The sequence below is a fragment of the Daphnia carinata genome, chromosome 8 (genome assembly GCF_022539665.2).
Source record: "Daphnia carinata strain CSIRO-1 chromosome 8, CSIRO_AGI_Dcar_HiC_V3, whole genome shotgun sequence".
In the NCBI taxonomy this organism is placed as follows: Eukaryota; Metazoa; Arthropoda; class Branchiopoda; order Diplostraca; family Daphniidae; genus Daphnia; species Daphnia carinata.
Window position 1 is genome coordinate 3968490 of NC_081338.1, and position 243793 is coordinate 4212282.

The following is a 243793-nucleotide window of genomic DNA, read 5'->3' on the forward strand; positions in this document are numbered from 1 at the left end:
CAGCAACGAAACCTATTTTTACGATATTTCTGTTAATAGATGGCGCTGGCGACAGTAAACAAACAAAAATCTTATTAATTGCATTTTATTCAGAAACTTCACCACTAACGGAAAAACTAATGCTATATTTTGAGTCGGTGTTCAACGCTGATTATTCCTAGTGGGGTTACTGGTGGTGTCGTTGAAAATCAGAATTAAAAATAAGCCCGACAAAATAATAAGCCTCCTTTCTCGGTCGGGCTAAATAAGCCCGACTTTTTTCGGTCGGGCTTAAAATTTTTTTCGGTAAAAACTAAAACTCATTGGAATTGGTTGAATATCGCAAGATATACTCAAAATTGAATGCTGATTCTGGAAAAATTACTACTTTTTTTATTAAGTTAATCGTTTTTGAAATATACCGAATATTTAACGCAAAGCTAGCGCTTCATTACGCTAGGGCGCTAGTGCGACGCAGCAGAAATATTCGGTGAGCAGAATTCACTATAAATCCGACCGCTAGTAGTAAAACAAAAAAAAAAGGCCGATATTTTTTTTCCTTTTTTGGGTTAAAACGGATTGTCATAGGAGAAAGCCAAAGAAAAAGGTACAACAATTTAAAAAGAATTTCCCGCGAAATCGCAATACCTCTTTTCGGGAAATGCTAGGACTAGCACGGGAAAGACCCCAACCATCCAATTAAGAAAGAGAAAGACAGTTCACGAAGTTCACCAGCTCCTCCCACAAACGGAAAAACGTTTCTATGGGAGCTTCCTCCCCTCTCAAAAGTAATGTAATCAAAAGTAAAAAGTATGTTGTACAATAATAAAATCAAAGTTGAAATGTTTTCAAATTCTCTTCATGTCTCGATCCAAAAACTATCGTCCGGCGTGAAACGGGAGAAAAGGGCGAAACAAAACAAAGAGGAGAAAAGGAATAGATCACATTTCGACATCATCGATGTTTCTTTTCCTTTTTCATTTCTGTTACTTTTTGGCTGCCATTCTCACTGCGCATTTCCGACCTTTTAGGTCGTTGATAGGTCGAACACTTGGCAAACTTTCTAAATCATTCTTTCAGTGCGCTTCGGTGTTATAGTCACGTTGAAAAGAAATTAGAATATTCAGTGGCATTTAGCAACGATCAACTGACATCACCCTTTTCCTGGAAACGTTGACAATTAAAATTGGGCGTGATGATTAGCAACTCGTTAACATAAAATAAAACCTGGTGTTGTGTTGAAAATCGTATGTTAATAAAAGCAGGAAGGATCGAGGCATGCCAAGTCCTTGAAATTGTATTTCAAAATCGTATAATAATCAAGAGCAACAAAAAAACAACTGAGGAGGTAACGTGGCAGGGGAGTGTTTGTAGAATCCGATATATCAAAAACACGTTCATCCGTATCAGACAGACTAAACAATCAACCTTGAAAGTGAAACCATTAAAACAAAGAAAGAAAAAAGAAAATGAATTAGCTAGCCACAAAATAAAAAAAAAAGCAGACGGACAGGGCCGTCTTCCGAGACGGGATAGACTCATTTTGAAGCGTTTATGGAGAACACAATTTTCACATCTATTAAAAATAGTTGACAGACTAGCAGAACGAACCAGCCCCCCATCATCAAGGGCAAAAGCTGCATACCTTTTCTTCTTACCTGGAACATTATTCACTTTTGTTTTCACGGTTTTTTTTTTCTTCAACGAAGAAAGAGGTGAAGGTCGACGTCGTTCGAAACATCGTCGATGGCTGTTATATAAAATCGAGTGTGGAGGGGGGGGGGAACGTGGTAATTCTGCCGGCAGCAGACAATGCCCTCCGCGTCTCACGAATTTCCTCATCGTTCCTCAATACTAAAAAAATATAGAATATCATTTTTTATTTCTACCAATTTCAATCCCATCAAGTGCTATGACGTACGTAGTTCTACGTGGAATATTATTTACGTAACACTTTTGTTTTATTTATTATTTTTTTTCTCAATGAAATTTTGCAATGTTGATTAAACCCCTTCATCTTTCGACATCTGGATCTCTTTACGTGTGGCCCTCAACAGCTCACTGGCGTGTTTCAATCTACGTCTGAGGGCGCATTAGGCTCAAGGTTGTGTACTCAACGCTAATTTCAAAGTATCACTCGCGAATAGGCTGGAACAGTTGGGACACACGTAACAGACATTGGCACATATACGAACATCGCAATTGCTTGTCCCTTTCTTTTCTGTTATGCATCATTGGCGTTGATGAACAGCAGATAGTTGGGCAGGAGAGGGACAACTGGAAAACTTTATGCGGTTGGTGTGGACGAACTACATGGGAAAACGCAGCGTACTGGAAATACCTAAATAAGCTTCTTTTCTTGTGTGTGTGTGTGGTTTGTAATCAAAAGGAAATCGTCTTGTTTGTTTTCCTGCCTCCCTTATGTAAATGCGTTTGAATAGACCATCGCCATCAACTCGTAAAAAATGAAAATATCAAGAGTGAAAGCGAGCGTGGAACGGGTGGAAGGTCGCCAACGTGTATACACTCAACAGTTTGGAATTTCAAGTTTCCTCTTCCCGTATACCCGAAACGTTCAATAAAACCATTAGGCCTACATGGCATCCCAAAGAAGAATAAAATAAAATAATAACTGCTAAGGGGATAAGAGAGTAGCTATCTTTCTTCTTTTTTTTCTTTTGGGGAGAGTGGAAAGGAAAAAAAGAGAACCAAAGGCGCCTGGATGGCGCCCCAACCGATCGTTTTCGTGAGTGCACGGCGCACGGGATAAAATCATTTATTGTATATATGGCCCATACACACTCTCACCGTCATTATCGGGCGCCGCCAAGCCGTCGTCAACCTCTCCGCGCCAGGATTCTTCTTCTTCTTCTTTTTTTTTGTGTTAAAAACAATAACAAAACCTCAGGAAAAAAAAAAAAATTTCTTTCTAGTTGTTGATGCTTTGGTCCATGATGGATCGATGCGAAACTGCTAATCAACGCCCTTTGCAACGTGTGTGAAGCCACACTTTCACGTCGGTCGTCTAAACCAATCTCTCAAATAAAAAAGGGAGAACTTTGGCCAGCAAAAATTGCGACAGGTTTATGATGAATGCCACCAATAGCCTCACTACTACGCATTTCAAATACCTCCTCAATAATACGACCATTATTTTTTGTTTTTCTGACTGAAAATAACAGAATAATTTGATCTTCCGAAATTTGCCTACCACCGATCAAAATAAATGCAACATCTTCTGATACTTTCGAATGATCACGTGTTAAGTTTACCTGGGAAGAAGAAAAAGGCCTTTGTTGTGAATTGGCCAAAAGAAAAAAAAAAGTTTCATCATTGCGTTATCGATGCCAAGGCAATTTCTTCTCTGGAAAAAGTCAAAGCAAAACGTTCGGAATTTTGTTTAGAAACCGAATCGGACGAAGCCGACCAGAAAACGAGCGAGTAAACTCAACGAACCGAACGGATGCATCTCTACGAGCATCATAAATAAAGAAATGGATCACACGTTGAGTCCGTTTTTACGATTTGTTTAGCAAAGCAGAAATTACACGTTTTGAACTGGGGTTTCAAACAAAAGCGAAAGTAACACACACACAACGAAATCAGTTTTCATTTCGCTCGCCAAACTTTCGCCTGTAATGTCAAATGGGAACAAATGTTCCCACGGCACGTGACAAATGCTGTTGGAAGATTGACGTTCGAAGGCTATCACATCATTTCCTAGCTGGAAAAAGTTTGGAAGAGACATAAAGCAAAAAAAAGAACAATGTCTAAATCGCAACCACCACCTGACATAATTTGACAAGAAGCAACAGAGTGAAAGAGACACGCGTCAGCTTTCACATACCAGTCATCAACAACGATCGAGTCGTGAATTAAACGAAGAAAAGAAAAAAAATTCTTTGTCTTCGATGTAGGCCTGTCTTTGGAATGTCCGAGGAGACGTGTGTAGAAGAACTGTTTTATAGAATAGACCTCGTTGAACTTTAATTCAACACTTTTCGGGGAAAAAAAAAACCATACGAAGAATGATGATGAAATTCAAGGTCGGAAAAATAAAAGTCACCATCCATCAGGACTTCAGAATTTGAAAAGAGAAAGAAAAAAAAAGAGCCAATTTGATCTTTTTACACGAGATCCGGGTTCTTGCATATAATTTATACGGAAGCTGAGCTATCGCAGTCGGGAATCCCGATACTATCTACACTTGTACACAACTATACACTAGCCTGATAAACGTACCGCTGGCAAAAGACAGGAATGTTGTTAAAAGGTAAAAATCTTAAAAAAAATAAATAAATAAATAAAACGTGTATGCTCTTGGCACAAAAATGTCTCATCTCCATCAGTTTGGGGATTCAAGAAAAAGTGAAAGTTTCTGTGAAGAACAACGGGAAAGAAAGAAGTACTACGTTTCAAGCCAACCGAAGTAGGAGAGAGAAGAAACGAACATGCACGAGTTGTTGCGTAGAGATTCCTTCCAACGTATTTGTATTTTCCTTTTTTTTTTTCCTTTAAAAGATAAGTACGCAGAAGAGGGTGGTTGAAACGGATAAACTTCTCATCAAAACGTGGAGAAAGAAGGATAGCATAGGCTAGCTGCCAATCGTCTCTTTGTTCCTCGTGACTTTCCCTTCGTGATGATGATGATCCTCACGAGTTGCGGCGTGATACCATCAGAGAAAACGACACACAAAAATGTGTGTTTTTCCTACTGTATTTTTTTGTGCTTTGTTATGTTTTTGTTTCTGTTCTCTCCAAACAATTAGCCATCAAGTATAACATGAATAAAGCACCGAAAAAAAAAAACAACCTTCTTCTTTCGTGTCGAGTTTCAGGAAAGGACGTCACGGTCAAGCGCCGTCATGAAAGAAAAAACAAAGGTCGTGAAAGACAAACAAAAAATGGTGACGACCTTTGCCGCGATGCGGTCAGCTTCATCTTCTGGACACTTGAAACAGGTAGAATCGTGTGCCAACGATATACCAACTACACGCTGAGGCAGCCGACCTTGTACTAAAGCCGATAGGAAGGACGCGAAAGCTGAAAAAGAACAAACCGACTAGCATAACTAAGTTCCGGCTCACTCTTCTTCTTTTTTTTTCGATCTTCTCTCTCTCTTTCTCTCCCCTTTACTCACGCAACGTTCTAGAGAGAGGGGGGGAGAGAGAGAGAAGGAGAGGCCTCGGAAAGGCTTCAACGGGCCCGGGACCGGGTTATATAAGAGGCAGACGGCAGGTAGTGGCAACAGTTGGGTACAGCCAACAGTGGAAACAACAACCACACATCTCGTGCAATACCAAAATATCATTCAAACAAGTAAGTTCTCCGTTTTCGAATGGTTCCCTTTTTTATTCTTTTCACAATTCATTTCTTTTAAAATCAAATTTCAATCATCTATTTATTTTTCGATAAAACAGTTTATCAACCATGTTCCGACCGATGTTATTCTTCACTCTAATGCTGGCCGTCACTCTGGTCAATTGTCGACCTGACAAGCTGGATGCTGATCTCAAAGCAGCCATGGAAGCTAAAGCGGCCATGGAAGCCAAAGCGGCGATGGATGCCAAAGCGGCCATGGGTAAAAGCGTCGAAGTGTCCGGCAAAGGAGGCAGCGATATCAATGACGGTGGCCGATTATTGTCACTACCGGAAGCTGACGCTTGCGCACAAAGTAACACTTCATTTGTTTGTTTTGTTTTTTTCTACGTAATTACATTTATTTAAAAATTCCTTTAACAAAAGGACCGAAACAATGGGAGCGCAATGGACACTGGTACTTTTTGAGCACCAACGTCACCACCTACGCGGATATCAAGAGCGATTGGCTGGACGCCCGTAATCTGTGCCGTAAACACTGCATGGACGCCATCAGCATCGAAACTGTCGAGGAAAACGACATGGTGCTCGACATACTGGAGAAACGTAATACGTCCATTTTTTTTCTCTCTCTTAGCCAAATAATCAAATGACTGACCAAGCGTAAAACCCCAACAGAGAAACTTCCCTACATCTGGTCGAGCGGTCGCTTGTGCAACTTCAAGGGTTGCGATCGCGAAGACTTGCAGCCCGTCTTGATCAACGGTTGGTTCTGGTCCGGCTCTGGCGTCAAGCTGGCCAAGACGAACGAGATCCCAACCGGTTGGGGTTACCAACCATGGAGCGCCACTGGACACTTCAAACGGCCCCAGCCGGACAACGCTGAATTCGAGATCAACGAGACGAAAGAATCTTGCCTGGGCGTCCTCAACAACGTCTACAAGGACGGCATCAAGTGGCACGACATCGGCTGCTACCACACCAAGGCCGTCATCTGCGAGGATTCGCCACCTCTTCTGCAGTACATCGCCGCCACCAACCCCAACATCAAATTGTAAAAGACTCTTGAACAAACCAATGCAATTTTTTTTAAATAAAAAAAAAGAAAAGAACAAAAAATACGAGAGGATTCGCAGTTTGTTTCCAATTCGACTAAATCCAACATTTCCTGGAACAAACTAGAAAAAAAAATCTTTCTAAATGTCGTCACAACGCAAAAAAAACAAAATCATGTTGTTATTCCATGCTCTCCATCAAGCGTACTATTATTTAACCTACTAAAACTACCTTGCGTATTCGTACAATCAAAACACATCCACGCACAATATTTTCGTATTTTTCAATACATTCGTTCATTCAAGTTCAGTTTCTCGCCTGTCTTCAAGACATTTCTGTACAAGTCCTCAGTCAAAATGAAAAATTCGAACACATTGAACGGCCATGACTGTATTTGGAGCAACAGAGTCGAGGTACTGATGTTGTGAAACAACGCTGGAGCTGGTAATGTGTCACGTGATCTCTTTTTTTCTCATCTTTTTCTTTCTCGGACAATCCAAATGCGCACAAAAACAACAAAAAATTTTGACCTTAATGTAAAAAAAAAATCACTCCTGTAGCCGACGACGACGATGCAGTCAGCCTTCACACATCAGCACGCTCCACTTCAAACTGCAAACTCACGATGGGTCATCACGGTCCTTAACGGGAGGCCAAATCGTACCGCGATAGAAGAAAAAAAAAATAAGAAAAAAATTGAATGAGATTCAAAGAGGACAATTTGGACAAAGTTTGTATTAATAAGAAAGCCAATAAAAAAAATTGGAGTGAAATAAAAGGACGACACGAAAAGGAAGGGAGACACTTCCATTGAATTTCAATTTTTACTTCGACACTTAAAAAAAAAAAAAGAAAAATTTTTTTTAATCTTTAATAGAAATGAAGAGTTAATGAATTATAGCAATAGTGATACATATAAAGACGAAGGGAGTCTTATGTTCTTTTTCCGCCGACGCCTTTTACGGATCTGGAACCCTCGTCCCAGCACGCCGATCAATGTGGGTGAGAGAGGGATCCACATCCGGCCGGGCGGACGCTTGAGCGTCGGTCGGATGCAAACCTCCGAACGCATGGTACAAGAGGGCAAGCAGCAAAAATAGAGTAGCGACAGTATACTCTTACAGAATTAGAAATTAAGTTTTGTGTGTAACACGTATCAAGATTGACAACGGAAAGTTGGTGGGAGGCGCAGCCAGTCCAGAGGGGGGGATGCCAATGACGACCCCCCCTCGCTGAAGGCTTCCCAACTTCCTATCAACTCTTGAATTTGCTCGATGTTTTAGCATAAACTTATAGAAATTCCTCAAAAACAAAAAAGAGGGGCAATTTACGATAATAAAATGGAAAGGATCAAGAATTGCTACTAGTGGAAAATTAAATGTAATGAATCTAAGGATGGTAGTATGAGGAACAAAAAAAAGTATAATTTTGAATGTCGCTACCACGACTTTCTTGATTATATAAGGAAAAAAAAGGTATTAGCTTCGTCTGCTTCGAAATGGCTAACGGGACCAACTATGGCCTTGTAAGCCAAAACCTTCAAAAACTTCTCAAATAGCTCGTTTTGTTTGGGGGTGGGAGGAAAGTGGAGAGAAATAGAGAGTGCGCTAACAGCAGCCGCACAAACTTACAATTATCGTCTAGTCGTTTTGCAAAAGAGCGTTTTCCGAGATTTAGCCAGTGCGTTTTCCGAAATACTCACAGGCCAAGATGCACAAGGGCAACAAATCGTCTCAATTCTGTTTGTTTAGATGAGGTCGGCCACGTTCATGGGCATAGCCTCAATCGTAGTATTGTAGTACTGTTCAATGTCACGTAGCACGCGCCAATCTTCCTCCGTCACGAAATTGATGGCCACACCTTTGCGACCGAATCGTCCACCACGACCAATTCTGTTGATTAAAAATTGCACATGTCAAAACAGATCCTTTGTAAATCGAATTTCTGTCAGTTTACCTGTGGATATAGTTTTCACGATGGTTGGGCAAATCGTAGTTGATCACGAGGGAAACCTGCTGCACGTCAATACCGCGAGCAAGGAGATCGGTGGTGATCAAAACACGAGAAGATCCAGATCGAAATTCGCGCATAATAACGTCGCGCTCCTTCTGTTCCATTTCACCGTGCATGGCGGACACGGTGAAATCCCTTTCGTGCATTTTCTCTGTAAGCCAGTCGACTTTCCTGCGTGTGTTGCAGAAGATGACGGCCTGAGTAATGCTCAACGTATCGTACAAATCGCACAACGTATCCAACTTCCATTCCTCACGCTCAACCTAATTAACAAAACGTGTCATTTCGAGCTCGAGGCAAGTATAATATTAATCGCATTACCTGAACGTAGAACTGCTTGATACCTTCAAGCGTCAGTTCCTCCTTCTTTACAAGAATTCGGATTGGGTTGCGCATGAAGTGATTCGTCACTTCCATGACATCGGCCGGCATCGTGGCGGAAAGCAGGATTACCTAACATAAAAATAAATTAATCAAAAGTTTATTTTTAAAATGGGGTTTAAATGAGCACTTACCTGCACTTCAGCGGGCAAGTTCTTGAAGACATCGTAAATCTGATCCTTGAAACCACGAGACAACATTTCGTCGGCTTCATCTAACACGAATACTTTGATGCTGTTCGTCTCTGGAGGTTTTAAAAACGCAAAATGAATATAACGTATCTAACAATTGAATGCTATAATTACTCAGTGCTCGTCGATTGATCATGTCGAAGACACGACCAGGTGTTCCAACGACAACGTGGACTCCTTGTGACAGTTTGCGAAGATCCTCACGAACGTTGGTTCCACCAATGCAAGCGTGGCATTGTGCATCCATGTAGTCACCAAGAGCCAAAACAACCTAAGCAAAGAGCATGGTTTGTAGAAAACTTGTGGTATTCTTCTATTTACTTCACACCTTTTGGATTTGCTGTGCCAACTCACGAGTAGGAGCCAGCACGAGGGCCTGACAGTCGTTGGCATCGATGTCAATCTGCTGCAACAGCGAGATGGCGAAAGTCGCCGTCTTACCAGTACCAGACTGGGCTTGAGCAATCACATCATGTCCCATGATACAGGGCAAGATGGCACGCTGCTGAATGGCTGAGGGACGCTCAAAACCATAAGCATAGATACCACGCAACAACTTCTCCTTCAACTTCATCTCATCGAAGTTATCGACAATCTAAAATAAGTGTGATTAGTCATGTTCCCATGATGCAAGTGTCAGCGAACTCACCTTGTCCCAGTTGGACTCGATGACACCATCAGGGTCCATGCCTGGTGGTCCATCGTAGTTACCACGGTCCTCAGCTTCTCCTTCAGGACGTTCATCAGTCCCATTCTTAGGAGCCTTCCCACTCCAATTTTCTTCCCTTTTAACAAACCATTCAACAATTAGTCAACTTGGAAAATTTCTGCATTCACAAATCACACTCAAGCTACACACCTAACATACATAAGGCAAACATTACTAACAGAAAGCATTGATCAACTTAATAGTAGTGCACTTAAGCATTCTGGAAGGAAAAAAATTAATCAACCCACGCCGCCATGATGTACCAACTGAGGCTACTCTCATGACGAAATCCCCAAAAATTTAACGTCTAACTGCAGGAGAACGGCTAAAAAAACAAATCCCAGAACTGCAGCACTAAATAAAGCGAATCGTGGTGCATTTCTGGAAACTAAAACCGACACAAAAATGACAAATAAACCGCGAAATCGCCAGCCGTACCTGTTATCGTTCGAGTATGACATGTTTCACTATACACCGCCAAAAGTAAAGGACCTGGCACAGAATCGACTAAAAAACGGATGCAAAAGGGAATAGAACTTGCAGCGAAGGCAATTTTCGTGTCGCACTATATGTACCCTAAACACACTTGACTGATTTCGAATTTTGATTCTTTATGAATCCCTTTTATGTATTTTTTAATATAATGAATTTAAGTGAGCTGATTGAGATTAAAATATCTAATATTTTATCTTTATTAAATATAAACTTATTGTATTTTCAACAAACAATTCAAATTAATAATTTAATGTAGGCACCAAGCAGCGAAGACGAAAATTTTAGCGCTGGAACTACGTTCATCCCTTTCTAGTGGATTGGAAAATAAATTTTGCTTTGAAATGCGTACAGCTTTTATGTAGAAGGTTCATCTGTGCAGTGTTCGACATATCGCCAGCGACAATCATTGAATCTTTCGTGAATATGGTTGTCTCACTATTTCCAAGGTTGCTACAACCGGTTCATTAGTTATACTCGAATGCATGTGTACGTACTTTGGGCATCTAGCGGGTCACGTAACCTATCACGTCAAACATAGAGGCAAAATAGATAACAAGATTCCACTCGATTTTCGCCGAACATTCCTACACCAAAGTTTTGATATATGATATACATTTATCAGTATCAATGTGTAAAGTAATATGATTAAGTCACATTACAGAACACCAAGAATAACTTTGAGCATTATAAAAGAATCTTCAAGAAATCTTTTTATTAATCTGGAAAAACATACACCTTGCGGGATAGTTTAATGGAAAAATGACAGGAGTACAACACAAATCACAGTCCAAAACTTTAAATGGGTTTTATCTTAAAGTGGAGACCAATAAGTGAGAATACTAAGCATTTCAAATCCTGGACTAAATAATAAAATGCACGTAATCCATCAGCATCCCTGGAAGTAAACAAAGTGAATAAAAAAAGGAGATATTACACAATATAGGCCGAAAACAGAAATGTTCCTCATACTTGGATTGATTGACATCTACAAGGGAACCAATCTTGGATGTAGAAAATGAAATATGTTCATCTCCCATTACAATTTCAAGTTCTTGCCTTCCAACACGATCTGGTGTTGGCCACAAAGAATCATCTTCTTGAAGGATTTCAGAATCTTCAATGATTCGTTTCAGTTCATTCAAAACACTTTGATGAACATAAGCCTATGCAAATGTTAGACATGGTAGAGTGAATATAATTATATACATTTTCATTTTACCTCTTTTCTAATCATTGTGTCATTTTTGTAATTGGAATTATTGGCGTATCTCAGTTTGCCTGAAAAGAAACGCAGTGATCCGGCATTGAGTGAAAGGTTCATCCATTGAGTGTAGTTTTATTATAATGACAAAATTACCGTCAGGTCTGAATTCAAACTCGAGAAATTCATGGCCAAATTTTCCTTTATGTCCAACGTAATATCTTAAATAAAATTCACTTTTCGGCATTATGTTTAATAATTTAGGATAAAGTTTTCGGTGAAAGTTAACCCACGCTACTTGCTTGTACTGCTAGCTTTCCCCTCCTCCAGTGCCCAAACAAGTTTTGTGCTCAGTCCCTAAACACATTCCCGAATCATTCTTCCTGAATTTTTTTCAAAAACCACTGAAATTCAAATAGTAAAAACAAATGTGTAGCATTTGTATTCGACACTTATTATACACATACGAAGTACACATAAAATATATCTGGATACAAAAGTTGTTCGATGTCTAATGTCCGTCATACTCCAGTTCACTGCGTTTCCAGTTAAAGCGACGCTCATATTATCATCCTGATAGTTGACTATGAAACAATAAAAAAAAAGAAGGGACATTACTCAAGAAACTGAAGTAAATGTTGACTGACCGAGTTCTATTCTTTAGCGGTTGGTTAAGCATGTTTACCTAACAGCGTATACACACTCATAAGATCACCTGGTCTTAGCTGTCTGCTTTATTGGAGTTTGATTATTAATAATTGTACCGACAGTTAAAATTACGAAAACAATCTTGGTTTTATGAGAAATCTAAAAATTACCTTTATATGGCTGAAAAACCAAAAACAATGCCTAATTGAAGGGATATTTGGCTTTTCGTTGGACTTTCCATCCCTTTGCTAGTTTACAAACATGTTTTTTAAAAAATACTAAATTCCTCGTAACATCAAGAATATTTTGGTGTAATTTTATACTCCCAGTACAACTGTTTAGAATTGAAGTGAAAGCACTTGTTAAACACCGGAAGGTACTGGCGCGCCAGCAAAATGGAAATCTTGTGAAAACAAAACGTTCGGATTGTGGAACGAAGTCCGCAATAATACCGCTAGACGTGCCTCGTACTTTAAATATTTTAATCACGGCTTCGGTTGTTGAACGTCGGTAAATAAAATCCCAGCACTTTGTTTTTGACCTTGCAGTGCTATAGGCGATTAAGATGTTTTTAACGAAGGAATCAGAATTTCAACGTGACTTGGCAGATTTATAGAATGGATTTGATGACTTGATAAAGTAAATCCCGTTATTATACTGTGTAATGCTCGCCTACATCCGATGTCATATACCATTAGAAACTTATCTGGCAAGTGTCAATCAAGCGCGAAATCAATTTCTCTGAGCCCTTTATAAGCTCAACTGCATACGCCCAGACTTTTATTTCTTTGGATGACTCCTAATATTGATCTAAGAGATTTTTGAAAACGTAAACAAGTCCCCTTTTTTTAGGCCATGTTGGCATTGACATCGAACAAAGTTTATGGCAAATAAATCATCTAGCCTTTATCACGACGTGAAAGAATGATCTCAAAATGTGAACTTTGTGGTGCGCCCAATATTCTGATGACTCAGATATTTATTGGAGAAGGAAAAAAAATAACAAAGCGCACGAAAATAATTAATATGTAGTGCGATAACATCTCTTTTTGCTGCTGCTTTGTGATTTCGGCGTATTGAATATAATGAACCACTCCTTAACGCAAAAGGCCTATATAACAATTCCATGTTTAATCACAACCCTTACAGAAATTTCACAGAACTCATTGTTTGAACACGGATATGCGAGCAAATGTGTTTAGGCAAACAACAGTAATATACTAATATAATGACTGAAGAAAGCCGCCTATGGCAGCGCCAAGATGTCGCGTATGTAAGCCGTTCTTTCTTCATTTGAGGTTCTTATCGCTTGCCGGGCGGCTCTCTTTTTTCCTTCTCTGTTTTCCTTAAAAATAAAAAGGGAAGAAAATTTTTTGTTTTTTATACATTTTTACAAGTAAAAAGAAACCGCCGCTCGCGCCGCTTGTGTAATCTGATTTTCCCGTGTGTGTGTGTGTGTATGTGTACGAGAAGAGAGAGAGAGAGATAATTCCAAATGATGCTGCAGTTAGACAGGACTGCCCAGTCCGCTGAGTGATCATCATCGTGCGAGACAAATGAGTGCTGAGGCCAATAGACCCGCGCCGCCGCGTGGAATATATAGCTTTTATATACCATTCGGGACTGTGGCCGTAGATAAAAACAAAATGCGGCAACCGCTATGTGGCGACTTTTAACATAAATATCATATCCATCTTTTGAATGACACAGATATGCCTCTGTAGAGTAGTAAGAAGAAAGAACTCGGTCGGCGAGGTGTTTAGACGTGTTCACGGTAAAGTGGTCGGACGATTCCGATTGTTGTTGTTTTGTCATCCATCATCAGTTCTGTTCGAAAGCCGGACATTCTGGAACTAATTTGCCGACTTCACTGCGCAGTTTTTTTTATTTCATTTTCTCTCCACAATCAGGTAAGAAAGAAGGCTATCTCGATTCGATTTTAGATATTATTTAGTTGAATTAGCATGTAAATTGATCCTCGGAACATCCATCACGTTGTCGGCGGAAGTCGCTTTCTCTGCTTTTGATCGTTCGACGACGACATTCGGCGGTGAGCTTACAACAATCCATAAGACAAGACGAAAAAAAAAAGGCTGATCTATATTTACGAGTAGGAGCTTGGCATTTTGGCTCGAATCCATCTGGTCGTCGCGTAATCGACCAAGAGTCACTTTACCTTGACACGTCTCTCCTCCCATGGAATGTTACTGAGCAGCACACACACATTCTCGCCTGCATTGAGAAAGAGATAGATGACATCAACAGCCCCGCAGCACTGTAAAAGATAGTCAGTTTTTTTTAAGAGAAGAGAGCCGCGGGTCAGAGGCAATAGAGAAGAAAAGCCGCCGCCGCCGCCGCCTTCCACTTTTTTTTTCTTTTTTAACACATAGTCTTGATTATCGCGCAGTGAGGCCTTTTTTTTTATTTCTTCGCTGGTCGACGTGAAGACCTTGAGTGGCTACCGCCGCCGACGAAGAAAAACCCCTCTGTGAGGCAGCAGCAATGACGACGACCCACAATGTGTGTACCACTATTATGGGTAATCATCAGAGTAGGAACATGACCGACATGATGTCTTGATGGCCCCCACACACCAAAATCAGGTGAGGGCAAAACGCCAGCAGCGTCAGAAAGTGGATCGACCTTTAGATCAACCTTTAGATTGATTTCTTTTAACTGACGTGATGGATTTTCTTGCGCCGTTGGAGCCGGAAATGCGCAAAAGTCAATTTTTTTTTTCTACGGTGTCGTAGAGTATACAATCGAACAAATAAGATTACGGCCCAATCGCATCAAATGTATTGCTCCTCTTTTTTCTTGAAACAACAAACCAGCTTTTCTGTTGGACTAGTCTTGTATAAGTAACTAAGCAAATTATAGACAATTCTTTGAAAAAAAAAGGAAATAGGTGGCCAATGCATTTTGTTCTTCACGCGACCTGCGACATCAAATGTCTTTGATCTAAATCAGATTAAAGCCGTATGATGTTACTTCAACTTGTTTTTCCTTACTTCAAAAACTGCCGATTGCCTTCCATACCAAGGAATTTTCTTTTTTTTTTGTATGAAATTACCAAATATGTAATGCCAACAACAACTGATACGTTTCAAACAGTTTCAAAACCCGCTTGAAGGCTTTTTTTTTCTTCTTCTTTTTGTTCGGTACACTTTGATGCCCTTTCATGGATGCATTATGCACGCAACACTCGAGATGTATGTATAAGATTATTGCCAATGTAAAAAAGTAAAGATCATTAGGCGATTTTCCGAAAAATGTCGGCACCTGCCATGGCTTCTTGTATGAAAGGAAAAAACAAGGCAGAAAAAAGAAAAGAATATGGAATCTTGAGGATTCTTTTGCTTCAGAAGAATTTTTTTTCGTTTTGAATCGATAGTTAAGGATTCGTTGTCGATAGACTCCATGCGTATAATCGATAGTCGAGAGGAAAAATTGGGGAATGGAATGAAGAGTTGTTTGGAGTCTGAAGCAAAAACCGTCCTTTTTTCCAGTTTCCTTTATTTAATTTTTGTGTTTTCTGTTTCCTCCTTGAGTTTTGGCCGTTGTTGACTCGTGTCTTCGACGGTCGAAACTCGAAAACACCCTACAAAACTGACGTGAGAGCTCGATGGAAAAGGTAAAAAAGTGGAAAACACATTCTGACAGAGTGATGCCCCTAGGTTATGCCCCATCTAAAAAAGTGACAATGGGGAAGCGATAGGTTTACATGTACGTCTACTGTGCCTTAGTGATTATTTTCAATCTAGGCAAGTCCATTTTACCACTCTACTTATTGAATATGAGAGAACTAAAATGGAAGTCTTGACTACGGGATGCATCACTCTTTTGTCAGGATTGTGAGCACAGTCTTTATTGATCGACCTGGTGAGAGCTATCCTAGATTGAGGAGGGAGAACTCAGAGAGCAATATTTCTGTCTTCCCCTTCTCATTTTAAATCTAAAAGCTCTCATGGAGTTTTTTGCAGCTGTCAAATATTGTGAACATATGAGGAGTGGAGAACACAATAGCTTCTGCTTATGGGTAACAAACCGTTCGATAACTCTTGCAGGATTTCCTTCCAGAACCCCCAGGACAACAATTGGACCACTCATGTGAAGATATCGGGCCTCATTAAGGACTGAAGAGATCGACCCAATAGTTGCAACCCCCCAGACCGTCCAATTACGTTGATGCAGTAGTGATTCGTCGCAGTGTGCCTTATTCATAGTGTGCCTCATAGAGAACCAACTCCTCCTCCGCTTCACCCCTCTTCCTTCACCAGTCTGGAACTAGATGCTGCCTGGTAAGCAACCTCTGTTTTTTCCTACTCTATTGTAGTACCTTTTCTATTGTTATTATCAATGCATTCACCAAAAAATGAGAAATCTACGTTTGTATTGTTACGTTGTCGGATTATATTTCGCGCTCCAACGATTCCAATCAATGCTCACCCACCAAGACATTCAGTTGCTTTTTTTAATGGTACGCCAGAGGGGTGGGGGTCTCCTCCGAAGCCGGATATGAGTTCCGAGATAGATTCTCCACAGTTATGCCTTTTCGATAAGCTTTAGTTTCTTTTCTGAAGTTGCCAACCTCGGTTCAGTAATTCTACAACTTTAAACCTGTGTCTACTAGTTTAAAAAACGATGACAAAGTTCATACGTGCTTCATGTGTGAAAATGTACGTCTGTTCTAATGATACTATTCGGCATTATTTCTCCTGTGTTGGACAGGTGATGCTGCTCCTGTTTTATTCCTCCTCCGTTGATTACAACGAACTTGTACAGTGTTAAGTGATGAATGGAGGTGGAGCTGTGACCCGTTTTTCGGAATCTGCCCCTCGTCCCCCTGTCTTCCCAGGTAACTTCGTTAGTCCTAATTTGCTCACAAAATTTCATTTGAAAATATTTTTTGTTTCACGCTGTGTTCTAGGTGAAGAAAATGTGCCGCAAAGTCAGGTGAAGATGGATTCATGGGCTTCGCGGTTCGGAAGGCGGGGCCCGTCGCATCCCTCGACGCTTTCGCCCTCCAAAGGTTCATCACCCATCCTGACGCCGCGCATGCATGGCCAGTCGATGGATGGGAACGATTCGGCTCGCCGCTACGAACCGGCTGAAGGATCGGCCTCAACTTCTCCACCCTTGGTCGAAACACCGCCCTATTTAAGATGGGCCGAAAATCTTCATTTTCTCCTCACCGATCCCGACGGCGTCGAACTCTTCGAGAAATTTCTCGAGCAAGAAAATTGCCCCCATTTACTCAAAGTATTCCTGATTGCTGTTAAATTTTGGTCAGTCTTTTTATGCTAAATCATTTACGTTTTTGTATAGTTTTGGTTTGCCTGTGAAGGCTTAAAACGACAGTGGACGGAAAATCCTGACAAAGCCGTCCAAATTATCCAAGTCATTCACAAAAAATACATTAGGACAAGAAAGGTCAATGTATCGGAACTGGTTCGCCGTGAAATTAACGACCGAGTGGCCAATAGAGCTACGTTAGATGCTCACATCTTTGACGAAGCGCAAAAAGATGTCGAAGATATTATTCGTAGCTCAGTTTACGTCAATTTCCTAAATTCAGACGTCTATTTATCGTACATTCAAGTAAGACGTTTTCATCTTTGAATGTCTCCTTTCCTCAACATTCTAATCTGTGCGTATGTTTAACAGTCTATGCAAAATGGCCTACCGGACTCACCACGAAGTGGCCGGAGTCAAGGAGGAGGTTCAGAAAGCATCGCCAAGTCGTCCGTCGCTCCTGATCTCCTCGCAACGGGCGCTTCAGACGATCGAGGACCTCATGTCGGCCCATTACCTACTCTGCACGAAGATTCGGAATTCTCTTACCCCCCAGCCGAGCTCAACAAACCAATCCCGCTGACGCTCAAGGCTTTAATGGCCACCAAGCAGGACAGGATGAATGTCGAAATACGACCAGTAGGCGGGCCCTACACAGGGTGAGTCAAGAGACAAGAGCTTGAATGAAAATTGCATTGCATGATCAATTTATAATTTTCATTTTATGTTGGCTCGTTTTCTTTTGTTTTATTATCGGAATGCCATTTTCCTAATTTTTCTTTCACATTTTATTTATGATTTTGTTTCGGTTTCGCTTTTTTCTTTTACACTCATTTTTGGTGTAGTAGTCGGGTGGTGCACAACCCATATCATCCGCCCAACTATTACGCGCCCTTCCATACCGTCTCGCGCCAGGATTCGGAAATCTCCTCTGAAGCTCACACTGATGACACTCGCTCGCTGACTGATAGTTCTGTGTAAGATTTTTATTTCCAAAGTTTTTGCATGAATGCCTTATGTTTCTTTTGTGTTTTCAACACTTTTAATCCGAATTTCTAATGGATTGTTCTATCCTGATCATTAACTTCAAAAAAAAAAATGTTTGGCTTGTCTAGCGATGGCTCTATGCTGTTTTACCCAGCCAAGCCTAGCCGGCATCAGTTGCGCAAAGCTGCCCAAAAGATGAAAAACGATTGCATGCGAAATCGTGATCCATCAATAAATCAGCCGTTCATCCCACGAACCCACCGTCCGCCACCCAAAGATCAGGTTATTCGCATTCGCTCTTTTTTTTAATGTTCGGCCAGCTTTACTTAAAAAAGTGTGTTTTCATTTTGTACACAGCAGATGACACCGCAACAGCCCCATGAATTTGCTGCTCTTCTCATTCAAAAGTTGGAGGCTGTAAAGAGGGAACGAGAATCCGAAGAGAAATTACTTCGGATTGTCGCTGAGGTAAGTTTTCATAATTTCTATATCCCATTTCCGTTTAACTCAAACATCTTTTTGTTGTACACAGAGGGATAGTGAGGCAAGTGGCTTGGATGAACCTTGCCCTCAAGGCGCTCGCCTAAGACCCGGATCTGAGTGCTCAGCCCGAGTTCTGGCTGAAGCATTGTCTAAGATCGCTCCGTCAAACGAAGCGGATACGCAATCGATTCTTGGTACTGCATACATCATAATATCTGTTGACCATTCCGTTTTGTAATCAATCATTTTTGCTTCGTCATAGATAACCACGTACAGAGAATCTGGGCAGATCAAACGCCTTTGCGATCGCCCGGTGCACCCTCGCCACGGCCATGGTCCCCAGAAAACCGTCGTCGATTACCACCGAATTCTGTGGCTCTTCCCACCAAAGCCAGCGGGCCACCGATTATGAGCTCATCCGCGTATGGAGCCGGCTATTTTCAACGTTCATCAGCCCATCACCGCCGGAAAGATAAGGTTTGTCAGCAGGGAATCGTTGTGAGTTTATTCAACTTGGGTGTTAAGATGATGGATCTCTTAGGACATTGAAAAAGGATCGACGTATTCAGCCGATTCGGGTGCAATTCTCGATCAAGGTGATAGTGGAAGAGAAAATCGAGGCCACTTTTCCAAGTCGCAATCGATTCCGGATGCGCGCCGAATTGGGATGAGCATCCCGGGTGGGGCTAGTAGTGCAGTTGGAAGCAAAAAGTCGGAATATGATCGTGTCCACGATAGCGGTCTTTGTCTACACACAGACCCAAATCCAGGAACGCTAATGGCCCCACCTTCACAACCTCCCAAGGAAAAAGTGCTTCATTGGATCACCACCAACGATAAGTGGCAAGAAGCAGATAGAGATCCGTCATCCAAACACAGGTAACTGATAAAATGTCTTGATGATAATCATCGCCTCAAGAGAGTAATCAATATATTTTGTTTTGGATAACAAAGGTCGCGTCCACCGAGTTCAACGTCACCCATTTCCTCTAGGAGGAGTCGGAAACAGGTGTCTGCATATGGCACTTCTCGGTCGGAGTCGTTAGAAAGAGCTGGAAAGTTGGCCGGTCCATTATTGCAAGCAGAAGACGATATGGCTAGAAATCGTCCTCCAACGAAGCCAAAGTATGTTTATAGCCTTACTTTGAAGAATTGAAATTGTTTTTGCTAACTAAATCGCTTTCTACAAATTGTAGGCCTAGCGTATCGCAGCCAACTGCCACTCACTCAACCACAATGAAGAAACCCGCAAGTAGTGGAGCTCTGTCAGGTAACACAAAACAATGCATTGTTGTCTTTGTGGAGAAATATATTATTCCATTTTTCTTTATATTGAAATTTATTTAGGTGAAAGCGGAAGCACAGTTCCGCCAGAATGTACTGTTGTGACTTTCACCTTTGGAGATGAGCCCGTTCCCTACCGTAGCCGAATACCTGGACGAACTGTCACGCTCAAGCAATTCAAAGAAACATGTTTACCCAAGAAAGGAAACTACAAGTATGGCACAACGCATTGGCATTCTTTGTTATTCAAATTTATTATCGTTTCAAATTAAAATCTAGGTACTACTTTAAAACGAACTGCGAAGACGACGTAGCGATGGCGGTCAATCAGGAAGTGATTGACGACTCAGAGATTTTACCGCTCTGGGAAGACAAAGTGCTGGGTATCGTCAAGTTGGTCGACTGAAATCGATGATGTTATAAAAAAAAAACGATATTGTCCTGGGAATTACGCAAACAAAAAATCTTTAATTGAACCTGAATATTATGTTGCAGCTTAAAAATACCCGTCTTCAAATTTCAACCCTGTCTTTTATTTTGTATTATGTCAGTTCTATTATTGTAATTGTCGTTTTCATCGATTCACGCGTTGTTTTTTTCCTTAACTCCTGTCTTTGATTGAAATCGAGTTTCTTTTATTCTTTTCTTTTTTTAATTTTGAAAGGCGTGCAACGATTGTGTCGTAGAATACCTTTCTTCCAGCATAAATGGATATTCGTTTAATTGTCGCGCTGAGACCTCTCTACCCTTCTGCATTTTCTTTTTTATACATTGTCTGGGCCAAAAAAATTAATTTAAGAAAAAAAATGTTGGAAGATTTGCCTTAGCCAGAATTTTTTTTTTTTACTTCGCCACCATCTTTTTGTACACATCCGTCGAGTATTCTCTAAAGATAAGGAATGACATGTGTTCAACTCCGTTTCCTCATCTCTCCCAGCATCCCCCTAAACCAATAAAACCGCCACTTCATCTGATGCATTACTAACGCGAACGTTTCATTACAATTTTATGAAATTGTTTTGTATAACAGTGTAACATTCATTTCATTTTTTCAGCTTGAAGTTATTAAGTAGGATAAAAACAACTGGGGATCAATTGTAAAGACTAATCAAAACAATTCAGGAGGAATTCGGTGATGAACGCTGGCCTTCTGCTCAACTGGCGAATCTACTCTATCTAAAGTTATTAGTGCGTTTCTAAACCCCCCCAAAAAATATTAAATAATATAAGAACAAATATTTGAACCCGTGAAATCAGAATGGCAGCCACGAACTATGCCAGAGCGCCAAATTTCTTTTGTTTATTTTGTATTTAGCCTGCCTATTTAAATGGGTGAAAAATCGCTGTGTAAAAATATATAATATAATATATTAATATAATAATATATTATTATATATTATTACATAATATATATTATTATACATAATAATATTTTAGTATATAACAGTATAAGAAAATAAATATAGAATATAAAATCATAGATTCGAACCCGTGAAATTAGCATCGCACCCGTGAACTATGCCACAACGCCATACTTCATTTACTTGCTAAACACATAAGCTGCCTATTTGAATGGGTGACATCCAAACCAAAATTTGTTTGGGATGTGCGGTCCTGGCACAGTGGTTATCACCCACGCTTTGTATTCTGTCGGTCCCGGGTTCGATTCCCTCCATCTCCAATTTCCAAGCTCTCCATTCTCCTCCCACTCCGCCCACCCACCTTCTCCACTCAAGATTCATTTCATCGGATTACGCAACATTCAGCATCTTCATCACAACGGATTCGCAAGATTCTTCATCTCATCGCTTCGGACGTCATATCAAGAAAGAAGAAAGAAAAAGAAGAGCCATGCCTACTACAAAGGGGCTAAAATGGCACACTAAAAAAAAACACACACTCAAAACACGTACAGACGTTTTATATCGATCTGTAGTACCGTTCATTACATATTGAAGATCGACCCAAAAACTGAGGTAGAGAAGAGGTAATCGGAACTCGTAGGTTGTTCGTAAGTTCTCCCCATGGCCTGAAAGACGGTTGCCGATGCAGGCAGCTAATCATCGGCGATGTGACCCTCCTCGATACGGAGGGTTAGTTATTGTTTTCCTTGTTGCGTGCAGTAGTGCGGCTAGGTTAGTAGGTAGGCTAGTTGTGTTTTAACGATTTTGGCGTTGTACATTTAACGATTTTGGCAAAAGAATATCGTAGCGGGACGATCCGCCCTGAAAAGCAAAGTGACCCGCCCGATCGGCAAAAAATCTACCCGATCTACCCGTGTGGGCTGAACCCTATTGACAATCTGGCACCGCTGCGTTGCAGACTCATGTCGTGCTTTCAAAGATTTAAGAATTAAGAGTGGCAAATTATTACTATAAGACAGAGTTTGAACGAAGATTGAATTAGAAAACAAATGGGTTCTCTTTCCAGACCGTTTCATTCAGTAGGGTTGGGCGATGAAGAAATTTTCTGCCTTTCTTTTTCTCCGTATGAGTGGTCCAAGAATTTCCTAGCTATTGGCACTGGAAATAAAGTGGTTATTGCCAATGTTCAGTATGAAAACGTAAGTGTTATGGATAAGTGCCCCCTCATCAATATGTATTTATAATTGTACACCGATTGACGTGCTTATAGGATGAGATTCAGTTCAATGTTATCCGTGAATTCCACCATCTCTGTCCGGTTGTTACCTTAAGTTGGAGCTCACTTTCGTCAAGTGATACAGTACCGAAAGTCTGCAAGTTTGCTACAGCTGGTATTGATGGAAAAATCCGGATATACAGCAGCGATCTTGCTCAGTCTGAAAACATTTTAGTATACTTGTTCACATTTAGTTTATATAGGCTCTTTGTGGTAATTTTTTTCTTTCAAAGGAGCTAACTGGGCATACTGATAATGTCAACTCAATAGCTTTTCAACCAGATATAGATGACAAGTTCTTAATTTCTACTTCTGATGATTTCACCTGTAAGATTTGGTCTGTCGAGAATGGAGACCTTTTGAAAACTATCCCACTTCAGTCATCAGGTGATTGTGTACTGTAACTGAAAAATTTGAAGTAGTCCCAAGTATTACTTTAGAAAATTGCTTTGTAGGAATGGCTGTGAGGTTCAATCCTTCAGAACCTAGCAAGTTTTTCGTAATTGAAAAATCAGGAATGACTACACTCTTTAGTACAGTGAATTTTTCACCAGTCACCTCTTTAAGCAACAATTTCACTTGCCACGATCCAGCTCTAGATGCTGATTGGTCCCCCTGCAATCCAACTTATATAGCAACTGCATTAGGAGGTCGAATTCAGCATTGGAATTTGAACTCCTTGAGGTATTTCATTCCTTATGGAACCTATATATTGGCCTGTAGTTTTGGCAATTAAGCGATTCTGTTTCATTATTGCCTTTCCTTCTTTAAGTATTCCAGAGAACACCACTACAGTGTCCTGTGAAATGATTCGTAAAGTACGATTTCATCCAACGTTTGAAAATTTAATGGCGGTTCTGAGTTCGCCAGGCCCTATTATTACTGTACTCCGTTCCATGGGGCCAGTAATGGTAACAGATTCCTTGATGGTAATGGAAATAAATCAATGTTACCTGCTTAATTTTAAAATATTAACCTTTGACATTTTAGGCTGCCAATGATCTTAGTTGGCATTTTTCTCTACCCTTGCTTGCTGTGGCAAATGATAGATCTGTGCGGTTTTGGAAATTGCTACTGAAGTGATGTTTTGTAAATAAATTCTACTGATGAAATAAAATTGAATGGTGTATCAAACAAATATATTTCTGATTAAAATTTTGTAATGCAAATATGATAAGCACTATTTACGGGGAATGGTCATTGCATCAAGTAAACATTGCTAATTCGCCGTCTGACTAACGCACTTCTGTTCCGCGCCAGCCTCTTCATTGTCAGTATATCCCGTCTTTTTTTGCTGTGTGAACGAGTTACTTCTATCGCTTAAACTTGTTCGTCAATTTAAGTATTGCGCATTAACGCAAAACTGCAAAAGCATTGGTTTGTGTTCGATTTCCAATCGACTCACTCAACTGGTAACATGATTCTTCTACGATGTGATTGGCTGTCATACTATCGGCTGCTGGTTTTCTTTATTTTCAATTTCAACTCGATTTAACATTTAACCTGACTTTCCGTTTTTCTTTTTACTAAAGTCGTTCGAGCTATTTATAATTTTTTATTCTAAGATGACCGGACTTAACGAAACAAATCGTGTTCGCTTATGGTAAAAGGAAAAACATGAAAACAAAAGAAGAAAAATGTATTTATTTGCGAAGTCCGCAGTTACCCGCTGTTTAGCACCAACCAATAACGTTATGCCGAATGGCTAACTGTTTGGTGAATGTTTGGGGACGTGTTTTGGATTTTTTATGTTGTCATTTAACATGTATCTTTAAGGTAACTATTTTCCCTATAATTTGTGAAAATATGTATTTTTTAGTTCATTACAGATATTTTGGTAGCAAAAACTTTATTATTTGTTTTTCAAAAATTATTCTTGGATTTTTGCGCTGTCAGATACAGTTCGTCTGAAAGCCGTTTTGGTTTGATTTCAAACAATCAACACCAACCATGAATCCGGCAAAGCAAAAGAACTGGAAGCTCCTCATTGATCCACTTATCATCAAAGGGGCAGTGAAGCTCTTCCGTTATGAAGGGCAAGTTCCAGGAGATCCCACCTATCCAGTTGTTCATGTTCGGGATCCACGTTCACAGATTCCAAAGCTTTGGTCTAGGCTTGAAGTTCTGGATCTACCAGTACCAAGATTCAGGGTAAGTACTTTCTTTAACTTTTAATCCATCATGTATAACACATTTGCTGATTTTACATGTCATTCCCAATAGATAGATGCAGAATATATAGGGGACCCTCCCTCAGTTGAAGTCACTATATGTAATGTCAATGATAACATTGATAAAGTTTTTCTTGGAGATCTGGTATCTAATTGTTTAAACCAATATCAGTAATGTGGCATAATTTTATAATTTCTTTTGTCTGTAGGTGAAAAAACATGGCCCGTTTGAGGAACTTCAGATCTTTTATCACCCAAAAACCAATAAACATTTGGGATTGGCTAGAGTCATATTTGAGAATGTAAAAAATGCTAAAGCTTGTGTAGAAAAGCTCAATCAGACCTCAGTTATGGGAAAACCTTTACAAGTATTTCTTGACCCATTTGGTAACACACTGGCAACATTGTATGTTTATTTTATTGCTAGAAATTCTTTCTGTTTTGAAATTTCAGGGGCGGAATGCAAAAAACTCTTCGAATCGCTAACGACCGAGAAAAAGCCTGAAGTTAAACCCGAAATTAAAAAAGTTGAAAACAAACCGAGTGAAGAGCCAGAAACGGTTGTTCCAGTTCCTCCTCTACCAGTCGTACAAAGGGAGAAAAGCAGCAGTCAGCTGCAAACCACCAACAGTCTTGAATCAGAGGAGCACTATTTTAATTCCAACGGCCATGCCGGTGTTGAGGGATCCTACAATTTTCCGCCACCGGCATTCTCTGTTCCGCCACCTACTGCCGACTTCTATGGAGGTTGGCACCAGCAGTTTTGGAATACATCAGCTCCTTCTTGGGTCACACAACCACCTCCAGAAGCAGCTCCCGCGAACAGCAATCAAGAAGAAGAGAAGAAAGAAGAGGAGCCTCTCGTTTTAGATTTAGATTCACGGATAGAGCTCCTCTTGAAGGGGAAGATCTCGGCAGCACTCAATACACCTGCTTTCCTGCAGCTTCAGCTAGATGGTAGCAGCAATTCTGGTTCCTCGAGAAGCAGCAGTCGAGCTGCCGATCACGAAAACAAGAATGTAGATCCTTGTTCCAGCCCACCTCTTTCACCTCCTCCATCTCCTTTCTTGTCTCAAGAAATCTATTTAGAATATCATAGAGCTGCTCATCCAGAACCCCCACAAGGTTAGTCTTCAAAGTTTAAATGTTGTCGTTCCTTTGATTTTTTTTTTACAACCTGGTGTTCTTCTAGCCCCACGTTTAAGTGGAGAGATACTTAACGACGAAATGAGCCTGTCCAGCTTAAGCTCGGGAGATGAAAAAATTTTCAACTCTGATGGAACGAAAATTGAAGTAGATGACCAAAATGCAGGAGGACCCTCATTTTCACACTTTTTCCCTCCGCCTCCCAACTACAATTCTAGTGACCCCTATTTTGCTTGGCGGGGTATGTATGGAAATGCATACAATCAGCCCGCTGCATTCGCCTCGGGAACAAATAATGCTGCATATCCGAATTTCAATTATCCTCCGCCAAATGGATATCCCCCTTTCGCCGATGTGGCCCAGTCTACTGCTTCTACTGTGCAGACCAATGCCCAACCCGAACAAGCCACAGAAGATCCTCATGCCGCAACCATTGAGTACGTTACATTTTACGATTTGATAGAAGAAATGTTTCTGATACATATTTCTTTTTCCTTTCTTTTTTGGCTTTTACAGGGGGGTTGTAGATCGCATAGTTGCTGAACTGAAACAAATTTTGAAGAAAGATTTCAATCGACGAATGGTTGAGGGAACGGCGTATAAAGGTAAATGTTACATAAGGGTCGGTGTCTACATTTTCTTATTTTTCAGAGAACTAATTTGCGTGCCTTTATTTGATAGCATTCGAAAATTGGTGGGATGAGCAAAGTAAGCAGGAAACTAAAGGTCCGTTGACCAAGCCGAACTCTCTGAATTCGATAACGTCAGCGGTCCAGCAGCCAAGTCAGCCACCTCAGTCAGTGGCGCAAACAACTGAACAACAGCCACAAGCCACTACGAAAAAAGTGAGCCTAGGGTTTGAAGGCCTCAATTTCGGTTTTGGATTGGGTTTAGGACTAAGGGCATCGATGCCGAAACTACCTTCATTCAGAGTACGTGAATAGCAAAGTTTATTCATCGTCAATTAAGTTCTGTAATTTACCATTTCTGTACGTAGCGAAAAATAAGGCCTCCCTCCCCTCCGCCAATGGATGGCGATTCCAGAAGGAGATTGCAGGATTCTGATGATGAATCTCGAGATGTAAATTGCTTTATTTTTTTGTTTTTGAATGATATTATCAATGTTTAAATATTGTAGACACGTAACGACAGGCGATACAATCAAAGAGGCCGTGGTTCTTTGCGCTCCTTGTATAGCAGCGGTAGCAGCAGCAGTAGTAGCAGCAGCGAAGATGAAGTAAGTTCTATTAGATTGATATATTTCTTCCCGATATCACCATCGCTTATGAATTTGCAGGATCTTGGTGATGGACGACGGAAGAGAAATCGTCGACAACGGGGAAGTGTCTCATTTTCCTCATCAGCCTCTAGCTCTGATGATCAGTCTCATTCGGATTCGGATTCCATCTCCGGTGCAGAGAGTATTAGTGAAGGTAGTCTACCCGATTCTCCTCGTCCAATAGTTAGCAAAACTAACAGAACAGAAACTGGCCTGGAGGTGGGTTTCATTTTTTCTTGTTGCTTCTCTGTTGCTAACGGAAGGTTTTCTGTGCAATAGTTGGAGGAAGTATCTCCAGACAGACCTCCAACTCCTGGTACACCTGATATTCGAGAGGAACCAGAAGACCGTTTATCCCACCTTATCGATCAGGCCAAAGAGAAAGAAGATAGCGACAGTTCAACATCTTCATCTGCTTCCTTTGTCTATAAAGATCATTGCTATTCATTACCTCCAAAAGAAGAACCTCCAGACGCAAAAGGCTCTTCCGCCTCCCCATCACCTAAACGTGAAGATCATTTGTATGATAGGGTGAAAACGGAGAAGGTTACCAAAGTGCCTAGCAAGCTCAAAAATGCTGAAGCACTCAAGAAGAAGCAATCAAAGGTATTAAAAGGAACTGTTGTCTTTTGGTGGTTCAAATTTAAATTCATTTCAATTTAAAACAGAGAGAGGCTAAGCGTATTCGTGATTCAACGACACCCGATCCGGTCTTACCTATCAAAAAGACCTTCCCACCCCGCGATATGATGGAAGAAATGTCGTACTTCTACGAATTTTTAGCCAAAGGGATTGATGCAGAAGACATATCCTATTTCCATAAAAGCTACGAAAATCTTCTGTCTCAGGATGCTTTACAGGTGTTGTTAATTACATATGTTTTGCTGGTTAAAAAACCCGTGCATAAATTTTTTTTCCTCAAGACTCAGGGCTACTGGCTTAATGACACGCATTGGGTGGACTATGATCCAACAGAGATGGATCCTTCACCGTCTAAACGAAAGCGAAAAGAAGAACCACGTCCTCACAAGTCTGGATCAGCACGAACCGAGGGCTATTATAAACTTGACAGCAAAGAGAAAGCCAAGCACAAGTCTCATTTCGCTCGATGCGTCACTGAAGACTCACGTTTGCAGGAAGCTAACGTCGTAATGCCATATTTGAATGTCTTTCCATTATATTTTCCATCTTCAATTTTCTTTTATCATTTTTAGTCCTCCGTACGGTCAGCTGGTCTGGGTCCTACAGATACGGGTAACAAAGGACAAGCTCTTTCGCGGGAAGCTCGTTCCAATCAGCGAAGGTTACTCACAGCCTTTGGCTTAGAGAATGATTCTGATCTCCTGAAATTCAACCAACTTAAGGTATTACAAGCTCATGCTAGTTTTTCAGATACATGTGTTTTTTTTTGTTTTTTTTTAAATAAATATTGTAATATTTTGCTTGCTTATTTAGTTCCGTGGAGCTAAACTTAAGTTTGGAAAGTCTTCAATCCACGACTGGGGACTTTTTGCACTAGAACCGATTGCTGCGGATGAAATGGTTATTGAATACGTCGGGCAGGTAAATTCATCAATTATAGTTTTTTTTAAATGTACCACTTCATTGCGAGTCCTAATGAATCGATGGGTCTTAAAGGTTGTGCGCCCCGTGTTGGCCGACTTGCGAGAGACTCAATACGAAGCAGTCGGTATAGGTTCTTCATACTTATTTCGTGTGGATTTGGAGTACATCATAGACGCCACAAAATGCGGTAATCTGGCCCGCTTCATCAACCACTCATGCAATGTAAGTTTTTCTTTCTTTTTATAGTTCTTTTCAGTGCAAGTTAACTGAGAAAATTGTATTGTCGACAGCCTAACTGCTATGCCCGAGTCATCACCATCGAAAGCCAGAAAAAAATTGTGATTTACTCAAAGCAACCAATCGCTGTTGGGGAAGAAATAACCTACGATTACAAGTTTCCCATCGAAGAGGACAAAATCGTTTGTCTGTGTGGTTCGAGCCAGTGCCGTGGAACTTTGAATTGAGCCAAGAAAACCTCTAAACGGTTTCTGCCAACGGACGTGTTCCACTAAACGGACTTTGTACAAAATTCGTTATTTCGATTTACGATTCCTGCTTTCTACTTCTGTTTATCTTATTTGTCCATTATTTCAATGAGTTGAGTTATTTCGCCTTAGCTACGAATTGGAATATGTAAAAAAAAAAAAATTGAAAATGAAAGGAAAATGAATTGGTTTCGTTTTACTCAAACTGTTTCACATGAAAAAAGTTTGAGAAAGTAGGCTGGAAGTAGATATTAGTATTGCAAATCCATGTGAAATTTCAAGAGTTTCGTCTAGGTAAGAAGAGGACATTGGCATATAAACAAAAAGATAATTCAGAAGTGGGATATGGAACTCATAGTCAGCAACAGGTACGTATAATTTCGAACGAAATCAGTTAAGAGGAATGTAGAAAAAATGTTTTTATTTGCGTCGCTGGTCATTCATATAGAATATGCCATTTCGTGATATTTAACAACAGGCGTGCACCGGCAAGTAGATGGCAGACGATTCCCAAGTGTCATAACAGTTGCAACGTTGAAATTTGGCTCGTAACTGCTGCTTATAACGATGGGGTCGGAAATGTATTACACGAGAAATGTTTATTTAAGATGTATGGCAGCTATATATCTTTCTGCGTTCAGCTCATTCTATGTGCAAATACGAGGTTGTTCAAATGTAATCAACTTTTTCGTGAATTTCGTATCGATATAACAAAATCCACTCTCATTCATTTTCAGGGTTATACGGGCCCAATGGTATCCTTCCATCACATGCCAATTTAGGTATTCAGGACGAAAGGCATGTCTTTGATAAATTTTGGGAGAATCCAACACTGCTACATCTAGCTCCAATGTTTGGTTTAACTGTTTCCTATTGCATGGAACTGTTTGCTCTGACTGGAATCCTATTATCATTTCTTGGGTAAAATTTTTATCCGTTTCTGGGTTAGAAGTTCTGATCTGCAAAATAACATGTAATCTTTACCTTTACATGTAGGCTAGTTTATCAAAAGATCTGCAATCTGTTCGTATTTTTTACACTATGGCTCTTATACCTCTCACTGTACAAAGTGGGCCAAACATTTCTCCATTTCCAGTGGGATATCATGTTACTAGAAAGTGGATTCATAACTATTGTTGTGGCTCCAATCATTTACTCAAAGAAAAGAAGAACCACACCAAGAGACCGGTTGTGCTTTTGGCTTGTGAAATGGTTACTTTTTCGTCTCATGTTTGCGTCTGGAGTTGTAAAACTTACCAGTAAATGTCCAACATGGTGGAACTTGTCAGGTATTAGATAGTTTTTATTTATTTTTTCTTTGTTTTCACACAAGGGCTATTGTTAAAGCTATCTTTTTCATTTCTTTAATAGCCTTGACAGTTCATTATGAATCTCAATGCATTCCAAATCCATTATCATGGTATTTTCACCAGTCTCCAGTTTGGTTCCATAAACTCTCAGTGGTGGCAACGTACGTGATTGAAATTGCGCTGCCTTTTTTGTTTTTTGCACCGTTTCGGAAATTGCGACTTTTTTCGTGCTATGGACAGGTTGAATAAGAGTATTGCGACAGAATTCAAATATATTCTAATTTCATTAAATTATTTCTTTCAGATACTGCTTCAGGTCATGATAATCGCCAGTGGAAATTATAATTTCTTCAATCTTGTTACCATAACGTTATGTTTTTCGCTGATGGACGATCGTCATCTTTTTGGAGTACAAAACAACAAGAAGGCGCAAGCAATGGAAAATATAGTCACCGGAATTACTCTTGGATTACTGATTTATTTTACGGTTCTTTGGTTTGGGATTGACTTAGGAAAGGAAGTCCCAATCCATTCTGAGATACGTACGATGTCAATATGTTTGGTTCACTTCAAGTTATGTTACACAATTTTTCCCTTTGCTATTAACAGGATTTTCTGCAAAAGAGTTTGAAGCGGCCCTTAAATTAGCAGTACCAGCATCAATTGCCATTGGTGCTACATCTTTCTTCTTTGTTGCTTGCACGTCGCTATATGATCTGGTTTTCAGATCACGATCATCCTTGTTTGAATATATTCTGAATGTTATTCAGTATGTCGCGTGTTTCACCGTGGCAGTTTTCCTGTTTGGGATCAGCTTGGTATAGTATCTTTTGGATAATATGCCTACTGTCGAAGAAACACCTTCTCAATCTTGTTCCCTGTGGTTCTTAAGGTTCCGTATTCGACGCTTAATCCTGCGACGCGTACATCACTGCCCGCTTTCCTTAATCGTTGGCATGGACAGTTTGATCAGTTTCATTTAACTAGTAAGAAGTTATGACATAATTATTAAAATTATATTGTTCTCACATGCGCTTTGTGGTCTAGGTTCCTACGGTCTCTTTCGATCCATGACTGGTGTAGGTGGTCGACCAGAGGTAATATTAGAAGGAGCAACTGAACTGCAGGGGCCATATAACGAAATTTCATTTAAATATAAACCTGGGCAAATTGAAAGACCATGCTCGTTCATCGGTAAGCCCAGTGATTGCTTAAGTATCGTCTTCTGAAATCTAAATTCCACCTATCTTTCTTTTTCTCAGTACCTCATCAACCTCGACTAGATTGGCAAATGTATTTTCATTCTCCTGTTTGTTTCTTTTTCATTCGTACGGTAAGTAAAATCAAGTGTATTTAATATAGGTGGTTTGCTGCATTGGGAACCTACCATCACAATCCCTGGTTGGTATCATTGGCATACCGAATTTTGACCAACGAATCGGATGTCATTAATCTACTCGATTCCAATATATACAACGAGTTTGAAGAGGATTGGCCTCCAAAGTATATCAAAGGGAGCTTATACACCTATAGATACACCTCTTCCTCAGACCACAGGTACGCCTGTTAAACATTTTTAACAGGAAAACTTATTTTTTTTAATTTTACGGCAGTGACACAGGCAATTGGTGGAAACGAACCAGGGTTTCTGACTATCTTCCTATTTTCTCATCTGATCATGAACCATTGATTAAATACCTGGAAAACCAAAGAATACTTGGCCAACCTGATATTACATTGACAAATACTTTATTGGCATCATTCCTCGACAAAGTTTGGGTTATTTGTAATGCTACAGAACCTCATATCTTCATTTGGGCATTGTTGGTTTCATCTTTTGTCGTTACTCGCTTATCATAAAAACAGATAGTCCGCTATTATCTCCTCAAAATGTATGTGCAATACACGTTGCTTAAACAGAGCGCCAAAGCACTTGCGTCATTTCGGCATTGAAAAGCGCGGTAAAGTCAAGCGTACCACTAAGCAGATGTGTGTTTCGGTATACCCGCACAACGTGTGTGTTTAGGTATGGATCACGATCGGCTGGCATAAAAAGAAAAGAAAAAAAAATTGTTCATCACGGCACGCACAACACATAGACATAGAAACACAGTCGGCCATGACTGTATGACAGGTGTAATAAGCTCTTGAGTGAACTTTATTTGCAGTGTTTATTCTTAAACTCTCGCCAGCGTTACCCATTCGAACTACTGAAGTGCCGTTTGACATTCAAGCTACATTGTATTGTCGAAAAAGAGCAGTCCCAAACAAACCGGTAGTTGGATGAAACTTGGCCGATATTCCTTCAAGAAGATATTAGAGGTTTTGTTTAAGAGTGACTTAGTTTACAGGAGGATCAAAAGTCTTTTCATTTGAATTGTACTTCGAAATTTCTACCATTGTCTCACTTCTTTTGGTAAGTATTGATTTTCTTGACATTTGCCTTCCAGTGGGTTTCTTGAACCATTCCTTACCACTTCCCTCCATGATGTGTGATGTTAGGGACATGGTGTAGAAATATTAAGCTGGGCATCTTACATCTTTGATACATCTTTTTGCTTTATTTCCACCTTGTTCTGCACATTAAAGAGAAATAGGTGTAAGGTAAAACTTCTCGATGAAGACTTAGGAGTAAAACCATTCATTTGTAGCCATGTTGTATGTGTTACATACTTAATATAGTCCTGCATCAATTCAAAGATCTTAGTGAAAGGTTCGTTCCCACAGCTTTTAACTTTCAGATAATTCTGCCAGTGACCTGTGTGCATACTAAATTTTGACATTCAATGCTAGAACAAGAAGGATTGCAATTGATAAAAAAAAAAACATTTTAAAGATTAAGTTTTTACAATGGGGCTTGCTAAAACTTTTTAATGATTTTATTTTTGCTTATTTCCTCTATCTTGCCTTATTGCTGTGACGTTAGGCCACACGTCATAGATATGATGGGCAAGTGTGCAAAGGGAGCTGGGAGGGTTAAAGAGAGAGGGGTGTACGTATGTCGATGCGTCGCTGCTTTTCCTTTCTGGCCCCTTTGGCCGGTTGAATCGATTTGTTGTGGACTTACAATAAATGAATTCAATCGCCCAACATCGCTTACGTTTTAACCCATCATCGTGTTGAGTTACATGTTAATCCTTGTGTATGGATTGGTTGTTCCCATTTATCTACTGTCTACCTGAATGGTTTCTTTAACCCCTGCAGTTTTTTTTTTCAACGTCATACCCTATGCTTTTTCGTTCTGTATGTTTTCATTTCGCTCTTCAGGTTTCGTGACCCTGTAATGGTTACGTACAGTAGGGTATTAGGCAATAATAGGACTATTTAAAGGATGGACGTGACTTTTCACAGCAAATTCGGATAGTACAACACAAAACGATCGATGCCCATTTTTCTCTCCGACAGTATACTTCGATTCAAGCGCATATCAAAGCACGCTCGTCTTGCACAATGAACGTATAATCCTTGTATTTACGACCGGTCACATCAGAGTCTGGCCCTTGACTATTCGTGGGGGTAGCGGCGGCGCTGGGGATGCGAATGCAATGGTGCTGTTTTGTCGTGCATCAACCGGCGCGTCCTCCATCTCTTTAGCCGGTGAAAGAGATACACCCACGCGACAGCAGGGAATCCGTCAAGCGGAGCCGCGAGCGGGGATTTCTTTACTGCTAACTCGTGTTGTTTTTGTTCGCTAGCAAATGTCGTGAGTCAAGTCACGCGGCATCAAAATAATCCGCCCTCTGCACCTATTGTAGCGCAGTGTTGTCGTCTCTTTCTTGAGTTCTTGTTTCTAGTGAAGGAATGGCAAGGAAGGTTCAAGTTTCACCATCTGTGTTGTCAATTTTCACGATCGGCGTTATTAAATTCCCTTGTTAGCCACAGGTCGATAAAATAGAGGCGGCATCGTCACATCTCGTACTCAAGCACCCCGGTGGGAAATCACCAGGAATCGTGGGCTCAAATGGCGTCCCGATTATCCAATCAGTTCTACACCGTCGAGGTGGGCGATACCAAGTTTACAATCCTACGGAGGTATCAAAATCTAAAACCTATCGGATCTGGAGCACAGGGGATCGTTTGGTATTACTTTTCAACTTTCCTCTCATTGGTCACATCATCGGAATTTCTAACTGAATTAAAAAAATTACGTTGACAGTGCCGCTTGGGATACAGTTACAGGACAGAACATTGCCATCAAGAAATTGAGTAGGCCATTTCAGAATGTGACTCATGCTAAGAGAGCCTATCGTGAATTCAAACTGATGAAATTGGTCAATCACAAAAATGTATGTTGTATTTTATTCTCCTAGTGGTCGATTATTTTTTATCGTTTATTTGGTGTCATTTTTTTCTGCATCCATAGATCATAGGTTTGCTCAATGCCTTCACGCCGCAAAAGTCGATCAGTGAGTTTTCAGACGTTTATCTGGTTATGGAATTGATGGATGCCAATCTTTGTCAGGTTATTTTTGTTTTTGCTTTGAAAGTTATAATTCGATGAACTCACTGATCAATCCGGTTTAACAGGTTATACAAATGGATTTGGATCATGAGCGAATGTCATACCTTCTTTATCAGATGCTCTGTGGTATCAAACATCTCCATCTTGCTGGAATAATACATAGAGTAAGAAGTTGATTATTTACTATAAATTACTCCAACATTGACAACTCAACCATATTCATCTTTCTAGGATCTAAAACCTAGTAACATTGTGGTCAAGTCAGATTGCACACTAAAAATTCTTGATTTTGGACTGGCGAGAACAGCAGGAACTAATTTTATGATGACTCCTTACGTCGTCACACGATATTATCGCGCACCAGAAGTATGTGTCCATTGATTTTGGCCCGGTTTCAACCCACAGCTCATGTTTTTTTTTTTTTATTTACTTACTTATTTTAGGTGATTCTCGGTATGGGTTACAAAGAAAATGTCGATTTGTGGTCTGTTGGCTGCATCATGGGTGAAATGATCCGTGGCTATGTTCTTTTTCCTGGCACTGATCATATCGACCAATGGAACAAAATCATCGGTACTTTTTTTCTTATTACCTTACCATTTGAAAATTGATCAACTTAAACCTGAATTCGCTTATTTCACAGAACAACTAGGAACTCCTAGTGTTGAATTCATGAAACGCTTGCAACCGACTGTCCGCAGCTATGTCGAAAACAGGCCGAAATATCCAGGCTACGCCTTCGAGAAGCTTTTCCCAGACGGACTTTTCCCTGCAGAATCATCGGAACATAGTAGATTAAAAGGTATTTCAACGATTCCTTTTTGCATAAATAATGCACGGTTAGTTTTGATCTCATTCTGTTTTCTGGACATTTTCAGCTAGCCAAGCTCGTGATCTCCTATGTAAGATGCTGGTGGTCGATCCCGAGAAGCGCATCTCGGTCGACGAGGCCTTATTGCATCCATACATCAGCGTCTGGTACGAGGATGGCGAAGTCAACGCAGTAAGTTTAATTATATATTACTGTCGTCTTTAGACATTTTAGACGTTAGATGGCTAAAGGTTGACTGAAAATGTTACTAGCCTGCTCCCGGTCCCTACGATCACTCGGTGGATGATCGTGAGCACACTGTTGATCAGTGGAAAGAGCTGATCTACAAGGAAGTCATGGAGTACGAAGCCGCCCATTCCACCCCAACTTATGCACCTAATATTCGTCAGGTATAATTGCAGATGAATTTGTATCTTAATCTGGATGTCCTAAAGATAGTTCATTATCTAAATAACTTAAATAGGTTACTCATACGGACGAATCTGATGGAAGTTCAGAGCGGGATCGCAATTCTGGAACAGCAGCCAAACGGTAGAAGCAACAATGTTGCATTCATTATCCTATTTCTCCATTTCTATTCAACTTCTACACACATAATCCTCCTCTGCCACTCGCGTACTCCATGATTTCATCCCAGTTGCCCTGCCCTCCTTCAAAAAAAAAAAAAAAAAACACTTTCACTACAAAGAGTGATGGTATGTTTACAGAATTAAAACAGTAATGTGGGTCGTATTTTCTTAATGGGGCGTTAGAGAGTGGCATAACAAGCCAATGGAAAAGCCAGTAATCCACATGACACACGAAATAGTTGAAGCAGGGAAAAACGGATTGAATTTTTAACAGCAAAAAGAGGAATCCAATTTGTAACACTTAGGGTCGGGGTTGGATTTACATTCTTCGTGTCATTGGAGATCCTGTAGCTGCGCATATTCTATGCAAGAAGATCATGTTGTCAGATCGAAGGCTTCCGGCGTGGGGTTCTCTGTCCTTTCTGGCGGTGTGCAATAAAAGTCAAGATGTGAGTAGCAAGAACGCTGCACCAGGCCCATAGTCAAGTACATTTGTAAAACTCGTTCACCCAAAACGTGAGTGAGCTTCTCTTATTCCCATTTCTTCTTTTTTTCTGTCCTATTTTCTTTAAACTGCGTTATTTTTCTCAACACTGCTCTTCGTCTTCTTTTTATCTTTCTATATCACGTGCAATAGTGTTGTTTGATGATCCACTCTTGCTTTCCTCTTAATTCAATCGTGAATCGTGTCGTAGTCAGCGAGTGGGGATCATGGCGACCACCTCCTGCACTTTTGTTCCATTCCCCCACTCATCGTCCCTTCTCCTGCTCCCTAATCTCCATATAAATTTTAAATTAAAAGGAAACTCGCGTTTTCCGCTCGATTGTTTCGGTTTGGCCGTCTTTAAATTTACTCCGCGTTTCATAAAACGCTCGATGAAAACAAAACGGTGAACATTCCACATCCCGATGGTCATCATCTCTATGAAGAGTGAATAAATAAGTAAAACCACAACCTCAACCTTAAAAAAAAAAAAAAAAAAAAAAAAAAAATCAAATATTGAAGAAGACATAGCGTGAGCAGCCGTATTATGTATTAATTTATTTTTTATTATTATTTACCTTTTTTCTTCGTGGTATGTCGTCGAGGTCTCAAAAGACGCCCAGCTATCCGTCGGTTACATTTGTTTAGGTATTGTTTATTTTGCTTGTGTTCGAGTAAAGATGTGTGAAACGCTTCCCCATATATTTAAAAGATTTTGATGGAGATACCAGTCTAATAAATGATGCGATGAAAAGCGTGTTTTTTTCTCCATTCAACCACAGCGTATCGGCCAATATTATCATTTTATTCAGCGTTAGCAAATATGCGTATCAAGTCATTTGGGGTCGCAGGTAGTTTGGATATTGGACACTTGCTGTTCTCCTTTAGATATGGTAAAATACACCGGTAACAAAATACATATCTGTGATTGGAAAAAAGAATCAGTTTTGAGTATAAAGTAGTAATATACAAACGAATGAATAATACCCTGACACCCGTAGGACGCACTCGTTCTTCCATTGCTGTTGACACAGCGGACAAGCACCCGTCTTAGGTTTGGAGTTTTGGTTCTGTACAACGGAATGTGGTGGAGGTGGAATGGGTAAAGAAAGCATGCTCTTGGCTTGTGATGACTGATTAGTAAACCACCATTCAAGAAATTGAATAAAGAAGGCACTCATTTCAATGATTTTTGTGAGAGAAATTCCTGGGCTGCTGTTTTCACCACCATGTTTAAGTTTTACTCCTAACAGATGCAAAACAGGAGAATGGGTAACAGATTTTCCCCAAGTATAGAGCATCCAGTTTATCAACACTATTAAATCATAAATGAACCGAATGCTGGAAAAGCTCATCACAGGATGTAGCTGAGTAGATGGCTGACTTTTAGAGAAATATGCATCTAATTTCGACAAAGCATATGGAAGAACCGAAAGACTGATGAGTGAACAAATTTTGGTCCTCCCATTCAATCGGCAATCATTTTTTGTGACTCTTTCCAGTCCATAAAAATTTTCAGCAAATGAAGCACCTAGCAAGAAAAGGTTAAATAATAATTTCATGATTGTGCTAAGGCAGAACATTGCAAACCATGGTTTCGTAGATAATAGCTCTGAAGTAAGCAGTCAAATACTAACTGGATTTCGTTTGCCCAACGAAATGTTACACCAAAGGTTTCTGGATAATGATTTGCACAAACCTATAATTAAAATATTTCTTTTTCGTTTTAATAATTGTCTAAATTTGGGTATTGTTATGACAAGAAAAAAACTACCCTAAAGAAGAATTTTATCGTCCCTCGGAGGGCTTGGTTAAGCCCTTCCTGAGCAACTAATTCAAATATTGATGGTCTACTTGAATCAAGAAGAAGCTGACTTAAATGGGCTCCTCTTTCAGCCATAACGAACAAACAAGCGAATCCGAATAATTAAAAATAGAGTGCCATTAGCTCATCGGATTGTTAGCCAATATAACGAAACTCTAGCAGACTATAATGGCAATCCGTTTTACCCAAAAAAAAAAAAAAAAAAATATCGGCCTTTTTTTTCTATTTCACTGCTATCGCCATCTATCGATTGGTAGGAGTAAAACAGAAAGTAAGGCCGATATATTTATTTTATTTTATTTTTTTTTTTTTTTTGGGGGGGGGGGGGGGGGGGGGGGGAGAGGAAAACGGGTTGCCATACATTGCATCAGACTTACCCATTCGCCAACCCAAGTGTGCATATGTCTTTCTTGGACAATTATTTTATTTTGCTACTATGTTTGATAAACTGCAATTATGCCCAATATTTTTGTCTTTGCATTTTAGGTTTCCTCTTAGATGATCTATACCTGATCATGTGTTCTAAAGTGATCTGCTTTCACAGCAGCTACATTTCTGTGTTCTTTTCCGTTGGTCTATGGTTCTGAATTGAGGCAGGTATATCTATTATGCTATGTCACTAAGTACTATAGGGAAAAGAATAACTGAAGTTGATTGAGATCTATTCTGATTCTCCTGGTATCCATCTCAACAGGTTTTTATTTGCTTTTCAACACCCATTTCATAGTGGTACATGTGGCTTTGATTAATATTACCATAAAGACTGCTGAAAATGGGTGTGGTACAGAAACTCAGAAATGGCATGAGTTCAACATCAAACATGGATTAGGCACTTATCGATTTTTTGTCTATCGAAAAAGTATTTTTAATGCTGTTATTTTGCATTCACAGAATTTTAGCAGGGGATCAAGTCAAATCTGGAAGTGTTACAGGATGGAAGAGTTGCCCTGTAGTTGAAAACACTGAGAGTGCATTACTGTTAAGGTATGAGGTAAAGTAATAGAGTAATGCAAATTGTCTAATGAGAAGTATCATCTAGTGTTAATAAATCCGGTACAATCCTCATAGAATCCTTCATAGTGTCACAGCTAGAAACCTCTAATAATTCTGCTTCTCTGACTAAAGAACAACTTGTCCTTTACATTCAGAGTGTTGGTGAAGCTGGATACTTAAATGGCCCTAAAGATGTTTCACTTTGCTGGCATTGCAGCGATGAACATCATACATGGACTCTTTAGGTATGAAAGGAATTTTCTTGAAAAAATTTTGAATTTATGACGAAGCATTTCTCCTCCTTTTTGCCAACCATGTCTAATCTACAAAAAAAAAATTTATCCAATAGGAAAGGATTTTCATATACTGGGAACATAACTATCAAAAATGCAACATTCTACGGTCGCTATTTTATCATTCAAGAGCCTTATACAATGATGTTCATCTGCAATTTGTATGGCCTTTCCCAAGCTTCTGCCAGAAGTTGAATCTATGAGTCATGTAAGTCACATGAGCAACAATTGAGATGCTTAATGGTGTTGTTTTTCTTTTCTCAGTATAGGTTAATAGTAACATTGGATCTGAAAAGATTCTTGGTTGGGGCAAGACACTGAATAAATTGTAATGACTGGATGGATGACATGACATATCTATACTTCATTTGGATTCTCGAGACGGTATTTCATATTTAAAAAATTGAAGTGCATATCTGGGCTCCCTTCCTTTCCGTAGCCCCGTTTCCCCTTGACTCGTAATAAGCCCGTAGGGGGTCATGCCCCTACTGTACGGTATATATAAAAATAACATATACCGAGGTTTGGAGGGCTCTGGCCGGAAAGGGGACGTGGGGGTCCGCTTAGTCCGATGATGTGTTCACGGAGGGCGACGTGGCTATCCACAAATCCGAACTAAAGGTTAATCGCTCCAGTAAAAATGTTCCATATCTTCGGCTCTTCTTCCGGCTTCTCTTAGCCAATCACCGGGTAATCTCCCCGGTGGGTCAACAAGGCAGTGTCTCCCCCTGCCTGGGTTGACGGCAACTTTTGAAGGGGCTGTTGTGCCTTTTTAAAGTTGCAAAAATAATTCGAATGTGCAGAGAATTGTCAATAAAATTTTTTTTATAAAATATTTTTTCCAAAATTTATTTCTCTCATTGTCTGTTTTCGCTGTGCTTACACATTACATTTATCAACTTTTTTTTTTATTTAGCTTGCTCAATTCAACTTAATTGTTTTTGATGGTAAGCGTTGTTACCATTGGTTTATCGTTTATCTGTAAGTATTCAATTATTATTTATTACACTCATTGAATTCTTCAACGATTCCCAAGATTCAAGGAATAACGTGCAATACCTGGATATTTTCTGAAGTAATTTTGAATTTGTATTTTATTTTACTCGTATGGGAACCGATCCCCAGACATTCAGCGTGCAACGCCGATGCTCTAACATTGAGCCACGAGATATATATAATTTGTTTATTATCGCATATCATATGTTATCGTCTAGGATGTTTATGCAGTCCTTCACAACTATATGTTTATCTGTCTATTGCTGTCATAAGGACCATAGCTCTGTGGTATAGTGTTTAGCTGCGATATCTGTTACCCTGGGTTCAAACCTCAGTAGATGTTTAAAAATGAAGGAGAATAAATGTAGAAAGACTTTTACAGTATTGCATTTCAGTTTTATTCTAAGTGTTAATGCAAGTCCGCAAGTGACTAGAAAAAAGCTAACTTGTCATCATATGATTCATGGCTCATTGGTAGAGCATCGGCGAGGTATGCCGAACATCCAGGGTTCGATCCCTGGATAATAATTGAATGTTTACAGATAAAAGATAAACCAATGGAAACAATGCTTACCATTAAACGTGTCCCAATGCTTACCATTAAAGGTAGCCAAAACAATAAAGGTGAATTGAGTAAGCTAAGTAAAAAAAAAGGTGATAAATATAATGTGTAAACACAGCGAAAACAGACAATGAGAGAAATAAATTTTGGAAAAAATATTTAATAAAAAAAATTTTATTGACAATTCTCTGCACATTCGAATTATTTTTGCAACTTTAAAAAGGCACAATAGCCCTTTCAAAAGTTGCCGTCAACCCAGGCAGGGGGAGACACTGCCTTGTTGACCCACCGGGGAGATTACCCGGTGATTGGCTAAGAGAAGCCGGAAGAAGAGCCGAAGATATGGAACATTTTTACTGGAGCGATTAACCTTTAGTTCGGATTTGTGGATAGCCACGTCGCCCTCCGTGAACACATCATCGGACTAAGCGGACCCCCACGTCCCCTTTCCGGCCAGAGCCCTCCAAACCTCGGTATATGTTATTTTTATATATACCGTACAGTAGGGGCATGACCCCCTACGGGCTTATTAAAAATCTAAGGGAAACGGGGCCACAGAAAAGAAGGGAGCCCAGATATGCACTTCAATTTATATAACTGTTAATACTTTGTTTTCGGGGTGCAGCAACGACTGAAGGTAATGGGCAGGAAGCATTTTTCAAAAATTCCTTCGGGCTTCCAACCGTTATCATTATGAAATTTGGTTCGACTAGATACCTCTTTTGATTCAGTATGATTCTTAACCTATTTAAAGAAAACGAAACATGAATCAATTTTTAAACGTTTGCCTATCAATATATATTCAATAAGGATCGGTGCAATCCTTCTTTACCTGTTGTTTTGGTGAACTACTGGTATTAACTGTATTCAGCTAATGGTTTCACAGACATAGTGCTTGCTTGGATGGTAAGTTGACGGGCAGCGAAGAAACTAATCATTAAGCGACTACCTATTTTCTAATACCTATGCAAATAACACAATAAATGGCATTTTAATTAGTTATAATCATGGGTTTCCAGGCACAAAAAAAGAGACAGACTTATTGGCTGAGACGGTTCAAAACGTTCCAACTTCTTTCAGGACCCCTGCATCAGAATGACAGACTGAGGATGAGTTCGGAAGTCGCGAATTGAGATAGCCAATTTCGGTAACATACTTGATCTCTTTCATACTAGGCATGCAATCTAAATTAGCTGTACAATGTACAACAAAAAACAAAGCAGTAAAATAATTCTGTATAAAAAAATTTACAAAATTGCATTTTGTTACACCTATTTGGCTTTGTAAAGTGATACTAACTTACAACATAGTCCTGTGAAGTTGGTCACAGGGTATGACAAGCAATACATCTTCGATATAAACTGAAGCAGTCTGATTTTAAAATGCTTAGGTTGTCCAAACACACTGCATAGTGACTGATGGAACAGCAGAAAATCAGGATGTAGATTAACTGATTTTCCAGAAATAAGTACTTTTGACATTTGAAATTCTGACCAACTGTTTTTGCTGTTCACATTTTTCAAAATGTTGAGCACATACTTAATGCCACCATAGCACAGAATTTTTTCCAGTTTTGCAAACATACCATCATAGCATCTATGAGGAACAGGAGAGGTTAAAAGTTTTCTTTCTTTAAAAATCTATTTATTTCATAACATACCGTGATAAGCTCTTCTTTTGTAATGGGCAGCCCTCTCTAAGTACTTGCATAAGTAATGCTTCAATACTTGGAACAGCTGAAACAAGCGGTTGTGATAAAAAAAGTATCAGCACCACTGGCAAGATGAAACATGAAGACTTGTTATGGACAATATCTACAATTGGTACAAATGACACATGGGGTGAAACTACAATATGAGGAACTAAACTGAACCTTCCTCACTGATGTGTCAATCTATAAAAGGATTTAAATCTTTATTAATGAGATATGCAGGATACTGTATAAAATTATAGTAAAGATGGTACCAAATGCTGAGTTACTAGAAATTTTGCATGGGAAATCTCCAACTGACCATGTGAAACATAAGTCAGCTGTTCTGCATTTGCAAATCCAGTGTTCAAGTAACCATATTATCCAATCCATGTCTGCCATGTCTTGGTGTCACCATAGAAAATCTTAAAATTGTTTTAAAAAAACATTATATTTTTTCGATAGTGAGTTTTATTAATATCTAAATAACGAAAGTCATATTTATACTCACAGATCTATCATTTTTCAAGCCAAAGAAGTCTTATTTTTTTTCTTAAGCCAAACTTTTTTGTGAAGAAATGAAGAGTTTCTACTGGCATCACTCATTTTCACTGAAGAATATCCTTGCAAACACACCATATTAGGAGCATCCTGGTGACCTGGAAATATATATGCCACATTTATATAGTTAATGCAAAATAATTGTGACGCACAACTATATCTTACCTTCTTTTGGACAAAATCCCCAATTGCCTTGGGCTTTCTACCTATCACTTATACAGAGACCTCTTCTTTCTTTCCCACAATTATTGTTTTTGTCGGAGCAAGCATATGGCAATCAGTTTAACCCTCCACCCTACCCCCCAAAAATATCGGACTGCTATCGCCATCTACGGGTCAGATTCCTAGCTCATTCTCTACATTCACTCACCGAATATTTCTGCTGCATCGCACTAGCGCTGTAGCGTACTGGCGCGCTAGCATTGCATGAAATATTCGGTGTATTTAAAAAATGATTAACTTAATGAAAAAAATAGCAATTTTTCCGGAATCAGCATTCAATTTTGGGTGTATCCTATGATATTCAACCAATTCCGGTAATTGTAGGTTTTTTCCGAAATTTTTTTTAAGCCCGACTGACAAATAAGCCCGACTGATAAATAAGCCCGACTTTCTGCTGCATCGCGCTAGCGTTGTAGCGTACTGGCGCGCTCATTTTTTGTTTTTTACGTTTAGTTGAAAAACTATAAGGTTAATTGAAAAACAAATTTGATTTCCGTGATTAGTATTCAATTCTAAGTTGAAATCATGTTTTTAAGCGAAATTTAAAATTTAGCGAAAAATGAAAAAGTGCAAAGGCTTATAGCCTTACCACTTTTGTGAAAATTGGTCAAAAATTACATCTCTTGGGATTCGACGAAAATCACTCAGTATAACCCAAATTTAACGCTGATTCAGGAAAAGCCCTTCATTTTCTTATCAAGTTAGCCGTTTTTTAAATACATCGAATATTTGTGCTGCATCGCGCTAGTACTATAGCGTACTCTCTATAGCAAGCAGCACAAATATTCGGTGCATTTCAAAAAGCGCCGAAGCGCTTTTTTCTTAAGATTTAATGCTGTAGCGCACAAATCTTTTCCCGTCTGAAATCCACATGGGACTTTAATGGAGCCAATACTTCTGCAATCTTTATTTAGACTCATAAATTGTGCAGTTTGACAAAACAAGCGACAATAATGTTTAAAAAATATATGCCGTGGGTGTTACAGTGGTAAATTTGAAAAAAAAAAAACATGGCACAATATAAACTAGAAAGCTGTTGGTTGGGCACCTTAACTATTTTTTTTTTTTAGCAATTATAACCCAATCATGAATTTAAAATTTCTATGAAAAATCAGGTGAGGGTGGGAATCACTCATTTACCTCGGGTTCTTCTTCAAGATAACGTTGTCAGAACTAGACTCTTAGATCGAACTCGGTCAACCATACAAAAATATTACAAAAGTACCGGTAAAACAATCGTGACCCTGCTTTCAGATAAAAGTAAACACTAAGCATTCATATTTGGAATTCTACGACAAGAGAGAAAGTGATCCGGATTATCGACCCAACCCAGAAAATGTTAGTGGAAATAGTCAGGCGATATCAGCTAGATACATTTACCAACAAACATGAAAATAAACCGTCAACTAGCGATCCTTCGGGAAGACGGCCAGGAAGCAACTGGTTCAAATTCCACTTGCTAGCTTAATGTGAAACGTGGCAGCAACTTTGTTCGTAATATGAACGAGAGCCCGCCAGAATTCTGAACTGGTGGCCATATACATAACCGGATTATAGACGCTATGGAGCAGGAAGAGGTTCCACAAGTAAGGCCATGGCAGCAAAATGCTACCGCACTCGCCCTCGAGCCGGATACACCAGTACAGGACTACAATACTACATGAAACCGGAAATGTACACAACCAAAACGGCAGAATGTTAACGGACATGTTGAGGGCAGCGCGGATTTCAAGTCGATTAAATTTCGATCCTCCTTGATTTTTGACCTTGATCCAAGGGAAACATTCATTGTCAAAGTTTTCAATGGAAGACGGCTGATGAGCAGGAAGATGTTGGTGGGAATTTCGTTCGTTTTCTACCAAAGTTGAATGTTTCGGAAAACTGAAGAAAATCCTATCATTCGATGGCGGCTGTTCTACTCCTCTTCCTATGACATAATTCACTTAAAGTTAGTCTAGCTATATTTGTTTGAGACGATGAGAGCAATAAGTTTTCTTGCGTAAGTTATGCTCTTAAAGACTACTCAATAGACAGAGATTGATAAGGCCCAAGCCGTGCAAGAGAGTAGTAACCTGATAAACGAATAAAGCTTCTTTCTTTGGCGAAGAATACGTGCAGTGCAACGTCAACAAGAGGATGCATTAACGTTTAAATGTCTCAGCAAAAACAGCTGTGCATGTAATCCTGCCAAACAAACAGGTCTGTTGCCTCTCTTCAGTATCTTTGCGGACGTTTTTTTAAAGTGATACTAAAGCCCCGCAGTTACGGTCTCCAAGGAAATAAAGCTGTGCAGATCCTTAGCAATAGCTCTAACAAGAACAAAGAAAAGTTAATTCAAAACTCACCAGAAAGAGAATTGTGTTGACGGGCAGACGAGTGGACGAATCTGACGGTAATCGGTTTCTGATGGCGATTGGGCACATATTGCTGAATAAGAGCCTTGGATTCCACGAAGATCATGAGATGCAGGATAACGCCAGCAGTGCCCAAGAACAAGTCCCAAACGAGGATCCAATGCATGTGGGTCAAATTGTTCGTGCAGGTGTAAATGGAAAAATAGCCAGTCCAGAACGGAGTCGTAATCACGACAAAAGTCAACGTTGACAATAGAGAAATCAAAGCGATGACACCTCGATTGCTCACGCTGGACTTGTACCATTCGTAGCGGACGATGGCCAAATAGCGATCGAGTGCGGCCAATGAAAGGCAAAGCAACAGGATGGAGTAGTCGACAGGTGCCAGAAGAACTAGAATTTGACACGCCAAATGATCGTGATGCACAATGACGGCCAGTTCGAGTACACATTTGACCAAAAAGACACATTCGAAAAAGGCAATGACAGCCCAAAATGTGTGTCGCGGATAGCGCATCTGTCGCGAAAACATCACCACAAAGAAAACGAGGCAATTCAAAAACACGCCGACAATGACGACCGATTTCCGGAACACTTCTTGGCCGTAAGTAATGTTCTGTCCCATTATAGGGAAATCAAACGAAATGCTCTGCTGTAAAGATGTAAGGTTCTCTTCGGGTGCCTCCATTCTTGCAATGCACGAACTAGGCCAAGGTGTATCCGTACCGTGGATATAGCTATATTCACGTCATTCAGACAGAACAGTATCCCTTTCATCTTTATTCGCATGCGCGGCACGATCGTCCTTTAGCATGCTATGAATTGATTGATTATTACAGTTCGTCTAGCTTGTCCGTGAGTTACAACACAAGCCAAAAGTGGACAGTGAATGAATGGCCTCATCACCAACTCAGAAATTACGTTGTGTTCCAGTACAACTTTTTTTTCTTTTCATAATCGCTGCGTTTGAACATTTCGTGTAGTTACATCAGTAAATTGTTGTGCCAGTCTATTTCTCTCTAGTTATTACGTTTTCCCTCTTCAAAGCAATTACTACGAGTTTCGATTCTCTACTCCAATAGCGAACCATTGAAGCAGGTAAAATGGGCACCGTCGTTATACAGAGCCACTCCTGTTGACAGAGAGAAGATTTCAAGCCACACTCGATCTCCCGATTCAAGTTTTAATGTTGCTTGGAGGGTCAAAGAGATAAGCTTATCACTGACGACGACATAGTCTACCACTTCGACTCGTCCTGCTGTCATTTCCGAGCCATTCAACTGAAGATTCAGCCCCAAACGAAGTGGAGAAGAGGATGTTGAAACCTTGGCCAATCCACTGAAGATGAAAGAATACGTTCCCGTTTGCGGTGTCGTGAATTTTCCAGACCATTCGTCCATCGCTTTTCCGACATTGATTCTTTCAATAACAAATGGAATAGGAGTGGACTCCTTGCTGAAGAGGTTGTTTTTTTGTACGTAAAAATAGACGGGCCATGACGTCAGATTACCATATTCACTGGCCTGCCGGAATCCTTATTGGAAAAAATGTTATACAATTGATACCGGCATCACTCGTTGTAACTGTAGTGCATCGAATGTCTACCTGAACTGTCAGGAACTCTTGTAAGGCTGCAGTAGACGTTTCCCACTGTTGCATTTCTTAGCAACAAATAGAATTCGCTCGAAATATTTCCAGGCTGACGTGGATCCTCGTATGACGTTGCCATTTCATTTAGGACACCCACCGGCTGCGTATCGGAATTTGAAACAGTTGTCAACATCGATGGGTTTAGGGTAGCTAAACGTAGCTCCTGTTGCTGTAATTTGAATTCCACATAGCTCATTTGTGATTCCAATTTTTTTTTTATTTCCTTCTGGAAAAAAGTAAAATAAAATTGGATAAAGATAAATTGGAATTTCACGAAAAGGGGGTAGGATAAACTATGCCAACGTTTTGTTGCAGCTGGTCCTCTAGTTTTCTGACTGTTTCCTCTAACTGAACATTTTTTGCCAGTAGAGTTTCCCTGAATTGAAACTGAAACACGCAATGAAATAAATCTTAGAAAGACTTAAGCAAGAGACATGAAAATATTTAATAATTGCCTTACGTAATTCTCAGTTAATTCTTGTAATTCCTCCTCCAGAGTGAGACCGTCTCCACAAATCGGATATGCCAACGTCAGAAGTTCGAGGTAAACAATGAACGCAGCAACGATGCAGCGAACTAGTTCCATGATTTAACAGGTTGTTACGGTAACCAATTATGTCAGGCGCACTGTAACGTTCAGAAATCTAATCAAGACTTTATACTATTCTGCAAGTCACATCTCATCATGTTCGTTAAGGATGCGGAAGTGTCAATCAATGGATACAAGTCAGTAGTCACGGTTTGTGGTTGTTTTGCTCTTGCGTTTTACTAAGCGTGATTACAGGTCCTTTGTCGATGAGATAACACTCGATGTTATGATGAAAGTCGGCTGTCTTGGCGCCAGCGAAGAACATGTTTTCCATTTAGAAGAATTTGGACCCAGACTTCTGCGTTGTTTGTTTTGGCTTGTCTCGTGGGTCTTATCGACGTTGATTCGAGCCAACAAGGAGTACCAAAGGTGAAAACATTCAAGCATGCCAGGTTTCGGCAGACATGTAAAGGATTATCTTTGGTGGCGGTGGACCTTTGTTCTTCATACGGTGCGAAGAAGAGGTGACTTATTATCAATTTTTAAGGACAGGAATGGGAGTGATGATAGATTGACTTACACGGAGATACGAAGCAAGGACCAACCCTCAGTTACGCCCTGCAAACCTGGGAGTACCTTGGACTTTTATTGAAGATTAGTTTTAATTTTTAGGTACATCAAAAGATTTGAGTAATATTATCTTAATAAAATTGTTATCTACAATTATTTCCTTTGATTTTTCGTAGAGGCTCTAGCAGTTGCAATACCAGTGAAAGCCGAGCTGAGATTCTTGGAAGCTCCATAGTTGAAAGATTAAATATATCTATCGTCTTCGTCTGTTACGCGAACTGACGGAAAAAAAAACACTGGCTCTACGGATGTAACGGTGTAGTTATCCAAAGACGAAGCGTGTCTAGAGTGTGTACATATTTCATTTGAGTCACATAATTAAACCATAGTTCTGGGTTGACGCACTCTAAATAATAGCATGCTGTCCTTGTTAATGTTTACTTTGAAACGAACAGGAGAACAAAGTTTTTTCGCCGAACAAAGAAACGAATACTTTCACTTCTTCTTCGTTCGATTCAAAATGCAATCAATAAAATAGCTTTACACCAGAAAAGAAAAAAAGCTACATATCTACTATCAGAAAAAGAGAGAAACGCAGAATCCTGCAAAGAGTGCAAATGCCGAGCAACGGCTTTTGATGTCCACAAGTCCAATACAGGATTGCCTGGTGCGTATGATTTTATTGGAAGCCGCAAGAGTGATTTCTTGCGCACCAATGATGGTATCATTCACAGTAACTAAAAAATTATTTGGCCGTTATAATTGCGTACTACTGAAAGAACCTCAAAGGAAAAATCAACTAGCGCAACTTTTGTGCTTTCAATTTCCAATCATACTTTCTGCATAATAAACTCCCTTTCCAAAGGAAGCTTATTAAACTCTCATATTTAAGCAAAACAAAATTCTAACTCGTGATCCAATGAAAGTTTGCACACAAAAAATTGTATATTACCTGTTTTCGTGCAGTTCCGATACGCTGAGAAACAGCAAAATGTTTAAAGGTTGCCAAACTTTTCATTCGCGGTATTTCCCCGAGGTAAAATGGATTGCCAGTTTGGCATTCGTTGTCCAAATTTCACCACAGGGAATGCAGAGGGTGTAGCTGTGGTGGAAGAAAGTGTTGCTAATACGAAGCTCATGCCAGCACCCGTCGATAATCGTGATTGCATTCTAATGTGGACCAAAAGCTCGGAAATAATATTTTATATTGCTCTGAATAACGTAAATGTACACATATGATGGCATCTAATCCTCTTTGGGGTACAAGACAATGCAAGCTACACGCTTACAATCGTGAGGTTTAGGTTTGATAAGGATTGTGGCACAATAGGAATGAATATTCGCGACATTTTATGTTAGATTGCAGAATATGTCGCTTGTTTTGCAGGTGTCCTGTAAAGTAAAGGTAGTGGTGCAGGGGAACTGTAAATAGCCGAGGAAGGTGTAGAGGGTGGCGTGTAAACAGGTGCAACAGTTGTTACAGGCCTGTAGGAAGGAACGATGTATTCAGGAATCTTATAGGATGGAGAAGACTGAGCATCGTATGGTTTAGAAATGGCAGGCTTATAGGCAGGAACAATTGGAGCCTTGTAGACCGGAGTAGGAGCTTTGTAGACCGGAGTAGGAGTTTTGTAGACCGGAGTAGGAGCTTTGTAGACCGGAGTAGGAGCTTTGTAGACCGGAGTAGGAGCTTTGTAGACCGGAGTAGGAGCTTTGTAGGATGGAGTAGTAGCTTCATAGACTGGCGTTTTGTAGGTTGGGGCTGGAGCTCTGTATATTGGAGCCGGAGCTTCGTAGGCGGGTGTAGTGGGAGCTTCGTAGGCGGGTTTAATGGGGACTTGGTAGGTCGGTGCAATTGGAGTTTGATAGGCCGGTGCAGGTGTTTGGTAAGCCTGAGCTTTGTAGGCAGGCGCAGAGTAAGGCTGTCTATACTCGGGATACTTAGCTTCACCTTCGTATTTGACATCCGCAACGTATCCGTAGCTGTCATCTTTGTACGTGACGATCTGCATGCGGCCATCGGGAAGAGCGACACGGTAAGAGCCGGAAACTACCTTACCGTCACTAACCTCAGTGTGAGCGTAATTGTTGTCGGAAGCAGCATCGTTGACTTCCCATGAGAAACTGTACGGCTGTGCACGCTAAATAGTAAGTGAAAGCAAATCAACCCAAATGAGTCGAGTACGATTAAAAAGTAAGGATTGAAACACTCACGTATTCTGTTTCGTATGTTGCCTCTGGGTAGTAAACAGATTGAGCGGAAGCGACACAGAAGAACACGGCAATTACAATAACCTGTGTAAAAATTTAAAGATTACATTATGAGTACATAACCGCAGAAATAACAAGTCTAGTTTGCCTTCATGTTGGATAACTAGCGATGACTGGAGGGAAACAACTGATGTTGATTTTTGCAACCCGCGTTTCCTTTATATACTGCAAGTGTTTCGGAAGTTTAACGTGACAGAGACATCGCCCTCATAGCCCGTAGCATTGCCAGATGTAGAACGAAAAAAAAAAGAGGGAAAGTGTTTTGAACCCAATGTTTTTTGTATTTCAAACAAGTCAAAGCCAACCATCAAACGCTTTCTACCGTGAACAATTTACATTTTTTCACCTAACGGCATTGTTGCCCGTGCGTATTGCGTTAACCAAAGTCATCGTGACCACGCGTCCGCGTATTGTTTCATTTTTTACTTCGTTTTTCCAATCGCGGAACAGGTTTTTGCAAATAGGTCGCGGAGGTGGCGATAATTCGAAACAGATTTAGATTAAACGTCAATCAAAGTAAATCAAACATACACTCAAGAGCTTCATCTACCATGTTTTCTTCTGTTATATCATCACAAAAAAAAAAACATTTTCATTGTCAAAAATAGGATTAGCTGAAGCTTCAGTAGCAGTATTTGTTTTGTTCTCTTCGCCTCAAGACATGATTGTAGTTTAAACTTTTCCTTCACATTTAGGAACGCCGGTGAAAGAAAAAAAAAAATAAATAAGATTGAACAAAAATTGAAAACGTTTGACAGGTCCCACTGGCACGTTTTTGCCGTCAAAGATAGGCAAGAATGTTGAGAATGTCGGGACTTGTGAGAATAAGGAAAGTAAGGTTGCAGACGAAATGCATCGATCCCATTAGAAAAAAAAATGCACCAGCTTTCTACGTCATCAAAGCGATAGCTCCCAATTTTAGCTCTTAAATTCTGATTGCTTAGCGTGAACAAATTCGATGTGAAATCGTTTACATATCGGATCATGAATGAAACAGCATTTTTGCATGTGAGGCTTACCTCTAATAAAATGTAGTGGCTAAATGTTTCTTAAGAGCAGGGTAGACAGCTTACGTAATACATTCAAGTGTTACATGTGAGACACGACTGAAACCTCAACGAAATCCTCTCACCGTATACGATCATTTTCCACAGCATTTAAACAACTTAAAAAAACAAACACACGTTAGGGTTACGAATGGCTTGTCTAGGTAACGACCGACTGAAACATGAAACTAGCCGAGTAGTGTACTGAATTCATTATGGGGGTGGATTTCCAAAGGGTTGCCAATTTTACTTAAAAAGAAATACGTGGGAATGGTTACGAACGCGGGGGGATAAGGACGGGAGCGAAATACGTAACCCATCCTATTCCCCTTTTTAAAATTTGAGGTTACGAAATCCTTTATAGGATATGTAGTAAATAAATATTCATCCGTGTTTTCTAGGATATGATGCTGGTCAACTAATTTCGTGCTACGTTGAGATATAAAAAAAAACATCAGCACGTAGGAGGCAACGTAATGGAAGGATATGGATTTTTTTTTTTGCTCCAGGAGACAATTTAACACTGTAATATTTATGATACGCAAAAGCCTCGTGACAAAAATCCGCGTGCAGCTTACTCGCTGAAATTGTTACCTCGGCGACAGAAAGCCTTGAGCAATGCATTATCGGTTGTGCTGGTAACAATCCATAATTAATAATTTTTTTTTTTTTTTTTTTAAATTTTTAAATCCCAGGGCTACACGTTCCATCTTAGTTGAGTTGACGTGCGCTAGCGCTCTGTGCTGTGGGTTTATCCTATTCAGCGTAGTTTGTTATACACACCAACTTGACATATTGATCGTGTACTTAACGATTTCAGTAAAGCCATCATCGTATCTAGTTGGCATTTAAAGTCTTCTCCAAGCGATCCCAACATTAAAATAATACAAATCATTGAGTGAAATGTAAGAACATCCTGTATTACAAAACATTTTCATGTGGTATAGAAGTGACAATCAAAAGTACCAAAGTTAATCCTCTGCTAGAATTTAAAAAAAAAAAATGAAATGAAACGCGAGATGACTAAACAATTAGCCTCTGTAGGCTAGAGGAACTGGTTGAGTTCGATAGTTTGAAGAAGGAGCAGGAGCCCCGTAGACGGGCGTGGCTGGTGCCCTGTAAGCCGGAGTGGATGGAGCTACTGATGGTCTGTAAGCAGGAGCAGCGGGTGTAGGTGGTGCTGGATAAGTAGAAGTAGCTGGTGCCCTATAAGCTGGAGCTGAAGGAGCAGGAGGAGGTGATGGAGCCCTGTATGCTGGAGTCGAAGGGGTAGCTGGTGCCCTGTAAGCCGGAGCAGCAGGAGTGGCTGATGCCCTGTAAGCTGGCGCTGAAGGAGTAGTTGGTGGTCTGTATGCTGGAGCGGGAGTAGATGATGGTGCTCTGTAAGCGGGAGTTGAAGGTGGCTGATAAGCTGGTGGGGCAGGAGCTGAGGGAGCCTGATAGGCTGAGGGAGCCTGATAGGCTGAGGGAGCCTGGTAGGCTGAGGGAGCCTGATAGGCTGGTGGAGCAGGAGCTGAAGGAGCCTGATAAGCTGGTGGAGCAGGAGCTGAAGATGGCTGATAGGCTGGTGGAGCGGGAGCTGAAGATGGCTGATAGGCTGGTGGTGCGGGAGCTGAAGGAGCCTGGTAGGCCGGCTGAGCGGGAGATTTGTAAGCCGGTGCTTTATAGTCGGAATACTTGGCCTCGCCTTCGTATTTGACATCAGCCACGTATCCATTGCTGTCAGCCCTATAGTTCACAATTTGCGTGCGGCCATCGGGTAAGAGGACTCGGTAAGATCCGGTGACTGCATTGCCATCGCTGTTTTCAGAGTGGGCATAGTTATTGTAGGAAGTGTCATCCTTGACGTCCCAAGCGAAGCTGTAGGGCATTAGAGGCTAAAGCAAGTTCGTTTAGTCTTTTGAAAACAATGAAAACAAATAGGAAGCATGGAACTGATGTTTTACTTGAGATTCAGCAGCTTTGTACGCCGGCTCTGAATAAGATTGGGCTGCAGCAACTGCGAACACAACGGCAAGGATGGCGATCTAACAATTAATCCGAAGCAAAAATGTCTTCAGTGTGTTCTTCTTCGTCGTAATGTAATTTTCTTTCTTAGACTTTACCTTCATGTTTAGAGCTGTTTAGATGTTGGATAAGATGGAACAACTGATGTTTTTCAGCTATCTAACAACGCCCTTTATATAGTGCACCCCCTGAGCTGGAAACACTAGTGTGATGGCCCAGGGAAAAGGGCGTTCTGAAGCGTGAGAGGGAAAGTGAATTCAGGCTCCGTTTATTTTGCGTCTTTTCGTTACGGAGAAACGTTAAGACTCACGCTTCTGCTTCACTACGCGATCTCTTTTTGCTTTCTATCGCATTCAGATGTCGGTATCGAACTCCCCCACACGTTTGACTTGTACAATAATCGATGGCTTTTTTTTTGTAGTTTATGCGATATACCGCTAGTTAGACAGATATGCAAATTCATAAATTACGCCAGTTCGCTGCACATAGCGGCCTTTGCTAACCTCAATATCATTGTTGTATTGATTACGACGACTATCTTTGCAATACGCGTTTTTATGTTTCGGAATAGTTTCTCTCTCCGATAGTGCCAAATGCGCATTTCTATCATTGGAAATGATCTTGTCATACTGGTTAAATATGGAATCATACTTGAATAAATGCCAGCCAATGAAATTTCCCTCTTAGCTGAAATCGCGCGTAATTTGAATCGGAAAGTATAACGACGCGCTGCATCTTGAAGATCATACGGTATATTATTTTGGAAAGTTACCCGGAACACGCCCGCAAGATTTGTTTTTTTTCCTCGATTCGAACTACCCCTCGAACCCTCGTGAAACCCCGTGATTATTTGTGTCGAATGATCTGCTGCGCGTTATGGGGCAGTTGCGCGGAAACAGCTGTTTCACTTCGTACTTTCTCTTCAGAGCTACTGGCCAACAATTTATTTACTTCTTGCTAATCGATGTGTGAATTTTTTTATTTTTTCTATTGAGTACTAAGAGATTGGCTCCCTTTTTTCCTCCTTTTCTCCGGCTAAGGATCATCAGCACAACGTCCATCCCTTTTTTTTTGCGTGCATCGTTGCGTTTTTTTTCGTTTCTCTCGTTTAGCGGGACTTGTACGGCACCATGAAATTATACTACCGTCGTCGAAACTACAACATCAACACCGGTAAGAAAAAATAAAAAAAACAATTATATAATAAAGTCCTAACTTATTGGCACTTGATATTTTGTTCGTGTTTCCCTTCCGGGAGAAACGTGTCGTGATGAATTCACGATCCAATTTCACGAACGACTAACATTGTTAACTTGCCAGCAGAAGCAAAAACATAATGGACACACTACTCTACGATCTCATTTCTAATGTTTTTGATGCCCATTAGTTTCAACCACCAAGGTCGATGCTTCAACTCACTTTGAAATGCCATAAGAAATGATGAGACGATTCATTATTACAACAAGATGACACGTGCAATATGAACGTGACGCTTTCAACCTGTCAGGTATCATAGCAACATGTGGCCATGAAAAATTACCAACAAAAGAAAAGTCTCAATAATATTCTAATTGAAAATAGAATTACAAAAGAGGACGACAGAACACGCGGAACAAGAGGAAGAGTAGTGAAAGTTCCAGGTTTTTCCTCCCTCATTTAAAAAAAAAAAAAACAAGTACCCCGGAAAAAAAAGTGAAGGGAATCGTTTCCTTCTGTTTTTTTTTCTGAAACTGGAATGGTCGATTAGGTTAACCGGTCTGATCCAGAGTCGCACCAGTGTACTCAAGCTATCATTACACAATGCTCAATCACAATGCTGGTTTTTAATGACCTTAATGCTTAAATAAGAGGATTGAAATGTTTCTTTCCTTTTCGAGTCCGGCACCCAGTCGCCAACTTTGAAGTCACGATGACCTCAAGCGTTTGCACTAATTTCTTTGGTTGATCAAACGTTCCATAATGTTGAGCGATACTAAACAGTGCACCTGTTGAAAATGGAGAGAAGATCTAGTGGGCGTTGCACAAGGAGATTCTCTAATTGAGGTTTGGAGAACAGTAGCAGACATCCACTGCTGACATAGTTGCCGCTTTGCGATGCTTGAGTGGATGAGAATTTTGCGTACTCATCCTTACCTTGCCTTCTGGCACACAAGGGGGAAAGGGATGCTAGTCAAGAAAGCAGCGCGTGCAGGTAAAAAATGGAGGAATGGTAAGCAAAATTTTGATGTGCAATTCAGCTTTTGTTTTTCCCCGATTTCTTAGACTCGAAAACCTTTGGAATCTCATCGTTAAATTTCTACCACATCAACTTTGAATTACAAGCCTTCGTTCTCCTTGCACTGGTTTTAAACGTATACACCCCGTTACCATAACGGAGTATATCAGCGTAGCGCCAATTAAGCTTGTGATAACAAGCCCCCCTAAGATATTTAAAAAAGAAACATTGTTCCATTATATTTTTGTTTAATTAGTCAATGGACATACAGGTTTTCATTGTTTTTTACTATTTGGGCACGTATGGTACAAATCATCTAACGCAATCAGCGTTTTCTTTTAAAACATAAGATTTCGTTTCTCCCTTTAAATGTACATAAACAATTGAGCAACTAACTTATTTTGATTAGCTGTTCAGTTACGACTGTAGACTGGTGTAGGGGTTTTGTAAAAAAGAGCAGCAGGGATTTTGTAAGCCGGTGGAGCAGGAGCTTCATAGGTCGGAGCAGCTGGAACCTTGTAAACAGGAGCTTCCGGAGTCTTGTAAGCCACCGTTGGAGGAGCTTTGTATGCCGGAGCGGCTGGAGCTTTGTATGCTGGAGCAGCCGGAGCTTTGTATGCTGGAGCAGCCGGAGCTTCGTACGTCGGAGGTTTGTACGCTGGTAGGGCAGGAGCTTTGTATGCTGGTGGGGCCGGAGCTTTGTATTCTGGAACGGCCGGAGCTTTGTATTCTGGAGCAGCTGGAGCTTCATAGGCTGGAGCAGCTGGGGCTTCATAGGCGGGTGCAGCCGGGGCCTTGTACGCCGGTGGGGCTGGAGCCTTGTATGCTGGTGGGGCCGGAGCTTTGTATTCTGGAGCGGGTGGAGCTCCATAGACTGGGGTTGCTGGAGCTTCATAGGCTGGGGCTTCATAGGCTGGAGCAGCCGGAGCCTTGTAGGCCGGTGGGCTTGGGGCCTTGTATGCTGGGGCGGCCGGAGCTTCATAGACTGGGGCAGCTGGAGCTTCATAGGCTGGAGCAGCCGGAGCCTTGTACGCCGGTGGGGCTGGAGCCTTGTATGCTGGAGCAGCCGGAGCCTTGTACGCTGGGGCAGCCGGAGCCTCGTACGCTGGAGCAGCCGGAGCCTTGTATGCTGGAGCAGCCGGAGCCTTGTATGTCGGTGGAGCTGGAGCTTTGTATGTTGGAGGAGCTGGAGCTTTGTATGCTGGAGGAGCTGGAGCTTTGTATGCTGGAGGAGCTGGAGCTTTGTATTCCGGAGCAGCCGGAGCTTTGTATTCCGGAGCAGCCGGAGCTTTGTAGGCCGGAGGAGCTGGAGCTTGGTAGGCGGGAGCTTGATAGGCTGGGGCAGGAGCCTTATAGGCCGGAGACGTATAAGACACTGCCGGTTTGTATTCAGGATATTTGGCTTCGCCTTCGTACTTCACGTCGGCTACATAACCATTCTTGTCAGCTCTGTAATTGACAATCTGAGTGCGACCATCAGGCAGAGCGACACGATAAGATCCTGTGACCACATTGCCATCACTGTTTTCAGAGTGACCATAATTGTTGTAGGAAGGAGCATCGTTCACTTCCCACGCAAAGCTGTATGGCTGTGACGGCTATAAAAAAAAAACAGCATTGTTTTCAAATAGAAACAAAAAAAAAGTTAGACAACTAGTTCAATTAAGCAAATTAATTAGAACTAACGTATTCGTATGCCTTGTAGGCCGGCTCTGGATCATACGCAATTTGAGCAACTGCAACGGCCAAGAAAGCGGACAGCAAAACGATCTGGTACACAAGCAAAAACAAATAGTTTAATGGATTATCTTTTAGGAAATTACTTTTTGAAGTTTTACCTTCATGGTGAGGAGTGTTAGTGGAATGGAGACAAGTCAACGACTGTTGTGACTATCGTTTGACATCAGAGCCTTTATATACTAGCTGGACAAGTACTATACTAGTGTGAAACGTTTAGTAGAAAGGAAGGGCTTTACCTATCACATGATGTAACGTTCCCTTTGCTTTCCGTATTTCGAAGAGCAAGAAAAAGTGTAACGATACACACGAGAGCGAAAGTGAAACGGCTTTGCTTCTTTTATTATTGGACAAGTTCAGATACTCTCTGCAGCATTCACTCGATGCTTTCTATAGCACGTAAGCACTTCAAGTTTGGCTTCAGGGTTGAGCAATATTTAACATTCAGGTTCTCCAATTGAAATAAGCTCTCAGTTTATGCCAACAAATCCTACCCACCTGTCCATTGTTTAAACCTAATTTTCAATCCCGCTTCATCTAAGGTGTTTCTAAATTGGTCTGAAAGTACGCTATGGTAAGCCACTGCTGAAATACAGTTTCCTGGGTGTTTATAGTTAAAATGAAAGATTGCAGCGAATATGTAAACATCACGTCGGAAACCGTAGGTATCGTAGAAGCCCTTTACGTGTTATTATTAACAGCTAAAGCGGTCGCCTTTGGCAGCACTTTCTCTTGTAGCCAATTCAATTTGTTTTAGGAAACAAGTTGATATATCTGGGTCACGTTCATTTTTTTGTTGTTCAACAAATTTTAGAGCCATTGCAGCACACCTTCCGTATAAGTAAAGGCCATTGCGTCCTCTTGCCTATAAGCTTTACCTTTTACAGAAGGGCACTGCTATCGCGCTTAACTAATTACAATAGCTCTATGACAATTTGATATGTCCAATTTGATGCAACTCATTGTCGGACCTGTCCCGTTTGTTGACTTATGGCAATCAAGAATTGTACCACAGAAACACGTAAGCTTTCTTTTTTGAAGATTCTTAGGAATTTGTATTCGAAGGCGTTACATTTTCGATAATAACTAGATCATTTTCATATACCTGGTAAATATACCTGCATATTACTTATTACGTCTTCCTGAAATTTTATGGCCAGTGATTTCTCTTTTTGCGCAGCCGACAACGAACGAGAATTAGTTCTCCACTCGTTTCGCATCCGACGAACACATCTAGATGCTCTTATTTCATGAGTATTTCGCTTTCCTTGCCGCATGAAATATTGAATTGAACGCAAAGTATTCCCCCCTTTTGAAGCTCTTTGATTCAGCATTAATTATAAGCCATGCACTTGAGCGCGCAATAATGAAATCTGTTGGTAATTTGTGTTCAAGCTTCTGTTTTGTTCAAGGATCAACTACATGAAATTGTACAGCTGGGGGGCTCAAATTTTTTGTGTAAACAATAGTCAAATCCTTTGATCGTAATAAACGATGCACGTCCGCGTTCGTTCAGAAAATAAAAAATGAAGGTGACAAGTGCAACGGGGATAACGTTCTAAACCGAAATGAGGGGTTTTCTTCTTAATGCAAACGACGTAAATGTACCCGAAGTACTCGAGACACAAAAACCCCAAACCCGCCCTTGTGGTTAAAATAAAAACTGAACTAATAAAAAATAAACATGTACCGGAAAAAAATTGTACAATTGGTTGGAAGGATAACTTGGACTGGAGAGGCTTGCGTGAACTTACAAAAAGTGAAAGGGGGGAGGTTTTCTTCTGGTGAAATTTCACATAGCTTTTCTATATCATGGCTATACATAGCATGCAAATCCGTAACTAGTTCAATACTCAGTTTCAAATGAAACGAAAAGAAACCAGCAATCTGTGTTTGTAACGTGATTTGTCACATACAGAACTATCAAACATACATCTCCCTCATACAAATGTGCTTTTACTTCTCCTTATAAGAGTCGTAGCAAGAAAAAAAAATGCAACGAAACTCAACTTTTAGCTGATCGTATCGTCTTTGGACAGTATCAGACATCAAGTTATAAAAATGCGGTTATCTTAACACCGCAAGTACGGTGACACTTTTGAATGGATGTCTTAGGAAACAGCCCAAGTAGGAAGTCCTAAAATATCCATGATTTAAAACAGATGAAAGTTTGAAAGTCCAAAATGAAAGGAATGGTAGCTTTTATGGCGCTCTTTTCCTGATTTACAGTATATTCATAGTGGGTCTCTAACATAACGATGCAGATAAGCAATAACAAACGGATGAATCCTTATGTAATCGGGCGCATCTTAATGTACAAAAACATGCGATCTAACATGAAGCCAGTATTATTTTTTTTTGTCGATATAAAAACAATAGAACGTCAGTCTAGAAATCTAATGACACATTGTAACGAACGATTCACGTGCGGCTGGCAACGCGGAATCCTATCGCACTAGGAATCCACGCACCAGTTTTGGAGAAAGTCTCGTACTTGACATCAGCTCTGTAACCATTTTCGTCAGCTGTGTAGGTGACGGTCTGAACGCGGCCATCGGGAAGGTAAACACGATAATTGCCGGTGGTTACTTTACCATCACTGCTCTGCGTGTGCGAATATTCTTGGAACGACGGTTTGTCCAGAACTGACCACGAGAAACTGTAAGGCTGAGGTGGCTGGAACAACCGTGAATCAAAATAGACGAGCGTTTTAAACTACCGTTACAATCAACACCTGAAATAGGAAAAGACTCACATATTCGTTGGCTTTGTAAGGCGTGGTCGCATAGTTGGACTGAGGTACAGGGAGAGCAGCAGCGATTGCCATCAAAACAGTTAGAATGATAAGCTAAAAACAAAAATTCAAAGGACGATCATTGAACCTACAATTCTAGTTGTTTCCTGGATGTTGTTTCTTTTTTTACCTTATTCATACTGGAGGTTTCAAGGGGGGAACTGCTGTGATTGAAGGTCTCGAGTAAACTGATACTTTTCAACTGTTGTCTTTATGGTTTTTATAGAGAGCTTGGCTTTTGGCAAAATAAGGCGAGTGATACAAATGGCTCAGGTTACGAGAAAAGCCGCTGACTTGACCGATATTGAAACAAGAAAAATAAAGAGAAAGGAATGCATTATTGCAGTGAAATTTCTCCGTTGCCCATGTGAAGGATGTGGTTGATTGCGCCGCACTTCCCTGTCACTACCATATCGGGCTTTCATCACATGACTTTTCAATCTTCATTGCGAGCATACGAGTGTTTTACTTCCTTAATGCATTCTAGTAGATCATGTTTCTAATAATTTTCTAAAAAAAAAAAAAATCAATCGCTTTGTACGGTAAGTCCTGAAAAATAGCGTTTCACTCCATTTATGGAACGAATCGAACAAGCCACACTGGATACACCCCTGTTTGACAAGTCATAGCTACGCAAACTATCGTGACAATGAGCTATTCATTATTCGAGGATCATTGAAATCTTTACTACCTTATGAATTATACTTAAATCAATGATTTCTACAATAACCTTGCTTACGTCGTCCTCCTGGACTGTTCCAGCTTGAGCCGTGAATGTGGCCAGCAGATGGGAAACTGGGGAGTTGTCTTCATTTGAATTTCGTTTTGTCTTAATGTTCCAGCAAGGGTAGATTATCCTTTTGGGTTGACTCCAATCAAACCCGATGATCCGCTTAAAAGCAAACGTAATAGACCTATGTGAAACAATAGCCTTTACGTGTAAACTACAGGCCAATTGGCGCCCTATTCCAGCACAACACTTGCGTTTTCATTGCCCGGCACATATTCACTGGAGAGACAAGTTCAACTGTTCAGACGCGGCAAGTGTGTCATTTAGCTCACCTTCAACAGCAAAAAGTTTAGAGGAAGAGTTCGTGAAACGAAAAAAAAGGGGGGCGTCATTAATGGGATGTTTGATCCCCCTTTCCCTCAATTTTGATGAGCTAGTGGAATTTTCTACTTAGAAAATTTGTAGATTTGCAAATGCACGAAAAGAAAAGATGCAAATAGCTAACAAAAAAAAAAAAAGTCGGCCGACACAATCAAAGGAAAGGTAATCACTTGAGGCAATGAAATAGGTAGGACTACGCAACGTAACCGCTCGGAATGTGGAGAAAACTTTGTGCTTCTCCGGCCGCAAAATGATGTTTACCTCAAACGAAAAGATTTGAAAGCGCTGTTTAAGATTGCAAGAAAAATCCGATAACAATTGCCATCCAGAGCGTAAGACCACTTCCCGAAATTGGTGTACAGTACATCCCTTCCCTCCCAGTATCCATAAATTACATCTTCAACATCGTTACGTCGGATTCTAAAGATACTGTCACGTCAGAACAAAATGGGACGTCATACAATTTGCAGAGAAAGTGCTTATGGTGACATTATACGTACTGTCATAATGCACGGCAGTTTCTGTGAAGAATTAACACAAAAGAAAAACGTGCCGCAATCTATATTCAGCTGGCACATAAAAGTCACAGTGTCGTACATAATGAACGAGCTGAACGGCGCTTTGCGATTAAAACTAAATTATAATCTAAGGCCGATATATTCGCCAGGTATCAACTTCCATTCCGGTTTGCAACGCTGCAAACCAGAATGGAAGCAAAACCGCTCTATGAACTTGAATGTGCGGCCATCGCCTATTAAACACCAAATGTACGATAATGTTCGACCATAGGCAACATGTAGTACCTCTAAATTCAACGTCACCTTTGGATTGTCCAAACTGGATTCGAAATACCACGATTGCCGAAGGGTAGTCGAACAAATTTGTTCTGGGGCTAAGTCAGAAATAGATGAATGGAAAAAAAAAGTCATTTAAAAATAAAAGGTGAGATCATTCGGCTATTTAACTCACCGAAAAAGCTTCTTTGTAACGACGTCTTGACCTGTGTGCGTAGCACTGAAAGTGGTCTGACAAGATGGGCGTGAGCCTAAAAAAGGAAATGAAAGCCAAAAATAAAACCAGTTTTCTCTTACGTTTGTTTTTGTGCATAATTTCGGGACATTTCCGCAGTCAGAGGTGTGCAACAACAGAGAACTGCGTGATAGATATGTGCCTCCAGCCGCCAACATTTGAGGGGAATTTTGTTGTTGTTTTTGTTTAAATTAGAAAGTCGTAGGTGAAATGCGGTTGTTATTTCTATCCAATAACAGCGAGGTGTATACGTATTATACTCGCCAAACGTGCGCAAAAGGAATAGATTAAAAACAAATACATATATTTTGCACTCCATGGAAGAGACTTTCTTAAGTTACTTCCATAACATTGCAAACGGTTTAGAAAATGCTATCGTTCCTAGATATCTGGTCTGGTCCCTGCTGAGTGCATTTTCTATTTCACACGGCCATGAGCACATACCTTAGACGAAGGCAATCAATTTACGCACGGCGAAAGTTATTGGAAAAAAAAAGATACCTGAAGCTAACCAACTGCGTAATGCAATGTAATTGGTATGTGATCCCAGTTTGATTATGGCTTGCTATCATAGCCTTAACGGTTCCGATAAGCATCTAAAGTGAATGAACAAACAGGCCCGTTCGTTTCCCAATAACAAACGAGAGAACTCCCATTTGCCTTCAAGGAGATATGACCGCCTTTAACGCAATTATTTATGCGCTAATCATAATACAGAAAAACAAAATCAGAAGGCCTAAACTTAAAATGCCAAGTTTTGACAACGTTTGCTGATTAAGGAATATTTCTTAACGTCAGTGAATGTCGGCCTGTGAACTCCGGACTAATTCGTTTGGAACTGACAACCAGTTATTATTGGTGTAAACGGCAGTGGTTGGTAGATAATTGAACGTTAGGAAACCAGCACGTAATATTCGTGTCACCTCATAGAGTAATAATAATTACTAGATTATTTTCTAGAGCCATGCATATAATGATATTAAATTAGCTCACCTGTCCAGCTTTATTATTTTTTTAAAACTCAGTTTGATGGATGAGTCTACAAAGATGGATTAGGTAATTTGGTGCGCCTATAGAGGGAGGACGGACATCTATGATCACGTGCATTAAGATGAGGCCGACATTTGCTCTGTTATATTCATTTGTAAAAAATTAAAGCTCAAAACTATGAATGTAAAACAAACCAAAAAATGCAGATAGTGATTACCCAGATTTCCAGTTCAATCTAAATTATGAGAATGACGTCAAATGCATAAGACCTATATGTTTTTTTTATTAAGGTGACAGTGCACAAGGCCGACAAGATCTTTTATGTCGAGTGCAGAATTATTATTAGGAGGCCCCTTTCAAGTATATAGAGACACTTCGGTGTTTAAACGTATGACGTGGAACTAGATCGATCACGTTTGCCACTCTCCGACACTGGTGTTTTCCCCCTCGTTGCGGTTACACGTGTTGCATAACCACTAATTGAATATTAAATCAATAAAAATAAACGTAGTATAACGTCACCTGAAACGTGAATCCATTATATATAGCGATCCGGATTTGTCCCGAGTAACAACCTCCTAGTTTCAGCAACCGATCAGAACGTGTTCCAGTCGGATTCTCCCCTTTGTCTTTAATGCACTCACATAAGAAAACAAACCACAAAACAAAATGTAAAAACACACAGAGACATAAGAAATCGGTAGAAAATTAGGGAGACCCCCCTCTCCTTCAGTGCACGTACACACACTGAGCCCCAATTAATTTTTTAAGGGAACCTTGTAATCTGACCCTGCTGGAAGGCATTCTACAAGGAGGGAGGGTTATGTTTTTGTTTGAAGTTTTTAAATGTATTTTTTTTTTCAAGGGTGAAAAAGTGAAACGTGTAGAACAAAAAAAAAAGGCGGCGGTATTTCAGTGAGGAACCATTGCGTGGTGTGCGTTCCTCACGGATCGTTTTACACGTGTACATTCAACGCAAAGTGAATATCATCCTCCCCCCTTTTTGTTTTTCCATGTTACAACATCCAGTGCGTCAGAATCTTCGTCATTCCAGCGCTAGTTGTTGGCGGATCGTGTGCAGTCAAAACCTAACAGCTTCATTTTTTCGTATCGAGAAAAGTCTCACGAATCACCAGCAATTATCTGTTGACTGTTTCAGAGCTGCCGGTTCGAAGTGGACGTTTATCACCTTCGTCATCCCGCACACGGAAATGTCATCATCCACTGGTAGTCTATTTTTTTTTTAAATCCCAAAAGTCAACAGCTATTCACCCCCCGTTTTTTAATTGTTGGTTTCTCGGAAGTGAACGCGTGTTGGGCTCAGTTGGTCGATGACGAAATTAATTGAATTATTGAATTCCTATTTATTTTTTTGAATTCGAATGGCTGATCGGTTCATCAGGCAGTCGGCGGCCGAACGCGGCTCGTGAGCGAAGCCGCGTTCAGAATTTACGTGACGGTATATATTGATTTTGTTGTGATCGCTTTACGCCTACCGGCCCAATAAAGTCATTTTTCTTTTTTGTTTTGATTCAATGTGTGTGATGTGTTTATATTGTCAGCTTTCCAATCTTTGCAGTCGGCGCTGCCGGCCGTTCCGCCCAGTACCAAGCTCTCCAAGTTGGACGTCTTGCTGATGGCCAGCGCGTACATCGCCCATCTCGGCCGATTGGTGCAAGAGGACAACGACGAACAGCAGGCCAGTAATTCCACGAATCAGAATAACGTCACTTTTCATCCGGTCAAGGTGAAATCTTGTTCATCAATGTAGTTGGCGTTTGCATTAGATAAAAATTTGTCCAAACGCTAGTGGTAACAGCAACGCTTTTATGTACATTGCATACAGAAGTGGCCTATGAGGGCCCGATTGTACGCCGGACTGAATTATTCCGGTTCTCATTGACCGCTCGACCCGAAGGTCTACCCGTCATCATCATTCAGGAGATAACTGAATGGGTTGCCAACCACATTAACAGGAGTGCTGGGCGAACTCTGCCGCAAAGCTTTTATAATTCGTTTTCCGTGAATTAAATCGCAGATATCTTTTACGTGGTCTGATAATATCCGTTGACGTGTCGTTTGTCCTCTCTCTCTCTATCTGTGTACCCCACCCCCTTTCTCTCTTTTTAAGTAAAAAAATAAATAAATACATAAATAAAAACCGGGCAAAAACACAACTAAATTTTCATCGCGCGTCGGTTAATCGAAGACCATAAATCACCCACGTGTTATGGTGAAGTAGACGTGACGAACGCAGCGGTAGCCGAAGTGCGAAGAAACTCAAAAAAGCGATGAAAACTCGTTTGAACGAGCGTCAACGAGATTAGCAGGTCGTCGATACCATCGCAAAGATACCCATCTACGTATCTACGTTTGTCTGGATCTCTCTGAAGAGCAATGAATTCCGCACAATTGCGAAGGTGGGTAAGATGCGACCAGTGCGCCATCCGGTCTGATAATTTAACTTTGATGCACTTTCTAAGTGCATCAACGGGAGACGGTTCGAAGAAGAAAATGAGGTGAAAGAAAAAAAAAATTTCTAACGGAGTCTGAAATTTTTTCAAAGATAAAACGATTTCTGATTGTAACCAGTTGAAACGAGCGATGTTGCTGGATGTCACGTAACACCATAGACGAAAATGACGTCACGAATCCATGTCGAATGGCAGCTAGCACGGCATCTTAAGCTAGATCGAACCAACGTGAAAAATCCCGACACAATAAATAGCTGCGTAGTAAAGACCAGAGTGCCATCAGTCAGTCATGGTCCATAGTTAGGTGTAGTTTAAAAAACCAATCTGTAGTGCTCAAAAAGAAAACGTTCTTCTCCGCAGGCAGGACACATTTCAGCTCCTTTAGTCATAAAAAAAGGCCAAGATGAGATGTTGATTTAAACACGACCGCGAGTCGCCCCAAAGAAATGAAACAAACCGTTCGAGGTTGTTTAACTGTTGTTATACTCTGTTCGACTGTGTTGGCCGTCGCGGCCGGCATGTCTTCATCGTTACCTGTAGCTTCCGTGCGTCCTTTTGGCGATCCAGTTGACCTGGACAGGCAAACGTACGCACAAGAAAACACGGGTAATCAATCCAGCAGAAATGACAGCCAACTGCTCCTTAGAATCCGGCGTGAGATTCATCACCAGCGGCATCAGTGTCCGATCCAACCGGATCCTCGTTCGCCCCATTTGCAACGGCGTTCTCTGTGCCCGTTCGAGATCCAACGGGACACCAATCCTCAACGCATTCCGGACGTGATCCTGCGTTCGCACTGCCTCTGCGAATCTTCGCCCTGTTCTTCGGGCCAGCAGCCGGCCCGTTGCGTGTCGCTCGTCTCGCCAATGAAAGTGGCTTATCTCGACCAGCAGCTCAAGTCCGTCGTTTCGACCGAAGTTATTCACGTTCCCGTTGCGTGCATCTGCGCTGCTCAGCCGGTCGGCCGTTCCATGCCACTCCATCGCAACATAGTCGTCTGAACCAACCTAAACGAAAAAACAACCAAAACAAACGAGATTAAAGTCAAGAGAATATCTGTTGATCAGAGCAATTTTTGAAGGAAATCTAATGCGTTTTAGTACCAAAAAACAAATGATACCACGAATGAATTAACCCAGCTGGAATGTGGTTAGCATATAGAGATTGCATAACAATTGTGATTGTCCATTGCACACGTCTTTTCACGGAGAGTGTCGGCTGGTCCGCCACAATGTATATGTCGATGTTGATTATCGATGCATACAAAATCTGTGAAAAGGCTAAAAAAAAATAAAAAGTACGTCTCATAAATGGATTGTTATTATGGCTCTTTTAATTGGCGGAAGGACTGACAGGAGGGCAGGAAAGGGGTTAGTGACTTAAATGATTCAGTAATAGAAGCAGTACAGAAATTAACGGGGGAGGGGGACATGATGTCCGGGGATCAAAACAACTTTGGTTCAGTCGACTGACCAAGGCACATTTCATTTCCCTCTGTTTGCAAAAAATCACAGAAGGAAAAGAAAAAGGGGGGGGGGGGGGAGGGAGGAAATCTATTACGGAAATTGACTGTAATCACGATTGTTATAACAACACGAGGGACGAGTGCGTTCGACAGCTTCGGAAAGCCAAACATTCAGTCACTGTCAAACGTATCGAAAATCCCTTTCGCTGTGTGTGAGATGGGTCCTGATGTAAATCACTACGGATTCACCTGGCCGGATGTTGAGCTTCCCCTACACCCCCCTTACCCCTAAATGAACCAATTGCCCCGACTGGAGAACGAGGGGGAGGCAGATGAGCAGCTTATGTCTTTTGACTATTATACATTTTTAGCCTAGTATTTTAGCTCTGACCAATTGAGATGGAGCTAGACCAGTTATGGGACCTACCCAATTGGCTGGCCTGATGTAGGGAAAGGTGGGCGAAGGGGGAGACAGGGACGTCGGGAGGTGGGTGTCAAACAACTGGGATCCCCCCCTGAAAAACACAGAGACAGTATTACACAACACACGTGGATCCTAAAATATAAGGTTAGTATTGCTCAGTTGTTTTGTTTGATATGTATTACATATACCTGGCCGGACTAATTGTTATCGCCAGTAGATTCCAGGCGTCCGTTCAAAGTGAGTGTCGATCCTGAACAAATGGCGACGGCCACTTCCAGTCAATCGAACAGTGACGGCAATGCAAAGAAAGTGCCCATGTCTCCTTCTGAATTTTTCGCCAAAATTTACGGCACCGATCGCAAGTCTGCCGATGATTCTTGCAGTTCGGCGGAAGAGGCCAAATCTACAGCATCCGGTATGCAGATCGTGACACATCGGTCATCACTTGCCGAGACGGCACATCCTTCCTCTCCTGCTGCCGCAGCTCTTCAGCAACAAAGATCAGTTTCAGCAACGAGCCCTTGGCACCTATATCCGTCGTGGAATCCGGAACACTTATTCTGGGCATCCAGGAATCAAGGATCGTTTTTCGATCCGCTTTCTCTACCACCCGCACTCACGGCCCTAAGTAATCAAATGATGCATTATTTCAATTTTTGTTTTTCGTTTTTTGGGAGGGGGCCATTATTCTAATGATTTTAAATACGCGCAGTGCCAGACATTTTGTTTTTCATAAAAGAGAGGAGGAAAAAAATTAACGAATGGCTTTTGTCTGCGTTGAATATTCGAGTGTACAATGATCAGTCCGTGATGCAACATCTGTCTAGCCTCGAAACTGAAATTAGACTGCAAAATTGCGCTTATTTTTTTTTTACAGACAGACAGACACATACACACACAAAAAAAGGGGGGGAGAGAAAGAAAATAGATAACTGACAAACACATACAGGAAAATAGTTGATATAAATAACACAAAAAGAAAACGGAACGTCTGGCATTGCGTGTTTAAATTTTACGAACGTTTTAATTCACGCAGTCCAATTTTCATTTTTCGTTCAGGAGATAGACGTATTTGTCCCAAGTGCTAACTGATGTGTCATTAACCCCTCCCCCCCTCCAAATTTGACATATTATTCAATGAGTAGCATAGCCATTTTTTTCCTCCATTCAAAGATTTTTATGTGGTATTGGATTGCGCATTGTGCGGACGGCAATGTTCAATGACCAATTCAATTGCGATTTGCTCAACCATCGAGAAGAAAACGAAAGTGGAATATTGTACCTATTGCTTATAAAAGGTAGAGGGAGGGGAGGAATGCACAATTACAGCACTGATCGAGCGCAGGTATAATATAATCTGTGTTTTCCGTGATGAACACGCGTTCCCCCCTCTCGTTTTACTCGTCTCGCAAAACCACTCCTCTATTGTACCTTAACCCCCATTACGGATATTGACAAGGTAAAAGAGAAAGAGAGAGAGAGAGAAAAAAAAAAGACATAGAGGACTTGAAATGAAATGGAGGGAGGGGGTAGGAAGAAGCTCCCACTTCAAACCGGATACGAGGGTGAGAATAATCGCTTCTCTTAAACATCTGTTGTCTCTTGCTCGTGATATTTAGAATAAAAGGATCGGCAGGGAGGAGGGTTGAGTCTATGGAACCATCACACGGAAGGTGAGGGGTGGGTCTATTAAATGCCAGCTCAAAACTATTAACCTATTAACGTGCCATATCGGTGGCGCTTTTTGTACGTTACCCTTCAAAACGACTGACGTTTTTCCCACATATTGGAATGGGCTAGATGCCATCCGTGTCCAAAATGTTAAATCGCACTGTAAATATCTGTCAGTAGACTGTACGCTTTAATTATGCGAGTCAAGTCTAGTCTTCCGACGTCTATTGTATTTTTTCTTTATTTGATTTTGAAACATTTCGATTCTAATATTCCCCCCCCCCCCCTCGTTAATTAGTGGCCAGGAGGAAACGCAAAGGTCTGAGTCAGCGCAGGCAGAGGACAACGTTCACCCAAGAGCAGACGCTCCGTTTGGAAGTCGAGTTCCAGTCAGCCGAGTACGTTTCGCGGACCAGACGGTCCGAATTGGCCGCAGCCCTTCGTTTGAGCGAAACCCAAATCAAAATCTGGTTCCAGAATCGCCGAGCAAAAGACAAACGCATCGAGAAGGCCCACATCGATCATCAGTACAGGTACGCATCTGAGGTACACACGTGAGCAAAAGCCTACGCACAAATGATAGTCGTACATGTAACTCGATAACGACATGGAGTATAAGAAGGGCTTCTCTTTTTTTTTACTTCATGAATGACGTTTCCTCTATTCCCCCGCGATCATCGAAAAAAAAGCGGAAGTGTTAGGGTAATTTAGAAAGTAACGATAAGGTTGCACGTCGGTTTACGTTTTTTTGTGTCTGTGTTGGGTCTGGGAAGCGTAATAAACAATGTAGAAATAACATACCGCACAAGAAGGGGGTGATTAATTTCCGGATCCGCCTCCTTTGGACTCGGCAAAACCATTAAGCGCTAAAACGGCTGGAATTGTCACTGATACGCTCGTTTAGTATGACATAAACCGTTTCGGCCTTCTGGATATTTTTCATGTACCGTTAATTCGGTTGGTTGCGTAACGTTCCCACAATCTCATTCCACAACGCTAGATGGCAAGCGTTTCTAAAAGAGAAAATTGGTCCGTGTTCAAAATGAATAAGAATTCATTTGTACCTGGAAAGAAAACATTGTGTTACATTAAATGAATTACCTTATCACACGCGAGTCAATGTAAATTTATAATTTAGGAAAATACGTTTACTGTTATGCGTGGTTGAGAAAAAAAAAATGCAGTTGGATCACGGACCGATAAGGAAGAAAGTGAAACGGCCTCTGGTTTGCCTGATGAGTAAGCAAAACTCCACGCGATTTCAATCGTTTTGCTTCTCTCTTTCAATAAGCTCTAGAGTATGTTCCAGGTGGCTTCCATCCCTCCCCCCCGCAATGGATATCGAAGCGTAGATGAAGGGGGAAAACTCTCTAGATGATTTTGTTCTTTTGCCTCTCTAAAATGTGGGCTGCCCTGAAATGAATCGCTTGATTCTAATTACGCAATACGGGAATTTAAAAAAAAAAGAGAGAGAGAAAGAGAGAAAAATTTTTTAAAATGCAGATGGGAAAGAAAACGACCAACGCCCTATTCGAATTGCGTCCAGCTAGGCAGGTGATGAACGATACAAAAACAAAAACATTAAAAGATTTAAAAATTATAAATGGTGTATACATTATTCATAGCTACCCTTTCACTCTCTTCTGACGTTTGAGTGCACGACCCCCAAGAGAAGGCCATTCTGGCTGGATGATTTCAGTTTTAATTTATGTAACAATTATGCAAGTCGGTTAACGGGGAAGGCCACGCCCTTCAGCAAGAGACGGCGGGCCGGCAGCTGGTCAATAACATCTAACATTCTGGTGTCGTCGTAGATAGGGTTTTAATCAATTCTGATTTCTTTTTTTTTTTTATCTTTTTCTTTTTCTTTTAACGATCGGGCAGGTGCAATGAGTTGGCGACTCAGCAGGGCGTGTCGCCAACGTCTCAGCAGCCGGACCGTGTGTGTGGGCTTTTGTCTTGCAATTTATCTTCGTTCCAACCGCAAAACAAACGGGATGCAGAGCTTTCGTTGCCGCCTAACGAAAGTGAAATGGACGACGACAATGACACTCCAATTTCCATTTGATCTATAAATGTCAATCATTTCAATTTCGTTTTTTAAAACAAATGTATCAATTCCAATCTTTGCGTTGTTATTCTATTCCTGCCAAAAAATTGCCATTCCCCCCCCCCCCTATTTGAAACATAAACCCAATCAACGCTCTCTTTTCTGTAAATAATCAAATGTCTGATGGGTTATAACAAAAAGCAAATTGCAGTTGCTTTAGGAAAAGAAAACAAAATAAATACATGATCATAGACAAAGCCAATCATACACCCCTGGAACAGTCCATCAAATTATTTAAAAAAAACTCAACCAGATCTCTCTGCGAATCAAACAAAACTTGATGACTGATGGAAATGAAATTTTGCTGCACCTGCGTTTTGGGCAGAGTTTTTTTTCTTTTTTGTTTGTTCAAAAAAAAACGCAGTCGTCATTCGCAGGCGTTGAACGCAGTAAAAATCGGGTGCGGTGCGGATCGAACTGCCTTTGATCTTTCCAGCCACATAAAACAATTGTCTTTTCTCCCTTTAAAGAAAAAACAAAAACATGTGCGAACCAAGTAAGGTGTTGTATGTACGGTACTTGATAAAAACAATAACATTTTCAATTTAACGTCAGTCATTGGGTGGCTGGTTTTGTTTGTAGACTGGCGTCATGAAGTCGTTCAACTTTTACGATTTTTTTTTTTGGTCTTGAGCCAAGTGAAACTTTCACTATCTTCCTGCAGCGCATCTCATTTCCATAATATGAAAATAAATTTTTTTTTTGTGTTTTTACGACAAAAAAAAGAATTCAGCCCGTTATGCAGCTGTATGTTGTACATTAGCATTCACCTTGCTCCAGATATTTTTGAATTGCCACCTCCGGTCACAAGTCGCATTTTATTTGTTTTGTTCTCACCATAAAAGATTTCCCGTTAGGAGGGGCCTCCTCTCTTCTTTATTCATAATGATATTGCAACAATTCAACGATTCAAATTTTTGTTTTTAAAACTGAGCAATAAAAGACCGCCAGGCTTTTAATATTCCAATGCATTCAATTCTTCTTCGGTTATAGCGAAAAAAAGAGAAATCATGTAACTTTTTATTATTTCTCTTTGTCTTGGTCGTTTTCTTTTGATCTCACAGAGTCAAAACGGTATGAATTCAAGGCCCAAGATCTTACTTCTTTTGTTAGGACGAAAGCTTTCGTAAGATAAACACAAAATCGCCTAACGTTCGTTTTAATGTGTTGTCAAGCAAAAACAATACGAGGTTACCGCATACGTTTAGATTCAAGCACTCGAGATTGTAAATGAAAAGTGGCCCGGCATTACCTCATTGCCAATGCATCCCATTGTTTCTCATGAATGATTCAGCATAATGTTGGTATTAATGCAGTCTACGCGGTAGATTTTGAATAAAATTTGAATTCAGCTGGCGGTACCGCAAACAGACGGGCAATTTCCTCCAGTAGACGGAATTGAACGCAATAGGGAAACATAAAAAAAAGGCATACGATTTCCGCTATGATGAAACGCAAAAGTACGTTGATGATGCGGCTTAGTAATTAATGTACCGTGCGGAGAAATCGAGAGTTTTCCCTTGTAATCTCCCCCCCTCACCATCTTCCGATGGATGCTGGTTGTGGCATCGATCAGTGAAAGCCCAATCTATTCAGCGTCTTGTAGAAACTTGTCTCGTATCACATAGTGCACTCACCACGATCGAATGATGAAACATTGAATCTGACCAAAGACGAACAGGTGGCGAGAACCCTGGGCAGGATCAATGCGGAAGGTAAAATATTGTGACGATGTGCGAAATTACATTGGAGGGGAGAAAGCGTTAACCAGTCGGTGGTGTTCAGTGAAAATTGGCTACACACTTGATAGCTTTGTTTTCCTCGGTTAAGGTTTCTGCTATTGTTGATTATCATCCCCACACTGTAGAGTGAGGCTGGCACATGATGGACTAAGCCCACAGCATATATATACCATAACAATCAACATCCAATGGAGTGTCAGTTGTCGTTCAAGTGCCTTAACATTAACTTGCCATCCAGTATGATGAAGGTATGTGCACACAAACTACAAACAAATACAATTAAATAATAAATCTAACCTTCTTGATGCTGGTTCAGTTCCTTATTCTCATAGTGTTGGTGTCCATTGTAGTTTCTGAAGCTCGTTATGACAAGCAAACATCACCTCCCAGGGAGCCATACAATCCTCTTCCAGCACACGAATCCAGCGTAAGATTGACCATTTAACTGTTTTTAAGAAGACTCGTTAGTCGAAAACGTTAACGTTCTTTTACTACAATACAGAGCCCAATGCCTTACAAGTTTGGTTACGAAGTCAAGGGCGATGGTTACACTAGTTTTGGTGATACGAGAGTTGGAGATAGACAAGGTAAAGTGTCAGGATCGTACCACGTTCAGCTTCCTGATGGACGTCACCAGCACGTCACTTACAAAGATGAAGGAAAAGGATTTATGGCTGATGTCAAGTACGACGGAGAGGCCAAATACACTGAGTCTAAGTCAGTCGAGTACAAGGAACTAGCAGACGCTTACGGGACATCCTACAAGTCAGCTGATTATGGGCTGTCCTACGTGAAGCCGTCCTACAAGGAGCTATCCTATGAAAAGTCATTCAAAGAGAATCAATTAAACGAATGGGAGAATGAAAAATCGCGAAAATCATACGATGAGAAGTCAAAAGAACGAGTTGACGCAGGACCAGTTTATAATTTTCCGACGGCCTTGTTTTATCAGGAGATATCGAGCACTACGTCATCATACGAGGAACACGAATACACCCCAACCAGCGACAAGCCTGTCTACACTACCCAAATTTCACACACAACGAAGAAGTACAGTGCTCCTACTCCGTCTAGCACGTCGTTTTGGAAACCCATTTCTGTTACATCGACTTACAAGCCTGTTTACACAACAGCAAACTACAAAACATCGATTTTCACAACCCCAGCACCTATAACTCCTACCACCTCAAACTATCGTAAACCCATTTACTCCACCGAAGCCTATAAGAAAACGATCACCACCAAGGCTTATAAAAAGCCTGTCACTACCCCAGTGTACAAGGCGCCTGTTCCCACTACCCCTGCGTACAAAACTCCGTCTACCAGCAAAACGCACAAGCCTTCTTATCCTGTCACTACCCAAGCTTACAAGAAGCCCATCTATTTCGATCCGGTTTATAAGACTCCTGTTGTTACTACCCCAGGTCCAAAACATTACAAGAATCATCCTTACACTCCCAAAGCTTACAAGGCAGCATCTTACCAGATCTTACCTCAAAAAGCGTTCGCTGTTTACAAACCACATTCGAATAAGGTTCCCGACATAACACGAGTTGCTCCGTACACTGCTCCGGTGTACAAGACTCCTATTTACATAGCTCCAGGGTACAATAACGTTTCTCCTAACAAAGTGGCAACTTACAAACCCGCAAAGTAAGTACACGTGAAACATATACAAGGGACAAGCAGCGCGAGACCCCAAAACCATTAGTTGATTTCTAAGTTCAATGTTTTCCACAATTATCACTGTTGTATGCTCCCTTTTCATGTGTGTAATGTGTGCACTCAGACATATTGCTGATCGTTCTAAAAATATAAGAGCCTTGTTTGAAATTTTAATTCCAAAATCACTTTGGTTTTTAGCTATCAATGTTGCAAGGTTGTTTTGCCAGTCACACGATTTTCGCCAATAAAACTATAATGGCAACTATTCATTTATTAAATGTTGATATCGATCTAGATTTTTTTTTTCAGTTCAACGCGTAAAAGCCACGACCAAACTCGGAACCACTTAATCATGCGTGAAAAGTTAGAGAGAAATCTCCGATTGCTCACGAAACAAGCGGTTGATTCAATATCAAGGACATTTCGGGTGGGGTACATACTGTCAGCACACATACACACACGCAAGAAAAATTGAATAAAAATAATAGAACCGGAACGCATATCCATTACGCTATGGCTACTACGTCCATTTTGTATACGTTAACGTTAACGTTTCCACGCCAAAGGAGTTGCCTTCACTGTAAAAAAAAAAAAAAAAAATATAGTGCGGGGATCTTGACCCGGTTTTGACATCCATGCCCAATCTGCAAATGGACGTGAGGGATTTCGTGACTGCACACGAACAATGTGCTATATAAATGCCGAAATGGCTGGACTTTGGGTATCAGTTATCCAGCTGCTGTAAACACCACCACAAGTCCCCAACATGAAGGTAAACACGGTCCCACACACAAAAAATCAATAGGATTTTATAAATTAAAGTTAACCTGATGGTTCTTAGGTTCTCATCCTCGCCGCACTCGTAACGATCGCTGCAGCCAGATCGAGTTATCCGGCCAAAACATACAAGACTTACGAAGCTCCGTCTTATTCGGCCCCCGCTTACGAGAAACCTGAGACCTACGTAGTGAATCCATATTTTTCATATCATAGTTGATGATTTATCATATTTCATTTTGCAGAAAGCCGAACCCTACAGTTTCTCTTGGGATGTTAAAGATGAATACTACAATGATTATTCTCATTCGGAGACCAGCGATGGTAAAGTCGTGACCGGATCTTACCGAATTGAATTGCCCGATGGCCGTGGTCAAACAGTGACGTACAGGGCCGACAGCAATGGATACGTCGCTGATGTCAAGTACGATGGTGAAGCTAAATACCCGCCTCCCGATTACAAACCTGCGGCTTATTCGGCTCCTGATTACAAACCTGCGGCTTATTCGGCTCCCGATTACAAGTCCTCCACCTACAGGGTCCCTGCATACAAGCCCCCTGTTTACAAGACTCGCGCTAGATATTGAAAATAGTATAACTATTTATTTGCATGCAAATGCATCACATTTTGTGTTTCATAGCTTATGACTTGTATGGGCCCATAGCCTTAAAAAAGTAATAATAAAAAATGTATCTATGTTTTTGAAAAAAATTTCTATTTTAATTGGCAAGAACTTGTTGTTATCTTGTTGTTTAATCAACCGGCAAGGAAAAGGTTGTAGAAAAAAGAAAGTATACAACAAAAAAAAAAATCTGAAATCACTAGCATATCATTTACGTGTGTGTGTGTTTAACAGAGAGGGAAAATACGCATCGAGAAGCACGATATGTTGCTTAATTTTTATTGCTATCTGATTTTTTAAAAACGGATTTTGTCATCCTCGAAAAAGAAATGTTGACTGAACGGCTTTTTGGTATGGGAGGTTTCTCTCTCTGAAGTTATTCATGCGATATTGCACTTGTGAAACTACCTTCACCTAAAAATACAAAAAATAGTCTGAAGGATGTATCGTTAAAACAGTTTGATGTTCTCTAATCAAATTTCAATTGGCGAGAGTAGCTGGGCGTTAAATTCAATTGTAAGGATGAGGGCAATTGAAACTAAAGCAAAGAAACATATCCACAGTTATTCAAATTATATAGACAAAACAAGGTTGCGCGTACAGCTACGCGTTGAATGGAATAATTATGACACAAAGCTTCTTAACTACATAAAACTTGCAGAGCTCAACAAGCCAAACTTGGGCAAATTGTAATGCTGATTGCGACATGGTGTAAATTTTCAGTTTATAGACGAGCGAGTGAAAGGGAAAGAAATCTAGGCTAAAAATTTATGGCATGAGTCGTAGGTTCTTTTATCCGCCATCCGTAGAAGGTGGGCAGCGGAGAGGGGGGGGGGCGTTTCGGGTGGAACAGAAGTAGACTATAACACGTCCAATTTCGAACATTCCCCGCACGTTTTTTTTCGCTAACACGAGCTCCATTCACTTATGGGCATACCATCCTCCGCCCCTTGTTGCGGCATCGTCGGAAATGTGCGGATATATAAGGGTGTAAAAGGTCCGATTGAGGTATCAGTTATTCAGCTGTTTTCATCCTAACAACAACCCTCAACATGAAGGTAAACTAAATTCAAAAAAACCTGTGAGCGAAATGAATTTTAAATAATGAAAATTTGGAATCATAATTAGTTCCTTATCCTGGCCGTTTGCGTTGCTGTTGCCTCAGCCAACACTGCTTACCCGTCTCCGGCTTATCCAGCTCCAGCCTACCCGTCTCCGGCTTATCCAGCTCCAGCCTACCCGTCTCCAGCTTACAAACCGGAATCTTACGTATGCTCTTACAACTCCTTATGAGTTCAATTTGTTTTTAACTGATCTGATTTTGTTCGATTGCAGCCTCCCCAGCCGTACAGCTTCGCCTGGGAAGTCAATGATGCTCCATCTTACAACAACTACGCCCACTCTGAGAGCAGCGACGGCAAAGTAACCACTGGATCTTACCGTGTTGCCCTCCCCGATGGTCGCACCCAGATCGTTACCTACAAGGCTGACGCTTACGGATACACCGCTGATGTAAAATACGAGGGAGAGGCCAAGTACCCGGAATACAAACCAGCTGCCTCTTATCCTGCCCCAGCATACAAAGCTCCATCTTACCCTGCTCCGGCTTACCCTGCTCCTGCCTACAAGGCCCCAGCTAAATACTGAAAAGCTAAATGAATCGCAATTCGATTTTCGAAAAGATATATTATTTTTTATTCCCGTGTATTTGTAAATGATGTATGCGTTGTTTGTGTGAACGAAATAAACTTGTGTAAGATATACATTTGATGTTTCGTTTCAAGCCGAAGAAAAGGTTGATTTTCAAAACCGTTAGTTGTAGCTTTTAAGTGAAAGGCAAATGAAAGTGTAACTAGTTACTTATGCACTAAGGAGTACTTGGAATACGTATTAAACCAGGAGAACGTTGTTCCAATAATTGGTCGTTAGCGGAAGTCACACACATAAACCTATCAATGATCAAAAGTTTTAGGTACTGTACATTTATCGTAACATATATTGAAATCATTGCGCAATGAATTTCCATTATTCAGTACTAAATTTCCCCACACGTTATGGAAAATGAAGAGTGCTGATGTGTTCCAGAGAGAAAGGAAAGCAGAAAGCTATTTCAGGAGGGGGTAAATCGTAATACCTGTTCTGTGAGATGGCGAAGCCGTCACGACAGTGTTTTCCTACATTAATACATCAGGACGTACTCATTAACAACCTGACTAAGCATCGTGTATCATTCAACTGTGTTTTTAAGTTGATACGATACATTTGCATCGGTGCTAATGATTGTCGTCTCGTAATAGAAACAGGTCCCTGCTTGACAAATTAAAAATGTATTCAGACAAATCAAAGAGGCGGTCGTGCTACCTTGTCATTGCCCGTGAACGTTCAACCCTTCACTTGTCGAATTTCGCGGTTGCAACATCTTACGCGTAACTACCCACACCCTAGAAAGTGTGTGACTCTCTTTTTCAGACTCACGGTATATAAATGCAGAAATCGATCTGTTTAAGGCATCAGTTATCTACCTGCTTCCAACCTCACAACAACTCACAACATGCAGGTAACCATTGATACAAGAACCATGTGATCTTTTGGCAAAATGGAAAGTAACTAACACCAAACTAATGAAATAATGCTTTGAATGACTTGCATTGTAGCTCCTTATCCTCGCCGCCGTCGTTGCCATCGCCTCCGCCAACACAGGGTACCCGGCTCCATCTTATCCAGCTCCAGGTTACCCTGCTCCAGCATACAAACCCGAATCTTACGTAAGTGTTTATTGCAACCGTCTATCATCCTTACAATCCTGTGATGTTGCTTCAACGTCTTGTAATTAATCCGGATATTTATCCCATTTCGATTACAGGCTCCCCAACCGTACAGCTTCGCCTGGGAAGTCAATGATGCCCCATCTTACAACAACTACGCCCACTCTGAGAGCAGCGACGGTAAGGTGACGACCGGCTCTTACCGCGTCCTTCTCCCCGACGGCCGCACCCAGGTCGTCACCTACAAGGCTGACAGCTACGGATACACCGCTGATGTTAAATACGAGGGAGAAGCCAAGTACCCCGAATACAAACCAGCTGCCTCTTATCCTGCCCCAGCATACAAAGCTCCAGCCTACCCTGCTCCAGCTTACCCTGCTCCAGCTTACCCTGCTCCTGTCTACAAGGCTCCAGCTAAATACTAAAAGGCTTAAATAGTTTTATTATCGAAATGATATATTAAATTTCCTATTCGCATGCAATTGTAAATGATGAATGTATTGTTCGTACGAAACAAATAAAATCCGTATCAGACTTACATCTTTTGTTCTGTGTCTCTTCTTCTCCATTTCACTTTGGAACAAACTTTGAATACTGCGCTTGGAAGCAGGAAACGTTTGACTTCCGTGTTAATGATACATTCAACTAGTGAGACTAGTTGATTTTGAATGTTTATCCAACGTTCCGCGTGAAACGGTGAGTGTGCATAGTGTGAGATTCACCTTTAGCAGAAGTACATTAGACATGAGGATTTCCAGCAAAACAGAGGGGACAATTCAGCGTAATATTAAGTGCAAGAGTGAAAACGAATGTAGATCAGTTGTTTTTACCGCACGCGTGATACGTAATCAAACGCAGTAAAACAGCGTCAATTCAAAATAGCCTAAAGTGTGTTTGTCTATATAAATAGGAAAGAGAAAAGAATTGCTGCCTTGCCTGCGGGACTAATCATTCGTCCCGTCTATCGAAATCAAAAGAGAGAAAGGAATCACACTCTTTGCAATGATAAATCATTAGAATTAAAAAATCCAGAATAGAACAGGCAAAAAAATTTACGTTCTCTTATCACATGATTAGCCCGCTATCTCGAGCAAAGATTGAGACATAAGGTTAACGACTTGCTTGTCTGCAAGGTTTCCCTTTGAGCCTTACCAAACTACCTTCACCTCTAAAACAGGAATAAATTAAAGCCAATGTGCGCAAAACATCGCGATGTAGTATACTCATTTGTACAATCACAGCGTCCGGAACAGTCAGGTGAAACCTGTTTTATCAGAACGTGTTCTCAATTACAAAATCCCTAAACAAGTTCCCCCATTTGTTTAACAAACATTTAATTATTCATCGAAATTCTACACGTCATCGTCCTTTATTAACGTTTGTTCCATCCTTCTTTCAGGAAAACATTGGCAGTGTAACGGCCACTGTAAATAGATGTGAGGTGAACTCGTGATCATAACGTAAGTGGATACTTCCAATGGGCGTGAAAGGGAAAGAAATCTAGGCTAAAACATGAATAGTTGGGTTCCCTATGGGCAGCAAAGACGGACATTTCTGGTTGGATACGCGGAAAATGTGTACACCAAGATTATGCTCAATTTCGACTCCTGTGAGTGGAAATTGTTCGCTAGAGGAAATCGTTTTCACCCGTACAGTTTCACTTTTACTAGAGCCTTCGTCAGCCTACATCTTCGTGACACGCAACCCTCGGGACTTCACGGTGTAGTGGCTACATAAAAGGCCGTCAAAGATTTATTACAGGTATCAGTTACTCAGCTGCTTCCTACTTCACAAGGACACATCATGAAGGTAAAACTAAAGATTCAAAAGAAATACGAATTGCCATCCTTAATAACAATCTATTGTTGAATAAATTAAGTTCCTCATCATCGCAACATTATTTGCTGCTACTTCAGCCAATTCCTACGACCCAACTTCAACACCAGCATACCAAACTCCATCTACACCAACGTACGAAGCCCCTTCAACTTACCAACCCGAAAGCTACGTAAGTACATTTAACTTCTCATCGGACTTTACGTTTATCCTTTTTATCTCTTCTTTTCTTTTAGATACCTAAGCCGTACAGCTTCTCGTGGCAGTTGAACGACCCTGCATCCTACAACAATTTCGACCACTCGGAGAGCAGTGATGGTAAGGTCATCTCCGGATCTTATCGCGTCGCCCTTCCGGACGGCCGCACTCAAATAGTTACGTACAAAGACGACAGCAATGGATACGTGGCGATTGTTAAGTACGAGGGTGAAGCTAAATATCCTGAATACAAACCCTCAGCTTCTTATCCTGTCCCATCCTATAAATCTCCTGCTCCCGTCTCTCAAGTACTTGCTGGATCATCCTATCAAGGTCCTACTACCCCAGCATCTAGTACCCAGTATAATACCCTAGCCACTGTGGCCACTTCACCTTACACAACGCCATCCACACCGGAGTACAAGATCCCAGTTACTCGTGCCTACCGTGCTCCGGTTGATGTTGCGCCCAAAGTTCCAGCTGCTCCGGAAGTTCCAGCATACAAACCGACTCCTACTAACAAAGCTTCTTCTCAGTAGTTAGTCTAATAATATGTTTTTTGTAAAGTTCTTTGCTTGTAAGAATCTTGTCAATGAGCTACGATCAATTCGTTGTGTTAAGTGAAACAGAGAAATATATATGAAATGATTCTATAACGTTGAATTTGAATTGTTTTTGCATTAAGAAGAGAAAGGGAAATCGAATTGCATATTCATGCGATGACTAGCTGTAGAAATGCATGCAAAATATCGCAACTATCATGACACTGGTTTTCCTATTTTCACGTTTCTTCTAAATCATCACGTGCCGTAATTAACATTTGGCATACCATGCATTGGATGGGTCACATTGTTTACGTTTTCTAAAGGAAGGACAGATACGATTTCCCCAGTAAGAATGCAAATCACAGTGTTTTCCATACATAACCCAGTCTAAATCCGACGATAACAGCAACAGGTTATGCCCTCTAATTATAGTCGTACACGCATAACTGGACATGAAGTTCGTTACCATTTTAAATATCGAGATAACCGTATCTAATGGCTGAAATGTAAAATGAACGACTTCAATTGCTTGCAGAATGCTTCCCTCAAAAGACTTTCTCAACTGCCTTAACCTCGACTAAAAGAAACCAACACCCATATTAAACAACGAATACTTTGGGCAGTACAAAATAAGATGCAAGCAACAGAATGGTATCTTTCTTGACCACATCGTGAAAGGGAAATTTATTTAGACTACAATTTTTGAAGGGAAATTGGCGATCAATATCTAGAAGACTGTGGGGAAGAGGCATTGAGGTGTAGACGTTGGAAAAAGTAGGCTGGTACACCCAAATGCTTTTAATGTCCTGTTCACGAACGTTTTCCGAGAGAGAGGAGGTCCCTTCACTTGTACAGTTTTTGCTATTGCAACATCTGGCGTATCCACCCACCTCCAGACTCTGTGTGTATAACTCTCTTTTCGAGCTCCTTTTTTCTTTCTTGGTATATAAATGCTGAAGTTGGCCGATTTAAAGTATCAGTTATTTAGCTGCTTCAAAACATCCACCAACTCAACAACATGAAGGTAAAAGTTAATACGAAAACGTACTGGGAATTCAGTACGTTAGGAATGACTAAATGAAAATGATTTGTTCGATAACCATCTAGTTCTTCATCCTCGCCACCTTCATTGCCATTGCGTCTGCCAACACCGGATACCCGGCTCCATCTTATCCAGCCCCCGGTTATGCTGCCCCAGCGTACAAAGCTGAGTCTTACGTAAGTGTTTCTTGTAACCGTCTGTCGAATTGATTCAAGTGCTTGTAACTAAGCTGCACGTTCTTCTAATTTTTTGTTATAGCCCCCTCAGCCATACAGCTTTGCCTGGGATGTTAAGGATGCTGAATCCAAAAACGACTACGCTCACTCCGAGAGCAGCGATGGCAAAGTCACCACTGGATCTTACCGTGTTGCCCTCCCCGACGGTCGCACCCAGATCGTCACCTACCGCGCTGACGCTTACGGATACGTAGCTGACGTTAAATACGAGGGACAGGCCAAATACCCTGAATACAAACCAGCTGCCTCTTATCCTGCCCCAGCTTACAAAACTCCAGCTTACCCCGCTCCAGCCTACCCTGCTCCGGCTTACCCCGCCCCAGCCTACAAGGCTCCAGCTAAGTATTAAAAGGCTATATGAATCGCAATTCGATTTTCGAAAAGATATATTATTTTAATACCCACTGATTTGTAAATGTGTTGTTTGTGTGAATGAAATAAAATATGTAAAAGGTTGAAGAAAAGATTGAATTCCATATGAACTTTTAACTCAGCTTTCTGTTGATGTTTAGTGATAGCCAAATGAAAGTAAAGTTTGTTGATGCCATGTACCGTACCCGCAAATGGTATTAAACCAGAAGAACGTAGTTCCATTGCTTGGTCGCTGTTGGAAGCCACACAAGCATACCTGTCAACGTATAACAGATAGTTTTAGGCGTATTATCATGATGATAGATATCTTAATCGTTACGCCGTTGAATTTCCATTATTCAGTATTACAGTTCCCTCATACGTTATGGAAAAGTAAGAGCGGAGATACATCTCGGTGAGAGAAAGGAAAGTAGAGCGATTTGAATTCATTCATGAGGTGGCACATTTGAACTTACTGTAAGATATCGGAGGCGTTATGACGCCGTTTCCTTTGCCGACGTTAGCTAAAATCAGGACATATCCATTAACAACCTGCGTATGTGCATCATCCCCTAGCCATGTTAAGTTTGGTATGAATAGATACATTTGCATTGGTGCTATTGGTTGTCGTCTCAACGTATAGAAATATGGCCTTGCTTTACAAATTAAAAATTTATTCAGACAATTCCAGCAGGGGGTCATGATATCTAGTATTCATTGTCCGTGAATGTACAACGCTTCACAATGTAGAATCTTGCGGTTGCAACATCTTACGCGTAACTACCCACACCCTAGAAAGTGTGTGACTCTCTTTTTCAGGCTCACGGTATATAAATGCTGAAATTGGTCTGGTTTAAGGCATCAGTTATCTACCTGCTTCCAACCTCACAACAACTCACAACATGCAGGTAACCATTGATACAAGAACACGTGGCTCTTTAGTAAAATGGAAAGCAACTAACACCAAACTAATGAAACACTGTTTTGAATGACTTGCATTGTAGCTCCTTATCCTCGCCGCCGTCGTTGCCATCGCCTCCGCCAACACCGGGTACCCGGCTCCATCTTATCCAGCTCCAGGTTACCCTGCTCCAGCATACAAACCCGAATCTTACGTAAGTGTTTATTGCAACCGTCTATCATCCTTACAATCCTGTGATGTTGCTTCAACGTCTTGTAATTAATCCGGATATTTATCCCATTTCGATTGCAGCCTCCCCAGCCGTACAGCTTCGCCTGGGAAGTCAATGATGCTCCATCTTACAACAACTACGCCCACTCGGAGAGCAGCGACGGCAAGGTGACGACCGGCTCTTACCGCGTCGCCCTCCCCGACGGCCGCACCCAGATCGTCACCTACAAGGCTGACAGCTACGGATACACCGCTGATGTGAAATACGAGGGAGAAGCCAAATACCCTGAATACAAACCAGCTGCCTCTTATCCTGCCCCAGCATACAAAGCTCCAGCCTACCCTGCTCCAGCTTACCCTGCTCCTGCCTACAAGGCACCCGCTAAATACTAGAAACTTTATAAACGTATCCTAACTATACAAGAGCTGTAACCTATACTTCTCAATGCAATTAAAAATGAATCGTTGTCAATAAAATATATTACGTAAGAACAATTGGACGTCACATTACGCGATAGATTTGTAGTTTGGTATTGAGGGGAAATACCTCGGAAGCAAATGATGTGAAATACCTGCTGCTCTAATGCTAAACGCAAGTAATGCTAACGGAATACACGTCATCCTAGATTGAATAAACAGGAATGCTGTACGAATATGTGTATTGAATAATATATTACCCCTTGATTATGTACCGACAGTCCCAATTATTCCAGATAGAATACGATGCCACCTTAGTAACTCTTTTGAACTTTTTGTTCCACGAATTCGGGATATTTGGCTTCACCTTCGAATCTGACATCAGCAGTGTATCCGTCCTTATCGGCTTTGTAGGTGACGATCTGTGTACGGCCGTCGGGAAGAGCAACACGATAAGAGCCTGTAACTACGTTCCCGTCAGCGTTCTCGGCGTGATAGAAGTCGTTGAAAGTCTCATCATCCTTGACGTTATATCCGAAACTGTACGGCTGTGGAACAACGACCTGGAGAGCAAAGATTAAACGTACCATTAAAAATCTTTCAGCTACGAGATGAAATAAACTGTTGTTACGGGTTCAGCTTCAGGAACATCCTTAATGGAAACGACAGGTTCGTAAGCGGCCAACGTGATGGCAATCAAAGTGGCAAACACAATAAGCTGGATAGCAGTTAGAAAAAAATTTTAAAAATCGCAAATTATATTTAAAGAGAGTTAAACTTCGTTGCTTACCTTCATGATTGTCGTTCGGGGCGAGCGATGGTTGATCTGTTGAGCAGTCGGTGATGGAACTGCTTTACTGTGGTAGACCCTCTTGTTTATATAGGTAAGGAAAGAGGCATCAAAGAGAAGGCACATGTATGCAAAATTGAATCAAATTTGGCGCGTTATTGAAGAATTTATTTCTAGATGTCTTGGAAAACCAACTTTCCCCGAAGTTCTAACAGTTTCGCGTGTGTCTCTTGTCTGCTTACCTTGGCTATCCCTTTTCAGGTATGCGACGATTATTCATTGTACCATCATTCACGAAATCCCGATCTTTTCCTAAATGACAAAAGAGTTTGACAGTGACAAGTGATGGCAAGCGACCATATTCTTAAAAGAACTTTTACCATACGATATTGAATGTAATCGCTTGTTCGCGTTCTCCATTTGGACTCCTGATCGTTCCTCGAACGCACCATTTCAACAGTTATTCCTAAGCACCTGCTGTCGCTAAGCGAAACGATAACTGTAAATAATCAAGAATCTCATTTGGACTTGTCCCTCTTGCTAATTGGTTTGTTATCGTCATGTTTCAACTCCGATCTCATAACATACGAGCATAGCAACAGCTCGCTGGATCGATCCAGAAAAGAAGTGCAGTTGCCTCCGGGCAGGCCATCTAGCACATCAACTTTCCTTTCTAAAGTCATTTATCTTATTAGGTTGCGTTCAGCAAAGAGGTGGACAGAAGCCGTTGACCCTCTTTCTTCACTAAAGTATATGCCTGTTATATAACACCGTGAGGAAGCTAGTGTTTTGTTTGCGCGTTACAAAGTGCACCTAGCCTGAAGACGGGCACGGAAAGAAATCTACAATCAATCTATATTTATCTCTGTATTTATAAACAATTAAATCACCAATAACAAGTCAATGAACATTAACGAAAAATGATTCACTACAACAATTTCTGAAAACTCGTAAAGATTTAATAACGAATCGCGAAGCCATGTTGGCATCACTCTGGTGCCCGGCACCAGAGTCGTTGATGAAGCTCTAAAAACATTTCCCTTTTTTTTAATTATTTAAATGTTTGTTAAAGATTTGTCTTAAAATCTTTATTTGGCTTTTGACTCTTCCTCTTCTTTACTTTCTGGATTAGCCTTTTCGTTTGCCATCAGAGACCTGCCGATAAAGAAACGGCGATTGGGCAAGTGAAGGGTAGACGTTGACGATCGAAGGCGAGTGGGTAAGATCTTGATCTGCGACAGTGTTTGAGGTTTCTTTTGCGGCACTGGCGAAGGCCTAGCATACACCCTACCATTGATGGGTTTCCTGATTTCAACCGGTTTACCGATGACTACTAAAGGACGTCTAGAAGTCGGCTGGGCAGTAGTTGAATTAGACGAAGGTACGGCCGTTGTGGCTTTAGTTTCGTAAAAACGATTAGGTGTGGGGCGTGATTTGAAAACGTACTTGTATCCATCTGAAGCCACTGTTGTTGTCTCACTTGACTCGCTAGAGGCAGTGGAGATGGTCGTCCCGTCTGGAACGAAAGTCGTTGGAAGTAGAGTTGTTGTATCTTCAGCGCTCGACTCACGGCTGTCCAGCGGCACGTTAGCCAAAGCGGCCGTATTAAAAAGCAATTTCGGTGAAGAAGATACTTCAGAGCTCTTGTCCAATTGACACGGCAGAGGATGATCGGGAATCTTTGTACCGTAGATGGTATTGCTAACATTCGTTAACACACCTGTTTTACTGGTAGTTACAGACTCTGATGAGTCTCCGTCGTCGATATGGAGTACTGTTCCAACTACGACTGATGTAGAATCAGGGTCTGAGGTGGTGTACGATGGTGCGCTTTCATAAGGAGCTGTCACGGCATCAACGTATCTTTGATTAACATCCACTGGAGTTTTGTATCTGGCAATGTCTGGGGCATCTGTCGCATCATCTTTATCATTTGAATCTGTGACTGGATTGATGACTTCTAACGATACATCTTCTGCGGATTGAGCCTTAACAGTGGTGACTACCGGAGCTTCGTACGAAGGAAGCTTAGGTTTCTCTTGATAGGCAGGTTGGGTTACAGGAGCGTCAGTGACTTCATATGAAACGTCTTCTGCTGATTGAGCTCTGGGGGTTGAAGAAATCGTTTGCTGTTGGTATGTCGACTGTGTCACTGGAGCGTAAGCTATCTCAGAAGAGACTTCTTCTGCAGGTTTAGCTTTAGTGGTAACTGTTTCAGCTTTATGGGTTTTCTCTTGATAAGCAGACTCTGTTACTGGAACGCGGGTGACCTCAGATGAAACATCTTCTGCGGATTGGGCTTTGGTAAGAGCGTCTCCGGAAGGCGTAATGGGCACGGGAGATATAACAGGCAAAGAAATGTCTTCCTGTGAAACATCTGGAACTTCAGTTTGAGTCTGGGCTTCGTCTGGAACACGATAATTGTTGTTGGCGAACGATTCGGCTTCTTTTTGGGCAGCTGCGATTTCTTTTTGATACTCTGCTGAAAGGCCAGCTTCTTCAATGTAAGCGTAAGTGCTCGTTACGTAAGGATTCTGGTCTTGAACGTAACCTGTTGGCTTGACGGTAGTTACGTAATCACCAGGAATATCAGCGGACGCAGTGTAAATTCTTTGAGTCGCATAAAAATTTGTTTTCTCCATTGGATCGTGAGCCAAGACAGGCACTTGGACCATCGATACTGGCTCCGTGACACTTGCAATTTCAGTCGATGGAACAACATCAGCCGTTGGTGGTGAATAAACGTTAAGCGCATTAACGACTTGAACAGGTTGATCGCGTGAAATCTTCTCAGCTACAATACGTACGCCGTAATTGGGTTCTGTGCTTTTAACGAGCACGTAGTCTTCCTTAACAAGGCCCGCATCAGCTACGGGAGCATTGGTCGTGCGTGCAAGTTGAGGTGCCTGAAGCTTCTCTGTCGCTTGTGCATAGAACAGCGGTTCGGTAATGTAGGGTAGCTCTGTTCTAATTTCTTCTTGAGGCAAGGCAATGTTAGTTGATGGCTGAGTCACAGGCTTTCTGTAGAATAAACTGGCGTGAAATGTGGGTCCCTCTGTTGGATATTCAATGGCTGGCTGAATTGGCCTATCAGTTGTTTCATCATTTTCAGCACTTGTTTCTTGTTTTTGAGAGACCTCTTTGTTGGTGATCGATACCGATGGCGTGCTGTCGTTTTTACCTGGCACAGGATTAAGTTGACCTTGCTGACTGGTTTTCTGGACAGCGATTGCGAATTTCGTGAAAGCTTTGATCTTCTCGCCGAATCCTGCGATGGGTAGATCGACTTCTTCTGATTCTTCCTTGGGTCTAAATATTTTCGGCACCACAGGTCTCGGTGGGTAGTAAGGAATTTGATAAGCAGGTACTACAGGTTGAATCGTGACTGCAGCTGTATTAGGCACTTCATCGCTGTCATCATCGTCGACGAGTGGGGCTGGATTATTCACCTCTGTTCTCACAGTTATCTCTTGCGGATTCAATTGATTAGAATCCGATTGAGAAACGGATACTTCTGTAGTTTCATTGCTTTCATCTGCGTCGTTTTCTTGCGTTTTAATCAACTTCAATGGAACAATAGATTGCCGGTATTGTAGTACTTCTTTTTGTTCGACAGTTGCCTTGGCAACGTCCGGCTTCTCCGCATTTGTACCGACGTAGTACAAGCTCTTCGAAGGCTGAGAACCTCCGTAGTTGATTGCTGGTGTTGCTTCCGTTCCAGCTTCTTCCGAATTGATTTCTCCATTTTGTTCTTTCTCTTGTAGTCCGGTCTCAGTAACAGGTTGATCACGAACGAGCTCTTTGCTTTCTCCATTGGTTTCCTTGACACCCTGTCCAGCAATGCTGGGCCCTTGCTCGTAATAAACAGATGATCCAGATTTCGGCTTCTCATACTGACGTGACACTTGGCTAACCAGTTCAACCACATCGATTTTATCATCCGATGTCTCCCTACTCGATGCGACTGGAGTGCGGCCTTCGTATTTGGTTAGCTTTCCTTGTAGTGAAACTTCAGTGACCTGATCCACGGTGGTAATCTCACTACTTTCTTTATTCTCTGTCCCATCTTTGTTGACGTTATCAGCCAGACTGGACTTGCTACTTTCTTCGGTTTCTGCTCCGTTCAAATATGTCGTACTCTTTTGGTTGGATGGCCCATCACTTTTGTCATCTCGCACGGATTCTGCGCTGCTGTCTGGCGTTGTGCCATAACTGTTGCCTGTTTTTGGAATCGACCAAACTGCTTTGGATGTGTGATTAGCTGGTATTGGATAGAAAGGCGGATTCGCACTTTCCAAACTATTTTGCTCCTCTTTGTTATTGTAAGATTTTGGAATACTTTCTTGAGTAGTCGAGCCAGATTCTTCATCTTCTGCTGATTCTTTATCGTTTACTTGATTTGCTGTATACTTCTGACCTAGTTTGTTGGCTTCAGATTGATTGTCTGGCCATTGTGCGGATGGCTCTGACGTTTTGGATTCAACGACCCTGTTCGGTTCAATCGGGCTGGATGAAGTGGTTTCCGGAGCAATGGAAGCTGTGTACGTCTGAGTTGCAGATGGTACTAGGCTAGTAACAATTCCTGAACTGGCCGTCTGCGTGGAATAGCCGGCCAACAGCGGGGTTGAATATACCAAGTAAACTGAAGATTGCGCTGGATTTTGGTATGCCGGGGATGGATACGCTTGTTGTTGGTAAGCCGGAGGTTGATAAACAGGCGCTGGATACGACGGAGCTTGATAGGCTGGATACGCGGGAGCGTGATAAGTGGGTTGGTAGACAGCGGGAGCGGGATTGTGAGGACGGTAGGGTTGTGCGTGGTAGCTAGTTTCTGGCCGGAACGGTTTAAGGACGTAAGAAGGTTCAATGATGTACGATTGGCCATTAAACGGAGACTCGGGTTTGTAAGCTGGAGGTTGGTAATGCACCACAGGTGGAGCAGGATCAGTTTTAATGGCCGTTACTAAGTACTGTTCAGAAAATTGATTTGCTCCGTGCTGCTGCTGGGCCGGATGATATCCAGCGGGATTGCTGTAGCTTTGCTGCGAACCGTAATGCGGCTGGGGTTGCGGCTAAATTGTTGCAATAATACGGAATTAAAGATTAAGAAAAATAAAAATTCTAAAACGATTAACAATGACCTACATAATGGTAGTTGATTGGCTGTGGATGCTGGTACTGAACTGGATTGGAATTGTAAATATTGCCGCCATCGGATGACGCTTGGCCAGCCAGAAACGTACAAACAGCGATGGATAAAATGACGATCTAATAGAAGAATAAATCCATCGGAAAACGGTTGAGCCGTCGTACGACATGATGATGGGCAACCTGTGTCTTACCTTCATTCTATTTCGCGCAATCATCACCAACGGAGATGACACTTTGCAGGACACGCACTCAACTGTTGCATCCCCAACGGTTGACTGCATCCTTTTATACACTTGCACGTCTTAGCCTTGCCAGCTCTTTCATTCGCGCTCTTTGAAAGACTGTGGAATGAGAACAATTAAATCAAGACTAGATCAACTGGTTTTCCGTCCGTCTTCTCGTTTGTTTTTTTTCCCCCGTTTGGGATACCTGTGGAGAAAAGAAGATTTGTGTATTTTGGCTGCTGGGCTGGTCGTTGTCACTTGAACCAGTTACTTTCTCCATACTTTCACCGCTCTTCATTCCAAAAAAGGTCATTCAAGTGATACACCTATGTGGATCATTCCATGGATTTTCCTTCGTGAAGTTTTTTTTTTTTTTTACTAGAAAATTTTTATATAACAAAAGAAAAAACAATTTCCCTACCTAAATGGAATAAATGAAAGTCCTCACGTACGCTGGTAGAAACAAAAGCTACTCAATGATTGATGAGAAAATCAAACGCGAATTTTGTTAGGTGGGGTAAGAATAAAATTTAAAAAAAAAGGGATAGAAATATTAAAATTTCCCCGATTCACATGGGAAAATGAAAAAAATTTAAATTTTGTTTTCGTCGTTTGATTTTCCTTCCCCTGCCTCCCGCTTAGTCACTTTCTGCCTCTTTGTTCGTCATACGAAAATTAATCTTTTGAATATTATGCAGAACTTTTGTCCCCCCTTCCCCCCTTTTGTTTTTCTAGAACCTCGACGAAATTTCTCGTTTCTTGCCTTTGTGAAGGGCTCTAGGGACGTCATGAATTTGCATGGCGTGTTGTTGTCCCCACAATTATTCAACTGCGTTTCAAGGACATACAAATTAAGTTTGACGTTTGTCAAAAGGACGATGGAGCTCAATTCTTTTGTTTGGAAATGAGTTTGTAATTTTATGCCGACTGTAAAATATGCAAATTATATAGACAGTCTAGGGTCTTTAAGACTTTCTCTGGTGATTGAATGATAGTATGATTATAAACAGTGGAGACACTGTGACAGTTAATCGCTTTCCCCGACTCCCGCACCAATTAAGCGGTCAACGACGTGAGGAAATGTGGCGATGGATATTGCAAAAAGAAAATAAAAACAAGACCTCACGAATAGACGACAGCGATGAATTCCAAGTGAAAACTGGGGACGGTAGGAGATGGTTTCTCTTTTTCTGCAGAAGCAACCTGTTCTCCCCCAATCGTGTTTTCTATTTATTGCATAGATATCGAATTAAATCTCATGTAAAACTAGCTGTTGAACAAAATAGATCTGTAATTGAATTTCAAACTAATTTGGGCATTGCTGACCAATTGACACGTGAAGAACGCAGAGTTCATGAGGTGGCAAAAGAAAGGCCTCATCGATGGCGTCATCCTCGAAAGGCTCCAACAGTCAGACGTTCGTGACTGTCTCACTCAATTAGAAATACCAATCACCGTCAAATCACACTCGATTAGTTTATAGTTTTAATCCTATGGGTTTATTTAATAAAGAAATCCGTCATACGCAGGTTATTGGGAATGGGTGTTTCAATTTCTCATCAAAGTGAAATAAAGAAGGTAAAACTGGTAAAACTAGAGTGCAATCAGCTTTCTCATACTTCTTGTTGGACTCTGCGTCTTTGGTGTTCTCGGAGAAACTAGGGGACGATTGACGGCCAACATTCAACTGACTGATTTTGCCGGTAATTTGTACCTTTTTAAACCAGTATCACGTTTAACGAAGCTTCCTCGTTTCGACAGAGCAGCGTTGATTACAGCAATTATTTTTACATCCGCTAAATTACTGCTTCGAGCGTTTCCTTTATGATGTCTTGCAATTTCGTGGATGAAGTAGACTAGGAGAAAGTATGTTGACATCTTTGGGTGGTTTCACGATTCCCATTCCTCTGTTTTCGCAAGTACAAATAATCAATGACAAATGTGACAGAAAGCCGATTTGCCAATGCGAAGCTCATCCACCCTTTTCTCTTCACTATTTTCTGCATAATATTTACATTGATCCCTAATCGGAACGCGTACCCAGTAGTAAATACTTTCACCAAACTAGACCAGACTGAGATAATATCTCCCGACTTTCACAGACTAATATTTTCTTATAAATCGAACTAAAAAATGTTCAATGGGAACGTTGTTTGTATTTTCCTAGAAAAGGTTGGGCTCTTCGTTTCGTGCCAAAACGTAGCTTCGTTAAGGACCGAGCTCTCTCCAGGCTATGCCAACCTACTATACCTTATCATTGGACGAAAAATTTGATTACTTTAATTCACAAGTTTTATTTTAATGCTAAATTTGCATTAAGAAAAGGGAATGAAATGCATAATTTAAATTGTAATATTCAGGTGCTGTGTATTTATAATGCGGAACGAACGACATGGGTTTCCAGAACTTAAAAGTGCACTTCTTTTTGCAAGCGCACAAAACAAAACGATTAAAAACCGAACGGCATCATTTAAACATGATGTTTTTTATAACAACGGATTAATATTTCTACCAAGTTATTTTTGTCTAAACCAAATTTAGTATTTTTTTTGGACATAGTCTGGGTATTGTGCGTCTCCCTCGTATTTAACAACAGCTGTGTATCCGTTCTCGTCAGCTTTGTAACTAACAATCTGAGTCCGTCCGTCGGGAAGTTCAACACGATAAGAACCGGTTGTCACCTTTCCGTCCGTCTTCTCAGTGTGCAGGTAATCGTTGTAGGTTTCATCATCCTGGACAGAGTACGAAAAGCTGTATGGTTGAGATACCTAGAAAATAGTGAAAGAGCACCGTGAATTAAAGAAAAACAAAGATTCCAATAGTAAAATGAATGAGAACCGAATTTACATATGTAACTTGGACAGGGGCCTGGTTTGTGGGCACGTCCTGGACATAAGTCTTGGCCGGCATGGCGGATACAGTAGCCAACAGAGCAAGGATAATGAGGAACTGTGTTAACACGATTTGAATTAAAATCATTGAATGTGCGAATCAAATTAAAACGAACAAATTAGTTTACCTTCATGATGAAGAGAGTGTGAGCTGCTTAAGACAAACAGTTTCAAACTGACGCATTTTTGCCAACCGTTGATTGCTGTTATATACCACGAGTGGTGACAGGAGGTGAGATTTCTGTGTGGCGTTTGTTTACCGTGCAAGATGCGGTGAAAGTGAGTTGGTGACAACAAAGTCAAGCGTAATAGAACAGGAAAATGGTTACACATTTGAAATTGCCCTTATTTGAACGAAATAGTACCATATCGATATGCATATCTGCTGCGATTAAAATCCAGTTCGGGCGAAAGCTGGCAGTTCTTTTTTTCCGAATAATTTACATAAACAAGAATAAGATAAGCGAGATCCTGGTAGTACTAGAACTTTACCAACATTGTTTATTATGGACATATGATTTAGGATTGCGCTTCGCGCAACTCCTCGAGCCTCAGAAGCAACGAAAACTTGTTTGCACGCGGTACACAGGTACTCTGTTTCCAAAAGCGTTCGTGCGGGTTGAACGGGGCAGATGGATATCTAACTAAATTTTTTATTTATAATACATTGATGGCTAGTATGAAAACACACATAAAAAAAGTGAAATGCTTCATTTTTAATTGAACATAGTTTTTTGCTGTTTGGTTATGTAAATTACTTTCGTGCGATTTCTAGTCTAAGACGCTATCATTTGTCGTGGTACATGAAAACAGATAACTAAAGAAGACACGAAATTTTTAGTTTTTACATATTTTATTACGTTTCTCCATCGGATATGTTTCGTTCACAATGTTAATTGAATAGTTACAGTCAGGGAACACAATATAAGAACGGCAGGTGCCTAATATTTCTGCGTTTTCGCAGCTGGAGCTTCAGGCTCCTTGTATTCAGGATACTGAGCTTCTCCTTCGTATTTAACATCGGCAGTGTATCCACTTTCATCAGCCCGGTACGAAACGATTTGTGTTCGGCCGTCTGGGAGCTCAACACGGTAAGATCCGGTGGTCACCTTAGCGTCGCTGCTCTCCGAGTGAACAAAATCAGCGTAGGAATCCTTATCTTTGACGTCATAACCAAAGCTGTAAGGTCTCGGTGGCTGGCAAATCAAAATTTAAAAAATTCATTTCCCAGTTTATCTAACGATAAATAGCGTAAGAGTTAACTTACGTAGGTTACAACTGGGTCTTCGTATGTTTTGGCAGTTTTGTACGCATTGTCAGCAGCTGCGAAGGCGATCAGAGCAACGAAGATAATGAACTGTACAATAACGTAAATTTCACTAAAAGATAATCGCAAAGGTATTTTTTCTTTATTACCTTCATGGCGGAGTAGTGAGCACTGGTTGACTAACGATGGTAGCACTGATACCTGTTGGCGAGTGAGCCAATGGGTTTTATACCGTGCAAACATCATCGTGCAAACATGGCGCATTGTATGATGAATGACAGTTCAGCTTGGCGAAAGTCTTTCTGACAAGCGGTCAATTTAACGGTGAAATGCAAAAATACCGGATCAAAAAAGAGTTTCACGTTTATATAGATTTCACTTGTGTGTATTTAAAAGAAGGAGGGCTATCCTCGGGTTATTGTCCGAAACAGGATTTCAACAAAAAACGCCCTTCCACCTTTTCTGCTTTCATGCAAAAGCGTGTCTGTTGTGTTTTGGTTTTTTTTTCTAACCTAGCTATGGTTTCCTCGAGATGTCTTCAGGGATGAATTTTACATGTAACAGATATCTACCACTTTGCATCGCCAAGCAACAAAATTTGGAAAACGTTTGCATAATGAGGTGTATTTACAAATCAGCTATTGTAGGAAGTTGGATGATATATCCAGTCGCGTCTTTAAATTACATAAACATTCAAATTACATCATGGAATACTCTTTAATATTCAGCTGGGGTGGGGTAGGCCGGAGTAGTGTAGGTAGGGGTTGCGTACGAAGCAGCTTTGTATTCGGGATATTTAGCCTCGCCTTCGTATTTCACAACAGCATTGTAACCGTTCTCGTCGGCCTTGTAGGTGACGATTTGGGTGCGGCCGTCGGGGAGGACGACACGGTAAGAGCCGGTAACGACCTTTCCCTCAGATTTCTCAGCGCGGTCGAAATCGTTGTAGGATTCCTTATCCTGGACCTCGTAACCAAAACTATAGGGCTGAGGTGCCTGAAGTAAATAACAATTAAAGTTTGAACTGATGGGCTTTTTATCAAATGATTTCTCACGTATGTCACGGGGGCCTCGTATTTAGGTGCGTATTCCTCAGCCTTGTACGAATCAGCGGCAGCAACAGTGAAGAGAGCAACGAGGATGAGAAACTGCAAATGTAAATTAGAAATTGAAACGATTTTAATGTTTGTTATTGAGAGTTTGATATTGATGATGCACAGTCTTGGGGTTTACCTTGTACATGGTGGAATGGTTAGGGTGTTGGCGAAGGCAGTTGTGGAACTGATGTCACTAACAGTACAATTCTCGTTTATATACCCGAAGTAATGGAAGAATGTAATTTAAAGGGAGGTGTTCTATCCAATTGTGGTTACGATTTCAGTGAAAGTATATGAAAGAAAAGGGATCGCGAGGGGCGAGTGAAGAACACGATAGTATGGAATCGGCTTTTTGTTCCCTATATTTTCAGCCTTGTTTCATATATATATGCAGCAAACTTACATCATTTACGTGCAAGGTCTAGTGGCTTTCTTTATATTGTTGCAGACTGTTTTACCTTGATGCCGTTTGAAAATTTTCATCGTTTCAAACATGTATATATGATAACAAGCAAAGGGCATAATAACTTTGGACTATTGCCTTCTATATTTGGCTTAGAACTAATAGGTCAGACCAGTCCTTGAACTCATAGTCCTTTTCCTTTTTTTTTTCAGGTAGCTTAACTAATCAAAACAGTCCCGCATGACTTGCCTTAATTATGGCAACACCACAGGCTGAACTTAACAACTGCTTATAGCTTCCAACAAATTTATTCATATTTCTAGCGTCTTGCTGTGATTTTATCATCAAAACAATTGAACATCGCAAGAATCATTGAGCTTTGTTTAAGTAACTTGATAATAACAAGGAAATTTGTGTCTAGAGTTGTATTTACATTCTGCAGTGACAAAGATGTTATCTGTGGGCAAGATGATATTGCCACTTAAACTCATATTCTCTTTCTTTTCATTCAATAATCAATAAATAAGGCTAAATGACGACGCGCTAGAAGTGCCCGTTCTTAGTATTTGGGGTAGGCTGGGGCGGTGTAGGCCGGGGCTTTGTATTCGGGGGCCTTGTAAGCTGGAGCGGGGTAGGCAGCAGCTTTGTACTCAGTTGGGACGTATTCGGGGTACTTGGCCTCTCCCTCGTATTTCACATCAGCGGTGTATCCGTTCTCATCAGCGCGGTAGGTGACGATCTGGGTGCGGCCATCGGGGAGAGCAACACGGTAAGATCCGGTGACTCCGTAGGAATCGGATTTCTCAGAGTGGTCAAAATCGTTGTAGGATTCCTTATCCTGGACGTCATAACCGAAGCTGTATGGCTGAGGGACCTAAACAACAATTAAACATTTAACTGATTAATGGCGGTGGATTATTCAAGATGAAAACTTACGTATGTGACTTCCTCGTATTTGGGAGCCTCGTATTTGGGGGCGTAGTCGGCGGCCTTGTAGGAATCGGCAGCAGCGACGGCGAAGAGAGCAACGAGGATGATGAACTGAATTGCAAAAAACACGTCTTCGCTATTTAGAAAGCTGATGCAAAAATGTGCGGAATTTGTTTTTTTACCTTGTTCATGTTGAATGAGGTGGGTGTTGTGCTGAAACAGTTGCTGAACTGATACCTGTAATAGAAGCCGTCCTTGTTTTTATACCCAAAGTGACAGGGAATCTAATTTTGTGGGAGGTGTTTCCCTCACATATGGGTATACGTTTTTCAGTGAAAGGGAATTAGGAAAGAAAGGATATTGTTGAGGAGGTTAGAGAACACGGTTCTATAGAATGGTCTTGTTCTTATTCGTCTTCTGTAAATTTCAGTCGAATTGCCCGTAACTCTAAAGCTCCAAATATGGAACGAAATTGCAACACTGACCTGTCACTTGACTCGCAGCTCTACAATAGCTATACACGTAATGGCCGTTCCATTTTTATGTCGCGAAAACCTGTTTAAGAGCACAACTCTAAAGTTCGGGTATAACTGCAGAGTTTTATGAGTTAGTTATACATGGGCCTGAGGTACACATTTTTGGCCTTGATGCACCAGATGTATCAGAAACGGTGGCTGCTTTCGATTTTTCAAAATGCATAGGAGAAACATTTCCATTGTTATTGTAGACTGATAGAAATTGTCGATTGTATTCATTTCTTTTTCCATGAGCGTTGAGACTATGCTAGAATCTATGCATATTTCAGGTTTTACAATCTGAATTTCACGCTTGCATTCACGTAACTTTGATATGCAACTGCTATTATGTAACTGTCCTCGAATTGGCGAGTCGTACTTTCATAAAGCTTCCCTTATAAAATCGCATAGACTTTCGCTAATTTCCTTAAAACTTGCAGCGAATTCACTAAATATATCCCGTTTCTCTTGCAAAAACGCTTGGGTATTGTATCATCATTAGCCGCGAGTAAAACATTCAAAAGAAATTTTGTATCAGAAGATTTATTTACACTTTGTAAGTGTCAATGATGTTGCACACGGCCAAGATGGAATTGCCATTTACAGACATCATTTAAACACCCAACCATTTTTTTTTTCGATATTCAATAAATAAGGCTGATAGAAGAGCTGGAATCTTAATATTTAGGGTAGGCTGGGGCGGTGTAGGCCGGGGCGGTGTAGGCCGGGGCTTTGTATTAGGGAGCCTTGTAGGCTGGGGCAGGGTAAGAAGCAGCTTTGTATTCCTTCTCGACGTATTCGGGGTACTTGGCCTCTCCTTCGTATTTCACATCAGCGGTGTATCCGTTCTCATCAGCGCGGTAGGTGACGATCTGAGTGCGGCCATCGGGGAGAGCAACACGGTAAGATCCGGTGACTCCGTAGGAATCGGATTTCTCAGAGTGGTCGAAGTCGTTGTAAGATTCCTTATCCTGGACGTCATAGCCGAAGCTGTAGGGCTGGGGGGCCTATTCCAAACGTAAAATTAAATCTTTGAAAATTTCATTTTGAATTGTTTTTAAATTTCAGATGAAACTTACGTAAGTGGCTTCCTCGTATTTGGCCTCGTATTTGGCCTCGTACTTGGGGGCATAATCCGCAGCCTTGTAGGAATCAGCGGCAGCAACGGCAATGAGGGCGGCGAGGATGATGAACTGATTTTCAAACAAATATCGAATATTTTCAATAATCATATATTTTGAATACTTTAAAGTAGTTTTACCTTCATATTGAAATGGTTGTTTTTTGTGTAACAGCTGAAAGAACTGATGCCTTTCAACGCAAAAGTTGGACGGTTTTATAGCGAAGGTGACAGGGAACACAACCCTATGGGAGGTGTCCTAACTCAATTATGGTTACATTGAGTGAAAGGGAATAGAGCAGAAGGCCATTCATCAGGCAAGGAAAGAGGCAAGGCGTCGTGAAACGCTCTACTTTGAATAGTTTTTACCTCAAATCTAGTTCAAGTCCACAAGGGTGGAGTTTTTAAATCTACATTTCTGAATGATGCTCTAGATTCAGTAGCTAGTATAACATAGGGAATACCTCCTAGCTATTAAGTTTTTGCTAACCGCACTGTTTTGCATTGCATTGCAAACATTTTTTTTTTCAAGGCTTCATGTTAAAACCCGGAAAAGTCATAGGCAAACTTCGAATCAAATGAAATTGTTCGTTTTATCGAGACTTTGCATCTAGTTCAAAAAGAGCTTGCATAATTTCGCTCACTGTGTCAAAATGTGTTGTCATAGGTCATAACCTGTTCTTTCCAAATCGAAGCTAAACATGGAGCTAAAAAAAAGTGACTTAGTTTGTATCATTCTGAAAAAAAAAAACATAATGGACCTGTCTGAACTTGACCCATTATTCCTCCCAGTTAATTGGCAAGGGTAAGAAATGAAGAACAAAAAGGTAACCCCTCCCGCTCCCGGTTATTATGAAATGTACCCGAGGCATATCTGAGCTATGCCTTTTTTTTTTACAACTCCCGTAAATTTCTTCTAAATTAATTAAACTGCGGGAGTGTCTGCTAACTCCCGTCTGCCATCGTAAACGTTCACGAAAGTCTGCGAGGTACTCCACGTTTGAGTGCTCACACATAAATGATAATGCTGAATAACTACAACACCATTCCTAGCATTCCAATGCCCTTGAATGCAATCGATAGCTTTAGAAATCTAGACGATGCGGAGCCAAACTGTTTATGCCAATGCACCTGCAGAAAACACACCTACTAATTCTCGAATATATCAGCTGGCCAAAAAAACTAAACCTTTTTTTTATGAGTGATAAACAGGTGCTTGTTGAATTGGCCGTCTTCCCATAGTGCGGGAATTTTTTTACGTTTCGTCTATGTTAAAGAAAAGAATGGTCTGACCTAACCCAAACGCAAAGTTTTCCCTTTGCTTGTCTTTCTATTTTTTCCTTGGAATTTTGCTTGGAAAGGTGCCTTTAATGAGCTGATATCTTACCTAAGGAAACCGAAGTGAAAGACAAAAACAAGTTGTCTGTTAACTTTCAAAAACAAACATTCTAGTCATATAGGACCAGATGTCTAGAACAAAAGCCAATCTGTCTGTTGATCCAAGCCATTGATTTTGTTTTAAAATTCATTCATTTATTAAATAATCATTGAAATAGCAGACAGCAAATAGGAAGAAAACCTAGTATTTGGGGTAGGCAGCAGGGGCAGTGTAAACTGGGGCGGTGTAGGTTGGTGCTCTGTAGATGGGGGCAGAGTAGGTGGGAGCTTTGTATTCGGGGGCTTTGTAGGCTGGGGCGGGGTAGGCGGGGGCTTTGTATTCAGGGGCCTTGTAAGCTGGTGCGGTGTAAGCAGGAGCTTTGTATTCAGGGGCCTTGTAGGCTGGTGCGGGGTAGGCAGGAGCTTTGTATTCAGGTGCCTTGTAAGCTGGTGCGGGGTAGGCGGCCGGTTTGTACTCGGGGTACTTGGCGTAACCTTCGTATTTCACATCAGCGGTGTATCCGTAGCTGTCAGCCTTGTAGGTGACGATCTGGGTGCGGCCGTCGGGGAGGGCGACGCGGTAAGAGCCGGAGACTCCGTAAGAATCGGATTTCTCAGAGTGGTCGAAGTCGTTGTAGGATTCCTTATCCTGGACGTCATAGCCGAAGCTGTACGGTTGGGGTGCCTGTATACGTTTTACAATTAATTAGAAGAATTGCACATTTTAATTCTTGCCAAAATCAAAACTCACGTAGGTGACTTCCTCGTATTTGGGAGTCTCGTATTTGGGAGCCGCGTATTTCGGGGCTTCGTATTTGGGTGCGTATTCAGGAGCCTTGTATGAGCTGGCGGCTGCGACAGCGAGAACAGCGGCGAGGATGAAGAACTGAAAATAGAGAATGTGCGTGAGTTATACTGATTCGGCTGAAAACGTTCGCAAGTTTTATTCAAATAAGAAACACAATTGAGAAACTGAATCTTTAGAAATGGATTGATCAATGAACATCACTTTTGATTTTTACCTTCATGTTAGAGCACTTGTGAATTGTATGAAACAGTTGAAAGACTGATATCTCCAAGTTTAGCCGTCAACGATATTTATACAAATCTCGACACTGCGATGACATGGATAGCGAAAGGCGTTTCGCGTGTAAAGACAGATTCATATCAGCGAAAGTATGATACGATCTAACGGGGTTAACACCGGTGAATGTAACGCGAAACACACCTCAACATAGTGTGCATAACTGTCGATCAAGTTGCATGTAGAAATTATTGCAATAACCGAAGGTAAGAAAGGGTTCGTAGCCCAGTTTAAATACAGCGATTATTTACAAGTGGGATATACGTATGTCATTCGTCGTGTACCTTCTCTTTCACATAATTCATGATGCTTTTGGTGCCTGTTATAAGATATATCAGTTAGAAATTCTAGTGCACAATGAAACTGGTTTTTTTTTGCTATTTGTATTTCGACCGTAACTTTATAGGGAAAGTCTGCGTTATTCGATTACCTTTCCCCGCTGCCGAAGACTAGTTTAACCGACCAAGTTAAGTACGACACTCTCAACGTCTGTATTCGATTCTTCGAATAGTTATGCATTATGCAATGAGATATCGAGTTATTTCGAGTTATTCCGTTGTTGTAATGAGACTAAATCAACTGAAATGCCAGACTAGTTTGTTTTTATGTCGAGATTAGTATATCGCATCTAATTCGTTAGTATTACCTTCACATGTTTCAACCCAAAAGGTATTTGTTTTTAACTTTCACTAAAGAGAAAAATCATGCAAGATCGACTCCTCCTTAAACGCATTAGTCATCAATGGCCAGATGTTTGGTATAAAATCATTGACAGATCTGCAGAAAATCATCAGTCTCACAACTGTTTCAAGCAACTCCTCTACTACTCCAACATGAAGGTAACAACCTGATCACAAGTGAAACTTTGAACTGCATAATGTAATTAAATTAAGAAAATTATAGTTAAAGCACGATACTTTTTTTTTTGTAGTACATCATCCTCGCTGCCCTCCTCGCCGTTGCTGCCGCTGATTACTACAAGGCTGCAGACTATGCCCCCAAGTACGAGGCCCCCAAATACGAGGCTCCCAAGTACGAGGCCAAATACGAGGAAGTCACCTACGTAAGTTTGATTCCCCAATCGAAACAATTCAAACAGAAATTAAAAAAAAAAAAATTTCATTTTGGAACAGGCCCCTCAACCCTACAGCTTCGGCTATGACGTCCAGGATAAGGAATCTTACAACGACTTCGACCACTCTGAGAAATCCGATTCCTACGGAGTCACCGGCTCCTACCGTGTCGTCCTCCCCGACGGTCGCACTCAACTCGTCACCTACAAGGCTGACTACTATGGATATGTCGCTGATGTGAAATACGAAGGCGTTGCCCAGTACCCCGAATACACGGAGACCAAATACAAAGCCCCCGCCTACACTGCCCCAGCCTACCCTGCCCCAGCCTACAAAGCCCCTGAATACAAAGCTCCCGCTTACCCTGCTCCAGCCTACAAGGCCCCTGAATATAAAGCTCCTGCCTACACCGCTCCAGCCTACAAAGCTCCCGAGTACAAAGCTCCAGCTGCCAAGACTACCGGATACTCCGTCGCCCCATCTTACGCCCCTGCTCCGGTCTACAAAGCCCCAGCTGCCTACCCCAAATATTAATTTCACCGTCAATCACGCACACTATATAACCAACATGATTATTTAAAAGGAAATAAAAAAGAATTTATTCATTAAGTACCTAACGGGGCTTTATGTGTTTCGTTTGTTTACGACCTCAGGTGTTCAAAAAAGTTTTGACCGCTTTCTTTCTTTTTATGGAAATTAGGAAAAAAAAAAAAAGAAAGACTAAGACAATATCAGAAAATGGAGATTTCAGCTTAACTGGAGCGCCGCAACGAAACATTGTACACAAACAAAATTTCCACTGGCATTACCTGTGAAGTAGAGTAATGTCAAAATATGGCTGCGAGCTGTTTGGCACAAACTCCCAATCAGGTAGTTACTTTCCATGCCAAGGCTGTATTCTTACGAATAAAACTCTTGACCTTTTTTTGTTACATGAAGTAGCTTATACGTACAGCTAAGACTAGTTATTTCCATTTCTTAATGTCAAAATGATTTCGTTTTTACTTACCATTGCCAAGAGACATTAGAAATCTGGGAGTACGGTTTTCCAATTTGCAACTGTCCTTTCCTTTTGTTCACGCTCAACAGCGCTTCAACTTGCGTTCAAAAATCATAGACAAACATTGACTTTCATCACAGTAATTGTAACTATGAACAACAAAACTGGAATTGTATGGCTCTGTACGATATTAAGAGGGCCGTCCCAGTCTACCCATTGTGACATACTTCATGGCTAAAATAAAAGAACATTTGTTATGCAAGGCTAGTAACCGAAATATTCCGGATTACTATGTAATTTCAATACTCTTCAGTAAATCATCGATGTGTCAGCCTCCGCCCTTGCGTACTTGAGCTAGATCGAAGATCCATTTCACCTTTACCTGTTGCATTTATTTTTATTTTTTACCGTTCACCTCATTTTTGACCGTTTCACTTTCGCTGGCGACCAAGGTAGCCTCGCAGAAGCACCTCCCCATTTCTAAAAACGAACGTGTCTGCAATCAAGTCACGTTCGCTATAAAAACGTTGGCCACTCTTGGCTTTAGGCATCACTCCGTTAGGTGACTTAGAAACGCACGCAAGCATTCCACCATGAAGGTAAAAAAACCACCGTTACTTCTGATGAACCAAAAAAAAAACATGAAAAGCGAAAACATTCCTCATTTACCTAATATTACAACCAGTTCATTGTCCTGGCTGTTCTGATCGCTGTCGCCTCCGCCAATTCCTACAAGCCCGTTGATCCCAGATACGAGGCACCGACTTACGTGAGTCTCATTCAAGATGACTTAACATCACAATGCATTGGATGATCGAAACATAATTTTTTTTGTCTCCAGCCCGCCCAGCCGTATAGTTTCGGTTATGACGTCAAGGATAAGGAGACCTACACCGATTTCGAACATGCCGAGAAAGCTGACGGCAAGGTGACCAGCGGTTCTTATCGCGTTGATTTGCCCGACGGTCGTAAACAAACTGTGAGGTACACGGCCGATGATAAGGGATACAATGCTGACGTTCAGTTCGAAGGTGAAGCCCAGTACCCCGAATACAATCCGCCAAAGTACGCCAAAGCTAGTCCCTACACCCCTGTGTACTCTTCTCCAGTGTACAACGCCCCCGCTTACGCAGGTCTCTCCTTCCCTGCCTACAAAACGCCTACCTACCCCGCCTTCCCCTTAGTCTAATTCCCAAATGAAACACTTCAACTTAAAGTGGGCAAATGAAAGTTGAAAGCTAAAGTCCTAAACATGCCTTTATATTTGAAAAGATGCAACTCGCATGGCCGATTATTTATTGAATCCTGTAAATAAAAATCCTTACGGAGAATTATGTTTACGCAAATTTAAATAATCAAACTATTCTCATTGTCAAAAGAAGATCAAATCAATAATAATTGCATGGTCATGATGGCTTGCGAAAACGTACTACTTAAACTAATATTGGTTACATCATAGACATGAGTCACTGGCTATTAGCGTGTTCAAAAGGCATTCAAGCCTTTGCTGGGAATTTGAAAAAGAATTAGTGTTAAGTGAAGAACTGATTGAAAAATATATATATCCTTAGTTGGATGTTGTTCTTTGGATTTTGGAACTTTGACACAGATCAGACGTTCGCTTTCTTTGGCCCAGTTACGACACATCGATGCCTTGTTTCGCAATTGGCCTCAGCATCGCATTATTAAAATGATTGCACAACGCTTCTATCATGCTTAAATACTTCATTTGCAAGACAGTGATTTTTATATAGACTCGCGTTTTGATGGATCACGTAGAAAGTAGATTTACATCAAATCAAAACTCATAATACGTGATTTTTGTTTGAACAATTTGTATTTGTACATAATTAGAACTCAGACGGTCACGAAACATCGATCGGGCTGTCGTTGAATAAATTTGATCGCGGGTCTTAAATTAATTAAAATATGGCAGAACATATTAAGCAAGGGGGAAATCCTAGTATGCCGGGGCAGCATAAGCGGGAGCTGGAGCCTTGTATTCCGGGGCAGCATAAGCGGGTGCTCCGGTAACGACCACCTTGTATTCTGGAACGTCATACGTGGCAGCAGGTGTTGCGTAAGTGACAGCAGGAGCAATATAGGCTGATGGAGTTGGGGCTACGTAAGCCGGAGCTTTGTATGAAGGCGTGGTGTAGACGGGAGCCTCAGTCTTGTATTCCGGGGTAGTATAAACAGGGGCTTTGTATGCGGGAGCAGCGGTGACGGGAGCCATGTATTCCGGTGTAGCGTACGTCGGAGCCGGGGCGGAGTAAACGGGGGCCTTGTATTCCGGAGCGACGTAAGATGTAGCCTTGTACGCCGGTGCGGAGTAAACTGGAGCTACATAACGGCTGGGCTTGTACTCCGGTTCGACGTATTCTGGGTATTTAGCTTCGCCTTCGTACGTAACGGTAGCAACGTTGCCGTTCTTATCGGCCCTGTAGTTGACGATCTGCGTGCGGCCGTCAGGAAGGACAACACGATAAGAGCCGCTGACTACGTTGCCGTCGCTTTTCTCTGCGAACGAGAAATCAGCGTATGTCTCTTCGTCCTTGATGTCGTAACCGAATTTGTAGGGTCGAGGATCCTGAATGTGGGCAATCAACGTAACAATTCCTCGTTATGCAAGTACTGGAAAAACAAGCAAAACATGGAGAAAAAAGAAATACTCACGTATTTGACTTCTTCGTATTTCGGAGTCACGTACTTTGGAGCCACATATTTCGGGGCTACATATTTCGGGGTCTCGTACTTTGGAGCCTCATATTTTGGAGCTTCGTACTTGGGAGCCACGTATTTCGGAGCCTCATACTTGGGAGCCTCGTATTTAGGAGCTTCGTATTTTGGCTCCTCGTACTTTGGAGCCTCGTATTTCGGGGCCGCAGTCTTTGGAGCTTCGTACTTGGGAGCCTCATATTTAGGAGCTTCGTATTTCGGTTCCTCGTACTTTGGAGCTTCGTATTTTGGGGCTGCGGTCTTGGGAGCCTCGTACTTTGGTGCCTCGTATTTAGGAGCTTCGTATTTTGGCTCCTCGTACTTTGGTGCTTCGTATTTCGATTCCTCGTACTTTGGAGCCTCGTATTTCGGGGCTGCGGTCTTGGGAGCCTCGTACTTTGGGGCCTCGTATTTAGGAGCTTCGTATTTGGGTTCTTCGTACTTAGGGGCCTCGTACTTCATGGGTTCGTAGCTTGGAGAATCGTATGCGGCAGCTACGGCCAAAGCAGCAATCAGAATGATGAACTGGAACCCCCAAAAATGTTTTTCATTATGTTTGTAACTTGATTGCGTTCTCATTATAAAAACAAAACAAAGCATTTTAACATATACTTTAATTGTTTGTTTACCTTCATGTTGGAGGAGCTTGTGAGTTGGTTGTTACAGTTTAAAAACTGATGCCTTTTGCCTTTACAGTCGAAGGCTTTTATAGCAAACGATCTCGGAAGTTAGGGTCCTTCTACGTGGATCAATTCCGGCTGCCCCACAAAGTGAAATGAGGAAGGATTCATGGCTCACGAAGACCGTATACAAGACGACAATGAGATTCATACGTGGACTTTTTAGTTGGGACGATTTTATTTAGTTCAAGAGCAAATCCAGTCAAGGCCCACCTATATAACCTAGAAGAGATGATAGCCTGAATACTTTACGGACGATCCAGTTAATAGCGCCAGAAGGGCGGAACAAATAGTTGACTCTTTTTTCAAATTATTTTCAACATTCAAGTTCACCTTGTCACGTACTGTTTCAACATACAAATAGTATTGGGGTGTGGCCAAGGTTAAAATAGAATATCTCCATACGAAACGCAAACTGATCAAGTACTTTAAAAAGCACCCCTCCTGTGCCATCAACATCACGCCTTCGGATGAAATAGCCGCAAGTTCATCACAGAGAAAATGAATGAAACCAATAAATGTATTGAACAATTAAGTCGGTTTTGTTCTAGAAGTTTCGTTACGTCACGCCAGCTGTCATCTTCGTAGTGACGATCTGGGTGTGGTCGTCTGATGTTACGTACCGGTGAACGTCATGGCCATCGGGGCTTTCGGGAGCGTTATACGGATCCTTCCAACCTTGACGACATGCCTGATTTCGGCTTGTTTTTTTTTTTTTTTTTATTTAACACTAGTTGCATCCAAAAGAAGAGTTGGCTTCAGAATTGGGTCCAGTGTTTGCCCTTTTACTCGGACGCTTTCTTCAAATCAGCAAGACGTGAAGGCAACTTTTGTTGCCAATTACACCGTGAAACAACTGCGCTAGACAACACAACTCGCTTAGACCTTTCACACGGCGGTTCAGCTGTACCTTTCGCCATCGATCCGTGAAGCAGAAATGCAAAAAAAAACAAAAAAAAACCGGGTGTTATTTCGTAAATGCTCGCGAAAGTACTTCATATTATTCTAGCAAGTGAAAGAGAGACGCGATAGATTGAACTGGGACGTCGATGAATGGCTTTAAAAGAATGAGTCACACTCAAAATGGTGCAACGGAGATTAACATGTTGGTATTTGAAATCCAATTTTCCTAGAATGTTTACGTTAACGGTTATGTATACAAGTAAATGACCAGAATCACTTTCTTGTTAGACATAGCTGTGGGGGGCGGGGGGGGGGGTTCAGTATAATAATTCGGACGATGCTCAAAACCCACACGCTTGTGTTAACAAATTAGTATGTATAGCAGAGCGTGAGTTATCTATTGTCTAAACGCGGGATCGCCTTTCTAGGCTTTTGTGGCTGTAAAAACAAAACGTGTGCAACAACCCTAAACAGCACTTTCGTTCATTAGATATACACGAACAAGCGAAAAGTATTGGCAGCTGTGTGTGAGGATAAAAAATAGAAAAAAAAACATTGTTTGAATTTAGGTCAGGGTTTCCGAGATCTCAGCGCCATTGTTGAGGAACGAACAAACATTCCTCACGCTCCCCTTTATTAAAGCTCTGTTGCTTATTTAGTAATAATCTATAGACCAATCGGGATGTCCCAGTTTCCAATCAAAATGAAATTGAAATTTGTCATATTTGGGTTCAGCTATTAGCAGTAGACTAGTACTTTTACCAAGTAAAATGATCAATAGAATATCACAATTTTCACGTCTTTATATTTAAAAATCGATGAGCAATAGCGTGAAAAAGACCATCGACGGTCACATGCTGACGGGGAGGGAGAACACACGTCTGATATTTGGTTATGTTCTTGTTTTGAATCTGCATTTGTACATGAATATACGTACATCTTTAAATCAGGCAGTCGTGGCTTTTGCCTGGCATCATATAAATTATTCCGTATAAATAATTTTCTCTTGTGTTTTTCAAATTAAATATGGGCAATGAATAGGCCACGAATCAGACGACAGACGATTAATACTCAGAGTACGTTGGATAAGCCGGGGCTTTGTAGGCGGACCTGAAAATCGGTGCAGCGTACGAGGCGGCAGCCTTGTATTCCGCATCGGAGTAAGTGGGGGCCTCGTACTCGGGAGCCTTGTATTCCGTAACGGGGTAAGCTGGAGCCTTGTATTCCGGAGCAGAGTAAGCTGGAGCTTTGTAGGCCGGTGCAGAGTAAGCTGGAGCCTTGTAGGCCGGTGCGGAGTAAGCCGGGGCCTTGTAGGCTGGTGCGGGGTAGGCTGGAGCCTTGTAGGCCGGTGCGGAGTAGGCCGGAGCCTTGTAGGCCGGTGTGGGGTAAGCCGGAGCCTTGTAGGCTGGTGCGGGGTAAGCTGGGGCTTTGTAGGCTGGTGCGGGGTAAGCTGGGGCTTCGTAAGTGGCAGGTTTGTACTCCTTCTCATCGGGGTACTGTGCTTCGCCTTCGTAGGTGACGTCAGCAACATTGCCATTCTCATCGGCTCTGTAGTTGACGATCTGCGTACGACCGTCGGGCAGTTCAACGCGATAAGATCCGCTGATTACTTTACCATCGCTCTTCTCGGAGTGCACGAAATCGTTGTAAGTGTCCTCATCCTTGACGTCCCACGTAAAACTGTAGGGTTGCTTCTCTTGTTTCTGTGAATGAATTAAACAATCAAATTTAAACAATGGCACATTTCGTTTTAATCAATTGATTAAAATAAGACGCACGTAATCTTCTTCGACGGCCGCCGCGTATTTAGGAGCGTAATCAGCGGCCTTGTAAGTTCCAGCAGCCACGACTGCAATCAGGGCAGCAAAGACAATGCACTGCAATTGTTTTAGGGAGGACAAATGTAAGAAAAAAAAAAAAATAGAACTGCTTATTTTGTGTTGCGTAGCGTGAAATAATCCCCCAAGCGCGTGATTTACCTTCATGTTGTAGGAGCTGTGAAGCGATTCGAAACAGTTGTACAACTGACGTCTTCCACTCGTGCAGCCAGCGGTTTTTATAGTAAGCTTTCGGGACGATATTCGATTTTTGTGATGAATTCCCAGGCGAAAGTAAAACGGGCAACTTAGTCGGATAGGATTGCCCATTTTTGGGTGGGAGTTTTAACATGTATTTCCAACTCTATTTAGTTCAAGACCACGGCGCTGGAAGACTATAGCCCAAGCGAAGGTTTTCTCACGTACATTACCTAAAATAGATGGCCATAACAGCCTCGAATAGGAAACCCAAAAGATATGCACCAACAAGATATGGTTCAAGATTAACATGTATAGATTTTTTTTTTTGTTATAAATGCTCGGGGAATACTGGGGAAAAAAACGGGATTCATTTCATCGGTTTGCATATTCATGTTTACATTCAAGTTCAACTGGTGTTCTTAATCATGACGCCAATGATGTAGCACTACTGCGTAGAGAACCCAATGGCCTTCGTTTTTCTTCTTGCAACTGGAGTCGTATATTGTTCCAGTTCAGTGCACGATAAACCAACCCTCCTTTAAAGCTACGTTCTTTTAACACATGAGAATTAGGAATGTCGGCCGGATGTAAACAATTACGAACTATGACCTGTGTTTCCGGATAGAATTAGCAACATGTGTATATTATCTGCCTTTCTAAACACCTTAAAACACACAGGTGGTTGTGTTAGTGTAGATGCTGCTGTTTCATTGTCCCCTCACGGCGATGGTGGGATGGGATTTCTCACCGTACATCCACCTGTTTTCTTATAGCGAAGGCCGTTCTGGATGGGAACATCCCTAACACGAATCGTCGACTCCGAAAGAGACTGATTTCACTTTCCCTACGCGTTACGAGAGATCGGATCAGTCAATGTCATTGAAACCTTGTTTTTACGATCATATCCTTTAGTTTAGAGATAAACTTTCGGTTAGGAAATCAGCATGTTTATAATAGAAGAGAAAGAAAACGGCCATTGCTTTCACGCAAGTAATAAATAAATGAATCGTAGTTTGATTTGTCGAATTTGTATTTGATAAATAATTCAGACGGTTAAGGATTTACCCGTCTTCATAATATCTTCCTTTTGACTCAAAATAGTTTCACATTTCATATTTCATTGGACTTCCATTAGGAACGAAAAGGGTCGGCCTAGTACTTGGGGTAGGCTGGGGCTTTGTAGACTGGGGCGCTGTAAGCTGGAGCGGGGTAGGATGGGGCTTTGTAAGCGGGAGCTGGGTAAGAAGGGGCTTTGTAAGCCGGGGCGGGGTAAGATGGAGCTTTGTAGGCTGGAGCGGGGTAGGCTGGAGCGGGGTAAGAAGGAGCTTTGTAGGCTGGGGCGGGGTAGGAAGGAGCTTTGTATTCAGGAGCCTTGTAGGCTGGGGCTTTGTAGGCTGGGGCAGGGTAGGCTGGGGCAGGGTAAGCAGCAGCCTTGTATTGGTTTTCCTCGTATTCGGGGTACTGGGCCTCTCCTTCGTATTTCACATCAGCGGTGTATCCGTTCTCATCAGCGCGGTAGGTGACGATCTGAGTGCGGCCATCGGGGAGAGCAACACGGTAAGATCCAGTGGTAACTTTCTCATCGGCCTTCTCGGAGTGGTCAAAGTCGGTGTAGGATTCCTTATCCTGGACATCATATCCGAAGCTGTAGGGCTGAGCGGCCTGAAGAAATTGAAGATTCAGCCGATTGCTCATCGTTAATTTATTTCGCTTTAAAAAATTAAAACTCACGTATGTGACTTCCTCGTATTTGGCTTCGTATTTGGGTGCGTATTCAGGGGCCTTGTAGGAATTGGCGGCAGCGACGGCCAAGAAAGCGGCGAGAACGATGAACTGTTGGTTTACATCAACATGTTTTTTTTAGTTAATTTAACTGTAAAAATTTTATAACAAATTTCGCTTTTTGACTCTTACTTTCATGTTGGAGATGTTGGCGAGGGAAGACAGCTGGAAGACTGATGCATTTCTGTCGGCGAACCGACTGTTTTATACCAAAACACCATTGTCGTGGGCTATAGGCAACAGTGAAGATTACGTGGGAGGCTTGGGTGGAGTCGTTGTACTTGATGAGGCATTTTCTTACGTGAAAGTGAATGGGAGAAGGGGCAACATAGAAATTATGAATAGACCCCAAAGTCTGTATTGCATTTGTTCCACATTCAGATTTGTTTTTTTTTTCTTTTCTAATATTGAGTCCAAGTCTATGCAATTGAACGAAGGTTTGCCCGTGTGCATAATAAGAGAACGTGCGAAACCGAAAGCACACTGATTAGATCCGCAGGACAAAATGTGGTCATACCATATCGAAATGATATCAGCCACTAGTCCCTGATTTTCTTCAGTTTTACGTTAAATAATAACGGAGATTAAGTCATTATTCAATTCATATAGAGTAAATCTGCTATTGTTATGTCAAATTATGTCATACTTCTTGGGAAAGCCATCGCGATGAATAAAATGTGTCAATGGCGTGATGTGTTCTTCAAGGCTCACGCGCGCCGGCGTTCAGTTTCCATACCAAAAATGAATCTCACGATTATGCTTTTGCATTTTTTTCATCGTGATGGATGATTGTTTAAACGCGTGATGATTTTGAAAGGCTTTCAGATCACTTTCTGCCGCCACCGGCTTCTATTAATGAGGGCTGCTCTGTCACGAGGTTTATGACCTCGCAGGATTCCCGTTACCATCGGCAATTGAGTTCTCGTCGTAACGTCATGATTTGCTGTCACGAACGAAACAGAAAGGAACACACTAACCCCACTATGATGAAGTGTAATTTCAATGAAAATCTAGGTCAGGGTTGTTTGAGATTTTAATCACTAGCCAAACCCATTTCGAAAAAAAAATGCACGAAAATCTGCCGACTATTTTAACGAAGGCATCAATCTCTTGTTGTCAGAACTTTTTTGAAATTCAAGTAGGTCCCGTACTGACTTTATAATTGGAATAGCCATGAATATATAATAGCTGCTAGTATTCAGCGATGAATAGAGAAACAGCCATAAAAATATACTTTTTTTTGCCAAATTATTGTATTTGTTCTTAAATAAATCTGGCGGTTACGGCACTGCCCGCATATATCTCTGAATCACGATCTTTTTTTTTGTTTTCTTTCATTCAATCCATCAATAAATAAGGCAATTCATACAATAGCACTTTAGTATTTGGGGTAGGCGGGGGCTTTGTAGGCTGGGGCAGGGTATGCGGGTGCCTTGTAAGCTGGGGCGGGGTAGGCAGCAGCTTTGTATTCAGTTGGTACGTATTCGGGGTACTTGGCCTCTCCCTCGTATTTCACATCAGCGGTGTATCCGTAAGCGTCAGCCTTGTAGGTAACGATCTGGGTGCGGCCATCGGGGAGGGCAACGCGGTAAGATCCAGTGGTGACTTTGTCGTATGATTTCTCGGAGTGGTCGAAATCAACGTAGGATTCACCATCCTTAACATCATAACCGAAGCTGTATGGCTGAGCGGGCTGTTCCAAACGAAAACATTTAATTTCACTATTGTTTTGCATCATTTTTTTTAAATTCAAAATTAAACTCACGTAGGTAACTTCTTCGTATTTAGGGGCGTCATATTTAGGGGCGTATTTAGGAGCCTCGTATTTAGGGGCGTATTCAGCGGCCTTGTAGGAGTTGGCGGCAGCGACGGCGAAAACAGCGGCGAGGATGATGAACTGCAAATGAAAGTTTTCTTTTTGTTAAACCGGTAGCAAAATTGTTTGCGTGGAATTGTTTTACCTTCATGTTGGAGATGTGAGCTGCTTAGGACAGTTGGGAATGAACTGGTGATTCTTTTCGGTGAGAACAATCCTTTTTATACGCGTTCACTTGTTGGTTAGCAAAGAGACCATCACTTTTTTTTTCTTTAACGCCAGATCAACGTTGCATATGTTTCCAGTGTGAGAGAAAGTGAATAAAAAAGCTAAGGCCAACTAGTTGGATAGGGAACACCCATTACTATGATCGAGTGCCTCAAGTTTCAAATTCGCTATCTAGTTCAAGTCCAAACACGGCCAAGGCACACTTTTGCTTGACCTACAGAAAAAACAGCCGCATAGACAACGAAACCCGCAGGCTCTTTTTTTTTTTTTTACCTGTCGAGGTGCAAAAGAAACATTTCATACCTTTCCCTGTCAATCGTTTATATTTTTCAAACGATTTTTATGATTGAAATATTGCTTACATTTTTATTGCCTTCTAAATCCAAGAAGGCATTATTCATTCTTTGGCCTAAAAATAATTTCATTTCAAATAATGGCGTCATTGCTTCATTGTTTCGTGAATCCACATTAAGCGTGATAGCTTATCGTGATGCATTCACCGAGTTTCATTTCGATAGTCGTAAAATTATTCGCGAACAAAAAACATTCCCCGAAAGGCATTCTAGCTATAGAAACAATTAATTTCCACAGCAAGCGAATGCAAAAACAAAAAGAACATTTCTATGTACCTGCCGTCATCCTTGCGATTCGCCGAAATTCCTCTCCCAATCTTTTAAACAACACATTCTGTTCCCTTTCTCTTTCTCTTTCGTCTATTCACAAATCACGTCGACTCGTCCCTTTTTCTTCCTTTCAAGAATAGAGTCCGTTAACACTAGACCAGTCTGATGGCGTCATCGTAAGCGGTCTAACCTGCAATGTCTGGCCGAGCGTCTGAACACGTCTCTGACCTTATTGTCCAGGCTATTTTCACTAATCTTCCCTTTTGTTTTTGGGGTTTTTTTTTTTGCTTCAAAAGCGCGTGGACATACTAGAGCGATGTTGGTGAGATTCTCCAGTGGCTGAATTTAATGGATTTGTTGGTCTCAATTTCTCCAATTTATCTGTTTATTGGTGAGTAGCACACGGAAGTGACATTTCCTGCCCATGCATTTTTATGCGTTTGGTTTCTCTTTTTTAGCTTTCCACGCAGTCGCACTTCAGTGGAAGGCACACACGGTTGCTGGGAAACGTTTCAATATTCCAGTTTCTACGAAAAATGGTTCAGTGATCCCCACGCTACTCTCTACAAAACTCACAGATTGCTCTCGACGTAGCCGGAAAACCCGTTCGTCTCGACTGGAACAAGTCTGACGTTCGTCAATTGCAATCGCTCCAGCCCATTTTTTTTTTGCTGGTCTTGAGAAAAAGATGGCAAAACGATTCGAATCTTCGTGAACAATTTTGGGCCAGCTGAGCAGATTCCTTTCGAATATCTGCGTTCTTTATTGTGAACGTGCCAACAACAGCTGGCGCGTTCAATCGATTTGAACGATAGCAAAGATTCCAGATTTGTCAACGCGTGCAACAAACCTGCAGCCAAGGATATTGATGATGCAAAAATTTCACAACATCGGTCATGTTCCCTTTTTCGATTGCCCGTGTTCAGAGATGTTGCGTTGTTACTCAACGTGAACCATCAATCTATTCTTTTCACGCAAGTGTAGATTTATCTGGCGAAGACCCACCGTATTTCAACAACCAAAGAAAAAGAAAAACCTATCGTTTTGTTATGGCTTTTAAAATGTGGAAGGAAACCTGCTGACCACCATATGAGACTACTATACGCACAACCAATTTCTCTTTATCTGTACGATAGCAGGAATTGGATTTGTTTGAGTGGCACATGCCAGAGGAAAAACCTTTTGCGAGAGCTAGGCAATTAAAGTAAACTATCAAATAATCTAAATGCCTAGGAAAAATAGGAAATGTATAATGTTTTTTGGTGGAATCACTAGGTCCCCTATAACTGATAGGGCTTCATATCTTAAAATGAAATGGCACCTCCCAACTTTCTCAAAATGTTTGGCACCTGTTCAACGTGATCATACGATATGAGGTTTTATTTCTTATTTTCTTACAATATTTAAAAGCTTCAGAAAAAAAATCTACTGAGCACTCACTGCCAGTTATTCGAGTTTCTGTTTCATTTCGGCTTATTATTCTTCCTACAAATCTTTTTACCTTTACGTGTTCAATAAGGCATCACTGTCTTTGAGAGAGAATATTATACGTGTTATGTGGAACAGTAGGTTATTTAGCTGGAAGCTTGGAAAGTGAAGCAAGCTTATAGACCACACCTTTCGAATAGCAATCCGGTTGCTATAGTATTATTCATTTTTTTTTTTCAAATTTATCTTGTCCACTTTGCATTTCTCGTCTTTCGTTGAAAACTTTGCTTTACAACAAAGGCCATCATATCGTGGGACTATTATATTTTCCATACATAGAACCTTCAAGGTGTTTTAATAAACATGAGTTCATCAATCGATAATAGGATCATTTCGGTTGCACGAGAAGAGAACAAAAAGAAAATCGTTCGTATTGTACAAACATACGTGAATCAAAAAGATGTGTACGGTTAATTATACTTTAAGGCTGTTCACCTGGGCCATCCCAAGTATAAGAATTCCAAGCACGATTATCGAATGGTGTAGTATAAAAAGGCTATACGCTTGTGTAAAAAGACTAATTGCCTTTTGCCTCTTTTTTTAGCAAGGAAGGAACAAAAAAAAAATGATTCCTCTAGTACGAAATACCGTTGTCGTAAACAGCTACATCATCAGCACTTAACTGATAATAAACAGCGTATGGAATTGGATTGTACGGTGTCTGCTTAGGAACTTGTGCCAGCCAAAAATACAATGGATCATCCTCGGATCGGTAGTTGGGATTCATCCGGTAAGCCCCGAAGAAAGTATCCGGATAGTTTGGCCCTCCTTTGCCGTTCTTTTCGGGAAATCCCATGTTGTGCGGTTTATCGACTGTACCGACCTTTCTCCAGTCCGCCCCTGTTCGTTGAATGTCTATCCCCGTCTTGTATCTCTGAACGATTAAGTGTATGATTCTTCTAAATTTTCTCAGAAACGTAGAGTTAGTGCAGTAAAACTTACATAAGGATCAACTTCTGGCGTAGGTAATCCGTGACAGACGGACGTATACGCAGCAAACACAAATATCGATGCCAGAAAGACGACCTGTGGCGGTAATGTCTAATCACTGCTGGGACGTGTTAGGCAAAAAGAAAACTGAGTTTAAATTGGCAGATACCTTCATGACGCTTCACGGCTTCAATTCTGGATTCGAGGAGTAAAACTGACGAACTTCGTCGAATGGTCGTCACCTTTTATATAGATGCGTACACAGTCCCGCGTGAGTGGTTGCTTTACTTGAGGGTTGTAAAAATTGCGCCATTTACGTCCGATGTCGGCGACATTTTGGAGTCACCCGTGCAGGTAAAAAAAAAATCTACCGCTTTCGCCATACTTACATGGACTTTTAACCCTTTTTTTTTAGCTCTGGGAAGCTGAAATAGCCTAGTGTTTTACATTGGCAAACCCACAGCAGAAACGGGATATACGGGTGACGTATTAGCCCTTCAAAAATTTGGCCATTGAGGCTAAATATAACAACATACTTTTGTTTGCATTCCATTTAATGTTGTATCTCAATTAAGCAATAAAACGTTTTTGTTTACTTCAAGGTTAATGGCGGTTTCTTCACTATGGAGAACGCAATAGTCACAATTCACAAAAGGTTTAAAGCGCTAGGCTAACATACATTTATTACTTAGCAATAGCGGTGGAAGCAATAGATTCTTGTCGAGATTCTTGTGTACGTAAAGTGACAGTAAAACAGTGTAAAGCCAAATTGGGTATTGCCGTCTTTTATTCAAATTATGTGATTGCACAAATGTGCATATGCCCTGCCGACACTGTCAGCAGCAAATATTAGCATTTGTATACCTGAAAAAGCATAATTTCTTTACAGGCGAATTCTAATTACTTAATAGCATTTTTCGTCCCCTCACCCAGAGATAAGTCCTCACCCGCATGTTATCAGTCTCCTAGCCATGCTTCCATCTAGCGCTAGTCGATATAAACGGTTTCACAGACTACACAGATCGGCGACTCTTGTCCAATGTAGACAGTAGCACACCAACGCCATCTAATCAAATATATGAAGATGAAATATTTTAAGGCGGGTTGCGCGGATGCTTCTGTTTAGACTACCCTTATCCTACGGGGTCAGCACTGCATCGTAAAGGTAGGACGAATGTGATCGAGCATGTTGTCATTTTGTTGCATCGCGTGTCTCAATGTGCTACCCACTCTCCAGTGGTCCAATTTCAATAATTTTGATATTACAGGCTAAAAGCAAACGAGTTTTACAATGGCAGAAAAGGATAACTAAGGAATAAGTTTCGTAACTAAGTCTAATAGTCACGCGATTTCATCTGTGTTCAAGTAGCCAAGGGCATGCACCGTAGGAATTGTTTGACATTTGCGTCACAAATGTTTTTCTGATCACCAATGACCAAAATCAAATGTTTTTTCATTTGTTTCTAGCTATTATGCTGCGAATCTGCATGGAGTTCAAGAATCGCGATTCAATTTGATATACAGAATAAAATCTGTGAACATCCTGTACACCTGTTTTCAATATGCAACATTGATTTCAGGACACATAAAATTTGGCTTCCTGTAATGGTGTTAAGGTATCTGCAAGAACCCATTCATTTCCATAGATGCATATTCATATTTTTGTGTGATAATGACTGGTTTCAAAACAGAGGAAGTAACCCAACCAGCTAAGTGTGATGTGACCAATTTGTAATGCTTTACAACACTAAAAGTGTTTACTTCTAGCAGGTTAGTAAAACAAACTAAAGTAATTTTAAAACTATTATGGAAACTATGTTTTCTCTTTCACCACATGCCTGCAGGTCTATTTGGTCTATGCATAAAGGCTCTTGTGTGAAAGAAGTAGCATTATCACCATATCTGATACTATGAGCTTCCCAAACATAAAATCTAACAGCTCGTAAGAATTTTTACAGGTTAAACAGGATTACATTTCATGTGTAATTCTTTCAAGTTCTAACATTGTGGAATAGTTTGCATAAAACTGGTTGAAAGGTGGGTTTGTTAAGCTGTGACTACTACTCAAAAATAACTAATGGTTTTAGCCAAGTTGTTGCATTAATGAATTATTCAAAATATTTAATTTGATCTATTACAGCATCTGCGTCATTTGTAATGTTTCGAAGCACTTATAGATGGCGTTGCGTTCTCTAATCGATATGGAGCGTTGGTGTCATCTCGATTTCTGAAATGTTCGAATCGATGTCCTCAAACCATAAACCAAATCGATAGAATCGATGGCGCCATCCATTTTTATTGAAGACCACGTAAACCGGCTGTTCAACGTGCAGCATGCATGAAATTCAGCTTCATGTAGTTGTGCTTAAGGTATAATCAAAACGAACATTGATATCCATACAGGGTTGGGAATTTTTTTTTATTATATTGAATGGTGGTATTTTTACAGAGTGATCAGGATAACAACAATGTTAAATGAACTAGAGATTGAAATGCTGGAGGTTATAAAAGTGTAATGCTAAGCATTTGAAAACCTGGTGAAAAAAGAGAAAACGTAACCTTGAACAAATAGCCTAGAAAGACATCGCTTTGGCAAGTAATTATGTGTTCATTTTCTGAAGGAGAGTAATATGAGGGACCTTAGATGAAATCGTCACAGATTATCTAGTTAGCAATCTTCTTGTTTTTGCTCTTCCTGTTAGATGTCAATGTTAAACAACCTTTTACAATTCTTATAACTTTTTTTCACTTAGCCATGCTCAATTAAAATCACATTTACTAACCTTGAAAAACCATTTTTCAAGTTTTACAGGGATGACGTTTCCCACTTGGCTGGTATTTCGGTGACCAGGAGACATCTAATGTTTGAGAGATACAGCAAAAATGAAGTAAGTGTGAAGCAAATGGACTCGACTGAGATCCATTTATCTAGTAGTTAGTTAATATGTTCATTAATGTTGAATTTGTATGATGATGCATCTGGTCAGAGTGTTGATAAGAATTTCAGGGCGTCTGCTGGAGGTGTTATTGTTGCGAACTTTGATGTAAATCTCACTAGCTTGACCAAAAGAACAGGACAGCTGAAAACTTCTGTCACAGAAATAGTTAAGCGACACTGTCAACATGTTGATCGAATAACTATGAAGAAAATATAGCTCAGTCTTATTGATGCCCAGGACTATTACTGCTAGACAGGTATGTCTGTTATTCTTCTTTCCACAAAAGGTTTCCATTTTAGATCTACGTTAAAGTTGATCGAGCCAGATACACATATTTGTGCAATCGCTTCCACTAATTCCAAACACGAGACTAAATTTTAGCTCAAATGAATGTTATGTATAAACATTTTTTAAATTTTTAGCCATTTTAAAATCGGGCATTCGTCGCTGTTCCGTAGACGGTGACTAATTACAGCTCACGCAGTCCAGGCGTATTCAGTAATGTCATTGTGATCTCCGGCATACAAAACACAATCGAAAAGAGCGTCGGAAGGTATTAGTTCTCTTCATGCATTAATTCGCCATTACCGTTTGCACACTAGGTGGTGCTGTCTACAGTTTGCGCTAGATGGTGCTGGCAACAGCTTTGCGCTAGATGGTGCTGGCAACAGCTTTGCGCTAGATGGTGCTGGCAACAGCTTTGCGCTAGATGGTGCTGGCAACAGCTTTGCGCTAGATGGTGTTGACAACAGCTTTGCGCTAGATGGTGCTGGCAACAGCTTTGCGCTAGATGGTGCTGGCAACAGCCTTACACTACGCGTTGGTTAACCGCTTAAGTGTATCTGTGGGTAGTTTACATTTTCTTTTTCTGACGGTGCACGCTGAAGGTCTTCTCATATTAGGTAATATTATAATCATTGTTTCAGACGTTGATTGTACTTTAAAATATATATTTTTAAATCATCTTTTTAAAATAGATTTTTCTTGTATTTATTTTAGGTATCCGTTTGTGGTTCAACAGAAGTTTAATGGAAAAGCTTTGAAGTGAATCATAGGCTATTAAGTAAAAGAAATTGCGTAATGAATGGCGGATGTGGCGTTCGCTTTCCACAAAGGTCTCACGTTTTAACATAATTATATCAGCTAAATTACCTTTTTCTTTAGTTTGATGAAAGGTCTTGCTGTGAGTACCCACCCAATTATCGTTTTTACGATGAGTCTAAGCGGTGCTATCTTGTCTCCATGGGGTATCAATTTACCAACATTTTATGATTGACAGTTTGAAAGTAGTATCTTCATTCCTTTTACAGGTGGGAGACTGGTATGACGAATTCAGGCCAGTGCCCATTGAATAACTGGCATGGCGTGTGTCAATGCGGCGATCATAGTCTGCTCTTATTCAAGGAAGACGACAGGTGCCACCGTATCTATGCCATTTTTTTTCTTATCTAGGTCTTTCAATGGCAAGCGGTATGCCGTTGATGTTCGTCATATAAAAACACTTGGATGGGAAGCCGCGTAAACAATACATTCAGGAAGCTGTGACATGTGATGAAAAGGAACTGCTTAAGTGGATCGTCTGTGGGGAATGCTTTAACAATTTTGATAAAGTTGTCCTCCAGGTAAGCCATTTTTCGAAACAGTATTTTATGATTTGAAAATATCTATTGAGTTTGCTATAGGTTAGGTAAAAGTTAATGGGAAAAATTTTGTATTGTACTTTTCCTTTTTTTCCTGGTTTTTTTTTATTTATCAGAGAACTACATAGCTATCAAAATCTCAAACAATGTATGTAAGGACAGTTATGGCATAATGGTAGCATGCTGTACTACAATGTGAAAGGTCTGTGGTTCGAATCCCATAATGGTTAATATTGCTTGGCGCGGTCGTCCCAGAAAATATCTGGAACGCTGGCGTGGTCGTCCCAGAAAAAATCTGGGATGCCCCCGATCGTCGAGAAGGAAGAATTTTTCCTTTTTTGCCATTTTTCGTTATTTCGACAAATAAACATGTGCTGTGAAGAAAAATACGCGCCTGGCGAATCCGAGTATTGAACCCTAGTCCTTTCTCGAGGAATCCATCAATCTTATATTCCAAATTTTTCTTGTTGCATGCAGCCAAAACCAATTTAGGCTATTGTTTACATAAAGTTGTTTACATCAATTTAAAGAAGTAAACATTACATTTCCACCTTCTGAGCCACATTTCCAATGTTTTGTAGTTCTGATCCTTCTGTAAGAAAAAACTTGTTTCTCTGCTAATATGCTAGAATTCTACTATACCAATTCCCGAACAGGCTGACAGGTTGTGGTTAGAGAAAGGCCTCATGATTCTTGAATTGAAAGCAGGGACACAGCCGGGTCATTTGAAACAAGTAAACGAATATATAATCAGATATTTAAAAAAAAAATGTAAAATGATATGTACAATGAAAGAGCAGTACAGCATCTGAGGCTGTGCCAGAAGTGGTTATGCTGGAACATGGTGGAAAAAACGTAAAAAGTTATCCTACCCTTGATTGCTGGATTACTTATGTATGTATGTGTAGCTATGTTCCTGAAATGCACACTGTGAACGTGACAACATTCACTACGAAAGCAACAAAAGGAACCAAAGCTATGCAAACATACGACACGATAGTTTGTGTGATACCGAATTGTCTACGTCAAATAGGTTGTGGAAGAGTTCCATAAGTCGACTGTTGTTGCACGCAACTGGACAACAAGTGGAAGTGGAACGGCGCGGCAAGAGACGAAACGGATTAAACGCCACGTGATATCTAACAACAAACAGGGATCCATTATGGCAATCCGTTTCACACACAAAAAAAAAAAAATTTCACCAAAAAAAAAAAAAAATCACACTTTTTCTTTTTTTCCGACACGTAGCCATCTACCGCTCAGACTCGTTATTACTCGCGTAGGCAATTTCAGTCCATTGGATGCCATTCGCAGTTAGTTCAGTAGCGTGGATGGAGAGAATAACGCGTGGCTGGAGGAACAATTGAAAAATGGATAAGATAATACAACAAAAGGATGGTAAGTATAAACATTATTATATTGGTTTTCAATTATTAATTGTTGTTTATTAGATCAAATTATGAAGCTGCAGGCCCAATTATTGGAACAACACAAAATATTAGATAACAGCAAAGCTAAGGATGGTAAGGCCTAATACGTAATGATTCTATTTATTTGCTTTTATTCATTTGTGTTTTGTAGCTCAAATTTTGAGTCTACAAGCTCAGCTAGGGGAAAAGAACAAATTGGAACGCAACAGTTTCCAAACAGTGAAGGAGGTTTTTCCAAACTCATCCCTAACTGAACATGAGGATGAATTGGCATTAGGCGAACACAGTCAGGTACCTAAACTTTTCAAATAAGAATTCAAAATAAGTATAGAATTTTAACAGACAATTATTTATTGTTTAGTTATTCAGTCCACCACCTGACAGTGTGTTAAAGTTAAATTCTGTTAGTGCTGCACTAAAAGAATTGTTAGTAATAAGTCCATGCAGCGAAGGAAGTGAACAATTGTGGGACCGTATTTGGGCTGAAAATGGGTGTGGTACGGAAACCCAGAAACAGCACGGGTTCAACATAAAACATGAATTAGGTACTTTTCGGTTTTTTGTCTATCGAAAAAGTATTTTTAATGCTATTATTTTGCATTCACAGAATTTTAGTGGGGGATCAAGTCAAGTCTGGAAGTGTTACAGGATGGAAGAGTGAGCCTACAGTTGAAAAACACTGAAAGTGCATTACCATTAAGGTATGAGGTAAAGTAATAGAGTATGCAAATTGTCTAATGAGAAGTACCATCTTGTGTGAATGAATCCTGTGTAACAGCAATCCTTTATAGTTCTGTCACAGCTAGAAGCCTCAAATAATTCTGCTTCTCTTGCTAAAGAACAACTTGTCCTTTACGTTCAGAGTGTTGGTGAAGCTGGGTACTTAAATGGCCCTAAAGATGTTTCATTTCGTTGGCATTGCAGCGATGAACATCATACATGGATTTTTTAGGTATGAAAGGAATTTTCTTGAAAATTTTTTGAATTTATGACAAAGCATTTCTCCTGCTTTTTGCCAACCATGTCTAATCTAAAAAAAAAATTTATCCAATAGGAAAGGATTTTCAGCATACTGGGAACACAACTATCAACAATGCAACATTCTAGGGGTGCTATTTTATCATTCAAGAGCCTTATACAATGATTTTCATCCGCAATTTGTATGGCCTTTCCCAAGCTTCTGCAAGAAGTTGAATCTATAAGTCATGTAAGTCACATGAGCAACAATTGAGATGCTTAATGGTGTTGTTTTTCTTTTCTCAGCATAGGTTAATAGTAACATTGGATCTGAAAAGATTCTTGGTTGGGGCAAGACACTGAATAAATTGTAAAGATTGAATGGATGACATGACATTTCTATACTTAATTTGGATTCCCGAGACGGTATTTTATATTTAAAAAATTGAAGTGCATATCTGGGCTCCCTTCCTTTCCGTAGCCCCGTTTCCCCTTGACTCGTAATAAGCCCGTAGGGGGTCATGCCCCTACTGTACGGTATATATAAAAACAACATATACCGAGGTTTGGAGGGCTCTGGCCGGAAAGGGGACGTGGGGGTCCGCGTAGTCCGATGATGTGTTCACGGAGGGCGACGTGGCTACCCACAAATCCGAACTAAAGGTTAATCGCTCCTGTAAAAATGTTCCAAATCTTCAGCTCTTCTTCCGGCTTCTCTTAGCCAATCACCGGGTAATCTCCCCGGTGGGTCAACAAGGCAGTGTCTCCCCCTGCCTGGGTTGACGGCAACTTTTGAAAGGGCCATTGTGCCTTTTTAAAGTTGCAAAAATAATTGTAATGTGCAGAGAATTGTCAATAAAATTTTTTTTATAAAATATTTTTTGCAAAATTCGTTTCTTTCATTGTCTGTGTTCACACATTACATTTATCACCTTTTTTTTTTTGCTTTGCTTAATTTGTTTTTGTCACCTTTGATGGTTTCATCGGTGCATTGTTTCCATTGGTTTATCGTTTAACTGTAAGCATTCTATTATTGTCAAGGGATCGAACCCTGGATGTCCGGCATAGCGCGCCGATGCTCTACCAATGAGCCATGAATCTTATGATGTCAAGTTGGCTTTTTTCTAGTCACTTGTGGACTTGCATTTACATATAGAATAAAACTGAAATGCAATTCTGCAATATACTCTTCTACAATTATTCTACTTCAATTTTACACATCAACTGAGGTTTGAACCCATATTAACAGGTATCGCAGCTAAAGGCTCTACCACAGAGCTATGGACCTTATTAATGCAATAGAAAGATAAACATATAGTTGTGAAAGACTGCATAAACATCCTAGACGATAACATATGATATGCGATAATAAAATATTTATACATATCTCGTGGCTCAATGTTAGAGCATCGGCGTTGCACGCTGAATGTCTGGGGATCGGTTCCCATACGAGTAAAACAAAATACAAAATTAATTCAAAAAATATCCAGATATTACACGTTGTTCCTTGAATCTAAGTTGAAGAATCCAAAGAGTGTAATAAATAATAATAGAATGCTTACAGATAAACGATAAACCAATGGAAACAATGCACCGATGAAACCATCAAAGGTGACAAAAACAAATTAAGCAAAGCAAAAAAAAAAAAAGGTGATAAATGTAATGTGTGAACACAGACAATGAAAGAAACGAATTTTGCAAAAAATATTTTATAAAAAAAATTTTATTGACAATTCTCTGCACATTACAATTATTTTTGCAACTTTAAAAAGGCACAATGGCCCTTTCAAAAGTTGCCGTCAACCCAGGCAGGGGGAGACACTGCCTTGTTGACCCACCGGGGAGATTACCCGGTGATTGGCTAAGAGAAGCCGGAAGAAGAGCTGAAGATTTGGAACATTTTTACAGGAGCGATTAACCTTTAGTTCGGATTTGTGGGTAGCCACGTCGCCCTCCGTGAACACATCATCGGACTACGCGGACCCCCACGTCCCCTTTCCGGCCAGAGCCCTCCAAACCTCGGTATATGTTGTTTTTATATATACCGTACAGTAGGGGCATGACCCCCTACGGGCTTATTACGAGTCAAGGGGAAACGGGGCTACGGAAAGGAAGGGAGCCCAGATATGCACTTCAATTTTTTAAATATAAAATACCGTCTCGGGAATCCAAATTAAGTATAGAAATGTCATGTCATCCATTCAATCTTTACAATTTATTCAGTGTCTTGCCCCAACCAAGAATCTTTTCAGATCCAATGTTACTATTAACCTATGCTGAGAAAAGAAAAACAACACCATTAAGCATCTCAATTGTTGCTCATGTGACTTACATGACTTATAGATTCAACTTCTTGCAGAAGCTTGGGAAAGGCCATACAAATTGCGGATGAAAATCATTGTATAAGGCTCTTGAATGATAAAATAGCACCCCTAGAATGTTGCATTGTTGATAGTTGTGTTCCCAGTATGCTGAAAATCCTTTCCTATTGGATAATTTTTTTTTTAGATTAGACATGGTTGGCAAAAAGCAGGAGAAATGCTTTGTCATAAATTCAAAAAATTTTCAAGAAAATTCCTTTCATACCTAAAAAATCCATGTATGATGTTCATCGCTGCAATGCCAACGAAATGAAACATCTTTAGGGCCATTTAAGTACCCAGCTTCACCAACACTCTGAACGTAAAGGACAAGTTGTTCTTTAGCAAGAGAAGCAGAATTATTTGAGGCTTCTAGCTGTGACAGAACTATAAAGGATTGCTGTTACACAGGATTCATTCACACAAGATGGTACTTCTCATTAGACAATTTGCATACTCTATTACTTTACCTCATACCTTAATGGTAATGCACTTTCAGTGTTTTTCAACTGTAGGCTCACTCTTCCATCCTGTAACACTTCCAGACTTGACTTGATCCCCCACTAAAATTCTGTGAATGCAAAATAATAGCATTAAAAATACTTTTTCGATAGACAAAAAACCGAAAAGTACCTAATTCATGTTTTATGTTGAACCCGTGCTGTTTCTGGGTTTCCGTACCACACCCATTTTCAGCCCAAATACGGTCCCACAATTGTTCACTTCCTTCGCTGCATGGACTTATTACTAACAATTCTTTTAGTGCAGCACTAACAGAATTTAACTTTAACACACTGTCAGGTGGTGGACTGAATAACTAAACAATAAATAATTGTCTGTTAAAATTCTATACTTATTTTGAATTCTTATTTGAAAAGTTTAGGTACCTGACTGTGTTCGCCTAATGCCAATTCATCCTCATGTTCAGTTAGGGATGAGTTTGGAAAAACCTCCTTCACTGTTTGGAAACTGTTGCGTTCCAATTTGTTCTTTTCCCCTAGCTGAGCTTGTAGACTCAAAATTTGAGCTACAAAACACAAATGAATAAAAGCAAATAAATAGAATCATTACGTATTAGGCCTTACCATCCTTAGCTTTGCTGTTATCTAATATTTTGTGTTGTTCCAATAATTGGGCCTGCAGCTTCATAATTTGATCTAATAAACAACAATTAATAATTGAAAACCAATATAATAATGTTTATACTTACCATCCTTTTGTTGTATTATCTTATCCATTTTTCAATTGTTCCTCCAGCCACGCGTTATTCTCTCCATCCACGCTACTGAACTAACTGCGAATGGCATCCAATGGACTGAAATTGCCTACGCGAGTAATAACGAGTCTGAGCGGTAGATGGCTACGTGTCGGAAAAAAAGAAAAAGTGTGATTTTTTTTTTTTTTTTTGGTGAAATTTTTTTTTTTTTGTGTGTGAAACGGATTGCCATAATGGATCCCTGTTTGTTGTTAGATATCACGTGGCGTTTAATCCGTTTCGTCTCTTGCCGCGCCGTTCCACTTCCACTTGTTGTCCAGTTGCGTGCAACAACAGTCGACTTATGGAACTCTTCCACAACCTATTTGACGTAGACAATTCGGTATCACACAAACTATCGTGTCGTATGTTTGCATAGCTTTGGTTCCTTTTGTTGCTTTCGTAGTGAATGTTGTCACGTTCACAGTGTGCATTTCAGGAACATAGCTACACATACATACATAAGTAATCCAGCAATCAAGGGTAGGATAACTTTTTACGTTTTTTCCACCATGTTCCAGCATAACCACTTCTGGCACAGCCTCAGATGCTGTACTGCTCTTTCATTGTACATATCATTTTACATTTTTTTTTTAAATATCTGATTATATATTCGTTTACTTGTTTCAAATGACCCGGCTGTGTCCCTGCTTTCAATTCAAGAATCATGAGGCCTTTCTCTAACCACAACCTGTCAGCCTGTTCGGGAATTGGTATAGTAGAATTCTAGCATATTAGCAGAGAAACAAGTTTTTTCTTACAGAAGGATCAGAACTACAAAACATTGGAAATGTGGCTCAGAAGGTGGAAATGTAATGTTTACTTCTTTAAATTGATGTAAACAACTTTATGTAAACAATAGCCTAAATTGGTTTTGGCTGCATGCAACAAGAAAAATTTGGAATATAAGATTGATGGATTCCTCGAGAAAGGACTAGGGTTCAATACTCGGATTCGCCAGGCGCGTATTTTTCTTCACAGCACATGTTTATTTGTCGAAATAACGAAAAATGGCAAAAAAGGAAAAATTCTTCCTTCTCGACGATCGGGGGCATCCCAGATTTTTTCTGGGACGACCACGCCAGCGTTCCAGATATTTTCTGGGACGACCGCGCCAAGCAATATTAACCATTATGGGATTCGAACCACAGACCTTTCACATTGTAGTACAGCATGCTACCATTATGCCATAACTGTCCTTACATACATTGTTTGAGATTTTGATAGCTATGTAGTTCTCTGATAAATAAAAAAAAACCAGGAAAAAAAGGAAAAGTACAATACAAAATTTTTCCCATTAACTTTTACCTAACCTATAGCAAACTCAATAGATATTTTCAAATCATAAAATACTGTTTCGAAAAATGGCTTACCTGGAGGACAACTTTATCAAAATTGTTAAAGCATTCCCCACAGACGATCCACTTAAGCAGTTCCTTTTCATCACATGTCACAGCTTCCTGAATGTATTGTTTACGCGGCTTCCCATCCAAGTGTTTTTATATGACGAACATCAACGGCATACCGCTTGCCATTGAAAGACCTAGATAAGAAAAAAAATGGCATAGATACGGTGGCACCTGTCGTCTTCCTTGAATAAGAGCAGACTATGATCGCCGCATTGACACACGCCATGCCAGTTATTCAATGGGCACTGGCCTGAATTCGTCATACCAGTCTCCCACCTGTAAAAGGAATGAAGATACTACTTTCAAACTGTCAATCATAAAATGTTGGTAAATTGATACCCCATGGAGACAAGATAGCACCGCTTAGACTCATCGTAAAAACGATAATTGGGTGGGTACTCACAGCAAGACCTTTCATCAAACTAAAGAAAAAGGTAATTTAGCTGATATAATTATGTTAAAACGTGAGACCTTTGTGGAAAGCGAACGCCACATCCGCCACTCATTACGCAATTTCTTTTACTTAATAGCCTATGATTCACTTCAAAGCTTTTCCATTAAACTTCTGTTGAACCACAAACGGATACCTAAAATAAATACAAGAAAGATCTATTTTAAAAAGATGATTTAAAAATATATATTTTAAAGTACAATCAACGTCTGAAACCATGATTATAATATTACCTAATATGAGAAGACCTTCAGCGTGCACCGTCAGAAAAAGAAAATGTAAACTACCCACAGATACACTTAAGCGGTTAACCAACGCGTAGTGTAAGGCTGTTGCCAGCACCATCTAGCGCAAAGCTGTTGCCAGCACCATCTAGCGCAAAGCTGTTGCCAGCACCATCTAGCGCAAAGCTGTTGCCAGCACCATCTAGCGCAAAGCTGTTGCCAGCACCATCTAGCGCAAAGCTGTTGCCAGCACCATCTAGCGCAAAGCTGTTGCCAGCACCATCTAGCGCAAAGCTGTTGCCAACACCATCTAGCGCAAAGCTGTTGCCAACACCATCTAGCGCAAAGCTGTTGCCAGCACCATCTAGCGCAAACTGTAGACAGCACCACCTAGTGTGCAAACGGTAATGGCGAATTAATGCATGAAGAGAACTAATACCTTCCGACGCTCTTTTCGATTGTGTTTTGTATGCCGGAGATCACAATGACATTACTGAATACGCCTGGACTGCGTGAGCTGTAATTAGTCACCGTCTACGGAACAGCGACGAATGCCCGATTTTAAAATGGCTAAAAATTTAAAAAATGTTTATACATAACATTCATTTGAGCTAAAATTTAGTCTCGTGTTTGGAATTAGTGGAAGCGATTGCACAAATATGTGTATCTGGCTCGATCAACTTTAACGTAGATCTAAAATGGAAACCTTTTGTGGAAAGAAGAATAACAGACATACCTGTCTAGCAGTAATAGTCCTGGGCATCAATAAGACTGAGCTATATTTTCTTCATAGTTATTCGATCAACATGTTGACAGTGTCGCTTAACTATTTCTGTGACAGAAGTTTTCAGCTGTCCTGTTCTTTTGGTCAAGCTAGTGAGATTTACATCAAAGTTCGCAATAATAACACCTCCAGCAGACGCCCTGAAATTCTTATCAACACTCTGACCAGATGCATCATCATACAAATTCAACATTAATGAACATATTAACTAACTACTAGATAAATGGATCTCAGTCGAGTCCATTTGCTTCACACTTACTTCATTTTTGCTGTATCTCTCAAACATTAGATGTCTCCTGGTCACCGAAATACCAGCCAAGTGGGAAACGTCATCCCTGTAAAACTTGAAAAATGGTTTTTCAAGGTTAGTAAATGTGATTTTAATTGAGCATGGCTAAGTGAAAAAAGGTTATAAGAATTGTAAAAGGTTGTTTAACATTGACATCTAACAGGAAGAGCAAAAACAAGAAGATTGCTAACTAGATAATCTGTGACGATTTCATCTAAGGTCCCTCATATTACTCTCCTTCAGAAAATGAACACATAATTACTTGCCAAAGCGATGTCTTTCTAGGCTATTTGTTCAAGGTTACGTTTTCTCTTTTTTCACCAGGTTTTCAAATGCTTAGCATTACACTTTTATAACCTCCAGCATTTCAATCTCTAGTTCATTTAACATTGTTGTTATCCTGATCACTCTGTAAAAATACCACCATTCAATATAATAAAAAAAAATTCCCAACCCTGTATGGATATCAATGTTCGTTTTGATTATACCTTAAGCACAACTACATGAAGCTGAATTTCATGCATGCTGCACGTTGAACAGCCGGTTTACGTGGTCTTCAATAAAAATGGATGGCGCCATCGATTCTATCGATTTGGTTTATGGTTTGAGGACATCGATTCGAACATTTCAGAAATCGAGATGACACCAACGCTCCATATCGATTAGAGAACGCAACGCCATCTATAAGTGCTTCGAAACATTACAAATGACGCAGATGCTGTAATAGATCAAATTAAATATTTTGAATAATTCATTAATGCAACAACTTGGCTAAAACCATTAGTTATTTTTGAGTAGTAGTCACAGCTTAACAAACCCACCTTTCAACCAGTTTTATGCAAACTATTCCACAATGTTAGAACTTGAAAGAATTACACATGAAATGTAATCCTGTTTAACCTGTAAAAATTCTTACGAGCTGTTAGATTTTATGTTTGGGAAGCTCATAGTATCAGATATGGTGATAATGCTACTTCTTTCACACAAGAGCCTTTATGCATAGACCAAATAGACCTGCAGGCATGTGGTGAAAGAGAAAACATAGTTTCCATAATAGTTTTAAAATTACTTTAGTTTGTTTTACTAACCTGCTAGAAGTAAACACTTTTAGTGTTGTAAAGCATTACAAATTGGTCACATCACACTTAGCTGGTTGGGTTACTTCCTCTGTTTTGAAACCAGTCATTATCACACAAAAATATGAATATGCATCTATGGAAATGAATGGGTTCTTGCAGATACCTTAACACCATTACAGGAAGCCAAATTTTATGTGTCCTGAAATCAATGTTGCATATTGAAAACAGGTGTACAGGATGTTCACAGATTTTATTCTGTATATCAAATTGAATCGCGATTCTTGAACTCCATGCAGATTCGCAGCATAATAGCTAGAAACAAATGAAAAAACATTTGATTTTGGTCATTGGTGATCAGAAAAACATTTGTGACGCAAATGTCAAACAATTCCTACGGTGCATGCCCTTGGCTACTTGAACACAGATGAAATCGCGTGACTATTAGACTTAGTTACGAAACTTATTCCTTAGTTATCCTTTTCTGCCATTGTAAAACTCGTTTGCTTTTAGCCTGTAATATCAAAATTATTGAAATTGGACCACTGGAGAGTGGGTAGCACATTGAGACACGCGATGCAACAAAATGACAACATGCTCGATCACATTCGTCCTACCTTTACGATGCAGTGCTGACCCCGTAGGATAAGGGTAGTCTAAACAGAAGCACTCCGCGCAACCCGCCTTAAAATATTTCATCTTCATATATTTGATTAGATGGCGTTGGTGTGCTACTGTCTACATTGGACAAGAGTCGCCGATCTGTGTAGTCTGTGAAACCGTTTGTATCGACTAGCGCTAGATGGCCCCACCGCTGGGAGGAATTGCGCACGGAGCGTAAGAAATGGCGATAATAAATACCTTAAACTTTAAGATATAGCATTGGAAAGTTGTAAATAGCAGTAGCTGAAAATTTTAAAACATAGTTATGGTAGATGATTGGGAGACTGACTACACAGATCTATATCCTGAGTGAGAGGACGATAAATGGCACTAAATAATTGTCATACATTGCAATTCGTCTGGAACGTATAGGCCATATTACATGCCGTTTCCTTATTCTATGGAACCGAGAACAGTTAAGAAAAACCACGGCCCTGAATGGTTATTTTCTAACTGGTTTGTAACCATAACTATATGCATGTCACAATTACGTTGGGAAACCGATGCTGTCGAAATATTTTTGCCCTACAGCTATCTATAGTTACGAAAGGCTTGAAGCAATTCATATATGCATTATATAAAAGCAGTTATATTTTTACCTAAGCCATCAAAATATTACGAAACGAAACTAATCGCATTAGTGGAAGACTTTTATGAGCTACCTGCCAGTCTTTGACTCATCTTAGATGCACGCTTTGCAACTAAATCAATCATTTTCTCTTCGATTATCAACCGACGTGGCTGCTCTGCTGAATGTACTCGGCACGTAATTCAGTCTGCCCTGACCATTATCTTCAAAATTAATGGTCAATCTTTGTTTTGCTATGAAACTGGTTTTGTATGTTCTTCCTCGCACTTGATTATTTCACATGACGTAACGTGAGCTAAAGATGACAATAACCAACGGTTTAGGACAATCCTTTCATTTGATGAGCACTAGATGGCGTAAAAGTCTTACTTTCACGAAAAGCACAATCTGCACGCAGGCAGTTTGTATTCACGGATTAACGTATGCTATTCGAAAAATGATTATAACTCATTATCAGTACGTACACCCAAACGGCTTATGCGGTCAATCAACTGTTTAATGTCACCAATGTGTTCCGCTTGAAGAAACAGCATTCTCAATCGGGGCAAAAAATTACAATTTTGAAACCAGTTATAAAAATGAGCGGAAAGGCTAGCAGAATTTCTTTTCGCATTGCCACGAGTCGTTGCACTTTTCGTTGCGCTCACAGGCAGCTAAGATATGGCTTACGGAACTCCATTCGACCCACTTATTCTTTATAGGCATCCCCGATAATTAAAGACAAAAATAATATTTTATCTGGAATCAGAGTTCAAAATTAAGGTGTAACAGGTGTGTTTCCATCAAAATCCAAGCCGAATTTTTTTTTTTTTAACAAAAAGTCGGGCTTAAATAGTCGGGCTTATTTCATTTTCCCCTAAAACGAAATTTTTATTCCATTTTAAATGAATTCTAATTTTCCTATTGGCATTACTACCTGCATATCTAAGCAAAGGAAAAGAAAAAAATACCACCATCACTTGCTTTTTTCCTTTTACGTCGCGATAAACCAGAAGAGAAATGCGTGCCATTGTGGCCCCACTCATAAAGGAATTTCTAGCACAAAAAAAAACTTTCTTTAAAAATTTTATTTTCTTCCCTTTAATGTGTCGACACGACATATTGCGATGGTTGACATTCTCTTTTACCCCACCATCCAATAAAAAATCATTCATAAAATTCAATCCATAAAAATTTTATTACATTTTCTCATCAAAGCCAAAACGATTTGTTTTCTTTAATTTTACAAATTTCTTAGAGATATGTTCATTTCTCATTCCGTTTAGTATTTAGGAGAGTACGGAGCAGGGTAGGCGGAGGCCGTGTAGGCTGGCTTATAATCGTAGGTCTTGATTGCACCTTCGGTTTTGACGCTAGCTACCAAGCCGTAACCATCGTCCTTGTAGGTGTAGATCTGAGTGCGACCATCGGGCAGGACAACTTGGTAAGATCCAGACACAGCTTTACCATCAGCATTTTCTTGATGACCAAAGTTGTTGTAAGAAGGATCATCCTTCACGTCGTACGCAAAACTGTAAGGCTGGGCGGGCTGATACATAAAAAAAAAAAAAAAAACGTCATCACGTCTTTTAATTGATTCTCATGACAGTTGACACTGGCCATATATTTACTCACGTAATCGTAACTCTTGCTGTAACCCGGAGCAGGGTACGCCGGAGCAGGGTAAGCTGGTGCGGGTTTGTAAGCCGGAGTGGCCCGTTTATTAGCCGGCTTGTCAGCCAAGGCAACAGCCACCAAGACGGCGATAACCAAGAACTGCACATGTCGACATCATCATCATTTTTCCATTGAAATGATTGAAAATCAAAAGAGTTTTTTTTTTTTACCTTCATGTTTGCGGATTGCGGAGTTGTAGCTGGAAACAGTCGAATATAAGAACTGATGCTTTGACTACTTTCAGCTGGACTTTTTATACCTGCAGCTCTTCCACGGATGGAAGCATCCAGCGCACGAGAATTCTCGTAAGAAAACCGCAGAAAGTGAATCGTGGGCAATCTTGGCCGGACCATTTACTATTAGTTTAGCCCAGTTTTTGTTTTTGTTTTTATTTCCGTGTGAAAACAGGTGGGAGAAATTGTCACATTTTTGCACTGTCTTTTTCGGCATTTCCAAATGTTGCGTCTTGTGTTTCACTTGCGCCGAAAGAAAAGGGAAACAAAATGGATTCGAAATCAAATGAGGAAAATGGAAGGAAAAAGCTTTTCCCTCCCATTTCCAATCTCTTTTCGTGCTCTACCCCATTTCCTTGAATCGTACTCATTTTACGGAGATTTAAATTCTAATCTGAATGATTTTTAGATTCCAAGAACTTCATATCAAAATATTTTGCGTCGTGAAAATGGCACTCCAAAAGTTAGTTGTCTGCATTTTTTTTTTTCAAAGCCGAAACCATCTAATGGCGTAACTAGGAAGCCTGGCACGCCAACTATCTATATGCATAACTTCAAAAAAAAAAAGTTTTCATAGTGATGGCAGTGGAACGAGCAACACCCTCCCCCTCAACATGACGCCACATTGGCAAACAGTTCAAGTAGGACGCACTCATTTTCCAACCAGTGCCTGTTTTGAATAAATGGCTTTTGCACGAGTTATACTCACGTTATTTTCAACTAGACCTCTCAGGTCGTCCTCCTACACCCAATTTTGCCAGACGCACTTCGAAGCTGTTTACGCGTCAAGTTGGAAAACAACCTTGGTTGATCGAAATGCTTCAACATCAGTTTTCTGGTTGGATTTTATTGATTAAGTGCCGACAGTTCTCCCACGACTGACCTTTTTATATAAATAACATCTTCTCAACGTGGATAACTTTTTATCAGATCAACTGCCATACTTCGAAAACAAATTCCATAAAAAAGAACCCTGCCGGTATGACGTCATTTAATTCTTCATCCTACTCGGCTAAAACCGAATATTTCCATGTTTTTCATTCTCGCCATTTTAAGTTACTCCAACTTTTGTCTACTCACACGTAAAACTTGTACAACAAGGGCCTTCCATTACATAAGCTTGTGATCATGAAAGTAAACTTTCACAAATGAAAACAAAAACAAAAATAAAAAAACTCATCGCATTAATTTTCGATCGCATCCTACAGCAGCCTGTACAGCCTTACCGTTGCACTCCCTGGGGCTGTTAATGATGTCCCTTCTTACAATGATTACTCCCACTCGTGTAGAGCAACGATGGCACGGTGACCAACCGGATCTTATACCGTGTCGCCTTGGCCGCCCCGTGGTTAGTACTCAAAATCGTTATTTACAAAGGCTGACAGCTATGGTTACGATGTCAAGTACGAAGCCAAATACCCACCTACCGACTACATACAACAAACGTGCCTATTATCTAACTCTACCCCCAAATGCTAAAGCCTTTCATATTTCTCATTTGTTTTTACGTTCGTTCCCTAGTTGGCCAATGAAGATGAAAGAGAAACATGACTGTCTAACCCTCCCTCTTCCTCTCGCCACCCCCACACACGAAAAAACGAATAGACGTTTCCATGGGCTCAGAGTTTATGTTTCTGAATACAATCTGAAATGAAAAACAGCGCCTTTATATACGTCACGGAGTCTATTTTATATATCAGTGCCATTCTGGCCGGAAAGCGGAGGATTGACGTCAAACTTGAAAGTGAATGACGACTTATGGCTGATATTAACGTAGCCCTACATATGCAGTTGTGTAGGTTCATGCAGTATACATGTCCTGTATACGGATGCGAACATTCATAGCTGCCGACCGCATACATTCCATTTAAAGTACATAAATACTTCCATGCGTATAACTAAGCAGCAGCACAGAAGCTTATGGTCGTTGCATACAATCTCTACGCCCCTCCTCCCTAACAATGCTTTTCCTAAAAGTAAAGCTTCTGGTATTGTACAATAAATAGTCTATCGCATTTTTCCTGCCTTTTTGGGGTTAATAGAAAGTAAAAGCCGTACTAAGAATTCCTTGATCTGTGTATAGGCATAAACTGCGGCTGTGATCCGAGGCAAAACTGCTGACGGGTATCACATTTTATCGATCGGTTCTGCAGCGTCTGCCGATTGCACGCAGCGGGTGTGTACAATCATAAACACAACACAAAAAAGTGCCAACACGAGACACGTATTTTCTTTTTTTTTGAAAGACAAAGACGATTTCGTATCGAAAATCACGATCGATATAAAAAGCCTCAAAGAAATACATACGTTTGGCCGAGACGTGCAATATCTGTGTTACAAGTTGGATGTATAGACACACCGAAGGAATAAATGTAAGCAACAAGGGAGTAAAAAAAAAAAAAAAAGATGTGAAATCGAATGACTGATAGTAGCGAAGGCTGTGCGTGTGTGTAACAAGACATCAAAGCGCTTACATAGACTTGAACACGGAGAATAAAAAAGAGAGATCCTTGACGTCGGGGTTGGTAACATCCAAGTCGATCTGCTTCAGCGATGCCTTTGTGTGTGCCACATCCACTACGTCGTAACGACTTCCACTGGCTTATTTAAAAAAAAAAAAAATTTTAAGAATCCAACAATGATACTGTTTCTTTGCCGACAGGGTCCAGAGTTTTAGTCGCCAACAACCGTCTCATTACAGGCAATAACGATTAATAAGGATTGCAGTTGATTGGTGGTCTCGGGAGTCCATCCTTCAATTTGACGAGTAGGATCGAAATCATATGGCTGGAACGCCATTTTCTTCGGCAAACATATCCTTAAAAGTACTATGCCTGGAAAAGCAAATAACACAAAACCCATCCATCGATGGTGGGCAAATATAAAAAAGGATTGCTAGTCACAATCCTTTAACTGTGCATACAAGGACGTATACGCCTCTATTTATCTGGGGAGGGTGCCGATGGTGATAGCAAAAAAAAAAGAAAAGCTGAGGGCAAATGTAAATACAATTGGCGTGCCGTATGGCGAGAGGCTTGGGCGTGGCACGTTGGTGGGAACTCTCCTTGCCCCCCTCCCAAAAAAAATCGATGTGGGGCTACACCGCACCAAGCGATTCTTTTTTTAGAGCTCATTTTTACGTGGCCGGCCTTACGATCTGTAAGTGTGGTGCCTACCACTTCTGCGGTTAGGGATCACCATTTTGATGAAAGTCTCTTTTTCTCTTTTGCTGCTTTCACCCAGTTTTTTTTTTTTTTTTTTTTTTTTATCTGTGCCATCAAAAGGTGGTAGAGTCATTTCCCCTTCGGACTGTTATTGCCCGTATATAGCGATGGCCAGTGATGGATGCAGCCAGTCACGTTTGGACATTGCCAGACGTATATAAAAAAATAACATTTGATCTATATTTACGTACACCTCTGTTGAATGCGAAATGAAGAAAAGCGTTTGGGGGGGCCGACCAGTCATTAGTTTTATATGACGCTCTCTTGTTATTAAGCGGCCGCAAGTCTTCCTGCGCAATATATACAAGTTAGAACGCCAGGTATATACAGGAATGCACAGAGCCAAGGAGAAAGAAAACATTTTTATCCATTAAAGATGATCTTTGTTTTGTTTTTCTGTTTGATGTAATAACGTGAGATGTGCAAACAAGAAAAGTTTGAAAGAAACGAGGATCGTCTGTGTGTTATGTGGAATCATTATGGTGAAAGGGACATATTTTGTCGAATGCCAATAAACGTCGAGATCGTCTAGTACAGCGAAATAGTTTTCTTATTTTTATTTTTATTTTTTTAAAGAACACAAACAGAAGGGAAAATAAAGAGGGAACGAACAGGTCGCAGACGTCTGATGGGAAATTCCATCGCTCAGTCGGCCTGCGTCGAACTGGAATTCCATCCGTTCCATCATGCAAATCCAATGGCCTACTTCAAAAAGGGAAATGGCCTCAGGAAATGGGATCCTTTAATACATCCAAAAGGATATCAACATATTCAGCTACTGCTCGTCTATAACTCGTGTTCGTATCGGCTACAGTTCCGATTATACTTTTCTCAATCGATTGCTACAAAAAGAAGGCCAGCAAACACACAATCGGCCGGACGAACGGAACTTGACGGGTGTACAACATCAGCTGGATTATTTCTCATAGCGGATAAATGTCTGCTTGAAAATAAAAATAAAAAAAAGCGTCATATTACAAAAGTACGAAAATGGCTGGACAGAGGGGATCACAAAAGAAAAAATTAAATAAAAACTTTTTTCTTGTAACAGGATGAAGGCAGAGCTCTCTCACACGATGGCCGTAAAGAGGGATGTAAGTCCCTTAGCGACTTTGAGCGTGATCCTGAGACTCGTCCGTTTACGGTCTTCGTTCGTTTACCGACACGACGTGATGTTTTTGAAAGGCGCCAGTCCAGACGCTGATCAACGTATGTTTTTCTTTTTTTTTATAGAATGGACGTAAACTAGTGGATGGGAAATGGGAGAAACAATTGGCAGTTTGACTGTAGGCCATTGCCCGGGCCACGTAATTGGTCCCGTTCGACTTGGCGCAAAAGTTATACACACCAGCTAAGAAATGAACCGTGTAAAATATATCCAGGCCAATCAAAAATGTTCCTTCTCCATAGCAACGATGAAAGGAATCACAATTTTGATATCCCACTATTTAAAAAAAATAAAATGAAATCCTGGCATTTCCTCGTTTTATCTGAATTGATCGTTGCTTTCTAGACTTCTGATCCGCAAACCCATTCGGATGCTTATCTCAGCCTACTTCCGAAGCTATCGTATTCCGCTGCCTACGGCAAAACCTTCTTGCTATGACGTCATTCCGAAAAAACTAAAAAAAAAATTCTTTCTCTTTTAATTCAAAAAAATTTTTTTTTTCCTTACAAATTCTGAAAAAAATAAAAACAAATAAAAGAGATGATATAGGACGTAGTTATGGGATTTTATCGCTATGGCCGACGGCCGCATTCAAGTTGTTGAGTATGTACAAGGCTCGATAGCGACGGGTACGATGTCAAGTCGAAGCCAAGTACGAAGAGTATACAATCAGCTTAGATTCCGTCCCTTACAAGGATGTTTACCAAAGATGCTTATCCTGTTCACAGAGTACTGAACAATAGAAAACTTTTTTCTTTTTTTCTCCACATAATATATGAGCCTCCGTCTTCTTATATCGTCTGCGGTCGAGTGTATATGCACATTTGAATGAAATATGTCCATTACATCGGGGCTGTATAATATAGCGGACAACATTTTACGTATTGTGACTATCAATTACCATGGATGAGATACTAAAAATGCCTGCCATTCACAATCTCATTTGCATACAAGTGGATTTGCACTGCCACGACATCGAGTCTGTCTTGTCTGCACTGAAGCCATTCTCATTCACGCAAATGGAGCCCACCCCCCGCTTCTGTAATAGAGAAGCTCAATTTTGATCAGGTCGACATGATATAAGGTGGTCATTGAGCTCAACAGTATACACGTGAATACCAAATGAAGGACTGTACACATAAAGCCTTTCGGTAGACATTAGCTATTCATTGTTTCAATCGAACAATAAATCTACACGAGGATTGAGCTACATCGATCGTTGACGTACGTTCTAAACTATAAAACCTCGTTCACATTTGCATATTATAAATCAATTCCTGCACACTGATCAAAGTTCAAAAAAAAAAAAAAAATAATACGAAAACGTATTGATCCCCTGCGTGTTTTGAATTCATTTCCCACCGGTAAAAAATAAATAATAAAATTAAAAACTCAAGATATGCAAATCAAACTGATGGCTTGAATCAAAGCCTTCTCGAACGCTCACTAAATGGTCGTTTTCATGTTTCGAAGATTCTATCCCTCCGCCGTACTAATTTCCCTTGATGATCTACTGGCAAGCGAGTTAATGAGATGCAAGTCAATTCGGTCCCGGGCCATGTGTGAACGTTGCAAAGTAGCGTGTCTTTGAACGTTGCAAAAAAACACGGCTTCGCTTTTTGTATGGACGACTGCATCGCGCACACTTTGGCTCGATGATCAAAAGCAAAAAAAAAAAAAAAAAAAAAAATCAACGGCACACAGCCAACGATTTCTTTTTTTTAAGTACTTTATTATTCAGCCATGAATTCGGGAGTAGCAGCCACTCTTTTCACGTTTTGTGCGGGAGGCTTGGATTATGGATCTCCGTCACGCACTCTGCAACTTGCCTTTCAACAAAAGAGCTGACAGACTCTTCGGCTAAATAGTCACATCAGTTGCATTCTTGATCTTGTTCGCTACCAAGAAAGGCCATCGTTTTCAAACGAAGCAAAATATCCTTGTAAACACACCATTTTTATTTTCATAATTTAAAGACATAAGTTGTATAAATAAATGACAATTAATAATTAAACTGAAGTAAATGTGAGTTAAATAAAATGTTTTTAATAGCTTGCAATTCGGGATGTACGGGCAGGCTGGAATTCGGGATACTTGGCCTCGCCTTCGTACTTCACTTGAGGCACGTATCCGTTTGAATCGGCCACGTACTCGACAGTCTGACGACGTCCGTCGGGAAGCTGGACGTAATACTTTCCTTGAACCACCTTGCCATCAGATGATTCAGCGTGCGAATAATCGTTCTTGCTTTCCTCGTGTTTCACTTCGCAAAAGAAACTGTACACCTTAACGGCCAGATCGTCCGTGGCGGGCGAACTTGGAGGCACTTCGGTCTAACAAAATTTTAACTAAAAAAATAAAACGATTACATTTGCAAAAGCGATTAGATACACGTTCAGTATCGATTGGCGTTTGAGTTGTTTCTAAAGCTCGTGATTCAGCGTAGTAGTTTGCGGCAGATGCGACGGCCAGGCAGCAAATAACGACGATGATGGACTGCCAATAAGTGAAAGAAAAACAAATAAAATCAATCATTTTTGTTAATAAGCAAATTGGATTGAGGTAATGTACGTTGTTCATTGCGATGGATTACAGATGTGAGTGAGTCAGAAGATGTCGGAGAACTGATGATGTTCATCCGTCCACTTGCTGTAGCTTATATAGTGCGGACGGGAATGGTAGGGTTTGGCACTTTGGGTATAATTATCATTAACCCGATTCAAATGACACTTTGTGAGCTCTAACGCTAAGAACGAGAAATCACATGAAATTACACGAACCATTGCGTGCCTTGCATCAGAGGTAATTGACCCTATAGTTTTCACTATCTAATCTATTTTTAGTTCTTTTTAGTTATATCCTTTGTTGGTGAATTGCATACATAATTTTAATACTTGGCTAAAGATAAAGTCCTAAATTTAGCCCCGCATTTCTATATATGCTCTGCGTGTAAAAATTCAAGTGGCACTTGGGTGTGTTGACACCCGTCGACATTCGATCCCTGTGCCAAGATGATGGATTTTTGTTTGATTTCTAAATGGCTTGATATATCTATATATATACAGTATATATTTCTTAAAAGGAAAGCAGGGGGGGGGGGAGTCTTTAACTTACAGGTCCATTCCTCTCTTAGCGTCCATTAAGAGATTGCTTTGTGTGTGTGTCTACGGTTACTACCTGTATCGGATGACAAGCTGCAACGCGATCCAAATGGATTGTACCCCCCCCCCCCCAAAAAAAAAAAAAAAAAAAGAATATGATTATAAATCGTGATTGATATCGTCCAGAATGATTTCCAGAAGCTGAGACATTTGCCCCAAACTTGGACATGTTCTCTGCTTCAACTGTTGTCATGGCGACATGTTCTTGTTTTTTTTTTCGACTACCGTCCCGCTTTCTCCCGCCCGTTCAATCGGCGATAACTTGTTACACTTGGATACAAAACTTATTACGCTGATTGGCGTATCCGTACGCCAAACAAGATCCGCCGAATTCAATCAAAAACAAGTACATGAATTTTCGGCCAAAGAACTTTGTTGTTCACAGAAACGCTGATCGAGTTGAACGTCAATCATCAAAGGACATTTCTGTATACTAGTTAATCACGTTCACCCTTATTATGTTTAAAAAAAAAAAAATGAAAAAAACCTGCGTTTTGTTTTCTCATTTTCTTCTCCTGTTTGACGGGCAGTGTAATGCGCGTGCGTGAACGAGCTTCTCTCGTAGTGAAATCACGGTGAAATCACGTTGATTTCTCTCCGTTTTAAGAACACCCCCCCCCCCCCCAAAACACTTTTTCCTCGTCACCATTTACGATTGAAAATCGAGAAACGCATTCCAGTTTGTTCGCATGTTGTAAATGAAACTTGTATTTTATATTGAGCCAACAATCACGATAGGGGGGGGGGGGGGAATGAACACTCGTGGATATGATAATGAAATTTCTCTTAAAAAATGAAAATTGAAAATAAAAGGATCTCACCTTTATACGTTTTTTTTGTTTTAAACAGCATAAGACCTAAAGGCTAACGGCAATGGAAGGGGAAACGGAAGATCATCGAATTCGATCACGTCCGAATCGGACGGAGAATCCGTTCGAGCTTCAGGTGCTTCAAATGCCTCGGGCAGGAGGTCCGCATCGTCTGACGTTGCGTAACCCAATCCTTCGTTTGCCTCAGCTTTAGGCGATTCGGCCGCTACTTGGACGACGTCAGCAGCGGGATTAACTTCTTCGTTGTCTTGGACGACGTTGACTTCCGCCTCTACTTCCGCCGGACTGGGCAGAACGTCAAGGATGGACGTCTCGTTCCACAGATCGATGGGCAGCGATCGTTTAGCGAAGGCCGGCCTGTATTCAAGCGGAATGCGGTCCCTGTAGGCGGCGTGCGGGGTCACTTTGTAAGCGACGTTGTTCCTGAAAAGAAGAGGAACAGGGGCCGGAGAAGCTTCCTGCGATGCAACGTAATCTTGCAGGGCTGGAGCTCCGAACGGGGGGACGGCCGGCGATGTGTAGAACGGCCTGACCTGTTCTCCAACAACTGGAGAAGTGCTAGAAGGGGCCCTAAAAATCAGTGGCTTAGGCAAAGGTGACTGTTGGTAATGAGAAGGTGTCCTGAAAATCAAAGGTTGAGGAGCAGGCGGGTTGTAACTGGTCGGGGCAGGCGGGTAGTAACTTGACGGGGCAGGTGGGTAGTAACTTGACGGGGCAAGCGGGTAATAGGATTGCGGGGCAGCGGGGCGGTAAGTCAACCGGGTAGGATTATAATCGGAGTCTTCGTAAGTCACGTCGGCGTTGTATCCGTTATGATCAGCCCGGTAGGTAACGATTTGCGTACGGCCGTCAGGTAGAGCGACGCGATACGATCCCGACGTGACACGACCGTCGCTCCGTTGCCGATGGCCGTGCTGATTGTCACCGTCGTTGACGTCATACTCGAACTCGTAAGGCGTGGACTCTCTCAGCGAGTGCTAACCCAAATGTATAAACGTTTGAAAAAATGCTGAAAATCATTCAATAAGGGGTTTGTACTTACGTAGTTAGGACGATAACGACCGTAAGCCAAAGTGGAAGCTATCAGAGCCGCAAAGATCACCAGCTGTTTTAAGGAATTTTTGAAAAAAAACATTAATGAAGTTTGTTAAAATGGAATTGCGATGTTATGGAAATGAGAAATTACTTGATTCATTTTTTTTTCCGTTGAAATTTAAATAAATAAATAGTGAATTAAATGTAATTTGTTTTTGGGGAAGTCACTTTGATCTGTGAGAGTCGGAAGGTACTGATGAATATCAAGTGGTATGACCGTCGGCTTATATACTTCCTTACTACCTTATAGGCAATCTACGCAAAAAGCAAGAAATCGGAAGAAACGGGGTAAACCGGAACTTGGATTCAACTCTCGCGATTCTTTTCAAAATGTTTTTACCGTTCCCAATAATAATGAGTTGGGCACTTAGGTACATTAATGAAAAGTGAGAGTTAACAAACGTTATAGGGCCATGTTTTGTTTTCATTACAAGTCGGCCTGGACTTTTTCTTTTTTTTTTATGCTAATGAGAAAAGTAGAAACAAAAGTGTTGGTCTGGTAATATAAACAAGACAGGAAATTCATTTCATAATTAATGTTTCTCTTTTCAATTTTTTGGCCCGACAACCGGATGCAAAAAGCAAATCAGAACTCGCACGCTCGTTTCCCCGATTGTCAACTAAGAAGTCACGTCTCAGTTTTGAATTTAAAAAACATTTAGTACCACAACACTTTCCATTACCCCCCGTTTTATTTTTTTTCTTCTTTCTGAAACATTTGTCATTCAATCCCAATGAAATCAAACGAAAAGTCTTGTTTTGATTTCATCATATCGTTTCAATTCTTTCAATCCCCACCAAATTTCCCCGCCCAGATCAAATCATTAAAAAAAAAATAAATATATATCGAGTATTAGAAAACATTTATTTTGAGCAAAAAGTATACAAAGCAAAAAAAAAAAATAGGGCAATATAGGAAGATGTGTCAAAACATCGATCAAACGCTTTTCAAATTAAACGCGTTTAGCTGGCCAGTTTCGTTTGTTAAAAAACACAACAAAAAATTTAGTTAAAACAAATGGTTTGTCTTTTAAGCTTTTCGATTTCTGTAGATCAACGGTGGCGGCAATTTGTAAGCGGGAGTAGTTGAAACTTCGTAACTAGGGCGACCGGCTGATGGACGAGCAGGAGCAGAACGGAAGGCGGTCCAAGCGTTCCACGCCGGTCCGGATGGTGAAGTTTTCTGTTCGTAAACACGAACGTCCGGCACTTTGTAGACGGGCGGATTGAGGGGCCTGTAAGTGGTCGGAGCGACGTACAAAGGGACTTCCGGCGTGAGCCGGAATCCAGCCCACGGAGATCGAGTTGCATCGGTAGTAGGGGCTTCGTAAACAGCTGGAACGGGAGTCACGGTAGTAGTGACGTCATTGATTTCTGGTTTGGGCGTCGTGTACGTTTCCTCGGCTGGAACGTAAACGGAAGGCCGTTCCGTCCATGCGGATGGCTCGTAAGTAGAGGAAAGCTCCGGGTTAGGATAAACAGCAGGTACGTCGGGAGGAGTTGGTCCCGCTTCGTTCGAATATGTTTGCGTTGATGTTTCGTAAGACGGGCGGACGCTGTTGACGGTCGTTGAAGGGACGTACGAAGGTACCACAGGTGGTTGGTATGGAGCCTCTGTAGCTCTGAAAGCTGTCCAGGGAGCAGCGTAATTCTGATAGGACGGTGTAGTTGATAGTTCAGCTAGAACGGTCGTCACTTCGTAAACTGGCGCAGGAGGCCTATTAAATTTCAAATCAATTTAATTCAATTCAAATGAGATGTGCAAAGACATTGAGAGAGACCCTTTACCTGTAGGCCGGGGTAGTAACGGCAACTGGATACTCAGTTGTGGCTGGGGCGTTGTAAGGAGCTTCGTGTGATGAGGCAGTGGACGTTTCTGGAACTGCATACCGCAAGGCTGTCCAGGTTGGACGGGGTGCCGGAGTAGATGATTCGTAAACGGGAGGGGCTTGGATAGAAGGGCTAGTTGTGTAAGCTTCTCTTGGCTTATACGCCGGGGTAGTTGGTGGTGGCCGGTACGTGGCGGATGGAGTTTCTGGAACTTTGTAAACTGGCGTGGCAGCCGTTTTGTATTCCGGTGCAGCTGCTGGCCTGTAAACTGGAACAGAGGGCTTAGCCGGAATCTTGTAAGCAGTTGGGGCCTTCTTCTCCCGATCGGCTGGAACTCGATAAACTTGAACGGTAGGAGCCGCTGGAGCCGGAGGTCTGTACTCCGGTACGGTTACAACAACCGGACGTGAATACGCTGGAACATTGGCATCTCGATAGACCGGAGCGGATGCAACCGACGCTGTTTTATGCTCTCTGTTGTGGTATTCTGGAACAGCCGCTGGCCTCTTGTACTGCGGATCGATCGCAGCTTGTTGACCGGCCGCGATGGAAGGCATGGCCGCCTTCGTTTTATAGCCGAGGGCCGCGATCAGATCAGCTTTGTAGGACGGTTTCTTAGTGGCCGGCTGGTAGGCCGTAAAGGCCGTCCAGGCCGCTTTGTTGCCCTGCCCAGCGTTGGTTTTGTACACAGGGGCAACAGGCGGCCTGTAAGACGGCGAGGCCGGCTTGAAAAGGGACACCTCGTACTTCACATCGGCCACGTAGCCGTTCTTGTCCGCCCTGAATTGAACGATCTGTGTGCGGCCGTCGGGCAGCAGCACTCGATACGAACCGGAAGTGACGTAACCGTCGCTCTGCTGCTGATGCCCGTAATTGTTGTAGCCATCATTAACGTCGTACGCAAAGCTATAAGGTTGAGGGCTCTATTTTTTTTTTTTTTTTAAGATAGAAATGATTAATATTTTTAATTAAATTGAATATTGAAAATCAAAGAACGAGTTTGAATGACTAACGTAAGGGCGTTCGTAATGATCGGGCCAGGTCTTTCCTGGCGGGTAGATGGCCGGTTGGGCTCGTGTCACTCGTTGAAGCACGGGATAATTAGGATAAGCATTCCAAAATAGTGCATCTCTTTTCTGTGATCCTAATTGAATTTGAGCCTTGGCCAAACCCAAAAGGACAAGCAGAATCGCAATCTACATATAAAAATTTGAAATGAATTTGCATTTTGATCAATTGATCCAATCGTGTACCGGGCCTACCTTCATTTCCCACCTCCGCAAAAATCCTATTGAAAAATGGAGGGATGTTTGTGAAACACAACAAAATTTCGAGTTGACTAGAAGACGATAGTTTGGAAACTGTTCTTCTTGACCAGCAGCACATCTTATATACTTTCACGCGGTACTGCAGATGCGATAGAAAAACGAGGGGGATGTCGCTCCCGATCCGGTTTCCGGGAGCCTCAAGGGTTACACTCAGCACACACACGCAGAGAGAAATTAAAAAGTGAGAGTTTTGTTTTGTTTTTCTCCTTGCTAGTATTTGTTTTTTTATTATTTCATCCGCCATGTACGTCCAAAGAAACATGCCCAAATTTAAATAACGCCACTCCATTTTCGTGAGCGGGTGGCGGCATCCCGCTTTTGCACGCGTTTTTTTTTTCTCTCTCTCCAACATTTTGAAAAGGAGTCGATCTGCCTGCAAACGTCTGTTTTGCTCTCCTTTCTCCTTTTCGTCTTCATGCATCACGTATAGAAACAACGTGTCTATACGTGGCTGCTGACATAGATGGGCCCACTTTCACCAAAAGACTCACCAGCATAAAAAACTGGATCGGTTCTCTATTTCTATTTTTTGTTTTATAAACTAACATTCGGTCAGTTTCATCATATACTTTCCCCTAAAGGTTCACGACCCTTTTACAAATCGGGATTTTTTTCACGTTATTTTTTTTTTTTTTACGTTTTGGCCAATGATGCTGGACCTTATTTGCGATAAGATGTGCGGGGCCAATGACATGCGCATTCCATTGACCTTAATAGCAATTTGAATCTGTCAAAACGATGTCATCTTGTACAGGTTTCGCTGCCCATCAAATGTAATTGTAGAGGTAAATGAACATCATTTTCAGATGGATCTCGATGATATCAAAGTCTTTTAATCACGAAATGTATTTGTTTGAAACTTTCACCTGTTCCCCTATGTCATCATCATTCAATACCCCCCCCCCCCCAAAAGAAAAAGAAGGCAATTTGAGGTGCACAGAATATACTTTTCCTTTTCTTTATTCATTACCACCTACCGAATAAAAAAAACAGAATTTCATTCTATATGCGTCAGTATAGCTGATGGCGTGTTTATTGGACTATTTGTTTTGTACCACATTTGATGGTAAAGATATACGTAAAAAAAAAAATGCGGTCGTGAGTTCAGCTCTCTCCAACCTGTCTATGTAAAGAAATGCTTTAACTAAAAAAAAAAAAAAGCCCGTTTAACTCTTTGAATAATCGTCCAGTTGAGCGCCTATTCGTTTTGCCGAGTGAGTACATCAGCGGCCTGCAACAATTTTCGTTGACCATCGTCATCAGGTTTCTCCTCAATTAAAAAATCATTAAAATGTAGAGCGAGGGACGAGCAACTTGGATTGTGAAAGAACTTGATGTTTTCTTGCGAGCTTTCAAACAGCGGAAAAAAGGGGGGGGGGGCAATTTCCATCGAAAGATTAGACGCATTATTTTTTTTTTAACAAATGCAACTCGGAAGTGCACATCTATGGGGATCTTTCTTCGTCCATCTGCGAACGAAAGCTTCTTCATTATTGGAGAGAAAACACTGGCATGAGATGCATTAATATAACATCAATAGCTCCCCGCAATTACATGCTCTCTATATTTAATTAATGCCGCTAATGTTGTCAAAAAAAACAAGGAAATAAACTCTTACAAATCTTCCTTTTTTTGGGGGGGGATCTAATGATGTGCAATAAGTAAAACAGGTATAAAAGAAAGCGATTGTTTTGTTTGTTTTTCCTTTTTTTGTGTACATACATCTCCGAAAATGGTTACAGGTTCGGCAATTTCCCAACTTTTGGAATGAGACTAATGAGTTGCCAACTTGCTGATGAAGTGCACAGTTCGGTATAACGGCCAATTGTTGTATACCAAGAAAAGCCGCTAACGAAAACAATAGATGTTGCGTCTATAATACATACTGTCGCTCGGCAAATGCGTACACACTAGACGAGAGCAATCAGTGCGTCATTTCGAATGTTCTACATATGCAACACAGAAAGGAGCCTATCATTTGCACGTGATTCGCGGACTGCGGATCGATTGGTACCGAATGACACATTGCCTCAATCATATATCTCATTTTAAAATCGGCATAATATTTGCTACGTTTGATTTCCTCCTTTCTATAATATTTTCACGGGATTTATATATTCGTCCTTAAGAAAAAAGATACGGCTGATAACGAACGTACGTGCGATTGATTTCTTTTAATGGGACGAACGTGCCCTCCGATCCGCAATGTTTGCCTGTTTCGCATCCCAAATGCTGATGTGGCAGTTATATATAAAAGAGCGCATTCACGATGGATTGGGGCATCAGCGTCTACTTCCAAATCCACTACGACACACACACACACACACACGAAAAAAAATGAAGGTAATTCTTATTTTATTTTTTTGTGTGTGTTACATATTTTTGATATAGAAAGTCGAACACAATGCACCGCCATTGAACCCAACGACTGATTGATTATGACACTTTACGTGTCACTGCAATAATTCTTCTTTCTCCTATTTTTTTTTTCCAAACGATACAAAAAAAAATTCAAAACAGGTTTTAATGGTTTCCTGTTTGATGGCCGTCATCGTTCAAATTCAAGCAACTGGATATGAAGCCAAGTCTTATCCGTCATATCCTTCTGCGGCTTATTATCCTGCGCATTCAGCAGATAAATCACGGCAAGAAGTAAGTGCGGGGCTTTTCGATATTCAAAAGTGTCACTTTCTAAATGTCCTGTTTTTTTTTGGGGGGGGGGCTGATTGATGTTTGACTAACGACAGCAAAGCGGGGAGCCTTACTCATTTGGTTATCATATCAAAGATGACCCATCTTACAATGTGTTTGGCCAGGATGAGAAGAGCGATGGCAAGAGAGTATCGGGTTCCTATTATGTCCAGTTGCCGGACGGTCGTCATCAGACGGTCAATTACAAGGACGACGGTTACGGTTATGTAGCTGACGTCACATACGGAGACGTCAAGTACCCCAGCGCTCCGTCCTACACCAAGTACAAGCGCCAAGTCAAATATAATGACGATGTCCCTTCCTATCCCAGTACCCTTTTCTATCCAACGACACCTTACTATCGCCCTTCTCCATCCTACCCCGCACGGTACAACGACGTTCCTTCCTACCCCGCACAGTACAAAGACGTTCCTTCCTACCCCAAAAATTATTAGAAAAATGCAAATGAGCACTAAACAATCGAGAGTGAAATGGTAGTACGTTTTTAGATCTTGGCAATCTGTTTGTTATGTTCAACGATGATACAATAAACATATAGAAAGAGAAACATGTTGAAGAGGATCGATTGTCCTACACCAGCCAAACGCTTACGTCCTGCTAGATTCATGTCAAAGCGGACGAGGCAAAAAAAAAAAACGTTTGGTTGATTCCCTCGTATAATACAATTGCTTGCCCTAAAAATTGGAGATTGTATATATACAGTATATAGACGAAGAATATAGCAAAACACAATCCGCGTGACAAAACCCCGTGTGGCCGGATGGACGGCATGGCCGACTCGATATGACACCAAGTGACGCTCTCCCCCACCCCCCGTCTTCTCTTTCTGAATTTCCTTTTAACATATCGAAAGAGGAATAAAACGTCTGACATGACTCCAGTATCAAAAAGTCACATCGTTTTGACTTAGTTATTTATCAAAAAGCTCTTTGACTCCCAAAATGATAATCGTGTAAAAAAAAAACAGACGATCGTTTGACGTGATCGGTGGATGTACGTAACGATTGTCGCTTTGATATATGCAAACGATTGCCCTTTAGTCTAGAAAACAGCACGCCATTTATTCATGACGAGTATACATAATACGTAGACTACATTTTTTTTGTTTTGTTTTGTTTTCAAAGTTAAACAATTGAAAATAAAACCTATGCGTCATGTTCTCTTTTGAATAGGGATGTGTGTACTTTCCAAAAATGAAACTGTGCACTCTCTCCCACCTCTGTTGAACAACTGTTTCAATTTATTTCCTTGATAAATCTATGGCAGTTTTTTAAATGCGGGGCCGAGGGGGGAATCGACAACCACGCCCTTTTCATACGAAAGATCTCGTTACGCACATATATGCAACGCGAATGAAGCGCACGAACCGTTTGATGCCAATTTGCCGCGCTCTAAAGGCGTGGCCTCACGCGGGAAATTGACGTTTTTTTTCTAAAACGATTCGACGAATGTCTTGAATGCCCATGATTTTTCGAATAGATCGAATGGTTGACCTACATCGATTTTTTCTATTATAAAATAGCGACGTGATGCCGCGCTCTCACCTGTCAATTGAACTTTTCCCTCATCCATTGTTGTTTTATCATTCAGAAAATGTACCTTCCCCCCCCCCTCATTGTTTTTCTTTCTCCTTCAAAAGTTTAAAATCATTTTATCATTTTTTTTTTTTTTTTAACACCACGCCTTTTATTTACGAGGGCCAGTCAACTGGACGGACATTATCAACGTCCACTTGCGCTTCTCTACTAAACCAAGTTTTTACATCGTCAAAAGTTTGTTCTACGAGGGCGTGTGCCACTTGAACCTCTCCCTCGCTTCGCCCCACACGAAAAATAATCAAAATGTTTTTTTGTTTTTTTTATTTTTCTTATCTATTTTTTTTTTCGCTCTTCTGCTATATGCGGATAGTAGCCATTCAGTCTTTCACGCTTGTCTGGCTCTATAATGCCAAAGATTTATATTCTCGCCATCATTACCACGTATATATGTACATGAACCTCGACGTTTTCGCCTTATAGAGATGGGCGATCGATATAAACCATCATTCTGTAGTGCATAGACGTGTGTGTGAGTGTGTGTGTATTGCGGTAATAAGGCTAGAGGTGGATCGCCTCTCGCATCAAGAAGTGGATGGCCCCTACGGGTGGATCGGTCCTTATATCTCTATTACAACGGAACGTACAGCGAATCAAAAAGAGATTGAACGCACCTGACGCATTTCCCATCAAATCGCCTAGGGTATTTTTGATCGACCTGGTTTGCCCATGTCAATATCACAATCATCGGATTTGATGTGTTGTTAATTTTTTTTTTTTTTTTTTGGGGGGGGGGGGGGGGGGGGGGAGGGGACGAGGGCGTGGCAGGTTTTTTAAGCCGAGTTACACGTCATTTACATTCGTCAAATTTAAATATTCGGGTATTTGGAGAGAGGATCAGCGTGTAAAACATTTATACCTGTGTTTGTTCGGCTGTAGGATTATTCACGTGATCCGTTAAAATTTATTTAAATGCACAACAAATACTTTCACGATGCCTTTTGATCTTTCTTGAGTTTTTCTTTCTTTCGTTTGAAAGCTTAAAAGGTCAACTGGAATAGAAATGAAAAGGATGTATAGCCTGTTAGCTGTCTAACATGAACAGTAATACATTCATTTGAAATATTCAAACAATCCCACGCCTTCTTCCGTATCAGCCAGCTGTTATTTCCATACGAAGGGGGGGGGGGGATAGAAGGAGACCTTAACTTAAAATGAATATTTCACAATAGAAGTGGGGGGAGGGATTTTTTAGAACAGTAAAAATCTAATCCATTTGCTTTTGCGCATCGGATTATCATATCGTTTGACATAATATATATCTTTTTTATAAACAGACAAAAAAAAATACATAAATAAATAATAATAAAATATGGACGAATAAAACTAAACAGGCAATGTTGTTTTGGAGGGAAATTGTCATTGTCGTCTGCTCTTGATTTGGGCAGTAGTTTCAAACCTCGTGGTCGTGTGGTAACATCTGGATGGTTCCAAAAATCGGCGCCACCCCTTCTTTTTTTTTTTTTTTTTTTAACAACCGCAACGTGTCCGGAATGGTTTCTTCGAGCTCAACAAAAAGAAAAGTAAGTCATTTTGATGATATTTTCCTTCTTCTCCCCCTTTTTTTTTAAACCGTTTAAAAAAGATGTCGGCATCAAAAATTGTGGTTTCAAAATCAAACAACGAAAATGGTCTTTGCCATTTTTTGCTGACTCATTTTCATTGGTGAAAGCTCAAACAAGATTGTCGTGTTTAAGCATTAAATCTTTTAAAAGAACCTTGTGTTTGTTAAACCTCTAACGTGTCGAGGGATAAGAATCCATCGATTTGTATCTTCGAAACAAAATTGCTGATGAAAGGGATGAGAGATATTCGTTAGGCGCCATTTTTTTTTTTGCCGCCCACTTGCGTTTTTCTTCGATCGCCCTAGCAACGACGTGGCCTTTTGTACGCCAGTAGTTTGTTTTCTCGTATCCAGTTGTCTTCCATTTTAGTTTCCTCATCATTTTCATCGGTGCCCTTTTTATTTTTTTCATTTTCTTCCTATTTGATTTGATTGCAATTCTTATGCAGCTCCCCTGACGATTGATTCAATTTGCTCCGCCCTGTCGGGTCTTCTTCCTTCCGCACTGGATGCTTGATTATTCTTATTATTCCCCCTTCTTAGGTTTTTGTTCCCCCTCCCAAAAACCAGGGCTTTTTCTACATATATCAATATTTTCTCTGCTCCGTTGACGAGAGTACACAAACAATACGATTAATGCTATTCTTTCTTTTTTTCGTGACTCCAACGTAATGGAGTGCAATACTAAACGGTTTGACTTATTGATCGGCCATTTTTGCCATATCGTGTCGGAAGACTTGTAGACCTCATTACATTTATGTTTTTTTTTAGAAGGGGGGGGGGGGTTTAATTCGAAGCTTGAAAGAAAGACGATGCCGATGGCATATCGTATTGTCTACCGTTTGTTGAATGTTTTTTTTTTTTCATTTCTAACTTGAGTTGGAAAGATCCAATTGATTGTTGAAAGCGGCCATTTTGTTTTTTCTGCACAGCGGTCGGGATGTGGGCTAAACTCGGGTTGATTCACCATCAATTCTCTTTAACCCGATAGCTCGAAAAACATATTCGTTTGCGTACTATTGTTTGTTTGTACGTCTTAACTTAACACGTGGCACATTTTTTGAACTGTTCTTCTTTTTTATTTGCTTTAAATTCCCAACATCACCAGGAAGTGATTCAAAAAATGCCCACGTGAAAACGTTTCAAATCGAATTCGATTTTGGGGGGAAATTCGAGTTTTGAGATTGTGATTACAAAACGTCACACAAGCTGATGGATCGAGCTGGGGGGAATGTTCTTATTATTTCAGTTGGAAATGTTTTTTCTTTTACTTTTCGATGCTACTTGCCATATGGAGTGAAATCTAATATCACCTTGAGTGGGAGTGGGGGGTTTGGGGGGGTTGGGAATGAGACGGCATGCTGGATAGAAATGTAGACCTAATAAAAACGAAATCACGAATAAATAAAGAATGCGCCTTCATTAAATTGGATGCCTTGACAATGCAACTTGACGCCCTTCTGTTTCGCAGTCTGAAACCAGTAATTAAACGATGGATTCAAAAACTCGTGAAATCTAAGATTAATTGTAAGGCGGAGAGCATCCCGTTCAGTTTTCACCTCAACTCGTGCTGCACTTGTTCCATTCTCAAATTAAAATCTCAATTCATTTTCTCGATCATTGCGATACATTTTTGTTTTACCTATTTTTTCTTTTACGTTACCTGTTTTGCATACGTGTGTGTAAAATGGCTTTCTCTCGTTAAAAGCCAATTTGCAAGGCACGACACGTCCTTTTGAAATTAGAAACTTGTTTCTACTAACTTGCATCTCTTGCATTGGCATCTGCTCTCTTACTTGTTAACATTTTCTATTTTTTCTTTCTATTATCGATTCAAATATTCGCCGACTGTGATGTTTTAGCCATCAGATCATTAGCTCTCACCGTCCGATTCGATTTACGAAATGCCATTAACGAACCATTCGCAATTTATCTTTTATACCGGACGCTTTGTTAAATCCTGACGTGCATTCACCCCTTGCGGATTTTGCTGTCGCGTTAATGAATTTACGATGGATTACGTCTTCATTTATTAAAGGTCACCTTCATCTTTTGCAATATGATACAAAAACATCGATAGAAATTGTGTTTCATCTTCCAACACGCAGTCCTTAAATGAGTATAGAAATTCTTTTCTTGGAAGATGGTCAAACGTTATTTACAAAAAACTGTTCAGCTTTACTTTTTTAAGGGAAAAGAGAGGGGGCATGGAAAGGGAAAGGTCATCGATCATCTATGAAAATTGTCGATTGGGGGAGGGCATGTGATGATAGCAAGTGGCGGAAGTCGGGGCCGATCTCGCCTCTCTCGAACTAGCGCCGTCTGCCGTGCTGCCACCTGGCGATTTGGCCAGACTGATGTTATCCATGAGGACGCTGAACGAAGACGACAAGAGGGTCGTGCCCACTAGGATGAGACAGGCGATGATAACGAGCGAAATTTGCGACCCGACGGCCTGACTCTTGTCGTCGCGATGGTTACCACCTCCCGCTCCTGCTCCTCCTTCGATGGGTGCGGTCGTTTCCGCGCTCATGCCGGGCAGTAAATTGCCGGCGAATCCGAGCGTCATGAGCAGATTGATGGTCAAGTGGAGACTATCGACGAATCCCAGCTGCGGCTCGAACAGGACCAGCAGGAGGCTGGCCAGACCGATGAAAACGGCCAAAAGTCCGGCGCAGACCAGCAGAGGCACTTGAGTCGTGTCCGATGAGTTCGAGCAGCCGATGGCGGCGCTTAAATGCCTGCCGGCTATGATTGCGTCGCTTTTGAAAGGCTGCTGGATCGTTGCCGAAGGCGGGGCCGTCTCCTGCTGGGAAACATGGCCGTTGCTGCCGGCTCCTCGGAACGACATGGGCTGCAGGGCCAGCGTGACGTCGCTGTACTGCCGATAGGCTCCGAGCCTCCGCCGGCCTGGTCGGCCGTTGCCATTGTCTTCGTCCTCTTCTTCGTCGCCCGTCGGTGCGGCAACGTTGTCGTCGCAACAGCAACAACAACAACTGCACGTCATCCGGTTGATGACCCTGGCCAGCCGCTCACCCACCACCGACAGGTAGAGTAAAAAGAGCGGAATGCCCAGCAAAGAATAAGCTGTCGTCAAACTGCGGGCCAGCACCGTCGTCGGCGTATAAAATCCGTACCCTAGAAAACATTTTTTTTTGTTTTTTTTAAAGAACAATCATTTCCCATAAGTTAAGCTGAGATGTTTTTAAAAAGATCTTGTTAGATCTCGGCCTTAATGACATCGCCAGGTCACCTGGGATGGAGGGCCCCCCCCCCCCTCCATCCCAAATGTTTCTCTTTTATTGGATAGGCTAAAAACAATGGCGACTTATTGGCTTTTGTGGGGCTGACCGATGATAGCATAAAAACAAAAGGAAGAAAAAAAGGGGGCTAAGTCGGGCTAAATAGCAGTAAGTCCGTCTTGGACCACTGCTGCGCAGGGAAGAAGGGCCGAACAAACACAAACGAAGGAACAACGAAAAGCTTTTTCTGATATAAACGCAATTGACGTGCGAATCGATTGGAGGGGGGGATGTGAATTACGATGCCCTCCCCACCCTGTCGAAGCATTTTTCTTTTTTAAAACGAGAAAAATCGTTTGCCGGATTTATTTAAATATGAGATCTATACGTTTTTATTCTTCTCCTTCTCCGGCCAATGGTCTGCGTCCATGTGGCCAGTGCGCAGCGTAAACAAAACCAGTTCCAAAATACAAAAGGGTCAGCAGAACACACACGAGATATAAATCCACTCTAGTAGATCCGGTATTTCTCATCCTCCCCCTTTTTTTTATTTTTATTTATTTATTTTTTTTTTTTTTTGGAACTAAAATCCCCAATGGAGATTTTGATACATCGTCGCCAATGCGGGCTCCGATCCATCTCTCGACCACTAGCAATGGGCCATCGATTTCTTATTTATTTATTTTTTTCTTGCTTACATCGCCGAAGGATTTGAAAACCCCTGGACGCAAGTTGAATATGAAAATTATAGTTGAGCTATTTTTTTAAATTTAAAGAAAGGGGGGGACCCTTTTGAATTTATAATTTATTCATCCGGAAGCTAAATAGGAAAAATAAATAGTGTTTTTTTATTTATTTTACCGATGGTGGTGATGAGCGTCAGAGCGTAGAGCAGAGACATGGGGAAGGTCCACGTCTGGCGGAACGAGTAGCGCTCTTCCAGCATCATCTGCCGCAGCGTCCGCACGATCTGATCCTGGTAGTGGCGCATCTCCACCCGGGCCAAATGGGTCCAGTTGTCTCTGTAGAGGATGTTGAGGTCTTCCGTAATGGACCAGAGACGATCCACCGTGGCCATTGTTTTCTCTAGGAGGCGGCCGTCAGGGTCGGTGTGGTGGTGATGTCCGGGGCGGACGTGGTCGACCGGCTGCGCTTTGGAATGGTCGGACGACGACGAGGCGCCGCTCGTTTCGTGATTGCCGAGCATCATAAACATGACGGCGCCCGTGATCAGGTAGACGAACAATAGGAGCGACACGCCCAGCCCTGACGTCAGCCACGTGCAGCCGGTTGTCCAGCAACGGGTGCAGCAACTGCATCGCTGTTGCGTCGATCGACCCGATCGCAAGTGTTGAGCGTCGGACGACGAGTCGCCCGCCACGACGTTCCATTGATTGTGATTGAGCACCGTCGCACCTGTTTGGCCAGCGCTGTTGTCAATCTCGAAATCGGAACTCATTTCGGCTGCGGCCCAATCATCTGCCCAGCATCTTCTAGGGGGGAGGGAAGAGCAGAAAGAAAAAACAATCGATATTTTTATTTCTTATTATTATTTTTTTTTTTCGTACATTGAAATTGAACGTTAGAAATGCGCGCTGTTAAATGGAGCTGTCAGTCGCAGACGTTGAATCCGCTTCGTACGTAAACACAAACTTGTCACTTGAACATCGGGCAAGATGTGCGGTCCTTATTTTTGTTGGTTGTTGTTGTTGTCTGTTACGGCCAACGTTGCGCGCAATCATTGAAATGGAAAGCTCTAGGCTATCTTTAAAGCGTAAAGTAGCGCACAGATGTAACCCAATTACCTAAAGTGACGCTCGCGCGATTCGTTGTTGTTGAGTAGCCTAGCAGCTATGCGTGTGCAATCTCGACGCTATGATTTGCAGGGGAAGACGCATTGAGCATTTTGCGGATTGGGAGGAAGAAGAAGAATTGATCCGGAGCAACAGTTCGGCTGCATCGGATACATTCAAACGTAACACATAAAAAAGGACGTGATTGAAAGCCGTGCTTTTTTTTTCTTTTTTTTTTCTAAATGATCGTCGATGTTATTGAAGGAGGAGCGGGCATCGTTTCGTTGCGTAGATAGAACAGTTCCACCATGATAGCGCATCATCGATCAATTTTTCCAAAAATAAAATAAAATAAAATTCTTTGTGGATTGTGCGGATGGCTGTCATGTCGACTCCGCAAATCGAGCAGGCCGATTTTCATTTTGAATTTTGTATTGAAATTGTTGTTTGATTAAAAATGGCAGCGTTGCCGCAATGCGCGCGCTGTTCAAAAGAACGGGTTTTCCGAAACATCAACAAATCATTATTCATGTTTTGTTTATGGACGCGTTGCGGACGTACAATGAGGCTCTTGATTTATCCAAGTCATTAATTCTCTCTTCAATGAAAACAGAAAGAAAAGGCATGTTGAAAAATCAAATTACTATTATTCATTTCTCTCCTTTTTTTTTTCCGGGTCGTGTGTGTCGTTCATTAGGCGATTTGTCAGCCATGGCATAAAACATCGGCAAATATAATAATAATAAAAAGGCTCTCTGCCCCTGCGGCTATTTTTATCGGCTTTAGCCGCGATATAGAGGCAGATCGTCCTTGGCCCTTTTTTTTTTCCCTTTTCCCCTTTGATTGATTGTGGAATTATTGCAGTGAGTACATATGCGTCACATAAGACTCTAGTATATAGATTAAGGCATATGATGAATAGCGAAAGGGAAGGAACGTATAGAAATCCCCCCCACCCGTCCTATTTTTTTGTTTCTTATTTTATTACTACGAGTCAGCCGAAAAGGCTATATATCTAAAAAAGAAAAGAAACACTCATATACTAAACTTATATTTTAGTATGTGTTATATATTGGATTGTGTCCGCTTGTGTCGAGCGTCATGTTGCCCTTTGAAATAAAACTTCTGCTCCTTTTTTTTTTTTTTTTATCCGAACGTGTTTAACGATCCGAACCGTTGATGCCTCAATCATTTGCGGCCGTTTTCCTTTTTTTTTTTTTTTTTTTTTATTGTGAATAGCTCTGGACCGGACCTTGAGAATCAGCCGGAAGGAAAGATATATGTAACAGACTGGTCGTTCTTTTCTTCCTCCTTTTTTTCCGGGGGAGGGGTCGGCATCATTTTATCCGTATTTTGTTGTGTGTTAGATGCGGACGTCATCAAATTATTGATATATAGATTTATTCTATCGGAATATATATATAGCAGTAAAAAAAATTAGGGTTTGCATTTGGATCTATTTGCGATGGACAAGAAGAAGAGCCTTTAAAAAAAAAAAAAAAATGGGTGGTGTTTTGACTAACCACCATTTTTGTTGAACATTGACACACTTCGTTTAACGTTAAGAACGTCGTGAAAACGAAATGTTTCGAAAAATCGTTTGCCCTTCTGTTAAAAAGCCCGCAACGGACCCCCCCCCCCCCCCCCCCACTCGCAGACCGTAAAAGAGGATCAGCTTATCTACCCGGAAAAATGCGACGATAGATGGCACGCAAAGTTGCAATTCAATCAGCATATCATCTTTCCCGCAGTATAATAGCGTTCCTTTTTATTAATCGCCATCCTTTCACATCTATCCTTAAAATAATTTCCTACCACATTTCACGTTATTTTTTTTTTCTTTTCGATTGCAGCAGTTGCGCAAAGATTTCCTGGGGGCATAAAGCCGTGCATGTTCAAAAAAAAAAAAAAAAAAATTTAAAAATTTGTAACTGCCAAAAGACCTAAAGAAAAAAAAAGGGACGGAAGCAGCTGTTTGCCAAGCGAAGAGAAAAAAAAATATATAACGTAAACTATAAAGAGAAAAATATATATAGACTGTACCAATGTAGAATCAAAGTGAAATAAATCAATAATCAACAGCAGTGTGTGGGGGGGGGAATAACAAGTGCTCAGGAAGTGGAAGAAAACTTTTTTTTTTTACGAACCATTTCATTTAATAGTTGGGCGCGCAACCATCTTCAAATAACGTCAACAACAGCAGAAAAACATTTTTTTTTATTTATTTATTTCTGCCTCGCATCCGTCACCGGTTGACAAAACCGGGGGAAGTTCTCTCTTCTTTTTTTTTTTTTTTTTTTTTTTTTTTTTTTGCCTTCTCCCAGGCGTGCTGCGTACGTGCAAACGCTGGAAAGCAAAACTATAGAGGAAATGTATCGGAAACTGAACGCAATAACGGAACTAGGCAATATATATATAGATATATTTTGTTCCTTGTAGGACTACTAGTTGTCTAGAACGAATTTTTTTTTTTTCTTTTTTTATATATGAAAGGGCAAAAGAGAGTCGAAAAGGAATCATAAATGGCCACAGCGTGGCGCTAGGATACGCCATTCATTTTCTCCGATGCGTTTTGCTCTCTCTCGTTTCGTTAATGAATCGACGTTAATTTTGAATTTTGCAAAGTCGAGTGGGGATCCGTTTCTTGTTGTATCTAAGACGCTAAATCGTTATTTTTAAATGCATACGATGCTTTTACAATTCGGTAGACAAGGCCCTAAATCCGAGCTGTTCCTCTCGTATAGCGTAGGGCCATTCTCAATCGTCTTTTGTTCTTGTTATTCCGATTGTTGTTGAAGCCTATACAGAACAGTTGCCCATTGTCCAAATGAAGACTCTTCGCAATCCCCGCGCACGCAGCTCGAAAAAAAAACAAAAAACAAAAAACTAAATCGATAAGTACGTTACGTAGGCCTTACGGCCACGTTTTTAAAAATAATGTAAACAAAAAAAGAGGAAGCCCATTTTGATATCGTTAAATTGAGCTATCGAAAAGCATAAAAACAAAAAAGTTCTTCATGTCAATCCATCACGCTGGTGGTTGTTGGCCAAAACTCGCAAACGAAAATCGAATGTCGGAGTTGAAAGAAAAACGTGGGTTTTTGCTAGACGCGCGTACACACACACACACACACACACACACACACAATAGGTTTAATAACAAAACAGAAAAAAGAATGAAGAACAAGTCGGATGTGTTGAATTGTCTTTTGATTTTTGTTCAGTTTCTAAAGAAAAACCTTCATATTTGTTTGTTTTTTTTTTTTTGTTTGGCGCAAAAGATAATAAGCTCCCGTCAGCAGTTTTTCTTGAACTCTTTTGTGCGCTTGTTAAAATTCTTTATATTAAAAGAATTTTCTTTTTTTTTTTCTCGAATCAAAAAAGGGGGTTTCGTGAAATGCGGGACGTTTTTTTTCTTGAACTCTCTCTCTCTCTCTCAAATCTCGTGAAAATCCTTTTAGTCTTAAACATCAACAGCTATGAGATAAAGGGTGTAGGAGGAAGTCCCGCGGGGTCCCTTCTCCCCACTATCGGCAACAACAACAACAACAACACAAATATTGCGACGGTTATTTATACGGGCGGTTTGGCAGTCACGCGTTCGCAAAGCTTATAGCCCATAGACTTCTATGCACTTCCCTCCCTCCCCATCCTGTCACCATCATCAATCCTCTTCGCGTCTAGTGGTTTTTTAACACACCCACAGGAAGAAAATGGCATAGTTTTATGTAGTCAATCGATTACGCATTTTGAAGTCTTCTTTCATTAGTTATCCATCGTCTTGCGCGTTTTGTTTTATTTTTAATGCCCAGCCTTTGTTGATTTCATTAAGATATCATCATTCCCAACTTCCAAGTATTGTTTTTAATATTTCTATTGATCCCCCAACGTCCGACAACATCGCGGAGCTATTCTGCGTTGGCCTGATTGGATTTATTACACACGTCCGTGTGTGTGTGTGTGTGTTTGGCCTATTATAGTTTAGTCTTTCTGTTAGTCTCATCATTAGAAATAAGGCCGGAGCTGTTCAACTTTAATGTTTCTCTGCATCTCTTCATTTCCATTTGATTTGAACTTTGGAAAGAAAGAACAAAATCAAAGACGATTTGAATTATTGATTGGGTACGTTGACATAAAATCCTGTAGATGTGTATCAATTGAAAGGGAAAAAAAAAAGGAACGGATGCAAGAGGATTTTCCTTTTACTCGCTATTTTATTTTATTTTTTTCTACATGTCCAAAAGCTTCTTTTCTCACGAAAAGTGCAAGACATGTAAGCTGCGTGAATTCAATGCATTGACAGAGTGTGTACATCGATTGCGGCCGTACATGGCTAGAGAGCTTAAGTATGACCGAAACATAGAAAAATAAGGAAGCGTTTCTCTTTCGATATGTATAGAAATACAATCTGCACGCAGTAAAAATAAAAAAAAAAAAGGACATTTTCCATGAGCTATTCAATGTCTAGTCGGATAACATTCACTGGAAGGGCTTTCTTTTTTTTTTTTTTTGGTTTAATTTAATTTTTTTTTTAAAAATGTATTTTCATTTGATTGAAATGTTTACCTCTACGAAAGGATGACGTGATGATTTCTTCTTTTTCGCATTCACGACACTTGAGGTTAAAAGTATTACATCCAATGAAGGAAATCGGTTAGGAATTAGCTCATCAGTAAAACAAATGAATCCCAATCAGCACAATATTCTTTTTTTTTGTTGCTATTTTTCACTGTTTTCTTTTCACAATAAAATGAATGAATTTTTTTTTTTTTTCACTAGGGTTTTGAAACGGAAGTTATATGAAACAACACGGATATTTAAAAAAAAAAAAAAAGGAAGGAAGAAGAACGGATGTCGAGTTTGGTTGGCGATCCGGTCGCAACTGGAGCCCCTCAATGTTTTAACTTTGCACCTAATACCGGCGGAGGGAAAATGATCGCGCGTTTGCGCCGTTTGCCTTCTCAGTGATAATCCAAAAGGAAATCGTTGTCAGGTACACAATAAAAAAATAAAATGTTCATTATTTGTTTAATTCACATTTTTTTGATTGGTGTAATTTCGACACATTTTATTTTTTTCACAGAATGATGGAACATTAAAAAACAAACAAAAACACAATAAAAAAAAAAAAAAAAAAAAAAAAAAAAGAGATGACACCAAAACTGGGGTAAAGAGGATAAAAATTAAATTTAAAAAAAAATGAATGAATCAATTGTTTTTATGTTATTCTTCGCCAGCTTTGATGCAGCCGAGTAGCTGGCCGAATTTGCGCACTTTGGCGATGACTTCCTCCTGCATCAGATTGAAGCACATGGCGATCAAGGCCATGCCGATGATGAGGTACATGGAGCAGAAGATGAGCGACAACTCGACGCCCGATGAGCTGTTGATCTTTTCGCCCGGCACCAGGTCGCCGAACCCGGTCGTGCTCAAACTGATGAAACAGAAATAGGAGCCGTCCAGGTAATCCCAGTCCGTCTCCCATTGCTGGAACAGGACGGCTCCGCCCACAACATAAGTGACCATCACCGTCAGAGAAATCGTGATCGGCACCGTGGCCGTCGTGTAGTCCGGCTGGGCCGCTTGCTGCTGGGCTGGATGGACGGAGACGACGTGATGGATGGCGTCGTAAGGCGCGCCCGGTTGCAATTCGAGGTCGTACTCAGCGCCACCTATTCGCCGCTGATGGATAGACGCCATGTGATCGTATTGCTGTTGTTGCTGGATTAAATCTTGCCGGCCGGGTCCCGATCGTTGGCTAATCCTCCGCCTGGCTCCGCGCTGCGCGCCGTGATGGCTGACGGGCCGGCTAAAGCAGCTGCATTTGCACAATTTGACGTAACCCCATCGGAAGCAGGTGGCCAGGAAGTCGCCCATGTTGGAGACGTAGAGGAGGAAGAGCGGCATGCCCACCATGGCGTAGACGATCGTCACCATCTTGCCCATCACGGTCCGCGGCGCGATGTTCCCGTACCCTAACAATGTTTAAAAATAAATGAATTGATTTCATTTTTATAATCCCTGTTCTTTTTTTTTTTTTTTTTTTCATATTAGCTAAATCGGCATATGATTTTCGCAAGGGAATTTATTTCTGCCCAGCCGATAGGCAATCGGAACTGCGTGTCCGGGCACATACACAGTTTGTATATGTGCCATGTTTTAAACATGGCGTGTGTACATTGAAAAAAAAAAAAAAAAAAAAATGTTAACGTCACCGCAAAAAAAAAAAATCCTGCCGACACGCCAGAACACTCCGTTCCAGTTTCCCTTTTTTTTTTTCCCTTTCTCAACGTCAAGAGAGTGAGAAAAATCGTGTGCACTGAATTTCGCTCTGCTGGACGATAAATTGATTGTCACCCGGAGAACCCGGGGTGTCTCAACCCCGGCACACTTGCACAGTTTTCTGATTGCCAACCAACACACCCCACCAAGTCTCAGCTGTCCTTCGCCCTCCCTTTTCTTTTTCTTTGTTAAAAAGTCAGCCCAGGACGTTTGTGCGTGACGTGTGAGTGTAACACTTACTGATTTCTTTTTTTTTTTCATCTAAAGAAATTTTTCCTTTTTTAAAGGGAGAAACGAGCCAAGGAATACAAGGAAGGAGAGAACTAGGAACATCTAGAACTCGTGGCTGATTGGACAGAGCTTTCACGGCACAGGTCAGCAAGACTATAGTGTAAATATCATATCCAACTTGTGACGTTGATTTTTTTTTTTTTTTTTTGGTTTGTGTATTTATTTTTCTAAAAAAAGAAACCGCATTAGAGATAATGCGTTTCTGTCGGCTTGTTGTTATAGATCCAACAAGGCGTTAGGGAAAAATCGATGGCTTGTGTTATTTTCAAAAAGGGCCCGCTGGCTCTTTGAAATTTGCGGATGTGCGTTCGATAATGATAACAAGCGATTGATTCGTGTGGTCGTCAAAGATCAATTGAATCGCTATGTGCTGGACGGTCAAAGTCGATTGTGGACATCGAACCCCTTTCGAAAAAGCGGGAAAAATGTTGACGTTTCATATTTTATTATTATTATTTTTTTTTTTTTATCTCCATTGTTGCACGTTCGTGTCACAAGCCGCTAGAGAGAACGAACGGTTACGTATTCCACAAGTTTTAGAAACGTCGAGATGAGCGTGACCCCCCACAGAGGATCAAGGATCCATCCGTATCGCGCCCTCTTGTGTCTACGTCAAAATAAGAAGAAAAGAAAAGGTGGCAAAGGAATTTCTCCGGGGAAATCCTATCTGCTGTCGAATAGGATTTTTCATTTGAAAAAGAAAGAGGAAAGGAGTCGGGAGGCTTTCATCCTTAGTTGGGAGGCTAGTGTGAGGTCGTATCGTGTGTCTATCAGATGAGTCATAGGTCTCGAAAAGCAAACTGAAAATATCACATTCGTCATCACGAGAAAAGCCTTTTGTGTGATGCTCTTGCGCCGCGACGCGATCTTTTCTAGCCAACATTTTTTTCCGATGCACAACTCGCCTCTCTTTCTTTTTCTGATCGAAAAGTTCAGCTATTTCGATGACTTTGCCAAATGTTTCCGCTGCCAATCGACCCGTGAAATTTCGACTTCTATTAATAAAAAAATAAGCAGACGCTAGTTATACAAGGGAAGATGGCGATACAAGTGTCAGAGAGACGCACCGTGCAATTCGATCCTTGACGAACTTTAAAAACAAATTGAAACTTCCTGGTAGAACAAAGTTCGTCCATTTTGCCACGCCTAGGACGTGAAAAACACTTGTACAGTCTGACTTGTTTTTTTTTTGCGCTTATTTTCACGGCCCCCGATCTTTCGCTTGTTATCCAATTAAATATTGATTGAGATCTATTGACATTCAAAGCTGCCGTTGTTCTTTTCTGTTTGACAAACGCATTGGACGGGCTTCTGTCAGCCAACTGGATCGAGCCTCATAATAGCCAAAAAAAAATTTTTTTGTTGTATATTTTCCAGTTCCTGTGCCTTCATAGACTCTGAAATGTTTTTGATGAATCGAAAAAAAAAACAAACAAAAAAACTCGTCTTTGATATTTAAATGAAAGAAAAAAGGGTTTCGTGTAGCGCACGTGTTTAAAACAAACGACTTAGCTGACCTCTATCTCTCCGACTAATGTATAGGAAGGAAATCGGCATAACACGAATGTTGTTTTCATCGATTATCACCTAATGGAAACCTTAGGTGACAACGGCCATGTTACAAAAAAAAAAAAAGAAAGGTGTTCCAGTAAAGACCCCCCATGGCTGAAGCCTTAAAACCGAACTTGAAAAGCTGTTTGATATATCGTGTTGTAAACGAGTTTGTATATTAAAAAAAAAAAAAAAAAAAAAAAAAATAAAAAAATTTACCGATAGTGGTGATGACGGTGAGACAGTAGAGGAAAGAAGCGGAAAAGGACCAAGCGCCCGTTGTTCCAGCGTCTGCTTCTCCATGATGTGTTGCCCCGTTCTGTTGAGATCGCGTTTGATTGACGTAATTTTTCCCGTCGTATCCCTCCATGACGAACTGGACGATCTTCTGCTGGAAGAGTTGCACCTGGATCGAGACGGACTCGTTCCACTCGCTGGGGTAGAGCACGTTCAACTCGTGCGTAATGTTCCACAAATTGCGGATCGTCGCCTCGCGCACCTTGACCACATCCTCGTAGCGCCTCTTCTGGTCCTCCGACTCGATGGCCATAAAGGCGAACGCGCCCATGATGATGTAGCCGACGACCAGGCCGCAAATGCCGACGTGGCCGAACAGGAAAGCGATGAGTTTACGGGCGAATTCCTTCAACTTATAAAACCACGAATCGGGATCGGGACCGGCAGGTGGCAGGTAGCCTCTCCTCAAACGCGGGTCCCGGTGATGATGGATCACGTGATGGTCCCTGTCTCTCACAGACATCGATCTATGATGATGGCCTCTATTTTCCGACATGTCTCACTTGTTTTGTTGTTTTTTAAAATCCCGAAATTTCCCTCCCGGCCGCACTTTTCTCTCACACCAGCACTGAGGGGGCCTCTTATTTGCTAAATAGAGCCATCATCCAATAAGGCACGGCGGCGATGTAAGCCACAAACACATTTTCGTGGAAATCGGCAGCGGATGTTTATGGGACGTGAGTTTTTTTTTTGGCGATCCTTTTGTTCCGTTCGTTCGCCAAATCGGAACGCGGTTCAAATTCTTTTTGCACCGACGCTGCCGAGCTCATGATATTCTCTTGTTTTTAGTATATATATATTTTTTTTTTTTCAAAAAGAGTTTGATTTGAATTATTCCTTTTGTTCGCTTCGTCGTTTCCCGTTGTCATTGGCGCTCGTTTGACAGTTTTTATTCAAAAGGCGTTGCAATTTGCGTTCAATTTTTTTTTGGTTTGCGCCCGTCACGAAATAGGTCGACAGATGAATCTAGAGAGATAAAAAAGAAGAAGAAAAATAAATGTTTTTAATTTATTGTGTTTATAGTAGCGCCCTACATTCACAAAGATAGCAGCCAATAGAATTCGAGTTCCACATTTTTTTTTTTTCTTTTTTATCAAGAACTTTCTTCCTTACGAATGAAACGCCAGCGTTTGACTGATGATTCAAAAATCAAAATGTATCCCCCCCCCCGTTTTTTTTTTTTTTTATCTTTGATTTATTTGATGGATTCGCTGGTTCAGACGAGGAACGTCCGCATCGTCCGCCTTGTCCTCGTTTTTTTTATTTTCTTCTCTCTTTCTCTTTCAAATACAAAAACAGCAAAGCGCCACAATGGAATGTTGCGCTTAATACGCGGTTTACGTCTAGCAGAACAAAAGAAAAAAGAAAAAAAAAGGACAATAACAGAAGAAGAATAGACTTCCCCCACCATTTTTTTCTTTCTTTCCTTTTCGTAATCTATGTGTGACTGTGTTTTTCTCTCGTTCAAAAAATGTATTTTTTTTTTTTTTTCTTTCTTTCTTTCTTTTCAAACAGATTCGTATTATTAGAACGCCCCGTCGCGACGGCCGGCGGGATCGATGCAGTCCGACGGACGAAAAAGCCTATAGAAGTCCGGTTGAAAACAAGACAGTGTACGACTCCAATTTCAAGCGTGTGTGTGCGCCATCCCATCGTTGACTTGCTCATTACCACCGACATGTGCGGACATTAATCGTCGACTATCGCAGTCATCCACGCAGCTCGCAAATGAAACTAAGCCCCCGCTCTCGAAAGGTATGATATTTCATAATGACAATCGAAAACGTAAACTTTGGGGAACGACCTCGTTGGATTTAGGGTTGTTTTTTTTTTTTTTTTTTTTTATGCTTTCGCCTATTCAATTTAATGTCTATACGCGTAGACAACCAGGGTGCGGCTGCCGGACAAAAAAAAAAGTTTGTTTTCATTTTCTTGTTTGAAAAAAGCACAAACTTTTATGGCTTGCGTAACAGTGTGTATAGATGTAAGTTTGGGCAAAACGGACAGTTGGTGGATGAGAGTTTTATATCTCTCATCTTTTATTCAAGACAGAGGAAAGCGAACGGGAGGGGGAAATGTGCTTGGGCCAGCAAAACGTGAAATATCGAAGACATTTTCGTCAATCATTCGTAATGCGCATACTGGGATGGCCGTATACATTTCCCCGTGTAGCTTAAATATTGCACTAGGGCGCATTGCGATGTGAAAAAAGATGAAAGACTGGAACTAAAAAAGACTTTTGCGAAGACGGAGACAGACAGGAGGGAAATTTCTGTTGTTGTCTTGGCAACGAGCCAAACAAAACTGTTCAAATGTTTTTTGCTGTTTTTTTTTTTTTTTTTTTTTTTTTTTTTTTTTTTTATAAAGAAGAACAGGAGGGCGGTTGCAATCCAGTTTGCGCTTACGGGGCTAACAAACATCCCAACTTATATTACAGCAACTACGATAGAAAATAAAACGATGCGGCTGTTATATCTTAGCAAGTTATGATAGCAAACTACAAACTAAAAGAAATGTACAACATCCACTAAAAAACAAAAAAAAAAAAAAAAAACGGATCGTGTTTCAGTACCGGAGAGACGATAGACGTGAAGAGGCGAAATCGAAAGATTCCCCCAATGGATCCTCGTTTTTTTTTTTGTTTTTAAAGAAGAAAAAAAAAAGCGGGACGACTGCGGCAGTGCTGATGTTGTTTTTCACGCCGGAAATAATCGAGTCCCGCATTACCGGAAACACGTCGATGCGGGAAAAAAATATATATATAAAAGGGAACCTTTTTTCTTTCTTTTTTCGTTGATTCCTTCGACGTAAAACCGCACACACTACACAGTCAGTTTCACGTCAACTTCCGGTCACTGTTATGACAATCACATGGAAGATGAGGCCGTTGCCAAACGGATAAAACAAAATAAACGCTGGCCTTGCCGTACAATTTTCATCTTGCGTAACATTCGTGCGGAGTTTCAAGTTTCTTGATACTGGGCCGATGCTGACTTCCCCAACTGAGCCAATCCGCTATTGCCGGGGGGAAAAAAAAAACACAGAGAAAAAAAAAAAAAAAGTTTTAACAAGACGTTGAAGAAAAAAAAAAAAGGGGGGGGGGAACTGTGAACGAGGATCACGCAGCCGGGAGCGAAGAACTTGCGGCATCGGTTACTCGAGCTAAACTGGGAAAAGCAGTTGCTCAGACTCCTTTTCATTTTCTCTTTCTATCCCCGTTCTCTTTGATTTTTGTTTTTGTATTTGTTTTTTTTTTTTTTTTTTTTTTTTTTTATCTTCCTCTCTTTCTATTCCTTCCTATATCGCCTTCTGTGTTAGCCGCAGACGAACTATTTTCAGCCGGGAAAAAAAAAATGTACCTCCCCCGCGAGTAGCACATGCAGGAACAAGATCCGCCACCTCAGCAAAGCCAAGGTTTTTTTATTCCTCTCACTTCGTTACAAACCCTTGGATTTAGCTTTCATCATCGTTAGATAAACTCTTCTTCTTTTTTTTTGTATTCATCGTCTCATCTTGCACCATGCCAGAAAAATGCAGCCTTCCTGTAAAGGTTTTTTGTTTTCGCTTTCCATCTCAGTCAACGGCAAATCGGAAATGAGTTCAGGTGACGTACGGTCCCTGCACGCACATCGATTCAATTGAATGGCTATATTAAGGTTACGGCGTGGGGAGAAGTGATACAGAAATGTTTAACACGATGATGGATGAGTTTCGATGTTTCGGTGAAAAGGAAATAATTAAAATTGCGGTTTGATCGATTGATAATGTGACAACGTTGGACTGTTTACCTGTTTTTTTTTTCGTCCGATTGAAACTATACTCCATTTAATAATAACAAATAGCAGGTGCCAGAAACCATTGACGTGGACTTTTTTTTCTGGGTTTCCGCATGGAGTTTTATTTTGACGACAACGATTTCATATGGAGCGTTCGTCCTACCGACGGAAAACGAGTTGAAAGTCAGTTCGATGGTCTCTTGCAAAATCGATGGAAAAGGGCTGCAGAGACTGGCGTTTGCCGGTATCAGTTAAATAATCTGCAGACCAAAGTTCTTCCCGGTACGTTTGGTTTCGTGGCACAGGTATAAATTTATTTTTGTTGTTTAGAGATGCGACTCTGCATGATCAGTTTCTAGAATTTATAGATCACCATCGTAAACACATCAAGCTTGCACAAGTTTTATTTGGGGGGGGGGGATTGTAAAACCATTTCAGTTTCGATAGTTGTAGCAAGACTCTTACCAAGAATAATAAATTTATTCTGTTGCCCCTAAATACAGCTGAATGTAGACAGAGCTACTCAACGGAGGGTACCACAAAACTTGCAGAAAGTAAACAGCCCTTTTGATCCAATCGAGTTCAACTTCAACAAAGTTGCAGCTCAAGAGGTTTTGTTGAAGCCAGTCCATAAAGAAGCTTCTGGCAAAACAGAGGACAATGCTGCTGTTATAATCAATGTTAGTCCTTTAGAGTTTGGCAACAGTCTACTTGTCCCTAGTGTGACAGCAAACATCCCTCAAAGAGTCACTCAAGAGGGACTTGATCTCCTTGTGAGGCTAATGCTTCTCAGCAGTGATGTGTAAATATGTGAATGATATTATTCTATACTAACATAATTGTCTTTGTCATCTTGTAACTCTGCCTTTGTTTTAGGAATTTAAAGGCTGGTTTCAACAGCCCTGGAGGTTATGCATCTGTTAATCATCAACACTATCATCTCTACTATCTCCGTCAGAGACTCTACCTCGAAACTGCGGTTGTAACTCAATTACCTATAACTATTTCCGTTCCAATAATTGTTAGGATTTTATCGATTAGAGTGTGGAACATATTGCTGGGCCGTGCTTCGCGCTAACTGATTTTCCTTCCAAAGGATTTGCTTTTCAACTTCACAACGATCCAGCTCTTCTTGCCAAGTACACTCATCTGAAATATAATTTGCTGTACGCTAAATCAAATTGTTCTTTTTCCCGAATGCAGGAATGTATTCATTCTGGTCTCACACCTTTGTGCAAATGAAATTGCTCATAATCTGTTTATGACGCGAGGAAAACGTTTCGACGAAACACCTACAGATGCCTATGATACAGTACGGGTGTTCGTCTGGGCTAGGGAACCCACGTTCGGTATGATCTAAATAAAAGCATATAAAATTCTAATTTCCCTTTTGGTTAACTGTCGAGCATTATAAATAGGAGTCAAAGAAGAAATAGGTTTCAATCCTGCCCTTTGCGAATTAGCCGGACACCTTTTAATCAAAGGTTGGCTTTGTTGTGAAAATGTAAATGAACGTTCTCGCAATGATGTGGCACTTATATTTTTTTTTTTACAGAACCTCAAGCGTACGAAGTCGTGACAGAAAAGGATGCTGCCGAAATGCTCGACAGCATCACTAGGCCATGGTACCATCAAGTCCGCGAAAACATACACAATCTCTTTCTTGCCACGTAGTCAAAAATGATTACCCAGTTGACAGATGGCTGACGAAAATGGCTGTTGTAATTAAATAATGCCAGCTTTTCATCTGAGTCTTCGGGCGCATAGTGAAACTCATTTTCGATTTTTTTTTTTCTTTTCGTTATTTTAGTTTGGAGCGCAGCCACGCCTTGGTGGTCGTTTGCTCATATACAAAATGCTGACCAGTGAAAGGGCCTTTTTTTTATTTTGTCGTAACGTAATTTTTCATTTTGACATGATAATTACGTGTCACCCTCGCGACGATGATAGATTCGCAAAAAATTCTTTAGGATCTTAGTTATTTGTGTTACGCTCTGAGCTGAAATTGTAAGAAATTCTAAAGTTTCACAGCAAAACTTTGCATCACGTTTGAAAAACTCGAGGAATAGTTTCCGTTTGACCTTATAAAAAAGTGTACCACAGAATACTCTTAGAACTTTGAGGGATGCGTTGATTCAATTGTACAATAGCCGAATACTCCTACGATTCTGTAAGCGTGCATTAATGCAATGCGTGTAAGGTAATTCTTAAGACTGCCATCTAGCGTGGTGAATGCAAACTTTACTAAGTTAACCGATAGATGACGTAGAAGTTGGCGGCTACGTCAACATCTAGCGACGTGGCTTACTGTCATTTCTATTTCTGAAATCCTGTGCTGAAATTGTCGGTGGTCCCACCGGTTGATGTCACGAAAAAATGCTGACTAAATTTGAAACGAAATCGGCCAGAGTTAAAGGCCTTTCATTCCATCCCAAGCGACCATGGATTCTCACGAGGTTTGGTTTCTAATGTTTACATCCTATTGTTCTCGTGAAAATCGAATATGCTGAGTTGAATTATCAAATTTTTCGTCATATAGTTTGCACAGTGGAGTTATTCAGCTGTGGGATTATCGTATGTGTGCATTGCTTGATAAATTCGATGAGCATGATGGCCCTGTACGTGGAATCTGCTTTCACAGCCAGCAACCTCTTTTTGTATCTGGTGGTGATGATTACAAAATCAAGGTACCTTTGTTTAACAGTTACATTCTTGACAATACTGATAAACAATCTTGTTGTTCTGTTAGGTATGGAACTACAAGTTACGGCGCTGTCAGTTCACCCTGTCTGGGCACATGGACTACATTCGTACAACTGTCTTCCATCACGAATACCCTTGGATTTTGAGTGCTTCTGATGATCAAACTATCAGAATTTGGAACTGGCAGAGCAGAGCTTGTGTTTCTGTTTTGACTGGCCACAACCACTATGTCATGTGTGCCCAGTTTCACCCCAGTGAAGACTTGATTGTTTCAGCTTCTTTGGATCAAACTGTCAGAGTTTGGGACATTTCTGGTAAGTTGAAACAAAATTTTTTGGTCGCCCATGAAACATGTTTACATTACATCATTATTAGGTCTACGAAAAAAGAATGTTGCACCTGGCCCTGGTGGGCTTGATGACCACCTACGTAATCCCGGGGCTACCGACTTATTCGGCCAGGCTGACGCAATAGTTCGCCATGTTTTGGAGGGTCATGATCGAGGGGTTAATTGGGCAGCATTCCACCCGACACTTCCCTTGGTAATATCCGGCGCTGACGATCGTCAAATCAAACTATGGCGAATGAGCGAATCGAAGGTGATGAAAGCTTACTTCTAAATCCAGTTAGATGTTCCCAAACAATAAATGATGTATATGTCGTATGATTGATAGGCATGGGAAGTCGATACCTGCCGAGGCCACTACAACAACGTATCCTGCGTCTTATTCCACCCTAAGCAAGAATTGATCCTTTCGAATTCGGAAGATAAGAGTATTCGCGTATGGGATCTGACGAAGCGAACGTGTCTGAATACCTTCCGCCGTGAACATGACCGTTTCTGGGTAATGGCCGCTCATCCGACATTGGGCCTTTTCGCAGCTGGTATGCCACCATCTTCGTTTCATTTGTACGAAGAATCCTAGTCGTAATGTGTTATTGACCAGGCCATGATTCCGGAATGGTGATCTTCAAGCTAGAGCGAGAAAGGCCTGCGTACAGTTTGCATGGCAACCTGCTATTTTACGTCAAAGAACGTATTCTACGACGGCTTGATCTTACCACATCGAAGGATACTGGTTTACTGCAACTGAGAGGCAATGCTCGTACGCCAATCCACAGTATCTCTTACAACCCGGCTGAGCAAGCCGTTCTCGTGGTCACTAGAGCAGCAAACCTGGAAAATTCCATTTACGAACTGTACTCGGTGCCAGTAGATGCCGATTGCCCCCAAGACGGTGGCGATGGGAAACGCTCGACAGGTGTGACGGCTATTTGGGTTGCTCGTAATCGCTTCGCTGTCTTGGACCGCAATCATACGGTAATGTTAATCACGAAACGATTAGAACTCATTTCCTAAAAGAATAGGTAATTTTGCTGTAGATTGTCATTAAAAATGAAAAGAATGAAGTGAGCAAGAAAATCCAAACACCGCCGTGTGATGAAATCTTCTACGCTGGAACTGGGTGCGTTTTACTTCGTGATACCGAAGGTCTTACCCTCTTTGATATCCAGCAAAAACGAAGTGCCGGACAGGTAAGAACTTAAAAGAATCAAAAATCAAGTTGCGCTTTACGTAAAATTCTGTAATTTTGTAGGTTAAAATGACAAAATGCCGTCACGTCGTCTGGTCGGCGGACATGAGTCACGTAGCGTTGCTGGGCAAGCACGTCTTGACTATCGCCAACCGGCGTCTAGAAGTGCTTTGCACAATCCAAGAGAACGCGCGACTCAAGTCGGCCACTTGGGAAGATTCTGGCGTTCTCATCTACACTACCAGCCATCACATCAAGTATTCACTGACCAACGGCGACCACGGAATCATCCGCACGCTGGACTTGCCCGTCTATCTGACACGTGTCAAGGGTAAGGCGATCTACTGTCTGGATCGCGATGCTCGTCCCCGCATGTTCCAAGTGGATCCCACCGAGTATTGCTTCAAATTGGCCCTGGTCAACCGCAAGTACGACGAGGTGTTGCATATGGTCCGCCACGCTAAGCTCGTTGGACAATCCATTATCGCCTACCTGCAGCAAAAGGGCTACCCAGAAGTCGCACTTCATTTCGTCAAAGATGAAAAAACCCGTCTTGCCTTGGCCCTTCAGTGTGGTAACATTGAAGCAGCTCTTGAAGCTGCCAAAGCCCTCGACGACAAATTTTGTTGGGAGAAGCTCGGCGAAGCAGCTCTCCTTCAAGGTAAGAGTTCGTAAAATATCACCAAATTTTTATAATCGGTAACATTTAATTTTGTTATTTCGCAGGCAACCACCAGGTCGTGGAGATGTGCTATCAACGCACCAAGAACTTTAACAAGCTGGCCTTTTTGTATTTGATCACCGGCAATCTCGACAAGCTGAAAAAGATGATGAAAATTGCCGAAATTCGCAAAGACACCTCGGGGCAATACCAGTCGGCTCTTTTGCTTGGCGATATTCAAGAACGTGTCAAGGTTCTTCGTAACTGTGGCCAGGTAAAATCGGAGATGTGTAGGATATGCAAAGGATTTGCGTAATAATCGCGTCAAATTTCTTATAGACTAGCTTGGCTTTCCTGACCGCGGCCACCCACGGCCTCGACGAGGAAGCCGAGCAGCTACAGCAGCAACTTGAAGCAGCCGGACAACCAGTACCAAAAACAAATCCATCTGCTGTTTTCTTGCAGCCTCCTCCTCCAATTGCCCAGGCGGAATCCAACTGGCCGTTGCTGACCGTCTCTAAGGTTTGCCTCCGTCTCACTCATAGTTTTGTTAGGAACGATCTCTTAACGTTTGGAATTTTTCTTAGGGATTTTTCGATGGAGCCATGGCGGCCCGTACGATTGCTTCAGGATCCGCTGTTGTGGCAGAAGAAGATGCCGGTGAGCCTGATGGCTGGGGTGATGATGCTGATCTTGGTTTGGACGATGAGGATAAGCCAGCAGGATCTGTTGGTGATGTCGGAAGTGGAGATGAAGAAGGCGGTTGGGAAGTGGGCGACGAAGATTTGGAGCTTCCGTCTGATTTGAGTATGGCTGCCCATGGAGGGGAAGATGAAGACCGTGGATACTATGTACCACCTACCCGTGGTCAGCCGCCTATGCAGGGATGGGCAACTCACTCGCAGTTGGTTGCTGATCACGCTTCGGCTGGCTCCTACGAATCTGCTTTCCGTCTCCTCAACGACCAGATTGGTGTGGTCAATTTTGCGCCATTCAAGTACGTGCAAACGTCTTACCATCATCGTCATTTGTTGTGTAAACATTTTCTGCTTTCTTTATTTATTTAGGCCACTATTTACCGCAGCCTTCGCCAAATCACGAACTATGTTTGCTGGATTACCCAATCTGCCTTCCTTGTCGGCATACCCGCAACGTAACTGGAGGGAAGTTGCTGCTTCGTCGAAAGTTCACGGATTACCTGCCCTAGGTGTTCGCCTGGCTGATCTAGCTCAAAGGCTTCAGGTATGCCACCAGTTCTTAACTCATTATCTAATAGGTCATGAAATAACGTAACTGCATTTATGGGAATTGTCAGGTTTGCTACCAACTAACGACCGCGGGTAAATTCAACGAGGCCGTTGATCGATTCCGCCTTCTGTTATTGAACGTGCCGCTCTTGGTGGTCGACAACAAGGAGGAAGTTCGTAAAGCCCAGGAATTAATTTCCATTTGCCGCGAGTACATTGTCGGCCTGAGTATGGAAGCTGCACGCAAAGACTTGCCCAAGGAGAGTCTGGAGGATCAGAAACGAAGCTGTGAAATGGCGGCTTACTTTACCCACTCGGAATTGCAGCCCATCCATCAGATTCTAACACTGAGGACGGCGCTGAATCTCAGTTTCAAGCTAAAGAATTTCCGAACGGCGGCGTCGTTTGCCCGGCGTCTCCTGGAACTTGGGCCTAAGCCCGAAGTAGCGCAGCAAACACGCAAAATTCTTCAGGTTCGTCACGTGAAAATGTATTTCTCAAACTCGTACTTAATGTTGTTTCATGACGTATTTGCAGGCTTGCGACAAAGGTGCAAACGACGAAGTTCAACTCCATTATGATGAGCACAACCCATTCAGTTTGTGTGCCAAGACTTACACACCGATCTACCGCGGCAAGCCGGAAGAAAAGTGCCCGCTTTGCAGTTCAGTCTACCAGCCTTCACTAAAGGGAACTCTTTGCCAAGTTTGCACTGTTGCTGAAATTGGAAAGGATTGCATCGGCTTGCGAATAAGCACTTCCCAATTCCGATAGATCATCCCCTTTATTCCAAAAATTTGTGTGCTGGACATATCCCCAGTATTTCGATCAATAATTTGTTATTTTTAGTTTGCTTTTTGCGATGTTGGTTTGTTAAATTCTGGGGACTACGATCATATACCAGGACAATCTGGAGTTCCAATATAACTGAAGCATAAACCATAAAGATACCTTATCAGTGTACGTGTATGCTTGATTTATTTTCTAGATATAACTGATCACAGTATAATACCATTTAGTTGAGACATTACAGTTTTGAAATCAACATCATCAAGGTTAACATTTGCAAACAAATCATAAGTTGAACTAATCACCTTTGGGTCCAAAATTTGGTCTTCAAGAGGCCTAGAGCACACTTTATAAACAAACAATAATCCTGATATCACAATTGAAACCCCTATAGGACAAAGCATATGCCATGGTTTTAATCTTTTCTCTTGATCCCCAATCTCAGCTGCTGGCTGAATAAGATCTTTCCATTTATCAAGCAAATTGGCCACACTTTCATTCTCCTATTGAAGATAAATGAATATTACACTTAGGAGATCAGATAGCAATAGGTAACTCAACCTGCATTCCAATATCCTGTCCTAAACTTCTCATCCAATTTACATTAGCATTCTTGAATATCTGGGCAGACATATTAAGACTATTGAGGATTTGACTCTTCAGACGATAAAGCTTGGTTTGATTCTGGGTGATATAGGCTATGCAAGATGGACGAACACCACCTCTTGCTTGAGGGTCCTTTAGGGTGAAATAGTGGAGGATGGCATGGAAATTCTGAATGATGTTGGTCCGAATACAAGGCACATCAGATACCTCCTCCCATTTTTCTCTAAAATAAAAATTAGTTTAGAGATACTCTCAAAACATGTCCAGTAATGCAAAACAAACCCAGGGAAATTCTGATAATCTGTTGTCATTATGTATAGTAAAAATTCATCCAGATTGAAATGCTCATTATTATTCAAATGAGGTAGAATCGCAGGGATAGTAATAACACATCGAGGTCCTTCGACTTCGCAGAATTCGCTTATTAGAATGAAGTCCTTGATTGTCTGATGACCAGCCATAGTATGGAAAATCGCAATAAATTTTTTTTATTAGCAGCGAAGGTAGCTGAATTCGAAGCTGCTATATCACCCACAAACGCAGGAGTGATAATAACATTAAACTCTTAACATGTTGGTTTGAAAAAGTACACCGTTATATTTTTTTTCTCCATGTTTTTCCCACAGGGATTTCCTAATTGAGACGTCTGCTCCTTCCCTGTTCTGCATGGTTAAAATTTTCCCGATAGATGACCTTAAGAAGAATTGAAATTCCGAACCAGACGAAAGTTCATACGAAAATCTTGTTTAGCAACTTTGTGTAAATATAATTTATAATAATGGCTTCACCAGAAATATTTCCAGATGATTTAAAAGTAATTCCAGAGCATATGGAAATTGACATAAATGAAGTTGAGGAATTACGGGTTTGTAATTATATACCGGCTTATTATAGGATTTGATTAAATTCTAATTGATTGCGTATTGTGCAGGAAATCGGAAGGGGCACATTTGGTGTTGTTTGTCGGGGTATTTGGAGATCAAAAATCGTGGCAGTTAAAAAAATTAACACATCAGCTGAACAGAAAACCTTCATGATTGAGGTTAGGCAGTTGTCACGAGTATCTCACCCCAACATTGTAAAGCTGTATGGAGCTTCAACAAAGAAACCAGTTTGCCTTCTCATGGAATTGGCTGAAGCTTCTTTATATGATGGTAAAACCACTTACATCTCACAAAAAAGCAGATATAATTATTCTGTTAAAATTTAGTTCTACAGTGTCGCTCAAAAATATTTTATACCTTCCATCATGCCATGAACTGGGCTTTGCAGTGTGCGAGAGGTGTAGCTTACCTCCATGGCATGAAACCTTCTCCCATCATTCACAGGTTTATTTTCTTGGTTGGAAATCAAGCTAAACCTAATTAAATGTTCTGTTACAATGCTGTAGAGATCTAAAGCCACCAAACCTGCTATTGATGATGGAAGGCCGAGTATTGAAAATCTGTGATTTTGGTACTGCCTGTGACATGAGAACTCAGATGACCAATGGTCAGGGTAGTGCTGCATGGATGGCACCTGAAGTTTTTGAAGGTAAAACCTTTAAATATGTCTAATATTTTACATCATTTTGATATTTATCTTTTTATTATTTCTAGGCAACCATTATACCGAAAAATGTGATGTATTTAGCTGGAGCATTATACTGTGGGAGTTATTAGCTCGTCAAAAACCGTTTTGTCACATTTCTGACACGGCTTTTACTATAATGTGGGCCATCCATACAGGGAAACGTCCTCCTCTCATTAGAGGCTGTCCCGTTCCGCTGGAAAAAGTTATGATCAGGTAAGAATCTTAATTCGTTGAACTTTCTATGTGGTTGCATGTGTTCAGAATCTTTTTGCACACCAAAGTTGCTGGAGTAAAGACCCTCACAACAGGCCATCGATGGAACAAGTCGTCAAAGAAATGTCGCACTTGTTTCAATTTTTCCCTGATGAAGTCGAACCACTGGAATACCCTAATCAGTCAGATTTGGTTGACGCTGGAGGTAATGCGACAATTAATCACGATTTGAACACCTTGAATGACAGTAATGTGCTCTAGGCTCTAGCTCGGACATTTATGGCAGTGAGAAGAGTTTGAGCAACTCTTCTTGCTCTAGCGCAATTTTAACATCACTGCCTGTACCTAGAACAGACCATTACCATTCACCCCGTCATCCGGTGGCACACACCAATCAAGAAGCTGCGGAAAGCTTACTGCCGTCTTTTAAAAATCTGCTGAGCGAAGAGGAAAACATGCTACAGCCCGGTCGGTCGTTTGTCACGCCCAGCAGCCTTAAGCTACTTTCACCGAGAATAATAGGAGGCACCAGCACTGTTAGCGAGCCTCTGCATTTAATCATTGGCGCAGAAAGTGATGAATCAGCCGAAGGCTATGCCATACCACCACTGGGAGAGGATTTCCTACTGGGTGGTCAAGGGAGAGCACAGCCGCCTTACGAGGCACGCATGGTGAATGAAAAGCTGGGCAGACCAGGGCCAATTGAAACTCATCGTCGACCGCAGCAGTTTCAATATCCATTAAAAAGAAGATCAGCTGACTTTCCTCATGTGGAAATGTGTGTGCCTTCTTCCCCGGTTCCATCTTTTCCAGTTCTTCAACCATATTCATCTGGCTGGAGCGGGGCAGAAGCCAGACGAGCCGAAGAATCCGGAAACGTTGGTAGCAGTGGCCATCGCAGATCCTCCTCACATGGAAATCCTTCCCAGGTATGGACTGGTGTCACGCAGCAGCAATCAATGCCTTGCATTTCCAACATGCCCGGTCAAGAACGCAATCCTCGTCATATTGGTGAGTGATTTTTTATGATACCTAAATGTATGTAACGAACCCAGAAAGGTACAGATGTATTTGGGCTACGCCAGTATGTCTGCAAACGTGACTCAGTTCTTAGTACGCAGTCGTTTGCATACTTAATACATGCGTCAGCAAGGCGTATGCATCACCCGACCGACATTTTGGACCTTACCGAAGCGTTGACACATTAACCCAGCAAAGAAGAAAGCAAAGAAAATTGAAGAAATGGAATGACTGCAGAAAAGAAATAGAAAAGATTTGGGGTAGGGGGAGGCGAGGTGGAATGTGAAACACGTCAACTCGACCGTGTTGCGTAACTCACAAGAATCTTGCTCATTTGTAGAAAAAAATGCTTTGATTTTAAACTGAATTAGAGTCGGAAGGGACCCACATTTTTCTTAATGATTTGAAATATCGGCCAGTATTCGATTTATGTTTCAAGACAAATTCAGTGATGCTAGCTTGATCTAGCATTTGTTTAGAACTAGTGAAGGCTCGCTGTGATGATTCACATGTACACGGACAGGATGCGCACGCGGGATATTTTTAACGCACACATTTGCTATTAGCTATCGGACCCCTCCTTTCTAGCCTTTTCTACAGTCCTAAGCTTTTCCTTTCCCCTCTCGTTCTTTGTCTCTGTTTTACTCTCCGCGTGTAGCGGAGGAAGAAATCCAAGGTCTAGTTATAAAAATCTAACAGTCAACACGCCGATCTCACCACGACCGAGTCGAATCTACCCGAATTCGTGCAATAAAAACGACATGCAAATGGATTTAAGTGATCGAATGGCGGAATTCCTTACGTCGGCGATGGAGTCGGTCGCGTCGCAATTCGGCGATGATGCCGAAGTAACGGAGATTAGCATTTTGTGCTGGCATTATTGGTGGTTTCTCTACTGTACGTGAACTGTTCCTTGAATCCCCAAGTTTTGATTATCGAGAAGAATGCATACTGGATATGTTTGCAAATCTCTAAATTATCTGTTCATCGGTCGTGCCTTTCTTTTGTTTACAGGTGAAAGCAATTCCGTGACAGGAGAACAGCCGATCGACGATATTTTTTTCATGTTGCATCCATCGCTGCGACCTATCCCACCATGTCCCACTAGTCAAGTGTCAATGAGGGTTTACGAAGAACACCGAAAGGTAACGTAAATATGGACATTCCTTTGACATGAAAAAAAATTAATGTTATTTGTTTTTTTAAAGATGGCGAAAGAATATCTGGAAGTCCAGAAGGAGCTGCAGTGGATGACCAAATATTGCAACGAACTGGTCGAACATCTGGAAGAGACCAAAAAACGACAACAAACTGAACAACGGCGATCTAGTCAACAGCCGCTGGAACAAACGGACTTGCAAAGATCGGTGGAAGAGTTTGTTCGGCTCGAAAACGAGAAAAAGAGCCTCCTTGAATTCCATCGAAATCTTAAAGAGCAACTAAGCAAGGTGCATCAAGAGCAGCTACAGATGCAGCAGCAACAACAAGTTCCACAGCCTGCTGATAATTCGAGGTCGTCACCTTTACCTGATGACGGTTGGGTTGTGCTTTCACGTATGGCTTTTTTTTCTATTAAAATTTTGTCTTACTGTTAATTGATTTCCCTCTTTTGAATTTAGGTATCTAAAATAATGGAATCCAGTTGTTCCTGAACAATCGCAGTTGTTTTTGTCTTTCATCTCGTTATATGTATCTCATCGTACAAACCCTTTCACATTCATCTAGAATTATATGTTAAACGCTGCGTCAAGTTCCTCACCCAAGTTGGTATGGAATATCAACCGGGTTTTATGTTTTCTTTTTTGCAGTTGCCGCCAAAGTTTTTCTTGTGGCCTTATAATCTTGGCTTGACATCGGCCACGCTCTGGCTAGATTTAGCTTGCAAAAAAGGTGCTGTGTGATTATTGCGGCGAGCCGTACACCTCTAGCCTACCGTTCGCATTCAGACTCGAACTATATATTTTTTTTTTTCAGTCTTACTTTTTAAATAACTTTTTTTCATTCTAACTTTTCGCCACCGAGACTGTTGACTATAAACAAAATCCATCTAAGATAGGTGCCGTTCAGGAAGACAAGGGAGGAACATAAATAAACATGTTCGTTTTTATCTTTCGAGGAAACGAACTCTATGTCCAAAAGTTGTCATGAATGTCCTCCTGAAATAGAATGGAATTTTTGGATGCTTGAATTGTCACACACGAATTTAAGAGTAAATCCTTTGCTAAATGACAACATTTGAAAGAAAGCCAAAAAATTTTTTGGGTTGGACAAGTTAAAGGTATCGTTTTTGTTGGCGTCCCACTTTGGCAGGGCAGTCAGTTGTAAGTTGACGATTTGAAAAATTTCTTTTAGTCAAAAAGATTCTAGACTAAAGTGGTGCATGTACATAGATCGATATTTGTCCATAAAAATGTTCGTTGTATTAACGAAGCGGCGAAAAGTTATGGAAGCAGCAAAATAAAGTTATCTCGTAGCCATTTTTGTCATATTTATTCGTTTGGAAGACGTATCTTGTTAAATTTTTTGTACTATCACTTTAGGAAAAAAAAAATTAGCGTTATCGGAATCTTTATTGCATCGATGCCACATTCGTCATCGAGGTTGCTCAACAGGCGTTGCATGTGTCCGAAACGTCCACCATCGTGTTGAAAGCACTGCCGTATGGTTGGTGACGAAATACTTATCCTATGAGGCAGCATTCGTGGTCATACGTACTCCAGTAGAAGCTAGTCATTCTATAAACATGGGTAGCCGGTGAAATAGGACTGAAACGAAATAGGACTGGAGAAATAGGACTGAAAATTTCCAGTCCTATTTCTACCGGAGAAATAGGACTGGGAGAAATAGGACTGACTTTTAAAAACTTTTAGGACAGTCCTATTTCTCCATGGCATCAGTCCTATTTCTCCTCGGCATCAGTCCTATTTCTCCTTAGAAATAGTTCTATTTCATCTACCTTGTTCCAAGAGGAACGATGAGCCTCCAATCCGGTGGGCAATGTATTACGTAAGAGCGGCGGCTTATATCCGTTTCCCTTTTTAAAAAACCGATGGTGTTAACTCATTAGATAAATGGTTCACAAAACTTTTTTTTCTTATCCTATTTTAATTTAAATTACAGGGGAACATGAACTATATTGTATTTAATAGAGTTCATTTAACAAACTACTATTAGACATACTACAGAAATATTTATTACTTATATCGCACATTATGTGGTCATAACCAACTTTTCCAATTGAACTAATGTTTTACTATTTCATACATCTTTCGTTATATACAGCTCTTACATATTCTGATTTTGCTCTAATAATATTTTATTAAATGAACTCCATTAGATTCAAAATAATTCATGTTCCCTGTTGGAGGCTCATCGTTCCCCTTGGAACAAGGTAAATGAAATAGAACTATTTCTTAGGAGAAATAGGACTGATGCCGAGGAGAAATAGGACTGTCCTAAAAGTTTTTAAAAGTCAGTCCTATTTCTCCCAGTCCTATTTCTCCGGTAGAAATAGGACTGGAAATTTTCAGTCCTATTTTTCCAGTCCTATTTCGTTTCAGTCCTATTTCACCGCCAATCTAAACATGTCATAGATAAGAAAATTACTAATTACTATCATGTGTAAGAAGACATTGCAAACTGCACTGAAAGGTAACCTCATGTCAATAATCGATAATAATTGTTTCTAATACATATGTGAAAAAACACAAAAGGTAAGAGAAAAAAAATTTTATTTTACAACCTAATGCTTTTTCAAAACCAAATTTCATTTTAGTTGCTGTCATTGTTTACATTTACAATTGGCCTGTTTTGGCCTTGATTCCCACGAATTTCTGAAAACGACACCACTGTACACAAACATGAGTGGTGGGCGGTAATTTCCTATGAATCGAGGTGGATTCTACAACAGAGATTTGCTCGATTCTAGTTTGCAATTCGAAAACACAATTGTTTTCGGCTTTCGTCATGCAGAAATGTGTTATAACAATTCTTTCTCTTTTATATAACTTGCTAAAATATGGAGAAACAGCGTGTTACTATTCATCGAACGTAAACAAAAGTTCTCTGCTACTCTCTAGGGAAAAGTAACGTATATTGTTTGGTATTTTCTTTATTTCAGGCTTGTCCCCAAGTTAAAAAAGACTTCTTGAATGTGCATATTGTTCCCCATTCTCATGATGGTAAAAAACTGCTTACTTTATTGGTAGTGAAAAGCTGTAAATTCCATACATGATCTAATCATATGTCTCCTTGGCAGACGTTGGCTGGTTGAAAACCGTTGAGCAGTATTATTATGGAGGTATGGCTGAGGAAAAATCACAGGTCTTTGCATGATAAATTGATGTCTTTTTGACATTTGTTCTTTTGTGACTTGCAGCTAATAACTCAATCCAGAATGCTGGTGTTCAGTATATTTATGATTCAGTTCTGGAAGAACTGTGGAAGGATTCAGAGAAGAAGTTTGTTAGTGTTGAGATGGAGTTTTTTTCACACTGGTGGAAAGAACAAGGCAGCCATACGAAAAGAAAAATCCACAAAGTAGTTGAAAGGTAGTATAGGGATTGTGAGAAGTAATGTTTTTCTGTTTTTGTAGTCTTCACATTCTTTGTTTTGCTTTTTTGTAGAGGACAACTAGAATTTGTTGGCGGAGGCTGGTGCATGAACGATGAAGCTGACGCGTCGGTATTATTTAGCAATGTAGAAAATAATATTAGTTTAACAAAAATACTCATAAAACATAATTGTTGCACAGTACGTCGACATCATCGATCAAATGACTCTGGGATTAAAATTTCTGAATGATACGTTTGGCGGTTGTGCTGCGCCAAAAGCTGTCTGGCAGATCGACCCATTCGGGCACTCAAGAGAGCAGGCCTCCATTTTCGCACAAATGGGTTTTGAATACCTCTTTCTCGGTAGGATTGACTACCAAGACAAAGCTGCTCGATTAAGCAACAGAGAAATGGAGATGACGTGGGTTGCGTCTGATAGTTTGAACACCAGCATCTTCACTGGAGTGTTGTATAATACGTACGGCCCTCCGCCTGGATTTTGTTTCGATGTTCTTTGTGGTGATGAAACAATTGTGGATGATCCGGATAGCCCCATGTTCAACATTGATCGCCGAGTAAGTATTACATCCTGTTGCTTTTTCAAGAATCAAGTTTAGCTATAACAAAGAAATTATTTGTCTAGTCGAAAAAATTGGTAGTCTATATTTTGGAGCAATCGAAGCATTACAGAACTAACAATATCATCATAACCATGGGCGAAGACTTCCACTATCAAAATGCCCATACATGGTACAAGAATCTCGACAAACTAATCAAGTAAAAAAATATATAGCTTATGGCTGCAGTAGGTTGTAAATAACAAATCTTTCAAAATATTGAACACTTTTAGGTATATAAACAAAGCCTACTTTAGTAGCAACATACGCCTATTTTACTCTACACCTTCGTGTTACGGTGAAGCGGTGAAAAACGCGTTTATCGAAGCGTTGCCGCGCAAAACGGACGATTTTTTCCCATACGCAAGTGACCCACATGCCTACTGGACGGGGTATTTTACCTCACGCCCGACTTTTAAAGGATTGGTTCGGCACAGTAGTAATTTGCTTCGGGCGTGTAAACAGATTCAAGCGATGACCGTCAAGAGGCGCTCCAACGTTCTTTTCCAATTTCAACGAAGCCAGGCGATTGCTCAGCACCATGACGCTGTAACTGGCACTGCTAAGCAGCATGTGAATAACGATTATTTACTACGTCTAGACCAAGGTATTCGCAGTTGTTCAAAAATATTTTCGGGATCGTTCAACCACCTGCTGTCATTGAATGGATCAACTATGAGACAAGAATACTGCACAATGCTGAATATCAGCCAGTGTTGGACGACGGAACAGAATGCACCGTTTATTGTCACGCTCTACAATCCAGTTACCCTACGTTCCAGTCATACTGTCCGCATACCAGTTGCTGATGGATCTTACGCCGTTACCGATCATGAGGGTAGATTAGTTCTGTCGCAGATGGTACCAATTGCCGAAGCTGTTTTACGTCTCCCAGGCCGCAATAGCACTGCTACAAATGAACTTGTCTTTATAGCTGAAGATCTCCCACCTTTAGGTCTTCGCTCCTATCATGTTCAAACTCCAGAAGGCAAACCAGGCAAGCGGATGTTGCGTTCCCGACCAAGAACGATTCAGTTGCCAAATGAAAAAGACGTCACTGTATCAGCATATGGCTTATCGTTGACATTTGATCGCCAGACTGGCCATTTGATTCAAGTTGGTAACGAAACGTTCCAGCAGCAACTGTTGTTCTATCGAGGAATGTCGGGTAACAATAGTCGGTTTGAATTTCGCGCTTCGGGCGCTTACATCTTTCGACCGAACGGAACCGAGGCTTTTCCTCTGCAGCCCGTTACTAAGCTAACGACCATTTTCGGCCCGATCGTTACGGAAATTCGACAACACATCAATGCAAACACAATGCAAATTTTCCGTTTTCATCGCAACGCATCTTACATCGAACTGGATTGGATTTTGGGCCCCATTCCAATTGATGATGGCATTGGGAAAGAATACATTTCTCGTTTTACTGGGCCGGCCATCCAAAACAACGGGACATTCTACACGGATTCGAACGGGCGGGAAATGTTGGAGCGTCGAGTGAACAATCGGGCGACCTACAAGCTGAACGCGACTGAGCCCACAGCGGGAAACTATTATCCAGTCAATTCTCTGGCCTATGTCGAGAATAAATCGGCAGGAATGAGGATGACAGTGTTAAATGATCGAGCTCAAGGGGTGTCCAGTTTGCTACCGGGCTCCCTGGAGTTTATGGTGGGTAGTCCCGTTATGATATGAACAAATGAAACTATTGTCTCTTCTTAATGTGAACAATTCTCAACAGATACACCGACGACTGTTGCATGACGATGCATTTGGAGTTGGCGAGGCTTTGAATGAAACAGCGTATGGCGTCGGTTTGGCTGCAAGAGGAACACATTGGCTGACGTTGGGAAAGTCTGGAACCGTAGCGCGATTTTTAGCGCAGCGAATGGTTCATCCTCCTATTCTCATGTTCGCTCCCACGACGTTCTCAGCGTCGGAATTTCGCCAATCTTATCGGATGGAGGTATTCATTTTGACATAGCCCCTATTAATAGCGACGTGCATTTATGTTGTGCTTTTCCCGCTTTCTAATTAGTTGGCTCTGATCAACCGAGACCTCCCGCCGAATGTAAATCTTCTGACTTTGGAACCCTGGGACGATGAAGGCCGCGTTTTGGTTCGTTTTGAACATTTTTACGGTGTCGGGGAGGACGAGAGATTTTCTCATCCAGTCACCATTTCTCTTAAGGTAATTAGTTTCGTCTGACCGAAATACCGGAATGTTCTCAGAAATCGTTTTCTTTTCTTATTCTTTTTTCCTTTATACAATTATCCTTCTTGAACAGGAACTTTTTCCAACGCTAAAGATCAAAACTGTAGAAGAAGTCAACTTGGCAGCCAACAGGCACATTAGGACTCTAAACGCTGATGAACTTGTGCTAAATCCAATGGAAATCCGCACACTAATAGTGTCTACATAAACACGAAATTCCCGAAAAATCCAAGTACATTTCTTCATCCATGTTTATTGAAGCCGGCAAGTAATGTCAGAATCAGGGACCAGCCCCTCTGTGCCTCGCAAAGAGCCGCGTAACACTCATTCATTATAATTTACGTTAACTAGTTAATAATGGTTGTGGTTTTGGGGGGGGAAGGTGAGATAGATGGTAATAATCATAATTACTAATTCGAGTCAACAAGGTAAAAAGAGAATTAAAGCAGCAAGAACAAAATAAAGCAAATTATAACAATAACCAATAAGTCAAAAACGATCATTCCAGTGTGAGCTCGGGTTTTGTGTGCGGTTTTCCACTTCACTCAGTAGATGCGATACGTTTTGCCTGGATTCTCCTGTTGCCGAGCATGCGTTCTCGCGCTGCTGCACGTCTTTCGCTCAACGAACTGGCGGCCGTACTCTTGTTGCTGCCCTTTTCATCATTGGACTTGGATGCGGAAGATTCGGATGATTCAACTGGCTTGGGTTTGTTGGCGGGACTAGTCCCTTTATTAGTCATAATATTTCAATTTTTAGATTTTTTCTTCAATTATTATTTATTTTTTTTTATTGGGTCATTCTTACTTCGAAATGATGGGCGGCGTTGTGATGGGGCATCGACCGAAGAAGCATGGTTAGCTAGATTGGGGTCTTCAACCGCCGAATCCGTTGACTTGGCCTCTGGCTTTTTCACATCCTCCTGTGCTGCGTCGAGCGACTAAGAAAAAACAAACAAAACGAAATTACATAACCAATTTCAAGCAAGGGAAACGAGTCAAGCGAAGCCAAGCATTACGGCTGAGTTTCGTCGTTCTCCATAGTTGTTGCGGCGAGACTGCAATCTCCTGTTCAGGTTTGATTGGCCGCTGCTGGGCAAAGCAGTCCTATCTGAATAAGGTCTAATCACGCTCGTCTCAGCATTGCTGGCCGCAGCGCCCGTTCTGGATCTGGATTGCTGCCTGTTATGGGGTCGGTTGGGTCTGCCTCCGAAATCGCTAGAGAACCCGGAAGGCTCGTCTTCTTTCGGCCAGGCAACGTCCGCTGGTTATGTCATAAAATGTTATCTCTTCATCTCTGCGCTTTTTTTATTCTTTTTTTTTTCAATAACTTACCACCGAAGATTTTCTTGAACTCGAAAGGTCCGTAACTGTCTTCGCTGTTGACACGGCTGAAGAATGGATCGTCACTGATTTTAGTGTTGTCTTTCTGGCCTGGTCTATCTCTCTGCTCTGGTCTAATTCTTTGGTTGTTAACAGGTCTGCGACGAGAGCTGCTGGGCCTCTTGAATCCTATGTCCTCTGCGAATCGTCCTTCCTGGGGAGCTTCCGCATCGGCTGTTGGCTCTTCGGCGTTGAACGCTGGGAAATCGGTGGTCTGAGCTGGGTCGACATCTACTGGAGAATCATCAGCATCCTCTTGTAGGGGAGCGACTGGGAATGGAGCCGCATCCACATCGTCGGATTGGAACTCAGGGAATCTAGATGGTTCGCTGTTTTCCTGGAAACCCTGGAAACTGCTGGGCGTCTCTTCAGGTACGTTTTGCGTTTGTTGAGGCACCTCTTCGTGCTCGTCGTGTTGGAACGGTTGTTCGGGCTGCTGTTGAGTGAAGTCGGGTTGCTGTTCAGGGAATTCTTGTTGCGGCTGCTGGGCAAACTCTTGTTGCTGTTGGGGAAATTCTTGTTGTTGCAGAGGAAATTCCTGTTGTTGTTGGGGAAATTCTTGCTGTTGAAGGGGGAATTCCGGTTGTTGTTGAGGGAACACTTCCTGTTGAAGGGGGAATTCCGGTTGTTGAGGGAACACTTCCTGTTGAAGGGGGAATTCCGGTTGTTGAGGGAACACTTCTTGTTGTAGGGGGAACTCTTGCTGGGGTTGTTGGGGGAACTCTTGCTGTTGCAAAGGGAATTCCGGTTGTTGTTGCGTGAAATCAGGTTCTTGGGAGAACTGAGGTTGTTCGGGTTTGAAAGCTCCTGCATCATCCTGATCATCGTCGTCTTCATCTGCGTCATCTTCCGCTTGTTGGGGCTGAATAGCTTGTGGGGCCTTTCCGAAAGTCTGGAACTTCAAAGGTAGTCCTTCGTTGTTGGGGTTGTAGTTGTGGAAGGGAGGGAAAGTCGGGTAGGACGGATAAGTAGACGGACGATCGATCGGTTGAGGTGTAGTTGGCGGGGCAATGTAAGAAGGCGTCGTGGCAGGAGGAGCAGCTTCGGTTGTCTGTGGTGGAGGTGCTGGTCGTTGATAAGATGGAACATTCAATGAAGCCGGGCGCTGGTATGGTGGGATAGTGGGTGTTGTTGGGCGTTGATACGGTGCGCTCGTTGGGGCTGTTGGTCGCTGGTAAGGTGCCGGGGTAGTAGGCCGAGGTCGGTAGGCAACTTGGACAGGTGGGCGAGGCGAGCTGGGAGGTGGGCGGACATAGTTAGTTGGTGGCTTGTACGGAGCTGGGTAATTGGGTTTCTGGAACGTGTTTTGCGTAGGAACTGATTCTTGAATGCTATGCGCTGTCTGCTCTCCTGGGTTGTTGAATTCATCATCTTCATCGCCGAAATTCGGGGGTGGGATCCATTCCTGCTCAGCTGGTCGGCTAACAATTTGGCTAGATGGATCGAACGAGTACTGATCGGGTTCGAAGCTCAACGCGAATGGATCAGATGGGACTGGCGCTCCTGGAAATCCGGAACCGAAATTGTTGTAACCACCAACCTCGGGGCGAATGGGGTATTGTGGTTCGTAGGATGGAGCTCCTGCAGGAGGGATGTATTGTTGTGGTTCAGTCGGTGCAGAGTAGGATGGCGCTTCGTATGAAGGTGGTGATGGCGTTGGGTAAGATGGCTCGGTAGGTTGATTGTAGAATGGCTCAGATGGTGTGGTATAGGATGGCTCGGAAGGTGGCGAATAAGATGGTGGAGATGGCGCGCTGTACGATGGCTCAGATGGTGAAGAGTAAGATGGCGCGCTGTACGATGGCTCAGATGGTGAAGAGTAAGATGGCGGCGAGAATGGTGGCGAAGGGAACGAAGATGAATCGAAACTTGGGGGCTCGAACGATGGCAAGGATGGATACGAAGACTCAGATGGCGGCGAGTACGATGGTGGAGAATAAGAAGGCGGGGAATAAGCTGGTCCGGATGGTGGCGAATAAGATGGTGATGAGTACGAAGGTGGCTGATAGGATGGGGGTGAGTAAGATGGTTCAGATGGCGGTGAGTAAGATGGCTCAGAGGGTGGAGAGTAAGCCGGTGGGGAAGGTGGGGAGTAAGCTGGTGGAGAAGGTGGAGAGTAAGCTGGTGGGGAAGGTGGAGAGTAAGCTGGTGGGGAAGGTGGAGAGTAAGCTGGTGGGGAAGGTGGAGAGTAAGATGGCGTCGATGGGGGAGAATAAGATGGCGTCGATGGCGGGGAGTATGAAGGAGCAGAGTAAGTTGGCGTAGGGGCTCCGTATGTTGGTTTAGGGTGGTGAACTGGTTTAGCCTTGGGAGCCTTGTAGGTCGACTTTGGTGGCTTGTGTGCAGGTTTCGGGGCACCATAAGTGGGTTTAGGAGCGTCATACGAAGGCTTAGGAGACTCGTAGGCGGGTTTAGGAGCTTCGTAGGCAGGTTTAGGTGCTTCATAAGCAGGGGCCTTTGGTGCTTCGTACGATGGAGCTGCGTAAGTTTGGGTAGGAGCGTTGTATGCTGGCTTGGGTTTGTGAGCCGGTGGTTTGTAAGATGGGGCACTGTAAGACGGGGCAGGTGGGTTGTAAGCCGGAGGATTGTATGCTGGGGCAGCTGGGGCAGCTGGGGCATTGTAGGCAGGAGCATTGTAAGCTGCAGCTGGAGCGCTGTAAGCCGGGGCATTGTAAGCTGGAGACGATGGAGCGGTGTAGGTAGGTGCGGAGTAAGTGGGCTTCTTCTTCTTGTAACCCTTGGGCTTCTTGGGCTTCCTTTGCTTCTTGGTTTTCTTGGCTTTCTTGTAAGGTTTAACTTTCTTCACTTTTGCAGGACGATCGTAGCTCTGCTTGCTGCTCTTGTACTTGGGTTTGAAGAGAGGCATGAAGCGGAACGTTTCGATGGCAGAACGATCGGGCATGGCAGCCATGAGGACTTCTTTGGCTTCGCTAACCATCAGATCGAGCAGGCGGCGCTGGAAGGCACGAGCTTCACTTTCCATAGAGCCATCAGCAGCAGATCCAACTTCGGTGGTGTCTTCTCCATCAATGCGGGATGTCACATCTTTTTCAGCCTCACCTTCAGCGACGTCCATACGTTCTTCAGCTTCGGTTTCCTCGCCTTCTTCTTCGACTTCTTCGCCTTCAGTGGTATCGTCAGATCGTTCAGTGTCCTCCTCACCTTCCTCTTCTTCTTCTTCTTCAGCCTCTTCCTCTTCTGGTTCAGCTTCCAGTTTATCAGAATCAGCTCGGCTTTCTACAACTTCTTCGACCTGTTGATCACCTTCAGGTTTGACATCTGTCTGAGCTTCAGCGACAGCGGCCGATGGCTCCTCTTCAACTGGAGCTGGGGAAGTTTCAGCAGTTTCAACAGGTTCTTTAGCTGTTTCGATTTCTTCTGTTTTGGGAATCTCTTCATTATCCAAAGATAAAGTGGTTGTGGTTGAAGAAGAATCGCTAATGTTTTCGACGGTGACTCTCTCAACCGTCTCCTCTTGTTCCGGTGCGTCAGTTTCCGTCGTTTCAGCGACTTCGGGAGCAGTTGTTTGACGCTGTCCGAAACGTGAGCGGGCCTTCATAAATCTATCGCGAAGTGCTTGCATTTCTTGATTGAGTGCCGGTGCTGGAACGATGACTTCCGAAGGCCCTTGGCTCTCCATCATGATTTGGTCAAGGTAGACTTGTCGGGGACGCGCCGTCTCGGCGATGGAGGCAATGCCAAGGACGAGGATGGCTGCCATGGCCGCAAAGGCAAATGGCTGCTGCTTGTGTTGCATTTTCTGGTCTCGAAAAAATAAATACCAACTGCCGGGTTCCAGGACATTTGAACAAAAAAAGAGAAAGAAAATGTTTGGTGGTCAAAATAGACAGTAACCAACGGATAATAATAAGCAACGGTTCACGTGCATTGAACGGTATGACTAAAGCGTGAAAAAGGTTTGGGTCGTACGAAACACGCACTACCAGCACATGGGGGTTTGAGCAAACAAAGTCATCGCTACTCTCAACGATGCGTGACTCTTTTTCACAGAGGAAGAAGAAGCAACGGCATCTACACTGAGCCGGTACACAAGTCGTAATAATTGTTATTAGTATCATTGTTGTCTCTCTTTTTTCCTCACACCCTCCAGCAGCCTGATTGACGCCCACCGCTTTTACATCCCACACCATCTGTATCATCTTCCAATGGAAATGACCACCCGTATGTGTATGTTCTTACATGACCTGCTTTTTTTTTTTTTAAGTAAGTACGCAACCGCATGGCTGTGAACATCATCTCATTGAGAAAAACTGAGTTCTTTTTTTTTTTAGATGGAAAGAAAAGAACCCGAGGACCCACGTTCCTGAGATCTGGTGCAGTGCTGATGGACGACGACCATGGTAGAATGATAGCCTATTATACAATTAAGTTGTGCACAACAGGTGGGCAAGTGTGTCAACCGTTCTCCTCACGTTGATGTACTGCTGGGCTCGTTTCCATCATCGATTTTTCGTAAGTTGTTTTACTACTTTTTTTTCCTTTTACCTGTTAGTCATCGACGATGTTCAACAGAGACGAAACAATAGAGGGAACATAAAATGCAACGAAGAAGATGATGGATGGCTTTTATAGCGATAAAAAAAAGAGTGGGCGTAATGGTTAGGTTTGAATGACAAGAGCCAATAGAAAAAAGCATTGAAACGCGGAAGTAATAAAAAAAAAAAGATGCACGATCGCGTGTGTACGTAGAAGCTACTTTTCTTAACACGCAAAAATGGCAAAAGACCCACCCGCAACAGATGGTAAAAGAAAAGGAACAAGTTGACCATCTAGTGAACCGATGAAATTGGCCTTGTTTCTAATAAAGAAGCAGATGTCGTCCATTTTTTTAAAGAAATTCTTTCTGAAAGGTTCTAAAAAAAATATGAACCGTTGGGATATTAACCACAAAGCCAGTACGCTGCAAATCTATTATCAGAATGCGTCAATCATCCCACCTAACAGTTGCCAGTCCTGTACTACGTCAATCTACCGTTATTACCTCATCTGCGGTTTGATGTGATGAACTCAATTGATGATTATCCCTTCCTTTTTTTTGGAATTGTGAGAGAACTTTTGGTTTCCGGATTCATTTTCGGCCATCTTTGTGAAATGGAACAATCGGAGAAAATTCTGAATCCATCACCGCCAATTCTTTTGAAATCTGTCACCACTGTAGTGGTATGACCAACTAACACACAATCAACAAGAACTGCGGGAGTGCAACTAATTTTCAAAGGCCATGCCACCCAAATTGAGGCGCAATTTTTCTACACGTATTGTAATGGGAGTTTGTTTGTGTTCCTTTTTTTTTATTGGCATTATTTCAGGCCACCTCTATTTATAAAGCCGGATGGGCCTCAATTTGTTTGTTTTTTTAGGCAATAAATTTTACTGCTAGGAAAGAAAGAAAATCCTATCAAGAAGAAGAAATGTACGTATTAGCTTACCGTTGATGAGGTTGATGGTTCTACCTATGTCGGCACAGGAGATGATGATGTGCCTTGTCAAGTGTGCAACTTGAATCGTAAGAAATGGCCACCAACTTTAAATAAATATTCGTTTTTTTTCTTCGGTTGTAGAAATTCTAGTAGATAAGACTGTAACCGATGTGTAGCTCACGAATGCTTGTCAACTTCTGGTATACTGAATCGTCTATTCCTTCGACTTTTATATAGGTTGGAAGTATGCTCCGGGGACGCTCTGTTAGACCAGCGTACCGCCTCTACTTGCTGTTGCTCGTGGCTGTTGTTGTTGCCTGGAACATGTGCAGGAGGAGGGACATAGGACCGAATGGAATTTGTTGGAAAATAAAACAAAAAAAAAAAAAAAAAAAAAACCCACAACAGAAGGTGCATAAGACACCCGAGGACCGATGATCTTTTGTCTACGTATACCTATGTGGTTCCTATGCCACGGCGCGGCCGACGGCGCAATCGGCATCGCGACGCCACCATATTGGCCAACTGCCAGGTTCTTCTCATACACGAAAAAAAAAAAAAAAAAGTAGGAGAAGGTAACCTAGTAAGAACCGATAGCAAACCGGGCAAAGTTTTTGGCGTTTTATTAACAATTAGCGGTCGTCGTGTAGAAGAAGAGTTACCCACCTGTTGGACGCGGCTGACCGGTGCTCTTATGTGTTGTGTAACTCGACAAATAGGGATCTGTGCACAGCTTCAAAAAAAAAAAAAAGAACTCTAACGGCACAGGCACTTACACCTTCTCTTAAAAAAATTCAGTTCCCTGTCGTTCTTCTCGTTTCTGAGTGACATCTTTTTCCGCCATCCGTTCAAAGCGGCACACGTGATTAATAACTACCATCTATCGTTAGTCATCGTCTTGATTCTACCTAATTTCTCATTTGTGTTTTTTTTTGCCGCAAGATTTTTCTTCTGTTTTTTATCGGAAAGTTCCAGGAAATTATTTTCATACCCCCCAAACGCATTTGAGAAAACAGATCGTAAAAAATGAAATTAACCCCAAAAAAAGGTAAAAAAAAAACTAGGCCTGCTGCTAATTTCCTTTTACTATTTTTGCTTGCGTTTCTATTGAGAATAATCAGCATTCTATGTACGTGAAATGCATAGGCCCATTCTTTTTAAATTATTAGGTTATGACTCCCTTTCATCTTTAGTTTATTAGAACCTATTTTATTTTTGACTAAAACTAAAGCATTTGGTCGTGACGTAACAGTTTTATTGAGTAATCATATACTCCTGCCATTGTGTCAATTTTTCGCTTTCCTCAATTTGATGCGGATAATCGAGGGTTACGATTTAACCAGAAGATGAGAGGCAATTTCTCGCCAGCAGCGATATATCTTCGTTTATTGGGGGAGAACAATTTAGTTTTAGAATGAGCATTTGGTGAAAGCAAAAAGACCAAGTGAACATACGCGACTTGTCTTTTCTCTTTCTCACAGTCGATTCGTCGATTGTCTACTTTAAACGACCAACTGTGACGCAAACAAATATTATTCTCTTTGTAGATGCCTACAACCTTTAAATTATGGATACGAGTTTGGAACATTTTCCCTTTTCACCTGGAAAGTTTTCGTTAGGCTCGAACGACAGATTTCTAACTCTGGAGCATGTGCGTGAAAGGTACCCTCAAAATTTTTAAAGAAAACCTTTTCCGTTACAATGAAACGGGCAAACCATTAAAACTGATGAAGCAGTATCTTTTTTCCACTTAAATATTTTTGGACGTCATTTGGCAACACGGTGCTTATTTTTTAATGTCACGTCGCCTGCTTTTGGTTCTGTTCGCTTCCTTCTTTCTAGATGCCAACTTGTCTAAAAAGCGTGTAAAGCCGTTAGATTTCTTTTTTGTTTGCATTCTTCTCTGTTCGAATAAATATCGATTTTGCATGATGGATTCCTGTCCTGAAACTGAGACAACCGCTTCCGTTCACCCATATTGCACGATAGAGCTGGAGGCACTGGCTGGATACCGGTATGTAGTTGCTAGTTTTCACTCCATTGGCGAGGTCGTTTAACTGTTTCCTCTTCTTTATTAATCATCATTCTCCCGCAGACGGGGAAGATCTCTCCAAAAGAAAGCTCATGTGGCTTAGGGGTATGTGGTACATCTGTCATGTGCGTGGAATATCTTGAGTACTTCATCACCAACTCCCACCTTAAATAGCCATTAATGATGACGGGGATATTTTTATAATTCTCACCTCTCACCAGTGGGTATAATTTGTTGGTTTCCCCTTAAAATTCCTAGTCATTTTCATGCCATACTGGCACACTTGTAAATACTTGTCTCTTGTGCACTTAGTCATGTGGTGTACTTTTACGTGCCATGTGATTGTGATTTAAGGGTTCAAAGCAAGTAATATACTAGGAGAACATTTCAACCCTTCATTTTGAAACAAAAGGCAATTGTGTAGTATTTGCCTAAGAAAACAGAAAAGAACGAAATAATTCGCATCGATTCATCTTTTTGACGTTTGATGTGTGATGGGAAAAGCAAGTGGACCACATTCATAGGTTCATTAGCTACCTGTGCCATATGATGAACAGTTAAAAAAGGAAAAAGAAGAAGAAGACAAGTCGGCGTGAAGAAAAGTAACAAGCCTACTAAAGGCACCGTAATGATAACGCCAACGACTGAACGAGCTCTTTATACGAGCCGTTAACCCCATTGGCGTCGGTCCCTTTTGGTTTCTTCCCCCGTCCATGTTTACATTGCCATCCTGTATCGCTGTCCGTCTTTTGCTAAGCTCGTCTGACTCTTTTTTCCCTTGCCGTTTGCCGCTGAAAAATTTACTGCATTTCATGATACAATTTCCACAGCAGGATGACTGTCAGGTGGAAACCCGTTTGCCGTTGAACGGCTGAATTCTATTATTTCTCTAAAAAAAAGGAAAAGAAAATTGTCATTGACGTACGGTGGTAAATGACGTAAATTCATATGTTTTTCTTTTTTTTTCTTTTATTTAGAACTCCCACATCGGTCATGTGGCAAGAATTATTCGGATTCCATTCAACCAGTGACGCCAAGAATCTTTAACCGTACGAAAATTCCAGCGAATGTTTCGCTATACTCCGCATAGGACTAATTACCAGCAGCAAAACCAAGGTTGGTTTACCTTCTTTTTTTTTTTTTAAGTTAAGAAAAGAAGACGAGAAAATACGCGTTATGGTGGCAGATGTGAGATAGACACAAAGGGTCTCGTTGCTCGGTGAATGATCCAAGTGCTATGAGCTCTGGCCTGGTTTTGATTTTTTCTCGCTCATGCTCTCTGCGGCGCCGTCATACATCACGTCAAGTGTAACGATACATGGCCACTGGTCAAATAGCCAAACGCATTTATTCCGGTACCTGGTAGCTATCTAATATGTATAGGATCCATATCGTATCGTTGGCATTATTTATTTTCCATTTCAACCGCGGATTTTCGTGTGGTATTTAATTTTTTTCACACATTTTCAGACAATAAGTTAGGTCAAACTAAATGTTAAGAACCTTTGCAATTTTAGATTTCCGCCCAAGAAAAAAAAAAACGACTGGGGGGTAGGACAGTGGTCTAACACCTCAGCATGCTCATCCAATCCATCATCGCGCTTTCGGCACATAATACGTCCCATGTGTTGCGAACCTCTGAACACCTCAATCACGAGAAGCCCTCCCCCCCTTGATGATTACGACACCTAATCCGCCTCAGGTATTACATTCGATTCCATCTGCTGCCACGACGCGTTAGAAAATGCTAGAATGATAATCAAAGTTACTAGCACTGGGGACTAATAACCAGTAATCAATATGGTTGGCTTATTTTTACGGACGCCGAAAGGGAAAGATTTTTTCTTCGTTTCTTGCGTGAGTGTATATATATATATATATATATATATATATATATATATATAATTCATCTATCCTCAATCAGCGCTCATATCGACAACCACAGCAGGAGTAGCCCGTTTATGTTTTACTATCTGGTCAGTGTCAGTTCACTTGCGGATGGACCTCCTAACCTGTTTTTCTTTTTTCGACTCTCCACCCGATTCTGCAAAACTTGCTGTCGTATATAGTGGCTATAAGATAACCATATGTCGCGTGTATTCGTCCGCTCTCTCCGCTTAGTGTACATATTTAGTATATTTTTTTCTTTCTTTTTTAAAGATAATGTAAAATTAACATCCACTGTGATTTACGTTCTCACCTTAATCGCCCAGCGCTGCGCTTACCGAATGAAGTAGGCCGTGTGGTTGCTTCATTGGGAAAGTTTGCCCTCCTTTGAATAGTTCCATCAGTGGACTTGTTAGCAGCGAAGACAATTGGTCAAACTGCTGCTATATATCCACTGACATAGGCACATTTATGTTCACTATATCTACATACGGTATTTTATTAGGAGCCGGCCAAATAATTTCTAGAGGAGGAGGCGACCAACCTCATCATCAACATCTGTTGCTGTGGCCTAGCTTTTGTTTCGGGCCAAGGGAGAGCGAGAAAAAAAGGTATTCTTTCTTATTCTTTCAAAGATAATCACAATGATTTGCGATGCTCTTGTTTGACGTTTTACGAGCAGCTGACACGGTTACGTCGTTTTCTAGTTCTGGGAAGCCATTCCTCGTGTTTTTGTTTAGATGCGGGAGTTCGTTTTTATATTACTTCCGCGTTAATTTTCTCCCTCCACCTCCTCTTAAAAAAAAAAAAATGTAAACAAACAGAATAACAAAAAAAAAAAAAAAGACAAAATACCGGAAATGTTGGGCAACGATATCTATTTTGTATTACCATGAATTAACAGAGGAAGAGGAAAACAAGAAAGTCAGCGGCAAGGACATAAAATAGTCAAATCAATGCAACACAAGACACACACACAAAAAAAAAAGAGACAAAGTTGAAACGATGAACAACCCTGGTATACTCGATCGCGCCGCGATCGTTTTCCAAAAAAATCAGAATTTGGTTACGAAAAATATGCCCCCAAACACACTGAAACCACACTGTTACAATAAATCGTTCTTACGTAATTTTTTTTTCTTGTTTACAGGATCCTATACGACCATTTCCTGTGTGGCGAGTTAATGTATGTGCGCGACCTAAAATGCGTCCATTGGTTGCGAAAACAAATGCAAGGAAATCTCAGCTGCATCATGATTATTTTTGTTTGTTTGCTGTTTGGTTCTGAAAGGATTGTAAAAGTAAAAAAATCCTTACAAGAACAGCAAACATTTTATTGGCGTCAAATGTCGATATTTTCTTAAAAAGGAAAAAAAAAAAAATTACGGAGTAACAACGTATCCCATCTGGCGAGCGGTTTTAGCAACGAGCCCATCCAATTGTTTTGGTTCAAACTAAAAGACGAGCGAAGAAGTAAAAGAAATAATAACTGGCGAGAGGGCTCTGTACAAAGCGAAATGTGCAGCGGCTTTTTCTGTGTTTCTCAATTTCCTCCCTCAAAACTATTTTTTTTTTGTTTCGCTCCTACTTTCTTCTCTTCGTGGGAGTGAACGACCTGGAACGCTTCCTTCTTAAGTGGATGGGAGTTGTAGTCTGACCGAATCGGAGGTTAAAGGAATCTTGGGAACGCAATGAACGCGCAACTTGAGGTGAGGTGCCCGATCGAAGAATGCGGTGACTTCTCGGAGACAACGTTGCAACCGGGAGTGACTTGCGACTTCGTTTACTACTGGTACTACTTGCACTGTTATTACTACTGCTGTTGATGTGATTCTCTGTGTCGCTGGCATTTCTTTCTTCACTAGCCACATCAAGACGAGATCGAGTCATCGGTCTTTTTCGGGATAGACAAGCAGGGTCCACAGTAACCATCTTTTTACGGACGCCAACTAACTGAGAGCCCAGCGGCGGTGCGGACGACGTTGAAGCTGTTATCGCCTTCTTGCAACTAAACTTGTTGTCTAGGTTCTCTAAGCTGTCGGATGGTGCTATCCGGTTGCGCAGCACCCGAAGAGGTGTAGTTACTTGCGGGGGAGTTGTGTCCACCGGTAGACTTGTTTCCAGTAAAGCTGGCGGGACTGGTGTAACATCACTCACGACAGGTGCAGACAAAAGGGCAGCTAATTCAGACGGATTGTGTTCGGGTGTTTGAACGCGCTCTTTCGATGTTTCAATTCCGTTGTCTGAAGTGGGTACGGTAGGAGCGGAATCTGTGGCAACATCTTCCGGTCTGCGCACAGGCATCAGAAGACCAGTCAGAGGTGGACCAGGTGGATCAAGTAATGCTGTCACTGCCGTACAGTTATCTGCACGCAATTTATTCATCATCCAGTAGTCTAGAGCCGTGTTGACTAGTCGTTTGGATGGATTCGTCCACGGCTATTAAACAAAAAAAAAAAAAACTATGAATACTATTTCGATCCCAATTTCAATTGCATCTCTTACCAATGGTTGATCGGGAGCGGCATGCATTTTGTTTTGCCTATCGATGTGCTGAACTACTTCTACCGCCCTTTGCGGCGGAATCATGTTCCAGAGGCCATCGGTACCAAGAATAAGACAACGATGTCGAGAAACATCAATAGTCATTGTGTTAACATCTGGTTCAGGAGAAACAACAAACTGATTCGACGCCGAGTTGAAGCTCCATAAATCACCTAGTCGGAATGATATTTTTGATAGTTGGAAAACGATGCAAATGACGCTGACACACTCTGGTTAAACGCTTACCTAGCGAGCGGGCGACAGCAAGAAAAGGGATTTCATCTATGTGTGTGGATCTAAGAACTGGTCCTTGGTGACCAATTTTTGGTCTATTCCAAACGACTCTTGGAACTCCTGCTTTCCAAACCACCTTTCCACCTGCTTCTTGTATCCTTCCTATCTCCATTGCTGATTCTGGTTTGTGATCCTGAGTAAGCGGTCGTGCGAGCCACACATTTGAATCTGGATCCTAAAATAAGTATTCACAAAAGTTAAACTGTTTTTGCAACCACTGGAAAGTGTTCATCATACCTGATACCCAAGAACAATTCCTGAATCTCCAACATGACCAGTAAAAATTTTGCCTCTTCTGATGAATGCTATACTAGCTGTTGTTCCTGATGTACTGGGTAGTCCTGACATGGTCTTGGGCCATGTGTCTATATGTTTATAATAAACACTTACAGTTTGAAGATTAATGTGAAACAACCACAGACTACATTACCCAAAACTTTAAACATGGCCTGGTGTGTGGTAAGGAAGCCCTCTTTGATGGCCTTTAGCACATCTTCGTCATTCTCTGACCAAAAGTAAGGGTTGCTCACAATGTTGTCCATCAAGTGTTCCTTAGCGAATATAGCAGCGTGTTTGCCTCCGTGTCCGTCGAAAATGCCAAAATAAGCATATTCCAGGTCTTGGCCCTCTTTGGTATGTTGATAAGCAACACTAAAAACATCCTCCATGTACTTTCGATCGCCCTGCAAGAAAATCACACAATTTTTAGTGTTTCCCTATCACCGTTGGGTCAATTTATAGGCTACCTGGTCACAATGACCAGTTACACGTAGATTAACTCCAATTGACGGCGCCATTGTCAAAGAAAACACATGGATTTTGTTGTAAAACTTCTTTTCTAAACAATCACCAACCGAACCGACCCATAATAAACGCAACGGAAAAATGGTTTCAATGACGTCATGAAACAGTTGAAGAACGTGAGGCGTTCTACTAAATTTGGAAAACATTTCACGATTATAATTTATTTTAAGCTATACCTAACTCTTTATTCCATAATAAAATTAAATATAAATTTTAGAGCCAATGAAATTAAAATTTTTATTGAAAATAAGTTGTTTGCAAAATATTTTTAATTCCCAACTGCGTCTCCAGGCAAAAGAAAAAAAACTTGACAACGCTGCACTGTGTTCCTGAGTTCCCATCCTCTTCGCAAAGCGATCCAACAATGGTAACTATCGTTCCTTTTTCGCATCTCTTTTATTCGTAGACATCCTACCGTTGATTAGCGTTTTTTCCGTTTGAGTATCTTTTTGGTATATCACATAATGGTGCGTGATATTTTTTTCTATTAATTATATTGTAAAAATTATGTGTCAGATAAGTGTTTGGGTGCCGACGTCTGTCACACTTAGATTGCCGATGAAATATAAGTGTGTGTTGTATTAATTTTATTTTGTACCTGCTAATGTAGGCGGAAGTGACGGCTACCATTCGTACCCGCAAATTCATGACCAACCGGCTTTTGGCCAGGAAACAAATGGTAAATTGTTAAAAGTATTTGTTGATACTGAGGTTAATCAAAAATGTGCTACGTGTAGGTCGTTGATGTCTTGCATCCCGGCAGATCGTCCGTCCCCAAGAAGGAGATCGCCGAGAAGTTGGCCAAGATGTACAAAGTGACTCCCGATGTTGTTTCCTGCTTTGGATTCAGGACCAACTTTGGTGGTGGAAAGACCACTGGATTTGCCCTTGTCTACGATTCCATGGACTTCCTCAAGAAGTTTGAACCTAAGCATCGCCTAGCATTGGTAAGTACTCCCAAGTTTTCATTTTTTAATTTCTAAACAACTCTTCATTTTGTGAGTAGAAGGGTATGTTCGAGAAGAAGAAGGTATCCCGCAAACAGAGGAAGGAAAGAAAGAACAGAATGAAGAAAGTCAGGGGCACCAAGAAGGCGAAGGTTGGAGCTGCTGCCAAGAAGGTACGAGTTTTGTTTCAAAATTGGTTGCTTTGGAATGCCATTGCTAGAACACAATTTGCTCTTGTAACGTCTTATTTTGGGACTTTGCCCCTAACCCCAATGCCTTCATTGTTGCAAACCCTAATTGAAGTTAAAATTCCTATTGTAGTCATACTCTAACCTGGGAAAGTTTGCGAAGCCTTTTTTTTTCTGTTTTTATATCCATTATCCAGTTGCACACTGTCTCAAAGAACAGTAATTGTGGGTTCATCTGCCCTATCACGTTGCTTGCAGCCCTTTTTAACACGCGCACCCTCCAAATCTTTGATACTGGCGTATCGCTTTCTAGTTTTGAAATAATCACAAGTCATGCTTGCGGTAATTAGATGAAAAGTTCATTCCGTTTGATATAGCAGTATAGTCCGCACGCTTCGTTCATTCATTCATTCGCTATTATCACAAAGTTTTGGGAAATTTTCTATAACGTTTTCTTAACTATCTCTGGTGGCGGTCTTCTCTCTCTGGGCTATTTCTAAAACTACTACCCAACTCAGAAATAAGCCTTCATTCAAAATTGCTTCACGTATGGGGTTTCCTGGTGCGAGGTGTGTTTAGTGACCGTCGGATGGCGATACGTGTTCTAATCTTTGTTTTTCTCTTTCAATTTCTCCAGTAAGGTGTACCTGTTGTCGTCTGGAATTGTCATCATCATCAAAGATTCCGAGACGCGCCAATACACTCTGCTATTTGCCGGCTGCGAAAAAATTGTTTTTTATTATTCTTTGCTTCGTCGCGGTAGGGCTTTGACCGTTAATTACAACCAAAGAAGCTACCGCGATGGTGTATTGTTTACGCGCCTTACCAGGGTTGCATGCCTCGATGCACAAGCCACCACTACTCAACTCCCTTTTAGTAGGATAGTGGGTCGATTCATTCTTTTGTTTTCTTCTTAATTTAAAGACCAGCGCGCGCGGTCGGTTGACCACAAAATCACCGCCACTGCGACGCAACGGCGGAAAAAAGGTCCCGCGATTTTGTTATATTTTATTCCCACCTTGCTAAAACGGTATGCACTGACCCGTCCACTTAAAGGAAAAAGCAAGAGAACTAGGTGCAGTTGAAAAGAACGCGCCTAAAGTATGCGATAGAAAGGAATACCCAAGTAAAAATGAGACCGGTCGGGGTCGACGTTGATTTGACGGCCGTGTCTTGTCGGTTAGGTTCTTTTCGCGTTCAAGGCTCGACCGTAATTTCAAAGGAATGGTCTGGACGGGAAAGTAGATAGGTGTAAAATTGTCTGGAAACAGTTCATGGGCTTTCCAACAGATTACCAGCTCTGCTTGAAAGATTGTATCGAAAGTTGCTTGACAGCAATCGTGCACATTTGCTCAATGGCTGGGAAAAAGGTTTGAATGAATCGAGTCGTTGTTGCGTAAAAAAGAACATTCTTAAAAGCTCGTGATGGCGGCTCATTCTCATTCAAAACGCGACATTTTTCGCCGTTCGATGAAAGATTGAGTACTGGATTCGTCCGGTTTTATCCGCGCCTGCTCTCGTCAGATGCTGGTACTGCAGAAGGTTTTTACGAAGTTGACAGTTTTTCTTTTTTTTTTTTTTCTCTAATGGTCATTAAGTCAACATTCTTTTGTTGGCGTCGTTGGAGGGAAAATCGAGTTGCACACGCCTACGTTGGTGCATACAAACACGTAGATGATGGGAGACGTGATTGTTTGTAAGTTTGGCTGATTGGTTTACATAGATAGGGTCGATCCCCTTCAATGGGCCGTGACGCAATTTGGGTTATTAGGGAGGGAGGGAGGTTTGGGTGTAGGTTGGCAATCAGTTGGTGTGCAGTGCTTGCGTTTAAAAGTTGCCGAACCGAATTGCCAGAGGCGTTTCAAAGCATACCTGTTGCAGTGAAGGGGGGGGGGAGAGAGAGAGAGAGAGAGAACGTGGTGTGCTAGTGAAGTAAGGTCTAAAGCGACTGTAAAAGTCGACTGCCTGGTCAGTTGTTCGCAAAGCCACGTGAAGAGAAGGACGTACATTTTGCTGTTGGTGTTTCGAATTGCAGTACCTCAACCACAACAAAGTTATTTTCGGAGCCAGTGCTGGATTCGTGATTCTTTCCGCCATTGTTGACTTGATTGACATGGATTATTAAAACGAATCAAAAGTGTGACCAATATTCTGCATGGCTGGTGTGTGAGATCGTCCATCACACTTTTCGTCAACGTCATTGTGCGTCTGTGTGTGGTTGACGAAGTCTGCTAGAATACAGGACCGGTTCAAACTTCTCACAAAAGGTAAATGAAAAAAAAAAAAAAAACGATCAGTGTCTTGTGTATTTTTTGTTGTTGTTTTGATTCACATCGAGAGAGAGTTTTGTCTGGGGTGGCAAGACAAGATTCTTCTTCACGAAGAACTCAAGGTTAAGTTGAATCAACTAGATTCCACTCGCTCTCACCTGTCTTCTTTGAGAGTCGCACAAGTGAGAGAGAGAGCCTTCCATTGTTTATGTTTGGTGTTCGCCCAGAAGGAATTATTTTTATTTTTGAAAGAGAGATCTCATGTTTGCACCTTTGGGGGTAGAATATTTATATTTGTTTTGCCCTTTTTTAATTTTTACCGATTAGACCTTGTTCATGCAAAGAAAAGTAGGTCGTTTAAAAAAATTTTGTTTTGGAAGTCCTTTTGAAAAATAGTGATGAAGTTTAACCCTGAACTTTCTGCTCTCTCTTTCTTGCCTAAATGGTTACACAAGTCACAAATTGTTTTGATGATGACGATCTTGTCTTCTCCATCCCCGCGCGTATGGAGCATCGGCAGTAGTTAAAAAATGATGGAAAAATAATAAATTCAAGAGTCTCTCTGTTGAGGCATGAAATTTGATGCTGTTTTCCAATGGGGTGGAAGAACGACATTCGATGACTATAGGAATTTCACGTCTATAGACACTCTTTAAGAAGGGGCTCGCCGCGCTTGTATAATCGATTAGATTTTTGGTTTTGGTTTTTTTTTTTTTTCTTAGTTTTTGGTCGGTAGATTTTTGCGTCTTGAAGGCCTAGAGGATTTTTTCTGACGGCTCCAAGGGCGTGACTATGTTGGATTGTCTTTGCATATGATTGAATAGCTTTTCTTTTTTGGGCTTATCCAAATGTTCATTTCTATCACGCGTATGTACATACATCTTGATAGGTTTGAAGGAGTAGAGGGGGGAAGACGTTCGATCGTTGAATAAATTTCTTTTCTTTTTTCCCATCTTTTTCCCGCTTAAATTAAAACTGAAATTCTTCACTGCCAAACGATTGGATTATTCTGTTACTCAATTTGTTTTGTTTCTTCGCGTGGCAGGCAAAAAAAAATCTTCCAACTAACTGGCGTAGGTCGTTCATGCATACGTAATCATCCGTTCGTGAAAAAGATCCTTGTGTGAAAGTCGAATCCTTGAATTGATACCAAACCTTCCCCCTTTCCCATCTTTCTTTCAGTGCTCGAATGGTTTCATTGATCATCGGCGTGGTCTCTGTTCGCTTTTGACTTGTTGCTTCTTTTCACGCACTAGCCAAAATATGTTGAATTGGCCATGGGAAACAAAAAGAGAAGACAGCTGTATCGAGAAAACGAGCAAAAACAACGAAACTAAAATTGGGAGCAACACGCAATTTTAGTTTTGTTTTTTTCCGGGGCTTTAGTTTTGTGAAGTCTTTCTTCCGCTCAGATGTAGAGACTGCTGGACATTCGTGGGAATCGTGTCCACTTATGGCGCCGAAAGAAACAAAACAAAACAAGGAATTTAATAAGTCCTTTTTTTTTTTTTTTTTTTTGTTTATCTTCTGGCTGTTGAAAGAAGAAGCTTTCGTGAACGATGTCTCATTAACCTCATTTGCATCGATCAATGTGGGCGTGAGAGAGCGGCTTTGATAGGCCTTTATCGTGGATATCATGACTCGACACGAAGAAATCTGTTTTCTCTTACACGCCCCGAACAGCCCAGCCCTTTTTTTTTTCTTCTTCTCCGACTTTTAAAGGGCGGCTATCGATCCTTATTCAATTTTGAATGGGACATTCCAACGAGGTCAGAGAAAGATGATGATGTGTTTCTTCTTCTTTTGATTTGTTTTCTCCGGAGAAAGTCGGCAATTTCAAAACAAACGTGATGAAACGATTTTTTGTTGTTGTTGGGTTTCATCGATGATTCGTTTGCATCCCACTGTAACGTCTTTTTTCGTGCAACTGACGTATCGGATACAAGTTGGGTCAGCAGTTCGTGAACGAAACGGGAGATTTGTAACATATATCCCATGCTATACTAGTGAGGTAGGACTACTTGCTTCTTTGACAGAGAGAGGAAACAAAAGGCTCATAAAACGGGGCGAAAGAGTACCCTCCTCTGGACAAAAAAAAAAGGAACATACATCCACCTGTTTGGTGCCTTTGTGTATGTACCCTATGCATATTACCTGGAGAAAAAAAAAATAATAAATAGAATGAAGAAGGTTGAAAAACCGCAGGCAACAGCAGGAAGGTGACAATACGCATGTGGGAATTGGTCATGACCGGACCGGACGTTAAAGTTGGTAGCCTTTTTTTTTTTTTTTTTTTTTTTTGGGTTATCCTCCCCCCTCCTTACTACTCTACAACTACCGGCTATGGGTCACTACCCCATTTGGGCACTTTATTGTGTACTGTGCTTTTTTTTTTCTTTTTCTTCCTAACGCGTGTAGCGCAATATTGATTCATTGATGTGACCTGTTCTGGTTTTCTTTTTCCTTCCGCCGGAACGGCCAAACATTGCCTCTAGGTATCTCATAGTTCACTCCCGAAGGCTCTCGGTCATTCGGATATATCTATTGAACGTGTGTGTTTAGATCCCCCTTTTATTTTTGTGTGCCATCAGTAGGAGCTTCTTTTAGTGGTCAACTTGAAAATTTAATGAAAAAAAAAAACGCGGACGGGAGTACGCGGTCGTTTTCGTGAGTTCCGCTCATTGTCTTTTTTGTTTTCTCTGTATCTTTCTCCTATTATGGGTTTTTGTCTTGTTTTGCGCTCTCAGCCCCCCCCCCCTCCCCCGTATCTCCCGCAAGTTGCTAACAACCTCAGAACACGAGTATATAACGCCAGTAATACCAGCCTTTTATTATTTTTTTTTTTTTATTTTTTTTTTCTCAAAAATTCCCTAAAGAAAAAGAAGAAATTATGGACTGAAAGGAATTGTATTGCTGACTTCCCGGCGATTTTTATTCCCTTTTCCTTGGACGGAAGAAGAGAGGGGGGGGGGGAGGATGAAACGAGGGGTAAGTCTTGGAGAGGGGTCGGTTTAACAGTGGAGGAAGTTTACCTCATTATGTGAAGAAAATATTATTTCAAAAAAAGAATAAGACAAATGGTGTACGTATCTTTGTCGGTACAAGTTACCCTTAAAAAAAAACACATTTGAGTTCTATCCAAAAGTTGAGGAACGATGTTTCAGAAGACTAGAGGGGAGGTAAGGGGGGGGGGATGACGTCACGTCTCTAGAAACGAGAACTTCTTATTTTGGTGGTCTGTCGGACTATCGTCAAGTATCGTCTTAAACATTGTAGACACAAGCGCTTACAAAGGTCTCCTTTTTTGGATGGCTAAGAATCGATTAAGGTCGGTGCGAATCGAATCAATTTGAACTGCCATCGCATATTTCGCAGCGCGCGGCTAAAATATTTTGTATTTCTCGAAAAAAAAAAAAAAAAGATGGCAATAAAATAAAAACCTTTTTTTTTTTTTTTTGCTCACAAAAACTCGATGGACTTTCCTTAAAAAAAAGAAATTGATAAAAAAAAAAAAACCTTGAAAATGACCGAGCTCTTTTTCTTCGTTTCTTCAGGGTAGAAGAAGGGCATCTGATTATTATTATTTCTCTTTTGACAATTCTCTCCTACAATTTCTCCGGGGGGGGAGGAAAGGTGTTTATTTGTGGGGAGAAATAAATCACCTTGCGCCTTTGAAAGAAATAAAGAAAATTTCTTTGTTAGATATGAACCCCTTGTCTGGAAGGTGAGTCATTGCGTGAGCGTGCACATCTTTCAGTTGGCTCGTCAAACAAAACAGCGAAGGCTCTCTCTTTTTCTTGACCATGTCTCCGTTTTTTGTTTTCTTTTATTCCCCATTTTTTTTTTCTTCTTTTCTGAACAAGTCATTTTCACTAATAAAAATGAAGAAGAAAAGACGAACGACTCCCGAAATATATATAATATATTTTTTTTTGAGTCCGTGTGTGAGCATGTGTATAAATATTACCGACATCCGGCGAGGCTAGAGGCCATCTTGTTATTCGTTTTTTTCTTTTTTCCTTTCTCTGATTCGTTTGTACCATTTATTCTTCTCTTTGTTGTTTCCACTGGGTTTGTCATGTGGGACCCGAGTCCTGTGTGACTTGCATCACAAAACTTGTCGTTCTTGCGACGATAAGAGTTTACTTCAAACGAAATAGGAGGGCCATTAAAAATAAAATAGAAACGAATCAAAAGAGATTTTCTACTATTTTGTCAAGGACGGTGATTATTTTTTTTTTTTTTTTTGTCCTTTTCGTTTTAATGAACTTGATTCATCGCCTTGTAGATCAAAGACTGATGGCAATTGTTTTTAATTCTGTCCCTTTTCTTTTCAATGGAAAGAAATGGTGAGACCCCAAGTCAGAAAAATAAAAATTTTTTTAAAAAAACCTCCTGAAAGGTTGCACACCCTCTGGCTGTGTGTGGGAAACAAAACGAGGAGAGCTACCTGTAGAAGAAGTTGAAAGGTCATCGGCCCCATATAAAAAAAGAAAGAAGAGGGGGGATAAATAGCTGGGGTGGTGATATAAAAAAATAAGGCGGCCGACACGGCACCTGTGTGCCGCGCGATAGAGGCCCCGCGTCCCTTTTGTGTCTGGGCGGGGACCGACCTTTCTTCTTTTTGTGTGTGTGTGTGTGTGCGTGTGTGTGTGTGTGTGTCGGTAGCTTTTCAACCTTTCTCTCTCTCTCTCTCTCTCTTTTCAAATGTCGAACTGAATGAATAATGAAGATGTTTCCGTCTTTATTGTATCCGCAAAGCGAAAAGATAAAGGCATTTTGAATTTCAGATTTGATTTTCTAGCGCGCATCTGAAAAAAATCACGCGGTCAAAAGAATTTCGCCAAACCGATGAATAAAACAAAAACAGGAAATGAGACTGTTTTTTTTTGTTTTTTTTCTGATTGCGTTTAGCCCACATTTGATTTTTGGTTAGAGAAAGCTGCGTGTGACAACTGTTGACTCGATCGGCGACGTATCGTGACTTTAGCCACGACAAAAGAAAAACGAAGTTAAAAGAGACGTGGACCTATAAATGTAGAACATAGTAAAATGTTTTTAAAAAAAAAAAAGAAAGAAAAAGATCACTTCATTATTTGCCATTTCCGATTCCACGCCGTAACAAAAGAAAATCTTCCTTTTTTCTGAAGGTAATATTACTGTGGAATTTCAGCTCTCCTTTTATAAATTCCACATTTTAAAGTCAAATAAAATAAAGAGTCGAAATTGGTTCACGGCACATCAGAATGCGTGTACGCGCGTGGCCTCTAAATCATTTTCTTTTTTTTTTTTTCGAACAAAAAGAATCGGGGCCACTTTGCCGTTTTCTTTTAACACCTGTAAAATTCCACGTCTTGTTTTTTGTTTTGTTTTTTTGCGCCCGTCTTGACTGGGAATTTCTGAGAAGAAATATTGGTTTTTCTGTCGGCTGTGAGCTTACTGAGTTTTTTTTCTTGGGATTTAAAAAGTGAATCCTTTTTTTTTTTCACGGTCTTTTGAGCTCTAAAAATGGGGCGGACATGCCGGCCCTAACATGTTCTTCTACAAAAGGAGCCGGCCGCAAAAAAAAAAAAAAAAATCTCTGTTCGCCCATAACGAACATAGTAACGGCCTAAAATAAGATATAACACGATCTGACCTAATATTATCTCCAGAACCATTTTTTTATTTTTTTTCATGTTCCAATAATAATAATAGGAAGCCCTTAAAAAAAAAAAAAAAATACGGGAAAAAAAATTCTGTATGAAACATGCGGCGAACCGTTGATGGCCAAAGATCGGCCGTTCTCCTACGTTTGGTACATGTTTTGCGTCTGTTTTTGGTGAAGGAAAAAAAAAAAGCCTCGTGAATATGGATGAAACGAGTCGTTATACAGTGGCCACCAAAAAAGCTTTGCACCGGAGGAGAAATCGAAAAAAAAAAAAAAAAAGGTCTCGACCTTCGTCTGAAATGATGCGCGTGCGGGAGAGAGCCGATAATAATGGCGGTCATTCACGAAGAAGACCTCGACCGTCCAGATTTTTTTTTTTTTTTTGAAATCTAAATTGGATGTATTTTGTCCTGAAATGGCGGATGAGCAGGTTGAACCTTGAGATTGTTCACTTCAGCAATTTCGAGGAGAAAAGATGCAATTTCGCCTTGTGTGGTCACGGCCGTTGCGTCCGCCTGACTGCGTATTTTTCGTTTTTCCTCGTTGTCTTGATTGAAATTTCGCCAAACGAAATATGTAAAGAGCCCCTCGTGCCAAAACGAAAAATGGCGGACACGCACGCAGGACATCATTTGAGATATCTCACCTTTAGAAGGCAAATAAAATAACATTCAATAGACGACGGGAAGTCGTTAACGTGTAGCCGTGATGTAATCTAACTTGATCTTTTATCTCTGTTTGCAACGTGAAAGAGGGGAGACTTTCTTTTTGGCCGCTCGTCGTTAAAGATTAAACCAAAAGTTTGCCCTACAGGTGAACGAGCAGCGCTTGATAACGTAACTGTCCTTTTTCTTTTTATCCTTTTAACTGCGGGGAGTGTTTCGGAATATGCGGGAGGTAATGGCGAAACACAACACTGACACGGTAGCGTCGACAAATTTTTTTTTTTTTTTTTTTCGTAAGTCTATTGCGCTCAGGTCGACTTTCACTTGTTTTATTTTTTTCGTTGCACTTCTCTTTCCTCCCCTTATTTTTACAGTTGTCTTTTAACTGTGAACCTCTTTCACACACCCCAAAAAAAAAAAGGGCGGCAGCTGCGGTTATCTTTCGCCCTCTTCGTTCGTGTAACTTAAAAAGGGAGCGGCTTTTATTTTTATTTTTTTTTATTTTTGTAGAGTTACAGACCCGGAGGTCACGAACAGTTCAATGCTAATTCTCTTGTTATTTTTCCTTTTTTCCATTTCTCTGTACAGGTTCTCATTGGCGAACGACATAACGAAAAACGCAGCCTCTGAAAAAGCAAGTGGGAAGGAAAATGAGCGTGATTTCTTCCCGCGACCCGGGAATGATGACGACTGCAATGTCGACAACGTCGAGGACGTCAGCGACGTTGACCCGACCGGGTTCAAGATCATCCGACTCACGACCCATCTTCCTGCTCGAACGATGTTTAGCTATCCGTTTCGAGCGGCTGGTTCAGTCAACGGCCGCGACGGCAGCGCCATCCAGCAAGAAATCCGAATCTCGACCCGGTTCGAGCCTCAGCCAATTGTCCAATTGGTTCAATTTCCATCAGCAACGGCAACCGAACGCCAACAGCACGACGATCGCCCCAGCAGCGCCGGAGTCGTGCGCCTCGTCCGACCGCACCATTCGCCAGCAACAGACCAAGGAGCCGGCCCTCGTCAAAGATTCTTCGGCTCCAGCCGGTTGGGTTTACGATGGCGGATTCGTTCTTTATCAGGTGAGTTTTTTTTTTTTTTTTTAATTTTTTTTTTTTTTTGCCTTTAATATGAAGGGGGGGGGGGAAGAATTGGCATCGCAACTTCTTTTGTTGTTGTTACGCATAGCAAAAAGAAAATGGTTGGGAAATGACATGGATTATGGATACAGCAGCCAAAAAAAAAAGAATAAAGATAAGGCATCGTATCATAAAAAACAAAAAAAAAACATGAGCTGGAATATATGAGAGAATCGTGCGAGTTTTTCTTGTTTCAAAAAAGAAAACAAAGCGAGGTCATTTTTTTTTTTTTTTTTTTGTTTTATCGGTTGTACCGACGAGATGAAACATTGAAGAAGAAAAATGGATTTCAGTTTGTTATCGGTTTTGGAAAAATTCCTGTTAAGGAGCGTAGGGAGACGAAATGAATGGACTCTACCGTCTGTAGGAAATAAAAAAAAAAACAAGGGCCGTACTTTAATCAAACATTTCCTCTTCGTTTTGAATCGAAAAAGTTAAAAATAAAAGAAGAAAACTGTTAAAATTTTTTGGGTTGTTGTTTTGGATTAGCGACTGTTTTATGCAGTGCCACTCCTAAACATTTTGTTGGAATGCCAAAAGCGAATAAGAAAACGGGCGATAGTCAAACGAGTGTAGACGTTGGGGACTGCCGTTCTTGGTCAAACTGGATAACGATAACCCTTTGAAGGTGAAATTCTGTCGCAGAGTGGCCAGCAACTCCATAACGAGCGCGACATGTTCTTCGAATCTGACCTGTCGACCATGATTTAGTCGACCGTGCATAAAAAAAAAAAAGCGAAACACAAAAATGCACACACACACAAAAAAAAGAAACAAGTATTTTTTATGTGCTCGTCAAACTTGACCTTTTTCCACGCAACAACTTTCATCGGTTCACCGCCAACTGTTTGCAAATGGTTTCGTTTGATAACGACAACAACATACACAGACACACACACACACACACACAAAAAAAAAATTCCGAAACCAAATGTTGTTGGTTTTTTTTTTTAAACCGATCTCTTCGGTTGTTTTTGGGTGTGGTCGTTTGCTGTGAAGTTGGAGGCGTGCACCTCTCTCTCTCTCTCCTCTTTGTTCGACTTTCTAACAACAACAAAAGCAAAACAAGCATTTTGCATGGCTGCAATTACGTGCGTTTCCCCAATGTTTTTCCATATGCATGCGGGCACTTTCGATCTGTGTGCACATCGCCGTTATAATATGTGACGTTTCCCGTTCTCGACGCGTTTTTTTTTTTTTTTTTTTCAAAAATGAAAGTGTTCAAACGTGTCATGTTTAAAAGATGGATGTGTTTCCGTAATTGGATTTGATAATAATATTTCCTTTTTGGATGTATGTCTATGGTTTGGATTGCGTCAATAGAATTTCCAAGAAGCCAACGGCTATTGCTACTGGAACGGTGCTTTGCTGGAAGCGGTGACGTCGCTGAAATTCGTCGGACACGTCACGCCGTCGACGATCCTCGTGACGGGCGAAGAATCCTCTTTGGAAACGGTCAGATCGGCCTGGGCTCGTAAAGTTCTTAGAGCTCCGTCCGCCTACATTATCGTCCTTGTCGGTGAGTACATTTATTATTATTTTATTTTATTTTTTTTCATTTTTCCAGTCAGTTTCATCGGACATACGTTAACAACGTCTTATACTACAAAAAAAAAAGAATGATATTTGGGAGGTCTTACGTGGGCCATTGAACAGGTTCTTTTGTCACCCTTTCTATGTAGCAATATCTTTTGCTCAATACTTTCTCTCTCGACAGCTTGAAAACTATTTGATCAGCTGTTGATAAGAAGTTAAAAAAAAAAAAAAAAGAAGAAAAGAAAGATAACCGGGTGGTAGACTTTATTCGCAATAGCTTGGCACAATCAGTAAAGCCAAATTGGCGTCTTAAAAGAAATGAAAGTATATTATTTCTTTTTCTTTTTTTTTTACATTGTGCAGCTGTTGCGACACGAAAACGAGTTTTTTTTTTTTTTTTGTTAAATAATTTGACGATTTGTTTGGTTTTCAAATTGAGTGAATCGTTTATTTCGGTATTTTCTACGTTAAAAAAAGGAAAACTTGTCGGGAATACAATGGCGGGATCAGTTGCGGTCAGTGGATTGCGGAATAGCGCGGGCTCGAAATAAGCGTTTGAATGAGAAGAAGAAAAGGTAAAAAAGACAATGACAAAAGGGGAAAAGGTACTTAGTGTCATCGTAAGTAAAATTGAGGTGAAGCCCACAAATAAAAAGATGGCAAAAAAAAAAAAAAAAAAAAAGCAAGTGGGAGGTTGGAAAGGAAAGTTTGGCGCGGATGTTCCTCCTTCCGCCTCATCGTTTTATCGGTCGGCATTTTTTTTTTTTTTTTTTTCTAACAATGACGGCAATTTTTCCAACCCGTCCTCTTACACTTCGAAAAGTAGTACTACATCCATTCACTAACGAAAAAAAAAAAAAAAGAATTTTTTTTTTTAAGAACTAAAAATAAAAATAACAAAATCCCATTTTCTTGTGTTGTCGAAATGATGGAGAGAAATCGCGGGCCAAACTTTCTACAACCGAGTCGCATTGTTGCCGTTTTCTTTAGACGATTCTCTTCTTCCCCATTTTTTTTTTCTTTCTTTTTCTGCTTTATCCACCGTCAAATGTTTTGCGAAAAAAAAAAATAAAAAATAAAGGGACGAGTTCAATCGGTTTGCACTCGTTCATTAAGACATCAAAGGAGCGCAGCGCAGCATCTCGCAACGATACATTTCGATTCATAATTGAGTTATAACGCAGCCCGAACTCAGCGGGGAGGCCCAGCCTATCGTAACATTAACCAAAGTCGCTTTTAAAAGAAATTTTTTTTTTGTTCTCCTTTAAAAATTGCTGTACCCATTGAGAAAAAAAAGAAAATGATTACAAAAGATGAGGTCGTTCGCCTCGTTGCGAGGGCAAGGTAACAGGGGGGGGGGGGAGAAAGGTTGAGCCATTAGTGGCCAAAAATAATTCTATAGCAAAAAAGGGCTTGATTGAAATGACATAATAGGAGAGTAGGGCCACCACCTCTACAGGGGAGGGTGAAGAGATCAAACAGGTCTTTATTACCTCTCTTTTTCTTCTATCTAAATACGTTCTTTGTTTGTTTTTGTTGTTGTTTTTTTTTTTTTCCTTTCGTGTCTCTCAAACAAAAATGGGAGTGATGAAAAAAAAAAAAAAATGAATCCCTTTTTATTGAATTCCCGACAATCACGATGCAAATGAAGCGTTGGAAGAGGAAGGGGGGGGGGATTTTTAAAACGGACTGTCTACAACACGGTGGGCGGACCTTTCAACACACGAGTCATTTGGGTTCAAACTCTCAGCTCCTTTCCATAGTCGACGACGTTGTCGGGTAAGAAGAAAATTGAGATGTGACACGAGGGAAAGTTCTTTTCTTTTTGAAAAAGAAAAAAAAAAATATATATATATATATATATTCCCTCTTTATCCGTAAGACATGAACGTCTGTCGTGAGTGGCCGTGAGTCATTTATCGCCTGCGGGCTGCTCGTCTCATTCAAATTACATGTAGTCTGTACGCGTACAGAGAAACCCCCATTTTTTTTTTTATTTGATATATGTACGTCCTTACATTCTCTTATTGTCGATCATGTTTCTTTAGAACAGGCCAAACAAACACATTTCGTTTTTTTTTTTCCCTGTCCCTAACAAGTAGTAATGCCAACAACGGTTTTCTTCATTGTGTATCTCTCGATAAAAACTTGTATTATTATTATTAGCATTAAAGTTAAAGAGAAGACCGCATTGAGACACGCGCAAACTTTGAGGCCGCGGTCGTGTGCTCGTCCAACCTCGATATGTGGGTCTAGCGCGTGAGAAAGGCCCGTTGCTGATGGGCACGGGGTGGCAGTTGACCCAACTATTCCCATTCCCATCAGTGTGTTGGCAGAATACCCCCTTCTTTCTTTTCTTTTTTTTTTTTTTTCTTTTTGTTTTTTTTCTTTTTTCAAATGGAAATAGTTTCCCGCGTTGCTCATCTCTTTTCCTCATTGATAGAGAATCACCAGAAAAGGGCGAAGACAACAAGCCAAAGAGAAAGGAGGAAGAACATTTCAATGATGATGATGATGATGATGATGATGATGATGATGATGATGGAAGAATAGAGCGTGACGACCAACATACACACATACACACACACAAAGATATTTGCGTATAAAATGATGGTAAAAAAGAAAACGAAAGACGGAACAAAAAGATGTTCAATGGGCCGTGTCATTTCTTCCTTTTTCTTTTCATCTTAAGTGATTTATATTGGAGAACACACTCGTCGTCGTCAAGGTTCTTCGACAGAGGTCGACATGATGACACTGTTTGAATAGGAAAAAAAAAAAAAAAGGCTAGGCGTTTACCGGTGTATGTGTGTGTGTGAGTGTCCTGTATATTAATTGCGTGACGTCAACCAACGACAATACAACGAGGCCGGAAATGAACGGTCTGTCCGATGTTGTATCGGTATAGGATATAAAAATCCTATTAGCGTATGTTTCGCCCCCATCTGTCGGGACCGTGTCCTATTGTGTTGCGTTTCGTTATTGTTTGATTGTTTTCTCCCGCGGCCCCGGCCATTTCTGCGTGTCGGGGAGGGGAAAAGAGGGAAATTTAAATACAAACATGAAATAATAGACTACATATATATACACGGCCATTGAAATAATCGTGACTTGGTCGTGGCAGTCGGATATCGTATGCAACAGCTCGCACAGGTGTGACAGGTGAATTCGGAAAATAAAAAGAAAGTCTCAACGAAAAAGAAAAATGATTGCAATTGAATTTGCGTGGGAATTTGATTAATTTTTCACTCGGATTATTATCCCAGGGCAAGGTAAAAAAAAAAAAAAAAAAAAAAAAATGTGAGAATACAAATGAGTTGCATGAAATCCTTGGCATAGTTCATTGCTATGGCATTCATTTAAAAAGTCGGTAGTGCGGTTGATTGATGTCTATTTCTTTTGTTCTTTTACGGACGCAAAAAAAAAAAAATAATAAAAAAAAAAATAAGTAAGCATTGTGCAATGCGCAAGACCACCGATTGTTTTTGGAAAAATGACGAAATTATTAATTCTTTCCTTTCACCACGGCTATCAGGCGATGTCGACGGATGTGCGGTACAGCCCATCAGCCAAAGCCAGTTCACTCCGCTGCCCGAAGCGCTTTGCTGGGTCATTTGGGAGTTGAATCTGGCCGAACGATCGACCGCGCTCGACGACGTGACCGCAGCACTCGGTACGACAAGTTTGACGCAACATTAAAAAAAAAAAAAAAAAAAAAAACCCTGTCTCTTGCGCTTTTTTTTTTTTTTTTTTTTTAAATAAAAAGAAATTTCGCCGGTATACCATATCCGGATACATTGACACGAAAAATGTAAGCAATTGCGGTTTTTTTTTTCGCGTGATGGTGCTAATAATAATAATAATAAAAAAAAAAACTAAAAGGAAAATGGGTCCCCTATCGTCGAGGTCGTTTGCTCGTGTACATGTTTATAAAGATTTCTAAGTTTAAACAAATTAATGTGTCTTGTATTGATTTATTTTTCATTTTTTTTTTTTTTTTTTTTGCGTTCACTATCGACTTGTCTTCTAGGTAATGCCTTCCCGGATTTGGTACCGCCCAGCAACAAAGTTGTCTACGACACGCTCGGCAAACTCATCCGAGACCGAAAGGTAAGAAAAAAAAAAATATATACACAACAAACCGTCTCTTCCCCCCCCCCCTTTTTAATCAGTACATTTTCCATTGAGTTATGCAACATTTCTCGTTTGGGAATTTTTTTTTTTTTTTTTTTTTTTTTTTGTTATGATGACACAGAATGTCGTTAATTCTTTTTGCAAAAAGAAAAAGGAAAATTGATATTGAGCCATGGTGGAAAACACATACCCCCTTGGACACGATGATGCATTCGTTGCGCATTTTTTTTTTTTTTTTTTTTTTTTTGTCTTTTTGTTCTTTTAAAAGAAAGCCTTTGAATCCCGAAAACAGATAATTAATTCAAACAGGCGTGTAGCTTTTTTCAATTGATATACTGCCCCGCAGCATCGTGTTTCAGCATCGTTTATTCACGCGAAAACAAACCGTGCCGAATCGATAATCGAGGACTCTGTAGAACCGCAGCAGGAGCTGTGCCCGTCCATCATTCCGCCATTATTTTCAAAAAAAAAAAAAAAAAAAAAAAAAAAATGCGGAAACAACAAACTATGCAGGAAAATGACTCTGAACTCTCAAGCGCTCAATCGTGGTAGTTTTTTTAAAGCTATAGAAATAATAACAGGGTTGGGTAGATGCTTGTTTTGTTTTGTTTTTTTGTTTTTGTTTTTTTCTTGTTATCTGATTTCTTTTAAAAGGGAGATATCGACGTTTCACTTTCCAGTTCAACTCGGACACGATCGTAGCGGCCTCCCTTTTTCTTCTTGTACACACGCGAAACGTTGACCGAATGGAGCGTGTTACAGTTGCCCCCTATTGTTTGATTTTTTTTTATCAGCGGGGACGCGCACACGATTGTGCGTGATGGATTTTGGCTGTTGCTCTCCAAGACGTGAGCAAAAAAAAAAAAAAAAAAGGTGTCAGCGACCCTTGTGCAGAGATCTCTTCCTTCTACATCCGTCTTATCCGTGCGGGACACGTAACGTTGCATTTGATACAGTTAGATGATGAATATTATTCATCGCATTCAAAAATAGAGAAAATATAGTAGTAGGAGCTATCGTTCGTCACGCCGTAGCGCCACTTCCGTCGCTATGTCGAATCGCCGTGTTTTGCTGTCCAAAAACTCTCTCCCCCCCCCCCCTCACCAACTTTTATCATCAAATTTGTTTTTCGTGTTTTATTTTTTTTTTTTTTTTTTTTTTTTGTTCTTGACTGTCTGCTTTAACGCGAGGCGTTAAGTTTTTTTTTTTTTTCCTTTCTTTTCCTTCTTGATAAGAAGACGGGATTTACGGCTGCGTGACAGTTGATGATGAAGGGAAGCTCACGGAACGAATAACTCTGGCCACCGGCGGAGCGCGAGCTTATTGTTAAGAGCTATGGGGTCCTCCGTGTGGTGTATACCATGATGAAAACGAATTACACATAAAATCCATCCATCAACCGGTTTTTGATTGCGAGACAACATTCAAACGAGTTCTCTCCTTATTCTCCCTTTTTTTTTTTTTTCTTCTTTTGAAGTTTGAAGTTTTCCTGATTTTTTTTTTTTTTTTCTCTCTTTGTTTTTCTCGAAGAGGAAAAACTAAATGAAAATGTGTTTCGAGATTTAAAACAAAAAAAATAAAAATAAAGGTGTGTGCGTGTGTGTGGAAAATCAGCTTCTATAAACATTTGGGGGCCTCTTGCTGGCTGGCAAGCAACACAATTTTCTTTCTCAAAGACGCCCTTGATATTGCCATCAAGGTTCTCTCCCCTCCTCCGACTGTAATCAAAGCGAACATCTGATTCATATCGCTTGTTTTTCTCTATCTCTTTGGCTTCTCGAAAAAAATTCAATCACCCCCATAATACGTGTGAAATCACATATGTGTCTTGTTCTCTCTGTAATTTTCTTTTTTTTTTTTTTTTTTTTTTAACATTTCTTTTTTTTTTTGCTGCAATCGCCAGATCTTTTACAACGGAAAGGGCTACGGTGTGGTCACGCCGGACACTTACCGCAAGACTTCCGTCGTCGAGAATGGCGAGAAGGGCCTGTTGCTCAGCAACGAAGAGGCTCTCACCCGGGCCCACGGCGCCGTTGAGAGCTACCCGCAGGGCAACGTCGTCCACAAGGCCATTCAGACCAACCTTGTCGACGTCATCTGTCGAGGTATGTTGTCTCTCTTAATTTTTTTTTTTCCTCGAATTTTTCGTTTTTTTTTTTTTTTCTTGTTCTTCATTTTACACGACCATCTATTAGTGAAGAAATGCGCAAGCGGCTGTCAACCAAAGAGTGTCTTACGACCGGGAGGGGAGGGGGGAGGACGAAGTCTAATTTGTCTATTCATGCATGTAACGACTGAAAGAATTTGATTTGTTTTTTTTTTCTTTTATTATATTCACACAGGTAATGGCGCTGATAAGATCCTGTACGGCAGGACGAGCGACGAATTGCTAGCGCCGGCCAACAAGCCGCGCTTGCAGCGCCAGAGGTCGTTAAAAATGTTCCACGGTGTCGGAACTTCCAAGCGACTGTCGTGGTCTGAATACCGGCTAAGCGGCATCACCAGCGGCGGATCGCTCAAATTGTCGCAGTCCAAAGCCAAGAAGTTGCTGGAAGAGTGCGCTCACGTCAGCGACTGGGACGAAGCCACCACGGTGTTGAGCAACGATGAGACCAACGCCCCGATTAAAACACATAAAGGTCAGCGCACTTCGCACTCGCGTGTTTTCCTTATTTCACTTTGAGCCTTTCCTTTTGTTTTGTTTGGTTTGTTTTTCTATAAAAAAAAAAAATTAAAATGAATGTTGTCTTTTTGTGTGTGTGTGTGTGTGTGTGTTAACAGAAAAGACGTCGCTTTTGAGCCGACTTTTCCGCAGGAGAAGTCCGTCCAAGAAGCGAACGACTGTGAGCACCTTTAACGCTCAATTCCCTCCGCCGGAATGGCTGGACACGGGCAACGGTAAAATGCTTCACTCGCATTCGGTGGCCGTGCAAACGCAAGCGGCAGACATCGCCGCCTCAGCCGAAGAGACCGTCGAGGTACGAATGGAAAATCCTACACGACCCGTTTTATAAATTTGATTGATCTCTAAAATTTGGGGCTGACATTCGAAATTAGACACAAAAGTATGCAGCGCTGAACAGCAGCGCCAGGTCTGAATGTTCGACGTCGCTTTCGTTCTCGTCGCCGACGCCGACGCGTCGGTCGATGCAGAGACGAGTCACATTGTCTCAACCGCCATCGGTCCGTTCGGAATCGTGCAGTCCCTTCCGCCACCATCACCACCAGCAATACCCGACCATCCACGCCAAAGTCAGTTCAGACGAAACGGGTAGAGTGAACGGCCCTCGCGGCTCGCCGGCAACGTCCATCTCCTCCGGACTGGGACGCTCTTTCTCACCAGCCTCGGCTCATTCTTACCAACGGCCTTTGGGCTCCATTTTACGTTCGTATTTATTGATTGTTTTGTTCTCTCTTACTGCCTTTTATTAATGCAAGACAATTTGTTAATTACAGGTAATCAAAGTCCGCCATCGCCGACGCAGAGCACCGATTCGCTTTATTCATCGTCGGTCGGTCCCAGCGCTAGCGCCACTTGTCGTTCGCCGGTGCCCAGTTTGGCGTCGAAAACGACAACGTTCAGCCACGACAGGCCGTTTGAACGGTTGATTCCCGCCAGAGCTTCGTACGGAGGAACCATGGGGAGACCTAGAGCTCCGCCCACCAACTCGGAACAACAGCCCAGGATGACCGACTATCAGCCGTTCCAGCGATTGTCGGCTCGCAGTGTTTCACTCAGGTATGTTTTTATTATTCGATTTTGAATGCCAGAGCGGTGTTTTAACTTGATTGTTATTCTCGAGTAACAGGCAACCCAACAGGGTATCACCGATGAGCAGCCCTACGCTCTTGGGTTCCAGCGTTCCTCGACCCTACGTCCCAGGTCGAATCGGATTGGCCGAACAGAAGAGCTTGATTCTCCAACAGAAGGCCACGATTCGCGATCAGTTTTTCCAGACCCCGTTGACGGCCCCGCCGTTGATATCGTCCATGATGAGCGGCAATAATATCAAATCGAAACTGTCGCTGCCCAGGACGGACGAGCTGAGCAACAACAGCAGCTACAACACGGAGAAAGCCTCACCGGCCCAGTCGACCGTCAGCAGTGCCAGCAAGAAATACTACGAAACCGATTTGGATTTGACGATCAAAGTGCCTAAGAAATCCAGCGGATCGTTTCATCAGGAAGCCAGAAAGAGTTTGGCGTCGAGCGAAATTAGCGGGCCGACCACGGCCAGCCGGGTAATCAACATTTCCGTTGTGAAGAGCGAAAGCCTGAACTACGTTTCGCAGAACAACGAGACGAACGCCGGTCATTTGACCAACAAAGAGAACACGGAAGACATCAAAATGGATAGGCAAAACTTTACCAGTAAGCCCGCGATGATTGATCAGTTGAGTGAATTAAGGTTAACGTCGTGATGTGATTTGTTTTTATAGAGAAATCGAGTGAAGAGAACTTTCGGACGTTCCCAAGTTTGACGGAGCTCAACATCAACTTCAAGTCCATAACGGGCCAGAAGATTCTTCAGGGCTTGAATTCCAACAGCACCGACACTTTGGTGGAATTGTCGATGCGTGACTGTCCGGATGTCGGCAAATCGGATTTAAGCTACGTCTAGATAAGGAGATGAGAGAAGTGTGTGTTCAGGCTTGCATTCAGCCAATCAGCTCCATCACCTTCGCATACAAACAAATCGGTTTATTCATTATTATTCAATCTTTTATACATCGTGTGAATCCACATCAACTATGTGCTGTCTCATATAATGCCTTTAATCAAGTTTTGTATAATCGTAGGACGATAACGCTCTACATAGATTTTTAGAGACCTTTTCGAAGGTCTAAACATATTTACTGGTGTAATGATTTTCCAGCTTGGATTTAACAAATACAGTTATAATCCGCTTGTATGATTTTGGTTTTTTCCCTCTTTTTTTCGCATCCGAATTTCAAAATAAAATTCACTAAAATAATTCAGTTGATTTTTCTTCTCTGTTTGTGATTTGATTTTTCTTATTTTCAATTTCAACTTTATAAGTTTATAATTAAAGGTAAAAAACCAAAGAATTATAAAAGCCGGGCCTATTATTTTGTCGGGCTTAATTTTTTTTATGCTAAAAAAAAACACTCGCTGGAATTGGTTGAGTATGACAGGATATACTGAAAATTGAATGCTGAATCCCGTAAAATTGCTATTGTTTTTAATAAGTCAACCGTTTTTGCAATACACCGAATATTTGGCACAATGCAAGGGCGCCAGTATGCTACAGGCTGTAGCATACTAGCGCTGTAGCCTACAGCGCTAGTGCGATGCAGCGGAAATATTCGGTAAGTATATATTGAAAATTTACTATAAATCTGAGTTAGATGGCGATAGCAGTGAAACAGAGAAAAAGGTTGGTCAGTTGCAGTTAATCGTTTTTGAGGTACACCGAATATGTCTGCTGCATTGCGCAAGCGCCGCAGCGTACTGGTACGCTAGCATTGTGTCAAATATTCGGTGTATTTCAAAATTGATTTACTTAATTTTAAAAACAGCAATTTTCCCGGAATCAATATTCAATTTTGAATATACCCTGTGATATTCAACCAATTCCGATGAGTACCAGCTTTTTCAGAAAAAAAAATTAAGCCCGATCGAGAAAATTCGGGCTTATTTTAGTCGGGCTTGCTTCGTTGGGTGAATGTATATGGCAATGGCCGTTTTACCCCCCCCCCCCCCCAAAAAAAAAAAAAAAAAAAAAAAAAAAAAAAAAAAAAAAAAAAAAAAAAAAAAAAAAAAAATCACACTTTTACCTTTTTATTTCCCAGTAGCCACCTAACGGTTGCATTCGTTATTACAGGACTATAGGCAATTTGAGTCCATTGGATCCCAACGGCAGTTAGTTGAGTAGCGTGCCTGGAGAAAAACTCGTGGCTTAAGAAAAATATTTTAAAATGGATTTTAGTGCAATTCTGTTAGTGCTGCAATAAAAGAATCGTTAGTAATAAGTCCGTGCAGCGAAGGAACTGAACAATTGTGGAACCAAACTTGGACCGAAAATGAGTTTGGTACGGAAACCCAGAAATGGCACAAGTTCAACATGAAACATGGATTTGGTACTTCTCGGTTTTTTGTCTATCGAAAAAGAATTTTTAATGCTATTGTTTTGCATTCACACAACTTTAGGGGGGGATCAAATCAAGTCTGGAAGTGTTACAGGATGGAAGAGTCAGCCTGTAGTTGAAAAAACATGGAGAGTGCATTACCGTTAAGGTGTGAGGTAAAGTAATAGAGTAATGCAAGTTGTCTAATGAGAAGTACCATCTTGTGTTAAGGAATCCGGTACAACAGCAATCTTTTATAGTTCTGTCACAGCTAGAAGCCTCAAATAATTCTACTTATCTGGCTAAAGAACAACTTATCCTTTATGTTCAGGGTGTTGGTGAAACTGGGTACTTAAATGGCCCTAAAGATGTTTTACTTTGCTGCCATTGCAGAGATGAACATCATACATGGACTCTTTAGGTATGAAAGGAATTTTCTTCAAATAATTTTGAATTTATGACAAAGAATTTCTTCCCCTGTTTTGCCAACCAGGTCTAATCTACAAAAAAAAATTTAGCCAATAGAAAAGGATTTTCACATACTGGGAACACAGCCATCAACAATGCAACATGCTATGGGTGCTAGTTGATCATTCAAGAGCCTTATACAATGATGTTAATCTGCAATTTGTATGTCCTTTCCCAAGCTTCCACTAGAAGTTGAATTTATGAGTCATGTAAGTCACATGAGCAACAATTGATATGCTTAATAGTGTTGGTTTTCTTTTCTCACATATAGGTTAATAGTAACATTGGATCCGAAAAGATTCTTGGTTGGGGCAAGACACTGAATAAATTGTAATGATTGGATCGATGACATGACATTTCCATACTTCATTCGGAATCCCGAGACGGTATTTTTATTTAACAAATTGAAGCGCATATCTGGGCTCCCTTCTTTTCTGTGGCCCCGTTTCCCTTAAATTTTTAATAAGCCCGTAGGGGGTCATGCCCCTACTGTACGGTATATATAAAAACAACATATACCGAGGTTTGGAGGGCTCTGGCCGGAAAGGGGACGTGGGGTGTCCGCTTAGTCCGATGAAGTCTTCACGGAGGGCGACGTGGCTGCCCACAAATCCGAATTAAAGGCTAATCGCTCCTGTAAAAATGTTCCATATCTTCGGCTCTTCTTCCGGCTTCTCTTAGCCAATCACCGGGTAATCTCCCCGGTGGGTCAACAAGGCAGTGTCTCCCCCTGCCTGGGTTGACGGCAACTTCTGAAAGGGCCATTGTGCCTTTTTAGAGTTGCAAAAATAATTGTAACGTGCAGAGAATTGCCAATAAATTTTTTTTTATAACATATTTTTTGCAAAATTTATTTTCATTCGTTGTGGTGGTTCGCTGTTTTCACTTTTATCTTACCTTTTGTATTCGTATATTTTTTTACCAACTTTTTTTTTATTCATCTTTCTCTGTTCATCTCTATTGGTTTTGCCACCTTTGATGGAAAGCATTGTTTTCATTGGTTTTTCATTTAATTGTAAGTATTCAATTATTACTTATTACACTCTTTGAATTCTTTAACGTAGAACGACGTGTAATTTCTGAATGTATTCTGAAGCAATTTGTTATTTGTATATTTTTTTACTCGTATGGGAACCGATCCCCAGACATTCAGCGTGCAACGCCGATGCTCTATCATTGAGCCACGAGATATATTTAAAACTTTTATTATTGCATATCATGTGTTATCGTCTAGTTTATGCAGTCTTTCACAATTATATGTTTATCTTTCTATTATTTTTCCAAGGTCCATAGCTCTGTGGTAGAGCCTTTAGCTGCGATACTTGTTTCCCTGGGTTCAAACCTCAGTAGATGTTGATAGAGGAAACAGAATAAACGTAGATAAGAATATTGAAGTATTGAATTTCAGATTTATTATACGTGTAAGTGCCTGTCAGCAATGTGACTAGAGTAAAAAAATATTGAAATTACAAGAATCATCAGAACACATTCAGAGCATCGTCGTTCTACGTTAAACATTCAAAGGGTTCGATAATTGGATAACAATTGGATGCATACAGATATACGATAAACCAACAGAAACAATGCATTCCATCAAAGGTGGCAAAAAACAATAAAGATGAACTGAGAAAGATAAAAAAAAAAAAGTTGGTAAATGTAATGTGTGAAAACAGCGAACAAAGACAACGAATGAAAATATATTTTGCAAAAAATATGTAATAAAAAAAAATTTATTGGCAATTCTCTGCACGTTACAATTATTTTTGCAACTCTAAAAAGGCACAATGGCCCTTTCAGAAGTTGCCGTCAACCCAGGCAGGGGGAGACACTGCCTTGTTGACCCACCGGGGAGATTACCCGGTGATTGGCTAAGAGAAGCCGGAAGAAGAGCCGAAGATATGGAACATTTTTACAGGAGCGATTAGCCTTTAATTCGGATTTGTGGGCAGCCACGTCGCCCTCCGTGAAGACTTCATCGGACTAAGCGGACACCCCACGTCCCCTTTCCGGCCAGAGCCCTCCAAACCTCGGTATATGTTGTTTTTATATATACCGTACAGTAGGGGCATGACCCCCTACGGGCTTATTAAAAATTTAAGGGAAACGGGGCCACAGAAAAGAAGGGAGCCCAGATATGCACTTCAATTTGTTAAATAAAAATACCGTCTCGGGATTCCGAATGAAGTATGGAAATGTCATGTCATCGATCCAATCATTACAATTTATTCAGTGTCTTGCCCCAACCAAGAATCTTTTCGGATCCAATGTTACTATTAACCTATATGTGAGAAAAGGAAACCAACACTATTAAGCATATCAATTGTTGCTCATGTGACTTACATGACTCATAAATTCAACTTCTAGTGGAAGCTTGGGAAAGGACATACAAATTGCAGATTAACATCATTGTATAAGGCTCTTGAATGATCAACTAGCACCCATAGCATGTTGCATTGTTGATGGCTGTGTTCCCAGTATGTGAAAATCCTTTTCTATTGGCTAAATTTTTTTTTGTAGATTAGACCTGGTTGGCAAAACAGGGGAAGAAATTCTTTGTCATAAATTCAAAATTATTTGAAGAAAATTCCTTTCATACCTAAAGAGTCCATGTATGATGTTCATCTCTGCAATGGCAGCAAAGTAAAACATCTTTAGGGCCATTTAAGTACCCAGTTTCACCAACACCCTGAATGTAAAGGATAAGTTGTTCTTTAGCCAGATAAGTAGAATTATTTGAGGCTTCTAGCTGTGACAGAACTATAAAAGATTGCTGTTGTACCGGATTCCTTAACACAAGATGGTACTTCTCATTAGACAACTTGCATTACTCTATTACTTTACCTCACACCTTAACGGTAATGCACTCTCCATGTTTTTTCAACTACAGGCTGACTCTTCCATCCTGTAACACTTCCAGACTTGATTTGATCCCCCCCTAAAGTTCTGTGAATGCAAAATAATAGCATTAAAAATACTTTTTCAATAGACAAAAAACCAAGAAATACCTAATCCATGTTTTATGTTGAACTTGTGCCATTTCTGGCTTTCCGTACCACACCCATTTTCGGCCCAAGTACGGTCCCAAGATTATTCAGTTCTTTCGCTGCATGGACTTATTACTAACGATTCTTTTAGTGCAGCACTAACAGGATTTAAATTTAACACACTGTCAAATGGTGCACTGAATAACTAAACAATAAACAATTGCTTGTTAAAATTCTATACTTATTTTGAATTCTTATTTGAAAAGTTTAGGTACCTGACTGTGTTTTCCTAATGCCAACTCATCCTCACAGTCAGTTAGGATGAGTTTTGAAATACCTCCTTCATTGTTTGGAAAGTGTCCCATTCTAATGTGTTTTTTTTTTTCAAGTAACTGAGCATGTAGACTCAAAATTTGAGCTAAAAAAACACACATGAATAAAAGAACACAAATACAATCATTATGTATTACCATCCTTAGGTTTGTTGTTATCTGATATTCTGTGCTGTTGCAATAATATAGCCTGCGGGTTCATAATTTAATCTAATAAGCAATAATTAATAATTGAAAACTAATATAATAATTTTTATACTTACCATCCTTATCTTTGATTATCTTATCCATTTTTAAATATATTTGTCCAGCCACGCGTTTTTCTCCAGCCACGCTACCCACTAGCTGCCATTGGGATCCAATGGACTTAAATTGCCTACATGCCTGTGAATCTGACCGGTAGATGGCTGCGGGTCAGTCTGTGTTTTTTTTTTTTTTTGGGTTAAACGCATTGCGATAAGCATATGGCAACCAGTTTAACCCTTCACCTTCAAAAACAATTGACTTCATTAAAAAATAGCAATTTTTCCCTGTGATATTCAACCAATTCCGGTGAGTGTCAGTTTTTTCAGAAAAAAATTTAAGCCCCCCCCCAAAATATCGGACTGCTATCGCCATCTAACGGTCATATTCCAAGCTCTCTACATTCACTAACCGAATATTTCCGCTGCATCGCACTAGCGCTGTAGCGCACTGGCGCGCTAGCATTGCATCACATATTCGTTGTATTTCAAAAACAATTGACTTCATAAAAAAATAGCAATTTTTCCGGAATCAGTATTCAAGTTTGAATTTACCCTGTGATATTCAACCAATTCCGGTGAGTGTCAGTTTTTTCAGAAAAAAATTTAAGCCCGACCGAGAAAAGTCGGGCTTATTTAGACTCTAAATTTCGGTTGGGCTTAAATTTTCATATCCCCAAGGTATCTACCTAGCCTTCTCTGCAAGATTTAGTGTGAATTTTACTAGTAATTTTGATATATTTGTGGTTAATATTAGGACCATATTATCTGGGAACCACAACCTGCTTGTAATGTACGAAATAAGCTCTCATTGAAGACATAGAACTTTGAAGTATTCAAACCTTATGTCAGGTGTAAAAGTGTTGAAGGTATTGCTGGTTGAAGATGTTGAGTTTTCAAATAAAATCAAGAGAACCATACAACTATGAATTTGCAATGTAACTATTCTTGATTAATTAGAAATAAAAGAATACCTTCAAAATAAAGTTTTCTGCCTTGCTTCTGGGGTCATTAAAGGCTTAGCGTCTAAGTGATGTTCCTTCTGTGCACCTTCTTTTGAGTAATGCCCAAGCCAACGAGTCTTAGTCACCGCCTCCACTTTTAAATATAAATCTATTTTCTCTTTCTTTATTTCTTTCCTGTTTTCGAAGGGAAAATAAAAGAAAAAAAGAAATTTCCTGAGTAAAAAAACCTGTTTTTAGTCAAATTATAGGTGTATTTAATTATATGTAAATATGTATGTACACTCAAAATTGCTTAGTTTATCAACCTTACCATCCCTAAATCCTCCCCCTTTCAATAATTGACTAGGCTATTTTGCGCTCTAGTGTCTCGTCTGCTACTCGTCTCGTCTTCCGTGCTGCCCTTTAGTGTTTGTCAAATACACAATGGTCCGAACGGTATTTGGAATAGTGGTAATGGTTGTTTTTTGTCAAATGCGTCACAACAATGGTCGAAAAAGCAAAAAAAAAAAAGAACGGTTCTGCTAAAAAAAAACACCCCGCAGAAAACTTGTGGTTTTGACGTACAAATGACGACGCAAGGAATTGGCAGGTAGAAGAAAAGGAAAAGCAAAAAAAAGTGGTTCTGTTAAAAAAACATTTTTGTTTGGCAGACAAATGACGTAATAACAAAACGTCCGTATGAGAAAAAAAAATAGGTTTTCAGGTATATTAGGTATTGGTATTCGGTAAAGGCAAGTGCGTCATTGCCATGTTTGGCCAGTGAATGGTGGCAACGAAATGAAAGTTTGCTTTTTTTTTCGAAGTCCAACACGTATTCCAAAATTCACTATTTCTAATAGTAATATTTAAACAAGTGAAATAGCTCAGTGGTAGAGCATCGGCTTCAGAAGCCGAAGGTCAAGGGTTCTATACTCAGAATCGGCAGTCGCTATTTTTTTTTACAAGAAACGTTTATTTGTCGAAATAACTGCAGAAAAAAAAAAACGATCCAGCGTCCCAGAATTAGAAAACTCGATATAGAAATCATATTAACCAAAAAAAAATTTCACACTGTAGGACAGCATGCTACCGATATGCCATAACTGTCCTTTCATTTGATCAATTAAAAAAAAATTTACAAAAGCTAAATGAATCAGTTTTGTAGTCAGGCATATGGGTTAGAAAGATAAACACGTAATCAAATTTTCAAACAGATATTGCAAGTTATTTAAATTAATTGATTAAATTAGATCTACAAGTAATAACAACTACCTATTTCTTAATTTACTCGGAGCATATCTCGACTAGCAAAACCCCATTGAGTCGAAGGGGAGCTAAAGTCGTAAACCATTCAACTCACGCCTGGGACCATCGCTTGCATGAATGGCGGTACATCGGCGTTGGACTAAAAAAAATGCATAGGATTAGTAGTTATGAACACAAGGGCAGAGAAATATAATCAGATGTCAGACTAGAGGAGGATCTTACGTTAGTTAACAAGCACACAAACTTTCCAGCGTTAGGGCCATCTCTTTCTTCGTCAAAGAACCTTATTGATTTTCCGACATTTCCCACGCGGCCCGTTCGACCAACACGATGAACATACTCTTCAATATCAGTTGGTAAGTCATAATAAACGACATAATTGACGTCGGCAATATCTAGGAAAACCAATACCAACATCAAATACGTAAAAAACGAACGAAGAACCCATAAAATATTACCTAAACAACGGGCAGCAACATTATCGGCCACGATATATTCCTAATACCATTTTTGACGTCAGGAAGCGCTTGCTCACGCCGACTCTGAAGACGATCACCATGGATGCTGGTAGACTACACATTTAAAAGCAAAGACACTTTGCCCAATTCCAACAGTTTTGATTCTTACTTGTAAGTTGTTATTGCACAAGAATCCTGCGACGAAATCCGCGGGCTTTTTGCTGGCGACAAAAACGATAGTCTTGGCATCATCGAGATCTTGTAAAACTTCTATCAGCTTAGCTCTCTTATCTCTTTTCGAGCACTGAAAAAACAGCTGTTCAACATCCGGATTGGTGCCACCAACAATGTCTGCTGTGACGCATATGTAGTCTTCCATGTACGACGCAGCCAGCGTTTGTACTTCATCTGGGAATGTAGTCGAAAACATACAAACATGACGGATTCCTTACAGAGAAACAAATAGTGTTACATCAGTTGAATCTCATACTCAAAAGCCATCTAGAACATACTTTCGGATGCATCGTTGGATGGTTAACAATTTTTTCAATATTGGGGCCGAAACCCATATCAAGCATTCCATCAGCTTCGTTCAAATTTTAAAACCTGACCCCCCAGAAGTCAAATAATCCACGGTCGAAAAAATCAGCCGCGCGGTCGCGACAAGAATATTGCACCCAGTTTGAAGGTTTGACCGCTGATGGCTCGTGACAGTTCCTCCATATATAATCACGACTTTAAAACCGAACTGTAGGAGAATTTACACGCCTCGCCGTGAATTTGAATGGCCAATTCACGAGTAGGTGCAACAATTACAAATTATGGCTTTTGCCCCATGGCATGAGACGCACCAGCAACATCTTGTTCTAACAATACGTTCAAAATCGGTACTAAGTACGCCGCCTGCATGAAAAAATGTTAAATTTTAGATGACTTAATCAACGAATATTACGAAGGGTTTGTTGAGTATCTTAGATGCAATTGGACCTTTTAGTAGTCGTAATTACTGGCGTGCCCATTCAAAGTTACTTTTACTTCAACTTACCCAGTTCATACTGAACCATTTGAATCAAATCAGTACGAGGGCATCAACGTTTCAAAATTACACAGCGTTAATTAATTGGATTACCGTTTTGACGGAGCCCCTGACAGCACAAGCAATTAAATCTCTTTTGGCAAGAATATTTGCAACGAAGCTTACTGAACAGGTGTTGGTTTTATGTAGCCGGAATTTTTGATTTTTTGAAGTGGTGGCTGGCACAGGTCGGCTTCTTCGCATGGTGTTACATATTGAGGTGCATCTTTTCCTGTAACCTAAAGCAAACCCAATAGATATATTTAAATCATAAAATACAGTTTCGAGAAATGGCTTACCTAAAGGGTGACTTTATCAACATTGTTAAAGCATCCCACACAGGCCTCCAGCATTCTTCACCCTTAAACAGTTTCTTTTCATCACATGCAAAGTTTCCGGAATGTATTTCTCATGTGGCTTTCCATCTTCCGTCAATTCACTGAATGGATTCGGGCAGCCTTTCGAGGTGTGGCCAGCTTCACGACACTAGGGGTAAAACAATGAACACTGGAACATAAAATATTTTCGTGAAGATAAAATTTGTGTTTACATTTTAACACTTGCTGCCACCAATGCATCCTCCATGAGGAAAATCCCTTGCTACATAGCCCCCTTCTTCGTTAAAAACGAGCACTAAAAATGTTGCTTTTTTGGTTTTTTGTTTACCTCATGGCAGGTACGACTTCCACCACAGTCGTGGCCAACTTGTGGACAATCCTCCGAGAAATGTCCTCCTTCCCCATACTATAAAAAGCACTAAGAAGTTAAGTTTGAATATATTTTTCGATTTTTCATCTTACTTTGCGACGTCAACGGACCACTACCACCGCCCACACCAGCTTGCGGACACTCTCTGGCAAAATGACCTTCACACTGTTATACATAACCATATTAAAGTAATCACACTAGGAATACAAAAAAATACTTACCTCGTGACCCTGGACAAAAAAAAAACACCAAAGCCGCGAGGTCAAGAAGTAAAATTTCACGAGGAAGGTAGACAGCAGACCGCACGCGTTAAGCCAATCTAGAAATATGCCTATAGCAAAAAAATGTCCGAAGAGCCACGGTTTAAGGCGCCTCTTGTGGACGCAAAAGTCATTTGGAGACACCTTATCGGTCACATATTAAATGTTTCTAGACAAATTTAAAGTAAATATCCAAATCAAGATTTGACTTTAAGAAAAAGGTAAAAAGCGTTATGCTTGGGGAAACACACTTTAACGTCTTGCTCCTTTTCTTTAGTTTATTACAAAACGGAGTATGATGAGTTTTTTTTAAGGCCATCCAGCTTCTCCGGTACTACCATGTCACATGTTTACCTGATCAATTCCAATGAGTTTCAGTTTTTGCTGAAAAAAAAGTCGGGCTTTAAAAAATTATATTTTTTCGTTCATTGTACGTAGAGAATTAACTAGAAATGTGACCGGTAGATGGCGATAGCAGTAAAATAGAAAAAAGGCCAATATTTTTTTTATTTTGGGTAAAACGGATTGCCATAATTTTGACGAAAAAGGTATATTACTTGAAATTCTGTAAACAATTCATACCTTATACTCTAAATGAAATGCTGATTCAGGGAAATTATTCGTTTTCTCGTTAAAGCAGCTGTTTTTGAAATATATTCAATAGTACGATACGTTGCTTTGTAAAGGCGTGCTGCACCGTACTGGCGCGCCAACTTCGATTTGAGAAGGTCGGGCTTATTTTCAAGCCCCAACTTCTTGAACATCGGGATCCGTTGAGTGAAATTGAACTGGATACCTTACCAGTAGACGGTAATTGAGCCATAATTCACACTGCATAATTCAAAATTTTTATTTTGTGACAGGACCTGTGTACAAACATTGATGTGAAGGAATTCATTTGATTAACGGGAATTCATCCACGAACAAATTATTCCATTCTCATTCAGACATCACAGACATTGGAAAATGATAGTTAACATCCAACAAAGCGCAAACGAAATAGAAGTATGTAAGAGACAAATTAGAGAAACGGCGCTCTTTGAAGCGTACGTATCAAAGAGTGCTGTAAAACGAAAGAAATTTAGTTCATTACGTAACGAATGTTTTTATTTTGTTATTGCAACTGGAAATAATCGGAGTACCGGCACTGAAAGTTTACGTAAAAAAAGGAAGCAAACAAAATAGAAACCAAATCATTGTTGCGACAAAAAACAATGTCGCAAGCCCCTTTTCATCATTTAGCAATGTTACGAGCACGCAGCCATTTATCGCAGAGGGTTAAAACGGCTGTTTGTTGTAAACGAGTCGCCTCTTGTTGGATATGTATCACATCGGTGGTTTGGCCGTTTTTAACAGCCAACAAATAGGCGGCCTTTAACCAGCCGAGATTAATGAAACTACGGATTTTGCTGGCGGGCTTCTTGATGTGGTGAACAATAAGTTCAAGATCGGGACTCCTGTTCTCTTTGTCGCGTTCCTGTACCAGCGTGGCGCACTCGACTAGAAGCTCATCCATGTCAAAGAAGCCAACCGACTGACTTGTCATCCGAGCTTTAATGAATTCCACTAGGTGGATTAAATCTGGCACTAGACCGAGACGAATCAGAACAAAAGAGGTAAGTCGGAAAAATCGGTCTAATCGAACGCGTAAATCGCTGCAAATGGTCCACGAAAGCTCAAAGGCAATTGCATCCGGACTGGCGCAAGCCACCAGCACAGCGTTAGAACAGCGGAATTGCCGAGAGCCGAGTAGAGTCGGAATTAAGTAGACGCCGCTGCTATTGTTGCTGTTCAAATCGCCGGAAGGACCGCTGATCCCATCCGGTGACTGTGTTACGCTCTTCACGACGGCCAAAAAAGAGCTTGATAATTTCCCTTCTTTTAAACAGCCGTCCAGAAATGCCGTGACTTTCATTTGGAGTTGGATAGTTTTCTGGAGTGCAATCACTTCATTCGCTGGCCACCATAGAGGCAACTGCCTGTCGTTTTCTCCTTGGTCGCCTAGATCTGCTTGACGGGCAAGATACTGATTCAGGTGAGCGACAACATCTTCCAGTAAATGGGAACGTGCAACAAGCGTCTCGACGCTGAAAAGATCGTTGAGGTAAAGTCGTCTGATGGCCACCAAACTGGCCCTAATCCAATCACCTGATAGACAATGCAGTTGATAGAGACTATTCCAAAAGCATTTCGTCTCTAGCATCTGCGTAGCGGCCAGCAGGTGACTCTTCCACGAGTGGAAACTGGCGTCGTGACGCTTCATCTCAATGACTAGATCTTCGAGTTTGCTCGACTTCAGACAGGGCAGAAGCAAACCCTGATTGAAGACGTCTGAAGTCTGATGGCGGCTGCTGCTACTTGAGGCAAAGCGGTGGACGGCCAGATCAATGCGGCCGCTTTTCTCCACCAAGTAGGCGCAGGGCGATTCTGGCTGGCCGTAATTCTCCAAGTAAAAAAGGATTTCTTCCATGATGCAATTCTTGTCTTCTACTTCAACCAAGTGGCCTGCACAAATGTCGCTTAAGCGCGTCAGCGAAGCCACAATCAATTGCGGATTGTCGCAGTTGAAGACGGGCGAGGGCAGAGACGAAGGAGATGATAATTTTCGCGTCCGTTTCGATGTCCATGATGAACCACTACTGCTTTCGTTCCTGTTGCCAGGCAAACTGGCGCACGGAATGCTCAGACTCTCCAGCACGGTGAGAATCTCTTGCAAAAGAGGAGAATTTTTTCCTGGTTTTAGACATCTTTGAAACCGCTGGCGAGCTCCTAGTTTTTTTTAAATCATATCAATAAATTCGATTAGCAATTGCTGCGACACAAATGAAAAAAGTAAATTACCTTGGAAATTTCCAGCTTTTAGGCAAACTAACCCCCAAGCTGCCCATACTGATCCGGCGTCGAGTCCAGCTTTGGTGCTAACGTCCAACGCTAAACTCCATAACTCAATTTCAATTAGCCGGTCCCTCAATTTTCTCCAAGTATCCAATTGTGACAGCGGTTGAGCAGGAAGTAGGTGAAGACAGTTGGCCGAGGCCAGTAGCGACAATAAATCAATTTGGCCGAGTAGAGCGTCGCAACGGGCCAGTCCTCTTGAAGGCTTACCCTTGCTTTGGCCAGGGGCGGCGATAATATCTGAATATCGCATTTTGGCACTGAGAATCAGAGATTTGATGAGGGAGAACATCATCAAAGGATCGGAGCAAACGTCCATCAACGTGCCGTGGAGCAGGTAGCGGTGCAAAGTGGCCAGCATCGAACTGCTCTGATCCAGGAGAAAATTGGCCATCGTTTCGTTGCAACTACAAAGGTGGACCATGGCTAATGCCAAAGCTAAATTCGGGGCGTGTTCGTAACTGAATTCACGCCGGGCAATTTGATTGTGCTGGACGTCCAGCGAGAGGCGCCACATCAGTTGGCCACCACCATCTTGCGATGGCAAGCGGATTGCGGAAAGAGCTTCCGACGGACGATCTTGTAAAGTCGAATGACAGTCGACACAGGTACGAACTGGAACATCGCCATAACCGTCGACTAATCTCCGATGAGGAGAACAAGCACCGCAGACAACTCGGCCGCACCGTCGGCAATGGTGGCGGCGATCGAACATGGAAAACTGGATAGTCTGACAACACGGGCACTGATTCACATCCGCATCTGCTATCCATTGATCTTTCGGTGGGACGCTGGCCGGTGGTGCAAACGTGTTATTCTTCTTTTTTTTAGGTGTATCGCCAGTCTGCCGGGCATCGGGCGAGTCTTTAGCCAGCGGAGACGTAGGTATTTCCGGCAAGCCGAGGGCGAGAGCTTTAGTGGCGTAGCGTAGAAGAATTTTGTCGATTTCTTCGGTATCTTCGTCGGGACCATTGAGCCGAATGACTTTGATCAAATCGGTAGCTACACCCATTTGGCTGTTCATTAAAAGTTGTTCTATGATGAGAAGCGGTTGAGATAGCAAATGTTCAACCTGCATAGCCGTCGGTTGTGGAATAGCTTCGAGAATGAGAGCTCCTAATCGAGCGGTTGGTTCTTCCTCCGACTCGGCCAATAGCGAATTATGAGCGTCGACTACTGGTGAAGGAGAATCCGGCAATGGACGGGCAACGGACCGTTTCGGAGGCCTAATCATGAGAGGCGGAGAAATAGCCAATTCCCTTTGACCAGCTTTGGACGGCCGTTGGAGGTAGCGCCGAAAGACGGCCATGGATTCGATATTAACACGTTCACCCACGGAAGAGTCTTGAAGAGAAAATCCATGTTCCGTCTGCAATTGAAGTTCAACAACTTGAGCTAAGAGTGGAGAATGGCCGTGGAGATAGGTCATTAATTTGACGACGAATTCACGATCTGACAGATCCACCAGTTTTATGGCTCCGGAATCGGGGATACTGCAAAGGCATTCAGCCAGGAATGATGGCAGCTCAATGCCGATAGAACGGGCAGTAGTTTCAATTTGTTCAATGGCTTCTGGGTCTTCACGCAAACGTTCCACAATCAAGACTCCGGCGTGGTGTTCTTCAAGCAGAAAAGCGGCACTTCCTTCACGCAAACGAGACGGAGTCAACTGCCTTAAGAGGTGAAGATAGCGTTTCATCCGAAGAAGAGGAGTTGTCGAGTGATACTCTAGCGGTTGCAAGTGTTGATTCAAATCTTCCAAAGCGGAATCGAATGCATCCGGGGGGCATCCACCATGTTGCGAAGCATCGATTAGTCGTTTATATGCAAGCCGGACAGCTTCAAGGTGACTATCGCGTTGTTGTAATAGTTCAAAATCAAATGGCAGATGAGACTGAATGGGGAAAGAACCAGGTGGCCAGCCAATATGTTCCAGGTGATAATTGCTGCAATCGGCGAGACGCTTCAGTGTTCGCCACGGCTCAACATTAACGTCAACTGTTCCTTCCACTTTTCTCAAAGCAAAATTAAGTAATTGGACGTCCAGCTGTGGCGTTGATAACGTAGACGAATTAATTAAATCGGCCATTAAAACAGCTGATTGCCAGTCATCATCCGCCGTTAGTGAAGGTACTGCCGCCTGTTGTAGCGTGCTGAGTTGCGTCTCAACAGCTGAAGGTAAGCGAACGTGACTCAGGGCAAAGTCGTTTATTTCGATTTCAGGATTTTCGATGCAAGCGACTTGCCTTCCGATGCGTTGAAGTTCCTGGACAGCCGAAGCGTGAGCCAAACTGAAATGCAATTCTCTGCCTTCTGGAGTCTCCCAAAGTTGATATAAATCGGCCACTTGACGGGCGGCAGACAACTGCGAATTCATCATGGACGTAGCCATCAAGGAGAGTGGGTCGGATAGCAATCGGTTGATTAGTAGCGGATCGATGGACCGGTCTTTTGATTTTCTCTGGTGGTGTGACGAGCATGGCGATCGCAATTTACGACGGCCTGGGCTGTAGCCATACCAAGTCTGCACGGATGGGTTGAGACGGGCAAGCCAAGCTTTGCGGACGACGGCGCAGCCATCCTGTGGCGGGCGTGAGAAATAGTTGGCCATTCGTGGATTGTGGTCGACAAGTTGCAGTCTCCAAAGCGCTTGACTGACGCGCTGCTCCAGTTTACGATGCCGTAACGATAATTCTTCGTCGTCGTCGACCTCGACAGCTTCCAGATGGCTTTTAAGCATCCGGAGCGATTTCTAAAACAATAAAAATGAGACGATGGAGAACGAAAATTAACACTCTGCTCGTCAGAAATGGGTCGCCGATCTTTTAGTTTTAAGAACCTTGCGGCGGCAATTTCGCTATTTGAATTAGTCTGCATAGTAAAGAGGTTTCTTTTTAATGCAGGTCATAAAAATGTTAAGTGTTACCTGGAGTTTATCAGGATCTTGACACAGAAATCCGAGGGACATGTCGCCTTTTTTCCCTGCTAAAGCCGTGCTGGACGTTCCCGTTTGGGTGTTGCTGGGGCTGTTGCTATTGGAAGGGCAAGAAGGGTCGCCACTCTTCCTGGATTGCAAACATTCTTCGGATTTCTTATCTTCTCCTCCGCTGTCCGACGCAGTTTCTTCAAAAAGAATGTCTTCCTTTCTCAAGAAACAGAGCGAAAATACATCTTCCATAACTTGCAAAGACAATTCTCTGCAACTGATGACCTTAATGAGATTGTCGACGTCTTCCAAGTTGGCGGTAGAGCTTTGTATTTTTTGGAGAGGTCTAAAAAGATATTGGATGAAGTGGCTGAGTACCAAGAATCCTCTGTAAACATTCATAGATGAGTTGCCCAGAAAGGCAGAAACATCCTGTTGATTGACTAGCTGCAGGCCTCCCAACACCTTCAAGGTGCTCAAACAGGACGGTTGTTGTGTGCATAGCTCCAAAATCGACTTCAGGGAGGCTCCTGATCCGTTGAGTGATTGTTCGAGACACCATACTGCAAAGCAGACTTTTTCCTTTAGCCACTTTAAGGCTTTACTGAATGGGTCTTCCTGTTCAAGCAAACGGAGAGACTTTTCCAACAGGTCAGACAACTCTGTGACAAAACAGTCTAGAATTTTAGTGTCAGATATGGATTCAGCTTGCAAAAAGGCAAATAGGGGACGTAAAGCGTGGAGGACTTCAGCAACTCCCGCTGGTAAAGGGAACATTCCACTGGTTGTTCTGGTTTCATCCTCCTGAGAAAAATCCGGCAAACATTCAGGTAAACTTCTTTTATCACATGAAAGTTTCCCCATACTCACTAAAAGTTGCTCAACGATGTGAGTATTATGGCGTATGACGTTCACGACTAGCAGATGTTTGAACTCGTCTGACGTCGAAGATGTGCTATTCACTTTGACTGGCGCCAGAAGCCCATCATCTTCGACTTCGTGGAAGACCTTTCCCGATTGGTGAGCCACATGGCCAACAAACCCGTTACGAAGCAAACACTCTCTTAGGTGATTTATGTTTATTTCAATTTGCGACGATGGATAAGACATAATGAGAGGGTTCACAAGGGGAGTGTTGTCTGGGGTGGGCGGCTGTTGTTTATTTCCAGCAGCCGAATTTAGTGGAGAAAGAAAAAACAAAAAAACAAAATTGTATTTACATCATCACATCCGGCGTTGCGATATTTATTAATATTCTCGTTTTTCATTTTTAGTTCTCTTTTTTTTTTTAGCCATTTCAGATTTCTCCGCTTATGTATTTACAAACTTTGCCTTCACTTCTGCACTACCCTACCTTCTTTTGCATAATTCAATCATCTAAGCCATATAGCTGTCGTTATTTTTGTCAAGCAACTTTTGCTGGCTGTTGTTGCCGCTACGTTAAACTGTTTCGAAAAAGTTTAATTAAAAAACGCCAACTGTACTCTCTAAACAAGCAGTAGACCTTCTCCTTTACTATAATCGTGTGTATAGCGCCCTGTAGACTGCGATGGGGACAATTCATTAATGATGATATCTTCTTCCCACTTCGGGTGCAGCAGCAGCAGCAGCAAAGCCGCCGGCTGGCTGGTCGCTTTTTGTGATGATTATTAATAGAAAAGGGAAGAAGAGAGACAGAGAGAGAGGGGAAAATGGGGATGTTGGGCCTGCTGAAAGGCCATATTACACATAGCATTACGTAGTGAAATGTGTACGTGCGCGTGTGTACCAGTATAGGCTGGTGATGGTGTTATATGATAAGTGGAAGCTCATCAGAATTTACAAAAACACTTTCGTAGGCTCGTCTACGCCAGAAATGTGTGTGTATATCGTAGGGCACTATCGGCAGTCCTACTGCTTTCAACGTCGTCGCATATCACTCATGCATGTAACGTTGTTTTAACTATATACTAGTTACAGAACCCGCCCCATATGGATCCTTGGTATAGAGTAAGAGAAACGTAAATGCAACTTGAAAGTAGGAGGAGAAACGTCAGACGAGGGGCGGAGTAAATGCAAACTATCCTGCTACACATCGAGTGTGTGTGTTTGCGTCTATAAAACTTTGTTGACTACTGCTGCGAATCCGCATTAAAATATTATAACACTGCAATTGCCAAGCTGCAGGTCCAAGTAACCTACCTATTTCGTGTATGGGTGTGTAGAAGGATTGACCGTCGAGTCGACACACACACACACACAGTGATTACAGCATGCACACAACTTCCATCCAGTTACGGTTCGAAATGTCTGACGAGAGTTCAAATTGCCTCGTACTTTTTTTTTTTTTTTTTTTTGCGAAAAGGGCGAATTTAATTAAAGTGAATTATTAAAACAGTTACAGACTTTAAATCGAAGGACAAACGTAGTAAAAATTCATATAATGTTTTTTCTTAGCAGAAAAAGGGAAAAGCGTGGTTGACATTTGCAAATGCACTTACTTTACAACACGTAGGAAAGCTCTGCGGAGTCACCCAGATGTGTTTAATTTCTACTGGAAGCTGCAGGGCTTATCTTTTATGTCATTTCACATGAGAAGGACAGTCACTGAACACGTCAACCAGCAAACACAGTCACTGGACACTAGATAGGTAAATCAGCAAACAACATTTGACGTCTCATACGATATAAACAAACGACTGCACCCAATGTCGAAATTGTTCGTCTGCTGTCAAAATTTTTTTCGTCTGGTGGAATGGATTCCAGGACGAAATTTGACGCATATCAAAACAAGAAAAAAGAAAAAAAACTCGTAAT

The 243793-nt window shown here is 41.2% G+C and overlaps 52 protein-coding genes, 12 long non-coding RNA genes and 2 pseudogenes across 83 annotated transcripts; 30 read left to right on the forward strand and 36 right to left on the reverse strand.

Moving 5' to 3' along the window:
- Window positions 1-5207: 5207 nt before the first annotated feature.
- LOC130703699 (uncharacterized) lies at window positions 5208-6358 on the forward strand. Its single transcript, XM_057525138.2, has 4 exons — window positions 5208-5298; window positions 5400-5653; window positions 5725-5904; window positions 5977-6358. Exons 2-4 carry the CDS (start codon window positions 5410-5412, stop codon window positions 6354-6356), a joined length of 804 nt encoding a protein of 267 aa, XP_057381121.1. The 5' UTR covers window positions 5208-5298; window positions 5400-5409; the 3' UTR covers window positions 6357-6358.
- A 370-nt stretch (window positions 6359-6728) lies between these two features.
- LOC130703687 (eukaryotic initiation factor 4A-I-like) lies at window positions 6729-10214 on the reverse strand. The gene is made up of 9 exons (XM_057525125.1): window positions 10087-10214; window positions 9589-9724; window positions 9268-9534; window positions 9054-9210; window positions 8883-8992; window positions 8689-8820; window positions 8311-8630; window positions 8057-8246; window positions 6729-6995 (listed from the first exon to the last, which is right to left on the reverse strand). The coding sequence occupies exons 1-8, from the start codon at window positions 10107-10109 to the stop codon at window positions 8102-8104; spliced, it is 1290 nt and encodes a 429-aa protein (XP_057381108.1). The 5' UTR covers window positions 10110-10214; the 3' UTR covers window positions 6729-6995; window positions 8057-8101.
- Window positions 10215-10395: 181 nt separating this feature from the next.
- LOC132088253 (uncharacterized) lies at window positions 10396-10838 on the forward strand. Its single transcript, XR_009421645.1, has 2 exons — window positions 10396-10560; window positions 10651-10838. It is a non-coding gene; the product is annotated as an uncharacterized LOC132088253 (long non-coding RNA).
- A 2-nt stretch (window positions 10839-10840) lies between these two features.
- On the reverse strand, window positions 10841-11714 carry LOC130703708 (protein mago nashi homolog). The gene is made up of 4 exons (XM_057525154.2): window positions 11501-11714; window positions 11363-11421; window positions 11113-11306; window positions 10841-11038 (listed from the first exon to the last, which is right to left on the reverse strand). The coding sequence occupies exons 1-4, from the start codon at window positions 11589-11591 to the stop codon at window positions 10939-10941; spliced, it is 444 nt and encodes a 147-aa protein (XP_057381137.1). The 5' UTR covers window positions 11592-11714; the 3' UTR covers window positions 10841-10938.
- Window positions 11715-16062: 4348 nt separating this feature from the next.
- LOC130703723 (axin-like) lies at window positions 16063-20668 on the forward strand. 4 transcript variants are annotated; one of them, XM_057525173.2, is made up of 15 exons: window positions 16063-16293; window positions 16724-16850; window positions 16923-17254; window positions 17321-17593; window positions 17660-17946; window positions 18133-18264; window positions 18403-18556; window positions 18632-18742; window positions 18807-18951; window positions 19020-19234; window positions 19299-19636; window positions 19712-19882; window positions 19954-20027; window positions 20105-20255; window positions 20321-20667. In XM_057525173.2, the coding sequence occupies exons 2-15, from the start codon at window positions 16787-16789 to the stop codon at window positions 20445-20447; spliced, it is 2574 nt and encodes an 857-aa protein (XP_057381156.1). In that variant the 5' UTR covers window positions 16063-16293; window positions 16724-16786; the 3' UTR covers window positions 20448-20667. The 4 variants fall into 4 exon arrangements, with proteins under 4 accessions (XP_057381156.1, XP_059352687.1, XP_059352688.1 ...); XM_059496704.1 differs by having other exon boundaries at window positions 18635-18742; XM_059496705.1 differs by having other exon boundaries at window positions 18136-18264.
- Window positions 20669-22391: 1723 nt separating this feature from the next.
- Window positions 22392-23819, forward strand: LOC130703693 (nucleoporin Nup37-like). Its single transcript, XM_057525131.2, has 6 exons — window positions 22392-22604; window positions 22676-22855; window positions 22915-23068; window positions 23137-23365; window positions 23454-23610; window positions 23672-23819. Exons 1-6 carry the CDS (start codon window positions 22455-22457, stop codon window positions 23762-23764), a joined length of 963 nt encoding a protein of 320 aa, XP_057381114.1. The 5' UTR covers window positions 22392-22454; the 3' UTR covers window positions 23765-23819.
- Window positions 23820-24307: 488 nt separating this feature from the next.
- LOC130703684 (histone-lysine N-methyltransferase SETD1-like) lies at window positions 24308-29527 on the forward strand. The gene is made up of 18 exons (XM_057525121.2): window positions 24308-24457; window positions 24578-24832; window positions 24905-24997; window positions 25062-25239; window positions 25306-25977; window positions 26045-26435; window positions 26515-26603; window positions 26680-26930; window positions 26996-27079; window positions 27137-27235; window positions 27296-27496; window positions 27557-27883; window positions 27946-28137; window positions 28201-28425; window positions 28492-28641; window positions 28733-28840; window positions 28916-29065; window positions 29134-29527. The coding sequence occupies exons 2-18, from the start codon at window positions 24632-24634 to the stop codon at window positions 29305-29307; spliced, it is 3585 nt and encodes a 1194-aa protein (XP_057381104.1). The 5' UTR covers window positions 24308-24457; window positions 24578-24631; the 3' UTR covers window positions 29308-29527.
- A 307-nt stretch (window positions 29528-29834) lies between these two features.
- LOC130703686 (lipase maturation factor 2-like) lies at window positions 29835-32515 on the forward strand. Of its 2 annotated transcripts, none has more exons than XM_057525123.2 (11): window positions 29835-29992; window positions 30066-30249; window positions 30325-30617; window positions 30700-30878; window positions 30943-31180; window positions 31248-31456; window positions 31531-31624; window positions 31686-31832; window positions 31901-31931; window positions 32001-32195; window positions 32252-32515. In XM_057525123.2, exons 1-11 carry the CDS (start codon window positions 29896-29898, stop codon window positions 32496-32498), a joined length of 1914 nt encoding a protein of 637 aa, XP_057381106.1. In that variant the 5' UTR covers window positions 29835-29895; the 3' UTR covers window positions 32499-32515. The 2 variants fall into 2 exon arrangements, with proteins under 2 accessions (XP_057381106.1, XP_057381107.1); XM_057525124.2 differs by having other exon boundaries at window positions 29837-30003.
- Window positions 32516-32722: 207 nt separating this feature from the next.
- On the forward strand, window positions 32723-37739 carry LOC130703690 (stress-activated protein kinase JNK-like). Its single transcript, XM_057525127.2, has 11 exons — window positions 32723-33054; window positions 34515-34718; window positions 34795-34924; window positions 35002-35100; window positions 35166-35264; window positions 35332-35466; window positions 35544-35673; window positions 35744-35902; window positions 35979-36103; window positions 36184-36321; window positions 36396-37739. The coding sequence occupies exons 2-11, from the start codon at window positions 34600-34602 to the stop codon at window positions 36465-36467; spliced, it is 1206 nt and encodes a 401-aa protein (XP_057381110.1). The 5' UTR covers window positions 32723-33054; window positions 34515-34599; the 3' UTR covers window positions 36468-37739.
- On the reverse strand, window positions 37578-38967 carry LOC130703695 (peroxisome assembly protein 12-like). The gene is made up of 4 exons (XM_057525135.2): window positions 38760-38967; window positions 38576-38684; window positions 37973-38516; window positions 37578-37907 (listed from the first exon to the last, which is right to left on the reverse strand). The coding sequence occupies exons 1-4, from the start codon at window positions 38883-38885 to the stop codon at window positions 37790-37792; spliced, it is 897 nt and encodes a 298-aa protein (XP_057381118.1). The 5' UTR covers window positions 38886-38967; the 3' UTR covers window positions 37578-37789.
- Window positions 38968-41898: 2931 nt separating this feature from the next.
- Window positions 41899-42877, reverse strand: LOC130703730 (uncharacterized). The gene is made up of 3 exons (XR_009004805.2): window positions 42694-42877; window positions 42487-42617; window positions 41899-42398 (listed from the first exon to the last, which is right to left on the reverse strand). It is a non-coding gene; the product is annotated as an uncharacterized LOC130703730 (long non-coding RNA).
- Window positions 42878-42939: 62 nt separating this feature from the next.
- On the reverse strand, window positions 42940-43716 carry LOC132088229 (uncharacterized). The gene is made up of 3 exons (XR_009421616.1): window positions 43620-43716; window positions 43315-43548; window positions 42940-43250 (listed from the first exon to the last, which is right to left on the reverse strand). It is a non-coding gene; the product is annotated as an uncharacterized LOC132088229 (long non-coding RNA).
- Window positions 43717-45146: 1430 nt separating this feature from the next.
- Window positions 45147-48742, reverse strand: LOC130703691 (uncharacterized). The gene is made up of 5 exons (XM_057525128.1): window positions 48592-48742; window positions 48435-48518; window positions 48087-48357; window positions 46473-48015; window positions 45147-46054 (listed from the first exon to the last, which is right to left on the reverse strand). Exons 4-5 carry the CDS (start codon window positions 47167-47169, stop codon window positions 45573-45575), a joined length of 1179 nt encoding a protein of 392 aa, XP_057381111.1. The 5' UTR covers window positions 47170-48015; window positions 48087-48357; window positions 48435-48518; window positions 48592-48742; the 3' UTR covers window positions 45147-45572.
- On the reverse strand, window positions 47552-48717 carry LOC132087719 (uncharacterized). Its single transcript, XM_057525129.2, has 4 exons — window positions 48592-48717; window positions 48435-48518; window positions 48087-48354; window positions 47552-48015 (listed from the first exon to the last, which is right to left on the reverse strand). The coding sequence occupies exons 1-4, from the start codon at window positions 48715-48717 to the stop codon at window positions 47552-47554; spliced, it is 942 nt and encodes a 313-aa protein (XP_057381112.2).
- A 1682-nt stretch (window positions 48743-50424) lies between the features above and the next one.
- On the reverse strand, window positions 50425-51624 carry LOC130703697 (uncharacterized). Its single transcript, XM_057525137.1, has 3 exons — window positions 51590-51624; window positions 51445-51525; window positions 50425-51371 (listed from the first exon to the last, which is right to left on the reverse strand). The coding sequence occupies exons 1-3, from the start codon at window positions 51593-51595 to the stop codon at window positions 50586-50588; spliced, it is 873 nt and encodes a 290-aa protein (XP_057381120.1). The 5' UTR covers window positions 51596-51624; the 3' UTR covers window positions 50425-50585.
- A 1822-nt stretch (window positions 51625-53446) lies between these two features.
- LOC130703694 (uncharacterized) lies at window positions 53447-54742 on the reverse strand. Its single transcript, XM_057525133.2, has 4 exons — window positions 54653-54742; window positions 54494-54574; window positions 54067-54424; window positions 53447-53946 (listed from the first exon to the last, which is right to left on the reverse strand). Exons 1-4 carry the CDS (start codon window positions 54656-54658, stop codon window positions 53579-53581), a joined length of 813 nt encoding a protein of 270 aa, XP_057381116.1. The 5' UTR covers window positions 54659-54742; the 3' UTR covers window positions 53447-53578.
- A 2383-nt stretch (window positions 54743-57125) lies between these two features.
- Window positions 57126-58629, reverse strand: LOC130704171 (uncharacterized). The gene is made up of 3 exons (XM_059496707.1): window positions 58608-58629; window positions 58456-58539; window positions 57126-58367 (listed from the first exon to the last, which is right to left on the reverse strand). The coding sequence occupies exons 1-3, from the start codon at window positions 58611-58613 to the stop codon at window positions 57183-57185; spliced, it is 1275 nt and encodes a 424-aa protein (XP_059352690.1). The 5' UTR covers window positions 58614-58629; the 3' UTR covers window positions 57126-57182.
- A 2087-nt stretch (window positions 58630-60716) lies between these two features.
- On the reverse strand, window positions 60717-61583 carry LOC130703717 (pro-resilin-like). Its single transcript, XM_057525166.2, has 3 exons — window positions 61431-61583; window positions 61262-61354; window positions 60717-61182 (listed from the first exon to the last, which is right to left on the reverse strand). Exons 1-3 carry the CDS (start codon window positions 61437-61439, stop codon window positions 60928-60930), a joined length of 357 nt encoding a protein of 118 aa, XP_057381149.1. The 5' UTR covers window positions 61440-61583; the 3' UTR covers window positions 60717-60927.
- A 3912-nt stretch (window positions 61584-65495) lies between these two features.
- LOC130703721 (transcription factor 24-like) lies at window positions 65496-66563 on the forward strand. The gene is made up of 4 exons (XM_057525171.2): window positions 65496-65657; window positions 65833-65889; window positions 65993-66177; window positions 66277-66563. Exons 1-4 carry the CDS (start codon window positions 65642-65644, stop codon window positions 66331-66333), a joined length of 315 nt encoding a protein of 104 aa, XP_057381154.1. The 5' UTR covers window positions 65496-65641; the 3' UTR covers window positions 66334-66563.
- Window positions 66564-68974: 2411 nt separating this feature from the next.
- Window positions 68975-72566, forward strand: LOC130704173 (homeobox protein rough-like). The gene is made up of 3 exons (XM_057525640.2): window positions 68975-69421; window positions 70763-70997; window positions 72349-72566. The coding sequence occupies exons 1-3, from the start codon at window positions 69052-69054 to the stop codon at window positions 72530-72532; spliced, it is 789 nt and encodes a 262-aa protein (XP_057381623.1). The 5' UTR covers window positions 68975-69051; the 3' UTR covers window positions 72533-72566.
- Window positions 72567-74521: 1955 nt separating this feature from the next.
- LOC130703688 (uncharacterized) lies at window positions 74522-76149 on the forward strand. The gene is made up of 3 exons (XM_057525126.1): window positions 74522-74564; window positions 74633-74743; window positions 74819-76149. The coding sequence occupies exons 1-3, from the start codon at window positions 74556-74558 to the stop codon at window positions 75971-75973; spliced, it is 1275 nt and encodes a 424-aa protein (XP_057381109.1). The 5' UTR covers window positions 74522-74555; the 3' UTR covers window positions 75974-76149.
- A 466-nt stretch (window positions 76150-76615) lies between these two features.
- Window positions 76616-77492, forward strand: LOC130703705 (adhesive plaque matrix protein-like). Of its 2 annotated transcripts, XM_057525151.2 has the most exons (4): window positions 76616-76753; window positions 76823-76945; window positions 77004-77223; window positions 77254-77492. In XM_057525151.2, exons 1-4 carry the CDS (start codon window positions 76748-76750, stop codon window positions 77343-77345), a joined length of 441 nt encoding a protein of 146 aa, XP_057381134.1. In that variant the 5' UTR covers window positions 76616-76747; the 3' UTR covers window positions 77346-77492. The 2 variants fall into 2 exon arrangements, with proteins under 2 accessions (XP_057381134.1, XP_057381133.1); XM_057525150.2 differs by having other exon boundaries at window positions 77004-77492.
- An 834-nt stretch (window positions 77493-78326) lies between these two features.
- On the forward strand, window positions 78327-80684 carry LOC130703707 (adhesive plaque matrix protein-like). Of its 2 annotated transcripts, XM_057525153.2 has the most exons (6): window positions 78419-78439; window positions 78510-78557; window positions 78588-78650; window positions 78717-78965; window positions 80090-80146; window positions 80245-80684. In XM_057525153.2, the coding sequence occupies exons 1-6, from the start codon at window positions 78434-78436 to the stop codon at window positions 80569-80571; spliced, it is 750 nt and encodes a 249-aa protein (XP_057381136.2). In that variant the 5' UTR covers window positions 78419-78433; the 3' UTR covers window positions 80572-80684. The 2 variants fall into 2 exon arrangements, with proteins under 2 accessions (XP_057381135.2, XP_057381136.2); XM_057525152.2 differs by having other exon boundaries at window positions 78327-78439; window positions 78510-78650.
- A 1231-nt stretch (window positions 80685-81915) lies between these two features.
- LOC130703702 (cuticle protein 19-like) lies at window positions 81916-82820 on the forward strand. The gene is made up of 3 exons (XM_057525144.1): window positions 81916-81955; window positions 82026-82154; window positions 82219-82820. Exons 1-3 carry the CDS (start codon window positions 81950-81952, stop codon window positions 82717-82719), a joined length of 636 nt encoding a protein of 211 aa, XP_057381127.1. The 5' UTR covers window positions 81916-81949; the 3' UTR covers window positions 82720-82820.
- Window positions 82821-83656: 836 nt separating this feature from the next.
- LOC130703709 (cuticle protein 21-like) lies at window positions 83657-84467 on the forward strand. The gene is made up of 3 exons (XM_057525156.2): window positions 83657-83749; window positions 83833-83943; window positions 84026-84467. Exons 1-3 carry the CDS (start codon window positions 83744-83746, stop codon window positions 84350-84352), a joined length of 444 nt encoding a protein of 147 aa, XP_057381139.1. The 5' UTR covers window positions 83657-83743; the 3' UTR covers window positions 84353-84467.
- A 695-nt stretch (window positions 84468-85162) lies between these two features.
- LOC130703713 (pro-resilin-like) lies at window positions 85163-85981 on the forward strand. The gene is made up of 3 exons (XM_057525163.1): window positions 85163-85262; window positions 85359-85469; window positions 85568-85981. Exons 1-3 carry the CDS (start codon window positions 85257-85259, stop codon window positions 85877-85879), a joined length of 429 nt encoding a protein of 142 aa, XP_057381146.1. The 5' UTR covers window positions 85163-85256; the 3' UTR covers window positions 85880-85981.
- A 147-nt stretch (window positions 85982-86128) lies between these two features.
- Window positions 86129-86761, reverse strand: LOC130703719 (pro-resilin-like). Its single transcript, XM_057525169.1, has 3 exons — window positions 86694-86761; window positions 86535-86621; window positions 86129-86466 (listed from the first exon to the last, which is right to left on the reverse strand). Exons 1-3 carry the CDS (start codon window positions 86697-86699, stop codon window positions 86218-86220), a joined length of 342 nt encoding a protein of 113 aa, XP_057381152.1. The 5' UTR covers window positions 86700-86761; the 3' UTR covers window positions 86129-86217.
- A 796-nt stretch (window positions 86762-87557) lies between these two features.
- On the reverse strand, window positions 87558-92146 carry LOC130703683 (mucin-22-like). The gene is made up of 3 exons (XM_057525120.2): window positions 92036-92146; window positions 91839-91961; window positions 87558-91765 (listed from the first exon to the last, which is right to left on the reverse strand). Exons 1-3 carry the CDS (start codon window positions 92123-92125, stop codon window positions 87782-87784), a joined length of 4197 nt encoding a protein of 1398 aa, XP_057381103.1. The 5' UTR covers window positions 92126-92146; the 3' UTR covers window positions 87558-87781.
- Window positions 92147-94409: 2263 nt separating this feature from the next.
- LOC130703720 (pro-resilin-like) lies at window positions 94410-95225 on the reverse strand. Its single transcript, XM_057525170.2, has 3 exons — window positions 95088-95225; window positions 94916-95017; window positions 94410-94836 (listed from the first exon to the last, which is right to left on the reverse strand). The coding sequence occupies exons 1-3, from the start codon at window positions 95091-95093 to the stop codon at window positions 94606-94608; spliced, it is 339 nt and encodes a 112-aa protein (XP_057381153.1). The 5' UTR covers window positions 95094-95225; the 3' UTR covers window positions 94410-94605.
- A 568-nt stretch (window positions 95226-95793) lies between these two features.
- LOC130703718 (pro-resilin-like) lies at window positions 95794-96481 on the reverse strand. The gene is made up of 3 exons (XM_057525168.2): window positions 96376-96481; window positions 96227-96316; window positions 95794-96155 (listed from the first exon to the last, which is right to left on the reverse strand). Exons 1-3 carry the CDS (start codon window positions 96379-96381, stop codon window positions 95901-95903), a joined length of 351 nt encoding a protein of 116 aa, XP_057381151.1. The 5' UTR covers window positions 96382-96481; the 3' UTR covers window positions 95794-95900.
- Window positions 96482-96830: 349 nt separating this feature from the next.
- LOC130703716 (cuticle protein 7-like) lies at window positions 96831-97533 on the reverse strand. The gene is made up of 3 exons (XM_057525165.1): window positions 97460-97533; window positions 97282-97374; window positions 96831-97222 (listed from the first exon to the last, which is right to left on the reverse strand). Exons 1-3 carry the CDS (start codon window positions 97466-97468, stop codon window positions 96944-96946), a joined length of 381 nt encoding a protein of 126 aa, XP_057381148.1. The 5' UTR covers window positions 97469-97533; the 3' UTR covers window positions 96831-96943.
- Window positions 97534-98136: 603 nt separating this feature from the next.
- LOC130703701 (adhesive plaque matrix protein-like) lies at window positions 98137-115034 on the reverse strand. 5 transcript variants are annotated; one of them, XM_057525143.2, is made up of 4 exons: window positions 114888-115034; window positions 114692-114823; window positions 112493-112806; window positions 112157-112447 (listed from the first exon to the last, which is right to left on the reverse strand). In XM_057525143.2, exons 1-4 carry the CDS (start codon window positions 114891-114893, stop codon window positions 112297-112299), a joined length of 603 nt encoding a protein of 200 aa, XP_057381126.1. In that variant the 5' UTR covers window positions 114894-115034; the 3' UTR covers window positions 112157-112296. The 5 variants fall into 5 exon arrangements, with proteins under 5 accessions (XP_059352695.1, XP_059352694.1, XP_057381126.1 ...); XM_059496712.1 differs by lacking the exons at window positions 112157-112447; window positions 112493-112806; window positions 114692-114823 and adding exons at window positions 98137-98600; window positions 98663-98767 and having other exon boundaries at window positions 114888-114912; XM_059496711.1 differs by lacking the exons at window positions 112157-112447; window positions 112493-112806; window positions 114692-114823; window positions 114888-115034 and adding exons at window positions 98137-98600; window positions 98663-98767; window positions 98839-98987.
- Window positions 99698-100518, reverse strand: LOC130703712 (cuticle protein-like; annotated as a pseudogene).
- LOC130703703 (uncharacterized) lies at window positions 101803-108193 on the reverse strand. 2 transcript variants are annotated; one of them, XM_059496714.1, is made up of 3 exons: window positions 108173-108193; window positions 102420-102554; window positions 101803-102353 (listed from the first exon to the last, which is right to left on the reverse strand). In XM_059496714.1, exons 1-3 carry the CDS (start codon window positions 108176-108178, stop codon window positions 101871-101873), a joined length of 624 nt encoding a protein of 207 aa, XP_059352697.1. In that variant the 5' UTR covers window positions 108179-108193; the 3' UTR covers window positions 101803-101870. The 2 variants fall into 2 exon arrangements, with proteins under 2 accessions (XP_059352697.1, XP_057381131.1); XM_057525148.2 differs by lacking the exon at window positions 108173-108193 and adding an exon at window positions 102691-102771.
- LOC130704174 (uncharacterized) lies at window positions 103454-104434 on the forward strand. The gene is made up of 3 exons (XM_057525641.2): window positions 103454-103591; window positions 103684-103815; window positions 103886-104434. The coding sequence occupies exons 1-3, from the start codon at window positions 103457-103459 to the stop codon at window positions 104357-104359; spliced, it is 741 nt and encodes a 246-aa protein (XP_057381624.1). The 5' UTR covers window positions 103454-103456; the 3' UTR covers window positions 104360-104434.
- LOC130703710 (larval cuticle protein A3A-like) lies at window positions 105322-106156 on the forward strand. The gene is made up of 3 exons (XM_057525157.2): window positions 105322-105424; window positions 105511-105594; window positions 105667-106156. Exons 1-3 carry the CDS (start codon window positions 105419-105421, stop codon window positions 106012-106014), a joined length of 438 nt encoding a protein of 145 aa, XP_057381140.1. The 5' UTR covers window positions 105322-105418; the 3' UTR covers window positions 106015-106156.
- LOC130703700 (uncharacterized) lies at window positions 109914-111231 on the reverse strand. 2 transcript variants are annotated; one of them, XM_057525139.2, is made up of 3 exons: window positions 111106-111231; window positions 110905-111003; window positions 109914-110829 (listed from the first exon to the last, which is right to left on the reverse strand). In XM_057525139.2, exons 1-3 carry the CDS (start codon window positions 111109-111111, stop codon window positions 110191-110193), a joined length of 744 nt encoding a protein of 247 aa, XP_057381122.1. In that variant the 5' UTR covers window positions 111112-111231; the 3' UTR covers window positions 109914-110190. The 2 variants fall into 2 exon arrangements, with proteins under 2 accessions (XP_057381122.1, XP_059352693.1); XM_059496710.1 differs by having other exon boundaries at window positions 109914-110822; window positions 110901-111003.
- Window positions 115035-115787: 753 nt separating the features above from the next.
- Window positions 115788-117156, forward strand: LOC132088198 (uncharacterized). The gene is made up of 2 exons (XR_009421512.1): window positions 115788-115984; window positions 116052-117156. It is a non-coding gene; the product is annotated as an uncharacterized LOC132088198 (long non-coding RNA).
- Window positions 117157-117328: 172 nt separating this feature from the next.
- On the reverse strand, window positions 117329-118226 carry LOC130703715 (uncharacterized). The gene is made up of 3 exons (XM_057525164.1): window positions 118181-118226; window positions 118024-118107; window positions 117329-117955 (listed from the first exon to the last, which is right to left on the reverse strand). Exons 1-3 carry the CDS (start codon window positions 118184-118186, stop codon window positions 117656-117658), a joined length of 390 nt encoding a protein of 129 aa, XP_057381147.1. The 5' UTR covers window positions 118187-118226; the 3' UTR covers window positions 117329-117655.
- Window positions 118227-119352: 1126 nt separating this feature from the next.
- On the forward strand, window positions 119353-121835 carry LOC130703726 (uncharacterized). Its single transcript, XR_009004798.2, has 6 exons — window positions 119353-119627; window positions 119703-119781; window positions 119856-120048; window positions 120152-120381; window positions 120816-121206; window positions 121373-121835. It is a non-coding gene; the product is annotated as an uncharacterized LOC130703726 (long non-coding RNA).
- A 126-nt stretch (window positions 121836-121961) lies between these two features.
- LOC132088208 (uncharacterized) lies at window positions 121962-123266 on the forward strand. The gene is made up of 3 exons (XR_009421548.1): window positions 121962-122197; window positions 122261-122572; window positions 122707-123266. It is a non-coding gene; the product is annotated as an uncharacterized LOC132088208 (long non-coding RNA).
- Window positions 123267-123889: 623 nt separating this feature from the next.
- LOC130703711 (uncharacterized) lies at window positions 123890-124951 on the forward strand. The gene is made up of 4 exons (XM_059496543.1): window positions 123890-123988; window positions 124042-124113; window positions 124172-124311; window positions 124382-124951. Exons 1-4 carry the CDS (start codon window positions 123961-123963, stop codon window positions 124679-124681), a joined length of 540 nt encoding a protein of 179 aa, XP_059352526.1. The 5' UTR covers window positions 123890-123960; the 3' UTR covers window positions 124682-124951.
- A 3285-nt stretch (window positions 124952-128236) lies between these two features.
- On the reverse strand, window positions 128237-128646 carry LOC130704320 (uncharacterized). The gene is made up of 3 exons (XR_009421620.1): window positions 128548-128646; window positions 128423-128494; window positions 128237-128364 (listed from the first exon to the last, which is right to left on the reverse strand). It is a non-coding gene; the product is annotated as an uncharacterized LOC130704320 (long non-coding RNA).
- A 625-nt stretch (window positions 128647-129271) lies between these two features.
- On the reverse strand, window positions 129272-130859 carry LOC130704305 (uncharacterized). Its single transcript, XR_009004916.2, has 5 exons — window positions 130686-130859; window positions 130473-130588; window positions 130341-130423; window positions 129966-130277; window positions 129272-129831 (listed from the first exon to the last, which is right to left on the reverse strand). It is a non-coding gene; the product is annotated as an uncharacterized LOC130704305 (long non-coding RNA).
- Window positions 130860-131036: 177 nt separating this feature from the next.
- Window positions 131037-133261, reverse strand: LOC130704298 (uncharacterized). The gene is made up of 6 exons (XR_009421547.1): window positions 132992-133261; window positions 132838-132916; window positions 132571-132763; window positions 132238-132467; window positions 131413-131803; window positions 131037-131246 (listed from the first exon to the last, which is right to left on the reverse strand). It is a non-coding gene; the product is annotated as an uncharacterized LOC130704298 (long non-coding RNA).
- A 1974-nt stretch (window positions 133262-135235) lies between these two features.
- LOC130704236 (cuticle protein 7-like) lies at window positions 135236-135954 on the reverse strand. The gene is made up of 3 exons (XM_057525703.2): window positions 135904-135954; window positions 135692-135832; window positions 135236-135605 (listed from the first exon to the last, which is right to left on the reverse strand). The coding sequence occupies exons 1-3, from the start codon at window positions 135907-135909 to the stop codon at window positions 135339-135341; spliced, it is 414 nt and encodes a 137-aa protein (XP_057381686.1). The 5' UTR covers window positions 135910-135954; the 3' UTR covers window positions 135236-135338.
- Window positions 135955-142403: 6449 nt separating this feature from the next.
- Window positions 142404-142938, reverse strand: LOC130704176 (cuticle protein 7-like). The gene is made up of 3 exons (XM_057525644.1): window positions 142930-142938; window positions 142750-142854; window positions 142404-142691 (listed from the first exon to the last, which is right to left on the reverse strand). The coding sequence occupies exons 1-3, from the start codon at window positions 142936-142938 to the stop codon at window positions 142404-142406; spliced, it is 402 nt and encodes a 133-aa protein (XP_057381627.1).
- A 1272-nt stretch (window positions 142939-144210) lies between these two features.
- Window positions 144211-145639, reverse strand: LOC130704235 (uncharacterized). Its single transcript, XM_057525702.2, has 3 exons — window positions 145536-145639; window positions 145392-145454; window positions 144211-145326 (listed from the first exon to the last, which is right to left on the reverse strand). Exons 1-3 carry the CDS (start codon window positions 145542-145544, stop codon window positions 144361-144363), a joined length of 1038 nt encoding a protein of 345 aa, XP_057381685.1. The 5' UTR covers window positions 145545-145639; the 3' UTR covers window positions 144211-144360.
- A 651-nt stretch (window positions 145640-146290) lies between these two features.
- LOC130704256 (uncharacterized) lies at window positions 146291-148623 on the reverse strand. Its single transcript, XM_057525736.1, has 4 exons — window positions 148537-148623; window positions 148288-148470; window positions 147233-148197; window positions 146291-147162 (listed from the first exon to the last, which is right to left on the reverse strand). Exons 1-4 carry the CDS (start codon window positions 148540-148542, stop codon window positions 146475-146477), a joined length of 1842 nt encoding a protein of 613 aa, XP_057381719.1. The 5' UTR covers window positions 148543-148623; the 3' UTR covers window positions 146291-146474.
- A 2268-nt stretch (window positions 148624-150891) lies between these two features.
- LOC130704317 (adhesive plaque matrix protein-like) lies at window positions 150892-151861 on the forward strand. 2 transcript variants are annotated; one of them, XM_057525792.1, is made up of 3 exons: window positions 150892-150945; window positions 151123-151254; window positions 151350-151861. In XM_057525792.1, the coding sequence occupies exons 1-3, from the start codon at window positions 150940-150942 to the stop codon at window positions 151746-151748; spliced, it is 537 nt and encodes a 178-aa protein (XP_057381775.1). In that variant the 5' UTR covers window positions 150892-150939; the 3' UTR covers window positions 151749-151861. The 2 variants fall into 2 exon arrangements, with proteins under 2 accessions (XP_057381775.1, XP_057381776.1); XM_057525793.1 differs by having other exon boundaries at window positions 151419-151861.
- Window positions 151862-156504: 4643 nt separating this feature from the next.
- LOC130703589 (potassium channel subfamily K member 18-like) lies at window positions 156505-164377 on the reverse strand. Its single transcript, XM_057525016.2, has 3 exons — window positions 164075-164377; window positions 158577-159208; window positions 156505-157611 (listed from the first exon to the last, which is right to left on the reverse strand). Exons 2-3 carry the CDS (start codon window positions 159172-159174, stop codon window positions 156707-156709), a joined length of 1503 nt encoding a protein of 500 aa, XP_057380999.1. The 5' UTR covers window positions 159175-159208; window positions 164075-164377; the 3' UTR covers window positions 156505-156706.
- A 325-nt stretch (window positions 164378-164702) lies between these two features.
- Window positions 164703-170613, reverse strand: LOC130703590 (potassium channel subfamily K member 18-like). Its single transcript, XM_057525017.2, has 3 exons — window positions 170502-170613; window positions 167852-168895; window positions 164703-165483 (listed from the first exon to the last, which is right to left on the reverse strand). Exons 2-3 carry the CDS (start codon window positions 168423-168425, stop codon window positions 164732-164734), a joined length of 1326 nt encoding a protein of 441 aa, XP_057381000.1. The 5' UTR covers window positions 168426-168895; window positions 170502-170613; the 3' UTR covers window positions 164703-164731.
- A 1106-nt stretch (window positions 170614-171719) lies between these two features.
- LOC130703592 (GDP-D-glucose phosphorylase 1-like) lies at window positions 171720-173741 on the forward strand. 2 transcript variants are annotated; one of them, XM_057525022.2, is made up of 8 exons: window positions 171720-172010; window positions 172209-172507; window positions 172582-172684; window positions 172747-172844; window positions 172909-173054; window positions 173124-173189; window positions 173261-173426; window positions 173516-173741. In XM_057525022.2, exons 1-7 carry the CDS (start codon window positions 171819-171821, stop codon window positions 173377-173379), a joined length of 1023 nt encoding a protein of 340 aa, XP_057381005.1. In that variant the 5' UTR covers window positions 171720-171818; the 3' UTR covers window positions 173380-173426; window positions 173516-173741. The 2 variants fall into 2 exon arrangements, with proteins under 2 accessions (XP_057381005.1, XP_057381004.1); XM_057525021.2 differs by having other exon boundaries at window positions 173261-173576.
- Window positions 173742-173987: 246 nt separating this feature from the next.
- LOC130703579 (coatomer subunit alpha-like) lies at window positions 173988-178901 on the forward strand. Of its 2 annotated transcripts, none has more exons than XM_057525003.2 (14): window positions 173988-174161; window positions 174245-174392; window positions 174455-174722; window positions 174784-175007; window positions 175083-175293; window positions 175356-175729; window positions 175792-175944; window positions 176007-176604; window positions 176670-176878; window positions 176944-177126; window positions 177192-177601; window positions 177672-177846; window positions 177920-178324; window positions 178389-178901. In XM_057525003.2, the coding sequence occupies exons 1-14, from the start codon at window positions 174082-174084 to the stop codon at window positions 178623-178625; spliced, it is 3675 nt and encodes a 1224-aa protein (XP_057380986.1). In that variant the 5' UTR covers window positions 173988-174081; the 3' UTR covers window positions 178626-178901. The 2 variants fall into 2 exon arrangements, with proteins under 2 accessions (XP_057380986.1, XP_059352401.1); XM_059496418.1 differs by having other exon boundaries at window positions 175083-175290; window positions 175353-175729.
- Window positions 178811-179884, reverse strand: LOC130703596 (guanine nucleotide exchange protein smcr8a-like). Its single transcript, XM_057525026.2, has 3 exons — window positions 179529-179884; window positions 179202-179469; window positions 178811-179143 (listed from the first exon to the last, which is right to left on the reverse strand). Exons 1-3 carry the CDS (start codon window positions 179705-179707, stop codon window positions 178850-178852), a joined length of 741 nt encoding a protein of 246 aa, XP_057381009.1. The 5' UTR covers window positions 179708-179884; the 3' UTR covers window positions 178811-178849.
- A 72-nt stretch (window positions 179885-179956) lies between these two features.
- Window positions 179957-184528, forward strand: LOC130703585 (mitogen-activated protein kinase kinase kinase 7-like). The gene is made up of 10 exons (XM_057525012.2): window positions 179957-180111; window positions 180178-180400; window positions 180457-180574; window positions 180637-180779; window positions 180845-181031; window positions 181100-181236; window positions 181293-182042; window positions 183066-183196; window positions 183260-183605; window positions 183671-184528. Exons 1-10 carry the CDS (start codon window positions 180025-180027, stop codon window positions 183676-183678), a joined length of 2130 nt encoding a protein of 709 aa, XP_057380995.1. The 5' UTR covers window positions 179957-180024; the 3' UTR covers window positions 183679-184528.
- Window positions 184529-185851: 1323 nt separating this feature from the next.
- Window positions 185852-189920, forward strand: LOC130703582 (lysosomal alpha-mannosidase-like). The gene is made up of 11 exons (XM_057525007.2): window positions 185852-186101; window positions 186172-186232; window positions 186310-186351; window positions 186430-186601; window positions 186677-186734; window positions 186805-187179; window positions 187248-187381; window positions 187455-188895; window positions 188966-189190; window positions 189263-189415; window positions 189513-189920. Exons 1-11 carry the CDS (start codon window positions 186018-186020, stop codon window positions 189645-189647), a joined length of 2880 nt encoding a protein of 959 aa, XP_057380990.1. The 5' UTR covers window positions 185852-186017; the 3' UTR covers window positions 189648-189920.
- On the reverse strand, window positions 189673-196472 carry LOC130703578 (proteoglycan 4-like). Of its 2 annotated transcripts, none has more exons than XM_059496415.1 (5): window positions 196272-196472; window positions 190774-194606; window positions 190458-190702; window positions 190247-190379; window positions 189673-190168 (listed from the first exon to the last, which is right to left on the reverse strand). In XM_059496415.1, the coding sequence occupies exons 2-5, from the start codon at window positions 194576-194578 to the stop codon at window positions 189981-189983; spliced, it is 4371 nt and encodes a 1456-aa protein (XP_059352398.1). In that variant the 5' UTR covers window positions 194579-194606; window positions 196272-196472; the 3' UTR covers window positions 189673-189980. The 2 variants fall into 2 exon arrangements, with proteins under 2 accessions (XP_059352398.1, XP_059352399.1); XM_059496416.1 differs by having other exon boundaries at window positions 190777-194606; window positions 196272-196471.
- A 1460-nt stretch (window positions 196473-197932) lies between these two features.
- LOC130703601 (uncharacterized) lies at window positions 197933-201664 on the forward strand. Of its 2 annotated transcripts, XR_009004753.2 has the most exons (5): window positions 197933-198276; window positions 198358-198518; window positions 199272-199410; window positions 200687-200792; window positions 201332-201664. It is a non-coding gene; the product is annotated as an uncharacterized LOC130703601 (long non-coding RNA). The 2 variants fall into 2 exon arrangements; XR_009004752.2 differs by lacking the exon at window positions 200687-200792 and having other exon boundaries at window positions 197937-198276.
- Window positions 201568-203915, reverse strand: LOC130703587 (probable protein phosphatase 2C T23F11.1). The gene is made up of 6 exons (XM_057525015.2): window positions 203766-203915; window positions 203450-203702; window positions 203257-203384; window positions 202972-203194; window positions 202687-202898; window positions 201568-202620 (listed from the first exon to the last, which is right to left on the reverse strand). Exons 1-6 carry the CDS (start codon window positions 203814-203816, stop codon window positions 201766-201768), a joined length of 1722 nt encoding a protein of 573 aa, XP_057380998.1. The 5' UTR covers window positions 203817-203915; the 3' UTR covers window positions 201568-201765.
- Window positions 203916-204123: 208 nt separating this feature from the next.
- Window positions 204124-205755, forward strand: LOC130703597 (small ribosomal subunit protein eS24-like). Of its 3 annotated transcripts, none has more exons than XM_057525027.1 (6): window positions 204124-204190; window positions 204434-204502; window positions 204561-204770; window positions 204830-204943; window positions 205477-205527; window positions 205596-205755. In XM_057525027.1, the coding sequence occupies exons 1-5, from the start codon at window positions 204188-204190 to the stop codon at window positions 205480-205482; spliced, it is 402 nt and encodes a 133-aa protein (XP_057381010.1). In that variant the 5' UTR covers window positions 204124-204187; the 3' UTR covers window positions 205483-205527; window positions 205596-205755. The 3 variants fall into 3 exon arrangements, with proteins under 3 accessions (XP_057381010.1, XP_057381013.1, XP_057381012.1); XM_057525029.2 differs by lacking the exon at window positions 204124-204190 and adding an exon at window positions 204200-204290; XM_057525030.1 differs by lacking the exon at window positions 205477-205527.
- Window positions 205756-206911: 1156 nt separating this feature from the next.
- LOC130703581 (uncharacterized) lies at window positions 206912-225262 on the forward strand. The gene is made up of 12 exons (XM_057525006.2): window positions 206912-207225; window positions 214132-214622; window positions 216003-216198; window positions 219751-219888; window positions 220246-220325; window positions 222253-222454; window positions 222692-222988; window positions 223131-223327; window positions 223407-223734; window positions 223806-224088; window positions 224159-224721; window positions 224790-225262. Exons 2-12 carry the CDS (start codon window positions 214194-214196, stop codon window positions 224969-224971), a joined length of 2895 nt encoding a protein of 964 aa, XP_057380989.1. The 5' UTR covers window positions 206912-207225; window positions 214132-214193; the 3' UTR covers window positions 224972-225262.
- A 1502-nt stretch (window positions 225263-226764) lies between these two features.
- LOC130703605 (uncharacterized) lies at window positions 226765-227703 on the forward strand. The gene is made up of 3 exons (XR_009004757.2): window positions 226765-226860; window positions 226933-227116; window positions 227179-227703. It is a non-coding gene; the product is annotated as an uncharacterized LOC130703605 (long non-coding RNA).
- A 957-nt stretch (window positions 227704-228660) lies between these two features.
- LOC130703603 (uncharacterized) lies at window positions 228661-229743 on the reverse strand. Its single transcript, XR_009004755.2, has 3 exons — window positions 229504-229743; window positions 229248-229431; window positions 228661-229185 (listed from the first exon to the last, which is right to left on the reverse strand). It is a non-coding gene; the product is annotated as an uncharacterized LOC130703603 (long non-coding RNA).
- Window positions 229744-232688: 2945 nt separating this feature from the next.
- Window positions 232689-235098, reverse strand: LOC130704177 (probable ATP-dependent RNA helicase vasa-like; annotated as a pseudogene).
- A 912-nt stretch (window positions 235099-236010) lies between these two features.
- Window positions 236011-242193, reverse strand: LOC130703577 (uncharacterized). Its single transcript, XM_057525000.2, has 4 exons — window positions 241868-242193; window positions 240998-241801; window positions 238018-240823; window positions 236011-237945 (listed from the first exon to the last, which is right to left on the reverse strand). Exons 1-4 carry the CDS (start codon window positions 242105-242107, stop codon window positions 236411-236413), a joined length of 5385 nt encoding a protein of 1794 aa, XP_057380983.1. The 5' UTR covers window positions 242108-242193; the 3' UTR covers window positions 236011-236410.
- Between the last annotated feature and the right edge of the window lie 1600 nt (window positions 242194-243793).

Excerpts from the sequence above, each read along its gene's own strand:
- LOC130703718 (XM_057525168.2), bottom strand. Across the intron at positions 96,156-96,226 it reads AAGACCCAGTTGTAACCTAC|CCACCGAGACCTTACAGCTT; the intron begins GTAAGTTAACTC and ends TTGATTTGCCAG.
- LOC130703701 (XM_057525140.2), bottom strand. Across the intron at positions 112,807-114,691 it reads AATACGAAGAAGTTACCTAC|GCCGCTCAGCCCTACAGCTT; the intron begins GTGAGTTTAATT and ends CAATTTCTTCAG.
- LOC130703589 (XM_057525016.2), bottom strand. The coding sequence starts at position 159,174 with ATGAGTTCCGATTTCGAGATTGACAACAGCGCTGGCCAAACAGGTGCG. Across the intron at positions 157,612-158,576 it reads GACGCTCATCACCACCATCG|GGTACGGATTTTATACGCCG; the intron begins GTAAAATAAATA and ends AATGTTTTCTAG.
- LOC130704235 (XM_057525702.2), bottom strand. Across the intron at positions 145,327-145,391 it reads GTCGTTATCGTCCTAACTAC|CACTCGCTGAGAGAGTCCAC; the intron begins GTAAGTACAAAC and ends CATTTGGGTTAG.
- LOC130703709 (XM_057525156.2), top strand. Across the intron at positions 83,944-84,025 it reads CGTACAAAGCTGAGTCTTAC|CCCCCTCAGCCATACAGCTT; the intron begins GTAAGTGTTTCT and ends TTTTTGTTATAG.
- LOC130704176 (XM_057525644.1), bottom strand. Across the intron at positions 142,692-142,749 it reads CGCCAATCGATACTGAACGT|ACCGAAGTGCCTCCAAGTTC; the intron begins GTATCTAATCGC and ends AAATTTTGTTAG.
- LOC130703702 (XM_057525144.1), top strand. Across the intron at positions 82,155-82,218 it reads CTTACCAACCCGAAAGCTAC|ATACCTAAGCCGTACAGCTT; the intron begins GTAAGTACATTT and ends CTTTTCTTTTAG.
- LOC130703582 (XM_057525007.2), top strand. The coding sequence starts at position 186,018 with ATGCAGAAATGTGTTATAACAATTCTTTCTCTTTTATATAACTTGCTA. Across the intron at positions 186,233-186,309 it reads TGTTCCCCATTCTCATGATG|ACGTTGGCTGGTTGAAAACC; the intron begins GTAAAAAACTGC and ends TCTCCTTGGCAG. Across the intron at positions 186,352-186,429 it reads TGAGCAGTATTATTATGGAG|CTAATAACTCAATCCAGAAT; the intron begins GTATGGCTGAGG and ends TGTGACTTGCAG.
- LOC130703720 (XM_057525170.2), bottom strand. Across the intron at positions 94,837-94,915 it reads CCCCTGTCCAAGTTACATAT|GTATCTCAACCATACAGCTT; the intron begins GTAAATTCGGTT and ends ACTATTTTCTAG.
- LOC130703705 (XM_057525150.2), top strand. Across the intron at positions 76,946-77,003 it reads ACGAGAAACCTGAGACCTAC|AAAGCCGAACCCTACAGTTT; the intron begins GTAGTGAATCCA and ends TTCATTTTGCAG.
- LOC130703683 (XM_057525120.2), bottom strand. The coding sequence starts at position 92,125 with ATGCAGTCAACCGTTGGGGATGCAACAGTTGAGTGCGTGTCCTGCAAA. Across the intron at positions 91,962-92,035 it reads TTGCGCGAAATAGAATGAAG|ATCGTCATTTTATCCATCGC; the intron begins GTAAGACACAGG and ends TTCTTCTATTAG. Across the intron at positions 91,766-91,838 it reads AGCCAATCAACTACCATTAT|CCGCAACCCCAGCCGCATTA; the intron begins GTAGGTCATTGT and ends GCAACAATTTAG.
- LOC130703578 (XM_059496415.1), bottom strand. The coding sequence starts at position 194,578 with ATGCAACACAAGCAGCAGCCATTTGCCTTTGCGGCCATGGCAGCCATC. Across the intron at positions 190,703-190,773 it reads GTTCAAGAAAATCTTCGGTG|CGGACGTTGCCTGGCCGAAA; the intron begins GTAAGTTATTGA and ends TGACATAACCAG. Across the intron at positions 190,380-190,457 it reads GAGAACGACGAAACTCAGCC|TCGCTCGACGCAGCACAGGA; the intron begins GTAATGCTTGGC and ends GTTTTTTCTTAG.
- LOC130703684 (XM_057525121.2), top strand. The coding sequence starts at position 24,632 with ATGAATCCGGCAAAGCAAAAGAACTGGAAGCTCCTCATTGATCCACTT. Across the intron at positions 25,240-25,305 it reads AGTATTTCTTGACCCATTTG|GGGCGGAATGCAAAAAACTC; the intron begins GTAACACACTGG and ends TTGAAATTTCAG. Across the intron at positions 27,497-27,556 it reads GAACAGAAACTGGCCTGGAG|TTGGAGGAAGTATCTCCAGA; the intron begins GTGGGTTTCATT and ends TCTGTGCAATAG.
- LOC130703688 (XM_057525126.1), top strand. Across the intron at positions 74,744-74,818 it reads TTCCAGCACACGAATCCAGC|AGCCCAATGCCTTACAAGTT; the intron begins GTAAGATTGACC and ends ACTACAATACAG.
- LOC130703723 (XM_057525173.2), top strand. The coding sequence starts at position 16,787 with ATGAATGGAGGTGGAGCTGTGACCCGTTTTTCGGAATCTGCCCCTCGT. Across the intron at positions 18,743-18,806 it reads TACTTCGGATTGTCGCTGAG|AGGGATAGTGAGGCAAGTGG; the intron begins GTAAGTTTTCAT and ends TGTTGTACACAG. Across the intron at positions 18,952-19,019 it reads GGATACGCAATCGATTCTTG|ATAACCACGTACAGAGAATC; the intron begins GTACTGCATACA and ends GCTTCGTCATAG.
- LOC130704171 (XM_059496707.1), bottom strand. Across the intron at positions 58,368-58,455 it reads CCTACAAGGCATACGAATAC|CCGTCACAGCCATACAGCTT; the intron begins GTTAGTTCTAAT and ends TTTTTTTTATAG.
- LOC130703579 (XM_057525003.2), top strand. The coding sequence starts at position 174,082 with ATGCTGACTAAATTTGAAACGAAATCGGCCAGAGTTAAAGGCCTTTCA. Across the intron at positions 174,162-174,244 it reads CGACCATGGATTCTCACGAG|TTTGCACAGTGGAGTTATTC; the intron begins GTTTGGTTTCTA and ends TTCGTCATATAG. Across the intron at positions 177,602-177,671 it reads GTCAATTTTGCGCCATTCAA|GCCACTATTTACCGCAGCCT; the intron begins GTACGTGCAAAC and ends TTATTTATTTAG.
- LOC130703690 (XM_057525127.2), top strand. The coding sequence starts at position 34,600 with ATGGCGTCCCGATTATCCAATCAGTTCTACACCGTCGAGGTGGGCGAT. Across the intron at positions 34,719-34,794 it reads GGAGCACAGGGGATCGTTTG|TGCCGCTTGGGATACAGTTA; the intron begins GTATTACTTTTC and ends TTACGTTGACAG. Across the intron at positions 35,674-35,743 it reads CCAATGGAACAAAATCATCG|AACAACTAGGAACTCCTAGT; the intron begins GTACTTTTTTTC and ends CTTATTTCACAG.
- LOC130703597 (XM_057525027.1), top strand. Across the intron at positions 204,503-204,560 it reads TTTTGGCCAGGAAACAAATG|GTCGTTGATGTCTTGCATCC; the intron begins GTAAATTGTTAA and ends TGCTACGTGTAG. Across the intron at positions 204,771-204,829 it reads CTAAGCATCGCCTAGCATTG|AAGGGTATGTTCGAGAAGAA; the intron begins GTAAGTACTCCC and ends TTTTGTGAGTAG.
- LOC130703717 (XM_057525166.2), bottom strand. Across the intron at positions 61,183-61,261 it reads CTTACAAAGCCAACGAATAT|CCACCTCAGCCTTACAGTTT; the intron begins GTGAGTCTTTTC and ends CGGTTGTTCCAG.
- LOC130703697 (XM_057525137.1), bottom strand. Across the intron at positions 51,372-51,444 it reads CAACATACGAAACAGAATAC|CGTGCACAGCCGTACAGTTT; the intron begins GTGAGTGTTTCA and ends CTTACTATTTAG.
- LOC132087719 (XM_057525129.2), bottom strand. The coding sequence starts at position 48,717 with ATGGAACTAGTTCGCTGCATCGTTGCTGCGTTCATTGTTTACCTCGAA. Across the intron at positions 48,355-48,434 it reads AGGACCAGCTGCAACAAAAC|GAAATAAAAAAAAAATTGGA; the intron begins GTTGGCATAGTT and ends TTTTTCCAGAAG. Across the intron at positions 48,016-48,086 it reads AAGAGTTCCTGACAGTTCAG|GATTCCGGCAGGCCAGTGAA; the intron begins GTAGACATTCGA and ends TTTTCCAATAAG.
- LOC130703716 (XM_057525165.1), bottom strand. Across the intron at positions 97,223-97,281 it reads ACGAGGCCCCCGTGACATAC|GCACCTCAGCCCTATAGTTT; the intron begins GTGAGAAATCAT and ends TATTTACTTCAG.
- LOC130703691 (XM_057525128.1), bottom strand. The coding sequence starts at position 47,169 with ATGGAGGCACCCGAAGAGAACCTTACATCTTTACAGCAGAGCATTTCG. Across the intron at positions 46,055-46,472 it reads TCAACACAATTCTCTTTCTG|GAAGAGGAGTAGAACAGCCG; the intron begins GTGAGTTTTGAA and ends ATTATGTCATAG.
- LOC130703710 (XM_057525157.2), top strand. Across the intron at positions 105,595-105,666 it reads GATACGAGGCACCGACTTAC|CCCGCCCAGCCGTATAGTTT; the intron begins GTGAGTCTCATT and ends TTTTGTCTCCAG.
- LOC130703711 (XM_059496543.1), top strand. The coding sequence starts at position 123,961 with ATGGATAAGATAATACAACAAAAGGATG. Across the intron at positions 123,989-124,041 it reads GATAATACAACAAAAGGATG|ATCAAATTATGAAGCTGCAG; the intron begins GTAAGTATAAAC and ends GTTGTTTATTAG. Across the intron at positions 124,114-124,171 it reads TAACAGCAAAGCTAAGGATG|CTCAAATTTTGAGTCTACAA; the intron begins GTAAGGCCTAAT and ends TGTGTTTTGTAG.
- LOC130704256 (XM_057525736.1), bottom strand. Across the intron at positions 148,198-148,287 it reads ATCATTACGAACGCCCTTAC|AGCCCTCAACCTTATAGCTT; the intron begins GTTAGTCATTCA and ends AAAAAAAAATAG. Across the intron at positions 147,163-147,232 it reads GTTACTACCCCGGCCTACAG|GCCTCCTGCGCCAGTTTACG; the intron begins GTAAAGGGTCTC and ends GAAATTTAATAG.
- LOC130703708 (XM_057525154.2), bottom strand. The coding sequence starts at position 11,591 with ATGCCGAAAAGTGAATTTTATTTAAGATATTACGTTGGACATAAAGGA. Across the intron at positions 11,422-11,500 it reads GTTTGAATTCAGACCTGACG|GCAAACTGAGATACGCCAAT; the intron begins GTAATTTTGTCA and ends GTTTCTTTTCAG. Across the intron at positions 11,307-11,362 it reads ACACAATGATTAGAAAAGAG|GCTTATGTTCATCAAAGTGT; the intron begins GTAAAATGAAAA and ends ACATTTGCATAG.
- LOC130703686 (XM_057525123.2), top strand. The coding sequence starts at position 29,896 with ATGGGGTCGGAAATGTATTACACGAGAAATGTTTATTTAAGATGTATG. Across the intron at positions 31,457-31,530 it reads TCCTGTTTGGGATCAGCTTG|GTTCCGTATTCGACGCTTAA; the intron begins GTATAGTATCTT and ends GTGGTTCTTAAG. Across the intron at positions 31,833-31,900 it reads AAGACCATGCTCGTTCATCG|TACCTCATCAACCTCGACTA; the intron begins GTAAGCCCAGTG and ends TCTTTTTCTCAG.
- LOC130703703 (XM_059496714.1), bottom strand. Across the intron at positions 102,354-102,419 it reads AATACGAGGAAGTCACCTAC|GCACCCCAACCGTACAGCTT; the intron begins GTGAGTTTTGAT and ends AAACGTATACAG.
- LOC130703693 (XM_057525131.2), top strand. The coding sequence starts at position 22,455 with ATGGGTTCTCTTTCCAGACCGTTTCATTCAGTAGGGTTGGGCGATGAA. Across the intron at positions 22,605-22,675 it reads CCAATGTTCAGTATGAAAAC|GATGAGATTCAGTTCAATGT; the intron begins GTAAGTGTTATG and ends ACGTGCTTATAG. Across the intron at positions 22,856-22,914 it reads CTCAGTCTGAAAACATTTTA|GAGCTAACTGGGCATACTGA; the intron begins GTATACTTGTTC and ends TTTCTTTCAAAG.
- LOC130703577 (XM_057525000.2), bottom strand. The coding sequence starts at position 242,107 with ATGTCTTATCCATCGTCGCAAATTGAAATAAACATAAATCACCTAAGA. Across the intron at positions 241,802-241,867 it reads ACATCGTTGAGCAACTTTTA|GAGGATGAAACCAGAACAAC; the intron begins GTGAGTATGGGG and ends GATTTTTCTCAG. Across the intron at positions 240,824-240,997 it reads AAGATCCTGATAAACTCCAG|AAATCGCTCCGGATGCTTAA; the intron begins GTAACACTTAAC and ends TTATTGTTTTAG.
- LOC130704317 (XM_057525792.1), top strand. Across the intron at positions 151,255-151,349 it reads CAGATAAATCACGGCAAGAA|CAAAGCGGGGAGCCTTACTC; the intron begins GTAAGTGCGGGG and ends GACTAACGACAG.
- LOC130704174 (XM_057525641.2), top strand. The coding sequence starts at position 103,457 with ATGCAAGATCGACTCCTCCTTAAACGCATTAGTCATCAATGGCCAGAT. Across the intron at positions 103,592-103,683 it reads TCTACTACTCCAACATGAAG|TACATCATCCTCGCTGCCCT; the intron begins GTAACAACCTGA and ends TTTTTTTTGTAG. Across the intron at positions 103,816-103,885 it reads AATACGAGGAAGTCACCTAC|GCCCCTCAACCCTACAGCTT; the intron begins GTAAGTTTGATT and ends ATTTTGGAACAG.
- LOC130704173 (XM_057525640.2), top strand. The coding sequence starts at position 69,052 with ATGGCGACGGCCACTTCCAGTCAATCGAACAGTGACGGCAATGCAAAG. Across the intron at positions 69,422-70,762 it reads ACCCGCACTCACGGCCCTAA|TGGCCAGGAGGAAACGCAAA; the intron begins GTAATCAAATGA and ends CTCGTTAATTAG. Across the intron at positions 70,998-72,348 it reads CACATCGATCATCAGTACAG|GTGCAATGAGTTGGCGACTC; the intron begins GTACGCATCTGA and ends ACGATCGGGCAG.
- LOC130703699 (XM_057525138.2), top strand. The coding sequence starts at position 5,410 with ATGTTCCGACCGATGTTATTCTTCACTCTAATGCTGGCCGTCACTCTG. Across the intron at positions 5,654-5,724 it reads AGCTGACGCTTGCGCACAAA|GACCGAAACAATGGGAGCGC; the intron begins GTAACACTTCAT and ends CTTTAACAAAAG. Across the intron at positions 5,905-5,976 it reads GCTCGACATACTGGAGAAAC|AGAAACTTCCCTACATCTGG; the intron begins GTAATACGTCCA and ends AAACCCCAACAG.
- LOC130703587 (XM_057525015.2), bottom strand. The coding sequence starts at position 203,816 with ATGGCGCCGTCAATTGGAGTTAATCTACGTGTAACTGGTCATTGTGAC. Across the intron at positions 203,703-203,765 it reads TAACTGGTCATTGTGACCAG|GGCGATCGAAAGTACATGGA; the intron begins GTAGCCTATAAA and ends ATTTTCTTGCAG. Across the intron at positions 203,195-203,256 it reads GAATTGTTCTTGGGTATCAG|GATCCAGATTCAAATGTGTG; the intron begins GTATGATGAACA and ends TACTTATTTTAG.
- LOC130703596 (XM_057525026.2), bottom strand. The coding sequence starts at position 179,707 with ATGGCTGGTCATCAGACAATCAAGGACTTCATTCTAATAAGCGAATTC. Across the intron at positions 179,470-179,528 it reads GATTATCAGAATTTCCCTGG|AGAAAAATGGGAGGAGGTAT; the intron begins GTTTGTTTTGCA and ends TTTTTATTTTAG. Across the intron at positions 179,144-179,201 it reads GACAGGATATTGGAATGCAG|GAGAATGAAAGTGTGGCCAA; the intron begins GTTGAGTTACCT and ends TATCTTCAATAG.
- LOC130703713 (XM_057525163.1), top strand. Across the intron at positions 85,470-85,567 it reads CATACAAACCCGAATCTTAC|CCTCCCCAGCCGTACAGCTT; the intron begins GTAAGTGTTTAT and ends TTTCGATTGCAG.
- LOC130703695 (XM_057525135.2), bottom strand. The coding sequence starts at position 38,885 with ATGGCTGAAAGAGGAGCCCATTTAAGTCAGCTTCTTCTTGATTCAAGT. Across the intron at positions 38,517-38,575 it reads CTATTATCTACGAAACCATG|GTGCTTCATTTGCTGAAAAT; the intron begins GTTTGCAATGTT and ends TTTTCTTGCTAG. Across the intron at positions 37,908-37,972 it reads TGCGTCCTACGGGTGTCAGG|ATATGTATTTTGTTACCGGT; the intron begins GTATTATTCATT and ends TTCCAATCACAG.
- LOC130703700 (XM_057525139.2), bottom strand. Across the intron at positions 110,830-110,904 it reads CGGCCGTCGAAGAAGATTAC|AAACAAGAGAAGCAACCCTA; the intron begins GTGCGTCTTATT and ends ATTCATTCACAG.
- LOC130703721 (XM_057525171.2), top strand. Across the intron at positions 65,890-65,992 it reads CGTTCAGAATTTACGTGACG|CTTTCCAATCTTTGCAGTCG; the intron begins GTATATATTGAT and ends TTATATTGTCAG. Across the intron at positions 66,178-66,276 it reads TCACTTTTCATCCGGTCAAG|AAGTGGCCTATGAGGGCCCG; the intron begins GTGAAATCTTGT and ends CATTGCATACAG.
- LOC130703719 (XM_057525169.1), bottom strand. Across the intron at positions 86,467-86,534 it reads ATGTTCCTGAAGCTGAACCC|GTCGTTGTTCCACAGCCGTA; the intron begins GTAACAACAGTT and ends TTTGCTCTCCAG.
- LOC130703707 (XM_057525152.2), top strand. Across the intron at positions 78,966-80,089 it reads ATCCTGCCCCAGCATACAAA|GCTCCATCTTATCCAGCTCC; the intron begins GCTCCATCTTAC and ends ACAGGGTACCCG. Across the intron at positions 80,147-80,244 it reads CATACAAACCCGAATCTTAC|GCTCCCCAACCGTACAGCTT; the intron begins GTAAGTGTTTAT and ends TTTCGATTACAG.
- LOC130703585 (XM_057525012.2), top strand. The coding sequence starts at position 180,025 with ATGGCTTCACCAGAAATATTTCCAGATGATTTAAAAGTAATTCCAGAG. Across the intron at positions 180,401-180,456 it reads TGAAGCTTCTTTATATGATG|TTCTACAGTGTCGCTCAAAA; the intron begins GTAAAACCACTT and ends GTTAAAATTTAG. Across the intron at positions 183,197-183,259 it reads TTTACGAAGAACACCGAAAG|ATGGCGAAAGAATATCTGGA; the intron begins GTAACGTAAATA and ends GTTTTTTTAAAG.
- LOC130703581 (XM_057525006.2), top strand. The coding sequence starts at position 214,194 with ATGAGCGTGATTTCTTCCCGCGACCCGGGAATGATGACGACTGCAATG. Across the intron at positions 222,989-223,130 it reads CCCGATTAAAACACATAAAG|AAAAGACGTCGCTTTTGAGC; the intron begins GTCAGCGCACTT and ends GTGTGTTAACAG. Across the intron at positions 223,735-223,805 it reads GCCTTTGGGCTCCATTTTAC|GTAATCAAAGTCCGCCATCG; the intron begins GTTCGTATTTAT and ends TGTTAATTACAG.
- LOC130703592 (XM_057525022.2), top strand. The coding sequence starts at position 171,819 with ATGGAGTTTTATTTTGACGACAACGATTTCATATGGAGCGTTCGTCCT. Across the intron at positions 172,011-172,208 it reads CGTTTGGTTTCGTGGCACAG|CTGAATGTAGACAGAGCTAC; the intron begins GTATAAATTTAT and ends CCCTAAATACAG. Across the intron at positions 173,055-173,123 it reads GGCTAGGGAACCCACGTTCG|GAGTCAAAGAAGAAATAGGT; the intron begins GTATGATCTAAA and ends CATTATAAATAG.
- LOC130704236 (XM_057525703.2), bottom strand. Across the intron at positions 135,606-135,691 it reads ACAGCAAGAGTTACGATTAC|CCCGCCCAGCCTTACAGTTT; the intron begins GTGAGTAAATAT and ends TTTATGTATCAG.
- LOC130703590 (XM_057525017.2), bottom strand. The coding sequence starts at position 168,425 with ATGTCGGAAAATAGAGGCCATCATCATAGATCGATGTCTGTGAGAGAC. Across the intron at positions 165,484-167,851 it reads CACCGTCATCACCACTATCG|GGTACGGGAACATCGCGCCG; the intron begins GTAAATTTTTTT and ends AAACATTGTTAG.
- LOC130703687 (XM_057525125.1), bottom strand. The coding sequence starts at position 10,109 with ATGTCATACTCGAACGATAACAG. Across the intron at positions 9,725-10,086 it reads TCATACTCGAACGATAACAG|GGAAGAAAATTGGAGTGGGA; the intron begins GTACGGCTGGCG and ends GTTTGTTAAAAG. Across the intron at positions 8,993-9,053 it reads GATCAATCGACGAGCACTGA|AGACGAACAGCATCAAAGTA; the intron begins GTAATTATAGCA and ends TAAAACCTCCAG.
- LOC130703715 (XM_057525164.1), bottom strand. Across the intron at positions 117,956-118,023 it reads CGCCAGAAGTTGATCCTTAT|AGATACAAGACGGGGATAGA; the intron begins GTAAGTTTTACT and ends TTAATCGTTCAG.
- LOC130703694 (XM_057525133.2), bottom strand. Across the intron at positions 54,425-54,493 it reads ACAAAGCTGCTGAATCTCAA|CCTCTAATGCCCTACAGCTT; the intron begins GTAAAACATCAG and ends AACTTGCTTTAG. Across the intron at positions 53,947-54,066 it reads TCCACCAGCTTATCAGGCTC|CTTCAACTCCCGCTTACAGA; the intron begins CTTCAGCTCCTG and ends CTTATCAGCCAC.